A 288358-nucleotide genomic window follows, 5' to 3' on the forward strand; every position below is an offset into this window, starting at 1 on the left:
AAGTCGTATTTCTTCCATTTATATGATCTGCTCATGCTTTAGCCTCTTCTTGACTAATTAAGGTACTTGCTTGGCATTTGGAAAAAAGGGGAGGCTTTCAGGAAATTGTGCAGGGAACCTTTGCATTTATAATAACCTGCGTTTCAGTGCAATCATCTAATTCTTCACTTTGGGCAAGTGCCCAGCAACGTACACAACGTCTTGGTTGTTGTTAACTCTTGCAAATCTAGTAAGCTTCATCTCTGGCAAAGGGTTACCCAGTTATTAGTGGTCACCGGTAGCGTAGCTTAGTGGCAAATTCAGAAGTTCAGGGTTCTTTCTTGGCTAAGCCACATTCTAAGTTTATATAACCTTGCAGACCTTCCAGGAGCTCTTGTGCTTTTACATTTTTGAATCGAATTCACAACGAGATCTCATTGTACATTGCAAATGAAACACTCTGCCATGGGTTTTCACTTAGAGGCATTCTACCTCAGACCCAAAGGGTGTGGTGAATCGTATCCATCCTGAAAATTTTGATCAGCATACAGCAGCTAGGTGCTGTCGGAAGCTGCCAACTCTTCGATTCAATAGAGGAAGTCTAAAAATAGACACCCTTTCCTGTCAGGGTGTGTGCCATTTCCTTTAGCATGGTATTTCTGTCAGGGGGACAAGAAAGAAAGGGAAGAAACTGTGGCGCAAGGAAAGGGGTGCTCAGAAGACAGACCCTCCAAGTGTTCCTATTTTCTAGGGGCGTACCAGATTTACAGAACCCGTCCCAGTTTCTGATTTGATCCCAGAATGTCCTGCTTTTCCTTAGGTTGTCCCTATTTTCATCAGAAAACTGTTGGAGGGTATGGAGCAGGCATCCCCAAACTTCAGCCCTCCAGATGTTTTGGACTATAATTCCCATCTTCCCCGACTACTGGTCCTGCTAGCTAGGGATCATGGGAGTTGTAGGCCAAAACATCTGGAGGGCCACAGTTTGGGGACGCCTGGTATGGAGTTACTTAACCCCCGAGCCAAGGACATAAGTAACTACAGTGGTACCTCGACTTACGAAGACGATCCGTTCCCCGGCGCTCTTCGTAAGTCGAAGTCTTTGGTTGTCAAAGCGCCCGTTCTGTGCATGCCGATTCTGTGCAGGCGCAGAACGCACACACGGCAAAAAGACTTCCTGGTTTGTTGACTTTGGAAGTTGAAACCTTCGGAAGTCGAGTCGTTCGGATGTCAAGGTACCACTATATATAATCTTTAGAAGACATCTGAAGGCAGCCCTGTATAGGGAAGTATTTTAAATGTTTAATGTTTTTATTATGTTTTTACATATGTTGGAAGCTGCCCAGGGTACCCCAGTCAGATGTATGGGGTAATAATAATAATAATAATAATAATAATAATAATAATAATAATAATAATAATAATAATTTAGGATGTCCCTATTTTCACTGGAGAAATGTTGGAGGGTATGAAGCAAGAGGCATTGCAGCAATTCAAAGGCACATTGCAGTTGAGTAAAAGGCCTCGAGGAGGGCATGGAATGGGTTTTGTAGTATATGGTTTGTGAAAAGGGGTTAAGAAAATAATAACTGCAACCATTGCTCCTCCTATGACTCATTGGGTGGGAATTATGTTGTGTGTTTTCAGCCCTCTACCAGTTCAGTTCTGTGCAAGCTGGCCTCAGAACTAGACTTGTTCATCAGCTGCATAATAAAGCCACACTTCTGCTATTTTCTGGGTGTCTATTGTGGTGCATGGTTAACAGGACAGTGTGCAAGTGTGTGAGTAGAAGCATGAGGAGCCCACCCAATCATCATAATCAGTGACAGCAAGGGGAGAGTCCTCAGGACCAGAACCTTTTGTTTTTCTAGCTTTGCATTGCCTACCTTGACTGGTAGCTGCTGCCGGGGATTTCAGGCAGGGGTCCTTTCCAACCCCACCTGGAGATGCTGGGGTCTGAACCTGGGAGCTTCTGCATTCAAAGGAGAAGCTGCACCACTGAGCTATGGCTCTTCCCTTGTAGAACCTTCTCTACCAGCTTCTTCTCACCGATCTCTGTATAGTCCTAAGCCTCTCTAGTGAAGCTGAGGCTCCAATACTTTGGCCACCTCATGAGAAGAGAAGACTCCCTGGAAAAGACCCTGATGTTGGGAAAGATGGAGGGCACTAGGAGAAGGGGACGACAGAGGACGAGATGGTTGGACAGTGTTCTCGAAGCTACGAACATGAGTCTCACCAAACTGCGGGAGGCAGTGGAAAACAGGAGTGCCTGGCATGCTCTGGTCCATGGGGTCACGAAGAGTCGGACACGACTAAACGACTAAACAACAACAACAACAAGCCTCTCTAGACATCCAAACAGCTGATCAGTCTCCTCTGGCCAATTCTTTGTCTCCCATTAACTTCTTTTACTCTGTTTTGACTTGGAAGGCAGTCTACAGGTCCATGTGGGCCTGTATTAAGGCCAGGCATTGAATCTGGGGTCTTCTGTTTGCAATGCATGTGTTGTCCCACTGAGCTATGGTCCTACCCAGTTGCCCCTAAAAGAAGTGCCTCTGTTCTCCCAGCATTGCATCATGAATGAAATGTTGCTTCTCATCCACATTCCTTCCTGGGCATTCAGTATCTAAAACTAAAATCTTATGAACCCACCAGAATGTACGGTTTATGTGTGCATGCATTTAGCTTGGTTTCTGCAGACTGGACGACTACGGCTTGGCCTTTATGCTGAGATACTGTCTTTTTTGTTTCTTTTGAAACCAGATCATTGAGGACAATATAACTTCCTCTTGGCCTTAGGGTAAGAGTGTTGTTTTTCTCTTTTTGTGCTCCCCTTCTTTTCCTTTGCAATCAATTTCCATTACTGCCATGATTTCCCCATTAGTCAGACTCCCGTCTTATTTCATTGTTTACTTTAATCTCATCCTGTTCCAGTTCATCCCATGGCTTGGAAAATAAATAAATATAACCTTTCATTCTTTCTCTGAAGCTCTTCAGATTTGCTCTTTTGACTCCTTCCTAAACCTAAGAAAAACTTCATAAACCAAGGGGGGAGAGGCTCTTTTAAAAAAAAAGGGTGGAAAGACAAACATTGAAAAAAGAGAGAGAGCAACTGGGGGGGGGAGGGACTTATCCAGACATTCAGCAAATGCAGGCATCAAGGTTCTGACTCAATCAGAGCTGGTCCCTGAAAGCTAAGCAAGTATCCCTTCAGACTGGCGCTCATTAGCAGGTGTATTCTACAACATGTATTTGATGCAATAACAGTGCATTTATTAGTGATTGATTTATACTGGACCATCCACACATCACTCTGCTTTATTTGTAGTTTTGCAATGCTTTCCCAATGTGATCATATTATTGGGCAAGTGCTGCATAGCAGAAGTGAGATTCCCATCCTTTTCTGTATGTTCTCAAGGTGGATTGCAGCAATATAAGGACATAAGATTAAAAACCAGTTGAAAGCAGGGCTTTTTTTCCAGCCGGAACTCACTGGAACTCAGTTCTGGCACATCTTAGGTGAGTGCCATTGCCGTTATAAGAGAACATGGGAGGCGTTCATGGCAGCACTTTTTCTAGAAAAATAAGACTGGTTAAAACAATTTACGATCAGAAGAGTGGGATGGGTCCTACAAATATCTCACTTGTCAAAGGCTTGGGTAAAGAAATGCATCTTCAGTATGTGATGAGAGCTAAACAAGGAAGGGGTCAGGTGCACCTCTGTGGTGAGGAAATTCCACAGCTTGGGGACTATCACAGAGATGTACCTCTCCAGTCTGCCACCATCCAAACAAGAAGGCAGTGGAACCACCAAGAGGGCGTCTTCTGCTGATCTTAATTCTTGAGAGGGTCTATAGCAAAGGGGCAGCATTTCAGATACTGGGGGCTAAGTTGCTGAGGGCTTTTAAGAGCAATGTAAGCATCTCAAATTGGACCCTGAAACAAACTGGAAACTAACCAGTTCAGCTGTTTTAAAATGGGGAGTTATGTAGGCTCTGAACCAGTAATCTGGCAGCTGCATTTTGGAGCTGTCGAAGTTTCCAAATTGTCTCTAAGGGCCATCTCACTTAGAACACAATAATCCAGGCATCCCCAAACTGCGGCCCTCCAGATGTTTTGGCCTACAACTCCCATGATCCCTAGCTAACAGGACCAGTGCTTGGGGAATATGGGAATTGTAGTCCAAAACATCTGGAGGGCAGAAGTTTGGAGATGCCTGCAATAATCCAATCTGAAAATTGCCAGAACATGGTGTGTGGGTAATCTCTGTCCAACATAGCTGGAAATAGCCAGTCACAGTCACCTGGACCTCCAGTGATAGTGTTAGATCCAGGAGGACCCCGAAGGTATGGATCTGCTCCTTCCAGGGCAGTGGAACATCATCCAGGACAGGCTGCATGCCCACCCCTTGGGCCCAAGAACCGGGAACACATAACACTTCTCTTTTTTCAGGATTCAGCTTCAATTTATTGGCCTACATCCAGCCCATCAGCACTTCAAGGCTAACACCTGAACCATCTCTCTTGATTCAGTTGGAACAGAGAGAATGATTGGTCGTCTACTATGCCAGAATGTAATTGCGGCTTTCTTTTTGTGTGTATTTAATTGTTGTGTACGGACCCAGGTGGCACTGAGGGTTAAACCACAGAGTCTAGGACTTGCTGATCAGAAGGTCGGCGGTTCGAATCCCTGCAACAGGGTGAGCTCCCATTGCTCGGTCCCAGCTCCTGCCCACCTAGCAGTTCGAAAGCACATGAAAGTGCAAGTAGATAAATAGGGAAGGTAAACGGCGTTTCCGTGCGCTGCTCTGGTTCGCCAGAAGCAGCTTTGTCATGCTGGCCACATGACCTGGAAGCTGTCTGTGGACAAACGCCGGCTCCCTCGGCCTATAGAGCGAGATGAGCGTCGCAACCCCAGAGTCGGACACGACTGGACCTGATGGTCAGGGGCCCCTTTACCTTTACCTTTAATTGTTGTGTAATTCAACTGCATTGTATTGTATGGTTTTATTCTTTGCAAATGGCTTTGTCGTTGATCAGGTTTATTGTTGCGCAAACAGTCCCGAGAGCCTCGGCTGAAGAGCAGGTAATAAATGCCCTGCATAAATAAATAAATGCTGTTGCCAAGTTGCCTCAAAATAGGTATAATAAAAGCGGATTGCATTGCAAATTAATCTAGTTTCACTGGAAGCCTACCAAAGATGCGTCATTAAAGCAAATTGTCTAAAAAAATCTACTGTAATAAGCTGTATTGGGCCCCTGTTGTGTATTCGGATTTATAAAAGAACATCTTGCAGGAATTATTAGGAATTCTGAATTGCCTGTAAAAGCAGGCTTGGCAAGCGTTAGGAGTTAATATGTCAAGAATTCCATGTCAAGCACTGTCTCAAGGGGTCTTTTAGCAACTAAACAACACCCAACAGTATAATAACAAGGCAGAGCGAGTATTAAATGTTGTCTAAGTTATTCTGACGGATGTTCCACAGAAACAACTTAATCTTATGCAAGCTATATATGGATGAAAGACACTAAATGATACAATTTTTAAGAAAAAAACATAGCGGAATGCATGGAAACTTGGCTTAGAAGAATGGACAAGAATCTTGCACTGACTTCGTGAAGACCAAATAATACAGCTATTGTGAAGCTATAAGGTAAACTTCAGGGCTGATGTGTGTCTCAGACGTTGTGCATGGGCTAAACATCAGAAGCATTGACCTAGTGAACTATGCTCTGGAGTAGAACTGGGTCAATGCGAGCTTGCTTGAAATGTGGCATGTTAAAATAAGAGGAGGGGGAGTCTGTTGGAGGGTAGAAGATTGGGGAGAGGGCAACTAGAGTATGCTAAAGCATTCAGTGGGTCAGGGACCATAGACCATGAGGAGTGGTTGGGTTTCCTGTGTCAGGAACAGGTTTAGGAGACGAGAGCTTTTCTTATGAAGGTTTCTGTGGTAAAACAAAACAAAACAAACCCGCATATGGAATACACTCCATGGGCCCCCCTGAAGCAAAAAAAAATTAAATGGTTATAAAGTGATGAAATGAAACAAAATTAGGTAGGGCGATGGCGAATAATCAGTTGTTTACCACACTGAAATGGTGTAAAAACCGAGACGTATCTAGAGCCACCTAGCGACTGGTAGAGGAATCTATGTCAGCCAGCCATTGGGATTCAAGGGAGGGAGAGGTCTCTAGCGGGCTCTAGCAGAGAGAAGAGGGAATCTTCTAGAGGGGTCTAGTGAGTTCCGTGTCACTAAACTGAGCTGCCCGCTATTAGCTTACCTTCTTATTCACATTTAGAAGACATTGAGGCTGCCTAAATGGATATAAGAAACTGGTTCCAAAAAGGTAAGTTAAGTAATTTCTGTAGAAAATTAAATTTTAAAGGGTAAAGACCTGGCTCAGAAGTACAATGGGAGAGGACAGACTGACTGGGTTGTGTTTGATTAGCATCCATCGGAAATTCTTCAAGGAAAATAAGGACAGGATTGAAACGAAAGTTTTGAACAAGTTTTCTTCAAGCCCAAGAAAAATGATATTAGTATAAGACATGTAACTAGAATAATTTTTTTAAAAAAAATTCAAGGAAATAATTGTAATAACTACCATAATAAAGCACTGCTATAATTATATATAATTTTCTTAAAATTGTGGTTTCATCCGCCTTTTCGGTGCTGAAATGTCGCAACCTGAATGACCATGGCTTGCCCCCCCCCCAGTTTTGATCCTGGGTACACCCCTGATACACTCCCACAAGAAGTAGAGATGACCACCAATTTTTATGCACGCTTGTGCATAAGTTTCTCATACACATTACTTGGCTGGAGGACTGCGGTGCTAAATTTGGGACAGTGCAACTCTTGAAGCTGTGATCAGCCCTGAAAGACCTACATTGGATCAAAGTATGTTTCCAAGCACAATTCAAGCTTGGAACGGCCTCAGTCCTGTATACCTGAAGAAGCATCTCCACCTCCATCATCCAGCCCCGAAACTGAGACCCAGCATGAGGGCCTTCTCACTGCGAGAAGTGATGTTACAGGAAACCAGATAGTTGCGCCCACCCTGTGGAATGCCCTCCCATCAGATGTCAAGGAGATGAGTAACTATATATAACCTTTAGAAGACCTCTGAAGGCAGCCCTGTATAGGGAAGCTTTCGAATGTTTGTTTTATTATGTTTTTATGTATGTTGGAAGCTTCCCAGAGTGGCTGGGGCAACCCAGTCCAATGGGTGGTGTACAAATAATAGAATAATAATAATAAGAACTTTGCCCCAGGATGAGAACAGAAATCGTGTGGTGGTGGCGCGGCAGCAGCGGGAGGCCCCATTAGCTAAAGTGGTACCTCAGGTTAGGAACAGTTTCAGGTTAAGAACGGACCTCCGGAACGAATTAAGTTCCTAACCCGAGGTACCACTGTAAATAACAATTAAAATTTAAAAATATTTTAAAATTTGTGCATGCCAACACACACAGGCTCTACTCTCGCTCAAGATCCACTGAAAGTAACAGGCAATTTGTCCCATTCATTAGTGTCTTTAGTAAGACTTCCACCCCCCCCCATTTGATCTGGGAACACTTTGCATCAACAAAAAAGGAGGCTGCCTCTGTTGTGTCCATTTATATCTTCTTGTCACTCAACACTCGCTCTAGAAGATCCACGCTCAATGGATTTTAGTTCCCAGGCATCTGCCCCTGGGGCTCTCCTTTTGGTGAAAGAACCAAAGCAGGGATGGGCAACTTTTTTTCCTACTGAGAGTCACCTATCAGTGGGTGCCAGAGGCCAGAGGTGGGTGGAGGCACCCTCTCCCTTTTGTGCCACACACATGAATTTAAACAAAGCTCTGCATGAGACGTTACCATAGCTGCCAAGTCTCCCGTTTTCCCCGGGAAATCTCCATTTTTTCCAGCTGTTCCTAGCTGAAAAAACGGATTTTTTTTGTTTTCCCCCGGGTTATTCTGGCGCGGCGGCCATTTTGGAACTGGGCGGAACATGCTCAGAAGCGACTTTTGATGCTGCTCTGCCCAGTTCCAAAATGGCTGCAGCGCTACTTCCGGTCTGCTATTTCCGACCCGGTCCCTTATTTCTCTGACAGCAACTTGGCAGGTATGGATGTTACTCACTTTTGAAATAAAGGCATGCAGAAGAAACAGTTTGGTGAAATGAATACCGTTTGCCTCAAAATGCTACATTTAGAACAAACTTTATTTCATCTCCCTGCCCCACTGTGCCTTCTGTAGCATGACAGAACACAAGCTTATGCATTAGAGGGTGAACTGGCAGTATAATGACTCCGGTTTTCGTTTTAAAAACAGCATCAAGATCAAATTCCAGACTGTTTCAGTGCACTTATTTCAACACACTATTTTCATTATGTTGCCCCCCGTTTTTCAAAACCACTACATTTCTCATTCCTGCCCCCCCAGGACAAAACACCCCTTACAACAATTACATCACTACGAATTAAAAATCGATTCAGACTAGATGACCATGATTTGCTGTAATGTTTTATGTGGTTGACTATGGGCAGATATACGATTGTAATATATGAAACAAAATGACGGAATACATATGGCATTTCTCTGTTGACGTAACTTCCTGACCTTGGAAAGAATTAGGAAACTGGCTTTTTCTTAGCAAGAACTTTTCAAATATATCCCGATAACATGATTTTCACAAACACCAAAAGAGTAAATATAAATAAGAAGTCGAACATTCATTTACCTGAGCTTGTATCATGACATTACATGACAATATATATATATTTTAAAAAACCAATAATTTTAAACAATTATAAAACATTAAAAACTGGCGCTAATAGGAACACCTGCAACTTCTGTTTAGAAAAAGAATGTGCTTTAAAATACATACAAGACACTGTTAACCACAAAACCACTTCCGCATCCCAACGGAGGTGGTGTTGTGGGCAGGACCCTTCTGCACTCTTGCGATGGGGCTGGGAGCCCAGCCCCTCGCGTGCAGGGAGTTCCCGCCTACATCACGCCCGGGCTGACCAATAAGGTCAGCTAGGGGGCGGGGCCTCACCCCCCTTTAAACAGAGTGGAGGCGGGAACTCTGCCTCTTTGCCCGCTTCCCCCTCAGCTGTTCGGATCGAATGTGCTGTAAAATACATACAAGACACTGTTAACCACAATAAATGCTTTCAATACACGAGGAAGAGGCATTTTTAGGAAAGCTCACTCCTTAATTCATTCGTTTTGAAGAAACTCCAGAAGCTAATGGAAGTTCTCCAAAGTCAGTGACTAGAGAGCTGTCGTCTGGACTGAATGCGTTCACTGACTGCAGCAGTTTTGGGGATTGGTTCACACAACTGCAAGACCAAGATTCTGGGCTGTATCCAAAGCCAGCCCCACTCAGAGTTGGCCCACTGAAGTTAATGTAAATGCCTACACTGAACAGGACTAGTATTGGCTACAAACCACTGTCTGTACAATGAATGCATGCATTGACCTTCCAGCGTGTGAAGAACATGGCAGGCCCAAATCTCAAAACAAAATACTAATGAAAATGTATTGTGGTTATTCCCATGTCCCTCCATGTAGGGGTGTGGGTGGGTGCAATTGAAATTATTCAACCCCCATTGCAAATTGGGCTTATTATCAAGGTTTGCAGACTTTCCACCGTTTGCAATAAGCAAATCAAACGAAAGCGGAAAGAGCACAACACAATGGATGCTTCAAGTGGTTCCCCCAAATTCAGTTGAAAACGCAACTTATACTGGCTTCTCCAGTCTCACATCTGCAATGGGGGTTGAATAATTTCGATTGCAATTCTCTTTCTCTCTCTCTCTCCCTGTGTGTGTGTATCCAACTAATGTTTGTGTGAACCAGCCCTTATTCACAGGTAGATACAGTGCATATTACCTACAGCGAAGAGTTTGGATTTGATATCCCGCTTTATCACTACCCGAAGGAGTCTCAAAGTGGCTAACATTCTCCTTTCCCTTCCTCCCCCACAACAGACACCCTGTGAGGTGGGTGGGGCTGAGAGACTTCAAAGAAGTGTGACTAGCCCAAGGTCACCCAGCAGCTGCATGTGGAGGAGCAGAGACACAAACCCGACTTCCCAGATTACGAGTCTACCGCTCTTAACCACTACACCACACTGGCTCCCGCAAACACTGATGCAACTTAAGACACAGGTCACATCTATGTCATACACTCAAAGCACTCTTGTGTCACTTGCAGTGTTAGAAACTGAGATATGAAAGCTAGGAGCTAAATGGCGCCTTAAACCGAGGTTGTGGGCGCAACAACGGGATGTCCAGGTGAGCTTTTTTCAATAACAAGAATACAAAGCTGAAAATGAATGAACGGCAGCTAAAATATTATGTTCATTTTCCGCAGGGTCTAGTCCTTCCCCTGCCCACCCCCCTAATATTCTTAAGAGGGTCTCTTCTCTGGTCGTCAGAGAGGGGCTGGGGAGGGGAGGCAGAAAAAGGTCCTCCTTTCTTTCCACTCTGCAGTTTTCATCGGAAATCTTAGGAGCAGCACTGCGCCCAGAGCTCAGAAACTGCTCGTGCTAATGAAATTCCCGGTCGCATAATACGCCTAGAACAATGGGAGTTTTGAACACTGGTCACTTGAACAGTCATGGCTTCCCCCAAAGAATTCTGGGAATGATGGTTTGTTAAGGAGGGCTACAGTTCCCAGGATTCTTTGGGGGAAGCCATGACTGTTCAAGTGGTATAAGAGTGTTGTGTTTGTATGTTGCGGATGTGAATATAAGCAGCACCTTTCAGCTTTACCACTGCTAGATTTTATTGGCGATATGCAGCCAGACCTTGTGGTGGGAGCAAACCATAGTTTAGGGCCACAGCCTCTTCCTCCAATGCTCCCAGCCTTACCATAGCCTCAGATTTCTAATCTACAGCAGGTGACTACAGAAAGTCACTGGTGGAGCAGGCATGTTAAAGGGGCTTACATTTATTAGTAGCGACAGTGCTTTGGTTTACATTAGATTTGTACTTTTAAAAATGAATGTTTTCTTCCTCACAACCCGGTGAACCTCAGAACCGTAGAACGTGCGGTGTTTCGCTTCAACCTCTGACTTGTTTACAGATAAGGATGAAATGAGTTGAATGAAAATCAAAGAGAAGGAGAAAGTTGGCTGGATCAGAGCGTCATCCTAAATTAACTTTGCTGGATTGGGGAGCAGTGATTGTGTATTACGGATAATTGTTCTTATACTTATTTAAAAATAGGCCTCCAGTTTTATGATATGATTGATAGCTAACTTCAATAACAAAAAACCACATTGAATCTTGTGTACTCCACTCACCCGTCCCTCTATAATGCCAATAAAGTTTAAGCAGAAATATCAGATTTTCTCTGTAGCATGACATCTTTTGGTGAAAGTGAGTTCTGTTGAGTTCAGTGTTTTCCTCCCAGGCAAACATGAATACAATCACAACCTTCATTTGGAGAGGTTACAACTTTTCTAATGAGGGCATTTCTAGCCAGACATTGCTTCAGAGTTTGATGGGTAATGTCATAATAATCAATTTATGTCTCTGCCTCCGTTCTATGGTAGGCAGTTCACAATAACACCATCATTCCTTCTCCTCAGGGACCCCTAGATACTGTCATTCCATGAAAGAAGCGAGGGAAATCCCTAATACAATTCTCAACATCTCCACCAACAATAATTTGCAGGGTTCTTTGAGGGGTAAGCCACAACAATTAAGTGGGCATCAATTTGACATCTACGTATATTCTATGGGGTACACCAGTCCTTAAAGAATCGCAAACAGCATTCACGATAGGAAATTCACAAGCGTTTTTCAGCTGATTCATTGGCTACATGATTGTGACTTGCAAAGATCTTCTGACGTACATTGGGGAGAACCAACACTTAAAAAAAGAAGAAGTTAGGACAGGAGAGAAAATTTACACAGTACAGTGGAACCTTGGTTGTCAAATGAAATCTTTTCCGGAAGACTGTTCATCTTCCAAAATGTTCAGCAGCAAAGGGCAGTTGGCAACTTTCATTGAGAAAATTGAAAAACACACCTCGGAATCCGTTCGACTTCCGAGACACATTCGAAAATGGAAGCAATTACTTCCGGGTTTTTGGTGTTCATCTTCCGAAACGTTTGGCTTCCGAGACGCTTGAAAACGGAAGTTCCACTATACACATTACAACCTTTCGTTGGAACACAACCTCTAGTAGAGGGTTCTGACCGTGGCTGGAAATCCCAAAGATGGAAAAGGTTACTCAAAGATTTGGCACCACTACAGAGAGCGGAATCCTAGCCAAAAGCATTATTTTAATAAATTAGAATCTTCAAGGGAACAAGGCTCCTGTTTGCCAGCCATGGCAGCAGAGGTTCGATCCACAGCCACAAAAACAGGATTGACTTATTTTATTGTCAAAATGAAGTCTCTGGAACAGGGAATGAAAGTTACCCACAACTAGGATAAAGAAGAAGAAGAAGAAGAAGAAGAAGAAGAAGAAGAAGAAGAAGAAAGAGGGTACTTGGTGCCTTAGACATGGGGAATCTGTTAGAATGATGCTTGACTCCAAACTCCCATCAATCCTGGACAACATAGTCATCAGTCAGGGATGATGAGAGAATGTCGTTCAGCAACACCTGAAGGGCAACAGGTTCCCCCGTCTTGGATAAGCTGATACACAAAACTGAATCGAATGGCGTAGAGTTGCTATGGCAACTGTACATTCATCTACCTTCACATAGGTAACCTTCATTCAATGCCCTGAAACATACTGACCCTATTTTTGGAGAGAGCCCCCCCTTTTTTTTAAGGCAGACAAGCAACTTGATTTCACTGGTACAAAATGAGAACTACAGAGACCCATTCGTATCAAGGCAAAATAAAAATTCGAACAGTTACAAACACCGTTGGGTGAGGAAAACCAAGTAAAATTTATATATATATATAAAATATACATACACATATACAACCTAGTCCAAAAATGTCCATACAAAGGGACCACTAACATAATAAAAAATAGACTTTAAAGGCATCTTCAGGCTAGCTCGTGATGTACAAGGCATTTGACAGAGACGAGTTTCTGTAAAACAGGGATGAAAAACCTGTGGGCTCCCAGATGCTGCTGAACCACAAAATCCACCATTCCTGGCCACTTGCCATGCTGGCTGGGCATGATGGGAGTTGGAGTCCAAAGTGACTAGAAGGCTGTTGTAGTCTGGGCATCATTTTGTAAAGCACATTTAGGTGGGGTTGGAGACCCCAGACTACGTGGTTTGAAGGCCCTTCCAGGCATGCTCTTTGTTGTGCATTCATCATGATTTCTGCCCATGCTGGCTGGGGCTGATGGGAGTTGGAGTCCTGTAACATCTGGAGGGCCAAAAGTTTCTGCATCCCTGCTGTAAAAGACCTAAGAGGGTTGAGCTTATTCTGCCTTCATCTGCTCCCTGACATCTAAGGGCAAGGTTTCAAACAAGGCGTCTTCGACCAGCAGGCTGCTCCTTTTCAGCGCTCTGCATTCACCGAGTTCATGGGGGAGGAATTCCAGGTGATTTCCTTTGATGTCCAAGTAGGTCAGTAATACCAGGTTCCCAATTTTAGGCGAGAGAACGGACAAGTTGTTCTTCCCAATCTTCAGCGTCTTGAGTTTTTTGCAGAAGTAGAGCTCGTCTGGCACACTCTCCACTTTGTTGCAAGTGATTGAGAAATATTGTAAACTTTGCAGCACCCCAATTTCCGGGGGAATGAACCGGATGTCATTGAAAGACAAGTCTAAGTATCTAATTTTGTTGCAGAGGAAGAGGTGGGATGGGAGGACCTCTATCTTGTTGTGGCTGAAAGAAAGCCGTTCCAGACTGGAGAGCTTCTTTATGTGCTCAGGGATGTAGGTTATACTGTTGTGCCACAGCTTGAGGACAATGAGTTTCCTAAGGTGTTGAAAGCTAACAATTTCCTCTATTGATTTGAGGTTGTTTTCCTTCAGGTCTAATTCCTGGAGGCTGGCAAGACTGAACACAGCATGGGGAATGCGCTCCAAGTCGCAATGCACCAACTCTAGTTCGGTCAAGTTGGCCATTTTCTTCAAGCTGTTGAGCATCACCAGCTTAGTGCCGTCGTTGTGGATGCACATTTTCAGAAGGTGACTCGAAACATCAACCACGGACGGTGGGATTTTGGACAGGTTGCTTTTAATGTACAGAACTTTCAGGTTCTTGAGCTCTCGAAAAGACTCCAAAGTTATATTTTTAGAAATGTCATGGCACAAAGAACCAATCAAGTTCAACTCTTCCAAATTTCTGAGCCCATACATCCAAGGTGGCAGCTCTCGGAAGTCATCAAATTTGACGTTCAAGACTTTCAGATTTTCTTTCAGGAATGCCAAGGCTGCACTGTGGATCTTGGCTGAACATTGGTACAATGAGAGCTCCTGGAGATTATCCAACTGCACAATGGTGGCTGGTATCATGACATTGTTAATTATTTCGAATTTCAACGCTTGAACCTCTGTTATTTCAAAAACCGTGTCGGGAAGTCCGGACAGCATAAAGAGCTGTAGCTCCAAACGGTTATGGGCATTCATCTGCAGTCTTTGCCTCAACTTCTCTGCAGTCCACTCGTTGTTCAGATTAAGTTGTTTCAATTTGTTTTCGCTGACCTCGGAAAGGAACACAGCAAACCTCTTGGAATAAAGTGGGTCATATTGGTCTATCATGTGTAGCATAAACGCAAAGTCATTGCGGACATCTGGGATGTCGTCGATGCCAGTCTCTTGCCGGACATACTCAAAAGAGTATTCTTTGAGCGAGCGGTAAAATAGCCAATACAAAGTGTAAAGGCATGTAAATCCATAGATGCTTACAAAGCACAAATAGCAGAAAGAAAGCTTAGAAAACAGATGCGCCATTGTATGGTTGCAAGAAAAGTTCTTATAACCGGTCATGTCCTGGATATCAACATCGCAGTCTACAGTGAACTGAACCTTTGAAACAAGGGCGCTGTTGTAGGCAATGATGATAAGAAATTTAATCACCTTCAGCACCGTTTGACGAACGTACATCGCGTAGAGCAGGTCCCCTTCCTCAACATGAAGCCGGAACTTCTTCACTTTCTCAAACAACGCTTTGGCCTGTTCTCCTTCCTTTTTATCCAGTGCTCCCGGCGTCCCTTTATCCACAATGAACTTCTCAGGTATGGATCTCAGAGACTGAGCCTGGACCAAAGTTCCCTCTGCGCTAGGTTGGACTGTGTTTGACCTGCCAATGTTGTTCTTCCTGTTGTCCTTCTCTTCCGAGTCTTCTCCAGAGACCTCTGATAAAGCCCTCGTCGTCCAAGGAGAGTCAAAGCACTTCCCCAGGATGGAGATGAAATGTTCGATTTTGGAGCTCGACCCGGGGAATTTGAACCAGAAGTTGCTACACAGCATGAACACCAGAGTGTGGATGAGGACAAGGTAAGGGAAGTATTTTGCGTACCAATGCAGGGCACGCTCGTAGCACATTTGGTTTATGAAGCTGTACTGCTGGAGGTCCAAGTCAGTCTTAAGGCCCTTCATTTCAACGGTGGCAGGAGGTGTGGATGGCTTGGGTGGAAGAAATGGAGTTGTGTCAGAGTCTAGATTTGACATATTGGGAAGGTGAGAATTGGTCTGTGGACGCTGCACGCTTTTTGGAAGGCATATGATCTTATCCTGCATAACCTGCAATGCACACAAACCAAAAAAGTATTTTAAAAAAATTGTACCGCTTTTCTTTAAAGCAAAAGCATGCAATCTGCTTGATCTCAAAGAACAAGGGAATGGTCTACACCAGGGGTCCCCAGACTTACCGGGCTTCGGTCGGCGCGGCGGGCCGGAGGGCGGGGGAGTGCGCGCCCGTGCGCATGCGCACACGCACACGGTCAGGAAAAAAATCGCCGAAAATCGCTTGTGCACATGCGTATGGGCCTCCCCCGACCCGGAAGTGCACCGGAAATGACCTCTTCTGGGTCGGGAGAGGCCCATACACATGCGCACAAAGGATTTTCGGCGATTTTTTTCCGATTTTGAAGACCGCCGCCGCGCCGCGCGCCGTAAGAGCGGGCGGTGGCAGCGGGTGGCGGGGGTCGTCGCGGGCCGGATTGGGAGGCCAATTGGGCCGCATCCGGCCTGGGGGCCATAGTCTGGGGACCCCTGGTCTACACCATACATTTATGACCTGTAGTGCTATCGTAATATTTTGACAAATGACATGTCCCTTACTTGTTGGTACTAGAATCAAGCAGCCGTGGGAATGAACACAGAAACTCACAGTACTGTGCTTCTTTAAATTGCATATTTACAAATAATATATTTTCAGTCTGCTCCAACTCAAGATTTTTGTAGTAGATTGGAGGATCCCCACATTTCTTCTTTCAGGTTATATGAGAGCCAGCGTGGCGCTGTGGTCAAGAGCAGTGTTTCTCATGCATGGGTCCCCAGCTGTTGTTGGACTACAACTCCCATCATCCCCAGCTAGCAGGACCAGTGGTCAGGGATGATAGGAGTTGTAGTCCAACAACAGCCAGGGACCCATGCTTGAGAAACACTGGGTTACAGTGTTGCACTAAGACCTGGGAGGTTACGGTTTTGGTCCCCACTCAGCCATGAAGCTCACGGGGATGACCATGGGCCAGTCACTGTCTCTCAACCTAACCTACTTCACAGGGTGGTTCTGAGGATAAAATGAGGAGGGGGAGAACCATGTACTTGAGCTGCTTGGAGGTCTTGAAGGTTGGGATATAAATGTATCAAATAAATCAATCAGCACCCAAAGCCACCCTGGCTGGCACTGATGGAATCACAAAATAATAGAGTTGGAAGAGAACACAAGGACCATCTAGTTCAATCCCCTGCAAAGCAGGAATCTTTTTTTGCCCAGCATGGGGCTCAAACTCACATCCCTGAGATTAAGAGTCTCATGCTCTACCAACTGAGCTATCCAGGAAGCTGTAGTCCAAAACAAACGGAGGGCCCCAAGTTGGAGCAGGCTGCTCTAAGTCAAACAGCTATTAGGAACCGCTACAATCTACCACCTCTCAGTGGTGTAACATGGGGGGTGGAACCCCCACAGGGTGATTGCCCCAGGTGCAAAATTGTTAGGGGGTGCAAAATGTCAACACCCGGTGCTGCCTCAATACAGCTGCGCTCTTCCGTTGCTTGGCTCCATTGAAAATGCAAACCAGAAAGTGACCTCTCTGGACAACGGAATGCCTCTTCTTTTATTATCTCTGCGGCTGTGATCTCCTGGGTGATGCAGATGCTGTTAGGTAGTTGAATGCACATGCATACTCTATCCATATCCCTCCCATTCCCACACCCTCCGCACAGCCCCGGGAGCTGGCAACCCATGTTATGCTACTGCCACTACTGTGCTGCTGGTGGGAATTGTTCTGTCCACAGAGAGGATGCTCACAGTCCTTTCAAGGCTAATACGCGCAAGACAGATGAGAAGGCTTTGCCAAGGAAGATGTCCACACATGTGGAGAAGCATCTACTTCCCTTCAAAACACAGTGGAGCAATGACTCACCGCATCAGTGCTTATATACGACCACAGTTCTGCGGATGACAAATTTCTTTTTCCATCCCCGGTACAATTAGTCTGGCGCTGTTTCCGAGGACTGCGCAACCCGAAAATGCCTCTGTAATGTACCATTACAGAGTGCTCAAGGCTCCTTGGGTGCTTTCAACTGTCATGTGCCTGACAGGGAACCAGACACCTCGCAGGATTCTACCCTCTAAATTAAATATTTAGCACTGTTATCAATAACAGTGACACCACAGATGATGGATTGGTCTCGGCTACTGGCATTACTTGAGCGATCACAGATTCATGCCAGGAGGGGAAAATCCTCATTGGCTTTGGTTGAAGGCACGGCTTGCTATCTAGAAAGAGCATTTATAAAATAGCAATAGGCAGGAATGCAAATATTTGCATTCTCACATGCCATTTCCCGGAGCTGCGATCGCTTTGCACATTCTGAGTGTGCTTACTTCAGCAAAAAAAAAAGAACTGGCTGGTCGCTTCTTTCCCCAAACGAGATCCTTTTTAAGTATATTCATGCAATAGTTTAAGGATTCGGTAGTGCAAAAAGAAGGAACTGCCAGAGCCAAGAAAGAGGCAGGCAACCACGCCACTAGGTCAAAATGGGCAACCTGAAAACAGCTCAGTTTGTTCCTGAGGGCAGACCTGCAATGTACATTTAAAGCACATTCGGTGCACATTTACAGTGCATAGCTTCCCCCAAAGAAACTGGGAACTGTAGTTTGTTAAGGTTTCTGGGAATTGCAGCACTGTGAGGGTGGAACCACCATTCCCATGATTATTATTTTTTGGCAGGGGAGTCATGTGCTAAAATTAAGCACAGTCTTAATAAAATTAAGCACAATTTAATTAACTATAACAGGGGTTCCCAACAAAATTTTCTCGAGGACCCCTCATCAAGCCGCTATTGTGACAAGGACCCCCATTAATTCCTAATCCTAAAATTAAAAAGTGAGAGCCAAATTAAGAGTCTTTTTATATTTTATATTGATACATTTTTTACAGTTCTTCCTCTTCATCTGTAGGCCTTTGTCGTTTTAACGAACCACTTTTAAACCAACGGTCCATTTTTAACTACGCGAACTGTAGCTTCCGCGAAAAACAACACTTTGTTTACAAACACTACTGTTTCGCAAAGAGGCAGCGCGCGCCAGGGAGGAGGGAGGGGAATGGAGAAGACAGGGTACCTGCGCAGTAGCGCACAAATGAAGCCGACACGCGCAAAGCATCTTGGGGAGGTGAGCGTTAGTAGAATGCGCGTGCTGCCTCTTTGCAAAACAGTAGTGTAAAGCGCCACCTAACGGCATACAGCAGAACTACTGCCTCTATCTAATTCTAGTTTTGCGCTAGACTCTGCTCATGCAGGAAGCGGCCAAAACAAAAAATCTGTTATCATACGAAATATATTTAATATATTTTTTATTCTAATAGCGTCTTGCGGACCCCTCTGGCAAAGCTCGCGGACCCCTGGGGGTCCCCGGACCACCTGTTGGGAACCACTGAACTATAAGATAAACACGGGAACTACAGGGCTGGATCCAGACTTAGTCATACTTATATCAGATCAGACCCATTGAAATCACTGACTTTTGAGACCCCTTCTGCACTACACATTTAAAGCAGCTTCATACCACTTTAAAAATGGCCTTTCTCCCAATTATCCTTTAAATGTAGTTTGTTAAGGGTCAATCATGTTGGGTCTGTCAAGGGTCTGTCATGGATGCTTTAGCTGAGATTCCTTCATTGCAGGGGGTTGGACTAGATGGCCCTTGGGGGTCCCTTCCAACTCTGAGGTTCTAAGTTGTTAGGACAGCCCTATTACCCTCACGGAGCTGCAATTATCAGAGTGGTTTAACAGTCAGTCACTCTTCCCAAGGAACCCTGGGAATTGTAGCTCTTTGAGGGGCAATAGGGGGGTCTAACAACTCTCAGGATCAATAAAAACTACAGTTCCCAGGATTTTTGGAAGAAGCAGAGACGGCTTAAGTTGGTATGATGGGACCTGGCTAACTTGAAATCCCATTTAACTGGGATTAAGCCTTTTTGAATTCAACAGGACTTCTCTGAGCAGACATGGTTAGGATTGTGCTGTCTGTGTGGATCCAACCCAGAAAAGACCGAGAGATGCAAAAGGAAATACGGTATAAACCTCAAGCTGTTGCCTCAAGGGGAATGAATTAGTCTTTCAATGCCTAATATGGTTCAAAAGAACATCTCCCAACTCCCTGAGGTACAGTTTTCCTGGTTCAAGGGGGGCTTCCTCATAATTCTAGCCCAACAGAATGTTACAAAACTTTTGACACTGTTGTAGAGACCACCCTAAACAAGTCCGGACAATCTGATGTTGTTTAAACTTTCAGCAAAACCTTGTGGAATTAATATGAGTTATTAGTTAAAAGGCAAGCCCTTAAGGCTTTCTGTTATTTTGCCTTTCGGGAACATTTATTAATTGGGGGGCATTAAATAAAACAAACACTTCCATGTCATCTCTAAGCAGAACCAAGGGAGAAAAATAAGACCAGAGATTGCCAAATGGGAGAAAGAAGAGGGAGAGAGGCAGAAATGGGTGCTGCTTTTCCCCTTCAAAGAATTAAAGCTATTTAAGAAGGTATCACACACGAAAATGGAGGGAGGGAAAGATAAACTTGGTTTTGCCAAGCAAGAAAATGGATCAGGCTCAAAGCTTCTTAATTGTTTGCGTTTTGACTTGATGGGGAAACGACGAATTCTGAGGTTTTGTTTTGCAACTTTCAGGTGCACTTTGAGAACTTTTAAGTGGAGTGAATTTTAGCAGCAGGGAGCCAAAAAAACTGTGGGCAGGTGTTTTTTTTAAAAAAGAATGTCCATCTGGATTCTGTTCATTGATTAGATTCCAACCTATAAGCACTTTAAAAAAAAAGAGGAAAGTGTTCCATTTAGTAGTTTCTCTCCTGTATTATTTAACCAAGGATTAGTAGTACAGTCGTACCTCGGAAGTCAAACGGAATCCGTTCCAGAAGTCCGTTTGACTTTCAAAACATTCGGAAATCAAGCTGCAGCTTCCGATTGGCTGCAGGAAGCTCCTGCAGCCAATCGGAAGCCATAGAAGCCCTGTCGGATGTTCTGGTTCCAAAGAACGTTCACAAACCAGAACAGTCACTTCCGGGTTTGCAGTGTTTGGGAGCCAAAACGTTTGAGTCGCAAGGTGTTTGTCAACCAAGGTACAACTGTAGTAGTAGTAGTAGTAGTAGTAATAGAAATTCTGACTACAGTGGTCCCTCGACTTACGAATTTAATCCGTTCCGAATGCACATTCCTAGGTCGAAAAGTTTGTACGTAAAAAAAAGTGGTTTCCCATAGGGATGCATTGGAAATGGAAAAATTCGTAAGTCGAGTAAACTGCATCTAAAATTTGTAAGTTGAGAAAACCCCATCTAAATCGCAACGGTTTTCCTTTCGGATGTCAAAAAAACCTGTACGCGTGCAGCCATTTTTTCCCATTCGTAACTCGAAATTTCGTAAGTCGAGTACTTCGGAAGTCAAGGGACCACTGTATCTGTCTTCCACTCTGACCAACTCTGCTAGCACTTGGGAATAGTTTCCCAGCCCTACCTTGGCAGCATCAGATAGCATTCCTGTTTGTTTACCTGCAGCGTGCAACCAAAGACGCCAATCATCAGCATGGCAACGGAAAGGTAGTCTGTAAAGACATCCCACCATGGCTTCAGCACCCGGAAGGCTGGCTGCTGCTCAGAGAACTGGCGGAATTCAGTGATAGGAATCATCGTCCTGAAAGACAGCGAAGGGAGGCAGGGTGAAATGGTTAGGGGGTGTTTCTCATTCTCCTTATTTCATTCCACGTAACTTAAAAAGTGAAAAGATCTGTTTTCCTCCTCTGTTCAATGAGGTCACAGAAATTTGCACTGATGTGACAGCCTGGCCCAGGAAACCTAGAAGCAAATGTCATCCAATCAGGAGGTCCTTGGTAGCATCAGCTCTTCCCAGGCCTTTCCACTGAACCTCCCAAGGCAGTGGTTGGTTTCCCAGGCTGCTTCTCTGATTTGTTGAGAACTTCACAAGGCAACACAGTGCCCCATAAGTTGCTGGAATACAACTCCCATCATTCCTGACCGAGGCTGATGGGAGTTGGAGTTCAACGCTGGCCACCCTTGTTATAAGGGAGTGCATCCTCTTTCGAACCTTGGAAATTCTGTTGGGGACTTAAGAGTTATCAGGCCAGGGCTTCCCAAGTCTGATCTGTCCTAATAGGAGAATTGCTCCTTAGAATTCAAAACCAGACCTGTCTGAATGGGACCTGCCTCATTCTAAAATGGGCTGGTTATGGACCCCAGCTACCCAACCCACCTGTCAGACCCAACTGAGGAGACTCCTGTCTGTCATTTCCAGCAGCTCTTGGCGGGCCAATTTATATTAGCTCCATGATGGAGTGGATGCTTTTCATTGCAAGAGTTCCCAGATTCAGTATCTGCTATCTCCAGCCACAGCTGGGAAAATCTCCCATCAAAAACCTTGGAGAGCTTATGCCAGCCAGTGTAGACAACTCTGATCTAGATGAGCCAATTATCTGACTCAGAATAAGGCAACTTCACATCTACTGCTCACCTGTGGCTTCTTCCCAAGCCATTATGGTAGTGCCTAAATCCAGTAGCCCTGAGGAACATGCATATAAATTATCTCCAGTCTGGTACTATGCCCTAGAAAAGGAGAGCATTGGTCACTGCCCTTCCAAGCCCCAACATTTTTTTGGACACCTTGTATTACATCATCAGTAGCCTAAGCAGGATGCTAAATGAATATTACAGAGATCTGCACTCGGCTTATGTACGGAGCAATTTTTTAAAGCTGCAGCATTGCATTCCTTTGCTTGTGGAATTCAACTGGGTTATGAATACCTCTTACGTTCATAGTCGCAATTTCAAAAGTCTCTGATATTCCGATGATTCCAGGACTAGTGTTGAAATCCAAGCTCTGGACACCGTTAGCAGCAATGTGGGGCAGATTTCCCACCCCCCTTTCTGTTTCACAAGCTCATTAGCAAAAATGAATGGATGTCAACTGCAAATACAGTACGTATTAGGCAAGAACGGCAGATTTCAGTTTCTCGCTTTGCTTGCTAAGTAAGGCTAAAGCGAACATTAGATCACTCTCTAGGAGGGCATCAGAAAAATTCCTGAAGCAAAGTGCCCTAACAAGCATAGGGGGGAACCCAGTTCAACATTTTCCTGAAAACCCCCATCGCATTAGCCGGTCAAGGACACCACTTGAAAATGCAGATGCACCAGAAGCTATTATCATGTGCAAAAATCTGCGCTCGGAGCACCTGTAAGCAAAGTGCCTGCATTGCAATTCCACTGGAGAGGGGGGGAAACTGCCAGACACAGCAGAAAGAGCCATCTAACCTTTTCTCAAAGGACAACAATCCTATCCCATGCTATCGTTCAAAAGACCGCGAAGTGAACTGCACAGAAAATGGAGGAGGATTTATTCCCTCACCCCCTTTATTTTTGCTTTCCTCTTTGAAGAATGGTTTGCTAAAGCTCTGCCAAAAGTTGCGGGAAAGCACGAGGTCTCTTGCTTTTGCAGTTCCTGTGCTCCCCTGGGAGAACAGAATCAATTCATTAGAGGATTCAGCAGCACAGGCTACATAAACCTAATTGTTCTCTGCACTTCTGTCTCTGCACGGTCTCTGTGAATCCACGGGTGTCCTTGCTGCACTGCATCTGTTCTCAAGAACTGTGGTCTGGGTTGTGTGAACAGGGCCAGGGAATATGGGGGTGGGTGGTCCAAGACTCTTGTTTTCAGATCTGTTCCAACCCTATGTTGATAGACCCATTTTGCTGATGGTAAGAAGGAGGCAGAATATGAAGTGGATTGTTAATGTGGCTGGGGGGGTTCAGTGTGTAGGGAGGGCTGTGAAGTTGCCTAGAATCATAGAGTTGGAAGAGACCACAAGGGCCATCCAGTCCAACCCCCTGCCAAGCAGGAAACACCATCAAAGCATTCTTGACATATGCCTGTCAAGCCTCTGCTTAAAGATCTCCAAAGAAGGAGACTGCAAATTCCACTGCCGAACAGCTCTTACTGTCAGGAAGTTCTTCCTAATGTTTAGGTGGAATCTTCTTTCTTGAAGTTTGAATCCATTGCTCCGTGTCCGCTGTAGCCTGTAGCAGTTGTGCAATTAATTGAGAGCTGAAGGTTCAGGAGCTTTATCCAGAACCACCATGGGGTGTCTGTAAAAATGAGGTTAAAAATCATGCAGCATCTACCACGGTGCATTAATTGCAATTGCTACAACAGGCAGAAAAATCGTGATGTGATCCCCCAAGATCCTTTTAAGTGGTCCATGGGGGGGCGGAGCTTGGGAGCCGCTACTCCACAACGCCCCATCAGTACAGAAAGTGCAACCTCATCTTCCCAGTGAAATAGCAGAAGCAGCGTAGCCAGTCTAATTCAGTATTTGCAAAACAACCAGTTCCCAACCAGTGAGGTCAGCCGTGCACAAAAAAGGGGGTAACCTGGGAATACTGAGAAGGGAATAGTGGTTTCAAGCATGGCATGGTGGATTCCAAAGGAGGCTGAAAGCATTTAGGCAGCTGCTGCATGGGAGAGAGGAAGAAAAGAGATCTATGGAGGCTGAGAGGTCAAAGGGCTGTGGCATCGGTTAGACAACAGGTCACTAGAGAACACTTTCATCTGCATATGAAGGAATGTGAAAGCCTTTGGTCCTCATTCCAAAGAAATGTAGGGAGGAGGTGTATGTACACCACATGGGTGTGTTTTTTCCAACAGCCCTGCCTACCTGCCTCCCCCAACTCTGCTTCCCCACGTTGCACCCTGAGCTGCTATTTGCCTCCTGGACATAGCTGCCAAGTTCTCCCTTTTTTTTAAGGGAAATTCCCTTATGCTGAATAGGTTTCCTCATGAGAAAAGGGAAAACTTGGCAGCTATGCTCCTGGAAGCTGCTTAAAAAGTTATCCACCTAAGGCAGATGTCAGAATGCTTTTCAGCCTGAAGGCCTCATTCCCTTATTGGCAGCCTTGGAGGGGGGGGGGTCACATTTCAATGGATTGGGAAGCAAAAAGCAGGCGTGACCAAAGGCAAAGGTCAGTGGACAGATTTGATTCTTATTTGTTTATTCATTTAAATATGTGGGTACAACTGTGTCACAACAACAGCAATTTATCAAAGCGGTTGACAGCAATGAAACCTTTCCGTAAGACCATAAAAGAGTTAAAAACAGACCTCAATTGTGGAAGGAAGTGTCCCTAATTGCCTGCACCTGCCCGGCAAAAATGTGAAAGTTTCCAGCAGGCGTTTAAAAGTTGGCACAGAAGGTGCCTGCTGAAACTCTGTTGGCAGGGTATTTTACAGGACTGAGCTGTCTCTGCTTCTCGTTGTTGTCAAATGAGTCTCACCAACTCAGGGAATGACCAATGACACATCTGCAGATGAACCCAGTGAGGAAGCTGGGATTCGAGGCCTCAGGTCATCCCTGAGGTATCCTGGACCTAAGTTGTGAACACATTGTTCAGGCCTGCAGGAAGACACAATCCAGCGATGCAGACGTCAGAGACTTCTACATACGCACGGACTTTGGTGATGCCCCCTTGCTGACTTCCCTGGCTTCACATGAACTTGCACAAAAAGAGATCAATGCTCTCCCCCACCCTACCCCGCCGGGCAAACAGAAGCACCAGCAAACCTAACATTTCCTAAACAAATTAAGTGGAAATAAGATAATGAGCTTGAGGCAGGGAATTGGGAGGGAAGCAGTTTAGCTGCAGATTCTAAAATGGGCTCTTTGAATTCTGTGTTTTTCTAATTAGCTTTCATCAGTGGAAATAAAGAGAAGCTGTCCAGACAGCAAGGAAGTATTAAGTATTTTTTGCCTTTGGAGATGCAAGTATACGTCAGACTTCAGGAGGTCCATATGGCCTGCGTTCCTGGATAAGAAGAAAATTAATTCATTCATCTTCTGCCCACTGGCATCCCAAAGGAATGGCACTTGGGTGGGTCTTCAGGATGAAAGCAGGCTTGGTTGCAGAATTGTTCTCAGAAGAGAGACAGGCAAGGGATGAGGATGGTAGCCAGATCAAAATAAAGCAAAATCCTGGGGACACAGTGAAGCTCAGGCTACAAGCTTATACGCATCCAATTTGTTCTAAGAAGTAGCTGCAAGGTTAGCCATTTCTCCCAACATATTTTGGCACCGTGCTGATGAGCTGCAAATGATCTGCAAAGCCATCACCTCTTAAGGACCTGGCCCAATGCCCAAAATGACTTCAGGAACAAATCCTGGCTCGGTGAAGCAAGTGGAAATTTTTTGGTCTTGAACTAGATGGGCAGAGGATCAAGCACAACCCAAAATTATGACTCCACACAATATGGTACAAAGGAGGCACAATTAAGGTCTATGTCACACAAGCAGCAGATGAGGTGATAGGCCTATGTCTAGACTTTACCACTTCAGACCAGAGGTGGAGGCTTCAATTATAGCAGGAGTGGGAAGCATGCAGCCCTCCAGAATTTGTGGTACCCTCAGCCCTCATCATCCCGGACCATTGGCCATGCTGGCTGGGGCTAAGGGGTATTAAGAGGTCCACAGATTCTCCATCCCAACATTATGGAAACCTTCTATAATAAACATTCCTATAGAAAATTAGCCCCCAAAGGAGAAAGTTAGAGTAGAACTCTTCTTTTCATCACCTATTTTTCTGTGGGAGGGGGGGGGAGAATTTATTTATTTATTTATGGTATGGAGAAGCATTCAATAGTTTGAACCCCCACCTGCAGTCTCAGATGGTACAGTCCAGACACAGGTTTCCCTACTGTTTTGGAGAACTGGGCCAAGGATTGTTTTTCTCCTGATCCATGGGGACGCCTACCACCACAAAGAGGTTATGACACCCCCCCCCCCAAGGGGAAAGGTCAGTAGTAATATGGTTGCAAGCAGACAGGAAAGTGAGGTGAAGCAGTATCAGCATCTTGGGAGACAAGCCTAGACATGGATTTCAGGACCACAGTTAGTGACCCTGCAGCTGAGACAAAACATACAAGTATCTATCTCATCAGTGTCCTGGAGTAGTGGCAGGTCCTTATTGCCTGTGTTGTTGTTGTTTAGTCGTCTAGTCGTGTCTGACTCTTCATGACCCCATGGACCAGAGCATGTCAGGCACTCCTGTCTTCCACTGCCTCCCGCAGTTTGGTCAGACTCATGTTGGTAGCTTTGAAACACTGTCCAACCATCTCATCCTCTGTCGTCCCCTTCTCCTAGTGCCCTCCATCTTTCACAACATCGGGGTCTTTTCCAGGGAGACTTCTCTTCTCATGAGGTGGCCAAAGTATTGGAGCCTCAGCTTCAGGATCTGTCCTTCCAGTGAGCACTCAGGGCTGATTTCCTTCAGAATGGATAGGTTTGATCTTCTTGCAGTCCATGGGACTCTCAAGAGTCTCCTCCAGCACCATAATCCTAAAGCATCAATTCTTCAGTGATCAGCCTTCTTTATGGTCCAGCTCTCACTTCCATACCTCACTACTGGGAAAACTATAGCTATAACTATACGGACCTTTGTCGGCAAGGTGATGTCTCTGCTTTTTAAGATGCTGTCTAGGTTTGTCATTGCTTTTCTCCCAAGCAATGGGAGTGTTAGGTATTCATTAATTAGAGACCCAGCCCCCTGAATCTGACTGGTTAAAGGTCCCACGACCTTCCTCTGCAGCCATTTGCTTCTTCTAGGTCCTGGGTTTCAAGTTGTGGGGATTATCTCGGGGCTCTCCTGGTCCTCTAAGTCATCTGTGGGTCAACCTTAGAGCTTGATGACAGAGGAGTCTCTTGAAGGTGTAGGGGAGGAGGTGTGGGCTCTGGCGACAGCAGCTCTGCATGACATGGACCAAGGAATGGATCCATCTCCTTGAGGCTGACATCATTGGAGGACTCTACCTCTGTAGATTCCAGGTCTGGGGCCATGGCAATTCTGCGTTTTTGAAAACCAGCTGAAAAACGGCAGCCAACTACTTCTAGGAGAACTGTACTGAATGTTTCTGTGCACCTATCATCATCTAAAACTTAAAAGTATGCATGTGCAGCAACACAGAGAAGTTAAACTTGCTACACAGCCCGAACAAGAATAAAGTGCAACTCATGTTTCGGCTGATACTACATGCTTTAGTATTGATGGCCCCTTTCCTACTATCTCAAACACTTCTGTGCATTCTCTTATCGTTCAAAAGTTCCAACATAGGCTGAAATCCTATGCACATTTACCTGGAAATAAGCACCACGGAGGGGATACGTCTGAGTAGACATCTGCAGAAGAGAACATCTAGTTAACCTCTTGTTTCTTAGAAACTTGTGTCTCATCATTTAGCAAAAGCCACATGGCTGAATTACAGATTGAACACTGAGACGTCTTCTTTTGATGAAGAATTCTTTCTTATTCTCACCTTGTGTATGCGTATCCCTCTTTCAGCTTATTTCTAGCACAAGAAAGGATCGCCTAAAAAGGAAGGCGAGGCATGAAGGACATCACACACAAAACAGGACTTCAAATCCAAAACTTCATTTAGCTAATCCTAGGGTCTATTTCTCAGAGGATACAGAACCACCACATCACACACCCAACTTTTTTGGTCGGATGCTTGCAGGCGACGCTGTCCAGCCAATTGCTAATGCTACACAGTGGCCCTGGACTACAAATTCCATCACCCCTGACTATTGGCTATGCTGGATGGAGCTGATGGACATTGGAGTCCAGACCTGGAGAGCCATTGGTTCCCCACCCCTTGCTATGCAAAAGCATATTGAACCAAACTGGTAACTCTGCAATAATCCACCCTGGCATCATTGTACTGTGACTTCGCAGTACTACTTTTTACTCAATGCCAAAGTAGCTCCCTCTGAGTCTTAGATGCACACTGGGTGTTTCTATGTGTAATTTATAGTGTCATCTAGAAAAGTCACCGAGAGCAGCACTCAGAGCTGATTCCCATATTAATCTCGAAAGCATTTATCTTCATTAAAGAATTAGAGAGCTTGCAGTCTTGATTTATAGACCTGGCCTATAATAAACCTGATGCCCTATTGCCCAGGATTTAAATGTTCCAAATGCATTTCAATTGCTTTTACTCAATGCCCAGTAGTTGAACAGTTAACAAGGCTTTGTAGTGCTGTGGGCACTCCAGAGGTTGCAATGGTTTTTAAATAATGCTGCAGGATAATGTTTAATCACAGGTGGAGAAGGGGCACTTTTACCTTACCTATGCTAGGGTAAATGAAAGGGAAACAGACAAGGCATGGACATGGGGTAATAACCCTGACATGCTAGAAATCTGCATCTAATAATATCTGCTTGATTTGAATGGGACTTTTGCAGAAATAAAAATGTTTAGGGTTGTAATCTATATAACCTGCTGTCCATGAAACCCGATCCTTCCTGCAGATTTTGCAGAGCAAGTATTCTAGAACTTCTGATCAACAATTTGGCTTTTTGTTGACTGAATAAATGTCAGAACATAGGTGGGAGACATGCCGTTTTTCAGTCCCCTGAAGGAAACCACCCTTAGTTGCACCAAGAGTAGTCTGAATTAGCTCCAGGCTCTACTGGTTTGATCATTTGCGCTAATCCTGTAGCCACTTTTGAAACTTGCACAGAGGAGCAAGCAGAAGATGGTGTTCCTTGTTTTACTGTGCCACACCTTGAAATGTTAGTGGGGATTCATCCAGGGAATAGCCTGCACTGCTGCAACATAGCTCCTGCTTCTCAAATACTGGGAGAAAGCAAATGGGCAGACCCAGGATGCCAGGTTAGAAGCATCAGAAGCTGAGTCAGACCACTGGTCCCTTTTGCTCAGCATTGTCTCCACACAATAACTGGAGATCCTGGGGACAGAACCAAGCCATGTTAGAAACTCGGATAAATAAGCTAGCTGCCAAATGACTCCTTAAACCAAAATAGAACGTCTAGTTGCCATTTGGGAGCAATACGGCTCCAAAGTCTTATTTTTCAAATGATGGACTGACTGGGATTGATTATCTGGCTAGTTCATACGGCAACCTCAAGCTAGGTTAAGATCTCTGGGAACTTAAAAGTCGCTTGATCCAGGGACAGTCCACATATATATTGGCCTATTCAGACCTCTTTTTTAAAAATGGCAACACAGACCATTCATAACGTAAGAATATTATTCACAACTGCGATCAGGGCAGTGGGGTGGGGCAAGCAAAGGCAAGAGACAACAATTCACTATACCGTTGCTCGCTGCTCCTGCTTAGGCTGCACAGAAAAAGCATTTTGCTTCCTGAAATTGATTCAGATTGTGCTGATGAAATATAACTGACAGAATCTACAGGATGCCGTATAAGTGTGCGAAAACAGTCAAGTTCCAATGATCCCCCAGTTGGTGGAGAGGTCTGGCACCCGGGCATCTCCACTTGGTTGCAAGTGGCCGATAACCAGGTGCAAAATGCACCTGGCACCTGGCTAATTTCAAACACTGGAACCAAGGACCTTTTACTTGCAAATCATCTACTCTCCCACTGAGCTGTGGCCTGAGGGTTTTTCCTTCTTTTTGCTTCAGCACACTTTATACTGACAGCTAAAACCAATGTAGCACACCACAGCAAGCTATGGCACTTTCTGTCTTCTTGCACCCATAGAGCTACCACACTTAGCTTTCTGAAACTACCCAGCTTGGCAGAGACATTACTGTTTCTTATCTCTTTGGGATTTTGAGTTCCTTCTATAGTAGCAACCCATAGAACCTCCTACTGGAGCCATTTGGAGATCCTGCGTGTAGGGAGATGGATGCAGGCCAGGACGAAACGCCCTTTGTCAAGTTCTGTGAGGACTTTCTGTTCGGAGTGGGATGGGAAACGCTTACTCATGCCTCTCCTCTTTTGAAACTCCTGCACTTTTTGCCAACTCGCCTCTTATCTTTGGTGAGTGACTTTTCATTTTGTTGATCATAACTGAAAAATTTCACAGTTTCAAAAAGATCAACATTACCGGACATGGAATCTAAACTCTGAGATCATACAACGAGCTGGAAGGAACTGGAAACTTTTCAAGAATGTGTTTAAGGATGAGATTACTTGACCCATTTAATGCCCAAATTCTCATTCAGTAGTGCCAAATAAGCAGCATTCCTAACAACAGGATACTGCAGAACTGTATGATACCATCTCACTTTATCAACACATGCAAAGCATCCCCAACCTGGTGCCCTCCGCATGTTTAGGACTACCACTCCCATCATTCATGACCACTGGCCATGCTCATGAGAGTTGTAGTCCGAGATCTCGAGAGCTCCAGGTTGGAAAAGGTTTCAGTGATGCTGTGTGTTCTTTTCACATTCTCTGTCTGAGCAACCTTTTAACCGGATTGAAATATTATTGTGATTTGCCAGTTAGGATGTTTTCCTCCATGCGTGATGCCCTGAGTTGCAATTATCTGTAATCTTGAACAGGAATCGAGTTAACAGGCCAGTAATAGTCACACAGCTGGCAATGCCCACTTTATAATGTGGGGTGATTATTTGCATAGGAGCAGAGGAACCTTAATTTTATCACCTCACACGATTGGTCCATGTAGTTTTCCATGAAGAGGGCTGGAGAACAAGTGGGTCTGTCAGTTGCACACACACACACCACACACACACACAGTGGCTCATGAAGACTGAAATGAGCTCCACATAAGGATGGTGGGTAAAAGGATTAATTGTTGTTGTTCTAGAAAATCAGATAATTGTCTGCCTCTCTGAATCTTGGAAAGATGCCTAATTGGCTCTCCCTTCATGGTCTGGAGACGCCCTCCCTTTCCTGTTGTTAAGGAGGGAAGGGACCAGGAATGCTTGCATGCATGCCTCTTAATTTGTTCAGGTTGGTTTTTTTTAATGCCTACAGGAGGCCACAAGCGAATCTTCCAAATGCCGAAAGGCCTGTTTTCAAATACTGGTTCAGTTGGGGAGCAGGGACCACATCATCTTTCTCAAGATCTACAGTGGTACCTTGGTTCTCAAATGCCTTGGTACTCAAACAACTTGGAACCCACACACTGCAAACCCGGAAGTAAGTGTTCCGGTTTATTGGAAGATGAACGTGTTTCTTTTTGAGTGCCACACTTCCGTTTTGAGTGTTACGCTGACAATTTGAGTGTTACGCTAACGATTTGAGCGCCACACTTCTAATCAGTGCAAAAACTTCCTGCTGAAATCCTGTAACTTTTTATACCGCAAACACTTCTGGGGTGGAGGAGATGTCCTGCTTTTATTGCACTACAGCACAAGACTGCCCCTCCAGACAGCAATAGGGCATTAACACTGGGGAAGCATCTTGGAACAACTTAAAAAGCAGAATGATGTATGGATAAGGGCTCAGAATCCTTAGTCCAGACTCAAGCTCAGGCAAACACAGACCACAGAATACATAACAGATAACTTCACTACTCCTGTGTTAATGACATGCTGTAGAATACACCTGCCACTCCCTCAAAAAGCAGTCTGAATAGGCTGCAAAAGCATCTAGTTCAGTGGTTTTCAACTAGTGTGCCATGGTACCCTGGGGTGCCTTCAATGACGGTCAGGGGTGCTGCGGGCAACGTGAGCCTCTGTCCCTCTTCCCTCCCTCTCTCCTTCCCTCCATCCCTCCCTCTTCTGATGCCCTCTCGCATTTCTGCCACCCAAAGGCTTGCACAGCAGTTTGCACTGGCGTAGGAAGCCGCTTGGGCACCCAGAGTGGTAAACCCGGGGGCGGGGCATCGCTACGTAGCGTGCATATGCAGCGTCGCTACATACTCCGCATGCGTTGCTACATAGCGACGCTGCGCATGCATGCTATGTAGTGAGGTGCCACCGCCGCCGCTTGCGCTGCCCCCCAAAAGACAGAGCTGGGAGCGTGTTGCCCCCTCCGCTCCCCCCTTGCTACGCCCCTGGCAGTTTGTTGCAGCAGCCCTGGCTACAAGCTTTCCAGGTGAATGGTACCTCTGGGGCTGGCCAGGGCAGGGGCATAGGAAGATTGGGGTGGTGGGGGCGGGGTGCCCCGAGCGGCACAATCCCAGGGGCGCCATCACGGCTGCCTGTCCCGCCCCAAAACATGTGCCTGCCCCCAAAATGTGTGGGCGCCCCACCCCCACGTCCCTGGGGGCAGCGCGCCTGCTCTCCGCCCCCGGTGGTGGAGCATGAAGCTCCGCCGCTGGGCTTGGGGTTGCTTCCTGGGCCCCTAGAAGGCAATGTGAGAAGGCACCTCTCTTTGGGGTAGGGAGGCAGCTCAGAGACCAGGTGCAGCAGCAGTGGTTGTCCAGAGGATTCCCAGGGAGAGGGGAGAAGAGAGGAGGCTGAGGGAACACTCTACAAGGGAGGGTGTTTGAAAAAGGGTGAGAGGCTGCTGGTTCTGCAGGCAAGGGGTGACACACCTGGGCTCCTGAGCCCCACAGGGGTGCCGCAAAAAGAATGCAGTTGGTCAAGGCAGCCGTGGACTCAGAAAGGTTGAAAACCTCTGATCTAGTTGCACCGCTGCATGAAGCTTGTGCATATCCCAGTTTATTAAGCCAGGATTTGCATGTGCAAACTGGGTCAACGCATCAGCCGACGGAACTAAACTTCTAAAGCCGGAGTCAGAGACTTGGGAGTAGCTCGCTTCAAAACTGAGTCAGCAATTACAAGCATTATTGCAATGATTTTTTAAATTATTTTTAGAAAGAGAGGATAGTTCTAAATTGTCTCATGACACTGGCTGCACTGGATCATATTGCTGTATCATTTTCAAACTGAATACACATTTTGTGCATGGGCAGAATACGGAATACAGTTTCTGTATTTCAAGCTGCAGAAAAACCTATCATGGAAATGATGTCTGGTTGCATAATGCATGCAGGAATATCATAGTCCACAGCAGGTAATTCCAAACTTCAGCAATGTCACTACTTGGAAGAGGATTTACAAAGGGCGCACACATTTATTTCTTTTGTCTGACTGTCACCTCGAAACAACCGGAAAACCTACAAATCCTGTTCACTAAAGCCAAAGGGGGGGGGGTGTACTCCCACCATGAGTCACAATCTCTTTCAAAGCACTTTCAGCTCTTTGAAGAACAAATTATTATTTCTTTCTAGCATAAGTTAAATGGCCAGGAGAAAGGCTAGGAAGAAAGCGGCACTTGACAAAAAGGATTACTGCAGAAACTGTGATGCTATGACAGGTCAGGAAACTTTTACCGGAGAAGCAGACACAGGATGGAGGAGGACCCAGAGGGAGCATATGGGAATTCCCAGACTGTCACTATTTCTGGATGAGATTCAGTCACATACTGGAAAATTAGAGCTGCCAAGCTATAGGTTATTGGGAGGTGTTGCGCAACAAACGTGCTTCCCCCAAAGATCTGAATTTTGCAGTAGGTAGAATGATGGGGAGACACACACTGGAAAGTGCAGGATAACTCTTGCCTCAATGCAATGTAAGCCACATACACACCATATGTTTAAAGCATGTGGATTGCCCCCCAAAGAATCCTGGGAACTGTAGTTCATTAAGGGTGCTGGGAATTGTAGCTCTGCAAAGGGTAAAACAGGATTCTTTGGTGCTTTAATTGTCTGGCACGGATGTAACTATCACCTAAGCTCCCCACGCACAAATCATCTTCTTCTTCTTCTTCTTCTTCTTCTTCTTCTTCTTCTTCTTCTTCTTCTTCTTCTTCTTCTTCTTCTTCTTCTTCTTCTTCACTACGCCAAGTAAGATTGTCTTCCATAAACATGGTTTTAAAAATGAGTCCGTAAGTGACTGTGGAGGCCAATTCTGGATCCACACGTCCTTCCACAGTGGGGACATTGGTTTCCGGGTGGGAGTTGATCACGGTGTGGATTTGCCAAGCGTGCCTTCCTCTTTGCACGTTTCTCCCTTGCGTCCTGAGTTCGAGTGTCTTCAAAGCCCATGACACCTTTGGTAAAGGCTGTTCTCCAACTGGAGCGCTTGCAGGCCAGTGTTTCCCAGTTGTCAGTGTTTATACTACTTTTTTTTTACCCTGACAGCAATCCTGCAAAGCAGGTTAGGCTGAGAGCCAGGGAATGGCTCAAGGTCGCTCAATACGCCCAGATCTCCCCAGTTTACGTCCACCAGGCTACCCACCACAGCTTGCAGGTTTGCATTAACTGACAGCTGAGTGCACTGTAATTGCTGACTTTCTCTAAACAGGAAATCAAGCAAGCTGCTCATGTGACTTGCTTCATAGACTTTACCAAAGGCTGGTGCAGTTCCACATTTTGAGCAAACAGAAAGTAGCATACCTATAAAAGGGTTCCTTCTGAGCCTCGTCAGAAACGTCCGTTGAAGATCACACCATGGCGGAGCCAAAGAAAGTCAGAGGAGTGGCTGTTTCCTCGTGATTTGTGGCTTCTTTATATAAAGGATTTATTCTACCTTACTTTTGAATGTCAAACAAGGAGGCTTTTAACAACTTGCAGCGTTTCCTAGCAAACAGCAGCCTCAGCACATCTGGATTAGCAGAGCGATACTTCTGGCCCCCAAACGCATCTCAGGCACTCCTTCCAGACAGAGTTAAGACAGATGGCAAAATAAATCTTTAGGGTATAGGAAAGTGTCACTTCTCATGACCTCTATCATTTGGTTCTGCTATGTTTTCAGTTTCACTTTTTCAGGAAATCCACTACTGCTAATCGTACAAGGTTCCCCAGGTCCCCTGCTTAGCTACTCTGTAGCGCTCCTCCGCTTCCTAAGGCAGGAATCTGTGGACCCTCCAGATGTGCTTGGACCTCAGCTCCCACGAACTCTGTCCTCTGCTGATGCTGGCTGGAGTTGGGAGTTCAACACAGCCTCCAAAGGATCCACAAGTCCCCCAGAAGTCTTATATCCTTCCTCTTCCTGGCTTTTCCTTCTGTCCACCGCATGGTTGGATCATGCATTGGGTCTGTCTCAGTCTTCAAATCTCCCATTGTTCTAGGCGCAATTTGCAACAAGGGATTTCATTAGGGCGAGCAGTTTCTGAGCTCTGGGCGAAGTACTGCACTTAAGATTTTCAATTAAAACTGCAGAGCGGAATGAAAAGGTAAAGGTAAAGGGAGCCCTGACAGTTAAGTCCAGTCGCAAACGACTCTGGGGTTGCGGCACTCATCTTGCTTTACAGGCTGAGGGAGCCGGCGTTTGTCTACTTCCGCAGACAGTTTTTCTGGGTCATGTGGCCAGCATGACTAAGCCGGAAACGCCGTTTGCCTTCCGGCTGGAGCGGTACCTATTTATCTACTTGCACTGCGTGCTTTCAAACTGCTAGGTCGCAAGAGCTGGGCCTCGAACCGCTGACCTTCCAATCAGCAAGTCCAAGTGGCACAGTGGTTTAAACCACAGCGCCACCCACAACCCTAGGAGGACCTTTTTCTGCCTCCCCACTTCCAGCTACTCTCTGAAGGCTGGAGAAGAGACCATGTGGAAAGTGAACACAATAATTTAGCTGCAGTTCATTCATTTTCAGCTTTGTATTCTTGTTATGAAAAAGCATGTCTAAATATTCCATTGTTGCACCCATAACCTTGGTTTAAGGTGCCATTTAGCTGCTAGCTTTCATATCTCAGCTTCTAACACTGGTCTGTCTAGCCTACCTCAGCTATAATGCCACATTACGTTTCTGTGCAGAGTACCCTTCTGCAGCAGGTTGTTGTTTGAGAACCAAAGATCCAACGAGCGAAAATCCCACTGGATGCACAGAGCTGGTCGCACAATTCTCTGAACTGCAGCCTCAGATATAACAAAATCTCACAGCAAGCAAACGCACTGACATCAGTGTTTAGAACGTGGCACTAGAAAACCCTCACATCTGTTCCAGCTTGGAATGCTTTAATCTTACTATTTTAATAGAACTCGGTGCATGCTATCTCAGAAAGATGACTTAAATAACCACCATCGTTTGTTTTACACTTGCCCCCTTTTTTCCCTTTTGTTTCAAACAATAAAAAGGAAGTGAGAAATGAAGAAGAAGGGAGAATAGAAAGAGAAGGGAAAATGGAAAGAGATGTTTTGTTCGACTCCCGAAATCATTCGAAAATCAAGGTGCAGCTTCCAATTGGCTGCAGGAACATCCTACAGCCAATCAGAAGCCGTGCCAGACATTTGGCTTCCAAAAATCATTCGAAAACCGGAACACTCACTTCCGGGTTTCGATCGTTTGGAAGCCCATTTGTTCGGGAGCCAAGGCATTTGAGATCCAAGGTACGACTGTAAATGGAAAAAGACAGATGTTTAACATACTATGCAAAGCAGCAGGAAATATCTTGTGTCGCTTTGTGGTACAGCAAGGCAAAGTGTGATAAGATTCAGGTGGGTCAGTGTGTAGGATGGGTGGATTTGGGTGGGGTGGGACACAGTAGGGTTCAGGGTTTTCCATGGGCAACGTAAAGTTCTGAAGCTGCTCTAGGTAAGGAACAAGCTAGGACTGAGCCTTTATATCAGTGTTTCCCAATCTTGGGTCTCCAGCTGTTTCCAGACTACGATTCCCATCATCCCTGCCAGCTAGGGATGATGGGAGCTGTAGTCCCAAGTTTGGGAAACACTGCTTTATATACCAGTCGTGACAGCATCAGCAGGTGCAGCCTAAATGTAAGCACCAGCTGTGCTTCAAGATGCTATGTTTCTTAAAGGGCCTGACCTTGTTGAATATTCTCCTGCTGTGACAGAGCAAGGGAAGCTCAGCCCTTCCTGGGTCTTCTGCAGTGGAGTCCTCCACGTCCGAGGACAACAGTGCCATATGCTCAGTGCTTCCGTGGCTGGCCCTGTATGCGCCACCTCTCCTGCCCACATCCCCATAAGGATTTCTAATTGGGGATGTGACGTATCGGATTTAGTTAAATCCTCAGGCCCTGCTGAACTTCCTCAAAGCGTCACTTAGGCAGCTGAAGTTTTCATCCTTCTCACCCCGTATGAGCAGAGTGCCTTGGGTGAGTTTAAATGCCTTTTGTGACCTCTGGTCAACTGAAGCATGTGTTCATTCCAGGCATCTCTTTGGATTTGATTCAAGCTAATATAAAAAAACACCGCTATCAAGATTGTTCCTGCAAGGAGGATAATGAAAACACTACCGGAAAAACAATTTAATTAAACAGATCTGTTTCTCCAGTAAGACAGTCTTAAGATTTATTCTTTATGCTCCTTAAAATGCCTTGACTGAGCAACAAGTACTGGAAATGGCAGTTGAGAAATTAACACAATACAGTATCTCTGTCCATGCGCAGTATATCATAGAATCACAGAGCTGGAAGGGGCCACAAGAGTCATCTACCTTGGTTCTCGAACAGAATGCATTCCAGCAGTCTGTTTGATAACCAAGGTGTGGCTTCTGATTGGCTGCAGGAATGTCCTACATCCAATCAGAAGCCGCGCCGGATGTTTGGCTTCCGAAAATCGTTTGAAAACCAGAACACTCACTTCCAGGTTTTGATCGTTTGGGAGCCAAGGTGTTTGAGATCCAAGGTACGACTGTATTCCAACCCTCTGCAATGCAAGAATCGTCTGCCCAGTGTGGGGCTCAAACCCACGACCCCGAGATTAAGAGTCTCATGCTCTTCAGAGAAGCATATGCAGCTGATTTCAAGTTAGGGCTACTTCCAGCTAAAAATTATTAGTAGCAGCACAATCCTACACGTGTCATGCTCAATAAGGCTTACTCGAGGTGTGCTCCGGTGGTCTGCAGCCTGTGCATGGTTTACTCAGAAGTCAGTCCCACTGTGTTCAATAAGGCTTATTCCCAGGGAAAGATTGCAGCTACAATCCTCTGGGTATTACCTCCAAGTAACTATTTTTTTAGGATCAGCGCTGTAAGCATGGAATATTTTGAGGATTATTCCCAGAAAGCAGAGGGAGGGAAAGAGATCAATCCCTGTTTCCCCATCCTGGAATGAACGTGCCCTTTTGGCTGAACCTAATTACTGTCAGCAACAAAGTATCCTCTTGCCTTCTGTTTCCCCCAGTGAGGATTCTGGCGGTGATCCTGCCATGCAGCTTAAACGTGACTTCGGCGAGATTTTAAGCCAGCTAACTATGTGCAGCAGCTCGCTGGAAGTCACAAAAAGCAGCGACATAATGCTCTTCCATAATATTACATTACGAGAAGCCGTGACACAAAAGCTAAAGATAAGCTGCAGAAAGAAGCATTTTGGTGTATCATTTTTCATGGAAGCTTGTACTGATCTGCGGAAAGCCAATGTGATTCCCTGTCTGCTCAGCAAAACACCTCATGCTTGCCATTCAAGTGGAATAAATACTCTGAAGTACTAAATAACTGCTGGGGACTGGTTCAGATTGTCTAAATCACTTCCATGCCCTGTGGACTGACCAACTGGCCTGGCTTCAGCTACATGTGTCTCTGCAGCCTGGTGGAAGGGCATTCAGGATCCAAGGTACGACTGTACTGATTTATCGGAAAGGGTTGTTGTAAGGATTATAGTTTAGATAATCTACATGAAGGACAAATACTTGAACACTTGCAAACACTATACACATTACAGTGGTACCTTGGTTTAAGTACACAATTGGTTCCGGATGTCTGTACTTAACCTGAAGCGAACTTTCCATTGAAAGTAATGGGAAGTGGATTAATCCATTCCAGACGGTCCGCAGAGTACTTAACCTGAAGCGTACTTAACCTGAAGCAAACTTTCCCATTGAAACTAATGGAAAGTGAATTAATCCGTTCCAGATGGGTCTGGGGAGTACTTAAACTGAAAGTACTCAAACTGAAGCGTACTTAAACCGAGGTATGACTGTACTTAAAGAGATCCTTTAAGTAAGCCTGCACTGTCTGCAAAACAAAATTTGCTAATCAATCTGAGGGACAGGAACATGCCACAGACTCCTACAACGATGCTTTTGTAAAATTGCGATGCTGTGAATGAACACACTGAGAAAATTTACAGAGGTTTTCCTCGCCACTCCCTTTTCCTTCCGGGACGTAATACTATGCACGATCCCACTCATATGACATTCATCGGAGCCGACCAAATCCAGCCTAACTTTCCCACAAATAAGCATGCATGGGGTGACTCGAAAGGTTTGTTTTTGTATTTGTTTGATTATTTTTAGTCCACCACCCCCCCTGCAACATTTGATCCCACAAGAATTACATAAAAGAACAACAAGTCATAGCAGTAAGAGCAGATAAAAACAAAAACAACAGCCATGGAGCCCAGGGAGACAGATCTCTACCAAAAGCATCCATGTCCGGCATGCTCCCAGGGTAAGGGCATCCCACAGCCAGAGAAAAGGCAGATATTGCTCCAGAGTGACATCCACACATCAATTTTCTGGCTGTTTCAAGAATGAAAAGGAGTACAGTGGTGCCTCGCTTAACGAATGCCCTGCTTAACGGAATTTCCGCTTAACGAAAGGATTTTTTGAGCGGAGCTTGGCTCGCTAGACGAATGCGTTTTACGAAAAATTTGTCTAGCGACTCGCGGTTTCCCATAGGAATGCATTGAAATTCAATTAATGCGTTCCTATGGGCAAAAAAAAGGTTGAAAAAAATTCAGTACTGTGAGGGACAAGGGGTTTTTATTTTGGTATGAGCTTTCGTGTGCATGCACACTTCTTCAGATACACTTTGTGAGGGGCAAGGGATATCGCGAAGCCCCTCCCCTCCTGAGTTCCAGCCCAGCCCCAAGCGAGGCTGAAAAGAGGGAAAGCTCCAGCTCAAGTGGGGAAACAGGAAGTGGTGTCCAAGGCTCTGGCAGGGTAGAAGAGCCATCGTCCCAGGTGGGACAGGAAGGGGGAAGGAAGGGGGGCAGACCCGTCCCCCCAACTCCGGAATTGCGCAGAAAGCGTCGGGGGAAGAGGATGGGTCTCCCCAAGTTGTTATGCTGGCGCAAGACGCGCCAAAAGCCACTTGGAGGTTCTGATTCAAGCTGAGCAGATGTGTCTTTGTAAATAGCACTGCCATTAGCACTGTAAATACTCAGCACCAATAAAAGATAAAATGCAGAGTTGTGTAGAGTCGTTACTCTGAAGTAGCCCACTCCGGCCACCGTGACAAGTACATTCCTATGGGATTCGCTAGACGAATGTTTTGCTATAAGAAAAGACCCGTGGAACGAATTAATTTCGTCTAGCGAGGCACCACTGTATATTGCTGAAACAGGCCGGTTATTATTTTTGTGTGCCTGTGTGGGTGAACACAAATGGTGTATTTCTTTTCTTTTGACAGGCGTGAGGACACTGAGGGCAGCACATACCGTATTTTTTCGCTCCATAGGACGCACCTGACCATAGGACGCACCTAGTTTTTTAGAGGAGGAAATTTGCTTTCTTGAATTGTCCTAGGCATGGCTCTGGCTCTTTTGCGCGGGCTCTGGCTTTTGCGTGGGGCTCTGGCTCTGCACGGGCTCTGGTTCTCGCATTTGCTCCACAGGACGCACAGACTTTCCCCCTTCCCTTACGTGAGGGGGAAAGTGCGTCTTATGGAGCGAAAAATACGGTACATGAAATCTGTCCAGCGTGTAGTACAGGCACCTTCAGGTAATTGCTGTAGCTCTGCGGTAAAACACATGCTTGGGATGCAAAGGGATGCCTGTTCAGTTCCTGACATCCCTGGTGGGAGTCGTGGGACTTCAAAAGATCCCCGACTGAAAATGCAAAAAAGTCATCACCAGTCATAGATAACCCTGGCCTGGGAGATCATATATGGATGGCCCCTAAAATCACTTTATGTGGCCCCTGAAACGGCCCCCATCAGACTTTCCCCCCTCCTGTTTATTCTTTATCTTTTTGGTGTCTCCAAGTTGCCTCTCCCACAGTATCAATCACTTCAACATCCGTGCATGCGAGTGTAAGGGGCATGTTGGTCTTTATTCCAGATTAGCTAATCGCAATCCAGAGCATTTGTGTCTCTGGGCCTGCCCACTGCCGGCTTGTGGCCTCCAACACATTATTATTACCCCTGTGAGAATACGGCCCTCAGCCAAATTATGGTAACCCACCGTAGGTAATACTGAATTTGATGGACCAATGATTCAATTACACAGCAGGCAGCTCTTTGTGTTCCACCTGGATTGGAGGAAAAAACACACTGGCATCTAGCACCGCCCGAGAGCCAGCTACAGGATGGCTGTAAATGGAGAGACATGCAGGAAGTACTGTGCAGAATTAGAAGCATGCATCAACAGCTTAAAAACAGGGGGGAAAGGAAATGACTCAACAACAACAAAAAACCCCACAGGTGCTTAGCAAGAGGGTCTTTATGTCTCACTTCAATAGGAAACTGTAGTCATTTTCCCCAGTTCTACGTAAACAAACAGGCTGATCCTGGAGAAAATACAGCACCACCCTCCAGAATTAGGTATTTTGGACATTGTTTTGAGACAGCCGGTATATAACCCCAGTCCACCTTCTGCTTTGTAGTGATCAGAGAAATTGAACGCCCACCGTAACTTTCACTGAGCTCCAGCCACTTGTATTCCTTTGTTGATCATTTAAAGGATTTTCCCATGAGGTCGCAGGGCACGTTACAGCAATATAATGTGCAAGAATCAAATGAGGCAGCTCTAAAGCAAAGTCCAAACAAGGAGCAGCAAGGCATGTCCCATAACACACAAACCCCACCAAAAAAAAAACACCTTAATTGTCAAAGGTGCATCTTCACATACAATGGAAGCTGTGCAACAGAGATGCTAGGGGTCAGCAAACTTTTTCAGCAGGGGGCCGTTTCACTGACCCTCAGATCTTGTGGGGGGGCCAGACTATATTTTGAAAAAAAATATATGAATGAATTCCTATGCCTCACAAATAACCCAGAGATGCATTTTAAATAAAAGCACACATTCTACTCATGTAAAAACACCAGGCAGGCCCCACAAATAACCCAGAGATGCATTTTAAATACAAGGACACATTCTACATTTACATTCTGTAAAAACATGCTGATTCCCGGACTGTCCGCGGGCCAGATTTAGAAGGTGATTGGGCCACATCCGGCCCCCGGGCCTTAGTTTGGGAACCCTGTGCTAGACTATGGGAAGGTAGTCCCACAACTCAGGGGCTGCCACCATGGGCATCTGCAGGAAATTTCCGGGAAAGGGAGAACGGATAAATACGTCAAATGAATAAAAAATTCATACAGAACTGAAAAGTGGGAGCAGGCAAATTTCTCACTAAACAAACGACAAGAATTGTGCCTGCACATTTTGCCTTGTATCCTGGATTCCACGCATGCTAGAAACTTACTCTTAAAAAAACAAAAGGATCTGGGGGTTAGGGGAAGGGGACAAATGCCCCCTGCCTTCATGGACAGCTGCCACAGAGAATGCCCTCGCCTGGTTCACCACTCCCCATAATTGAGAGGGCAGTGGAATGACCAAGAGGGAACCCCTTCTTTCACAAGAAGCACCTCCCAAATTGCATGACACAAAGGCAGCACAGCGCTTCACTGGCAGGGTCAACTGCACACAGCTAACTACTGCAAGACCCTGCTTACTGTCAGCATTACTCTTAGGAAGTGGGCCATGAAACCACTAAAACCCACTATGGGCAGGTCACATCTTCTAGGTTAGAGATGGAGAACCTTTTCCAGCCTGAGTGCTGTATTCAATTATCCGCAACCTCCCAAGGGTTACATTCCAGAGGTGGACAGGAGCCAGGGGGGAAAGTGGACAGAACAATTTATGCCAACTTTAAAGGTAAAGGTAAAGGGACCCCTGACCATTAGGTCCAGTCGCAGTCCCGCGGATGACTCTGGGGTTGTGGTGCTCATCTCGCTTTACCGGCTGGCGTACAGCTTCCAGGTCATGTGCCCAGCATGACAAAGCCACTTCTGGTGAACCAGAGCAGCGCACGGAAACGCCGTTTACTTTCCCGCCGGAGCGGTACCTATTTATCTACTTGCACTTCGTGCTTTCGAACTGCTAGGGTGGCAGGAGCTGGGACCAAGCGGCGGGAGCTCACCCCGTCGCAGGGATTCAAACCGCCGACCTTCTGATCGGCAAGCCCTAGGCTCTGTGGTTTAACCCACAGCGCTACCCACACTTTACTTTTGTACAATACACTGGTTTCTACCCATGCAAAGACACGCCTCTCTCTTCCGTATCCAGACAAGCCAGAAGCATTATCAGTGTTGAAGGACACATTCCAGAAGAGCAAAAACACCTGGTGTGTGAGGCAAGTCAGAGTGTGGCTGAGGGAGCATTCCAAGGTCCAGATAAGGAAGGCTTGAGGGCCGCATTCAGTTCCTGGGGCTGCAGATTGCCGCTCCTGCACTAGGCAGTCCACCCCATCCTCTGTTGTCTTTTGTCATCCCACTATGAGAAGGTATTGGAGGCCACCTCGCCTAGTTTCTAGAAAGCTTTTGCATCCATTCAGGGGTTTAGGAAAGCCTTGAAGACCTGCTTGTTTTTGACTTCTTTTCTTGAATTGCGCTCTGGCTGATGTTCTGTTCATACTCGGTGCAGGAAATCCAGAGTGGGAGCATCAGCAGCCCTACTAGATCTCCAGAGGAGAGTCTACCACCCTCTAGTCTAAAATAAGAAGTACCCTGCTGCGTTGGACCAAAGCCCACCATCCTATTCCCAAATTCCCAAGCAAATGCCTATGGTAATCCCACAATCAAGGCACAAGCTCACAACAGCACTTTCTAGCTGACTGCTTCCATACAGAGAGGGAACAGCCAATTAGGTCCATAGGTAAATATCTCAAGAATGGACAAAGGCAGTTCACCAGCAGTTTATTACAGGGAAGAAGCTTGGCTTCAGACAAAGGCAAACCTTTAGCACTTATTTGGAAGATTCTAAAGCATCCTCCAGTTCCTTCTTAATGTAATTAGATGTGATACAGCAAAATTGGCAGGCCAATGTTTCTCATATTACCAAGAATGCAAAAATAGAAAGAAAGAAAGAAAAAATAAATAACATCCATTAGGCAGCACAGTAAAACTTTATTTTTTTGTTAAGAGAGACCAATTTTTAAATGTGGGTAAAAAGTAGAGCTATGTGCATCAAGGCTTTTGAGCCACTCAATCACGTTCCACTATTCATTATGCTTGCCTCTTCTCACTAATTGAGAAACCACATAAACAAGCTGTTTCTTGAAAGACGAGGGCATCTTTCAGATATTGCAGTATGTAATCAAGATGGCTAAAATCAAGCGTTTCAGGACTGCAGAGGAAAGGGTGTTTAAACAGAATTTAGCTGCTAGGATGTGACCCTTGCAAATCCGTCTGGAAAAATTACTGACCTACAAAATGAGGGACCCCCCCCCATCCACATATAACTTACAACAGTGACTATGGCACTTGAATAGCCAGACAGAGAAGAACCACCACTTATGCAAAAGAAAAGAAGCTCTCGTCATCTGGAAGAGTTTCTGAGCCACTAAATTGCCTCTAGAGCAGTAGCTCTCCATACGTTCTCAGACTGCAACTTCCACCATCCATGACCACTGCTCATGTTGTCTGGGGCTGATGGAACCAGTGTTAGAAACTGAGATATGAAAGCTAGGAGCTAAATGGCACCTTAAACCAAGGTTATGGGCACAGCAACTGAATGTCTGGGCGTGCTTTTTTATAGCAAGAATACAAAGCTGAAAATGAATGAACTGCAGCTAAAATCTTATGTTCATTTTTCACAGCGTCTAGTCCTTCCCCTGCGCACCCCCTAATATTCTTAATAGGGTCTCTTCTCCAGTCTTCAGAGAGTAGTTGGAAGTGGAGAGGCAGAAAAAGGTCCTCCTTTCCTTCCACTCTGCAGTTTAAATCGGAATTCTTAGGCGCGGTACTGTGCCCAGAGCTCAGAAACTGCTCACATTAAGAAAATTCCCTGTCACAAAACGCGCCTAGAACAATGGGAGTTTCGAACACGGGGTGGAGGTTGGAGTCTATCGGAGGACCACAACTTCCCCATCCCCGATTGGCAGTAAGGCAAAGCTGACTGCACACCACAGCCTTGGCGAGTCCACTCCACCCTCTCTACACTGTCGATCTAAATTCTTCAGCCAGCCAGTCCTGAAACTGCCGCTGGTTTCCTTTGCGCGCTCCGCCTTCGCCCTCTAAGAGGCTGCCTAGGAAGAGGCAATGCGAGGCTGGCTCCCCAAACGACGGCAGGGTCCCGTCTGAGAAAGGGAGGGAGGCGCTTCCCGTTGTCAACTTTTCCACACGTCCTCAAGCCGTGCGGGAACAAACAAAGGGAGTCCGGCTCGAGTTGAGACGCGGCGGGGATTTGTTTTGGAGGAAGCAACAACTTTCCCCAGAGAGAGAAAGAGATGCAGGCGGTGGCTCCACGCAGGAAGCCGGCGAGGACAGAGCGCGGCGGGGAAGGCGACTAACGGCTCGCTCCTGGTCTCCTGCAAAGGCGCATAGCGCGTCCGGAGCAGCCAGACGGGGCGGGAGGGAGAGCCCGCTTGGGGCCATATAGCAACCCCCCGGAGCCACGTTTTCCCCTCCGCCTTCCTTCCTAGTCCGGTTCTGGCCCCAAAGGGGGCAGGACAGGAGCCGACTCTGGGGATGGAAAGACTAGGGTGTGATCAGGAGGCGAGTATTGGACGGCGCCCCAATCCACCCCGAGGCATGAAACCCTGATCCACCACCCTCCCATAGGTGCCAACTCCCTGGGGCCCTGGGTGCCCGAACACCCACAAAATTCCCCATGAAGGGTCCGGGCACCCACAAATTTCGGTGCCAGCAACTCCCCGGAGACACGTTTCCTCCGCAGGATCCTACTCTGGGGAAGGATAGACCCCAAATCCACCCCGACGTATTCCAGCGCGCGCTTGGACGGACCCCGATCCACCACCATCCTCCCCACTGCTTGGAGAAGTCTCCCCGCTATTTCCCCACCCCATCGCCGCCTGGAAGGGATCTACCCTCCACCCCACCCCCCAAATCCCAATTTCATTTCCAAAGGCTGAAGGAAAAAGCGAGGGCGCTCCAGGGGGAAAGGGGCGCCCCGCGGCGGCTCCATCCTAGCTCACCTCGGTGGGGACAGATCACGGGCGGCGACGGATCACGGGCGGAGGGCGGTGGCGTCCCCTTCCTCCATTGCCCAACGCGGCGGCGGCGGCGGCGGCGCTGCCGATGCTCCCCACCAGGATCCGCGCCGAGAGTGCCGAGGCCGCTGTCCCCGCGTCCCTCCTCCGTCTCCTCCTCCTCCAACAGCCGCTCTCTCCGCCCACTGCTGCTGCCGCGGGCTGCCACCTCCCGGCCGCACCCTGCTCCGACGCTGGCGCGCGCACGTGGCTCCCCCCAGCCAGCCGGCTGGCGCGCAAAAAGAAGGGAGAGGGGTAGAGGCGGCAAGGGTCCCCCGAGACACCCCCTGGCTTACCCCCATGTCTTCTTCTTTGGCGATCACTCGTACCTAAGATTGTCTTCCATCCATGGACACGGTCTTAACAGTGAGTCCTAAGTGATTGTGGAGGCCAATTCTGGATCCGCCGCACGTCCTTCCACGGTGGGGGCATAGGTTTCTGGGCAGGAGTTGATCTCGGTTTTGGATTTGCCAAACCTGCCTTCCTCTTAGCACGTTTCTCCCTTTGGTCCTGAGTTTGTGCTTCTTCAAAGTCCATGACACCTTTGGTAAAGGCTGTTCTCCAACTGGAGCGCTTGCAGGCCAGTGTTTCCCAATTGTCCTGTTTATACTCCCCCCCTTTTTTTTACATTTACCTTGAGAGAGTCTTTAAACCTCTTGTTGACCACCAGCATTGCACTCTCCATTTTTGAGTTCGGAATAGAATAGTTGCGTTGGAAGACGATCTGCACAACATGACCAGTCCAACAAATTTTATATTGAAGAATCGGTGCTTCGACACTGCTGATCTTTGCTTCTTCCAAGTACTCTGGCATTAGTTCGCCTGTCTTCCGAAGTGATGTGTAAATTTTTTGGACGACACGTTGATGGAATCTTTCGAGGAGTCAAGAACAGGACTGAAGTGCAGATTGGATCATTTCTGCTAAGCCATGGTTTCGTGTGACATGGTTTTTGTTTAAAAAAACACCAACCAAAAAACAAACTGCTACAATCTGGAAAAGTATGACTAGGAACCTAGAAAGTAGTCAATTAACTGAGGTTCTGGGGGGTATTTTTACTCATGGTTTTCCCAAAAACATCTCAACAACTTTAGAGGGCGATCTAAAAAAAGCTCAGCAGACCAGGTGCGCAGCCTGGGAGTCATCTTAGACTCACAGCTGTCCATGGAGGCACAGGTCAACTCTGTGTCCAAGACAGCTGTTTATCAGCTCCATCTGGTACGCAGGCTGAGTCCCTACCTGCCCACTGACTGTCTCTCCAGAGTGGTGCATGCTCTAGTTATCTCTCGCTTGGACTACTGCAATGCGCTCTACGTGGGGCTACCTTTGAAGGTGACCCGGAAACTACAACTAATCCAGAATGCGGCCGCTAGACTGGTGACTGGGAGCGGCCGCCGAGACCACATAACACCGGTCCTGAAAGACCTACATTGGCTCCCAGTACGTTTCCGAGCACAATTCAAAGTGTTGGTGCTGACCTTTAAAGCCCTAAACGGCCTCGGTCCGGTATACCTGAAGGAGCGTCTCCACCCCCATCGTTCTGCCCGGACACTGAGGTCCAGCTCCGAGGGCCTTCTGGCGGTTCCCTCACTACGAGAAGCCAAGTTACAGGGAACCAGGCAGAGGGCCTTCTCGGTAGTGGCACCCACCCTGTGGAATGCCCTCCCACTAGAGGTCAAAGAGAACAACAATTACCAGACCTTTAGAAGGCATCTCAAGGCAGCCCTGTTTAGGGAAGCTTTTAATGTTTGATGGATTTCTGTATTTTAATGTTTGATGGATTTCTGTATTTTAGAATTTCTGTTTTGTTGGAAGCCGCCCAGAGTGGCTGGGGGAACCCGGCCAGATGGGCGGGGTATAAATAATATATTATTATTATTATTATTATTATTTTGCCCCCCTCAAATAAATCCTGGCTACGCCCATGACTAGGACAGACTCCCAGTGGCACAGAAATGCTCTTTCCCTCTTCTTGCCTGTGATACTCACTTTTTTGTGGTTTCAATAGCACTTCAAATGATGCCTCTCTTAAAAATCTCCACCCATGCATACACAAACTAAAAGCTTAACTGGGACATATTTTTTAAAAGGCCATTGACTTAAACATATTTCAGATGGGAGCCTACTTCTCCATATTATATAAAATGAATTTATTGAATAGTCCAAATGCCCATCAACACTGGTTCTCTAGCTCTTGATTGATTTCAAAATTGAATAAATAAAATCCAATTTTCCCCCAGGTTATGTAAGATTTCTTCCTCCCTATAAATGTTTGTAGATGGTGGTGTTATTCATTCAACCTAGCACACCACACTTTCCTTCTAAAGAAACTAACAGATGGCAAGAACAGTTTTGTAAGCTGGTAAGTAACATCCTGTAGTGAACATACATGTGATCGTCACAATTTGTTCTCTTTTTACTTGTCCTTTTCTTTCCACCCAAAGCAAGGAATCCACTTCATCAGATACATAAAGTTGCTATCCTTAGTTGGTGGGTATATATTCATTTGGGGTGGGTGGGGACTATGAGCAGCCAGGCCAAATGGTGATGGAACTACAGAAATTACATTCTGTGACAAATCAGTTAAGTCACTCTTCACAGGAATAGTCTTAGCAGTTCCCTAATACTGCTAAGTAACTTAACATCTCCAGTGTGACAAGAAGCCTTCATATCTTTATTCATGCCCCAGAGACAAATAAAATCCCTTGATAACATTTTAACTCGGCAGTTTCACACTGGAATATCCCTTTGAAATTCCTCAGTAAGAGAAGGGCAACTTTAGGTCAGCTCCAGAGCATCTTGGGAGAGGGAAATGTTCCAATGTCAATGTTCTGGGAAGAGGGGAAATCTGTGCATGCCTTTCCCGTGTTCTGAAAATATATATAATCTGTGCGAGTCTTTCATTTATAGCCCTTTCATCACTGCTTCTGCAATTCATCAAGCAAAAGATTTTGTTCGTGCTTTGATAAATGGGGAGATTCGGCATTAAACAGAAAAAGTTAATCCTCGTAATCTTAAAAAGATCTTAAGCTTTGAAATAAGTAATCTCCTTTTAGAGAACAAATCCCGTATTTCAAAGTCACATGTAAATATTGCCTTAGGATTGCATATTTGCTACAACGCTCCATGTATTTCCACCATTTTCTAGATCACGGCCAAATGAACAACCATCTTTTGTTCTTCTTTATTTTATGTATAATCTACCTGTGTTTAATAAAAAAAATTCCTCCAGTAGCACCTTAAAGACCAACTAAGTTTTTATTTTGGTATGAGCTTTCGTGTGCATGCACACTTCTTCAGATACACTTGAAACAGAAGAGCCAGACCCTTATGTATATACAGAGGGTGGTGGGGGAGGGTGGGAATGGGTGATGGGCTGATAGGAGTGGTAAACCTGTTGATGGCTGTTAACGACTGCTGATGACTGCAATTGGTCCTGCGGGGAAAAAGCAAGAGCTGAGGCACTAAATAAAGCTTGATCATGCATAATGAGATAAGAATCCTATGTCTTTGTTCATCCCAGGTGGCTCCATGGTTTTAAGCTTGGTAATGAGTTCCAATGAACTCATTGGTAATGATCCAATGAAGTTGGTAATTAATTGGAACTCATTCGACTCAGACCAACACGGCTACCTACCTGTAACTACCTGTGTTTAGGGAAGCTTTTAATGTTTTACAGACCATTGTACTTTAATATTTTGTTGGAAGCTGCCCAGAGTGGCTGGGGAATCCCAGCCAGATGGGCGGGGTATAAATAATAAATTGTTGTTGTTGTTGTTGCTGCTGCTGCTGCTGCTGCTGCTGCAAATCAATGCAAAGAAAACATATTCAGTCATTTGGACCCATAATTCAATTAAGAGATTATTTTGGTCATTTGCTGAGTCTTTGTTAACACAGGTATCTGGCAACAGACCTTGTGCCTGAAGTCCTTGGGGATCCTGCCATCATTCATTCTGTGGACATGAGCAAGCCAGTGGGAATGTGGACCTGGAAGAGCACATCTTTGTTTGAGACTGTCCTACATGTGATGCCCAAAATCTTCCTGATGCAGTTCATGTAGAAGGCATGGAGGCATTGCTGCTGGCGGTTGTGAGTTGCCCATGACTCACTTCCATAAAGCAGCATGCTCATGACGCAAGCCTGGTAGACCTTCATGTTGGTATTGGATGCTAGCATCACATTCTCCCAGACCCTTTTGGAGAGGTAAGCAATTGCCCTGGCGGCCTTGCCAATACGCTTGTCCAGCTCAGTGTCAATGGAGAAGTTGCTGGTTATGGTGGAACCCAGGTAGACAAAATTGTCTGACATGAACACACTTCCGTGCGCATCACCTGCTGACAAGTCCAGCTGGTGCCAGTGGCCTGACCTTGGATGCCTCCAGGACACTCAGTGTTTCACCTTGATAGAGTAGAATGTGCTCGTGATGCAAAGGCTGTGATACAAGCACAGGTCAAGCAGCCTTTGTGCATGGTACCAAATACTGTGTATTCCTGTGTATAAGACTACTTTTTAACCCATGAAAATCTTCTCAAAAGTCGGGGGTCGTCTTATACTCCGGGTCATATTTCTTATATGGCGAGTATATCCCAAACTCTATATTTTAACTGGAAAAGTTGGGGGTCGTCTTATACGCCCATTCGTCTTATATGCCGGAATATACGGTAGTATGGGAAACAACCTTATTAGAAAAATTAACCAATAAGCTGAAACTGACATGGGGACAAATAGAAGAAGATGGCTCCCCTTTATCACATACACAGCCCAACAAGACAGTGACAAAAATCCACCAACAGCATACAAATCAATATGGCTAACCTGACCCAAAACACCCACCCACCCCACCCACCCACGAAACAAAGACCACCACAGCCAACCACAAATGAACAACCATATCCTAGGCCAACCCCCAACATCACTCACCACTAAAGGAACATAAGCGAACAGCAGAGAACCTACGCAAGTGACGCTGGCAAAAAAAACCCCACATATAATAAGCAAAATAGAAACATTGTCACCCCACCCCCACCCCACCCTTCCCCCATCTACCTCTTTTCCCATTTTCTTCCCAATGTCTCAACAGATGAAACTGATTTGCAAAAATGTTACGAGAGACATTGCACATATTTCTGTAAATCAAGAAAATCTTTAATAAAAATGAAATAAAACCCAGACAAATTCTGAAATTCTGAAAACTCGGGGTGAAACTGGATGTGATGTGGAAGATCTGGGATAGGATTGCTTGATGCAGCTGTTCTAGGCTGCATCAGCAGAGGTATAGTATCCAGATCAATGGAAGTAATATGGTACCACTCTATTCTGCCATGGTCAGACCACACCTGGAATACTGTGTCCAATTCTGACCACAATTTAAGGAGGACGTTGACAAGCTGGAACGTGTGCAGAGGAGGGCAACCATGATGATCAAGGATCTGGAAACTAAGCCTTATGGGGAGTGCTTGAAGGAGCTGGGTATGTTTAGCCTGGAAAAGAGGAGTCTGAGAGGAGATATGATAGCCATCTTCAAATATATTAAGGGCTGTCACATGGGGGAGGGAGCATGCTTGTTTTCTCCTGCTCTTGAGGGTAGGACTTGAGGCAATGGCTTCAAGTTACAAGAAAGGAGATTCCGACTAAACATCTGGAAAAACTTTCTGACAACTGTTCGGCAGTGGAACAGATTCCCACGAGAAGTTGGGAACTGTCCTTCCTTGGAGGTTTTTAAGCAGAGGTTGGATAGCCATCTGTCAAGGATGTTTTAGCTGAGATTCCTGCATTGTAGTGGGTTGGACTAGCTGATTCTGTGATGATGGACATGCTGTGTGTTTTTAAAAGAATATTGGGGGAGGGTGTAATTTGATTGTGGACATTGTGCTGAGGAAAGGGTTAATCCTTCTCATATTTCTCTGATCAAAACCACTCCCCCCACCCCCACCCCACTGCCATTAGCAGTGCAGGGGGGGGGGGAGAAGATACCCAGAGTGTACCGGTCTTTTGGGGCCCCCCTTTCAATTATCCCTCTATATTTGCCTTACTTCCTCTCTTCTCACACATGCACGCATACCCCTGTTCTCTGTGGCATGCATTTCACAGCATGGCTATTCCAAGTAGCCTTATGACGTCATATTCCTTCATCTCAACTCCATGCCCTAAAGATACTGCTTTGATCTTCTTAGCAGTCCCTGCGCTGAAGAATGAAAGACACTGTATTTACTCAGCTGCTCAATTAAAGCAACAACACCACACAAAATTCTCAGGATAAACTGAGGAGCTTTAATGATCTTGTCTAGTACACAAGAAGGAACATGAGAAGACCAGTTCAGCCAAAGTTCAGGAGAATGGGAACTTCTTCCCCCAATCTTCCACACACAGAGTTCTTCCCTGTTGGGCAAGGGTATTTACAAACGCCACCGGGGCAATGCTCTTGCTTTAATGTGAGCCAAAGCAAACCAGGCTAGAGTCAGGGAGCATGTCAAGGGACTCAGCTATACAGCTGCAAATATAATATTTTAAGTGCGTTTTAAGTGCATTATACAAATGGAGCTGGTGAGCTAATGGCAAATTCCATATATATATTAAAATATATATATGCACTTTCACAGCGGTTTTATATATATGTGTAGATTCAGCCAAGGATAGGGAACCGGTGAGCCTTCCAGATGTTTTTGGACTCGGAACTCCTATCAGCTCCAGCCAGCAGTGCTAGTATTGGTGACAGACACCGGTTCTGAGACTGTTTGCAACATTTTGTATATGTATGCTGGACTGCAAAATTCTGTGGGGATACTTGTAGGGTGCAAGTTCTTTTCTGAGGGTGGTTGGATAATATAAACTTTACAAACCTTGTTTCCCCTCGATGTTCGGAGAAACTTGCCTGCATCAATAATCTGGAACATGGACAGTGTTTCAAATATAAACTTTTATCATTTAAAGTAAATTTTGGAAGTGCCATTCCTCCCCCTTCTCATGCCATTTGAAATCAGTTAGATATACCATTAAACAAAACAATGTTTACAAACCATGCAGTTTTTTTTTAGCTTGCTTGCGAATATAGGGGAATCGCAGTTCATCAGACATCTGGTAGAATGGTTATCCGAGAAACTGAAGCAAGCTTTTAAAAACAGGAGTATGCCTTGAGATTGTGTGTTTTATTTCTAAAGCCCCAGAAGTATGCTTGGCAGGGTACATATAAGTACATTTGGATATGTTTTGCTACAGATGGAAAGTTAGTGTGCCAGCGATCCCATCATCTCTGACTTTTGGCCCTGTTGGCTGAAGTTGATGGAAACTACGTCCAAAAACATCCGAAGGGCAGCAGTTACCATGTGGAAGGTTTTTGGTGGTGCAATAGTGCATTCAGTAATGTAAAAGATAAAGCATCCCTGAACGGTTAAGTCCAGTCAAAGGAGACTATGGGGTTGTGGTGCTCATCTCGCTTTCAGGCCGAGGGAGCCAGCGTTTGTCTGCAGACAGCTTTCCGGATCATGGGGCCAGCATGACTAAACTGCTTCTGGTGCAACGGGACACCATGATGAAAACCAGAGCGCACAGAAACACTATTTACCTTCCTGCCAGAGCGGTACCTATTTATCTACTTGCACTGGTGTGCTTTCAAACTGCTAGGTTGGCAGGAGCTGGGACAGAACTGTACCCTGCCACGGGGATTTAAAGCACCAACCTTCTGATCGGCAAGCCCAAGAGGCTCAGTGGTTTAGACCACAGTGCCACCTGTAACCAGTGATGTAATCCCCTGGTTGCCACCTGTATTCCAAACTCGTGCAGTCCAAAAGAATTGCACTACTATAGGCTTTCCTTAAATGTAAAACCCACTGATGGTACTTTGAAAGCAGACTTTGTGCTTCTGCTGTTGATGTATTTTGGTGTGATGGGGGGGGAGAGAAAACATACGGTGTTATGTTTAGACTGCATCAATTTTATCAGGAATGTGAAATGGGAATCACCCCCCCCCCAATTTCCAGAATCTCAGCTAAACCCTAGACGAACAAGTCGTTTCATTTCTGATTCCTTTCTGACACCAGGGGGGAAGGATAGTTCACAGAGTTTCACCTAACCAATTGCATTGAAGCCCTTACACAGATGTGAACTATGAATACCAGGACACATGGTGGATTAAATTAAAATTCTTATTTCAAACTACATTAAATGTGATGTAAATTTCAGGAAAAGACTGCATTTTGCAAAAGAAAGTTGATAAGGATGGGGATCTTAGATGATCACACTGTACTAGTTAGTAAGAGCTTGGGAAAATTCTAAGCTACTATGTGTGCATGTGTGTATATATGTGAAAATGAGATTATAAAAAGGTGCCGGTACTGTGTACTCCCAGAAAAAAGCACTGTATGTAGCCTTAAAGAGATAATCACAATCTGGAATGGTGCTGGAGTTAGATGAAGTGTGGGAACTCAGTCCAACTGGATTGATTTCATATTCATCTAGAATTAGTCCTATCTTGCAAAATTGTGCAGTGTTTTTAGCAGAAGGGACCTTGAAGTGAAAAAGCAGTCTTCACACACACGCCCAATGCAAAAAAAGAAAAGAAAAAAGAAGTATTACGAAACAGAGTTCTGTATGTTCATTTAGGTCAGGCTTCCCCAAACTGCGGCCCTCCAGATGTTTTGGCCTACAACTCCAATGATCCCTCATTAAGAGGACCAGTGGTCAGGGATGATGGAAATTGTAGTCCAAAACATCTGGAGGGCCGAAGTTTGGGGATGCCTGATTTAGGTCTTTGAGCACAGCAGCATCACTTTCCCAAATTCTGCTAGTGTGTCAATAGATGGAACCAGAGAGCAATAGATGGAACCAGAGATTTTCTCTCAAGCCCTTGAATAAGTAACTATAGCTTGAAGCAAGTATTAGGAACTGGGCATCAATAAAATTCATATTTACAGTTCAGATTCAAAGTTCTCTTCATTTCAAAGACCCTGATTTACAGTGAAAACTTTTAGCAGGGCGATTTTGACAAAACCCTGCTGATTGAAACAAGTGAAGCTTTGGTATCCAGAAAAAAAGAAAAAACAGAAGCATACCTTTCAAATGATTTAAATATGGTGTTGTTTGCATGCAATGCTAAGCCAAACAATGGTTTATACAAACAACTGGATTCCTGGAGCAAAGATCATGGCCACGGTGCCTCTACCCTACTGCTCTCATGCTACCCAGGGCCAAGCCATGGTTTAGCTTAGTGTTACGTCTTAACCCAAGCTTGTTGTTAGTCTCACTCTAGACAAACTATGAGCTGTAGAAAAGGTTTTCTCTTGGTTTTCTCTAGCACTATGTGCAAACAGAGCCTTAAGAATAAAAGTTATCTGTCAAGTTTTTAAAGAAATTATAAGAATATCTAGAACACTGCACATACCTTTGAAAGATTACCAGTTTGTGGGAAGGGGGAGGAGAAAAAAGAGAGTAGTGGGCTGTTGTAAAAGTTCAAATAGACTAAAATACAGTGTCTTGGGTTCCATGATCACTGCAGATGGTGGCAGCAGTCACAAAATTAAAAGACGCCTGCTTTTTGGGAGAAAAGCAATGACAAACCTAGACAGCATCTTAAAAAGCAGATACATCACCTTGCCAACAAAGGTCCGTATAGTTAAAGCTATGGTTTTCCCAGTAGTGATGTATGGGAGAGCTAGACCATCACCTTGCCAACAAAGGTCCGTATAGTTAAAGCTATGGTTTTCCCAGTAGTGATGTAAGGAAGCGAGAGCTGGACCATAAAGAAGGCTGATCACCAAAGAATTGATGCTTTTGAATTATGGTGCTGGAGGAGACTCTTGAGAGTCCCATGGACTGCAAGAAGATCAAACCTGTCCATTCTTAAGGAAATCAGCCCTGAGTGCTCACTGGAAGGACAGATCCTTTAATTCGTTCATACTAGATAAGTGGCTTTCTAAGCCAGCACTTACCGTACATCTTATAGGTGAGTTAATACATATGCATAATTTCCTTCCATTTAAATTAAAGGGAACAAAAGAAAAATGACTGCCTTTGGGTTAAGTGGGGCTCAGTTTTTAATGCTAGCTTCCAGGCGTCACTAAATCCTGACCCATTTTTAATGAAGAAGAAATTAAGATGACACAAATACAGGATTGAGCATAGACAACTTACCGGTAATAGAATTTTATTCAAATATTTTTTTTCAACAGAAATTGCCAGTATATGCAAGACCATATTTAAACATTCCCTCTCTACCCCCAGCAGCATTACAGTGAAACAAACTGAAAAGCCATTGTGTATAAAATAAATGCTATATACAAATATGGGTTGTGGTTAACATAGCTTGTCCTATAATTAGGAAGGTGATTTAGCTTGCTGAAATTCTCTTCAATGCAATATATTAAGTATGAAGATGGGAAACAAAAGTTTTTCAAAAATACTCACAGTTCAGCTCTGTCATCTGAAGTGTGAGGTCAGAATACAGAAAGGAAACAAAAGGCACACTGTGGCATGCAGTAAGGCCAGAATTACCAGCCTTTAGATTTCTTGCTCTTTGTGAAAAATCTTTTGCAAAAAGATTAAAAAGTCCATTTGATTAATGTCTTATTTTAAATTCTTATGCTTGTATTATTTAATTCTGAGTTAGTCTGTATTTAGGCGAATGATCACGCCCTCATACCTGTGTGTTACGGCCATAGCCTTTTAAAGAAATCTTCACCTTTCCGAGTCAATGTTATCCATGCTTTCTTTAATAGCCCTTTCCTAGTCTCACTGGTCTCATAGAAATACAGCACAAAAGACCCTCCAGCCGCAGCCAGCTTAATTGTCAGTGATGATGGGAGTGGTAGTCACAAGCAGCTGGAGGGAACCACATCAGTTACCCGTGTTGGATGATAAAATAATCTGAGTGGAAGGAATGTTCAAGAAATCAAGGCCAATCCCAAGTTCATGCACTACTAAAAAGGTGGACCAACACATGATATAGTTAAAATGAAGAGTGCCAGTAATCTCTGCAAGTGTGTTCTCAGCAATGCCCAGTTGGTTTTTTGTTTGTTTCCACTTTAAAGACCTGCTTTTTGAACAAAAAAAATAAACCAACTTCCTTTAAAAAATAAACAAAGGTGTCTATCAATTTCTGAAACTTTAAGTCTTAACGTTTTGTGAATGTTTTATAACTCTTAACACAGTTATAATATATACACAACAATGTCAAGACTTTTAAAGTTTCAGAACAGAGTTCTGGCCACAGTGATTTAAACCATTCCAGTGCCACCGTACACCAACATTAATGGCATCTATTTGTGAGATGACTGTTGGCAAGCACAAGTCAGAAGCTGAGTAGGACCAGAACAGAGCTGGAAAGACGACAGAGGCAAAAATGAGTTCACGGTAGCTGATTTTGAGATGGGTGAAAGAGGTAACATGAAAGCCAAAAAGCTAATTATGTCCACAATCTTTTCCTAGTACAAATTCCTCAACAGCAGCCACTCTCTCAATTGCAATGTTGTTCCAAGGTTTGTATCTTTTACATGACAGGAAAGAGCCCCATCTGGGTAGATTCTGAAACATCTAGACTTCCCTTGCCCAATGTAGACCTAAGCATTAAGCATATTTGTGTTCCATTATGTAACAAAACTTAATTTGTATTAGAAACCAAACGTGAAGCATGTTTCTTGGCATGCAGATGTGAAAAGTACCCCAAATTATTAATAAATCGCACCTTGGGGGGAAAACAACCCGGGAGAATTGGACCTCTATCAGACCTGTATCAGGTCCATGAAAAACACAAAGCTTATCTTTTTTGTTCCCTGAGAGCTATTTAAAAAGGTCTTTGGAATGTAATTATTGTGATGGACTGATGTCAACATGGTAAGATACTACTGGAGAGATTAACTTAGTTTTGTGGCAAGATAAAGTAAGCTATTTTTAAAAAGGAGCAAAGTAAAAAAATTAGTCAATATAAAATAGTTACAAAAGCACTTTTCTGATATCATTCAACCTGATCTCGCAAAATCAGCATATGGAATGCTACATTACATGGCAGAATAAGATACGTTTTCTCTGAATGCATGCTAACTAGTTCACACCATAAACAGGGGAGGAGGAAAAATGAAGATGACGTCTCAGCAGCATTGAAGTAGATGCCTTACCCAAATGCAGCTGGAGCCAGTCATGCAGGGGCATAGCTGGAGGGGGCCGTTGCCCTGGGTCAGTTTTTTGGGAGGGCACATTTAGGCACTCTGCCACCTGGAGGGCCGCTGAGGACACAACAAATCACACCATTTGGGTATGGTATCTACTTCAATGCTGTTGAGACATCATCATCATGATATTTTTTTGCCTCCCCTGTTTATGGTGTAAACTTGTTAGCATGCATTCAGAGAAAATGTACCTTATTCTGCCACGTAATGTAGCATTCCTTATGCTGATTTTGTGAGATCAGGTTGAATATCAGAAAGCTCCACCACCGCAGTCAGGCTTAGAATACTGAAATCAGACTTCAATTAGTCTTGTTCTGACTAATTTAAGTCTTATTGATTTCAGCCAGTCTATTCTGAATCCAACCTACGATAGTTGTACATCTTTCTCTTGTAGGTTTGGAAAACTGCTGTAACATACCATTCTTTATGTATGAATAAGGGATAAATCGATGTTACCCAAACATTTTTAAGATTAGATTTGGATTTTTTGGGGAGTAAAAAAGACTCTACGTTATCTGTAAAGCTTAAAACAGCTGTGTTCCCCTTATTTGCTTGTAACTTGACATACATATTTGAAATCTCCTCCCAGTAGTGCATCAGAACTCCAATTGGGGAGATGTAAGAAAGTACCAAAAGACTAAAAAATAAATAAATAGCCAGATATTGAAAATGACCATCTACGTGATATATTAAGGTTCTACTGCTTGCCTCAGGATTAGAGACAAGCACTAGAAAACTGTCCTTGTGTATGTAAACACACACATTAATCATAACACAAAACGGGTGACAAATATTGTGTTAGAACTATTTGCATAGTTGTCCAAGGTTTCATTTTTAAATCAGGTCCAGTTGTATTCCACTATGCACAAGCAGAAGATGATATCCAACTCAGAGACGTAGCCAGGAGGGGCAGGGGGCGGGCGCACTGGGCGCCGCACCACGGGGCCTGCAGGCACCCAAGCCACCTCGTCACTCTCAGGAGAGACACATGGCTCGGGTGCGCTGCAGGCCCCACAGTGCCACCCCCACCGTCTTTTGGTATTTTCTTACATCTCCCTAATTGGAGTTCTGATGCACTACTGGGAGGAGATTTCAAATATGTATGTCAAGTTACAAGCAAATAGGGAGAACACTGGTGTTTTAATGATTAGTATTAAGCTTGTGTTAAGGAACAATTCTTCAGAAATTTCTTAGTTATTTATAAACAAAAGTATCATCTCCTGTTGTAAAACTCAACTTTGAAATCATTTCCCCAGTATAAAAAAAGAGTGGTGTTTTATATAGGATAGTCTTCACAAAGACCCTCCCACTGTCACCAACACCCAATCATGGCGAATGTGAAAAGCTATGGGTGAGATCCAGAGTTGTCTATTGCTGCATTCGATTACACTTCTCCCTCCCCTCCTCTTGCAGTCCACATCCAATCTGCTGTGGAGGATCCTCCAACCCTCCAAAGCAGATTTTGAGGGCACATGAGGAGCTGCAAAGTGGGAGAAATGGTACGTCCTGTTTGCAAATATAGAAGTCCACTTTGCAAGAAGGATAAAACAATTGGATATCACCCTATGTTTGTTGGTCTTTACAGTCATTTGTTGAAAACTACACAATAAAATGTTATGGGAAAACGACCCTTACTAGACTCAGACAAACTATATAGTCACCTTTCCCAGTCACTCAAAACCACGATTACGCTATCCACTTAACTTTCACTCTTTAATTCCAGTTTCAAATTATTCATGGTATATATGTATACATATACTTGCCTAATATTTATTTTTGTTTGATTAAGATTTAAATGTGTGTGTGGGTTTTTTATCAGCAGAAACTTGGGTCAATGCACAGAGCTGCAGTAAAATCAACAACCCCCTTGCATTTCCCTTCTTGCTAGCTATACTTCCTTTAGAGCTATAATTTAAAACTCTCAAGAGGAATTTGTTGCTCTGCAGAGAATCTCAAGCTCAGACTTTGTCCAAGCACATTTGCATATGCTCTGTTACCCTAAGGGGGAGAGTTTTTAGCAAGTGTTCTTCTACAATTAAGCAGCTCCGTTTCAAAGAGTTACATTCTTCCAGTTCGGCAGGCAGCAACTCCAGGTAGTTTCCTTTAAGCTCCAGCTGAACAAGGTTGGAGAGTTCCCCAACTTTAGGGGACAAATGCATCAGGCTGTTATGTCCCAGTAGGAGATATTGTAGCTTTCTGCACTGAAATAATTCATTTGGAAGTGCCTCAATCTAAAGAGAAAAAAATAAAAAAGACATAATATTGTAAGGTCATTAATTTACACACAATCAATCAAACAAACAAAATCAGTTAATTTATGTATTCCTAAATCATGCTGATCTAGTGCCTATGATACATGCATACAGTGAGGGCTGTCTCTGTGTATCCTCCCCCACCCCTTGGCAATATTCTTTTATAAATGTAGATGGTTGAGAAAATGCCTATTTCATTGTGGAAATCCGTGGCTGATTCACATGACCTGTTTTATGCCTAATTTTCAAATAAACAAAAGAATGATAAGCAACCAATTAGTAATCTGAGCAATTTGCTATAAGGCCAGTGAAACAATCCTTCATGGCGGCACATCAAAAGTTAGATGTTGACCTCCCTGCTTAACACTTGCATTTGAAGCAGGCTAATGGGGCAGGGGAGGAGACAAATAGGTTTAAAACCAAGGATGTATGAAGAGATTGAAGTAAGCTAGCTTTGTGAATGCTGTATGCTACTGTTCTAGCTAAAATAAGAAGTCGGGAAAATGGTTTTGACTAGATAGGATTTCCTAGTCTACAGATACAAGAACTTGTAATAAAGATAAAATACTTCCCCACTCAAGTACTGAAAATTGGATTTTCTTTCCAGAGCATGAACATAGAACAGGTTTTTAGCTCACTGCCTGCAGCAGTACTACTACTACTAGGAAAGCATTTTATTGCAGTGAATATAACTGGTTAAGATGTGTGCTTGGTTGAGGTGTGTGGTACCCACATGTTTTCTGGTTGGCAAATTTGCCCATGGGATTAAAAAAGGTTGGGAACCTTTTTTTGTAGGACTGGGCTTCTACCATGCCTTTGATCTTGATTAACGTTTTTTCCTTTGCTTTTATTTTTCATTCACATTAAAGCAAAAGGGTGGGATTCACCTAACCAGTCCTAGCAGCAGAAGCCCTGCACAAGGACTTCTGCTTGTGCAATGGGGCTTCCTCCTACCAGCCACGCACTTTCCAAGATCAGCTTGGAGCAGGGGTGGGGAATGGGAATTCCCAGGACAGTGCAGGGGGACAGGAAGGGGTACTGTTCCATCTGGCAAGCTGGATTGCTTGCACAAACAGAATGATTGCAAGAGTGCAATGCTGAATTCCGCCAATAGTTTGCTTCTACTTACGTGATTCTTTGTCACAGCTAGGTACTGTAGGTTCGTTAAATACTGGATTTCATGCGGAATGGATGTTAGCTTGTTATAACTAAGGTCCAAATAATGTAGCTTTAGGCAAAGGAAAAGTTGTGGTGGAATTTTTTTTATGTTGTTATGATTTAAATAGAGCTGCTCCAGGTTTGCTAAAGCTCCAATCTGCACTGGGATGTAAGAGATGGTGTTGTGCCACAATTTCAGGCAAGAAAGGTTCTCAAGGTGTTGAAAACTAATGATTTCTTCTACTGTTCGTATATTATTGTCTTTTAAGTCTATTTCATGCAAATAGTTCAGGCTAAAGATAGAATGTGGAATGCGCTCCAAGTCACAGCTGATCAATTCCAAAGTTCTCAGGTTAAGCAATTTCTTCAAGTTGGTCAACACTAGAAGTTTTTTCCCCTCGTTGTCAATAGATAATTTTTGTAGTGAAGGCAACTGGTCTGTAACCACCTGAGGTATGCGGGAAAGGCTATTCTTTAAGTGAATTGTTTTCAGATTCACAAGATCCTGAAAGCCCTCGTTGTAGAGGCCATTCTGGTTTTCTAGCATATAACATCCAGTCAAATACAATTCCTGCAAGTTTCTTAGATAGAAGATCCAACGTGGAATCTTTCCCATATCAGCCAACTTTAGACGCAGGATTTTTAGATTCTCTTCTAAGAAGTGCAGTGCTGGAAATTCCACAGTTAATGATGAATGATAAATGTTCAATTCCTTGAGATTGGGTAGCTGGTTTACAGATGCAGGAAGCTTAACCTCAGGAATAAGTTCTAGGGTTAGAACTTCTATCTCAGTGAGTTCAAAGATGTCATCTGGAAGACCACTAAGCATAAAAAGGTGAAGTTCCATCTTCTCCTGGGAATTTCGTACCAGTTTGCTTTTCAATCTCTCTAAAGACCACTCGTTATTTAGACTGATCTGCTTCAACTTGTTTTCACTCACCTCAGAGAGGAATATTGAGAACCGTTTTGAATACAGAGGATCATACTGGTCTGCTAGGTGAAGAATGAAGGCAAAGTCATTTTTTACATCAGGAATATCACTGTAATTACTTTGCTCCCTCAGCTTCTCAAAAGAATATTGTTTGAGTGAACTTCTCAGCATCCATAACAAACTGTAAGTGCACGTCAGGCCATACAAGATCACCACGATAACATAAAATGAAGCTAGCACTTTAAAAATTTCTGCCAGTGAATAAACACACTGGTATCTCTTGTAGCCAGTAAAGACTTGAATATCAGCCACACAGTCAATTTCTAGTGTAATAAAGGTTAAATAATAGGGAACATAAATCATTATTAATATAAATACAATGACCTTGATCACAATCTGTTTTAGATACACACGATAGATGATATCCTTCTGTTCAACATGCAGCCTGAATCTTTTGACTTTTTCAAATATTGATTTTGCTTGCTCCCCTTCTTTTCTGTCTAGAACATTTGAAGAGCTCTCTCTTCCAGCTGTTTCCAGCCCTGTCTGTGAGTAGGAGACAGACTGCCGTTTGCTCTCCAATTCAGCTATGTTGCTTGGAGAGGAAAGAAAGGTCTTAGATTTGGAGAATGGCTGAGGCCTCACAGACTGTTCAGCAACTGTTTCCGACAGGGCACGTGTTGTCCAGGGAGAATCAAAACATTTGTGTAGTATGGCTACAAAGTGTTCCAGCCTTGAACTTGTGCTGGGATAGTAAAGCCAAAAATTACTGCAAGCAGCAAAAATGAAAGTATGAAGAAGCACTAAGTATGGGAAAAATTTGGCAAACCAGTGAAGCTCTCTCTCGTAACACACAGCATCAATGTAAGAATACTGCTGTCGATGAAGGTAATTCTGGATTCTAAGAGGGAGCACTATTGGCGCTGCAGAGCTGGAGGATACATTAAGGTTGTTTTTCACCAGATCCCAAGGCACTGCACAATGATTGTCAAACTCAAGCTTGCAAGGAAGACAACATAACAATCTAGTTTGAGTGAGTTGGAGAGCTCCAGCAAGGACAGCAACAAGCAGCATTATCATGGTGAGGTAATAGCAGAAGACATCCCACCATGGTTTCAGGATGTGGTATGATGATTGGGCATCTGCTAAACATCTGAGTTCAGTTAACGTAATCATGACTTGCTTATGGAACAGTGGTAACTGGAAATGAAAAACAAGTGATAAATTCTTAGCTGAGAATACAGGTACAATTTTATTTAATTAATGAAAATATCAAAACATTTGTTAAGACTTCAAACATAACAAATATTGTTCTTACGGTTGCTATTCTTCTAGTCATGCAGTATGTACATTGCACAACATACCAACAATAGCATTCAGCAGACACTAAAGATTTTGATCCAAGTTAAGCTGAACACATGTAGTCCATGCATTGGTAACCTGAATTACTGCAATTTGCTCTATGTGGGGGCTGCCCTTAGGCCTGGTCTAGAAGCTGCAGGTGGTGCAGAAAGTGTCCACCATACTGTTGATGGGAGCACATGGCCAACATATTGCTAATGCATTTGCAATGATTACCCATCTACTATCAAGTTCCTTGTATAAATTTAAAAAGCCCTGAACAACTTAGGTCTGGGTTACCTTAGGGACTGCCTGAACCATTGTATCTCAGCTCTGTCACTGAGATCATCTGCAGAAGCATCGTTGGTCATCCTGAGTTACCAAGGCCCATCTGACAGCAATGGTGGGAAAACCAAGCCTTTAGCCCAGTGCTGTCAAATGTTATGTTACAACTTTTACTTTAAATGTCATCTGAACACTTTTGTATACCACAAGCTTATGCAGGACATCAAGAAAGCATCATTCTGTAACAGTTTGGTGGATAATCTCAGATTTTAAATCTTTACATGGTTTTTAGTGTGTGTGTGTGTGCGTATATGTAAACCTCTTTGATATTAAATCTATATATAATTATACAGATATAACAAAAATGTAAGCAATAGAAAAGCAAATACTGTATGCAAATTGCACCCACACCTTTTGTGTTACTCTAACCTGCATTGAAAGGGAACTTCCAAGACCCCAATTTGAATAGCACACCTATGCTTCTTCACAACACCAGTTTCCACTTAGATGGTCCTTCCAAACTTATCTCTACTGCAGAAATGAAGCAGCTACCCCCAAAGGGAAGTGAGAAGCCATGCAGCATAAGCCTATATAGTGTAGAAGAGCACTCAAATTACCATATTGCCACTGTCCACTTCCTTGTTGAAACTTCTGGTGTTGGAGTTCTGAAGAACTGCTATTGCTTTTGTTTACTGATCATCTGTTATATATGGCATAAACCTTTATCTTTGCTAAATAAATGTGTTTACAATTATTTCTGAATCCCTTAATTCTGGCTTTATTAGAAGATCTCTGCTGTAACCATGCAACTTAAATACTGGATATGATCATTCCACTTACTTTACTTATCAAATGGGATAAGACACAGAACCACCATCTTCAATCAGGTGGTCTGCACCTTTTAAAATTCCTTAGGCAAGCCATCTTCACAATCGTCTTCATCCTGGGACAAAAACAAAGATTCAAATTGAAGCTGTATATATTACACAAAGTGGCTAAATAATATCACCTATTATTTCAATAATGTGGGGCAAAGAGTTTCTTAGTACGCCATCCATTTCTATATGCATGTTTCCATGAAATTCTTTAGTAACACAATGAATAAATGCAGTACCATTCAAATTGGGCAGTTACAAGCAACTATCCTTAAGAAGCATAGTATTAGCTTAACAATCATACTCATCTTCCAGATTTCCAAACTGACCTGTATTGTCAATTGTGTTATATTAAATGACTTTGAAATACCACCATTTCTTGTTTATTCCTTGCTGAGACGCCAGTCTCCACTGCAAACAGAAAAATAGATTTTGACTTGTGGGGTGGCTGGGACTTCCCCCCCTTGTCTAAAAGATATTCTAAAACATACATAAATTCTGACAGACTTAGTTAGGAGGCCGTGGATCAAAATGTATTTATTCTTAGGATTATTAGTAGTCTCACTTTTCCATACTACTGCTAGTTTCCTGGATGTTTCCTGAAGCTGTAAGTCCTTCTTGTGTGCTGGAATGAATCAAGGAAGAAGCTGGAGAGAAATTACTATTATTCAACAACATCCATACTGTTGTATTATAGCACAGAAACAGTCAGAGATCACATGGAGCTTGTTGGCGAAAAACCTACACCTCCAGTGAGTCCCCATGTACCTTTACTTTTCCTAGAGAAACATCCTTGCTTCAAGATCAAACTTAGCATATAAAATAATGTCCTCTTGAACATTTTGGTCCAAAAAATGTCAACCTTCTGGTTTTGTTCAGTTCCAGAGTATTATCTTAACACACTGAATAATTACATTATTGTATTATGTTGCTCAGATCCCCCAAATAGGTTTTAGCTCATGAAAGCCATAAAAGCTTTTCAAAGAAGTCTAACTCAATTATCAATATGTGCTAAAATTAGGCTTTACAGCACCCAAGATGATCCCAGCTTAGTTCTACTGAGGTTTTTTTTATGGAATCCTTAGGTTTCAAATCTGCACCTCTTTATCTGGCAGTATGCTCCACTGAACTCAACGGAACAAACGTCTGAGTAGAGACATGTATAGGATTGTACTGTTAGCCTCTAAGACCACTGAATTACTACCCACTGAAGTTATTAATTAAGAACTAGTGCATACCAATCCCTTTTCCATTTGTGCTCCGTCACTTATATTATAAGCCTGAGGCAAGGACTGCAGCATTTCTGATCATTGCAAGTAGTGCTGGCACCTTTTTCAACTGAAGAGCAGGGTAAAAATGCTTTTTAAGCAAGTGAATAAAATATGCTCTTTTGTTATTTTTATTTTACTATTCTTATTGCATTGTGCATTTTATATTGCTGTAAGCATTTGTTGGATGCTAACAAGGAAATGCAGCATAGAAATTTCATAAGTAAATGTAATTGGATTCTTGGAAACATCAATAAGAATCTAGTTAAGTTCAAGCTTATATTTTTTCTTCTATGAACACTTGGAATTCAAGTAAATTGAGCTCTATATAAACTTCTGTTCATGGTAGGTACCCCCCCCCTCACCACTTTGAATAGCTTCTAGGTAGTTAAATAAAGCAGAAACTTATTAATCTCTCAGCTGCCTCATACTGTCTCTCGAAAGAGAGGCATATGCATTTTGTGACCAGAAGCCTTGGATTATCATTAGCCTATTGTTTTGTGAGAGGGAGAGGTGCTAAGCAACAAGGGGGGGGGGCAAAAACAGAGCTGAATAGATAATCAGTGACCAAGATTCAATCACATCCAACATAAGGTTATGCTGCAAGCCTAAATTTCCAGAAGCACTATAGACAGTGGTGTTTGCAAATACATTACAAGCATGCCCATAAAAAGTTCAAATTACAATATACAGCTGAAAGGCAACTCCCCATTTTACCTAATTTCACCAACTTACGTTGGGATTCGGAATGAAACCCCCTTGTTAATGGGGAGTCGCCTGTCAGCTCAGCTGTTCCTCTGGCTCACGTTTGCAATTTGTTTAAATAGATTTTAACCAGTGCTCCATTATCAGGATGTTGATACATACAATAGGGTAACCATAACTTATACATGTACAGTGGTACCTCGACTTACGAACGACTCGACAACCGATTTTTTGACTTACGAATGGGGGTAATGGCCACGCGCTTACGAATGTCTCGACATCCGGAAAAAACCATGGCGGTTTTAGATAGGGATTTTTCGACTCACGAATTTTTAGATAGGGTTGCTTCGACTTAGATAGGGTTGCTTCCAATGGCGTTTTTCGACTGTTGAATTTATCGACTTATGAAGGTGCCTTCGGAACGGATTAAATTCGTAAGTCAAGGCACCACTGTAAGGGTATTTTGTTTAAATGAGAATTTATATTCACTTTTAAATGGAACTGGGATTTGTCAGTGGTTGAATTGTGTTTTGGGGACCCTCATTGTACTTAGAATCGCTTCTGATTGATAAAAAATTAGACCAGGGGTCAGCAAAGTTTATCTCGCCTGGGCCAGTTCACTCCAGCAGAGATCCATCTGTGGCCTGGATCATGCCCCCCCCCCCAATTTCCAGCGCCGCGCTGTTTAGCGTAGCGCGCGGAGACTCGCCGAGCGGAGGGCTCGGTTCAGGGGTGGCTCATGGGCCAGTTAAACAACCCCTGTGGGCCACTTGTGGCTTTAGGTTGCCGACCCCTGAATTGGACTTCTCTTCAAACATTTTCTCTAGTCTATTTACATCAGCAGCTTTGCAACCATTGTTCTTACCATCAAACCATTTCCTGACAGTATAAAGTAAGGACACACCTTCCTATTCATCCTTCCTTAAGCCCTGACTTGAGGGCATTAGAGCATGAAACTACCGGTACATTCTGTTAATGAAATAACCATAAAGGGTGCACTTATATATTTCAATCTCTTGAAATCCTTAAGGCAACTAAAAGGAGCAATTAATACTTCTGGGAATATTTGTTTTCCTATATAGTGTAATTAAGATCTTACTTTCTAAGCTCTCTAAATTTGCAACTCTGCAGTTGAGATATGATGCTCATTCTCTTGAGCAGGCATGTCAAACCTGCGGCCCTCCAGATGTTTTGGACTACAATTCCCATCTTCCCCAACCACTGGTCTTGCTAGCTAGGGATCATGGGAGTTGTAGGCCAAAACATCTGGAGGGCCGCAGGTTTGACATGCCTGCTCTTGAGTATTCAACAGCTTCACTATTTTTTAAAAAGCAGCCAACATCTCACCCAGCTTTATTTAAAATGCTTTGGCAACCATTAGCTGATTTATGGCTGGATCTCCATCAATAACACAATGCCTGGATCTCCATCAATAACACATATCACAAGGTCAGAACATCTTGGCCATATTTTTATACCCATTACAGAAATCAGTAGTGTTGTGCAAGTACATCTGGTTTTGCTACCATCAATACAGTGAACAAATACTGACATGTGGCTTTCTGTTCTAGGAAGATCAAATCAAAAATAACCTGGATAATTGTTTCTGCCACACAGTACAGAATTTTCAGTCTAACAGTAGCTTACCATCTTTAGGAAATTTGCCATAAGGTTGCTTGCAGCAAACTTTATAAATAATTGTGTTTTAAGGGTTTTAAAGGGTACATTATCTTCATCATTTACATATTAATTCTGATCCCTAATTTGCATTTTTCAATTAAGACAACCAGTTAATCAGACTAGTATTTACCATTTGCTCAAATATTAAAGAACCTTCATTCATTGTATAATGATTTTAGTTTTCATCCTAATGCTAGAACAGTTAATTTTATTTCTAAATATATATTCCACTCCCATTTTTAAGTTAGTCTTCAAAAGATAAACAAGCTTTAGATTTTGCTAAAGCAGTGGTTCTCAAGTTTTTTCTCTGGGCCACACTTTCAGAATACAAATTTGTTTCCCCTACACCTATTTTTTATTTTTTACTGGAAAACAAAATGAAACAACTCCTGGCAGTGCTTGATTTATAACATAGAACACAACCACTTTATAATATGATCATGGGGCATCCAGAAAGTATAAGAACATGAATCATTCCCAAAAAAATAATTATAAACAAGTTTTCTCCAGCACTCTGTTCTAAACGCGATTCTGGAACACAACTAAGATTGTCCTCTGTATCCTTTAGTGTTCTTGCTCTCATTTTGAAAAGACATCTATCCATATTCTGCTAATAAAAATAATTATTTTGATGTTATACTATACTGAAATAATTGATTGTCCTTGAATCTTCCCGCCACAGTTCACAGTGGCCATCCTCTCCTGCCACACCTTGGAGAACCACTGTGCTAAGACAACAGAAGTTTTAAAAGCAGATATATTCTTACCTTTTAAAGGCCAGTCAGTCAAAATCTCTTCTAGAGCTTGACAGTTCCTACAGAGACATTGCTGAATTAGTTACTGCAAATTTACAATACAGAGTCACAGAACATATTTTAATAGTAGGCAAATAACCACAAATCTCCTAATTATAATACAGTATATCTAAAGTGTCAGTTCCTACATTTGCTGAAAAATAATTAAACCTAAGGCACCGCCTAGTGGCAAGCTTTATGCATAACATTTATGCATTTCTGGAGTGAAGGAATTGTCCTGCTTCAGAATAAGGTACATTACAAAACACTAGCAAGAAGCCCCCCCCCCCCTGAAACTTAATGTAATTCCAAGAAAGTTAACATTGTAAATACTGGAAATATAGAGGGATGTTTTCCATTGGTGAGATTTCATGATACTGGACATCTAAAAACCATATACATTTGTTTCATATCTATACTTAACAAAATACAACAACCCTGTATCCAAGATATAGGTAAATCACTATGTACAGAAATAAGTTCATGGTGACTTTCTGGACAAATCTTGGCCCATTTGAAAACAACAGTACACTAACTGCAGGGGTTGGATTAGATATTTGTTGAGGTCCCCCTCAAGCTCTAAGATTATGGCTACTCAACAGAGTTACAAAGCACACAATGTAGTGACTAAAAAGGGGGAAAGTGACACCAGAATGAATATGGGAACTGGAAGAATGTTAAGCCTCTTGCTATTAGCAGATATAAATAATTCTCTTCTTCTTTGGCGATCACTCGTAGCTGATTAAGATTGTCTTCCATAAACATGATTTCAACAATGAGTCTGTAAGTGACTGTGGAGCCCAATTCTGGATTCACACATCGGTTTTCGACACTGTAAATTGTAATGTCCTGTGGACTGTCCTTCTGAAAATTGGCTGCCCAGATAAATTTGTGAACACCATTTGGCTCCTCCATGATAATATGACAGCAACAATCGCAGATAACAATAAATAATTCTATAGGAAATACGGTAATACTCAAAGACTAAGTTGCCATCACTATGGATGGATGCCGAAAGACTAGGGCCGGGAAAATTTAAGAGTTGCAGAATCTACTTTTTTTCTTTTCATTTGAGTGTTGACATTCAATTGAACTCTGAAGGTTCACTAAACTCAGGTTCACTAAATTTAGTGCAAAGTGTAGTGGCCACAGCAGGCCAGATGTGATGTGGTGAGTTAGAGGGCATAGCCAATTATTTACTGAACTCCATAAACTAAACACCTACATAGCCAGCTTATATAGGTACAAATATATCTATCTATATCTATATCTATATCTGTGTTGTCATGAATCAGAGATTCTAACACATAACTTGTCTAATGATCCACACAAGGATCTGACCAAAGGCAACCAGTATATTCACAAATGTTTAACCATCAATTAAAGGTTCAGAGATGAGGACAGCCACAAAACAATATTTTTACATTTGCCATTTTAAATATCTTTATACTAGCTTATGTATTTTATTTTTATTTAGAAAAAAATGTATAAACTGATTCAACAGATGGCTGTCTAAGTAGTGTACATAATAAAAAAGCATCCATAAAACATGGGTAAAAATCAGCAAAACTGTTATAGGCTATATATAAAATAATTATCAAAAAGCAGAAAAAGCCAGTCAAACATTTTAAAACAACTATAAATAACTAAATAACTAAAAATATAGGTCTTAGTAGGCTTGCTGAAATAAAAAAGTGTTCAGCAGGCATGTAAAACAAAAGTGACTTAGACATCTATCAGTGACTCCAATCTACCTTCTGCTCTCAGCTGAGATTATTGTGCAGTGATCATAATTCTATGATTGAGGAAGCTTTCCTAGACTTTTGATTTTCTACATTTCTAGGTGACTGCAGAGGAACGCCAATGCAAAATTTCAGCATGGTTGGAGATTACAGTTGTCTGCCCCCCTAAATCATTACAGGTGCTGGCACATCTATCCAAAGGCTATAATCTACCAATGCTGTAAGAGCCCCAAGGCTTCTGTATGCAGAAGCTTCATTGTTTAACCAGCATACTCACACACAAATAAACTTAATCACAGTTCTACATTCCCTTCAGACAGCCCATGTTTCACACTGTTTGTTATCTTGCCACAGAAAAATTGTAGTAGTGGTATTAGGAGGATAAGGAATAATAATTGGAAAGTGCCTGGCATAGCAAATTCCATGTGCAATAGAGCTTGCTTACTATACCCATCAGATAAAAAATGGTGATCAGTTGTGACAAATACTAAAAACATTTCACTTGGACCTCAATTCAAGCTGAATTAACTGATCCCGTATGAAACTTGAAATACCAGGTCAGTTACAAAAGGTAAGAACTTGATGACAGATATATATCTACATGACACCTGGATTTTATAGTATCAGATTACAACAGTCAGTCAGTCCTGGATGGAATCTGAATGTGTGCTAGGACTTACACTGCCATTTCCTGTAACGGACATAAGAATACCTCCATTATTAGAAGAACATTGTTTTTAGTATGTTACTGAAGGCATTTGTATTTGATTGGATTTTCCAATTTTGAGGCAAACATTGTGGAAGGGTTTTGGTAGGAATGACTAACTTAATTATTAGATACCTTCTACATCTCCTATATTGTAAAGATACTTATTCTAGGAGCTGCTTATCCACATTATTAGCAAAGAACCTTTATGCAGAAAATGTGCCTTCCAGAATCGGCTTAATGGATAAAACAAACTGCACACCTAAGTACTTTTTTTTTTTCAGACCTGGAATTTGTATTCTACAAACAGAACAAGAAAAGCAAGAGCAACGGCATCCATAACATTTATAAATATTCTGAATGTTGCAACAGGATATAACCAGAAGAAGAAGAAAACTTGACACAACAGAGCCTTTCAACAACAGAATTTAGCAATCAATAAAGATTTGGATCTGAATATATACTATGGAGAGACAGAAGTAAAAGTAGATTTCAGTCCATCAACAGACCACTGGATTCTTTCTCATTAATTACTTAAGATAAATTAGTAATGCCATAAGATGGTGGTGGGGAACCCCTGGTGCCCATTTGCCCTGCAAGGTCATTTTAGCCAAACCACCCACACCTGCTGTAAAGGTAAAGAGAATGCTGGGCTGAAGGGGTGGGGTTGAAGGCCCCAATCAACTGATCAGATTTGTACAGTTAAATACACATCAGTAGTCCATTGGGATTTTCATCAGAACCATAGTCCATGCAAGAAGGTTCAGTCTAGCCCTAATACACAGCACAAAGTAAAGCTGTTTCAATATGGTGTAGCAAATACTGTTCCAACATAAAATTACTACATTCAGAACTGATACTGAAGGCTGCAATTTCCCTTCAAGACAAATTTATCAGGTTCAATGAAGCTGAACTACTCCAAATAGCCCTTTAATTGGCCCTGTGCTCGGGTTACAAATTATGTTGGGATGCAGGTAGAAGATTTATTTCAGATATAGAATATATATTGTTATATGGACAAGTATTCAGCAATGGGGAATAAGCTGGAATTCCTTCACTTTTATAGATATTTTCCCACTGTTATCTATATGTTGATTCTTCTGGCATTAATCTTTACCCATCTTAACAGGAAGAAAAGCACAGTTGCTTAGAATCCTTGTAATTTCCTTCACCTGGGAAGAGATTTATTAAACCTTTAAACTGCTTTTCTATACGAATACCCAAAGCAGCATACAATTCAGCTAGACTGGTGACTGGGAGCGGCTGCCGAGACCACATAACAACCGGTCCTGAAAGACCTACATTGGCTCCCAGTACGTTTCCGAGCACAATTCAAAGTGTTGGTGCTGAGCTTTAAAGCCCTAAATGGCCTCAGTCCAGTACACCTGAAGGAGCGTCTCCACCCCCATCATTCTACCCAGACACTGAGGTCCAGCGCCGGGGGCCTTCTGGCGGTTCCCTCGCTACGAAAAGCCAAGTTACAGGGAACCAGGCAGAGGGCCTTCTTGGTAGTGGCACCCACCCTGTGGAATGCCCTCCCACCAGAGGTCAAAGAGAACAACAATTACCAAACCTTTAGAAGGCATCTTAAGGCAGCCCTGTTTAGGGAAGCTTTTAATGTTTGATGGATTTCTGTATTTTAATATTTTGTTGGAAGCCGCCCAGAGTGGCTGGGGGAACCTGGCCAGATGGGCGGGGTATAAATAATAAATTATTATTATTATTATTATTATTATTATTATTATTATTATTATTATTCAACTCCACAGAGAAATGGATGCAGAAAGCAGCTTTATATCAAGTAATATCAACAACCAGAGTGGCCACTACTAACTGGTGGTGAGTATTGAACCTAGGCTTCCAGGGCTGAACAGAACCTCTTAACCTTGTTCTGAAACTAGTACCAGTGCTTATTCTTATTTTTAAAGTGGAGCTGAGAGTAGGTGGTGCTCAGTTTTGGAAACCTGGGTTCTACTGAAAAGCCTCAGTCATAAAGCACATGCTTTACTATTGAACTGAATATACTGCAATTCAAGCTACAAATCAGAAACCTAATTGTTTACTTAACATACATTTACAGCCATGTTCTATATACGTACCTCCAGATTGTGTCAGAAGCATGCAGCACCGCTTCTAATCCTTATTGCAAGAACCATTAAAAACACAATGATAATTGATTTTTTTTATACTGTTCTAACCATGAGTATGAATAATCTCGTTTCTCCATACAGGATCAATTGTTCAAATTCTCTTGGCAAATTCAAAGAACAGGTGCTTAGCCAGAGTACTGACAAATCTTCTCATAGTTCACCCACTACCCAAATCAAACCAGTAACTATAAACACACAAATGTATGGTATTTGTTAAGAGGTTTTCAGCAGTCTGAAATATAAGGCAAGGTTGTTAGTTTATTTAGAAGCTATTCAACAGCTTTCACATTAGCATGTTGCATACTTTTGCAAAATTCCTGAAAATTTTTCAAGTAGAAAGTGAAATGCACTTTATTTGAATTATAAATAAAATTTGAAAACTGTTTTTGTTGAACTGTTGCACACTATGACCACTATTTCTCACCACTGGTTGTCCAGCTTTAAAGCCAAAATTTCTATTGTTTCTACTGCTTCTCCAGTCTTTTTGGGACTGGTATAAGATTTTATGATGCACCCTTAACTCATGTTCTAAGTAGTTTTCTGAAAACAATCTTATATATCAACCCTCTCCAACTTGGTCCACGTCCAGATTGTTTCTGTGTTTGCTGGACGTGCCCTGTCTTAGTACCTCTTCAAACTTTTAGCCAAGGAATATTTTTAGAGAGAAAAGCAGAGAGTTTACTCTTTGCAACTTTTATTTTTAGAAGTCTGGATTGTGTGCCATGGAAAAACTTGGGCCAAAATGTGAATAGTATCGTGGAATTATACATTGGGCAAACGAATCAGATATGCATGTGCTTTTTTGTTCCACACAATTTATTCTACCTCTGCTAGTCAAGACAAGAGGCAAGGAGCTATCCAAGGTAATGAAATCCCACTCTGTGGGACTGCTGGAAACAACTGTGCAAATACAACCTCCAGCATTATTATAAGAAGGGCAACCAGATGCATTAGATGATTGAGCTCCCATCCTTCAATAAATACATACAGGGGAAATTATTTAATACACTTGCTAAAATTCCTTCTACATAAATACTAATGACACATCTTCCACTGAATGGTGAGACTAGTCTAAATTAACAGTTACCAAATTTGTTCATAATTATTGGCTGCTAGTTAAAATAAATTTCAGCTCAGCACATGCCTGTGAAAATCTTGTTAACACACACGTACCCAGGAAGTAAACATTAATATTTCCATACCTCAGCACAAATGAGTGTAAACACTCACTGCCCCGCCTCCATATTTCAGAGGACTTTGGGACAGGGAAGAAGTTGGTAGCAAGGACACGTAGAGGCTGGCTAGTAAGCCAAGCCAACATTTGCAGAACATTGATTTACATGTTATCTTATTAAAGAACAGTTGCATAAACTGAGTATTTCATGAGTATTCCTTCAAGTTATAGTTTACCCCATATTAAAACTTCCATAAAACAATTTACAGAAGTGCTTATACAAAAGACTGGTGCAACAATGAGTTATTGCTAAAGAAAAAATTCCATACTATTTCATCAGTCTGCAGTTTAAGTCTTCCCCCCCACAAGATTCTATCTTTTGCAAGAGAGATAACATTTAACAGCCCATTGGTAAAGTTATTGTTCTGAACTTGCAGGCACAAAACAGGCACATTCTTAAGAGTTTTGCTCAACTCGAGTTAAGGTCACAGTAAGTAATATTTAAACAAGACATTTAATGTTTACTCTGCATCTTGAAGATCAGTTTCTCCCTGCCCCTTAACTGTCACTTTTTCTATCAGTATGACCACTGGACAAAGATCCCCAAATATGTCAGCTTAGTTTAAACTTTGCACAGCCCTCCCTAGTAAGTTTCAGTTCAGATATATATTATGAAATACATATTCCAGAGATTATTTATTTTTGTCTACAGAAGACAAAAGTGTCAATCTAGGGCTTGCTACACCTACAAAATAAGTGCTTTGACAATAATTGGGTTGGCATAATGTCACAAGAATGTATTTTCCAGACTTGAGATACTACACTAACATAATAGGAGGTATGTCATCAACATACAACACACAAGCCTTACTTTGCAAAACTAAAGCACTGAAAACAGGAAAACACTGAGAAGGCAGTTCAGAGAGCCTATGTTCTACCCTTAAAGCATTACATATTTTATAATGGTAATCAAAATTAAAATATGGTCTTAAACATGTTACATCACAACCATGTTTTAATATGACCAGAGGCTCAATTTCAATTAAGCAGCCCAGTGTCTTATAAGAAAAACAGTCACTCTTGAAACTTGTGTACTAACATGCTGGTTTTTTAAAAATGTTTTAATATGATAGGTTAGAAGGAAATAAGATCAACAGATTTGTCACTGAAATGTAGTGCAGCACAATGCTGTACATATTTACTCATAAGTCATACTAAGTTCAGTGATGCTTACTATTATTTTTTAGTGTTAACTGTATTTGTATGATTATACTGTATGATTTATGGTTGTGTTGCATGTTGCTCTGGATGCATTTAGTAAAATAGCCAGATAATGATGATGATGTGATTCTTCCATGCTATATATTTACCACCTTCACAGTAGAAGCAACTCTATACCTGTGGCAGACATTTAGAAGTTTTCTGATACAGATAACAAGAAGGGAAGATTCATGCTTAACCAACTCAGCAATTTAGCTTTTATATACATTAATTCCTTCTTAATACATATATGATGTGCATATCCTCATATTATAAAACATGCCCAGAGACTTCTACTCAATTATTGGATGAGATTGTCAGTTTACTCCTTTTTACCTTCTGACAGATTTAAATAACACTTTTGACTTGACTAGTGATCTCTATGATTAGCTGTAACAGCTGTGTTTTGCTTTGTAGATGCATATCAAGCATGATAAAATGCAGAAGAATTCAGCTTTTCGGAAAGCAGATACATTACCCTGCAATTGTGTCAGATAGGAAAGACACTGAGATGGCACAAGTGTTTTTAGCATGGTTTTGTGAAAGAGCATAGCAATTGCACTCTAATAACCCCTGTTCACTTTGGGAACAGATCTTTCCAAATTAGCAATTAATGTCACATTATTTCAAGTTACAGGCTAGCCTTTTAAAAACAGCGTTCTTTGTAAGCAAGCAGCTAACTGACTTGTGAATTTTACAATTCAAATATGCTTGTTTGGTTTGGAAACAATTTGGGATCTATTCACACAAAAAAAGATTTGAAGCACACAATAATGTTTTATTCTACAACTGAGAAGCATATTATGATATTTCGTAATAAGGGCCAGGGCTGGGAATACAAGGGCACAAGCAATCTTTCATCTACTATCAGCTCAGTGATCTGAAAGTAGAGAGACATTAATTATCTTCAGTAAAATACTTTTATTTTCCTGAACTGTTGTTACTTAATAACGTAATTGTTTTGTTACTGCTACTGGTTCTTTTTTGTTTTGTTGATTTGAAATACATTGGTGTAATTGGTTAAGATGTTTCAATTGTAAGATGCTTGAGCACATTTTTTGGAAAGGCGGGATAAAGAACATTTTAAACATGCTTCTTTGGAAGAAAGCCCTAGTTACCCAGCTCTATCAGCCTCGCTTCTTTAGCTAACAAGAGACATCTTATTCTACACATTAAATCAAGGGTCAGTTCATTTTGAATATCCGGTCACCAAACTTAGTTTTGGCCCTGGATTCAGATTCCTTTGCAGTTCATGGGTGCCTCATTTAGCAGTTTTATTCACATGAAATCTGGATTCATGACAGAAAAACAAGTAATAGAAGATTATGGTGTCATTGGATACAAACACATAATTTAAGTGAAATTTCATTATTTTGTGAGTACTAAACAGTACCCAAATGATTGATTCAGAAATTTACAAAAAGGTTTCTTTCTGGGATTGCAATTCAACTTTTGAAAAGAATGATTAAATAACCTGGCAGGCGTGCCTTCTACTTGGAGAGACAGCAACTAACTCTTGTCTGTACTTTCTGTTCCTGACACTTCCAACATAGCAGGAAGCATAAGTGTTGCTTAATACATTGAAACCAGATAGTGTGGTGCAGGACATGCCAGTGCCCATACTGTGCCCACTGAGAAGCAGTGTCTGAGAACACCACCAATTGGCCTGCTCCAACCCAAAGATTTCAAGAGCTAGTTATGTATCGGCACACATGTGCAGCTATTCAACACCAAGTCACAGACACCGCCTAAAGGCATATTTTAAAAGCAGGGAACACATGGTAAACTCTTTCCCAACGAACTCCAGAAAAGTTCAAAGATTGTAGAGGAAAAGCCGCTTAATGATGCCTTTGACCTTCAACCTATACAGGTAACCAAACCGAATGTCCCAAGAGCAACAGAGAATATTTCTTGCTCAAAGAACTTCACTGGAGATTGCAGAGTCCTGGCTGGGTCACAGTAAACTAGCTGGTAAAGTATAAGATGAACTACTATTTCAACTCAATTCAATAAATTTTGTTTATAGCCAATGGTCACCACAATACAGTACAAGCACAAATCACACAGCTACAAAACAAAAACAAAAGACACTGCATGCACCAGACAAACTACTATTTGTTATAAGCCCATTTGAAATATGCCAGTGCACAGTGCTTTTAAAGAAAATGGAAGTTTGCCACAATGGGCAATAGAGGTTGATCTGTAAAAGTGAAGACATTCATAAAGTGTTGTCTAAGTGGTTTCAACACACATTTTCCTATGTTCAGAGGTATTTGTTTTCAGGCACAGAAAACCACACTTCCCACACTTGTCTGTCTTTACCCTAAGACCGCCAGCCTCATGCCTATAAAGAAAGCAGAAACGCGTCAAACCTTTTCTCCTAGAAAGCCCTCCTTATGGCTCCAACAAGTGGAAAGTGTTTGTGGCACCTTAAACACTAACAAACCCACCTAAGCTTCCACAGACTATATATAATGTGAAATGAAATATCATCAGATCCACTGTTATAAAGCAGTCCCTATAAAACCTCCCACCATTATTTATTTATTTTTTAATTCTGTATTCGTCCGAAGATCTCAGGACAGTTCACAGTGTAAAAATATAGGATAAAAACACACAAAATACATAATAAAAACAATAATACAAACAAATACCCCACACATTTTTTTTAAAAAAAAGTTTTCACTTTTCAGTGTTTCAGTCTTCAGCACAAGACTTGGTGGGCCTCAGTTGAGACCAACTAACCCAGCCTGTGAAGGACAGCTGCTCAGCAGGTAGGAGCCAACTCCTAAGGGCCGAGGTCCCTTTGCTCCCCCCAATATATACATATACATATACATATACACACATACATATACATACACACACACACACACATTCGAGGGGGGCATTTTTAAAAGGGGTTATTCCCATTCAAATGTGTGCACCACGTCATGTGATCGATTATGCGGGGCGGGGCTGAGCTGTCCTCCCTCCCACCCCAGTATTTTATTCAAATTGGCACCCGTGGCTCAGCACATGCCCAGAGGCACTCGTTTCCTCTGAGTTTCCAGTGAGCAACAGCTTAGAGGAGATGGGGTGGGGGGAAACCAGAAAGGAAATAAACCGATCACCTGAGCTGGAGTAAGCAGCCCATCAAATCCTCGAGCCCCTCAGGAGGTGGACGGAGACGGTGAGGGGCGTCCTCCGCCAACGTCCCACCTGAGGGGAACGTAGGTCCCAACTGCCCGCCGCAGGTCCCAACCGCCACCTTCCCCCCCCCCCAGCCCGGTCAGGTGAGCCTTGACAGGTTCTTTCTCGCGCCCTCCCAGCCTCGCTCACCTGAAGCTCGCCTCGCCGCCGCCTCCTGCTCCTCCTCCGCCAACCAGCCAGGCTGGGAGCCTGGCCGTCCTCGTCGTCGTCCTCCTCTTCTTTCTCCACAGCACCTCCGAAGAAAGATAGAGCAGCTCCTCGGGGAGGGGAGAGGATGATGTTTTTCAAAGCGAGGAGGAGAGAAAGGCGGCTCGCGCACCGGCTTCAACCGGCGCTTCTCCGGCTCGAGGCTCCGCCCCCCCCGCTCCTTTGGCGCATCATGGGGAGCGTCCACCAATGGCGGCGCGGCTGGCAGAACCGCTGACTGCTGCGCGAGGAGGGCAGCGCAGAAGGGGAGGGGGAAGTGAGGGAGAGGGAGGGAGGAGGAGGAAGCGAGGGGTGGGGGTGTGGAACAATGGGAGGTGGCGGCTCGCGGCTAGTGAAGGGGGGGGGGGGCTGAGACAAAAGGAGCCCTCGAGCTGTTATTCCACGCGCGCGAGAGAGACGCTGTTCGGCTCGCCTCGTCCCCCCCCCTCCGGACGTGCGCCCACGTGGGAGATGCGCCTCCGAGCACCCCGCCGCGGGGTTGCCACGCGCCCGGATTTCCTGGACGTGCTTGGGGGGGGGGGTGGCAAATTGGGTAAACGTCCGGGAAAGTATGGCAGCCGTTGTCGGCAGTGCTGTTTGCGCCGATTTTACATAAAAGTAGCTCAAAAACCGCATGGGGTGCCGTGCTTTTTAACACGTGCCTGAAACACATGGGAGAAGTCCTTCTGATGTTTGGGCTGCAGTGTCATCTATATGCTGTGCTGTATAGAGACCCGTCTCCATCTCACTGTTTCACCTAAAAAATCCCAAGGAGAGGAGGCTTTAGAAAGTGGCACCTAGTAACAGTTTTAGGATGGATGTGGGCAAACAAACTGACATTAATCCAGGTAAGATGGAGGTGCTGTGGACTCTGATGGCTGCCAAGAGGTCAGATCACATAACATCATTGCCACTGGTCACCAGTGCTTTTCAAGTGTTGGTTTTAACATTTAAAGCACTAAATAATTTGGACCAAAGCCAGTGGAAGGACTGCCTGCCTGCTCCCATACTGATCTTCCTGCTTTACTCTCAAGATCAAAAATGGACAGGCGAGTTAGTTGGGAGAGGGTGGCTAAGCTCCCGTTTCTGCCGCTGACCTAGCAGGATGATTTCTTCTGCCTCCAGTTCCTGTTTCTCCCACTGCAAGAGAAAACAGGTGGCTATGCAGAGTTGCACAAAAGACAGGCATACAAATTACAGCCTTTCCTCAGCATGAATTGACTATATCTCAGTTGGAATCTCTTCAATTAGCACTGTTATGAAGCTCTTCCTTGACTGGAGAAGATGCGGGTATGTTTAAGTCTTGCTAGGCAACTATAGCAACTGACAGCCTGCTTTGCTCTTGCTTAAAGTGTGCAGTCTGAAAGCAGTACCTCTCTCTCCACCCCAAAAAATGTGGTTTTACAGTCTGCTGAGATTCCTAACTACAGCTCTCTTTAAAAAACAAGCCTTAAATGGACTATGTTGTTGTTGTTTAGTCGTTTAGTCATGTCCGACTCTTCATGACCCCATGGACCATAGCACGCCAGGCACTCCTGCCTTGCACTGCCTCCCGCAGTTTGGTCAAGCTTCGAGAACACTGTCCAACCATCTCGTCCTCTGTCGTCCCCTTCTCCTAGTGCCCTCAATCTTTCCCAACATCAGGGTCTTTTCCAAGGATTCTTCTCTTCTCATGAGGTGGCCAAAGTATTGGAGCCTCAGCTTCACGATCTGTCCTTCCAGTGAGCTAAATGGACTATACGATATCACAAAAAAAACCACACCTAGAGTTTTTTGCCCACATCTGCAGCTTTGCCACTTGCACCGGCCACAGTGGAAAATTGTGGGGTTATTGTTTTGCATCGTTTTTTCCTGCCCTATCGGGTCCTTCTCTGAGAAACAACCCAGTCTTGGATCCAGCCCTGCTCTACCCCTAGCGCCTTGTTTTGTGGCCTTACGATTGGCTACTGATGGTGGAAACCCCGATCAGTAGTAGCGTGTGTTCTGCTTTGAAAGGCACACAGTGAGAGCTTCCACTTGGCAAGCACAGAGGAAGCAATAAATAATTCCATAACAGCCAAAGGAGCTTCTCTGCTGGCAGAAGGATACCTTTGCCTCATCCTATCCCCTTTCAGCAGTGTGGCGCAGGGATTATGATTGTTTTGTAAAGCAAGTAGAAATATGCTCCTTGTTCCTTCAAATATAAACATCCAAGCTTTTCTATAACTGTGCTGTTGCACTTGAATTTCCTCTATGGAGTTCCCATTTGCCTTTTATGAAATTCCCCCTTCTCCCCAAGTTTCACCCCCCACTGTTCTCCCCCTAAATTCAAGAGCTCCCAGTTGTGCCATACAAATCTTTGTTTCCCCCTTTCATTTAACTGAGTACATTAATTTTTTTCAATAAATAGCTTAAAGAGCTGTCAGCTGTGATGTGCTTGAACTTGCTTCCTGCAAATACGTTGAGGGATGTGGTATAAAAGGGAATTTTTGGCCACACGGAATTGCCAGTACATGTTCCAGGGGCAGCATTGCCCATCCTTGTTTGTCCCTGAGCAAAGCATGTAGCTACCTGCATGATGCCTTTCCACCAAATCCAGGTGGAAAGCAGCTATGTCTTTAAATATGTACTTGCATTCAGTTGTAGATGAGGGTGAATAACCTTAAGGTCAACCCAATAAGAGCTAATGATAGTGGGGGAATCAAAGGACCAATTGAATGGGGGCAAGTTATGTAAGGGCAGGGTTACACTTTCCTGTAAAGATCAGGTTTGCAGCTTGAAAGTACTGCTGGACTCAACTTTACCTCTGGATTCCCAGGGAGAGCTGCTGTCTGGAAGGCCTTTTATTAGCTGGGCCTGATATGCTAAGTATCCCTGATGAGACACAGCAGACATGGCGACTGCCAGTTTTTGTTTTCATAATTTTTATTAAAGATTTATTGTCTGTGGTTGGCTGCAGTGAGGTTTGTTTGCATTTGTTGACTATCATAATGCTCTCTGCTGCATTAGGCAGCCTTTGAAGATGGTTAAAGAACTTCAGCTATTGAGATGGCTTATTTTTAATAGGTTTGGTTCAATATGATCAAGTTTTACCTATTGTGTGATGAATGCACTGACATTTAAAATCAGAGTGCCGGTTTATTTTACAGAACATCGCTACTCTTGCTTTGAAAATATCAAAGCCAGCACACTTTATTTGGTAAGCCATATTTATCTCACGTCGGATTTAGTTCCAAGGAAACAGGAATAGAGCTGCAAAACTGTATTTAATACTAGCAATAAAGAGGAAGTAAGTAGTTCCCCTTCTCATGTAAATCTGGATCACCAGCCATGCTTCACAATGCTGGGATAAAAAGAGAAACTTGTCATTCTGAAAGGATCAGGAAGATTTCAGATCAGGGAGAGCACATCTGCTACTGCAGAAAACATTGGTTTCAATTTTAGCACTCAAGTGTGGATGCTCAGAAATACGTGATTAGTTGTTGCACTTATCTGCAGAATCTGTTTGTCTTACAAGCATCATAGTGGTGCACACTATGACAAGGAATTCCAGAAACAGCAGATTTCCATCAAATTTCTGAGAAGGGTTTTTAGTTACATTGAGCATAAATCAGCAAGAATAAAATGTTTTAAAAATTGAGATTTCCTCCTAAAGCCCATATATTCACAAAGCTTTATGACACACTGCCCTCTACTGGCCCATTTGTTGAGGTGATTTGAAGACCAAATAACTTTCTCAAAGTGTGCAAAATGCCGTACTTTTATTTGATCAATGTATAAGGCTACCTATGAATGAGTCCAACTGATGGGCCGCCATCAAGGTCAGGATTGTAATGACTTATGATGGTTGCACCGGGTTTCTAATGGGAGTATTCTGCATTACAGGTGTTAATTAAGTTAGCAGTCCCAGGCTCTTGTGAATACAGTACAGTAGTCACATTCTGCACACATTTAAGCTTTAATGTAATTGTCGCAGGGTGTACTTTTGCCTCCAATGCACTTCCACCACTGGTTTGGGAAATGATGTATACACAAAGTAAGCCACAATCCATTTCTATCCTGTTGATGGTTATGAAATACTTCACAGGTAGGTAGCCGTGTTGGTCTGATGCAGTCAAAACATAATAAAAAAATCCTTCCAGTAGCACCTTAGAGACCAACTAAGTTGTCATAGGTAGGAGCTTTCATGTGCATGCACACTTCTTCAGATACACCTGAAGAAGTGTGCATGCACACGAAAGTTCCTACCTATGACAAATTAGTTGGTCTCTAAGGTGCTACTGGAAGGATTTTTTTTATTTTGTTATGAAATACTTTGTTTTCATCTATTTTCCCCAAAACTACGTTCAAACTGAGAAAAATAATGACCTAGCTGAGTTTTAAGTTGGTAAGGTACGTGTGCACACAGCCTATGAAGCAAAGTTGACTCGAGCAGCAGCTTCACAAGGAAGTGTCATTTCTCTCTTTCCATCTCTGTAGGACAATTGGGTTGTGGGGAGAAGAGCTCTAGTCCTGAGCAGGTGGTAGAGGCATCGTTTTGATTTTTCACTTTACAAGGTGGAAAGGTATATGTACGGTACAGAAAACAAATTACAGTGCAAGAAGGAACATAGCTTTTACAATATTTGTAATTTTACAGGGAAGGCTTATGCTCACAACTGTCCTCAAGCAAGGTCATTTTCTACCTAAGAATTGCCCCAGAGCCCTATCCGCACTTAAAACAGCGCAAACCTCCCTTTTGTTTATTCAGGATAAACTGAAGCTTTGGAAGAGGCAATAAAATGTGTGGCTCCATGATCTTCTGCATGCACTTCTGTGCATTTCTGTTTCACTCAGAAGGCAGAGTCCTGTTAGCCTTACTCCCAAGAAAATGTACACAGGATTTTAGCCTTGTTCAAATACTAGTTAGCAGGCTCAGCTACATCTCCTGCACTCCCTGGGAAAGTGTAGTGGGTAGAGGCTAAAAGCCAGCTCATTATACAGTCACAAGACTTGCCAAACATTTCCTTGGACTGTGCTACTTCAACCTGCCAGTACCATATTGCATCCTACATGAACACCATTTCAGGAAAAGACTAGGTCAGTGGTTCCGAATTAGCTAAGTACTGCAGATGGATCCCCCGTTTTTCAAAAGCCAATCCATGGACTCCCTACTTTTGAAAATTTTGATCTCTATGGTAGTTAATGGTACCCCAGACTCCCTGGGTGGGCTATGCAGACCCCCTGGGGTCTGCAGACCAGCAATTAGGAACCAATGGACTAGACCAGAGCTTTCCAAGTTGTGTGTCGCAACACATTGTGTCGGCTGCAGTGTGTAGTTGTGTCATGCGAACGCTCCCCACGCTCCTCCAGGGGCTGCAAAGGGGTTAGTTTAACCTCCAGTTTGCTAATAAAACCAAATTACTGTGTTGCGAAATGATGCATGTCTAAAAAGTGTGTTACCAACATGAAAAGTTTGGAAAGCTCTGGACCAGACCGATCCTTTCTCCCTGGCATGTATGAACAATATTTTTTTAAAGGGGAGCACATGCCACACTCTTACACTGTGAGAGTGGGTGTGGGGTAGAGCGAGAGCTTCATTTAGGGAAAAAAAGGAAAAAAATGCTAAACAGCAAAACAGCCAAGTGGTCATGGGTGTAGCTTGTCCCCCCCCAAACCAAGTAAATACTGTATATTCCTGCGAATAACACTACTTTTTAACCCAGGAAAATCTTCTCAAAAGTCGGGGGTCATCCTATAAGCCGGGTTGTATTTCTTACACGGCGAGTATATCCCAAACTGGAATATATTTTAACTGGAAAAGTTGGGGGTTGTCTTATACGCCCAGTTGTCTTATACGCTGGAATATACGGTAAATAAAAATACTTAATAAAAAGTAGAAATTGTAGAAAGATTTTGACAGATTTTCCCCCAGCACTTGAGAGGGGGGGGCGAAAGTAACTTAAAACAACAGTGGTTGAGAGATTTCATTCCAAATCTGCCGGACAGAGGAAGATGACAGGTGGGTATCCTTCCCCCTGCCCTAACCTAATGATGCAAATGGCATAGAAGGAGACAGAATCACATCATATAAACAATAATATGCTGTGAAAAACAAGATTTCGGACGTATGCAAAATGCTGGCGCCGCAATGCTAAGGCAGAAATGCTTGAGCGGACCATTTGCAACCATGGTGGGAGCGTGGCCTGTTTCAAGAAGAAGCTTGATTAATAATAATAATATTTTATATTATTTATTATTCCCGAGCCACTCTCTGTTCCTTTACCTGCATGTACAGAGATTAGCGAAGATTGCAAACTTCCTGCGGGAGAGAAAATGCAGAACGGCGGCGGGACCCCACGCTTTCCCCGAGGCCGCAGCCGAGCCGCCCCGAGGCCGCCCCACGGCTTCAGGAAACAACCGAGCGGCTCCTGCTCCCGCCGCGGCCTAGTTAGCCCCTCCTCCCCTGCTGCTTCGTCTTCTCCGCCTTTCGCCTCAAAAAAACACACACGCGCCATATATCCGGGATGAGCGAGGTAAGCGAGTTGCCTCCCCCCCCCCCGCCCGCCACGCGGCTGAGGGGAGATAGAAGGAGGAGGCCGAGCTCCGATCCGCCGCCGTCCTTTTCCTGAACTTTTCGCCCCGCCGGCTTCGGCTCGGCTGCCGCTAACGTGGCTTCTAGTCCCTTCACACGTTTAGATATGAGGGGAGGGAAAGGGGACAAAATGGCCTCGAGGGAGCCTCCTGGAAGAGGTGTACCTGCACCTTCAGGAGGGAGGAGGCGAGAGACCCGGAGGCGGGCGAGGAAGGAGAAGCCCCATAACTTGAGGGGGACCAAAGGGCAGGGGAAGCCCGCGTGGTGGTAGCAGTAGTAAAAATTATATTTTTAATATTATATTAAATAATATTTAACATTAAATAATAATATTTAATATTATTTAAATATTAAAGGTGGAGGAAAGGAGTATTGGCAAGGCTTCGTTTGGGCGGGTGAATCCTTCCCCTCCCCCCGCCAAAAAACCCCTCAGACTTGGGAGTTTGAATTAAGCAAATAATGCGATTTAGTTAATAAATAATCCCAGAAGCAGGCGTTTAAATATTAGGCAGGAGTGCTTGCCGAATGCATCTGCCCACCCACTCTCCCCCAGAATCCTGGGAACTGTAGTTTAAGGGTGCTGGGAATTGTAGCATTGCGAGGGGTACAGGGGATTAAACCCCATGGAGGCCCCCAAACAGTCGGAATCTCAGCTCCCACCCCCCACCCGACAAATTATATTGCAATACTTCATTCTAATTTTATTTTAAGATCAAATAGATATTACAGTATTTGGTTCTGTTGTTGCAGGGCCCCTAAAAGGCCCATAGGGTTGCACCTGCCAACCCACTCCCCCTGAATCCTGGGAAATGTAGTTTAAGGTTGCTGGGAATTGTAGCGACATCGGTTGTCATACTTTTGGATTTTTCCGGACATTCCGCCCGGACACTGCTTTTGACTACAGTGGAAATTCCGAACATATGGCAGCCCTGTACTTTGCCTATTTGGTAACCCAGCACTGGAGGGGTAAACTTGAGCTCCCAAGAAAGGGTTTAAGAAATGGAGGGAACGTGGCCTGCTTCTAGGGTCTCCTCTCCCTATTTTGTGCTAAGATTCAGTTTGCATATTGGCAATTTCAGGTTACGCAAGGCAAGTGGGTTTGGTGCTCGTGTGTGACAAAAAAATCTTCCTAAAGAAATCGGACGACTTGTAGTAAGGAAAAGGTGTGGAAAAATGCACTTGAAGGTGTAGGATAACAATGGCTTGGTGAAACAAAAAATAAAAAAATTCCTTCCAGTAGCACCTTAGAGACCAACTAAGTTTGTCATAGGTATGAGCTTTTGTGTGCATGCACACTTCTTCAGATACCTTGATGAGACATTGTATAGCCTTTCAGCAAACCACTTGGAATGAATGTTCCAATTGGACATCATATAACTGCTCAGCAAATCAGGATGAATACTCAGTTGATAGGTCATATGAAAGTGACCTAGATTATTGGATCCTAATGGTACTAAGTGTTTTTATAATGTTATAAAGACTCATAATGTAACTTTCCCTCAGTTTCTGGGGTGATGAATTTTACAGCTGGCTGTATATGCATTATGCAATACTGTAGTATCTCAAATAAGTAGTTTAAAATATATTTTGATTTCAAAGTCTCAGTCAGTATAGCCAATAGTTGGGGATGAGGGAGCTTTAGACCAGTGCCCCCCCTTTTTTACCCATGTAACACTTGAAAATTGCTGAGGGTCTTGTCAGACAACTTAATTCTTTTTCTGCCTGTTACAGCAATTGTAATGTGCTGTGCTAGATGCTGAATAATTTTCAATTGTATATTTATTTCTTTTATTTCATATAGTATGAAGTACAGTATCAGAATAAAAAGAAGCAATTAAAAAAATACAATTAATCAATATGAGATGAATCTGCCATCTCCTGTCTTCGGCCACAAATCTACAGACATGCTACAGAAGGAATGGCACTCACAGATGGTTGTTGGTCCACAGACCACAGTTTGGCAATCCTTGCTGTAGACCCACAACTTTCAGAAGGTCATAGTTCTCCCACTGGCAGTAGGCCATGGAAAACCTTGTGGGATGCCAGTGGCTTTGGATTACCTGGATCCAAAGTCCCCCAGTTCTCCCTAAGAGACTTGATTCTTCGGCTCTCAGCTGTACCAGCAAAAAATTGACACTTCTCAACTTCCACCCAGTCTGGTGCAAGCAGGATGGCTTCAGATATGGATCTGCTGCTCTGCCTTGCTGATCCTGGCCAGGGATTAGGCTTGTTCTGAATGAACATGCATACTGACTGGTTTCTGTAATCTTAGAAACATAGTGATTTATACTTAGAGTACTGACTGACCCAGTTGCAGGGATCAGGTAGTTACTAAGCCTAAAATAGGAGTGAAAGCTTACCTAGATGGATGAGTATATGACATGTGTGATGACATTCAAGTCCTCTGCTCCTACTATCTAGCCTTAATATGTAAGGCTTATACCAACAGAAAGGGAGCAGGTGGTGCTGTGGTCTAAACCACTGAGCCTCTTGGGCTTGTCGATCAGAAGGTTGGTGGTTCAAGTTCGCGCAACAGGGTGAGCTCCCTTTGCTCTGTTCCTGCTTCTGCAAACCTAGCAGTTTGAAAGCACACCAGTGGAAGTAGATAAATAAGTAGTGCTGCGGGGGGAAGGTAAACGGTGTTTCTGTGCACTCTGGCACTCTTTACAGTGTCCTGTTGCACCAGAAGCGGTTTAGTCATGCTGGCCACATGACCCGGAAAGCTGTCTTTGGAAAAACGCCAGCTCCCTCAGCCTGAATGTGACATGAGCACCGCACCCCATAGTCAAGTTTGACTGGTCTTAACTGTCTGGGGGTCCTTTACCTATATCAACAGACATGCCGCATAGGGATTTAAGTTACACTGAAGAACACTTATACAATTATGGTCTGGTATTTGGCACTATTGTTTGTATGTACAGTAGTTTCATGCACTTATAAACTTACTGTTATGCAGGCATGTTCTTTGCTCAGCAATGCTTCAACTCCCTTGGCACTAGAACATCACTACTGAAGATTACTTACCCTTTGAGATACTTCAGGGTTTCATCCTCTCCTGTATGTATTCCATATCTTCACAGCTTATGTGATTGTATGTCCATATTATTTATTTATTATTATTTATTTATGTTTCGCTCATGCCCACGATCCTGAATTTGGAGATCTGGTTTTGTTTAATGTCTTTGTTTTGCTCTCCAGCATTGCTGGACACTTGTAAACCAATTCACCTTTTGTAGTGAGCAAGTTTGTGCAAGACAGTATTTTCTTCTGCTTGCTTTTGTTCTTATTGCAGAAGGTATCAATTGGAACACTGTTGGTATTGACCATAAGTTAAAATAACGATAATTTTAGTAGTAAACAAGTATGGCTATATAGACGTGCCATTCTCTAAGGTGCTGCAAGACTCTTGATTGATTTAACTCTGAGAGATATGTTTTAAAAGAACCTTGGTAAAGGCAGCTTTTTTCTTCCTTTTGTTTCCTTTACTACCTGTAACACCTCAAGCTACAACCTCCATCTTTTTTATTTATTACATTTCATAGAATCATATGTAGAGGTCCGGGATGTGGAGTCACTAGGTTGGCTTGGATGTTAAAAAAAAAATCCTTGCCTCTCAGACATTTATGAAACAGTTCAAGATTTGGATTGAAAAATAGTGTTCTGGAGCAAAGAACTGTATAGCCAGCACGGTAGAATGAAGGTCACCCAAACAGTGCTTCCTTTTATCTGGACTGTGGTTATGCCGCTTGGTGTGTGTTGAACATTCATATTCTTTACATATACAGTGGTACCTCGGTTTATGAACACAATTGGTTCCGGAAGTCTGTTCATAAACCGAAGCGTTCATAAACCGAAGCAAACTTTCCCATTGAAAGTAATGGAAAGTGGATTAATCCGTTCCAGACGATGAAAAACACCCCCTAAAGCAGCAATTTAACACAATTGTTACTGTCTTTTAACTTAAATTAACTTTTATTTTTTGGTGGCGCTGGGATTGGAGCCAGGCTGCTGGGAGAGAGAAGAGATGGACACGGTCAGGAGCCCCGGAGGCAGCGGAACCCCCCAATCCCCGTCCCTTCGCTTCTCCGCCGCTCTCACCATTGCGAAGGGCGGCTCTGTCGGCTTCTCACAAACTCCCTCAGCCGGCAAGTGTCGCCTCCGTCGTCGTGGCGGCTTCCCCCTCCTCCTCCTCAGGCGACGAGAGAGGGAGCCTCGCTGCCAGCGCCTGAGGAAGAAGAACCCCTAGCATGCGCCTGCCCTGCACAGCGCCTGGCTCAAACCCCTTCCTTTTCCCCATGAGCGGGGAAAGCGCTACCTCCCTGCTGAGCAGGCTCGGGCTTTCCCGCCTTCCTCACCGCGGCGCCGTCTCTTCTCCCGCTCTGAGATGATGGTCGAGGGTCACCGGCGGCGCGGCCATGGTGGGAGGCGAGGGCGCTGAGGCGCGGTGCGGTTCTTGCTACCCATCTGCTTCTTCTGCCGGACCGGTTGCAAGGGGCTGTTGTCGGCGTTCGGGGCAGCCTCCTTTCTCTCGCTGTCTCTGAAACCTCTGAAACCTCGGGTTACTTACTTCCGGGTTAGGATTGTTCGTAAACCGAAAGTTCGTAACCCGAGGTGTTCGTAAACCGAGGTACCACTGTATGTTCCATTCGTCAAACAGCTTTGAAGTTACTTTGGAGAATTTGTCACAATGTTGTTATTGTTTTTAAACTTTAATTCTATGATATTGTCTGTTACACCCTTTAAATATGTTGCTGGTACTTGAGTTTTGTGTTGGACAACTTTAGCTTTTAAAATAGTGGTTAAAAAAACCTAGTTTTTAATAGATCCACAAAAATTCCAGGAAAACAAAGGAAGGGGATTATTTTTTCTTTGGAAAAGTGGAAAAACAGTTTTCCAGCTGTTGTTTGTTCAGAACGGACAGAGTGGCACAACCAGTGGGGTGTATTCTGTACCTAGCAGATTCTTTCCTCATATGATGGAGGGAACATAGAGCCAGGTGCAATTATCTTGTGAAGACAGATCCTATTACCTACACACAGGTTTTTATTAATCTGTCTTATGTACATAGCCTAGCCTTTGCAATTCTGCTCTGACCGTTACTTTGACTTCACCACTTTGAAAAACAACAAGATATATAAATCACATTTCCTCTACCCCTTTGTTCTCAAGTAAGTGCTAAAAGATTATGCTCTGCTATACATCTATGATGTACTCTGCCTTTCTTATACTGGGTTTGAATAGAACTTATATTTAATCTTAACCATTCTATTTAGTATCCTTGCATAGATTGGCATTTTGTCAAACATGTATTGTAATAGAATATTGGTTAATTGTTACATTGAACTGTGTTTGCAGTGCCTGTCAGTTTCATCAGCTTTAGAATGAACGACAAGGAGAAATGTCATGGATTACCATAGTGTCCAACAATACAATACAGTGGTGCCTTGTTTAACGAATGCCCTGCTTAACGAAATTTCCGCTTAACGAAAGGATTTTTAGAGTGGAGGTTGCCTCGCTAGACGAATTCGTTTTATGAAAAATTCGTCTAGCAAATCGCGTTTCCCATAGGAATGCATTGAAATTCAATTAATGCGTTCCTATGGGCAAAAAAAAAATCCCCCCAAAATTCAATGCATTCCTATGGGATTCGCTAGACGAATTTTTCATTATAAGAAAAGACCCGTGGAACGAATTAAATTCGTCTGGCGAGGAACCACTGTACTTTGTAGTTCTAACAAGAATTATCCGTCTTTGATTCTTGTATGTAGACCATGACCTTCAAGCACAAAAATGCAAAACGAATTGAAGGGCTGGATAGCAATGTGTGGTAAGTAATTATTAATGAAAATGATTGAATGAATGAATAATGAAAATGTCTGTACTCTTTGTAGTTCATTTGTATGCTTTTCACCTACATTGCCAGCTGACCAGGTGCAGGGCCGGGGTGGGGGGCAGGGAGAGAGAAACCTCTTGGTCAGTGAAGCCACTGGGAGTGGGCTCCAGGCTTTTGTGTGCTCCTCCCTTCTATTCCGCCCTTCCCAACAAATTAATCCCTTTGTTCCTTTTATGGTTAAAAGATCTTGGATGAATCACAGTGATAATTACTGGTTGTGCAGCCTGTGAGTCTGCAGAACAACTCTGCTAGGACTACAACGTTTAAATAATGAGGGGTCAATTTTAGCTAACAGACTGAGATAAGGCGATTCTGGCTTTGTTTATGAGGCTGTTTTGGTTCTAATTTGCTACATTTATAAAGAAGGAAAAATAAAATAAAAATCCTCTGTCAACTGCAGGGAGGGTCAAATGCACTCTCAACAGCATGGGGGGGGGGACACAAAACCTGTTGTATTGGTCCTCCATAACTCCATGTTCTAGGTGGTCCTCAACCAAGATGATGTATGAATTGCCCTTTGGTGCTTCAGCAGTGGTTATGTCACATCACGTGCTTCAGCTTAATAGTAATAATAATAATAATATTAATTTATTATTATTTATACCCCGCCCATCTGGCCGGGTTCCCCCAGCCACTCTGGGAGTGGAGGATGAGATACAGAAGCCATGTAACGCTTATGGCACCTAGTTCTAGCCTGAAAGCCTGACCTAGAACTAGACTGATGGCAATGAGGCCTCCAGGATCTCTGATTAACTAAAATCTGATTGAATGCTCTCTGGGTGGTTTCCCACAGACCCATGTGTTCTATACTGTGTTTTTGATTTACTATGGATCCGAAATATTCTTCCCTGCAAATGTGTATGAAATACCTTTGTAATGATTTCTTCCTTTCTTAGGGTGGAATTTACAAAAGTTGCTGCAGATCCCTCAATTGTTAATCTGGGACAAGGTCTCCCAGATATATCTCCTCCTAACTATGTTAAAGAAGCATTAGCCAAAGCATCCTCTGTGGATATGTTGAACCAGTACACCCGAGGTTTTGTGAGTATATCTTAACGCTCTCTGAGAGGTTGCTTTAAATCAGTTGCATATCCAAACCTTTTCTCATGGTTTCCACACGCACCTTCTTCAATCTGGATTATTGGGCTGAATAGAAACATGGTAACCATAAATCTCCAAACAGTGGCCAATGTAAATATGGTCCGAAGAGGACTATACATAGGGCCAGGAGAACTGACTATGTAATTGAATCAAATGTCCCAATGTAACATTATTAATCTATATAGTACATTTCAGCATACAGGGCACTACACTTTGGCTTTCTTGCACATAATGCTTAACCATGGTTTGGCATTATGAAGATGAGCTTCAAGGACTAATTTAAAAGATTCAACTTCTGTTTTTTATTAACTGCAGCTTCTTGTGATGTTCAACCCACACACACTGTGGTTAATCATTCGTTGAAACAAACCAGCTTCAAATCATGGGTTATGAACCAGGCTTGTTTCAATAGACTGTATTAAAACGAAGCCGTTTGACATACTGTAATGCTAAACTGCAATTAACTTAAAGCTTCCAATCTTCTTCTTGCAGCTGCATGGAGAAGGGAGCGGGGTGGGGGGGTGGGGAGGAGGACAGGAGCCTGAGGCTTGCTTTGGTTCATCCTTGTAACATTAAACCATGGTTTATATGCAAATACAGCCACTTCCTTTCTTGTTCTTCACCATGGTGCAATATGAGCATTCATCAGAAGGTAGTTACTCCTTTTTAAGTGACCCATGAATGGTAGTATGACTGTTTCTAGAAATTTATATTTCTTACGAACATTTTTGTTCCACATTATTTTATCTTCAAAGGGACACGGTCATAGATCCTTACTGATAGTGCACACAATTCCCAGCTTGTGGAGTTGCACAAAGACTCCTATTCAGTGGAACGCTGGCTGTGCAGAAGAGATTCCATCCGAACTGTGCCTTACATTGTTTTTCTTGTTCAGCTCAGTATAGTAGATTCTCTCCTAGACGTGTTGACAGTTTCTAATTGTTTAAATCTTTAGAATGGTATGTCTAATTGGGTAACTCTGTTTTGTGCATCAGCCATGCTAGATTTGGCCAACAGACAATACTGTATTATTTGTTGTTTGTTTGTTATTAACTGGCATACGAGTCTATGTATTTTCTTTTGCATTCATAGGGACATCCTTCGTTGGTGAAAGTCTTGTCCCAAGTGTATGAAAAAGTTTGTGGAAGAAAGATTGATCCATACACTGATATCCTGGTGACAATAGGGGGATATGGATCTCTGTTCAGTGCAGTGCAGGGACTCGTTGAAGCAGAAGATGAAGTAAGTTTTGTGATGCATCCCAGAATAAAAATAACTCTCATCTATGAAAACATACGTGTGTACACCCACCCACCCTTAGAACATGGGTAGCAGATAGCTGACTTTTGTTAGTTTTGGTCGAATAAGAAATCAACTTTGAAGCAGGGCTTTTTTTTTTACCTGCCAGAATCCTATGCCTTTAAGAGTATGTTGATGCACCTTAATTTAGCAGATGAAGGATTTCTTGGCATTGGGATAAAGTTATAAAAAATGCCTCAGCTGCTTAACTATTGTGCATTAGGTTGCTGTTGAAGGCAGGATAAAGGGACTAGTGTTCTTTAAGCAACTGTATGTCTGAGATGAATTGCCCATCAATCTACCACTTAATTATCAACCTGTTGTAAATTAGCTTCCTTGGCTACAGCTGAAAAAAATCCTAGGTGCTTGTCCTTTTCAGATGCCTAGAATGTTGGTCCTGAACCCTTCAAAACTTGAAATATTTCCCAACTTCAAACCCTGTTCTTTTTTCTTGAGTTGTATAAGTTTGTCAATAATAAGCACTTAGGGTAGGATGGGCTTTAAATCAAATTAAATAGCCTGCCTTATTTGGGGTAAAATTGGCAATGAAGTGATAGCTAGCTGCCTTCTGATATTTTGTCTTTTCTCTTTTGCTTTTTGTGTCTCCCTCATCCCTTCATTTCTGCTGCCATTATTATAAATCTTCACTTATTTCCTATTATCCCCAGCACACAAAAGCAGCCACTGTGAAGTAGCAGTCGCTGTGGCATTTACGGTACAGATATACTTAAGAGTTTTAGCTTTTAATCTAAAATACTACCCCCGTTTGTTGACAAGAAGTACTTCTTTTAATGCAATGTGCTTTCCTAAATATATAAAATTAGCATTGTATCAGATCAAATGCGGGTTCTTTCTTTGAAGAAAGGTATAATATCATTTTGTAATTTCTTACTCACATAGCTTACCTATATGTTTACTTTAGGTGATAATAATAGAACCCTTCTTTGACTGTTATGAGCCAATGGTGAGGATGGCAGGAGCCAAGCCTGTTTTTATACCCTTGAGATATGTGAGTGTGTTTAAAATATTATTATAATCAGAGTTTATTTAGATAGGGGAATGAAGAGAAGTGTTGCACCTTGCAGTTTTTCATAATGAATGTTATTTCTTCCCTATGTTTGCTTTGTGTGCTCAGTGAGAAACAGAATGGATCCAGTAAACAGATAAATAACAACAAGAAAGCAATTCTTCCCCAATGTCTAGAATTCAAATGATAGAAGCCCAAATAGGAGATGGGTTTCAATAATTTAACTTAAGATTGCTTGGTGGCATTGCTTTAAATGTGAAAGCCATATTAACTTTCAAAAGCTGAGGAGTGTGAGCAGGCCAGCTAATTAATTTATTCAGCTTCAATCATCCTTAAGTGCTTTTGTCTGTAACAGTATTTAAAGTGGTACTTAAGACCACAGTGGTGGATGATAATTCTGGTCCCCCCTGGTTTTTTATAGTACTAGTTTTGGATTCTTAGAAATGCATTGCTACTATATGGAAAACTTAATCCTTTAATCGATTTTGATGGCTACATCTAGTGGGTCTGAGGAATCATCACTTGAAAGTCCCAAATTATATGAATGACCTTTTTTTTTGGTTAGTGATCAGAATTTGAGATTTCTATGCAGTTTACTTGTGTATTTTGTATAGTTGAATGATTCTTAGGATAAGACCACTAGTGGAATGTTTAAAGAAAGTTTTTTCAGCCTAATAAAACATTTCCCCCCCTATAACTCAGAGACCTGCAGCTGGAGAGACTGCATCTAGTGCGGACTGGGTCTTGGATCCTGCTGAACTTGCAAGTAAATTTAATTGCAAGACGAAAGCTATTATATTGAATAACCCTCACAATCCTATAGGAAAGGTGAGATTCCTGTTTTTAAATCTGCCGGCTAAATGTTATAAAATGTCGTCTGTGACGATATTGATTAATACATTGTTTTCTTTCCCTTTCTATTTTAGGTCTATACGAAAGAGGAACTCCAGATAATTGCTGATCTCTGTATTAAAAACGACACCCTGTGCATCAGTGATGAAGTATATGAATGGCTGGTATACACTGGCAATAAACACATTAAGATAGGTACTGAATTGTATGGTAGTCAATGGGAAATGTATGTGTACATTTCATTCAAGTTGTTCCTTTCATATGTATAAAAATAGTTCCTATTCTTTGTTGAGTTTAAAGTTATAGCTAACCTCAGAGAGCTACATGCAATGTTTTGATTATAACCCAGTCCTCCTAAAGTATTTTCTGCTCCTTCAGTTTGGTATAAGCTATATCCTTGATATAGCTTATCTACTATCATATCTACTACTGTGGGCAAGAATCCTGTAGAAGAAATGGAGTGGCCCTCATAGTCAACAAAAGAGTGGCAAAAGCTGTGATGGGATGCAATCTCAAAAATGACAGAATGATCTCGATACGAATCCAAGGCAGACCTTTTAACATCACAGTAATCCAAGTTTATGCACCAACTACCGGTGCTGAAGAAAGTGAAATTGACCAATTCTATGAAGACCTACAACACCTTCTAGAAATGACACCAAAGAAGGATGTTCTTCTCATTACAGGGGATTGGAATGCTAAAGTAGGGAATCAAGAGATAAAAGGAACAACTGGCAAGTTTGGCCTTGGAGTTCAAAATGAAGCAGGGCAAAGGCTAATAGAGTTCTGTCAAGAGAACAAGCTGGTCATCACAAACACTCTCTTCCAACAACACAAGAGACGACTCTACACATGGATATCACCAAATGGGCAGCATCGAAATCAGATTGATTATATTCTCTGCAGCCAAAGATGGAGACACTCTATACAGTCAGCAAAAACAAGACCTGGAGCTGACTGTAACTCAGATCATCAGCTTCTTATAGCAAAATTCCAGCTTAAACTGAAGAAAGTAGGAAAAACCACTGGGCCAGTAAGATACAATCTGAATCAAATCCCTTATGAATACACAGTGGAAGTGAGGAACAGGTTTAAGGATTTAGATTTGGTGGACAGAGTGCCTGAAGAACTATGGATGGAGGCTCGTAACATTATACAGGAGGCAGCAACGAAAACCATCCCAAGGAAAAGGAAATGCAAGAAAGCAAAATGGCTGTCCAACGAGGCCTTACAAATAGCGGAGGAGAGGAGGCAAGCAAAATGCAAGGGAGATAGGGAAAGATACAGGAAACTGAATGCAGATTTCCAAAAAACAGCAAGGAGAGACAAGAGGGTCTTCTTAAATGAGCAATGCAAAGAAATAGAGGAAAACAATAGAATGGGGAAAACCAGAGATCTGTTCAAGAAAATTGGAGATATGAAAGGAACATTTCGTACAAAGATTACCATAATCAAGGACAAAAGTGGTAAGGACCTAACAGAAGCAGAAGACATCAAGAAGAGGTGGCAAGAATACACAGAGGAATTATACCAGAAAGATATGGAGGTCTCGTACACCCCAGGTAGTGTGGTTGCTGACCTTGAGCCAGACATCTTGGAGAGTGAAGTCAAATGGGCCTTAGAAAGCACTGCTAATAACAAGGCCAGTGGAAGTGATGATATTCCAGCTGAACTATTTAAAATTTTAAAAGATGATGCTGTTAAGGTGCTACACCCAATATGCCAGCAAGTTTGGAAAACTCAGCAATGGCCAGAGGATTGGAGAAGATCAGTCTACATCCCAATTCCAAAGAAGGGCAGTGCCAAAGAATGCTCCAACTACCGCACAATTGCCCTCATTTCACACGCTAGCAAGGTTATGCTTAAAATTCTACAAGGCAGGCTTAGGCAGTATGTGGACCGAGAACTCCCAGAAGTGCAAGCTGGATTTCGAAAGGGCAGAGGAACCAGAGACCAAATAGCAAACATGCGCTGGATTATGGAGAAAGCTAGAGAGTTCCAGAAAAACGTCTACTTCTGCTTCATTGACTATGCAAAAGCCTTTGACTGTGTCGACCACAGCAAACTATGGCAAGTTCTTAAAGAAATGGGAGTGCCTGATCACCTCATCTGTCTCCTGAGAAATCTCTATGTGGGACAAGAAGCTACAGTTAGAACTGGATATGGAACAACTGATTGGTTCAAAATTGGGAAAGGAGTACGACAAGGTTGTATATTGTCTCCCTGCTTATTTAACTTATATGCAGAATTCATCATGCGAAAGGCTGGACTAGATGAATCCCAAGCAGGAATTAAGATTGCCGGAAGAAATATCAACAACCTCAGATATGCAGATGACACAACCTTGATGGCAGAAAGTGAGGAGGAATTAAAGAACCTTTTAATGAGGGTGAAAGAGGAGAGCGCAAAATATGGTCTGAAGCTCAACATCAAAAAAACCAAGATCATGTCCACTGGTCCCATCACCTCCTGGCAAATAGAAGGGGAAGAAATGGAGGCAGTGAGAGATTTTACTTTCTTGGGCTCCTTGATCACTGCAGATGGTGACAGCAGTCACGAAATTAAAAGACGCCTGCTTCTTGGGAGAAAAGCAATGACAAACCTAGACAGCATCTTAAAAAGCAGAGACATCACCTTGCCGACAAAGGTCCGTATAGTTAAAGCTATGGTTTTCCCAGTAGTGATGTATGGAAGTGAGAGCTGGACCATAAAGAAGGCTGATCGCCGAAGAATTGATGCTTTTGAATTATGGTGCTGGAGGAGACTCTTGAGAGTCCCATGGACTGCTAGAAGATCAAACCTATCCATTCTTAAGGAAATCAGCCCTGAGTGCTCCCTGGAAGGACAGATCGTGAAGCTGAGGCTCCAATACTTTGGCCACCTCATGAGAAGAGAAGAATCCTTGGAAAAGACCCTGATGTTGGGAAAGATTGAGGGCACTAGGAGAAGGGGACGACAGAGGACAAGATGGTTGGACAGTGTTCTCGAAGCTACGAACATGAGTTTGACCAAACTGCGGGAGGCAGTGGAAGACAGGAGTGCCTGGCGTGCTCTGGTCCATGGGGTCACGAAGAGTCGGACACGACTAAACGACTAAACAAAACATATCCTTGATAAGTATAATGCCCATTACTTCCTCAAAATTTTGAAGGTGTTGATCTGCAATAGACCCATCACTGAGCCTTTGAAAATTAAGCAGGATGCATTCTTCCAGTTCAGAAACCACCAGCATTTTGAGACGTGTTAGTTTGTAGACTGGAAATGGGAAAGTATTGTTGCCGGATTAAAATTAGGTATTTTATAAGAGCTCATTAATAGTATTTTGTAGACTAGCTATAATTCTGAAGTATAAGACTATATTACCTTATTAAAATGAATTACTTTTGTATTTCTCAATTTTCAGCTCCCGTCTTTGACATGTAATTTCCTACTGATCTTAATATTTGTACAGTCTTGAATGTTCATTTAAAATCACTTGTATGTAAATGATATGTATGAGCACTTTGGATGCCTTAATGCATCTCTGTCCTCCAATGGACCTTGGTGGGAATGGGGGGGGGGGGGAATCTATTATTTCAGTTGCATCTTATCATATGGGAGAAGTGCATTCCTGATGGACACAGGCATTTTTATCACCCAGCAGATAATATGTACAAAACGCCTTGCTAAACGATTCAATATACAGCATAGCATTTGGCCAACAGTGCTTTTTCGTTTGCTCACTTTTAAGCAGATCCCAAAAACAGTTTTCCAATCTATTGTTGAAACCTACAAACCATTAAACCTATATGCAAGTGACAGTTATTTTATGAACTAAGCAGAAATCTTTTCTCCCAAGAAACCTGTTTTTCTCTAGCTTGTATAACATGCACATAAAGATTGTGCAAAAAGGAGAACACAAATCCTCTCCCTAGAGGCAGAGATGTTCTTGTATTAAGCTTCACGTATTCCATCAGCTGAAATGACACATCGCTCATGAAAAATGTGAAATGAACATTGCATCAATTTACAGCATCTGGTGGTGGCTCTCTAATATTTATCTAATAGAGGTTGCCAGTGATATATCATAAAATCAGCATAGTATTTGTGCTGTCATCTAGGCAGTTTCCTCTGGTTTAGAACACTTTGTCATTTCTCTTATCTAGCTTGTGCAAAACAGGAGCTTCATGTGACTAATGATTAGAGTTCTACTGGCAGATTTAAAGATTGCATATTGTAAGCAAGGATTCTTCTGGCGTCTCAACAGGCATAGTGCTTATTTGGGTAATATGTATGCATGTAGCCTTATTAATAGTTCTTGGTGCTTGCTCAAATACAAAAATACATCCTGTTCTTCTGTAGCTTAATACAATGAAGGTGTTGCAGGTCAATGTTTGTCCTTTGTTCACAAAATATTTACTCTAAAAGTCACCTGGTTGATTGTGTGACTCCCCAGCCATCTTCTGAAAATGAGTTGGCTAGCTGTTTGCTCCACAAATTGATAATCACTTGTTTTGTTTTAGATTTACTAAATGTAATCACAGCCCATGGTGATGGCTGGAATTCATCACAGAACTATGCATTACAGAATGTGTTCCCTTCTCCTTGTCTGCAGCTCATCGCATCACTGCAGCACATAGCATTACTTGTCGTTTTCCTCAATTGGTACCCAATGATGTCAAGTGAGGGCTGGACAACCTGATGATGCTATAGCATGAGTTAATGCATCATCTATAACTTGTATCTCCGCCCTAATATGGATTGCAGGAAAATACTCTTATGGGTTTCTTTAAATTTTTATTTTGGATTTGTGTGTATTTTGTGTGCTACACCGTTTATATGGGATTTAGGGACAATTTTACTCTTTCAGTTCAATACCAACAGTTGTTGTTTAGTCGTTTAGTTGTGTCTGACTCTTCGTGACCCCATAGTTAGGAGCTCATTTGAATGACCCGATAAAATGATTAAGACCTCTCTCTGGTGTGGACATACCCTCATGTGCCACAAGATGCCTTAATGAGGGTGTGAGTAAAGGAGCAATGTGCTTTCAGTACATACAGTACCCATTTAGTTTGAACATAATGAAGCCAGCTTTATACTTACCCAAAAGAATATAGGTTCCTTTGAAGGATGCATTAAAACATACCTATTTATTGTTAGAGAGGTAAAGCTTGTTAGCTCCGTTCATATGTAATTAACTCTTGATCCTTTTCTTTCTTTTTTTCACAGCTACTTTGCCTGGAATGTGGGAAAGAACAGTAACTGTCGGAAGTGCTGGGAAAACATACAGTGTAACTGGCTGGAAGGTAAGTGAACAGAATAAGACATAATGCAAATGAAGAAGTGCTGTATGTTGAAGTGCCACTGTGTTGACGTACCATGGAGGAGGAGATCATTTGCAAGCGTGCACAATCTATACGCAACACGTGCAGAATCTGTATTAAAAATTAACCCCTGACATTATAGAAATTCTAGATGCCGTGCATACAGGAGATTCCACTCAGAACTTAGAAATCCTACTGTTTACATCATTTTGAACAGGCGGCCGCTATGTACGTTGTAAGCAATAAGCCTTTCCAGTTTGCACATCTTTTTGAAGACCTTGTGCTTACTATGCCAGTTCCAATGTTAGATGTAGAAGGTGGTGGTTGCTGGCAGCAAGCTTTGCATGAGAAAATCAGGTCAGGGTCCAACAAGCTACAAGGAGACTTCTGCAGGTGCTTCTTATCCTCACTGCCTGACTGAAAAGGTATCATAAAATGTTGGGGGCTTCCCCAACACAGGAAAATACACGTGGGTATTTCATCCAGAAACAGAACCATGTAAAGTCCCATGTGTGTATGCAAACATACCTTAGGCATGGCTCTGTAGCTCTCTTGGAAGCAGAGTTAGGCAAGCTCATGCTGTAACTTAAATACTGTGCGTCTTTTGGTAATTTTTTATTTTGTGAAAACTATAAATACAATATGTATACACAAACAGGCTCCTGCACAGATAAATAATACATGCACCTGTGCTTAATTTTTGTAACATTTTTGGGGAACATAAATTTCATTTTTCTTGGCAGGGATTTATTTTAATTGCAGAGCAGCCTTTTAAATAGGGACACGCCTTGCTGCCCCTGGGGAGTAATTATCTAAGCCAGGCAGGAAATCTTTTATAAACTGGAAGAGATGGGTCCCCCCTTTAAGTTTGTCAATAGTCCACCAGTTTAAAATGTGATTATTTCCATGTTTCTCAACTTTTATAAATGTTAAGTAAACAGCCAGATATTTGTTAACAATTTATTTCTTTTTGTTGAAGCTTGGCTGGTCTGTTGGTCCCCAACATCTGATGAAGCATTTGCAGGTGGTTCAACAAAATACACTCTATACATGCCCAACTCCGTTACAGGTAGGTACCAATGCATACAAAAGGTTTTCTAGAGAGGGTGATGCAGTGTAGGAGGTTTGAGCCACTAAACATCATTAGAAATTGGCTAATAAGGGATCTATTTGTGGGAATTGCAGATGGAATTAACACTTGAGCATGTAGATCCAATGTAGATTAGCATTTGAATGTCAATAATTTGGACATTCCATTATTAGCAGGAAAACAACAGACACAAGTGATGGGAGTTGGGGTGAGTGATTGCCATTGTATATAATACATACTGCCATGCATCTGATGTGTAGTAAGATTCTCCTTACTGCTTGGCAGGATGATACAGACAACTGCCTTATACAGTGGTTACCTGGACCCTGTGGAAAGTTACTGTTTGGCAAATGTTTGTTTCTCTGCATCCTTTGGCTGGATTGTTTTCAGATCAAGGTGTATGCTTCCTAAATGTTTGGGGTTTTCTATACTTTGTGGTAAGAAAGGAAGATCTGTAGACTTCATTCTCATTTGTGTTTGTTTGTTTATTATTATTTATTATTAATAATTAATTAATTACATATGTATACTGCCCTTCATCCTAAGATCTCAGGACTGTCCATAGCATAAAAACAAGAATAAAACCACAAAGTACGTAATATTAATAATAAGTACAAAAACAAAACAATACCCCCCAACACATTTAAAAGGACCTAGACTGTTATTCAGCCAAAGGCCTGGTTGAAGAGGAATGTTTTCGCCTGGCGCCTAAAGATGTATAATGAAGGCGCCAAATGAATCTCCCCAGGGAGAGCATTCCACAAGCAGGGAGCTACTTAGAAAAGGCCTGTTCTTGTGTTGCTATCCTCTGGACCTCTCATGGAGGAGGCACATGAAGAAAGGCCTCAGAAAGACCTCAGATGATGATCGCAGAGTCTTGTCAGTTTATATGGGGAGATGCAGTCCTTGAGGTATTGCAGCCCTGAGCCATTTAGGAAAAGGAATGATAAATTCTTTATAATTTATGTCATTATTAAAGCATTAAACATTAAAAAATCAGATACACATTACTGAATTAATAACTGAGACGGAAGGTATTTGACTTTTTAAAAATATCATACTTGAAAGGAAATATATCTATTTTAGTGATAGATGTGTATCCAGCAATTTTAGAAGCATTTCCATCTGCCTTCTCTCCCCCCACCCTTCACTGCTAAGCCCAATTGACAATCTTATTTTTACTCTTCACTGACTTTCTATTTTACTAGAATGATCTGTTTTATTATGGAAAAACTCATAATTAGATTTTAGAGATCTGAGCATTTCTTTGACTACAGCATTTCTTATTAAAAGTGAATCTTCACAAGGTCTGCTTTGTGCCTGCTGCTTGTTGATGATGTGCTTAAATGTGTGGTTCCCCCCTCCTTTCCTGATTTGAATTTTCAGGAAGCTGTGGCACAAGCCTTTTTGATAGACGTGAAGCGCATGGATGACCCAGAGTGCTACTTCCATTCTTTGCCTAGAGAGCTAGAAGACAAACGGAACCGAATGGCTCGCATGCTCCTGGGAGTTGGGCTGAAACCTGTTGTTCCAGAGGGAGGATACTTTATGATTGTCGACGTATCTACATTAAGTAAGTGAAGATTTTATTCCATGGCCGGAATGGGGGTGATGACCCAGTACTGAAGCTGGGAAAAATTTACTATTAGTAAAGGGTGGGCTACAATGTGTGTGTTTTCTGTCACAAATATCCTATATAATAAAGTCCCTGTGTCTGCGTCCAGTCCCTGTGTCCCTGGGTTTGCGCTACTGCACATGTGCCCCACGGACACAGGGATTGGATGCAGAGACTGGACGCATGCGCGCACACTCCCCCCCAACCCCTCTGCCTACCGTTTCCCTACCGGGGCAGTAGCAGCGACCTGAGGTGAAGGTGGAAGATGGGTCCGTGTGGCGGCAGCCTCCAGCAGCAGCGCCGCCCCCGCCTGCCTTAGAGACCCACGAGCAAGCGAGGGAGGAGGTGCAGGAGGCGGCGGCTGAGGAGGCGCCAGCCCGGACAAGCCCCATGCGGAGGAGTCGGCGCGGAGGGGTAGCTGCGGCTAGTGAGAGAGGCTGAGAGCCCAGGACACTCTCATGCGGCACCGGAGGCTGTGCTAGCGGGCCGCTCCCAGCGCCGGCCTCCATGGGCGCCTAGAGGATCCCCGCCCCCTCCCGCCGCCGCCCCGGCTTCGGCCCCGCGACAGCCATGTGCGCCCCCGGAGCCACCTTTGTCACCAGCCTCCAGCCTTCTGGTGAAGGAAGGAGGCGGCGGCGGCAGTAAGAGCAGCAGCCGGAGCAACCCAGCCCGAGCATGCCTCACCTTCCCTGGCCTCTGCCCGTCCTGAGCTCCTCGCCCTCAGGGGGCCGGCCTCCATGGGCGCCTAGAGGATCCCCACCCTCTCCCACCGCCGCCGCCCCGGCTTCGGCCCTGCGACAGCCATGGGCGCCCCCGGATCCACCTTTGTCACCAGCCTCCGTTGTTCTGGCGAAGGAAGGAGGCAGTGGCGGCGATGGTAACAGCAGCAGCGGGAGCAGCCCGGCCCGAGCGTGCCTCACCATCCCTAGCCTCTGCCCGGCCTGAGCTCCTCACCCTCAGGGGGCCGGGCTCGCTCAGGTAGGCCCAGCCGGGAAGATCTCCTCACCACCTGCCACCTGCGCCTTTGCCCAGCTAGGCCCCCGAGAGGCCTCGGAAGGGAGACCCCCCGGGAGAGGTCGGGCAGGTCTACTCGGGAGGAAGAAGGCTGCCTCCCCTTCTCCTCCTAGACGCAGGCCCGCTGCGGCAGGAAGATGCCTGGCAATGCGCCCACATGTTGGGGGGTGAGGTAGGCCGCGGCCCCGCCGCTCCTCTCACATACGTTCTAGCGCCCGTTTACCTAACGGGCTGAATGACACTAGTTTTCAATAACGGTAGGTATCCTGCTGCACTTACAGCAGAACTAGGCAGTAATTGCAGCTTGTTGTCATGTTGCCCTTTCTCAATCTGTAAGTGAGACCTACCTGTGTGGTTCCCCACCACCACAAGCAGTCAATGATACTGAACACGGTGGAAAAATACACAGGCTAACGTATCATGATGTGAATTTTTCATTACAGAGAAAAGGGTTGTGTGCCATTGGCAGCAGACCCTTTTTATCGTAATGTCTAGCTCTCCCCTTTGAATGCAGCTTAAGAGCAAATTCCTGGTACTCTGGGGAGCAGTCCTGGGGAAAGAGAAGTGCAATAGCAGATCTTGCACTTTTGATCTTACCCTGGGCTCCAGATCCTTTCCATTTACTGTTCTGTAAAAAAAATCTCTGCTGAAGTGCCCATACTGGGTAATGCTTTTCTTTTGAAAAATTGCAGCTCTTGCAGTGTTTTTCACCTCTTCCTTTTGTTTTAAAGATGTAGATCTGTCTGACATGGAAAAAGATAAACCTTATGATTATAAATTTGTTAAATGGATGATAAAATCTAAGGTAAGGATTGGTTTTATTTCTCCCTCCTACTTTTTTTGCTCAAAAAACTGTTTTAATTCTAACATCTAAGTGAGACTGTAAAACAGGTGGCCCTGATGTAGGGGATTGTGTGCTCATTGGAAAGCTGCATACCCATTGCTGGGCTTGCAGATCTTTTCCCTGCTTCAGCAGAGATAAAAGCCCTTTACTGACATCTGCTCTGTGGGATTTGCCTCTGCTAGGCCAGTCTGTGGCCTAGACACAACCACTACTTAAAGATCAGCTCCTTTGCTAGGAAGATGAGGGCAAACTGCTAGCTCAGGGTGCTTCCAGAATGCAACATTGCTGAATTCCTACAGGGAAAGCACTTCTGTGCTTGAAGCAGTGAAGGAAATATTGTGGCAATCTGTTTGTAGCTTAATTCTGCTTCCCAGACCATGCACATAAAATTTGCCATGTGTGAAATGTTCATCCATGATAGTACAGTGCTATATCTTGCACATGAGAATTTTGTTAATGTGTGATGTGGCCTTAATTAAACTCTTAGGCTGCAGCCTTTAAACTCTCCCAAAGATACAGTTACTAGAGCTTCCAAGAGCTAAGGTTTAAGCTGTTTTAACGCAATTGTGCTTTGTGCTTTTTAAAGAAACTGTCAGCTATTCCTCTCACCTCCTTTTGCGGCCCTGAGACCAAAGAACAGTTTGAAAAGTACATACGGTTTTGCTTCATCAAAGTAAGTTCTATAGCATGTGCTTAAATAAAGCTTAATTGTTTAAGTCTTAGCAAGGCTGTTTGTTTCTATTAGTACCAAAACTTTGATCTTCTCCTTTCACTTTTAAGCAGTTAAAATAACTTTTTGATACTGCTCCTAATAATAATTTCTTATGGTATGATCATATTTTACATCAAGGTGGGCAACCTCTTCTCCATCAAGGAGTAATCTGGAAACAAATCTGGATATTATTAAAATTTATTTCATTTACTCCTGTCATCCTCTTCCCTCCCCATTTTCTTCCTCCTGCCACCCACATGAAATTAGGTCGAGAGACACAAGTTGCCCACCCCTGATCTACATAGTGCCTTTTCTAAATAGTCAGAGCCCTGTATTCCTAATAGTCCTGAAACCTAGGCCAGTGTAGGTAGCAGTTTGTGAATGAGCTGAGTTTTTAACTAGGAAACCTCTACTTCATGCTGTGAGGCATGATATGCTGGCTTCCCTTTATTTTTTCAGGGATGTGACGATAATTAAAACAGTTTTCCTCTGCTCCACAGATTGACAACTAGATTGGCTGGTTGCCAAATCTAGGAGTTGGGGACCAGGTGTCTCTGAATGCATCTCAACCTCACCAAACCATAGCTAGAGTTTATTGCTGGGGGAATGGGGCACATTGTGGATGTTAGCCACTGGGTAGACATACCCAGGTATTTGCCTACTCTAAACTCATGTGAGCATACATGTCACAAAAAGCACCTAATGAAGTCGTTAGAAGTGTGCTTCTGTGGATTTGCAATCTTCTAGCAGTAAAATGTCTTACGCACGTGAATAATATTTCAGTTTCAATTTTTAACTTTTATTGTGTTCATTGTTGACAGAAAGACAGCACGTTGGATGCAGCAGAAGTGATCCTGAAGAACTGGAAGGAACACTGACTCAGAACTTAACCTCTTCTGTCATTTCTAAAAATATATGCACAGTCATACATTAATAACTAGACCTAGAATTTCACATTACAGGTTACCCCTTCTAAATTGCACTGTGCTGCCATCTGCTGGATATTTAATATTAATAATGTGATCCAACATACTGGTTTTGGCATTGTAAAAATTATAGTCTGTTTTCCAAAATATTCAGTGGAAACCTTTTCCAGCAATCTTCTTTTCTTCTTTTCTAAACACACTGAAGTAAAATTTGTGCAGGCTACATCCACCAGAGCCCTGTTCTGCAATCTCCTTTATACTTGTACAAATTGTTAACGCGTTTATTGCACTGCTTTGGGTTTAGTTTTGTCAAACAGCAGCTTTTCTACAATCCAGGCAAAATACTGTATGAGAACATTGAGTGTGGATTTCTGGGCAGGGTCCTTGCTGTACATGGCTTGGCCAGCCAAGGGCATAGCATAGTAGTAGAGGAAAGGCAGCACGGATGGGCATGGGAGCTAGGCGTTGGAACAGGCAGTCTTTTCATTCAGTTGTATTGCTCATGATTGTGTGTGTACAAACACACACACACACATACACACAATTCACAAAAATGAATAATGCCTTGCAATTGGAATGAATAAGAAATGAGGTCTGCACAGTATATTTTTGTGAATTCTATTGATTGTAAGTATGGAGATGAGAGGTTAGATTGCTTTGCCATTTCCCCTTGTTGTGTAAATAAGACAAACAATTTTTTTTTTGCCCTCTATGCAAATGACACATGCTACCTTGCATAAACTGGATGTAATTCTGTCCCCTCAAACTTTACCATTTTATTTTACAATTAACAATCCTGGGGGATCTGTTATATAATTATATGTTACTTAGAATCACAGAATCGTAGACTTGGAAGGGACCCCAAGGATCTTCTAGTCCAACCCCCTGCAATGCAGGAATCTCAGCTAAAGCATCAATGACAGATGGCCATCCAACCTCTGCTTAAAAACCTCCAAGGAAGGAGTGTCCACAATCTTCCGAAGGAGTCCATTCCACTGTCAAACAGCTCTTACCACCACGAGGTTATTCCTGATGTTTAGTCTGAATCTCCTTTCTTGTAATTTGAAGCCATTGGCTCAGGTCCTATGATTTGATTTAACAAATAAATAAAAGCAAAAATTAGTCATAAACCTCGACTGGTTTCTTTCACTGATGTTGTAAACAAGCAAAACAGTGTATTCCTTAAACTTGCCAGAGAAACAGGTTTACAGAAACAGATTCTGCTCCCCTCTCCCTGCTCAATTTAAGAAGAACTAATAAAGAAAATTTGGAAATGATAGCTTCATAGGACTAATATTAAAACATGTTTATAGCCTGATCGTGTGCATATTTGCTTGGAAGGATTTCAATTGACCTTCCTTCAAAATAATTTCATAGGATTGTAGACCAGGCATCCCCAAACTTCGGCCCTCCAGATGTTTTGGACTACAATTCCCATCATCCCTGACCACTGGTCCTGTTAGCTAGGGATCATGGGAGTTGTAGGCCAAAACATCTGGAGGGCCGCAGTTTGGGGATGCCTGTTGTAGACCTTATGGAGTGAGGCTATGCCTGTTTACTCAGAAGTAAGTCTCACTGTATTCCATGTTTACTCCCAGGTAAATCCTGCATGTTTGTTTTAATTCTATACTTACCTGAGACTTATCTCATAAGTGTGCATAAGATTCTAGCCTCAGGGTAGTATTGTAGTCTGGAGAAGATGAACATATGTCACATGCCTGTGGACACAAAGTTAAATCCTACACAAACCACTGGACAGTAAATCCTATTGCATTTGCATTTAGTGAGCCCTGCATATAATTTCAACTAAGCACAGAACTGCCAGCCATCCCTTATTTCAGAATTTGAGAGTTTTATTTCTAAAACTTTGGATTACCAAAACAAACTGAAATGGATAGAAATGGTTTTGTAAGCTTGATTTTATGCCATGTGATATTTACTTTTTCTAGCTTTACTGATTTTTAAAAAAGTTGCTTTATTTTATTCTGCAATGCTGCTCAGAAATTTTGTTACAGGACAGTTGATAAATATTGTGTGCAAACAGTATAAAATAAAATTAGATATCATTTAACTATAGTGTTCTCCTAGCCCTGTCATCCACTGTAACCTTGGAGAAAAAAGTGATATTTGATTTCGGAAAGGATTTTTTTATTTCATTTCATTTTTTTACAAATTGACAATTTGTAACTCTAGCTGATGAGTGGAAAAGGTCAACAAGAGATTGTTTTTGACAACTTCTGTTGACGAGTTGGAACAGGCGCGTTTTGTCATTCATCTGATTTTGCTAATGCAGCTTACGAAATACCTAGAAATAATAGTTGTGGGAGTAAAAAGGCAACATCATGGTCAGATTATAGTTCAAAATGTGTTAGGGCTTGTTTTGGGTTCTTTGTTTTTATTTTTATTACGTATTTTGTGTTTTTACATTGTGATTTTATGTTGCAACCAAGTGTAGCATGAGCTCAGGTCTAACCAGATTGCTGAGAGATGGTGAAGTCCCCAGGTGAAATAATGCCTTGCACCACTTCAGACTGGGAAAGTTGGTCACACTTCTGAGTTAGCCCTACTCCACCACCTCTGTTAAGAAAGGAGCCGGCCTACACTCTCCAGATTTCACCTGCATTTGTTTCCAACCCAGCTGGTGGTGATAAAGTAAAAAAAAACACAAAAAAAACCCAAAGTAGTAAAAAACCTAAGTAGTACCTGCACCTGCTTTTTCCTCCTGCCCTACCCCTTTCTCCTTATGTGTCACAGATTGCAAGCCTGAGGGCGAGTTTTTTTTTTTAATTTAAATTTTAGGGAGCATTTTTGGCAAGAATGCATGGGCATCGTCAAGGAGGGCTGCTGCCCCCATCAAAAATTACAAATCTGTGGTTCCGCCCCCCTCCCGCGCCAAACAAAAATCCTGGCTAGGGCTATGCTAGCGTGGGGTTAGAACTTTGGCTGTTTGTTGTTTAAAAATACAAAGGAGTTTATTAATGAGGAACATTTAGGAAAAATAAATGTGACATACAAGACACAAAACTCATGTCCGGAGGAAGCGATGCTGCCGTTCATCGTTCTATGGGCGCAGCCAGGATTTTTGTTAGTTGTGTATTGAGGGGCATCTTCTTTTAGGGGACCCGTCAAAGTTAGGAGATCGCCCTGAAAAATATAGCAGGTAGCCTCGGCCTTTTCCCCTTTGCCATATTTCAAAGGGCAAAAAAGAGGACATATTTACCACCACCTACTTTTAACTGGATCGCTAGAACGACTCTACCCATGGAAAAGAGGTGGCGTCCTGGGAAAAGAGGACCTATGGCGACCCTATCACCGCCTCCCATCATAGCAAAGACCCACCCACGTACTCTTCCCTCGTCTTTGAGCTTCGCCGCGAAAGCGAACGCTTTGTTGTCCCGCTAGGCTCCCCGTAGCCACGGCCTCGACAAAGCCCCGCCTACCGAGGCGTCGAAAGCATAAAAGCCCATCGGCCCGCCCCGGCCGCCCAGCCGCGCGCAAGGGAAGGAAGGAAGATGGCTTCCACCAGCCGGTCAGTAGCACAAGTTGCCGGGCGCTTCTCTAGACATAGGAAAGCAGGGAAAAGGGTAGAGGGGCGCGTCCGGGCTCGGGGTGGCGGGGGCAGAAGGGGAGGCGGCCTGAGAAGGCGCAGCCTCGCCGCGGCTTGGGCTCCTCTGAGGGGGAAGGTAGGCCCGCCGCCTCCAGTTGCCCTATCCGGTCTCCCTTTACCTCGCTCTCCGGCCGCCTCAGCTTTGGCGGCGGCCTTCTCCGCGGGGCCTTCGGTTTTTCCTTCTCAGCCCACTCCCGCCTTCGCCGTCAAGGATACGCGGCTCGCTTTCCAGACGCTCCGGTGGCCTCAGGTGGTGGAGGAGCGGCTTGGGACGCCTTAGGCCACCTGCGCTTCTTCGCCGACCCCATTTAAACGGGCCGTGCGTCGGAAGCATTTCCCTGCCCCCCCCCGGGATTCTGGGAACTGTAGTTCGCCCACCGCAGAGCTACAGTTCCCAGCATTCTGAACACCTTTCTTCCCCACTCCCTCCATATGGCGTGTAGGCAGCTTTTGACTTCCCCACCAAAACCATGTAAATTGCTATGCCACAATCCAAATTAATTTTTATCATTGCCACGCTGAATTTAGTTTTGTACAATTTTGTTTTCTCCCCAGAACTGGTTTCCCAGAAATGGCCCTTCCCCCAAAGTTGATGGGCATTCCCATTCAAATGGTGGGCGTGTGCCATGTCATGCTTATAATATTTTTTTTATTTTGTTAACTGTGTGTTTTATATTTGACTTCACTTAGCAATGTTTTCTTTTGAAATGTTTGGGATTTTTTGGTTAAAAATGTATTCTGTAGTTGATCTCCTTTGTAACATTTTATTTTGAAATCTTTAAGATAATACTTCAGTTTCCTGTTCATTGTATGTTGTTTTTACTATATACTTTATATTTGACTGTCTTCAATAATGCTTAATTCTGGATTGTTTTAATGTGCTGTAAACGGCTTTGAGATTTTTCTTAAAAATATGTTGGCACCCATGGGCATAGCCAAGAGGGGTCAGGAAGGGGCAGCTGCCCCCCAATCAATAAAATACATAGCAAACTGAGGTTCTGTCCCCGCCCTAACAAAAGGCCCAACAAAAATCCTGGCTACGCTCATGTTGGCACCCCGATTCTTTGCCAATACAGTACCGGGAAGGATGCAGTAAAGCTGTGGGGCTGGGCAGGCACACCTCAGTAGACCTGGGTGAAATCTGGTGGGCATGCTGGGAGCAAGGCTGATGCTTAGTCCTCCAGGTGTTGCTGAGTTACAACTCACATCTGGAAGGCCATAGGTTAGCCACTCCTGCTAAGGGGAGTTCCCAGGATAGCCAGCTGACCTTGGGATGGGACCTCCTTAGCTTGCAGCTTGTTCAGCAGGAACTGGGAGATAAACCTGCTAATGTTTTTAATATGGAGCTCAATTCATAGGGACAGCAGCTGGCATCTCCAAAGAGAGTCCTTGCTTCACCTGGAGCCGTGCTCTGGGTGGCTGCACCTGATTTCTAGGCCTCATGTTTCTGCGTTGAGGAAATCGCTTGTTTGCGTGACGGCTCTTTGGCAGAGTTGGAAATTCACCCTCAAGGTATTTCTATAGGCAGAGTATATGCAAATGTTTGTTGTAACATTAGGATCTAAAGTTGCTTTTGTAATAAGTTTTTGGGGAAGCAATTGTGTGAGCAGAACTGTTTTAGGTCCTGTCTGTATGCTGTCTGTCGGGGTCTCCAACTCTTGCAACATCCTACTGTTCTTTTTTCTATTGTTTTGTCAGAAGAGATGTTTATATTGTACATATTGTAATCCTGCATTGTAATGCTTTGTTTTGAAGTTGGATAAGGTTTGGAGGGATGAGAGGAAGTTTGGGATTGCTTTATTAATTTTGTTCAGGTTGACATTTTAAAATCCAGTGTGTTCGGAGTGAAGGCTGGCCTCATCAGATATGCTTAGAAGGATCTTTCTGGCTCCTTGCAATCCTCTTCTGTGAGACAGGAGACAGACTGTTCAGTTGCACACCCATGAAAGTTCTCTGTTGGGCAACATTGACTACTTAGACTTTCTTTCCAGATTTGCAATTGTCCTAGATTAGTAATGTGATATGCAATTGGCCTAGATTAGTAATGTGAAACAGATCATTTTGTACATGGAGTTCACTTACTAATTTACTCACATTGTCACTATCTGCAACAACTAGTGCTAAATGGTGTGGCCAAATGATATTTTTACCTCTAGCAGATTGGGTTGGCTCTCTTTTCCTGTGCCTGCTCTACCAGTTTGTTGTCTGGTGTATATACAACTTGTGATTATGAGCTTAGAAACATGAAGGCTGTTACATTTTTTTAGTGCTTATTCCAAAGCATTGTGCATGATACAGGTAAGTGCAGGAAATCCAAAATTAAAGCAGGCCCCTCAACCACCCCCCAAATGATAATATAAGGCCCTTGGACTGAAACACTTTAACCAGCAGGTGGCAACTTTATTGGAACAGTGGGCAGATTTTGATTTCAGAGGAAGTGGTGCCATGGGGTTGTGGCATAACACAAAATTTGAAGATATCCTCTTCGCAGCCCCCTCCCCAGCCAATGCTGCTTCTAGGCTTTTCTTTTTTCAAGATGAAACCCTGAACAAGGTGAAGAAGGTACAGATGGAAGTGTATGGGTAATTGGGTATATCCCCCAGCCTTTCCAGTAGGCATTTTTAACACACACACACACACATACACAGGCTCTGAACAGGATGAATAAAATGTTCACTGCCAGCTCCATCTGGCTGCAGGGATATTGCTCACTGCTCTTCTCCCCCATCAGACTTCTTCTTTTTAAACCCAAGACCCTGAGCAGGGTCCTCCTGCTAGCTCCAGCTGCCCACCGGGAACAAAGGCCTGAATGTGCTGAGATATTCTTGCCACTCCTTCCTTTTCGCCACAACCCACTGTCAGACTTGAAATTGAAGAGAAAAAGTCCTTGAAAAGTGCCTTCTGTCATTTCCAGCTGACTGGCGGGCAACAGGTCTGAGCAAACATTTTGACAGTGTCCTGGTTGCCTTGGGGATACCAAGGAAGGCTCCTGACTTAATTGTTTTATGCCACGGTTTCTGTTTTCTCCCTTTAACAAACCAATTACTTCAAGTCTTCCTTGAACCATACAATTCTATTTATTTACTTTCCGTAAGACTGCTTTCTTCCCTTCTCACTTCCTAAAGAGCATCTTGTTTAGATAATTTTTGAGCTTATTATAGACTACCGCAAAGGAAGATAAATGCTGTGTTTAGGTTAGTTAAAACAATTTACATGATAGTAGCTGTAAGTTTGAGTCAGTCTGACCTTGAGGAAAGTAGGCTACTGTTTAAATATGTTTGAATGAAACATTTCCTAAATTGACACTCTGTAGCATAAATATTGCACTATGCTTAAGAGCAGTATTGCAACAAGAGTTTGCTGGGAGCCATTGAGTTGACAAATTTGTTATGTTGTTACAGACTTATCTGAAAGCTTGGCCCATTTTTAAACTGCAGTATGTAGAAAAGAAAACCTCTGAGTTGGAATCTATTTTGGAAGGGAATTAAAAGGCAACCAGCAGCCATGCCTTCCACAAAACATATCTTTGGTTATAAGACAATATTTGTATTGTTTAGCCGTAGACCATCACAAGGCAATATTCAGAACAAATATATAGCATTAAAGCCAACCACAGGCATGACAAGAATGCCCAATTATCCCTTATTGAACTTAAAACAGCAACAACAAAAGCACCACCATAGTACTGTATACATACATATAGGTCAAATAGCTCTTATATTAACATTAACCAATCTAATTTACACCCTGCTAATGTGCTTTTAAGTTCATAAATACAGAGGATTGGATATTCAACATGTTTTGACATCTATATGACTCACTCACGTGCTAAGTGGGAATGTATTTAGCATATTTGTTTTAAATAATAGTTGCGCTCCTGCTTCGTGCTCATCTACTTCATGATAGCCATTTTAAGAACAGAGAATGTGGTTTTGTGCGAAGAAGCTTCTGTTCAAAGTTTAGAAAGAAAATTCCACTGGGCACGTTGTAGCAATCTGGATTTCTTGTCTGGTGAACTTGCATTTTTTTATGGTACTGTATAACCATTACAGGGAGGTATCCCTGGGCTTTTTTTCACCCAGAATTCACCGGAACTGAGTTTTGCTATCTCTTTGGTGCGTTCTGGCACCTCTGTAGTGTTGCGCCACAGCAGCATGGCACTTGGGGCTTTGTGACAGGCTGCGGGCAGCACAGCGCTCTGTGTTGTGCTGGAGGCTCAACAACTTTGGCTGGGTGCTCCCCCCTAAAAAAGGACAAGTTCCTGCACCTCTTTTTCTAGAAAAACAGCCCTGAAGTTTTGGTCTGTTGCTTTTGTTACAAGTTGACCACAGTGGTATGTGGCCACATAACAGATTTGTCAAGGTGAATGGCTAGCTACAATAGTTGATATTACTAAGCATACTGTAGTTGGGATATCAATTTCAGGGCTATTTCTGTCTTTGAGGCAAACAGATTTGTCACCAATTTCATGCCATGTTTATCAGCTTCTTTCAAATCACCAAGGAAGTAATTGCATACATAACATAGGGGGGTAAAGGGGACCCCTGACCATTAGGTCCAGTCGTGACCGACTCTGGGGTTGCGCGCTCATCTCGCATTATTGGCCGAGGGAGCCGGTGTATAGCTTCCAGGTCATGTGGCCAGCATGACAAAGCCGCTTCTGGCAAACCAGAGCAGCACATGGAAATGCCGTTTACCTTCCCGCTGTAGCGGTTCCTATTTATCTACTTGCATTTTGACGTGCTTTCGAACTGCTAGGTTGGCAGGAGCTGGGACCAAGCAACGGGAGCTCACCCCGTCACAGGGATTCGAACCACCGACCTTCTGATCAGCAAGCCCTAGGCTCAGTGGTTTAACCACAGCAAATTATATCCTGTCATGTCACATTTTGAGTTTCATTTAAAACTCCAAAAGCATTCTAACGCTTTTTACAAGGTCACTAGAAATTAGTAAAACTTCAAATATTTTGCATGATCAACATGAATTAGGATAATGTTTTCCACTTGAAATAAATGCTGCTTATCAGTTATTTTGTAATCCTCCATATTTGTTAAAATGAGGTCTAATAGGGTTTTCATAATATGCCTGTCTTCCCTTTAGCATTTTCCCCTTACATAACTTATTTTCTAAATTGCATAAAATATAATGGTAAGTGGTCTACACCTATTCAAGTGTATTTTTATGTCTGTGAACTATGTGCATACATATTTGTTTAAAATAAAGGACTCATTGAAGGCAGTGACTTAGTTGGAAGTGTTTCTCCCATAAGCTTCAAACGGCTTACACTTATTCACAAACTTTTCATAAACACGGTTTTTAATGTGAGTTGTCACACAAAGCTAAAATATATCGCATTTGTTTTCAAGGGTGGATGTGCTGCCAAGAGTGACATGTCCAAACCATCCAGATTCCATTTTGGTGGAAGATTACAGAGCTGGAGATATGATCTGTCCAGAATGTGGACTAGTCGTAGGTGAGCAATTTTACAGTAGTTGTATATCTTACTTTAAATATTTTATGTTATTTTATTGTTTTTATAATAATATTTATTATGTTATTAAATGCCAAAAGATTGCATGAAAAGCTTCAGTCAACACATTTACTTCTGTAACAAATCCTTGAGAAGTCTTTGCCACGTAGAAACCAACAGCTTGGTAACCTACAGATGTCTATGCAGATGCTTCCTGTTACTTAGTCACCATAGATAACTGTCCAGTCATATTTTTTTCTGGTTTACCAAAAACATGGCAGACATTCTGAACTTCTCTGTATTTTACCCATATGTCACCTCTTGCACACTGACCCCAAAAAAAGACTAGCCACAAAAGCTTCCTACCTATTACGAGCATAAAGTCTCAGACTCTGCACAGTTTTGGAAACAGTCAGGTGTTAACTGATCTCTCAGTTGTGCGGGGTGTGGTTCCTCACAGGCCATTCTTTGTGGTGCCCTCAGAAGCTCCCTCTTGAGTTTTCAGGTATGGATATCATATTTTAAGAAACGAACAGGTGTTGGTCAGCTCCAATTCCCACCATCTCTGACCACTGGTGTTGCTGACTGGGGGTGATAGGAATTACAGTCCAATAACATCTGGAGGGCATAATATTTGGTTACTCCTGCTCTAGGTGGTGCAGAATCTGGTTGCTGTGAACCAACCAGACATAATGAAATGATAACTACATCTTCATAACTTTTAAAGACTTGAGCCATCACGAAATCAGTAGAGTACAACATCCTGGCCAAATTTCAAAAACAGTGCTCTACATTCTGACACAGCTTAACGTGTGAAGAAGTGGATTTGCCAGTTAGAATGAATTTTAGATTTGGGGTTTCCACAGACATCAGACCTCTTGGAAATAAGGTGGTGAAAGTGGCTAGAGAATATGAATTAATATTTTTTCCCCCTATTCTCTATAAAGTGTTGTTTTAATATAGAAATGGTGGTCTGTGGCCCCTGAAAGTATTTTCTAGTTTCTTAATATTGACTGTGTGCTTCCTGTTTCCACTTCAAGGTTTCCACTTAAAGAAGGAAACTGATAAAATTTTGGTAAGTTAAACTCCATGAGAAAAGAATAAATTCCTTGCTACTAGTGAGTAGTAATATATTTAAATTTATGTCTGGCCCATCCTCCCAAAATTGCTAAGGGTCACAAACACAAAAAAGGCAATTGAAATTTTTTAAAAAGCGTATTTTAAACATCTAAAAACAATTGCATACCTTCACAGCTAATTATTCAAAGGTTGCCAGGAACAGTATCTTTCAATCATCAAAAGTCTGGATCGGCAGGGATGTTTCTAAATTCCTCCCGAATATACATAATGAAGTAGAGAGGCAAAGTTCACCAGAGAGAACACTCCATAAATGAGGAACTGCCACTGGGAAGGCCCTGTTAAGGGACAATGCCACCTGGGCAGCAGCCTGTTGTGGATCCTCTAATAGGGCCTTCCCTGCCTACCATAGGGCTTGAGACGTATGGAGGAAGATGCTCTTTTAGGTGCTTCCAAGCTGTTTAGGGCTTTGTATGTAGTACTAACCACTTGAATTGGGCCCAGTAGGTAACTATCAGCCAGTGCAGAACTGGTATCCACATGGTTCCATTATAGCAGCAACATTCTGCACTAGCTGCAGCCTCCAGACCTTCAAGGGCAGCCCCATGTAACAGTAATCCAGTTGGTAGCTCACCAGTGCTGAGTGTCAGTCTACCCCAGGCCAGGAGCAGCTGTAGCTGCCAATCGTGTGTGCAGTGCATGGTACTTGGAAACAATTTTAACTGTTGCTATACTAAATTTGCTTGGGTGTGACTCCGCCTACCCTGCACTTTTAGGAGATGACATCACGATCATTTTTGCTTACTGATATTGCCTCATGAGCATTACACGTTGTAGTTGTTTACTTCAGTACTGTATATAAGCAAGGAGTTGACGTGGTAACTCTTAGGGTGATAATGGGAGCATGGCTTGCTGTGCTAGTAGAGCTCTGATTGGTTGTTGCATTTAATAGCCACCTGTGTGCTCACCTGTAAATACAGGTTGCTGAACCAAATCTGCATGTGGAATTATGAGACCTACGCAGACCTAGCCATGGCGTCCAGTTCTGGTAAAGTGTATGGCTAATCTGTGGCCCTTCAGATGATGATGTTGACCAGTGGTCAGGGAATTGTCCCAGTGACCTGGTTAGCCACCCATGATGCAGTGGTTGAGTCTGAACAGGCAAATCCTTGGATCAAATCCCATATCCATCACTTAGTTAGGTGGGTATAAGCAAGCACTGATCTTCCTGCAGTAAGGGATAACACTGGCATGTCATACAGGACTTCTGAGAATGTATGTGAAGTGCTGTGGAGACTCTCAAGCAGGAGAATGCCAAAGGCGGATTTGAATCTACTGGCAGAACTGTGCTTTGCAGCACTTTCTGACTATTGTTCAATAGCAGTAATTGATGTCCTCCTTCTACCAGAGAGCATCTGCTGGATGCTCTTCTTTTCTACAGATGAGCCACCGCTTGCACCTGAGTGTGGTTGGTAAATCTTGGGATTTTAATAGAAAGCAAAGTAAATCTTGAAAGCCTCAATTCATTCCACCCACTACTCTAAAGAACTATATTAATGTGCATCAGAAGTGGGTTGAGTTTATAAGTATGTATAACTAAGTATTCTTTGGTAAGGGCGTTCTTTAAACTTAATAGCAATTATCTGTTTGTACGAGTTGGTTTTTCTTGGTCTCTCTCCATGCTTCTCCTATTTAAATGTCACTTTCATTTTCAACATCCGTTCAGTTTATTATCAAAATGAGAAAACTGACACTGCCAAACAGAACTTCCTCTTCTAATCCTGGCACAAAATTAATGACTGATGACATACGTAGGTTTCATCCAGGCCTCCGTTGGCTTTTTAGAATTATTTTTCATTTCACTTTTCAGAGAAATACTGTATCCCAAAGTGGTGGTAGTCAATGTGGCAGGCCCTTCCCTGAGGCTTATCAAAACACACCTACACACACAACACTAAACAGAAGTCAAGGGAGAAGGTAGAGGAGGGAGGTCAGAACAATGCCTGAACAAGCTGTATGCCAATAAGCATTTATATCTAGTGAGGACCAGGGGTGTTCTTCTGTTGCTTGTGTATATGTGCTGTAAGGGACCCAGCAGCCCTTTTACCTCTGGCTGTTGTGCGTATACCAAGCTCCCTGCTGCTTCTTTTCCCTAGGTCAATGGATAGTTTTCCTTCTTACCATCATGTTCCTTCTTAGAGGAGTTGCAAGTGCCTTTAGTCCCTTGACAGATGGCAGAGTTCAGAGTGCTCTTCCCCTCACCTCTCGTGTGTTTGAACACAATTTATTAGATGCTTAAAGCATTAGTACCGTAGCAACTTAACATAAGGAAAGGCCACCCTGTAATGGTAGAGCACATTCTTTTTATCTGGTCCAGGGTTAAGTCTCTGGCACCTGCAGTTAAATAAAATTTAGATGGTAGAGCTTGAGTTATCCCCTTCAGTTGTATTACTCAGTTCTGGCCTAGATACTGACATTGGATTTGTGTGGGTGCACTTCTGGGAAGTTAGAAGCTCAAAAGGAACTGCTGCCTCTTCTGCTTGAGAATTCCATTTTTGTAGTTTGTTGGTGTGTGAGAGAAAATGATGCATTATGTTCTGTGTTTCTAATCCCAGTGTTGAATTCATATTCCAGACTGCAGATCCTCTTGTGCAGCAACAAGCTGTTTGCAATTGTTCACGTGCTCACCTATGAAACAGATTATTGGTTTGGGTTGTGATGGGTGGCTGGGGACAAAAGCTTAGAAAGGCTAAAAAGAGGAGCCAACGTTCAAACTGGGAAACTTTTAAAAGAAACCTTTGAGGTGTGAAACTGAACTGTAGACAAAATAAAAAAAAAAAATCCCTTCCAGTAGCACCTTAGAGACCAACAAAGTTTGTCATTACTATGAGCTATCGTGTGCATGCACACTTCTTCAGACCCAAAAGCTCATACCAATGACAAACTTAGTTGGTCTCTAAGGTGCTACTGGAATGAATTTTTTTTTTCGTTTCGACTACGGCAGACCAACATGGCTACCTACCTGTAACTTGAACTGTAGACGGTTACTTCTTTGCAGAAAACTCTAATGAAACAAAAGAGAGAGAGCATTTTATAGTTTACCATATGTAACTTTACCATTTATGGTTTGTATAATTGTTACTAGCAATTTTAAATGAAATATTATAAAACTTTAGAAACAAACCAAAATGTAAAGTTGATGTCTTAGAACCTTTACTTTTGAAGAGAAGGTCTGGTCATTTCACCAGTCACTAGATGGCAGCACATTACCTAATTAACAATTAGGACAAGTTCCATTGGATTGTGTGCTCCTGTTTTAATGTTCCTAGAACCTTGTGCACTGTTTATGTAGCAAAAAGTTAAACAAAATGCCAACACATCAATCCATAATACAGAATTCTAACTTGCTGTCTTAATGCTGTCCTCTGATTGGTATCTGTATCACAGAACTTTACAATTGCAGAAGTAACTAGCTATCCAATTCTTTCTGTTCTGGGTAACAGTTTTGTTCAGAGCTAAATTTCTCTTCCGTGATCACTTAGATTCATGAAAATATGGTTTGATTTTTCTTTTCTGCCATGCATTTAAACAAATTCCCCCCCCCCTGTGTTTAGGATTTCAGATTTCTGTTCTAAATATTGTTAACATATTCAGTTGCAGTTCATGTGAAGTTTTCTTAATAATCACTTAAGTTTTGGCCTCTTGGTATACAAAAGCCTTCTATAGGTAAAATAAAATTCTTGCTGGCTTACTAGTAGATTAAGAAATCTGGAATACGCTGGGCAGAAACTGAAAAAAAGGTGGAGTTGTGTCCTGGCCCATGATGACAGTTGTTTCTGAATTTAACTTCATTTAACAATCTGTTTAAGATTGTATTTTTTAATAAGCAACTCTAGCAGCATCTCAAAAGTTATGGTTCCTTTTGTGTTGTATTATGAGTGGCTGGGTGCTGTAGGTGTATATATGATTTTGATACTGATATTAGCAAGGCTAACTTTCCTTTGAAAATGCTAGGATGTTTTTAAGAGATAGAAGTGTGTTTTATTCATTTAAAGCACTTACTGGTATGAATAAACTTTCGAGACTGAGAACAGATTAATCATATACTTCTCTAAACAAAGAACCCTAAAGTAGTAATAAAAGTAGTACAGTACATGAAGAGAGATGTCTTCACCTTATAGCAAGAGAACACCAGTAGCTGAGGACTGAGTAGGAGTAGCCACAGAATAATATAAAGCCAATTGTGACTTTTTGTACTGCTGCACTTCAAGCGCACATCTAAAAACAGGCACTCTTCTCCACATTTGACACTTTGTATGTTGCCCCATATGCATCTTGTGTGTGTTGAAGACACAGGGATGCTCATTATATTTGTACTTAATCCAAATATATTTCCATATTATTACTTGAGGGAGATGAGTAAAAGGGCAACTCCGTGAAAGCAGTTTCTTTCCCCTCTGGAAGAGTGCCATCCTCTTTGATAAAGTAAATTAAAATCTCGATTTGAAATTGCCCCTGACTCTTCAACCTGGATGACTCACTGACATTTCAAGATCAACATGCTCAAAATAGAATGTCTTGGCTATCTTCCAAACCCCCCCCCCATCCCTATCAATACTATCCAGCTTCTTTGCCCAGGCACTTAGCCTTGTGTTTCCCCCCCCCCCTTTCCTGCAGAATTCATTTATTGCCAAACCCTAACTCCTCTCTCTTAACAGCATTGCCAATATCTGTCCTTTCAATCTCTACTTCTAATGCTCTGTTTCATGTTGTTTTCTTCTTGGCTGTTGCTACTTCCTATTCTCTGGCCACTTTTAATCACACTTTGATTTCCTTCCCCCTCTCGGAAGCTCCTGCCTTGCTGACTGCATCAACGTTCTGACACCTCCATTAGTTCTCTCCAGCAAGGTCCCTTCTCCTTTGAACCATTACAACCTTTTTTTTGTTTTCCATTCCTCTTCATAGCTTTGCTCTTCTCTCTCATTATGTCTAGGTCTGAAACATAAGACATAAAACTATTTCTGTCTCTCTACTGCTTGGGGTACTATGCAGTGGCACCTATATGGCCTTTGGTCTCTTCAATCATAGTTTCTTTCTTTTTTTTTTAAGAAATACCATCAGTAAAAAAATAATGATTTAACAATATTTGAAAAATCCCTGAATACCCACCAGCAGCAGTACCTGGGACAACTGCAATGAACTGATGGGCTTTGTAGTTAGTTTTGTAGGTGATACCTTTTTAGATAGAATGCACACCTTCTGTTGTAACTGTGTTTTCATTTCTTTCTAGATTCTCACAGATAATTTTCACTACCACGATAATTTTTTTTGAACCAATAGTGTGCTGCCTAAATATATTTGGTATATGACACTGAATAGTTCATCTCAGGGATACATTCCTTCCCCCTTTGCCAGAGTTGGCAGCGACAAAACAGTCTTTTCGTTAAAGCAGGAATGGCGCATAATTCACAAGAGGGCAGATCCCTTTTGTGAGTCATGTAGGTCATTCCCACTTGTGTGGAAAAATCTTACATCATTGCTGTGCTCACTGTTCTATTTATACAACACCAGAATTTCAAGTACATTTTGCTTTTTTTAGATGCAGTAAATAGTAACCAGACTGCTAGGCCTTAGAAGGAACAATGCTTAATCAAATATTTACATAGAGGCCAAAAGAGGAAAATGCTTTCTCCTATTTTAAACTTATATGGGGGAATAATGGCTCCCTGCCTTCATTGCCATACATGCTGTGTTCACTTTTTAAAAAGATAATCTTACTCCTGATTGATCCTTAAAAAATAAATCCTGCAGACACGTAAGAGCAAAGAATATCATCTCAAATATGGTTCAAGAGTTTCACTATTTGCCCCCCTCCCTATTCCTATCCCATCGATCCTCTTTTACAGCTCTCTGTCATTATGTTTCTGTTCCAGGTTCAAAATAATGCCCTCTTGACAATCAATAGTTATTTAATTTGTCTTCTCAAATATTTGCAGCTGTTATCCTTTGGAAACTTTGTGCTGTAGTTTAAAGCATTAAGTTGAGCACCTCTGTACTAGATTTTATACACATTGGGGGATCAAAAAAAATAACAGTATTCTCTTTATTCTAATTGCCCATAAACATTCTCAGCTGTGTGGCTCTAATGTGCAGCTTCTGTAACATAAGGGTGGGTAGATTTCTAAGATTTGCCATCTCAAACCATTAACAGGAGAAAATTACGACACGGAGCAATATGAAGGTAGCCAAGCAATCTGCTATCACAGTATTCAGGCCTCCCTTGGATAGAGATCATAAAGCAGTAGTATACACCTTCCTTAATGACACTGTAAGCAACCAGTATGATCAGTTTCAGTTGTTAATTGTTTCTCTAAAGTCTCATCTACTAGGGGAAGCCCTTTCTGAGTCATAATTTGGAAAATAGCTGCTACTTCATGAAGCTTGTTGCTTTGGCATACTTAAGGCTTATGAAATCACGACTATATCTGGATTCTTTTCTAATGACTGATTATTTCCCTTTGCTACAGTCTTGATAACAAGCCAGCAGCTGAATATCTGAGTACACTTCATTAGCAGCAAATCAGCCTTCACAGTTTATGCTAAGCAGATTTTTTAAAAATACATCGGGAATTTGTGGTGCAGCCAGAAAGTTCTCTCCATTTGCATATATAACTTCTTTATTTAAATACTTTGTAGGAAAGTTACTGTTGTAAAAGTTTACTTTGACGCTCATCTCTGCTTGAAATCTTCTTAAGCTTTTCTTCCGAAATCCCAAAATCTGTATAGTATCCAAATGGAGCATAACCCTAGCTATACCAGAAACAGTATAATATAAAAGTACTTTAAAATGGAGTCTTAGCTCAGATTATTTTTGATTAGTGAAAAATTGCATCTGAAAGGTTCTAATATTTTAAAACCATATTCAGTACTTAAAAAACAACAACACCTGCCTACTAGTTTTAATTTTAAGGCAACCTTAGTTTAAATCTATTTCCTCATTGCCAAACCCCTAAAATTCCTTTTTTAAATACCGAAGGATACATAGGCTAAGTCAGGCATCCCCAAACTGCGGCCCTCCAGATGTTTTGCCCTACAACTCCCAAGATCCCTAGCTAACGGGACCAGTGGTCAGGGAAGATGGGAATTGTAGTCCAAAACATCTGGAGGGCCGAAGTTTGGGGATGCCTGGGCTAAGGTAACAGTTCAATAAACACAGCTACTGCTAGTTTATTAATAAAACAAATTAATTTATTTTCATATTACAGCCATTATATTCTTAAAAAATAAGCAATGCATTCTTAGGGTGGAATTCACCTAACCAGCTCAGCCAGGGCTTTCCCACCTCGGCTCCCCCCACTAAGGGTGAGAGATACATCACTATATCATTCAAAACTATATTGTGATAGCAGTTTAAATTTCCTTCTTTTTTTTAACCTGGCAATATATTGTGAATCATTACGTGTGTGCGCTATACAACGATCATAATGTGGGGAAAAACTTGAAGCCAGCCAATGCTTCTCTTGATTCCTGCAGCCTCTTTTAACTCTGCCAGCTCAGCTTTCTTCTGCCTCCTGCAGGGACAGCAAATCATAAGAGCAGGTGCTGGCAAAAATCACATTGTGGGGGAAATGGTGACGCCAGCCAGTGTCTCTACATAGCTCCATCCTTATTTCGGGCATCGTGATATATCAGTATATCGCAATGTTAGTTGGTGATATAACACAACATTGAAAACCAGGTATCGCCTGGCCCCCAAATTGATTCTGAGGGGTTTTGGAGAATCCCTGGAACAGTGTGCGGGGAGAAGAGGGTAGGGGGGAATTGTTCTCTCTGGAATGCTTGTGCAGATGGAACAATGAGGAAAGTGTTGAATTCCATCCTTAATTTGGGCAACTTTTGGAGATAGTCTCAACCACACAGCCCTTTCTGTTCGCCTCAGTCTGTTCAATCTACCAATCACACCTCTTAATTAACTATATTATTTATTATTATTTATTGAATTTTTATACTGCCCTATACCCGCAGGTCTCAGGGTGGTTCACAGAATAAAATCAGAATATAAAACTACAAAATACATAATCAAAATAAAAATGACGACCCAATAACCCCCCCCCCAAACACATCCGAAAACCTCGACTTACGAAGACGGCCACGGAACGGATCGTCTTCGTAAGTCGAGGTACCACTGTATTATTTCTCAAGTGTGTTGTCTTTGACTGCAGAGGAGGACTTGAAGATGTGGAGGCAGAAAAGCTGTATAAACAAAAAAGAGGTCAAAATTCATTGTTTTTCAAGGTTCTCATTTTGAGCCACGCTGTCAAGTGTTTTGTTTTCCAAGATCTGTCCAAGTTTGGGGGTATCAGTTTTAGAATAAGAACATTGTTGCAATATATAGAGGTGTACTGTACGTTAACAGCTTGTAACTGGGCATCTGCTAGTTTCGTAAAGACAGCATACAGTACCAGCTTTATTGGTTCTGTGAACTCAAAATAGGCAAGTTAGCTATAGCATTACTGTTCATGTTATCATTGAAGTGTCCCTAAATGCTGAATTAGGTTCCTTCCTGCCTTCCCTCATTTTATTTGTATACTACTTTCTGACACACAAAAATCATGCACAAAGCAGCTAGCAAAAAAAGAAACAGGGGTGTGCTTCAAACAAACGCTAAAAACAATTTCATAATAACCCAACATAGCAAAACAATAACAGTGACATTTTCATAACATAGCAAAGCAAAAATATAATATACAAAAAAACACATTTCAGTACTATAAATATAACAGCAACATGCAGCATACAATTGCAAAAATAACAAGGGAGCTTCATAGTTTCACTTTAGTCCCAGAAACACCCCTCCCGTGAGGTTGCTCCGTCCTTGTCCTGCAGCAGCTTATAAGGCTTCCGAGGGGAAGGGTGGAGTAGCTAGAAACACCCCTCCCATGATGAAGTTGCCCTCATTGATGATAAGCTGCTAAACACAACATTCTACTTTGGTGCTGGAAAGCTGTAGTTGCATATCAGCCTTAATTTGCAGGTTACCGTTGATACAAGTTTCATGTGTACAAGAGGTTATTTGACACCTGACCTCTCCATTGCTTGTGTTGCCTTCAGCCTGCTGAACCCAGTAACAGATAGTAGCATGGAATAAGCAGGCATTAATGTAGGTCTGACCATAGGCTGTTTGCCAGACTTATAGAGAGCCTTGTTAATGTTACCTTGAAGTGCAACAGAGCTTTGTTTGGACCAGCTGAGGTACCTGTGCTCTGCAGGTTAGTTGCCCATGTTCTAGCCCAGAGGTGACCAACATAAGTGTCCTTCAGGTGTTGTTGGATGCCAACTTGCATTGGCCCACGGTAGCATGGCCTCAGGGCAGGGATGATGGGAGTTGTAAGCAAACAATATTTGGAGAGTACCACATTGGATGCCCTTGTTCTAACTGCTCAGATGCAGTCACTCCCTGAGAGCATCCTTGAGTGAGAGCTGGTTCCACTGTGAACTCTTGGAAGTGTTTCTGTTAACTTCATTACTTACTTGTCATCTACAAAGTATCCCTAGGGTTGCTAAAACAGAGATTGTCTGAGACAGGTTCTGCCTCACACTTCCTAATCTGTGTAAAAAAACAACACCCAAAACTATTGACTATCGACTAAAAATGATTGCCTGAATGTTGTCTAAATGGTTGCTGCAGTTGTAAACCTCTTGAGACTTTTCAAAAGCAAAAGAATAATGATAAATGCTTTTTGCATACTCAGGTGACAGAGTCATAGATGTAGGGTCAGAATGGCGAACGTTCAGCAATGACAAAGCAACCAAAGACCCGTCTCGAGTTGGAGATACCCAGAATCCTCTCCTGAGTGACGGTGATCTGACTACAATGATTGGAAAGGTAATATATAGTTTAAATCACGAAATGCATGAATGCACAAGATCTGTACAGCAACAGGGAGATTTTGGCAGAAACTTGAGTATTGTTGCTCTTAAAGTGGCAGTGCAAAGTTGGGAATAAACAAGCTGTGCACAGTGTTAGAAACGGGGGTAGAAAAGCTATTCACCACATGGCTCTTGGGACCTGGGTTGTGGTCACCAAAACAGAATCTCTAGTTGCCTTTTTCCTCCCCAATGCAGCAGCTCTTTGTTTACTTTTTCGTAGATAATTTATTTGCCCCCCCCCCAATTTGTGGTATTGGAAGAGTTGTATAGCAAAACAGATTGTTCAGCAAGCACAGAGGGACTTACATTTAGGCATGTATAGGACAGTGACACCCAGTGAACTTCATGGCTGAGTAGGGATTTGAACCTTAGTGTCACAGTGGCCGGAGTAGGCTACTTCAGAGTAACGACGCTACGCAGCTCTGCATTTTATTCTTTTATTGGTGCTGCGTATTTACAGTGCTAAAGTCATTGCTATTTACACGGAGTGATGTGGTCAGTCGGTATCAGAACCTCCGAATGACTTTTGGCGCGTCTTTCCCCAGCACAAAAGCCTTGGAAGCCCCATCCTCTTGCCCCTCCTCTTTCTGCATAATTCCGGCGTTGGAGGGATGGGTCTCCCCCCCTTACTTGCCCCTTCCTGTCCCACCTGGGACCCTGGCTCCGCTACCTTGCCTGAGCCTCGGACCCGACTTCCTGCTTCCCCACTGGAATCAGAGCTCCCTCTGCTTTCCCCTGTGGTCGGTGCTGGGCTTGAACTCAGGAGGGGAGGGACTTCGCGATATCCCCTGTCCCTCACATCCACCCCCCTCCCAAGCTCCCCTTCTCCCCTCCCCAGGTCCCCCCCAGGTGTCGGTGACGACTGGAAGCCTAAGAACTCAGTGCTTTCCGAGCCCGTTGGTGTGAACACCTCCGCCCAGTCCTGCGAGGCCCCCCCTTCCGCCTGGGAGGAATGGAATCCCAAAAAGTCCGTGGCGTCCGAGCTGGTGGGGGTAAAAATGTGCTGCCAATCTGCTTCTGCCTCTGACTGGGTGGATCTCGGTGACACCCATACCTCGTCTCCCGATTCCTCAAACTCCGCTTCCCAGCGCCATGGTGAGCTGCTCTCCCGTGCCTCCTCCTCCTCCCCCTCCCTTTCCATGTGCCAGGGCTTGGGTCTGTGGGGAAAGAGGGCGTGAAATTCTTCCACCAAGAATTCCTCCTGTATCTGAGTGGCTGGGACCCATTCATTCTGGGATGGTGGAGCGTCCTCCCATGCCATGAGGTACTCCAGGCCCCCCACCCCTCTCCGTGAATCAAGGATGGCCGTGGCTTCATTTAGTTGCTCCCTGCCTCCCCTCTCCCCCCCTCCCTCGGGGGTTTGTTCGCTGTCTCGGAGCCTGCTGCTTTCCCTGTACGGCGACAGCAGTGATCTATGAAACACTGGATGCACCCTCATGTCCTCTGGCAATGCCAGCCTGTATGCCACCGGGTTGACCTGTTGCGTGACCTTGAAGGGGCCCAGCCGTCTGGGTGCCAGCTTTTTGCACCTCCCTCTGGTGGGAAGGCCCTCCGAGGACAACCAAACCTTGTCCCCCACCCTGATGACCTCCCCTTGTCGCCTGTGGCGATCTGCCCCCTTTTTGTACGCTTCCTTGGCCCTCTCCAAGTGTTCTCTGAGCTGCTGGTGCACCGTCTCCAGTTCCTCTGCCCAATCCTCAGCCTGTGGGCCCTCCTCCTCCTCCTCCCCCTCCCTCTCTGGGAAAGATCTGAGGTCGCGCCCGTAATTGGCCTTAAAGGGCGACACCCCTGTGGAGACGTGCACCGCATTGTTGTAGGCAAATTCTGCCAGTGGCAGGCGATCCACCCAGTCTGTTTGCCGCTGGCTGACGTAGCATCTCAGGTACTGCTGCAGAATGGCGTTGACCCTCTCCGCCTGTCCGTTGGTCTGCGGGTGTCTAGCCGTCGACAAGCTGACCTCCACCTGCAGGAGGTTCATGAGCCGCCGCCAGAACCTGGAAACAAATTGGCGGCCACGATCCGAAATAACCCTTAAAGGTAATCCATGCAGTCGGAATACGTGGTCAACAAACAGTTTGGCTGTCTCTTCTGCCGAGACCGCCCTGGCACACGGTATAAAGTGGCACATTTTGGACATGAGGTCCACCACCACCAACACTGCGGTCTTGCCCCTGGAGGAAGGCAGATCTGTGATGAAGTCCATGGACACCACTTCCCACGGCCTGTGTGGTGTGGCTAAGGGCTCCAGCAATCCTGGTGGCGCTGCTCTGACCACCTTTGCCCGCTGGCATGTGTCACAGCCCCGTACATAGTCTCGAACATCTTCCCGCACCCCTGGCCACCAGAAGTGTCTCATGACTAGGTGAGCGGTTTTGTCCCTTCCAAAATGACCCGCCGTTGGGTTGTCGTGCATCTGCTTGAGGACTGTACGTCTAAGCTGGGTGGTGGGCAGGTAGAGTGCACCCTTGTAGAAAAGCAGCCGCCTGCGTTCTGCAAAGTCTTTTGCCTGCTCCCTCCCCCCTCTCAGTTCTCTGAAGATGCGGTTGGCAAATTCATCCGCTGCCGTCAGTGCTGTGAGTTCTGCCTCGCTCACCACTGCTGCTCCGCAGGACCATGCTGACGGGGGGAAAATGTGCCTGGGTGCTGGTGGCGCCTCCTCCTCCATGTACTCTGGCTTGCGGGAGAGGGCATCCGCCCTGACATTCTGCTCTCCCGGGATGTAGTGGATGGAGAAGTTGAAGTTCGAGAAGAACTCTGCCCACCGTATCTGCCGCTGGTTGAGCACCCTGGCAGTTCTCCAGAACTCCAGGTTCTTGTGGTCTGTGCACACCTGGATGGGGTGCTTGGCGCCCACCAGGAAGTGTCTCCAATGCTGGAACGCCGCGTGGATCGCAAGAAGTTCCTTATCAAACACCGTGTAGTTTCGCTCTGGCTGGGTCAACTTCCTGGAGAAGAAGGCACAGGGTCTCCACTCTCTGTTGGCGTCCAGTTGCAACAAAATGGCGCCCACAGCTTTTTCAGAAGCATCTGTCTCCACGCGTAGGGGCGCGTCCTGAACCACGTGGAACAGGTTCTGGTCTGAGGCGAACACCCTCTTGAGGCTTTCGAACGCTGCTTGCGCCTCTGGTGTCCACCTGAACTTCTGCTTGCCTCTCAGGCAGTCAGTGATGGGAGCCGTAACGCGAGAGAAATTCTTGATGAACTTCCTGTAGAAGTTGGCGAAGCCTAGTAGGCGTTGGGCATCTTTGCGCGTCCTGGGGCTGTGCCAGTCCAGGATGGCCTGCACCTTGTCCTTGTCCATCGCCAGCCCCTTGTCTGACAGCTTGTAGCCCAGGAAGTCCACCTCTTTGGTGTGAAACTTGCACTTCTCCAGCTTCACATACAGGTGGTTCTCCTTCAGGCGCTGCAACACCTCCCTGACATCTTTCACATGCTGCAGTGGGTCATTGGAATAGATAAGGATGTCATCCAGGAAGACCAAGCATTTCCTGAAGAGGAGGGACCCCAGGACGTGGTGCATGAAGGCCTGGAAGCATGCTGAGCCCCCTTGCAACCCGAAGGGCATCACCAGATATTCAAAAGAGCCCAGAGGCGTGAACATCGTGGTTTTCCATTCATCGCCTTCCCGGATCCTGATCAAGTTGTACGCCCCCCGTAGGTCCAGCTTGGTGAAAATCTTGCCCCTGCGTGCCGCTGTCAGAAGATCGTCCACTCTGGGCATGGGGAAAGCCACTGGCTCTGTCACTGAATTCAGTCGTCTAAAATCCACCACAAGACGGCGCTGTTGCGTGTCCTTCTTGTCCACCCAGAAGACCGGGCTGCCCCCTGCTGCCTTGCTTTCCCTGATGAACCCCCGCTTGAGGTTCTTGTCGATGAAAGCGCGCAGATCCTCCAGTTCCTGGTCCGACATGGCGTACAGCTTGGCTGGGGGTATCGTCGCCCCTGGCACCAGGTTGATCTGGCAGTCAAAAGGCCTGTGCGGGGGTAGGTGGTCAGACTCCGCTTCGCTGAAGACCTCCTGCAGGTCCCAGTACGGCTTGGGTATCGCCTCACCCCCTTTGACATGCATGGTGGCCACCGTGGCTATCGGAGGCCCCTCCCCTGGTTGGTGCTGCATGCAATGTTCCAGACAAAAGTCCGACCCAAACGTGATGCATCTCTGGTGCCAACTGATGGAGGGGTCGTGGCGCGCCAGCCAGCTCATGCCCAAGACGATGGGGGGGTCTGAGATGGTGGTGACGTTGAATGCCAGTGTCTCTGAGTGCCTTCCCACCGTCATTCTCATGGGGGGGGGGTTTGATGTGTGATGGCCCCTCCCAGCAGCTCTCTGCCGTCAATGGTTGCCACGTGCAGAGGAAAATCCAGCTGCAGAAGCTGGATCTGGTGCTCTTCTGCAAAGTTTCTCGAGAAGAAGTTGGCTGAGGCACCACTGTCAATTAAGGCTAGGACTGTCAGGGGATAGCCATTTGGGAGCGTTAGCGTGACTTCTAGAACCACTCCTGCTCTGGGAGGGGTGGGCTGGCTCTGCTCCTCTCTGTGCGGGTGGGCGGGCTGGGGCTGTTGTCTGCTGACTGTGCCTGGCTGCTGCCCCTTGTCTCCTGCAGCCAGGCTTTCCCGTTTCCCTGCTGTGGTGCTGCGTCAGTGGGGGAGGGCACCACCGTTCCCGCCTTTCCTTGCCACTCCCTGCGATGTGGGCAGTCCCTGACGAGATGCTGGGGGGAGTTGCAGAGAAAGCAATTCCCGCCCCTTCCCTCCTTGCGTCTTGGCGCCGCTGGGGTTTGAAAAGCCCGCGCGCGCGCGCTATCAATCTGCATGGGCTCCTGGTCCTGGCTAGCCCCAGGCGTGGCTTGAAAGGGTTGTTGGGGGAGTGGCTTCTCCTGCGACCGTGGGAACCAAGCCCGCTTTGCGCGCGTTGCTTGCTTGTCGTTCCACCGGGATTCCTGTCTCACCCCCACCGCCAGAGCCGCTTTGCTCAGCTGATCCATAGTACTGGGCTTTGGACCTCTCGAGAGCTCATCCTTCACCTCCTCGTGCAAACCCAAGTAGAACGCCGCTTGCATAGGAGGCGACTCCAGTACCCACCCCAGTCTGTGCACCAGCATGGTGAATTTCGCCCAATATGCGCGAACTGTCATATTTCCTTGGCGTAAATTATGAAGTTCCTCCTTAGTCTGGTCCATATGACTATCGGACGAATACATCGTTCTCAAACCTTCTAGAAATTGTTGGACATTTTTCATGCAAGGATTCTTGGTTGCGATTAACGGTCTTAGCCACTCCCTGGCTGCCCCGGTAAGGTGTTCCACAATAAACGCTACCCTGTGCTCATCATCGGGGAACTCATTATGGTGCAGCTCAAGAGCATACACGATCTCAGTCTCAAAGCCATGATATTCCCTCGGGTCTCCATTGAACTTGCTTACTAGGGTCCCGGCTCTCCTTCCTGGCAGCACTTGGACTTGGGGTGCCCCTCCCGCCTTGTCTTTCTCTGCATCCAGCTTGCTTTGGAGGTCTACCGCCACCGCCCTTAATTGCTGCTCTCTTTCCTGAAGCGCTCTCACCTGTTCCGCAAGTTGTAGCCGGTCTTCCTGGACCTTCTTAGTCTCTTCTTTAGCTGCCTTTAATTCTCCCTGTGCCTGCAGCGTCAGCTGCTGCAGCTCTTCCTGGGCTTGCTCCGCGATCTGCCGCCATCTCTCCGCCTCTGACACGCTCATCCCGGCAACTCCAAAGTAGCCCAAAAAAGGATTCGGAGGTTGCTGTCACAGTGGCCGGAGTAGGCTACTTCAGAGTAACGACGCTACGCAGCTCTGCATTTTATTCTTTTATTGGTGCTGCGTATTTACAGTGCTAAAGTCATTGCTATTTACACGGAGTGATGTGGTCAGTCGGTATCAGAACCTCCGAATGACTTTTGGCGCGTCTTTCCCCAGCACAAAAGCCTTGGAAGCCCCATCCTCTTGCCCCTCCTCTTTCTGCGTAATTCCGGCGTTGGAGGGATGGGTCTCCCCCCCCCTTACTTGCCCCTTCCTGTCCCACCTGGGACCCTGGCTCCGCTACCTTGCCTGAGCCTCGGACCCGACTTCCTGCTTCCCCACTGGAATCAGAGCTCCCTCTGCTTTCCCCTGTGGTCGGTGCTGGGCTTGAACTCAGGAGGGGAGGGACTTCGCGATATCCCCTGTCCCTCACACTTAGTCTCCCAGGTCCTAGTCCTACAGACACACTAACCTCTTCACCACACTGCCTCTTACGAGGGAAAACCTTTTTCCCCCAAAGTCACAGCTTCTGTAAGCTTCTGTGATAGGTGGAGCTGCTGAGTTCTATAAGGGCAGCACTGTTTTAGACTTAAGGAGGAGGAAGCTGACAGGGCTGGTTGTCAGACGAAAGGCAGGTGGGGCTTGATGAGCCACTGAGGTTGGTGGGGCACTTGCTCAATTCACCCTTATGGACCAGCTTCCACCACAGGTCTTGAAGAGATACTGGAGGTAGTACTATCCCACTGGAGTTACCACTGCTGGATTCAACCTAGCTCACGAGGCAATGGCACTCCTGGATTTGGTCTTGAGCTTTTGTTGGATTTGCAGGCTTTAACCAAGTTATCTATCTCTCTAAACCAGTCTGTAAACCAACTGATGCCCAGCAAATAGCATCCAAGTAACCCCTCAAGCTTATTTAATTAACTTCTCAGGAATGTAAAACACACACATACAAAAAAACAAGAAACAGAGCATATACATTGTGCTAATACCACTGCAACACAAAGTTAACAGATTATTAAACTGGGGAAGGGAGAAAGATGTGCGCACTCTAATTAAAAACTTATGCAATGATGGCAATAGCTATGCCATTCCCAAGGAAACCTATTTAAGAGTGGAAAAAATGTTTAGAGGTTGGGCACTGATGAAGGGGTGAGGTGGGGGAAGAAACAAGAGCAATAACTGAAGCCTTTTGATAGGGAAATGTGCAGAAAATTGTACTCATAAACTGATAAATGTGATGTTTCTGGATGCAAGAGAGATGCTGCACCTGGAGAAAAGGAATTGGGGAGGGGGCAGGGGAGTGGTCAAGAGAGATTAAGAAAGGCCGGGGTTGACTCGCATCTCCCTACTAACATTAGAGAGAGAAAGCTGGGAGCCTACAGTATTCCAGAAAAGCAAGAAGTGCCATGGCAATTTAGGAGGCCAGCAGAAGCTGCAATACTTAACGAGAAAACTCGGGAGAGGTGCGTGGGGGAGACTGTGAGAGCAAAGGGGAGCAGGAGAGTGTTGGGGTTTGGGTGCTTATACCGTACCCCTCATGGCAGGCAGGCAGGCTAGGAAGGTGTCCTTGAGCTTTCTAGAACGAGCCAGGTTCCATTCTCCTCCCATGGATGGAAAGCTGCAATAGAGGAAGAGAGTGAGAGATGAAGGAGGTGCTGTGCAAAGAGCCGATGCCTGAAGTAGGAGGAAGTAAAGTTTGCAGCCGCAGCAGAAGCATCAGGCACTGCATCTGCTGCAACGAGAGCCTCTGGGCTCAGGAAGCACAAAACGCTGGTAGACCCCAAAGTTGGCTTGAAGCTTTCCCAAAGAGGAAGGTGGTGTTGCCTGCCCACTCGCATGTCAGCCTCCACCCTGAGGGAAGGAAAGTGCTCGGTTGCATGTTGCCCAAATCTCTGGCTTGCCGGAGAGAAAGAGCCCCAGCCAGAGAGACGCTGTCTGCTTGCTCATTCAAAATTCCCCAGGTACCAGGCACAATTTGCGACTGGTGTGGGTCGAATTGCCACCAAGTGAAGATGTCTTGTCGGCAGGTTTGGTGTTGGACATCTACACCATCTGGCTGATGTGCAACAAAGTTTTCTGATGCACGAGCCCCAGCATCAAAAGACACTGCTGCGTGTCAGCCAACCGACCAGTCTTTGGAGCTATTTTCTCACTTTTTTTCCTGTATTGTTTCATTTGATGTTAATATGTTGTAAACTTCTTTGAGATTTTTTTTCTTTAAAATATAAAGCAGCATAGAAATGAATGACTGACAGTAACAATAATAGTAAGCCCCACCAAAAAAAGGAAAATGATGACTAGACAGTCCGTTGTGGCGACCGCAATCTAGGTTTAAGGCACTATTTGGCAATTAGCTTATATCAGGGGTCAGCAAACTTTTTCAGCAGGGGGCCGTTCCACTGTCCCTCAGACCTTGTGGGGGGGCTGGACTATATTTTTTTAAAATAAAAGCATACGTTTGACTCATGTAAAAACACACTGATTCCTGGACTTTCCGCAGGTGAGTTTTAGAAGGGGATTGAGCTGGATCCGGCCCCCAGGCCTTAGTTTGCCTACCCATCGCTTATATAGCTGAGTTTCTAACACTGCTTTATTGACATCCATGTTCACACCTACCAGGGACTGATGTCCCCTGCATATCCATAAGGCATGCTTTGTAGACATCAGCTTTATCTTGTTTGAACATGGAGTTGTACCAGCTGTTTCGGTGAAAGGAAAAAGGAACTGAAGCATGTTCTGTATCACTGAGATGTTTGTCACTGCTATTTTGGGGGTTGCTGACTAGTTTTCCTTTCCGGATCGCAAACAGTTTCCATAGCTGGAAGAACTAGCAGTATCAGGAGATGGTATAGAAAAATAGCATAACTGATTATATATTCTGTGTGAAGTGTGTGTATCATCTTATGTTCGTTTTTATTTCTCCCATGATCTCCCCAAGTCTTTTCAAACAAGGATTGAGCTGTGACCAGGATGCTATAAGGTTAACTAGTACTAATAGAGGCCAGAGTTTTACAGGATGCCATGTAGTGCAGTGATAGCGTTTTTGTGAGAATCCATGTTCATGTTAGAGAAAAGGTGGACTCCTTTGCTCTCATGATTGTAATGCAGACTGGTCAGGCAATCATTAGTAGACTGTCTACATGGCTGTGTTCAAATATTCCATGAAGCCTCAGCCTTTTAAACCTTTTCATAGTATTGCCCCAAAGTGAAGGTGAAAGTGCAGACTATACCCAGATTTCATTCTCGTCTGGTGAAGAAAAGTAGTCAGGAAAGGGCTAAGTCCTGCTTTGTCCAGGGGTTAAACATTCTGGTATCAGTAGGTGATGAGTGGACCTCAAAGAAGCAGGATTCCTGCAGAGTTGTAAGCTGTGTTACTCTCTTTTATTGTGTTGGGAAGATACTGTAGAGGCTTTATCTCAAGAGCAGCCATCTTGCCTGCAGCAGGAGGAAAAAGCCTAACCCCAGGGGCAGTGGAATTAGAGGGTTGCCCCCTCCCTGTATTTAACTCTTTCAATATGAAAATGGAAGATATGTGTTTGGTGTCCAGATGCACAAAATCTGGGAATGATAGGGAAGGGGACCAGGTTGGTTAGGGCAGTATTTTTTCCTCTGCTTCCAGACATCGTCTTTTGACACTACATGCACCTCTGGTGGGCTTCTTGCTTGCTGTGTTGTTTGCCCAGGAAGAAGCAGTGGATTTGTTAGGACTCTCATTTCCTCTTTCTGCACCCTATCCCTGCCGTTTGCTGTCCACAATATATAGTGTTTGCTTCTGAAATGGGAATAAAGTGAGTCCACTGTAGTCACAGTTGAAAAACTATGTTGAGCCGCCATTGGAAAATGTGGAGCTGACCAGAACTTTGCTAGGTTGTGCAGTGTATATTACATGTGTTTTTCATAGAGAGCAACAGCTGGACTAATAAGCAATATAGTCCTTGCATTTATGTAATAGAGCAGGAGTTGTCAACCTTTTTTGGGACCAGTGGAAACATTTTGAATTTTGAAAGAAATTTATATTAATGGTTGAACTAAATGGACATGACTAACTTGGGTGCATTAATTTTGGGGGGTAAAACAGTTTGATACAACTGCAAGTTGTTGCTTTTTTGAGTGGGTAGGGTTCCTGCGGGGAAAGTATTGCTGGACTTCTCTGGGCCTGATGTGGGACTTCCCATGTAAGCAACTGGGACTTCCTTTCACCATGAGACTACATGAAGTTGGAGTGATGTTGGCCTTTGAAAAATGACTGAGTTAAGGATGACAAAACACACTAAAAGTTGCTTTACAAGTGTGCTTTTCATCTAGAGCAGAAATTCCCAAACTTGGGTCTCCAGCTGTTATTGGACTACAACTCCCATCATCCCTAGCTAGTAGGGCCAGTGGTCAGGGATAATGGGAATTGTAGTCTAAAAAATAATAATCACTGGAGACCCAAGTTTGGAAAAACCTGATCTTGAGAATGAAAGAGGGTCATTATGACCACCGTGTCTGTAGTCTACTTGGAAATAGTGGCAGCCACCTGAAGGTGGCTGCATTGTGATCTGTTTCTAATGACTTCATTACTAGGCGGTTGTAATAGGTGTTGCTTATCCTCACATATGCGCAAAAGTGGTCTTACTGTGTATATCTGGTGCAAATCCCAGCTATCTCTGACACATTGTAAACCCTTCTTCTGCAGGGCACGGGCGCAGCCAGTTTTGACGAATTTGGGAATTCAAAGTATCAAAACCGGAGGACCATGAGCAGCTCCGACCGCGCGATGATGAACGCGTTCAAAGAAATCGCTAGCATGGCAGACAGAATCAACCTCCCCCGAAATATAGTTGTAAGTTCATGCCTCCCTCTCTCAAATTGTTCTGGCGTTTACTTAGTTAGCATAATATAATGAGCGCATGAATTTTTGATATTATTGCTAATTAAATGGCCTGGAGTTAATTAAATTTTGTCTGCTTGCTTTGAAGGATCGAACAAATAATTTATTCAAGCAAGTCTATGAGCAGAAGAGCCTGAAGGGGAGAAGTAACGATGCCATTGCCTCCGCTTGCCTCTACATTGCCTGCAGGCAAGAGGGCGTTCCGAGAACATTCAAAGGTAAGCGGGCAGCGTAGTGTCGGCTTCATCCGGGATCATCCAAAGTATCTTTGGCTAGCACAAGCTGCCTCCTTTTTCTTCAGTATTCAAGAGCAGCGAAGCAAAACCTGTGATTCCCAGGAGTGGGCTTCGTGTTTTGTATCTTACTTGCTCTTTAATGACTTGTGCAAATTACCAGTACCTGCAAACTGTTTGGGAAGGGGGCAGTCGGGGGATTATTGTTCCTACCAACAAGTTACTGTGTGACATGCCTTAAAAGTGCTGAGGGGCTCATGTCATATCGGGGCTGTTCATTACAAGACAGCACACACAGTTCTAACAGTGAAGGAAAGCCAATAATTTGTTGAATAAATGATGAAAACGACTTTTTCTGGCATGTGCCCTACTGATTAGAAGACACTTTGCAGAATGTTTTTGAGGTTTAGAAATGGAGCACCCTCTTTTCCCTGAGCCCAGTCCAAAGGGAGGAGTTACATAGAAACTGCAGTCTAAGAGCCACACAACTGTATGGCTGATTGTATGGTAGCTGTAACTGCATTGAGTCACTGAGTATAACATCTGTGCTTCATGGGAGCCTATAGTTATCACACACCTCTTTCCTTGATTTGATTATTATCATTTTTTGAATAGCTGTATGTTGGACAACGCTTGGCATGTGTCCATGTCCTTACAGGACTGCCTCACCAAGTCATTTCCATCTGCCCTGCAGAATGTTGATGCACGGTTCCCATAATTTTCACCCAAGATCAAACTGGCCCACAAATTTTAAAGTGAGAAAGGCAAGCAGGTTTAGGATCATGGAGAATATGATTAGCATTGCATCCTAATATACGTTAATGATGTAATTTAAATAATTAAACACATGCAGCAAAGCAAATTGACTTTAATGTGCATACTATTCCAGTGAAACTTGTTTTGTGGGTTTCTTTTTCTTTTCTTTTTTTCTTGTGGGAAGAGAAATACTGTACTAGGCAACACTTAGTGTGAAGGGTCTGGAAGATTCATGAAAAGGCAGGTGTATGCAAATAAAGAGTTTTATTTCCATGCTGCTCAGAACCTGCAGCATTGGAAAACTATTGGTAAACATTGCTCTTTTCTCTCTTGCTCCCCCTCCCCACGGCCGAGGACTGTGGCTTGTTCTTAAAATGCTGCTAATTTCTGCATTCCCTACATATTGTGCTTGAGTCTTAATGAAATCGTTCTGTTAAATTAAAACCTGTGCTGTGGTCGAGACCCAACAACTGAATCAATAGCTCTTGAACTGATGCTCACTCCTCAGTGCAATTCCTTGGTGACTTTGAATGGAATGTTTCTCTTAAAAGTGGATGCCAGTTTTGTTGGCTACATAGACTGAGTTACATATTTGTGCTGCGAAAACTTAAACGGAGGGTTATGCTTTAATTGGTAGCAGGGAGAAGGGACTAAGAGAGTTATTATCCTTAACTTATTGCAATCCTGTTCCAGCGTTAATGTTGGTGGTTTTTGTGTTGTTTTCTCGTTTCAGAAATATGTGCTGTCTCCAGAATTTCCAAAAAAGAAATAGGCCGGTGTTTTAAGCTCATCTTGAAAGCTTTGGAAACGAGTGTGGATTTGATCACAACTGGAGATTTCATGTCCAGATTTTGTTCAAATCTGGGTCTTCCTAAGCAAGTCCAGATGGCAGCAACACACATTGCCCGTAAAGCTGTGGAATTAGACTTGGTTCCTGGGAGGAGTCCCATCTCGGTTGCAGCTGCAGCTATTTATATGGCTTCACAAGCCTCCGCAGAGAAGAGAACCCAGAAAGGTAATTACCCCCCCCCCCCCCCGTTAAATTCTAGCTCTGTTAAGTCATTTCTTCAGAAAGAAAAAGAGTAATCACTGATGCAGAAAGCACTATAAGGATCCTGCTTTTGCCATGATTTGGGATGTATAAGTAGCTCAGTAATATGTCACGTGAGTAATTGCCAGGCTAAGAAGCCAGTCTGGTGAGTGTTGAATGAGCACTGGAGAGAGCCAGGTTCAAATCTCTACCTAGCCATAAAGCTTGCTGGGTAATGCTGGGCCACTCAAGTATCTCTTGGCCTAATCTACCTTACAGGATAGCGGGGCATATCTGTGTTGTCTTGAGACCTCTGGAAGAAAGGCAGGATACAAATGTAATAAATAGCTAGGCACACTTTGTGAGCTTTTAATTATTATTATGCTGGCACCTTCATTATACAACATTAGGCACCAGGCAAAAACGTTCCTCTTTAGCCCTTTTAAAATGGGGATGGGGCAGATTATTGGGTGGTTTAAATTTGTATTACCCTGTTTCTCATATTTTAAGACATACCCATAAAATAAGCCATAGCAGGATTTTTAAGCATTCAAGGAATATAAGCCATACCCCGAAAATAAGACATAGTGATAGGCGCAGCAGCAATGCCGGCCACGGCAGGAGGAGGAGGAAAAAAATAAGACATCCCTTGAAAATAAGCCATAGTGTGTTTTTTTGAGGAAAAAATAAATATAAGACATGTCTTATAATATGAGAAACACGGTAGTTATGATGTATTTTTATATTGTGATTTTATGTTGTAACCACCCTGAGACCTGCGGGTATAGGGCGGTATACAAATTAATAATTCATTGCCTTCTAAACCATGGTCTCAAGGCAATTTACACATAAAATAATAAAAAACACAAAACAACCAATATATTTAAAACAAAATTAAAACTCGTAACAAGTGTCCCCCCCCCCAAAAAAATTCAGAACATGTATGTTGTCATGCAGCATTAGAAACATACCTTTTAAGCAGTCTAAATTAAATGTAATCCTCTCTAAAGTCTGGCATTGCCCCTTTTAGTAAGGTGTTCAGTTCCGTCTAGCAAGGTGGCCATTGGTACATCCCTTAAACGGGGAAAGGATGGAAATGCTCATATGTTGACTGATCCAGTTCTAACCATGTGGAAGGCCAAAAGCTCTCTGCAGATCCTTGGAGTAAAGGTTCCTCTCATCTGGGCATGAAAAACTGTAAGAGCTGAATTCATGCCTTGCCAATCAGTCAAGGGCTTTTGAAACAGCTACCAATAATCGAAGTGCTATTTTTTTTCAAAAAAAAAAAACTGTTGATGACAGGCTTCAGGTAATGCAAACAGATGGGGGGGCGTGGATGGCACTGTGATCTAAACCACTGAGCCTCTTGGACTTGCCGATCGGAAGGTCGGCGGTTCGAATCCAAGTGACAGTGAGCTCCCATTGCTCTGTCCCAGCTTCTGAAAACCTAGCAGTTTGATAGCACACCAGTGGCAAGTAGATAAATAGGTACTGCTGCAGCGGGGAGGTAAACAGCATTTCCGTGCGCTCTGGTTTCCACCACGGTGTTCTGTTGTACCAGAAGTGGTTTAGTCATGCTGGCCACATGACCCGGAAAGCTGTCTTTGGACAAACACCAGCTCCCTCGGCCTGAAAGCGAGATGAGCGCCGCACTCCATAGTCGCTTTTGACTGGACTTAACCGTCCAGGGGTCCTTTACCTTTACCTAATACAAACAGAACAGCAGGTCCAGCAAGCAGACAAAGTCAGGGATGTTTTGCTCTGCTAACCTAAATTTCTACATGAACTTCTTTATTGAAAGCAAGTTGGTCTCTCTCTCTCTCTCTCTCTCTCTCTCTCTCTCTCTCTCTCTCACACACACACACACACACACACACACACACACACTGAAGGCAGTGGCACCTGGAGTAAAATCCCATTTGATGGAAGTCCAGTCCCAATGAGAGGGTCATGGGGGATGGAAGGTGCATCTTCAGGTATTCAGGATGCGGCTTGCTTAAGATAGGGATGGAGGACCTGTGGCCCTTGGATAGGGTAAAGACTCCAAACCCCATTCTGCCCCAGCCAGCCTGATGCAGAATGGGGCATTAAGGTCCAGTGACATCTAGTTACCCATCCCTGATTTAAGGCCTTAAGAGATGAACACCTGCACTTTGAATTGGACCTGGGTCTGATTGGTAATAAATGACCATATCCAAGTGCAAGTGCAGTGTGAGCTCTGATTGGCTGCCCCGACAAAATCATATTCTCCCGTCTTTCTATTGTAGTACTACATTGCTCCTGAGAAGCTTTGAGATTTTTACTGAAAGCGGCCTTTTAAAGGTTGTTTGTTTTACATTGTCTGAAGCTGAGCACCAGGAAGAATTGGAGAAACTGCAGGTTGTTTTTTGGAAACACTCTAGCCTTGTAACTCTACTTGTCAGTTTAACTTGTCTGCCTTGGGTTTCGTTTCAGAAATTGGAGACATTGCCGGAGTAGCTGATGTTACAATCAGACAGTCATATAGGTTGATTTATCCACGGGCTCCTGATCTTTTCCCAGCGGATTTCAAATTTGATACCCCAGTGGACAAACTGCCACAGCTGTGAATTTCCAAGGGTACATCTATATCCCACAGAGGTTTTGATTTTGACTTAAAAGCGATATGTATAAAAACGGTACTGTTGAGCCTTCAAGTTGCGGAACTGGTATAACTATGTGAAAAAGCCTGAGGAGTCAGAGCACACATTCCAGGTGTAAACAAAATAATTTTGTGGCATTTTTTTATGTATATATTAGTGAAAGTAAGTATTTAACAGCCATCAATTTCCTATTGTATGTACTTAGATTTCTTTCATAGAGATCTTGGTTGTTGTTTTTTTGGAAAATAATTCAGATTCTAATTCCTGAATAAACTGTTTTCCAAAAACCTATACTCTTCTGCAAGTTTCACTGTGTGTGTGTGTGTGTGTGTGTCTGTCTGTCTGTCTGTCTGTCCTAAATAAATATCAACTTGGAGCATACATCATCTTTTGAAATTCTTCAGTTCCTATTCAAGCATTTTTATATTGTTGCCCAAGAACTATTATTTTGGTTAAATGCAAGGTATATTATGGGAAGTTTCAATCCAGAGTGAACATACAATATGTGTAACATTTCTGCAAGCATTTGAGCTACGACTCACCTGATTTGATTTCTGCTGCTTCTGCTTGTGGTGGTCTGGATGCTGTTTAGTCTCTGATAGGAGGAAGATTTCTCCTATTTCTTGTATGAGAACAGGAGACTCTGCCATCCTTTTCCCCAGGACACAGGTATGTTGTCCTGTTAATAACTAACTGAACTCTAGTACTTAAAATAGGACTAGCCCAATAACCCTACCAACAAGCCACTTTAAAAGGGACCCTTGTCAGTCTGGGAACTAGGGAGCAGCCAGATGAATTAAAATTGATTCACCTTCCTTGTTCCCTTGGCTGTGGCCTAGATTTCCAGGCATACTAATGACTACTACAGAATATAGGAAGGGCAGTCTGGCCACACGAGGCTACTACCCCCATCCTGACATCTGTAGATGCAGTGCTATCAATCTTGTAATGTAGTGCATGTAAAACAGACTCAAGGAATGATTTAATTCAAGCCTTTTTTCAGTATTGCCAAGGTGGGGCACAATGTAATCAGCTGAGAAACATGATAAAAGGTTAAATAGGGGTGTGCATTGGCACTGCATACAGTAAACCCACAGTTTGTGTGCATTTAACTTGTGTGCATTCAGATTTATGGAAAAAATTAAAAGGGGCAGAAAGTGGGTGGAGTTCTGGGAAACATTATTTTGGCAATCCCACCTGCCATTGAACCCAATGGGTTTTGACTATACACTATTTTGGCTTTAGGTGTGGTGGATTCCCCAGAACATAAGCCCTGTGTAAATTGCAGGATTGCTGTATGAATTACAGGGTGATGTGGGGGGGAAATTCTCACAGCTATGGCTCAGCTCCAGCCAAGAGTCAGGGATTATGGAAATTATAGTATGACATCTGGAGGCCCACGGGTTCCCCACCCCTGCTTGTAAATAGGTAAGCAGTGAAGACTACTTAAAAGTTTCAACTTAACCTGGTTATGACTAAATGTTTGTGTGAAGTACAGAACCAACCACTCCAGACGATGAGGAGCAGAACTTTTAGCAGTTCTGCCCTTTCCAGGCCTAAACATAGACTGATGCAAATTAAAAATAGGGCCTTTTTGTCCCTTGAAACCATCAGTCTGATTTTGCAGGCTGCTAGGTCAGGGCTATTTTTGTTTCCTTGCTGCTCCAGCAGCATTCTTAAGCCAGAATAGTATGAGGGGAGGAGCTGATGAGAAGTACAAGTTTAAGTAGATCTTGGATCAGCTCAACACCAAGCCTTGCCTCTGTACATTGAAAAAACAAAACACACATCTCAAATCTTAATCATGGTATGCAACCTTAACTGGATTCTTAGAGCCAGGTTCTGATGTTGAGTGCGGTAAGGCTGGAGTCTTGACTGTCATCTTAGGGACATCACATAGCTTTCACTGCCTCTGCTGTGGAATGGGCAGGGAAATTCAATCCTCAGCAACCAGTGCCTTAGATGATATGTGCCCCGTGAGAAATGTTAATACAATCTGCACCATCACAACATCTGTCAGAAAGATGTTCCCAAGTCCACTACCACTATGTTCTCTTGCCTAGCATGGGGTTTCCATAGGTGTAATCCTCCAGGAAGCCCTTCTACAATATCAGTTACATCCTGCTTGAGCACTAGAATAGTAGTTGCCTTGTAGGAGGCATAAGCAGACTCGGCCCTCCAGATGTTTTGGGACTACAACTCCCATCATCCCTGACCAATGATCCTGTTAGCTAGGGATGATGGGAGTTGTAGTCCCAAAACATCTGGAGGGCAGTGTTTGCCTGTGCATGCCTTGTAGGCTCTGTACTTTGAACTAACTGTCCATTATTATAGATGCAGAAAAAGTTGTTACTCCTCTGCCTACCACCATGAATAGCGGTCTGTCTGTCTTGGACATGACTGATCAGATGAGGTCCATAAGAACTCCTATAGAGCCCCTTGCTTTTCACGTTGAGGGGGAAGGGAGATTTTGGGATCGGGGCACGTCGGTGCTTAATAGCTGCAACTTATTTAAAGGGGTTGCCTTGCAGCAGTTCATGAATACATTCCATGCTTTTTAAAAGAACCATGCAGACAAACTGGGCAGTGTGGGTCTGTGTCATACCCTCCCTGAAGGACCGCAGTATCAAGAGTGGGTTTCTGTTAGAACTTGGGGGTGCCTAGATTTCTTCAGCTTCTGCATTAACCTTCGTAGGCAAGTAAAACTGGATTTAACAACTGAATTTGAGCTCCAGTGCTTGAATGAAATCCTTTTAAGGAACCATAATTCAGATAGCCTGTTGCCTCCCCCCACTCTCCAATTCTCACTTAAGGGTGTGTCGGTGTGGGTGTAAGAAACCAAGTCAACATTTAAAGCAAAAAACATACCCTCTAACTACCAGTACAACTGTTAAATGATTATATATGCAGTTGTGTAGGTTGCTTTGACGCTATGGTACCACAAGGTTACTGACAGAGGACCAGAAAATGAGACTTTTTACGCACCCCTGAAAGAAAAGGGTAATTCAAACCAAGTTCTAAACACAATTTTTATCTAAAGATCAAAAAGCAAGATTATAGGATTCAAATCAGTAAATCATGTTTTCATATACAAATTTCACTATTTAAACTTTAATTTGATAGTTAACTGCAAGACAGTTTGTAGTATGACATTGTTAAAGGCACATTTCATTTTAATGCATAGTGTACCATTCTAAAATAACCTAATTTCTTTACAAAGTGCTTCAGCAGCCACATACAAGTATAGCAAAATATATTTACAATCTAGAGTTTAAAATCTTAATTTGCCTAAATATTTAAAAAACTAGATAAAATTAGTGCTTTCTTTCAGCTTAACTGCGTGAACATACCCTGCCTCTAAATTTTTTTTTGAATGATTTGCTTAGATTACAAAACATTTCTGTACAAGATGTACTTACAAAAAAAGAGAAAGGGTTTTTTTTCCTGTAGGACTTTAAATTTGAACCACCCTTTTGGGCCCAGCTGTCTGTAGCTCTAATTTGGGAGTATAAATGAATAGCCGACTGTAACTCAGGTGTGTAGTGTTTTGTATTTAATTGTGATACAGCTATTTGAAGTGGAAGAGAAAAAGCATTTCCTCCCCAAGATGCTAATTTGCTATTTGTTTTTTTTAAAAAAGAATTACAGGTTAGACATTTCATGATTTGATTTTTTTGTTTAGTCTTTTACCATTGTTCTTTGTGGACACACTTACATGTACATTATTCTAATGAACCCGTTACATATGCTTCAAAGTTCAGGCAATGAAGGCAACACCTTCGGGTAGCACTGTCTTCACTCCAACCCACATGGTTATGTGGCTGCCATTTATCTTTCATGAAACCAGATTCCAGCGCAGTAAGTCTGTGTGGATTTAAACATCACACAACACACTTTTGATCTTGGGCATGCTGAGTATGAGCCTGATGACAAACCAATTTTAATAATCTAAGGAAAGCAGAACGTTGTTTTCCACAAACAGACTTAACCTTTTAGAAAACTACGTAAGTCTGAAAGGAGCACACACAGTATCTGGTCAAAGTCATTTTAACTTTTCAAGGTACAGCATAGTGTTAAGAGGCTTAAAATATACAGGTTTTATCAAAAATATTTATACATTCTCTTAAAACATATTGCTTTAACCCTTATTCTCAGTAATTGTCAATGTAGATTCTGGAATTCAGTGGCCTTGAAATGTATACAAGCATGTTTTCCCCCATTAAATCTGGATTTAACAATACATTCACCTAGCCACTGGACAATGCTAAGGGAAGTGGTAAAGTTAATTTATATGCTTGAAACAAAAATATACTATAACTTCCAAATATACATGAACATGGCATGTATACAGTGAAGATCCTCATTCTTTAAAGATGATATGGCAACACCAAATCAGCAAATGTAAGATGAACGAGATAGCCAGAGACACAGATTACCTAAAATAACATATCAATGGAGTTAGTGTGGAAAAGACATAACTTCCAAGAGTACAAAACAGTGATTGCATCTGGGGGAATGCATACATTAGAAATGTTCCTGATTTAAGACTGGAGAGACATTCTTACTCATTACATTCTTCATATCTGCTGGTTATAGAAGTTAAAAGGCAAAAATTGTTTGGCAATGCTTTGGTAAACTTCTTAGGACTGATCTTCTCTTTTTAAGAATGGAAGCACTTATACTGTTCTCCTATAGGTAAGGCTTTTAAACATTTCCCCCCCCAATAAATACCATAGAAAGTTTACAAAACAAGGCATCAGTTCTTAATCCTCATTCCCCCCCTCCCCTAAAAAAAATCAAGACAACAGTGTGCTTAACAGTCATCAGGTCAATGTTTTTTGGAGATTACTGTAACTCTTTTTTAAGGACAAGACACATTTTGCCTTCCTTCTTCCCTCTAATCGCTGAGTAGATGGTTATCAGTCTAGCTCAGTATCTGGTTGCTAATCCTGCTTAAGGCAGGTCTTTTTGCAATGTTTTCTGCTGCAGAAGAGTAAAGATACAGTACAAGTGTGCCCATGTGAGAGTGGAACACAGCCTATACCTGCCAGGTCAAGCTTAAAGAGCTGCACAGAATAGCTTTCCAGTGCTCAATATTTTTTTTCTTTTAAAAAAAAATATACAAAAATGAGGTCACACCTCATGTGTAATAAAAACGGTCCTTTTTCCAAAATCTTCATGTGATTCAAAAAAGTCGGAAGCTACAGGCAGCACAGAGAACAATCCAACAGCTGGTATTCTCAAAAGGAGGGAAGGAGTGGGGCGAACGCTGTTCTGATGAGCCAGTCTGCTAGGATTTCACAGTGTCTCAAAAGAATTAACACCAATCAGCAATGTAGTCAAAGTCTCTGAACATTTCCTGCTGGTCTTCTGAAAGTATCCTAGGCTCCCGGGGTGGAGTGAGAATAGGTGCTTCTGAGGTAAATTCGTCATCAAAATTGCTGACGTCTTCTCTTCCTCTTATGATCGGGACAAAAGGAGGCTTCATTTTCTTGGCAAGCAATGCATTCCAATCGATCAACTGCAAAACGAAAACACCTAGTTAAAGTCCCTGCTTCTGGCTGCTCCCAGATTGCACCCAGGCTTTTCACTTCGCACTCACCCGGAAAAAGTGATGCCTCTTGACATCTTCAGCATCTTTCTCTCCAGCGCCGAGGCGCCGCTCTGGGTTTCTCCTCAGAAGCTGAAACGGTATCAAGAACCTTTTGTCAGTAGCCTGCAGGAGCACAGCGTTCCTGTTAACAATTTCCTGAGCCATGTGAGTTCTTTGAAAAAGCATGATATAAATATGAAGGATAGTCATTAAAAAAATAAATAAAAGCGCACCAGGTTCCCCAGTTAGGACAGCAAATAGCACTGGGAACTTTAGAGAAGAAAGCGAAATGGTTGCCTTTGCTTTGATTAGTTCATAAATTTAAAATTCTTGCTGGTTTGCTGAGGCTCAAACGGTGGTTCTGACAGTTATATTTCAAGCAAAACTACTGACATCAGTGTCGTGACAGAATTGGTTTCCACCCGTTATTAGCAGCATCATAGAGTCCCAAGGCAGTTTACAGAAGAACAAATTAAATAACAAATATAATCTGAATGAATGAATGAATAAATAAATAAATAAAAGCACAATGACAATCCCCAGAAAAACCCAACTTGCCATCTTTAAAAAGACAAGGCATGAAACCACGCACTTTTTTCAGTTTCCCTTACAAGAGATGGCTAGTAATACAACTACTCACTCACAGCAGCAGACTAATGACATCATCTCCCATGCAATCAATCCCCACTCCCACAGACAAACAGAAAAGCCAATACACAAAAAGAGTCTCCAATTGTTTTGTCAAAGGAGAGATAGGAGCTCAAGTTCTAGGGATTCCATGATCCAGAATGTAGGGTCTCTACTGAGTCCAACTACCACTCTCTCCTGCTACAAAATTAAAAGAACCCTCGCTGCTGCTTTGCTTATCTCCAGGGACATCATAAGCTGGTGTGTTAACTTTTTATACAGCTGTGGTTGCTTTCTCAGGTGCGCCAGTAAAAAAACACCAAAGTCCTCCTGACTCATAAGTAGTACCAATCCTACCAGTGAGTAAAATGGGTGGCTCACCGGTGACCCTCCAAGATGGATGTTGCTGGACTACAAAACCCATCATCCCTGACCACTAGCCATGCTGGCGGACAGGTGGATGGGAGCTGCAGAGAAACCTGGAAGGTTTAGTCGCCCATGGAGCGACTGTGGGTCCTACCCAACAGGCATGGGGCATACTTCTGGGGAGGCTAGGATATTACTAGTATCAGCAAGCCACACTTTTATTTGAGAACTAAATAGCATTTGACGTAAAGTGAACTTGAGAAATGTACGTAGCAAATAAAAACATGGACCTTAAAATGCTTTGCTTTCCCTTACACACGTGGCTAAACAAATTAAGAAGGAATGAAACAAGCCCGCGAAAAGTACCACCTTACCCTTCTCATTATTGAGATGGCCTCTGTAGAAAGGAACCGAGGATATCTTACTTCATCATTTACAATACTGTCAAAAACCTCTTCTTCATCATCTCCTGGGAAGGGAGACTGGAAGGTGGGGGAGAGATAGCAATAAGAATAATTTCCAGAAACTGAATTTTCATTGATACATTCTCTTAATAAAATTCAAATTTAACCAAATAAGTGAAAAGAGTGAGGGATTCAACAGAAACCTACAGCCAGCAGCTCTTTTCAATTTTATTTGCTGTTCACAGATGAATAAAGGAAACAGTTTTACATTTTGTGAAGCTTACCTCACCAACCAGCATTTCATAGATGAGCACACCAAGACCCCACCAGTCTACAGCTCTTGTATAGGAAGTTTCTGTCAACACTTCTGGAGCAAGAAATTCTGGAGTGCCACAGAATGTACTTGTCCTGTCACCAAAACCCATTCCTGCAACAATTACACGTGTTTAGTTTTTCGACTATGAGCCTTTCACCTTTCCATTTTTAAACTGGTGGGATTCTTACACAACAAGAACCGTATAGAATGACATGAACAACACTGCATGTTTTTGCCTGTTCTACCAACTCCATCCAAATTCTGAAAGCTGAATAAGGATAGGCACTTTTTATTGCAAAGTAGAGTTGGTGGTTTTGAACTCCAAATGTTCAGCCAATTATTTACAACTGGTAACCATGGTCTTGCAGAAAGACAGAGAAGATAAAGATTTATTAAGCCTGGAATCCTAGGCTCACTTACCTGAGATTAAGTCCTAAAGAACATAAGGCCTACTTCTGAGTAGACTTGTATAAGTTTGCACTCTAAAGCATTTACAGAGAATGTTTATTTTCTTATCTAACACTATAAAATACTAGGCATTTCGTTTTGCCTCTAAAATAAGCAAACTATGAAATATGACTTTTCTTTTAAAGATTTCCTTCTTAAGCACAGTGAAGCCAAGGTATGTATTCAACAACCCTTAAAAAAAGCCAACAGCTTAATGCCATTTACATACGCTAGACAGAATTTTTGCCAGTGGCAACAACTCATTTAAGAAGGGTGTGATGTGAATTCTGTGCCAAATTTTACAAAAGGGCAAGAGCAAGCAGGTATTCAAGAACTTCTTGATTGTTAATAAGGAAGTATTTTGACAGTACACAAAAGGCATGCATATTTTTCCCCTTGCATTTTTCATTGGTGAAACTATGTTGTCTGTAGGTAGGTCAAATTTGAATTTCCAAGTGGTAAAAAATAAACCTTGGCACTCTAATTAGTTGTAAAAAAATCCTCTCTCCTATGGCAAAAGTCCCATTTAATTGCTCCATCTTGCCACCTGTACAGTGCTAGAAACTCAGATATGAAAGCTAGGAGCTAAATGGCACCTTATGGGGACAACAATGTCTAGGCCCGCTTTTTTATAACAAAAATACAAAGCTGAAAATGAACTGCAGCTAAAATCTTATGTTCATTTTTCACATGGTCTAGTCCTTCCCCTGCCCACCTCCCTAATATTCTTAGAGGGTCTCTTCTCCAGTCTTCAGAGAGTGCTGGAAGTGGGGAGGCAGAAAAAGGTCCTCCTTTCCTTCCACTGCAGTTTTAATCTGAAATCTTACTGCACCCAGAGCTCAGAAACTGCTTGCCCTAATGAAATTTTATGTCACAAAATGCGCCTAGAACAGTAGGAGTTTTGAACACTGCACCTGTGTCTGATGCAAGACTGCATCAAGGTCACAAAGACTGTGCAGAAATCCACCGAGTATCTACCATCTAGTTCTTGGAAATATGTCACCTGGGTCTAATAGCATTTGGATGGAGGGTTGTGTATGGCAACAATAATGTATTCCTAGATACAACTTGTTCATGTGGTCAATAACTCTAATGGTTTTAAGAAAGCGCAGAAAACAGGACCAGACAAAGCAGAGCTATATACTTTCCCCCCACTTTCTCTGATGGGGTTTCTAGGACAAACCAGCAGTTTCTAACTTTAGCAAAAAGTGCAAGCATTTTGAAATGCTAACAGCTCTTCTTAAGATCATGTGTCTTGTCATTAAAAATGCAAAGATTGCATTGCAGCCAGCAGGTGAGCCTTTGTGAAGCAAATTCCCAATGTATTTTGCAGTCTGAACCTAACTTGGGCCCCATGGAGTTCAGTAGAGCTTACTCCCATGTAAGTGTGCTGTAATCTTAGTTTAAAGAACAGTTGGAAATAATGTAATTGGTATACAGTAGATTTCCCTCCTTGCCCACCCTATGCTTTGTGTCAAAAATGTTTTATTTTTCTCAGTAAGACTTTCTGGGTCATTCTGAGGGTCCTATGATGATTTGCTGGGGGTGATATTAAAAAAAACAACCCACCAAAAACAAAGGAAAAGGAATATACAATAAAAACATAAAGCAAACCACTGAGTATAGCTGTTCTAAATGCTTTGGACAGAACATTTTATTGATCTAGCTGGAAAGTTGTTTATGACAGTAACTTTAGCCAATGAAAACTGATGCCACAAAAAGTGCTAGTTTTTAAAGCTCTGTTTTGAAAGACATGTCATCTTTCATTTCTTTTGCAATAAATTCTTTCAAAATTACCATAGGCTTTTTACCATGCAATCCGATACATGCCTACTGACATATTAGTACCACTGTGTTTAATGGGACTTACTTTGAGGTTAGTGTGTGGTGTAGGATTGAACCCTTATTGGTGAAAACTCACATTTTGGAGTTTTTACCAGAAGGTTCCAAATAATGTTGCTAGGCAGGCACAGAATTCTTTTTTTCGGGGACTGCCCAGAGGCCATGGCAAAGAGCTACTCTAAATCTGTTATTTGTTTAATTGATTTAAAGAGGGGGGAAAATTCGCATGTTCATTAACAATGCCTCCCCCAACACCATATGGAAGAGAGCAGAAATGTCTCTAATCCACAATCTGTGCAGAATGAGAATGAGACAGGGTGGGGGGAGCGAGGGGAGAGGTGGAAAGGGGAAGTGGAGGGGGCTACCACTTTTAATCTGAGGCAGTAATTGACAAAAGTGGGTTGCAAATTCCCGACTGCTATTCTAAGCCACTGAGAAATACTGTTGAAAAAGCTTACCCTCTTTGCAGAGGCCAAAGTCCGCTATTTTCACAAAACCTTCTGTATCCAGCAACAAGTTGTCTAGCTTTAAATCTCTGCAGAAAAGAAAGAAATTAAAAACAACTCATTCTGACCATGAATGGAGACAAATTATACAAGGAAAGTATTAGCTGCAAATACTCAAAATTGTAATCCTTTCTGAATTTAAGATGTTTGGAAGCGGCATGCAGGTTTGTGTAAACACCCAATGCAACTGTGTTCCTCTTTGCCACGTGCAAAGAGGAGGTAATATTGTTAATGTATCCGAGCAAACATGGTATATAAGGCAAACGTGTAAGTATGTGAAATGAAACAAAAATCTAAATCTTATGCAAACTTACCGATAAACTATCTTGTGCTCATGTAAATATTGCAGTCCAAGAACCACACATGCAGCATAAAACCTGTTTGTAAAGAAATATAAAAGAGGTGAGAACTGACATGTTGCATTTTTTATACTCCTACAAAGGTTAACTTTTGAGAAACAGGCGACCAGAAAAAGTTCAGAGCAATGTTCAGTACCACCAGAGGAGTCTTTTCAGGCTACTTTATTTTGAATATGGGTTTCTAAGTTTTTAATTAAAAAGAGCACCACACCTAAGTAGCAGAGGACATGTTTGCATGCAGCAGGTCACAGGCTCAACCTGTGGTTCACCAGTTCAAAAGGAACAGGTAGATGGCAGGCAGTGGGAAAGGCCTGGGACCCAGTGGACCATACTGGGTTAAACAGGACAGTCTGACCCACTATAAAGGTTGCTGCCTGTGCTCCTCAAAAAGTATAATACCGGCATCTATGTCATGAACCTCTACCTGGCAGGTATCAGCGAGCGAAATACAACTATAGCAGCTCCCTTGATGAAGCAGGTGTGCATGTTAGGATACTGCCTGTCAACTGAAAGTCCTGTTGTAGCCAATTACACCCCCCCCCCCCCGGCAGTCAGAAAGGAATGGCCTAGGCCTAAATCCATCAGGATGCCATACAAGCCCGACCTAAGCTCTGCCGGCTTCCATTAGTTCTACACAGATTTCACTAGCATAAGTCAACTGGGTGCAGCAGCTGCATGCCATGTGCATAAGGGATGTACGATACAACATTTATAAGCTGGTGTAGGCACATCTTCTCAGCAGCAAAATTTCCTCTCCCTTGCAGCTAGGGTGCATGAGATTAACCACAGTTAAGACTCACTAGGGTTTCCTTTAAACCAAGTTCTGAAACATGAGGTGGCTCCCAACTATTTAGCAGGGGAAGAGTGTTACTATGTCTTATTGGCCCGGCAGAGTATTCTCATACGGCAAGCACCAAACCCAACTTATTTACGCCACAGCCTGAAATGATACTTACACTGCTCTAGGTTCGGAAAAGACATCTGTGTGTATATGCATCATGAGGTCTCCTCCAGCGGCATACTCCATTACGAAGCACACATGATCGTTGGTTTGGAAACAAGCAAAGAGGTTCACCAGAAAGGGATGCCTTACGCTGTTCACAGTTTCAAAAATTCGCTTTTCACACATGAGGCTGAAAGCAGAATGTTTTATGAGGTTGAATCAACTATTTATTTTCATTACATGGGTGACAGCTCCAAGAAGAGATACATGCACAAAATCATAAGAGCTGGAAGCAGCCCCATGGGTCATCCAGTCGAACCCCCCTGCCATGCAGGAATATGCACCCAAACAGGGATCAAACCCAAGTCCTTGTCTTTATCGGCACCATGCTCTAACCCGCAAGGTGAAAGCCTAACTGCAATGAGGCCACTGTAACTGCAGGCTTCCAACAGAAGTACTGAACTTAAAGCAATTAATACCGTGGACTCTCAGGTTACGTACTGCTCTGGATACATAATCTTCAGGTTGTGAAAGCGGCAAACCTGGAAGTGTATTCTTCTGGATTTTGCTGCTCGCGCATGTGCAGAAGTGCTCTATTGTGCCAAGTGTGTGCACAGAAGTGGCACCTCTGGTTATGAATTCTTTGGGGTGCGCATGGACCCCTGAAACAAATTAAATTCGTAACCAGAGGGTCCACTGTAATGGCAGTGACCCATAGGTAGCAAGTTCTGAATATGCGGTAAATGACAACAGTGGTAATATGTGGTAAATGACAACAGTGCTGAGTTCTTGCAACTACTAATATGATAAGATTTTTTTTAAAAAAAATCACAGCAGCTTAACAATGAATGACGAACAGATACACAATATATGCATGCCCTTGTGCAGAGAGAAGGAAAGAGAGAGAGAAGGTTGACAGGGATAAAACCCAAGGACAGGCTGGGCACTATTTCTTAGTGACCCAAGCACTCACTGTCATCCTACATTTACTTGTAATTATGTTCTACCGGAGATGCCTCCATGTATGTGTGTTTAAGGATCAGCTTTCAAAATCTGGCAATTACAGCAGCCCATGATCAAGATCTAAAGAGCTGCACAACTAGTTTTTTACATCAACGTGGCTTTGAGTTTGAGTTCTGAACAGTGGCACCATCTTCTAAGACCCAAAACATGGAAAACTGCTTTTGGGTTATATAGCAGGATCATAACATGCCCTGTTATAAAAAATTGTCACATTCAGATTTAACGACACCTGTCCTTCACACTGACCTGTCTACTTCATCACGAGCAACAATGTCTCCTTTCTTTAAGGCTTTAATGGCAAACATTTCGTTTGTATTCTTATATTCAGCCAACAGGACCTGAAACACAATATAATACTCAATTTGCATGCTTTCCATTACATTTTATGTTCCAAACTTGCAACTGTTGTGTATACGTTTAAAAAGCTTGCTTCAAATCTGCGATAAATCAACAAGCATATTACTGAGCACATACTGAAATGCAACAGGCAGCTGCAAAGGGAAGTGGGCTAAGAGGAAGGAAGGGGGAAAACAAGATGTGGAAAGAGACAATATTGTAATTTTAGCTGTCAAACATACCTTTCCAAAGTGTCCTCTACCCAGTACAGCACAACACCGGAAGTCTTGCAAATTGAATTGAAATCTCTGTTGTATTCTGAAATACAGCAATTTAAAAAAGTAAACAACAATTTCTACTCAATATTGGGTGGAGTTATACATCATGTTAACATAAAAGAGGACTTACCTTCTATCTTCGGGCTCTCGTATATTATATTCTATATCAGAATTTGAATTTTGAGTCTCGCAAATAATTTCCGGCTGAAGTTTGGGGACAAAATTATTTCTGTCATTCTCAAAATCAAATGTTTCTGCATCCTGTGAAATGTGTAGAAGAAAAAAAATCTGAAGATTTAAAAAAACAAAAGTTGCTAGAAATTGGAGAAGAGTAATGTTACAGCAGTACGTCTTAAATTTAGAATTGTGAAATTCAAGGTTGATGCAAATGCCTTTTAATGAGTCCTAGAGAAACTATTTCTATTTGCTAAACCTCTTGCACCGTTTGTGATAGGACTTGCAGAGACAACACAGAGGAACCCGGTCTAAGAACTGGTTTAAGAACTGCTATCATATAAGCTACCTTACACAAATTCATGTTTCTCACATAAATGAAGTTGAAGAAGAATAAATAAACCCTCTTCCATGTATTGCTGGGACACCTGCAATCAATTCTTCCTAGCCAAAGGCAACCTGGCATACAAGCATTTCTAAACCTGGTTTAAGAACACATTTAGATTTTGATTGTTTAATTTATATACCGCTTAGTATGTTACAAGTATCTCTAAGCGGTATACAAAAAACTGAAGCAACAACAAACAACTTAAACAAAACACAGTTACATACAAAATGTTACATTAACACAAAGTTGCTAAGATATACAAATCAATATCCATTCATTTGCCTCAACCTCTGGGTTCTCACCCAGGGTCCAAGCAAACTCTCCGCTCACCCACAAGAGTCTCACAACATTGATCTTCAAGTGCTTGAAAAGGGACTGCAAGATTCTTTATTAGGAGACAAGACTACTACTTTATGTATTTGAACAATCCCAAGCAATGTGCCAGGGACTTAGGGGGACCCTGTTTAGAATGCCATCTTTAGAGGGAGGGAAGAAACACAAGGAGCGAGGCCTTCTCAGTGAAACATGTCAGTGTCCATCCCTGCTTATTTTAAGAAGTCTTAACAAATGTTTATTGGTTTGGCAGGGTTTTCAGAACCTGTGAGACTTGTTGATCATTAAATGCTTGTTGACAGTTCTCTGGTTAAGTTCTAACTTCAAAAACTTCTTTGGTCAACTATCTACTACCTCAAATGCTAGTATGGTGCAAATGAGTTTTTGCAGTTCAGCAGTCATTTAAAAGGAGAGGTCATGACCCGATTATAAGAACACTTTAAGCTATTATGCAACTCGGTTGAGAAAACTACAAACGGAAAGATCAGCTGCAGAACACTTTGCATTGCAACCAATTATGAAAAAGTAAAGACGTCGATAAAACAACAACAAATCAAGAACACAAGCTGTGCTATTTGTAGGTCGCATTTCTCACAAACCTAGACACAACAATTTGTGCTATTGTTTTAAATCTATATTAGAAGTCTTGCCTGAGTGGGTGTAGGTGGAGCCTTTGGCTCAGGTGAAGGTTCGCTAATTTCTCCAAGGGAAGACGCACGTGGAGGAGTATGTGGGGGTTCGGGTTCAAGTTCAAACACCAGTTTGGCTACAGGGGAGTCACTTAAAAGAAAGCAATTCACTTTGTAAGCATGGCAACAATTTAGGAAAATTAAAAAAAATACTTCATGCTGATTGATACTTTTCTGTTTTTAAAACCGGAAGAAGGAAATTCAAGAGGAGTAAATAGGCTTGTGTTTCCTTCTACATCACAGGAGTTTTGCCATATAAGCCTGCTTAAGCATCTCAGCCACTTACCTAGTTGGTGATCTTAATTCAGGAATGTGCGCATCAACTCCTGCAACTGCAGAAGGCACAGCTTGAGGGCTGAAGGTGCCAGTATGATTTACTGTAGGAATAGCTCTTCTCACAAGCCTTCCCCAAGTGGCAATATTAATATTCATTTGAGGAGCTCTGAGAAATGTTTTGCCTGTGGTTAAAGAAAACAGAGCACAAGTAATCTTTTTACTTATCACCAAAAGCTATAATTAAAAGAGAATTCATATTCATTAGTTTATTATTTGTGATGAATAAACTGAACATGTCACATATCCCACATTTTCCTGCTTTTTTTTTTTACAAACAGATTTCACTATTGAAAGCCCTATCTGCAATTTCTAAACAAATATTTTTACATGAAATTCTGATGTTTGGCATCAGCATCCTTTTCAGTTAACTTTCAATAATATAAGCCTGTACTGTATTAAGATTAAGCTACAGCACCGAATCAATGAAATCTGTTACCTTGCTGCTTGGAGAAAATCTTCTTTTGCCTTTGAAGTTTTGGTCTTCTTTCAATAACTGGATTAAAAAATGTAACCTGCCAATTCAGACAAGATGTGTTAAATCGCAAAACAATGAATCTTGGAAATTATTCATGGCCTTTATATAATTTTCTTTTAAAACTTTGGCACTTACCTCTGCAAATAGAGTACCCTGGGGTTCAAGATAGAGACACATTCCATGTCGCTGGTTGTCTAAGAAATCTGCTAACCTCAGAAACTTCACCGCACAGAGAGATCTCCAATCGCGCCAATAAACAGAAATTTCTAATTCACGTGACTGAAGGGATTTAAGGAGGAGGAGACAATGTTAATTTGTGCAGCTGCTACAATTCTAAAGACTGTATCCAATACACTCATTCCGTAAGTGCAAGTGTTTATGCTTGTGCAATGGAACTTCCCCCGTAACCTCCTCCATTCCCTGCCCAAATCTGCTCTGGAGGATTGGGCAAAACCCCAGAAAAGATTGGGGGGGGCATGGGGGAAGAAGAAAGGGGAATTCCGCTACACAAGTGTAAATCCTTGCACTAACAAGATTAGTTTCTTGGTGCTACATTCCATACAAGTGAATAGTATACACGTTCCCTCTCCAGCACCACCTCACCATGGGAGCTGGTGACTCTGGCATGCAAGGGAAAGCACACTACTGACGCTGCATACATGTTTCACTTATTTCATATGAACTGGCCAGGAAGACATGCCTATAAAAGAATGGGCATTAACAAGGGACCAGAAGCATTCCATAGGAACACAGAAAGCTACCTTATATCTTGTCAGACCAGGGGTCGGCAAAAATTTTGTGACTTGGGCCAGTTCATGGTCCCGCAGCCACTATTTCTGGCGCGCCTTCCGGCACGAGGAGACATGCACAGCTTCCCATTGGCTGCAGCAGCTTCCTGCAGCTAATGGGAAGCTGGCCAGCGTCATGGAAGGCGGACCCTGTTCTGCTCTGTGCCAGTAAAGCGCGGCGCACGGGAGCCAACCGAGCAGGCGGCGGGGGTGCCCGACTAGGCGGCAGGGGTCCATGGGCCGGTTAAATGACCCTCATGGGCTGCTTGTGGCCCATGGGCCTTAGGTTGCAGACCCCTGTGTCAGACCATTAACCTGTTCAAATCAGTTTTCTCTACACTTGACTGGCTGTGGACCTACAGGGTTACAGGCAGGGATCGATCCGAGCCCCTCAAGATACTGGAAACCAAATGAACCTGTGTTGTACCACCGCTGCACCTTGCCCCCCCCCCCAACTGCAACAGTGCTCAGGGTGAACCTAGGGTTTTACAAGGCCCTTTGTAAAGCATGTTCCTATTTAAAATGGCTACAATCAAAACACCCGCATAGAGAGTCTAATGCAGTCCATGTTATGAAAGATGAAACATGAAAATATATAGCTTTACAAGGCGACATTCTAGCCTTGCAGAACCACTTGAAACAATACCCATACATGCAGAACAAACACTACAGGTAGCTTAATTCAGTGCGGCACTAGGTAGGCTGAAATGGAACGATTTACTACTGGCAGTCACAGTGGAGGATAAAAGGAAACTCCTGCAACTTCTGTAATATATAGCCTGGGCAACAGTGCCGAAGGGAAGAACACTCTGGCCTCTGCTGTCCGTAGGGGACCAAGGGTCACCGAGAGGTTGCACCTCCTGCCTCCCAGGAAGAACAGCATGCAGAGGGGGAGTTCAGCCTGTCCCCATCCATCAGTCAGAGAAGGAACAGCTGAAGGGAGCTAGATTCCCTCCTCCCTGCCAGAATGAGCACTTGGCTCCACACGTCAATTGCTCTGGGACCACAAAGCTCAAGGGAAGCTTTGGGCTACTGGGAGGCTGCACCTCTTGCCTCTCAAGAGCATGGTAAAGACCAACATGGCCCCCTCCTTGCTTTTCCCTTTTGCATCATCTCTATCATATTGTGAACATGCAGGCTTTTATTTTAAATAATTGTACACCACTTAGAACCTTTTAGGCATTTCTGTAAGTGTTTATTGACAACAACAACAACAAACAACAAAGGAGAATCGGACACAGGTAATTTTTCTGTTTCAATTCACAAATATAAACAGGCTCTCCCAATCTCCACAAAATCCTCTGCTATCATTGGATCCTATTAAATGGAACAATTTTCCGTTATCAGAGTGCTTCAAGCCATCTCCATTTACTAACTTGCATTGTTTCTGCCTAAGGAAACAAATGGTCTGCATGTGTGAATTTACCCCAACACTCAAGACCACCTTCATGGGACGTATTCATTCCAGAAAGTTAAAAAATATTAACAAGTCTTCAGTTCAGTGCTTAAACTGCACTGATTTCAAAGGAATTTAAAATACACTTCTGTTGCCCAGACATTTTAGCTTAAATCTCTTTCCTGAAGAAAGAATTAGTTGGGATATTAACTTCAAAATCAGTTCAATTGATGTAATGTTTTTTTAAATATATAATTGATGGGCTGTATTTTTTTAAAAAATATATTCTGGAAGAATATGGTATATATTTAACTTTGGAAGAAATCTTATTCATTAGCCAAATGTCAGTTTCCTTTCACCCTCTCACATTAAAGCAAATGGCAGACTGTGAAAATAGCAAGTGAAGAATTTTGTTGTTGTTGTTATTTTAAGAATAATTGTTTGACTTTTTATAAAACTTTATTAGCTAGATCTTAGAGCTTTGTTGTTTTCCAGTCTATCTACTTTCAGGTCTATTGAAATAATTTATCTAACCAGAGGAAATACTGTTTATCACTCATTAAAATCTACATTCGCTCTTAACTTCAGCCTCAAGAAACTGACAGATAAGAGCCATAAATCACCAATAGTGGGGGATTTATTAAAAAATACAGAGACTTAGAATCCTATAGGATGGGATGAACTTCTGCTTATGCAAGTGCCCTCTCAAATTTTTGCTGACTCCTCCAGTCCCCTTGCTGCAGATTTCAGTGCCTCATAACATCCTGTTTCAAGTAATACCCCAGAACTCGGAACTGGATTTTCAAGGACCAGCAGGAGCAGGGCAGCAACCCCCCCCCCAAGAAAACTTCAGATCCAAGCCAAGACCTCTCCGTGTATATATACAGACAAATAAACGTAAAATTACCAAGTTGGTATTCACTGTTAACACAATAAAGAGGTCCTTACTCGGTCTAGCTCCAGTGTAAATTTCTGATCCCATGACTGATTGGAAATAGGCTTCCAGCTAGTTTGATCAACCACCGTATTGTCCAACTTCAAAACAGCACAGATTTCATCTGCAAGAAAATTACACAAACTCAGCTTAGAACTTTAAGAGGATTTTCAGGGAGTAAAACAAGCAAAACATGCAAGAACTGGTTATGTGTCTGGAATGGAAAAGCAAATACAAACATTATGAGCTGCAAGAATCTATGGCCATTGTTAAGTTTACGATTATTTTAAACGTTGAAGTTTCCCAATCCATTGTGAGTGGGGTTCAACCCTTCGCTGATAAAGGACTTGGCACTGGTGACAGTATTCCCTCCATCTTTCTTCACCAATGTGCCTGGCAGTGGTGATGGAAGCTGGTACCAGGGCTCCTTCCCTGGAATGCTTCAGCAGTGTCTTACATGGCAGCACCCCCAAGCCAGTGTACTTTTCAAGCTGCTTAATATTTTTTAGGATTCATGCTCCTATTCCGAAACAGGCAACTTGTTCAAGACCTCAGCCTGAATGATCTGATGTGCTTGAGTATACCCCTGTTAAGTAGTACTACTATTAACCCAATTTTACATGTATTTACGCTTACTAAAAGGCTTCATGAAAGTGTTTTCTGAAGATAAAAGCAAAGTTAAAATGTACTGAACTGGACAAATCATCCGTTTTCAGGAGGTTCCGACTACTCCCACTTTTACTTTTGCTTGTTCGGCTCATGAAAGATGATCTGGCTTCACTTGGACTCCATCCAGGTAGAGTAATGGATGTGGCTTTTGATCGACCGGGGACATTCTCCAAAATATCTTGGCAGCCCATGAGCCTAACTTCCAAAGTACCTAAAATGAGATCAGATTGCCTTGGCTCATATTCCTAGCAAAACACCAGCTTCAGCAAATACAAATAGCTCATGAATGGTAGTAGGACAGAAAACTCACAAGCTTTCAGTCTTGTGGAGACGATCTAATAGCACGAACCTTATTTTTTAGCTAGCCACAATGAAAGAGCTACATCACACAATGTCCATGGAAAAATAAACATACATATATATGGGTGGCACACCTTCACAAGTTTTACAGCACTATCCATGCCTTTCGAAACATACATTTGTTTTCATACATCACCCCTCTCAATGTGAGGCCTTCTAGATGTTGCTGGATATAACTCATAAATCCTTGGCCAATGGCTATGCTGGCTTGGGTTGATGGGAATTACAGTCCAAAATTTCTAGAGGGCAACAGTTTGGGAAATGCTACCTTACACACTGGGCGATAGTCAACAAGTGTCACTCAGAGTAGACCCACTGAAATAAATTAACATGATTAAGCTAAACCCATTAATTTCAATAGGCCTACACGGAGTAAAAATTAGCTGAATACCACCATTATACTTTTAACACATATACAGTAAAAAGGAACATTAATTTTGTAAGAAAAATGCAAATCAACTTTTACCATTTCAACCTTGACTTACATGTGAACTTTCAATGTGAATTTATTTGGCAAGGGACAGATTGTGTGCGCAGGACTATGTATGTAACGAGCTAGTTCTGCTACAAGTTCAGTTTAAAAACTAAAGTCATTTTCGGAAACACAAGCTAACAGCTGTGCTCGTGCTTCTAATTTGGTTGTTTATTAAATAATTTAGTAAACAACATATTAGGAACAGAGTTTTTATTCAACACCTGCTTCAAGTTAGCAAATAAAATCTGCAGGGATGTATTTAAGATCTTCATTAAGCATACGAAATATCTTGGAATTTATTTTCTTTATGAAGTGCTGCAATTACAGACACACACACAGGCTGTCAAGAGGAACTGTTGGACTATATAGTCTCAACTTCCATAACCCCTGTGCAGACGTTTATTCTTGTGGAATACTAACTCTTAAATTTCTTATATTTAATTACTTTAATCTAGAAAACCCATTAGCACAAGTAAATGGGAGATTCATTTTTATACATTGCTGCTATTTGAAATTCTCTCTTCACATTATTAGCAAAGTCTTAATGCTTTGTAGAAATCTCCCTTTAGGAAAAACTTAATTTCCATCACAACTCAGTTGCATGTGATTATGACCATACTTCATCTCTACTGCCATGTCTGATGGTTGACCAGTGAGAGTCCACAACCCCCCACGTCACCTAAAACTGTAACACGAGGAATAATGGAGCAGATGTTCTCAAAGCATTTGGGGATATTAAAAGCATCATAGCAAGGGCTTCTAAATTCTGTGTTAGACTCTACTAGTGGATAGTAGGACTTTGTGGGTCCCAGGAATTGGCTTGGGGGTGGGGGGCTGAAATCCTTTGCTTGATCAGATGTTGGGACAAGGGGTTTTATCCAATGTTTGGCAATCCACAAGTCTCATGCAACATACTTCTGCTTGGGCAACACAACTTCCCCCCTCTCCCCTGTGCCCCACCTCCCACACCCTCAAAATATGTCCCAGATGAGCAGATTTTGGGGTTCCTGGGGAGAAAAGTCCTATTGTGCAAGCAGACCACTGCACACACAGAGTTGGACACAACTCTAAAAGTCTCCAATATTAATTAATTTGCCAATTCCGATTACAAAAATACTTTGGGTTTTGCTGTGCTAGAATAGCAAGACCTGCCTCTTAAAAGCACCAACCGCAAGAATCTTCTTAACCAACATAGAGTAAATGCAAGCCACCACTCAGAAGTTTGAGGTTAGTCAGCAACTGAAATACTCACAATTATGCATTGAGTGCAAACAGAAACAAAAACAAACAACATTTCCAGAAAAAAAGAACACCACAGCACAACAAACCTGTTAAAGCTGCTGGCTTGGATAGTGTACTATATTGATTCTGTGTAGAGATCATACTTTGACGTGGACTTAGTGTTGGTGACGAAACAAGTGAAAGTTCTTCTATAATAATACTGCTTTTGGGGTGGTTTTTAGGGAGTTCATTAAGTCTCTGTTCTAGTGAATACTTTAAGAGGTCCAACTTCTGGCTTGATTCATTAAATCTTGCTTGAGCCTTGTTCATGAAAAAATAAGAAAAGAAATCCGCTAAGAAAATTATTGAAATAGAACTGTTAAAATTCAGATTTTATTTACTCTGTTAAAATTACCTCTGATAGTGCTTTTCTGTCAGTAACTTTTCCAGATCCGAGCAACTTCATAACATTTTTTGCTCCTTCTGCTACTGCATATTCTATCCTAAAATGATGCCGCAGTTCCTCCATTCGGAGTTCAAGCGGGCTTATAACAGGCTTTGCTGCAGGTAAAAATACACACACAGATATTTAGTATGCATTCAACTAACTTTTTAATATGGTTATCTTAATACACAGAACTGCTAAACATTCTGACCCCAACAACCAGCAATAATTAAAAGTCCTAGCCTAGTTGGTGAAAGTAGTGAGATTTTAAGTTTAGGTTACAATTCTCAAAAACACATCATCTGCCAATGTGAAGACCTCAGGAATACCTGTGGTCCTGAGACCAAGTGGTCCTTTTGCATGCAACAACTGATAGCACTGCAGCATATTTTTTAGGGTAGCTGTATGGTGTCATTGGATTCCAACTCTTCATGAAGGCTGTTGAGACAATATCCACCTTGCTGGGTAATCTCCAAATTGGCACGTGGCTGGTGTTGGTTAAAACAATGCAGCTTCGTAGACCGTGCTTTGAAATTGGCTTGTTTTGAAAATGGCCAGAATTTGTGATAAACTCAAAATCCCTAGCTTGCACGCAAGGACAAGTCAAGATTAGGGGAATCTGAAACAAAACACTGGCAAGGTCTTCTCCTGCCCACACTGGAAGAGAGGAGAGCATGCAAGCCTGAGACTTCAGTCAGCCTCTTTCCAGCCTGTGAATGTAAGGCAAAACCATGGCTGAGTGTTATGTGCTAATGCAGCCATATAAGTTCTTATAGTTTATTTCCTTCTCAAACCTTTAGCTCACGCTCACAATTTTCTCAGCAAAAGGGGCAGGAGTTGCAACACTTCTGTTAGTGCTACTGAAATGGAGTGCACAACTCATTTCACTCTGAGGGTCATTTTTATTAAGTGAAGTGGGCCACATTGCTATTTTACTCGAATTGTTACAATCAACTCAGTTTGCTCTGCAGCCTATTCCATGAGCCCCCTTTCTATTTTCTATGCAAGGTATCACCTTTCTCAACCACCATAGGTTTGCTCACTATCTCATTCATACACTGAGGGAGTCCTCAATTCTGTCTGGCTGTAGATGATGGAAATCTGGTGCCCATATTTCATTACAAGCTTCTAACACAAGATTTATGAAGGATACGGGCCATGCAGAAAGCCTTTACTAGTGCACCATGCATGCCTGGTCACATTTTAAATTAATTTACCATGTGCAATGACCCACTGTACAGCAGGCCAAAGCACCACTCAGCCAGGCTATTAATGGCTAGTTTTCTAACCTTACATGTGAATGGGCCAGCACATCAGGGAAGGACACTGAAAATGTGACTAGGCATTTGTGGAAAGCTTACAATTTGGGGCTTTCCATGTGGCAAGAGTCCTGTATAAATCAGGTCTTCATCTGGGGAGAGATGAAACAATACAGATGTAGAGAAGCCTGCACTATCCCACACCCACTTTTGATAGAGTTGGGCAAGCCAGAGAAGTTCCCAGAAAGTGGGGCTGGCTTGCCAACCCTGGAGATTTAGAATTTTCCCCGGGGTTGAGGGGGAAGGCAAGATCCTATCCAAGATTCTATCAACAGTTTAGAGAACGTTCTTCTCTTGAATGCTTCACCATTATCAAAAGCCAATTCATTAGTCTGGACTGCCTGAAGTATCTGCATCCTTATAACTTCAATTTTTGTCTTGCTGTCCTGAAGCATCTGTTGAGCTGTCGCAAGAAGCTTTCTATCCTAAAAAGAAAATAAAGATGCTCTTAAAATATGAATTCTGGAGGGACATCCAAGTAACAGCAGCTTGTGTTGTCTTTTTTTGACAATTTCAAGGCGATTCAGAAATCATTGTGTAATACATTTTGCTGTTTCCTTCCTCCACTGTATTTCCCCCTCAATTTACGCTTCATCCACTTGTCAGAACTTTGCATCAATTGCTCTACTCCTGCCTCTTTAAATTTCTTTCTTCTTGCTATATATTTTAACCTATCACAGACACTTGCAGAAGATGGCAGAGTATTAAAAATAAAGTTTTAATAGGAAAGTAGATCCCAGCAACCCAAGAGACTTGAGTGGAAGCTTTCAACATGCAGAACTGCTGTACTGCGGAACAATTCAAAGTTCGCACAGAAAGCAAAACTAAAATGTTGCACTACTGTACTCTGCAACACATTGCTTATCACCAAAGGGCTCCTGGACTGATTGTAATGTCATGTGGACTGTATAAACTTATGACTGGAATTTCTGCAAGCCCTTGAAATTTTTATCGGCAGTCACTGATCCCCAAAGTTAAGTACTTGCACCATAATGTCATTTGCATTTGTTTGCCAGTAGAGAATGTGGAAGATGTTTCTGCAAATAAAATATATGACAAAACTATCCACACACATACTGGTAGAGCTTGTAAGGGAAAACAAGGCTTTTAAATATTTGAAGTAATGGAAAGGAGCTTGGAAGAAACAGCTTCCCTCCATGTTAGAAGTGCTGTAGTAAGATTAACAGCGTAATTTAACATGTATAACTGAAACAGTGCTTGGAAAGCTACAAATTGAGTTTCAAAAAGGTCACAGAGCCATCAGGAAGCAATTCAAACTGCTAACTGAGAGTCTCTGCAATCCATTCAGATCACTTATAGTAATCTGCATTTCTTTTGTTCTTTCCCCACATGCCAACATCCTGGTTCCAAGTTAGGGTTGCTGATGAGCACTATTCCTGGGATTGAGACAGATGTAGCACTTCCAAAGTGTAAGAATGGGATGGGCAAAGGTTGTTTTTTAAAAAAAATAAAAAAATAAAAAGCTACACCATAATCCGAGATGTTCAGTTGGCACATCTTCTCAAAAGAAGCAGGTACTCAACCAGCGAACAAAAGATTCCTGCCTTGCCTGGCAACAAAATGCATTTAGAAACTTTGTTTTAATGCAGCATATGATGGATTTTCCTACAAGGCATTTTGTCACACTACCCATATCAGGTAGTGATATAATATCAGTTTTTCAGAATGTGGCAAACTCCCCCAACATTTTTTGTTTTTCAAATAATGCGATGCATGTATGATAGCCTATTGGGATCAAACATAAATTACTTCTAAATGACCACACCACTCTTTATGGAAGTATACATTTATTCAACACTGTCTGGCTTACCCAAGATTAATAACAATAACAATAATTTATTATTTCTACCCTGCCCATCTGGCTGAGTTTCCCAGCCACTCTGGGTGGGTTCCTCAACTGGAAAAAAAAATGCCATTTGCACGCAAACTGGAAAGATAGCAAATTTAACTGGCTTTTCATAAGTCTTACCTTTGATGAACCATTTGAATACATGTGGATCATATTCTCTGCACCTTGTTTTACTTTCAATTCTATATCCAACTGTTTTTTTAAGGCCATCAGCCTGTTGTTAGTTGGAAAACGAGGGTCACTGTTCGGTGTATCTGGAGTTCTGGGGCAATCTGTGTATTACATATAATCAAGCCAAACAACAATTATTCTAAACAGATCTATGCTAGATTAAAATATCAAAATGTCAAAGTATTAAGATTAATATAAAATTATTTCAGTTAGTCAAATTATTTTAGTAAGCACACAGTATCCTATTAAGAAATATTTTATATCTTTGCCCAAGATTACAGCTGATATCTACCATGCTTTCTATTGTAGTAACTTTTCAGTATTTTGCATAAACTGGTGTCCATGTCAAAGTGATGGTTTCCCACTGAGGCACAGACTATCATGTTTCCTATCTTGTCTTGGGTGACTGGTATACAGTATAGCTTTTCCACTCTAACTGAGAACTGATAATCTAAGGAAACAGTTCTTGGACAAAATTAAACCATTCACTAATAATAGTTCTAAGAGATATTATCAAATATAATATTTCACAAATATATTTCAAATATAATGGAAAAGCATTTCCAGTAAAAGCTGAGAATAAGGTCAACTGCAATAAATAATGGCTCAGTTCCAGAATTCTGCTCATGAAACTCTCACATCGAAAATCCCCATGAACGTCTGCTCTGGGGGCCGCTGTAGAACAGGCACCCCCAAACTGCGGCCCTCCAGATGTTTTGGCCTACAACTCCCATGATCCCTAGCTAGCAGGACCAGTGGTCGGGGAAGATGTTTTGTAGTCCAAAACATCTGGAGGGCCGAAGTTTGGGGATGCCTGATGTAGAACCACTACTGTAGAACCACTGGCATGATGACTATCCTTCCCCTCCTGCCCTGCCAGACTTCCAGCCGTGGAAGCATCTGCTGAATCCAAAACACTTCCATTAACAAAAATATCCCTTCTATTTGTGTATCCAATCCTCTCCCCCTCTCTCTTTACAGGATGTTGATTCAGTTAATCTCCTTTATGTTCTACATACATACAATGGGTAAGCACAAGTTACTATTTGTTGTAGGTTACAGTGCCTAACGCTTTAAGTCATTCATTTCTTATGCCAAGAACACTAGAGCTAGCATAAGAAAAAAAGGACTGCCTGTATTGTTTAAGTGACTTGGTGAAAAGGAAAGAATTGTTAACATGAGCAAGCCTGAATGTCTAATTAAAAAACTTTTTTTTTTGGTTAGTAGTAACTACCACAGAGATTACTATAAAGCAGGGGTGGCCAACTCCCAAGAGACTGCGATCTACTCACAGAGTTACAGTGGTGCCTCGCTAGACGAATGCCCTGTAAGACGAATTTTTCGCTTAACGAAGAGATTTTTCAAGCAGAGGTTGCCCCGCAAGACGAATTCATTTTACGAAAAATTCGTCTAGCGAATTGCGGTTTCCCATAGGAATGCACTGAAATTCAATTAATGCGTTCCTATGGGCAAAAAATAAAATAAAAATAAAATTCAATGCATTCCTATGGGATTCACTAGACGAATTTTTCGTTATACGAATTGACCCATGGAACGAATTAAATTCGTCTAGCAAGGCACCACTGTATAAACTGGCAGTGATCTACCCCCTTTTGGGGGGTTCAAGTCAAAGTTGTTGAGCTTCTTTTAGGGAGAAGGAAAGCACCATTTTTGGGGGGTGCAGGGCAAAAATGTTGAGCCAGTGATCTACCAGTGATCTACCTTAGACGTCCAGTGATCTACCGGTAGATCACGATCTACCTGTTGGACTTGCCTGCTATAAAGTAATAAAAAAGCAGAACTAGTTGTGGCTTTTATAGTTATAAAACCATCCATGGATTGCATCAACAAATTGTCTAGTTGCTTTACAATAATTTCGGTGCCAGTGACAATTTGTTTAATCTTATGTTTACTGATTATGTATTTACTGAACATTAACTAGTTTCCCATTCCAACAAAAACTGTGTCCATCCATCATTATGTCCACTACAGGGAACAACTTGAAAAAGCTTCCACACATCTAGAGATACTGTCAACATAGAAGGAATGCCGTGGCCAGGGAAAAAGCGTTTTGAAATTATTCTCTTGGTTCACTTTTCCTCAGCTTTACCATTTTAAATTCAGAGTGAAACAGAGAACTATTTCCCTAACATTGATGTCTCTAAGCCCCACTGAAATGAATGGACTTAGTCATTAACATACACCCACTTATTTCAATGAGGTACACAGAGTATGACTTAGATACAATCCAATTAGCCCATGTTGTTTTGATCTCACATTTGCTATACCTCCTTTTACCATTCCTTCCATTTTTTTTGTTCTTTCTTCAATGTTCTCTCCAGTTATTCCTTTCTGTTTCTCACTGTACGCATATACGTGTACACAGACATGCATCAAGCAAATTTCCAGAGATAAATAAAACACAAAATATGAGGTAGGTGACAAAAAATGAAGCACCTTTATCTCTCAGATGTATGCTACTGCTATATTTTCTCCACTGATTCTCAGAAGCATGAAAGAAATACAAATATTTCTTGGAAAACATGTCTGCATGTGCTTGATATTGGACATAGAACTAAACAACAGAAACATAGGTTCCAACAAATAATGGCGAGATATCTGGTTTCAACCACACTATTTATTGTACTTTGCGTTATTCAACTGTGCTTTTCAGAAATATACACTTACAATATATGAAAAACACTTTCTCTGTCCAACTGAATAGTCCAAATTTACATAAAACAGAGAGCTGACTAAAAAGTATTGGGAAATGCTGACATGGAAAGAAAATTTATTTCATGTTGTTGAATTTCCATCTCCACGGAAAACTTGTTGAACCTAATGGCCGATTCAACACTGCCACTTTTGAGCAAACTACCTCATGACTGAGACTTAAATGCCAATCCTTCCTCTAATCTTCCTCTTCAAATAGCTGCTGAAATAGGTTCCTAGAAAATTAGGACAGGATTGTAACCAAGGTAAAACTCTTCAAACATGACTACATGCTTTGACAAGCATTTCCAATATGGATTATATTCAGAAGCTTACTAACAAAATGAATTAGTAACAGCAAATATTACATTCTCTATAGCATTCTAACAGGAGTGCTCATTTAAAGGCAGAAGCCTAATGCTATGATTCAAAGTGCTACAAAGTTAGCAAATGATAAAAACATTAGTTTTTCAAATTGTTATTGTTACAGTAGAGAAACCAAAATATAACAGGTTTTTAGATTTCTTCACCTTCTAGCACTCTCCAAAAGAACAATAGTTTCCCAATGTCCTTATCAATGCACCTCAGTAATTACTAATATAAAGATATATATTTTAGTACCGGTAATCTGTATGGCTTGAAGGGGACATTTGGGTTGCAATCTTAACCAGGTCTACTGAATAGTTAGAGGTAAACAACAAGGTCTCTAAGGTGCTACTGGAAGGAATTTTTTTATTTTGTTCAGGTCTACTGAATGGCAGACTTGATAGTAGACTTCATGTGTGTACCAACCAAGAAAAAACCCTCAAATGGCCAAAGACCTGCCATTGGGTTGATTGTGAGTTCACAAACTAAACATAATAACTGCCATTAGCTGATGCAGTGCTTGTACGTGAAGAAAACAGCAGCATTCTTAAAAGGTGATGGCAGAACCATCCCAAGATCATTATGTTGTGAACAAAGAGGTGGCTCTGACACAAAGGAAACAGAGCCTACAGAGGTGGATGGGGTGAAGTGGGATGACCTGGTTGCCTGGGAAACAGACAGCCATCCTCTCATCTCTGCTGACGCAAGGAGGAATGGAGAGGTTCGATGCCCAGGACACCCAGCTTACAACACAGCTGCTGGGATTGAGGAAGCACCAAGTAGCCTCACTGTCATTGTGCTGGGGATACCTTCTCATGCTCCCAAGAGAGCAGAGCTGCTAGAACAAAGACTGGGGAGCATGTACAAGCCTGGAAGGGCCAGACCTAGGTATCACCAGCTGCTCTGCCCAAGCACAATGGAGAACCAGGGATGATAAAGAATAAGACAATGAAAGCAGGGAGTAACCAACCCCCTCATGGCGAGGAAGAGGAGGAGGAGAAGAAATTTATTTATACCCCACCTTTCCCCCTGCTGCATCTGCACAAAATAGGAAAACTACAAAGCTGAGCTTTCAGTCTATGCAAAACACATTGTTCTTTACTGAGACTTCATGTCCCTGAGTGACACTGTACCTAGACCCATAGTTGATTTTGCTCAAAACACCTGTAAAATGAGTGACTAGAAGGAGCATGAGCAGTATCTTCCCATGAAAATTAAGCTGCAGGATGCTATCTGTATTACTTTAGCAGTAATATATTTTCTCAGATTTTTTAAAAGTTTATTTTTAATATAATATGCTTGTTTGAACTTTATCATCTTTCAGACAAAGGGCTACACATGCAAGACTAAGACTTCATTTGTATGAAAAATTGTTAGGGAGTGAAAGATTTATTACATTTATATACCACCTCTTATCTTCCAAAGATATCAAGGTGGTGTACATGGTTCTCCTTCTCCCCATTTCATCCTCACAACAACCCTGTGAAGTAGGATGGGCTAAGACAGGCATCCCCAAACTTCGGCCCTCCAGATGTTTTGGACTACAATTCCCATCTTCCCCGACCACTGGTCCTGTTAGCTAGGGATCATGGGCGTTGTTGGCCAAAACATCTGGAGGGCCGCAGTTTGGGGATGCCTGGGCTAAGACATGGTAACTGGCCCAAGGTCACCCAGTGAGCTTCATGGCTAAGTGGGGATTCGAACCCTGCTCTCCCAGGTCCCAGTCCATCACTGTAACCATTACACCACACTGGTTCTCTGAAGTTCAATCCAAGCACTCCTTTTCACTGACTAAGGTGTAGAAGAAAACTGAAATTAGCACAAGAGGAATTTCCCTTACTTGTTTCACTGGAATTCCACAGTCTGAACAGTGTCACAAGAAGCATATTTTCTATGATTTGCGACTACAAGTTACTTCATTTCCATATTACTATGCAACATCTTAGAGGAATAAGATGCAGAAGCAATATAATTATGTGCAATGGACTAAGTGAGATTCCTAATGCTGCTTTCCTAAGTTAAACGAAAGTGGGGATGGCTGCTCTTTACGCGCATGTATCTGGAGGTAGAACTTTGTGAATTCTGATATAACTCTCACTATTTAAAAAGCAGACCAGAAGTATGTGAAGGATGTCATCACAAAATTAACTGCTAACTCTTCTAGGTTAAATGTTGAGGATGATTTTAAGTACCTCCATTAAAAAAAAACCCACTCACTTACCTGTAACATCTTCAGGTTCTGTTACAACAATATGAGCATTTAATTCCTGTAATTTATGATGCAATTCTTCTAGTTTCTTGTTTGATTTTTTCAAAATATTGTCTACATAAGCCAGGTTTTTTTTATCTGTAGTGACCTTCCTGAGGTTTTCTGCTCCTTCTTTGATTTTAAGTTCCTTCCTTATTTCCCGCTTTATTTGGTCCTTTACTTCATCCAACTTCTGCTGTACCATCGTGTCCGAATAGTCCACTTTTTGTCCAATGCTCACGCTCTCAGAGACAAGAATATTTCGCACATCTCCCTACAGGAAGAATAAAAAGCACAATAGTTAATTAATGACTCTGTAATACTAATACTCATTTTAAGAGGCCTTTTACTAACCACTTGTTTGAAAATGTACTACAGGGGCAATGATAGTGTTATATGTTGACTGACAACACTTAAAAGTAACAAGTTTCACAACACCTTTCATGTGCCTATTTTTAACAGAAGTCATTTAAGTTCCATTGGATTTGCAAAGCATTTAGACTCTGTTCAGATATGCTTGGAAACTAATAGTCTAACACAGCAATCCTAGGCGTGTCTCAGAAGTCTCACTGAGTTCAAAGAGACATCCTCCCACATAAGTACGCACAAGATTGCCACCCTGTAGATTTCACTGTTTCGAAGGCGAATTTAGACAATTATTAATCCAAGTAACAGTAATGCATTTATGCATATTTAGCAGATATGTCCCATGATGAAACAGAAAGATTAAAAAGCATTATTTTCACAGAACTGAATCTGGAATACAGAGGCAGGTATGTATGAAGTTAGTCTCTGGTTATCCCATCAAAACCACAAGGAATTTTAGCCACCATGCTATAATATAATCATACGCCTTCACCACCCTGAGGCGTTAAACTATTGTTTTTTTTCCAGGTACCCCATATATGTATATCAGAAATGGCATAATCACATTATCACTAGGATGACAGAAAATGAGTAAGAGTCCCCTATTTTTCCAAAGACTCCTTCCTTCTTTCAACTTGCTTCAACCGATCTCTGAACACAGAGCACAAATTACTGTAGGTTTGATAAGTGCTGAGGTGGTAGTCCAATATGACTAAATGTGTAAACAAGTCCTTAGATCAATGCTGCAATCTTTTCAGATGCTACATGCACAGAACCTAGGCGTTTAATAAGTGTTTTCCTGTAGAAATGCTTCATACATACACAATCAGCTATTAAACAAAAAGCTAGAGTCCAAATCCCAGTTAAGTAAATATGAATAAAGTCATACTGTTAGTAAATACGAGAGTCTTATTAGATAAAGATGATCACGTGCAATCTTGTACTATTCTAGGTCTCACACTGCAGAACCTACAAAGCAACCGCTTGCATCAATTACTAGGAAAGTGTTGGTGCACAATTCATTTGGAGAGATTTAGCCAATCCAGTCTTTGAATGCTTGTCACATTCTGAAATCTGGCTATTATAAATTAGTAATATACATTTCATCATGACAGGAAGGTTAAAATAGATCTCATATTTCCAAAGATTTGGGCGCAGGGGAGTGGGGGCAATGAAATGTTTAGGAGCCCAGTCAATAGTGGAATTTTAAAAATGTTCTTAATATGTCAATTACTTATACAGCAACTGCCTTCTATACCATTTTGAAAAAAATCTAAATTAAAAAAAGTTTGTTAGAGTACATTTTTAAAAATATAAAATCCAAGATGAACAAACTTGGGGAGGGGGGACCCTGTAATATTTCAAAGATTAAACACATGCTAACTGTATGTCTTGCATAACAATCATAACGTTAACAAGCACAGTGTTACCAAATGATTGAGTGGTTTAGCAGCAAATCATACAAGTATATGTAGTATTCAGAATGCTTATTCTAAATGCCCTTGTTTGGTGAAAAATTACTCAAATTAAACTATGTTTGAGAGAAATTTCGCCTCTTTACCAAATAACCAACCAATTTCACCCATAGATATTCCCTCCTTCCCTCAGTATAGTTTAACTTTACACATAAGGCAGGAAGCCACAAACAGCCCATTTTGGTGATATATTTTGACAATATAATATATTGGCTCATTTACTTTAAAAAAAGTTATCTGTCGCCACAGGTTTTAGGTATCCAACAATGTTCTTGAAGAATGTCAACTATTATTTTTCTTTCTGCACAAAAAATGCTAAAAGTCTGATATAATTAGTCAACCTAAGACTTACACAATCCATTACAAGCCTAGAGTTCTCATGGTCACCTACCCTGGAGAAAGCTGCAAGAATGCAACATTATATTTATTCCCCATGACTCTTCTAAAGCAACACAGTTGGTTAATATACAGAACATGAATGTTTGGTGCAGTACTATATATAGCAAGAGCCATAAAATTCTCAAGGTTCAAAAGGCAACTGTAAGTAAATATAGTAAAGATTACCCTCAGTAATCTCACATCCATTATTCTGACCACAGAACCCAAACAGTGACTTGAGCTTCCAAATGTAAAAGCAAACTGGTTTATAACTGCTTCTGAATGTTATGTGTTCACTCTAGTGACTTATTTTGACCGCAGTGGCACTCTAAACTCTGCTTTCTGCAGGGAGGTGGACATTACATTTGTTCTTGCACTGCTACAGTGACATGAGAGCAAGATAAGACTAGTCTCTTGGTTGGGCATCCTCTTTCTCTTTTCCCTCCTGCCCTAAAACTCGAGCAGCAAAATGCTCCATCATTTGTAAAGTACAGTGGCCTCAAGATACAGAGTAATGGCCATAATTGTGGTTTGGCAGTTAGATGGCATGTCCTAGTAGCCATCATATTTTACCTATCACTTTATTTATCTTTGTTCAGGTAGGATTTTATACTATTGTCTGAAATGTCTATTAAATACAGATGAAACCGTGCTGCATATATTCAGAAAGTAAAGCTAAACATTTAGCAATCTGCTAGAGATCTAATATTCTGCAGCCCTTCCAAATATTTTATACCTCTCTGATAAGTGTTTGAAGATATATGCAAACTCAAGATCCTCTATCAGCCCCCCCCCCCCCCGGAACCACATACATGAGTCATTTGCCAGCAGAATGTGTTAGCTTATATACAGTGCAAAATGAACAGGAGCAGGGAGATCAAAGTCTGTGGTACTTCCTAGGATGAAGAAAGACTTCCATGGAATTGAAAGCATCAGGATTCCAAAACTGCAGCACTATATTGAACCAACCTTCATTTAAAATGAAAACCTCAAATTTCCACCTGCTAGCAAGACTACATAAACCCTGCAGTCCTAAATTGATCCTACAGAATGCAGCAGAGTGACTCCTTTGATAACTATTCTATCTGCACTGTTTATCTAATTTATTCATTGCAGGGAACAGTCTAGCAGAGAAACGATATGCTTTATGACATCCACTGTGCAAAATGGGAACCGTGAAAATTTCAAATTCAGACAAATACTGTAAGTTATAAAAGCTATCCACATATGCTTACATTTGCAGAATTCTGACTGTAAGCAGTTACCTTACTACAGAACCTAGAGCTTTGGGGATAAGAGCACTACATGACTAAGTCCATACATTCAGATGGGCTTTAGATTTACGTTTCTTGAAGAGGTGTTATCCCTTTGCCCACCACATTGAAAACTACTTTCAAAACTGACACAAGTTGATGGAAGAGAGCCTCTTGTTGGAAAACAAGTCAAAATTTCCAGTACACAATCACATTAAATTTCCACAAACACCTCTTGTGGAAGGTAGCCATATTATTTCCAGTGGAGTCTTTCTTTAGATGCTTTCTTGCAATGTTCATTTTTAAATGCTTAAAATGTTATTATTATGAAATTGCAAGCATATAAACATCATAACATAAAATCATATTTATATCCAAAGTTACTTCAGGACTTTCACCACTCCTCCCATTGAAGCTCCCTCTCTGCACTACTAAAATCTGCTCCAGAGGATTCCACAACACTCCAGAGTTTAAGAGGACACATCAGAGCTGCAGAAGGGGCAGGAAAAGTCCCATTGTACAAGTGGGATGACCCTGTTAGCTGCCATCCATAATTTATATTTGAAATTTACAACTGCAACAATGTAGGTCAGACTTCTATCAATGAAAATAATTGATACAATGAAGATACAGTATTCCTTATCTTGATTTTTCATATTCGAAAGACTGATAAACAAACACCACCTTTCAGTAAACCTATCTATAGAGTGTTGTTTTGCAAATCTCTTAAACACTCACTGAATCTTGGTAAATCAGAAAACTATGTTGCACTTCTTTTTGCAAATATCCCTCAAAGGGGATATTTTCATCTTACAAGATCCCTGCAATACGGAATGTTTTCTACCACATCCAGTATGATTTTAAGAAAGGTCTTGATTATATTGATTTTAAATAAAGGTATTGATTCCTTTGGTACAAAAGTAGATTAGACATTTGACACAGAAGAGAGGGCATAAGATTTTTGGACCAGTTGATTTAGAAATTATCAGGTTTTTCAATATTGCCACTATCACATGCTGCAGAGTGAACATAGGCTTGCAAGACCTATATGCACCTTGGAATGAACTGTGGTAATACTGCCACCTACCCTGGTGCTAGAGCTGGCAGGGGAAGGAAAGGAAAACAAACCTCAGACAGAAATTTGAGTTTTTTGTAGATCCTTACTGAAAGGATTCTACATTGGTTTTTATTTACCCAATAATGTCAGAATCCTCAATCTGGGATTCACTTCTGAATTGCTCTTGTCCAGGAAGCTTTGCAAAATGGGAAACTGAACAATTTCAACCCAACCATTTGGTCACCTTTAAATTTCATCATGCCTACAAAGTAGACCCAATGGGTCCAGTCCTAATATGACTGGATTATAGTTATATTAATAAATTACACTTTAATCACAATTTGTCTATTGTAATCTCAAACTTCACTTAGTTTAAATTCAGAATAAGGTATATTCAACCTCCTCCTTTGGTGCACGCCTGAGGAAAACAGGGAGCCCAATGCTTGAGCAAGCTCATTTACATTGCACTTTGCCATGGTTAAGCATTACATTTACACTGGGCCGCCATCCCTTGATTCATGACCAGCTACAACATGAAAAGGATAAACAGGAAAAAGTGAGGAATCATTCCAGCATATAGACTACATGCAACTGAAATATTGATCAGTGCTTAAATTTCTAATTCACATTGATGCCCCTCTCCAATGTCCAAAAATGACCAGACAAAGACAAGGCAAATAATTTTGAAGTAGGGGTCAATGCCTATGCAGGTATCTTCTTATCTTTTTTGTCATATACAGAAATCATCTTGTAACAGGAAAATCCCAGTGCACAAATGAATCAGCAAATGTATATATGGGGCAAGTATTACAGTATTTACAATAGTGGTATGGCTAGTTAAGCAAGTTTGCATGACTCAGACTGATATCTATACTACTACATACAGGTACCAGATAAAAGTAGAAATAAAGAGAGCTCCAACAGTTTAGCACTTGAGCGGATACTTGAGCAGTTTAGCATTTGAGCAGATACCTTAGTATCAGGATTGTAAAAGATGGGGGAGTGTTAGCAGACCAGACCAGGTATATGTGCCTACACTTTGTGCAAGTCAAAGAAGGGATAGGCATAACATCATTGCTTGCCTCCAAATCGATATGATTTTTTAAATTGTTTGCAGCTACTACACATTAGAATGCAACACACAAAGACAAGACACCACAAGAGTAAGTTAAACATTTCCAGGAATACAAATTGCCAGAATTTGATATTGTTCCTCATATCATTTTAAAATCCTTATGACAGCCTGGCTCTCAACCCTCTTTAGGGTCAAAAAAGTGGGTGTGTAACTTCCTTGCTGCTAACACACTTGCTGTAGATAACAAACTTGTCTTGACCAGCAACAATCTAATGTTGAAATCATCTGATTGATCATCCAGAAAATTATGAAATGAAAATGAACACCAATCAATTATATGACCATCCTTGGGCAAGCACCATATTCCTGCTTGGAAGAAGCTCCAGATTTGGAAGGTAATCTTCTCATACCTACTTGGGGAAAGGAAATGAGTCACACCACCTGTGTAAGAAGTGCTGGAATTTCTTGATTACCAATTGGGGGTGGGGTAGGTATGGAGAAAAGAACGCCTGAACTGCATCCTTTATGTACAACAGGTGGGGAACCTCTAGCCCGTGACATCAGCTGGGAGGGCAGGGTTCAATTCTGCCTTAGCTGAGCACACCTGTTCCCAGCAGGAAACAGGTGATCACAGCTAAGACAAGATTTAAACCCCTGCTTATCAGCAGGGAACAGGGGCACAGAGCCCAAAGGTTTTTTTGCTTTTGTTTTTGCAGGCATTGCCTGAGAGAGACCTGTCCTGTGCACAGCTTAAAACTTAAAAATTAGGCTTCTTTCTCTCCTTCCCATTAAAGGTAAAGGTACCCCTGACCATTAGGTCCAGCCGCAGACGACTCTGGGGTTGCGCGCTCATCTCGCTCTATAGGCCAAGGGAGCCGGCATTTGTCCACAGACAGCTTCCGGGTGATGTGGCCAGCATGACTAAGCTGCTTCTGGCGAACCAGAGCAGCGCACGGAAACACAGTTTACCTTCCCGCCGGAGCGGTACCTATTTATCTACTTGCACTTTGACATGCTTTCGAACTGCTAGGTGGGCAGGAGCTGGGACCGAGCAACGGGAGTTCACTCCGTCGTGAGGATTCGAACCGCCAACATTCTGATTGGCAAGTCCTAGGCTATGTGGTTTAGACTACAGCGCCACCCGTGTCTGACTCCTTCCCATTACTTGATGGGTATTTCTTTGTTTGTTACTATGCTCTGTATTTTAATTGTAAACTGTCCTGTGATCCTCAAATGAAGGACAATGTACAAATTTAATAAATAAACAACATACAGTGGTACCTTGGAAGTTGAATGGAATCTGTTCCAGAAGTCTGTTAGACTTCCAAAATGTTTGGAAACCAAGGCACGGCTTCATATTGGCTGCAGTAAGCTCCTGCAGCCAATCAGAAGCCGTGCCTTGGTTTCCAAACATTTTGGAAGTCAAACGGAATTCCGAACAGTGGAAGCCACATTGGACGTTCGGGTTCCAAAGAACGTTTGCAAACTGGAACACTCACTTCTGGGTTTGCAGCATTCAGGAGGCAAAACGTTCGACTCATAAGGCGTTCACAAGCCAAGGCATGACTGTATTGCATAGTGAAGTCAAACCTTGTTGTGTACCCTTAGGTGTAAATACTGAATCTGAGAGCCCACGAGTCCAGTTTGAATATTAGCATCAGTATTAGAGAGTACTGTGTAAGAAACAGCAATTATCCACTGAAGCAACTGCCAGATTTTTCAAGAATCATGAGTATTCAATGAGGCCAAAGGCAGATGAGAGCTCAACAAATGCAACATACATCATTTCTGGTGGACTAGTAGCATACTTTCTAATAATAAGCCTTTGCTTCTTAGTAAGGCATTTCATTTCTGCTTTGTTAACAAGCGGTCAATTTGGTAGTATCTCAGCCGTTGCCCTACTTACTTCATGAATCAAAACTGGTGCTGTTTGGGCCTCATGTAGATTGTCATTACTTTAAAAAATGTGTGATCCATTTCAACACTGGACAACCCAAAACTGGTTTCGTTTGCCTGAGTCAATGCATCACAAGATCTCAAAAGCATTTTTCGTTTTTATTAACCGCAACCTGCCCAAAACCTTTCTGAAATTTATTAGCAGAATTTCCTTTTTTCCCCATTCTTAAATGGTTCACACACTCACTTCACTAGACCAAACAACTTTTATTTTGCTTATCTGATTTATTTCACCTTAAAGTTCTAGCTGGTTTTACTAGGGACTACTTACATCTCCTATCCTCTACAACCCCCGGCCTCCAGGCCATAATTGGCCTGTCAGTTTTGGCTTGGAAAGGTAGTTTTTCCTAAACCACACCCACCAGCCTCACAACTGACATGGCATGGGTTGTCAGGTGTGGGGCAGATATCTAGTGTGCCTATGCAGACCTGGGAGCCATAAAGTGTCCTCTTGATTGCATGTTGGCAATGGAAAGCAGTCTTTGACTCTAACACCCAACTACCGGTAGCATAGAACTGCATTAACAATTCTTCTGTAGATTAAACACGAATTGTGTTTTAAAGGATAACAGATCTTCATGGGAGTAATTAAAAGATACAAAATAATCAATATATATAAAAACCATGGATTTAATTTTTGTATAAAGCAAGGGTGGGGAACTTCTGGCCAATGTCTGTGGGCTCTCTACCAACCCAAAGGACGTTCCTCAAAGGCCCTCACTAGTCCTAATTGATTGCTTTTCCCTGACTGGAATGTGTCCTTCTTCCGAGATAATGCTACTTGCTTGCCTGAATGGAGAAAGGAGGAGCAGGGGTGTAGGAAGGGGGGGCAGGCCGCACCGGGTTCCACTCTGGGAGGGGTGACAAGATGGCCCCTGCCTCCCCCCAGCTGTAGAGCCGTCAAGGGCACACACAGTCCGTAGGGGCGCCGCCTGTACGGAGTGCACAGGTGCGGCATTCCATACAGAGTGCGCACACGCGAGATGCCACAAATGCGCAGTCCATACTGGATGTGCATTCCGTATGGGCTGTGCCGCCCCGGGTGCCGGAGAGGGTTCCTCCGCCACTGAGGATGAGATCTACTGTAGTGTTTTACCCACTTTTTCCTCTGCCTGCCTGACAGGTTGACAAGAAAGTTGACCATAAGGAAATGTGGACTCTCCTTTGCCTGAAAAATGATTCCAACCCCTGATATATAAGATTGCAGGCTAAGAGTTCTATTACAGATAGCTGTATAGAGTGCTTTTCAATTCAGAGATCCAATTAATGAGAGGTGGTAACCTAATTTGGCTTTCAGAAGATTGACAGTACCTGCCAGACAGTACTGACCAATCATAGGAAATTATTTATTTACTTTCCTAATGAGGCCTTCCGGAATCCACACAGTAAATGCTTCCTGAGAAACTTTCCCTATTAGTGCTCATTCACAATCTTTGGGCTTAAAATAGCTCAGCAACTTATTCTTGATTTAAAATACTCAGCATCAGAAATGAATTCAGTAGATTACATTCTAGCATTAAGATGAGATGAGTAAAGCTTATACAATTTTTCCAATCGCTGCAAATTTCCAAAATAATAAAATTGGAAAGGAGAATCACCATCTGAGGGCTAAAATTCACTCCACCAAACAAACAAACAAACAAACAAACAAACAATGCTATCAAAGAAAACACGTCTCCATTAAAGGAGATTACAGAGCTCTACATGGGTAGCAGTTCAAGAATGCTGCAGCAGTAGTCAGGCATATTTGACTTACACTTCTCTTACTTTTCCAGGGATGCTTCTAACTTTATCTACAGTCAATGCAAGTTTTAAAATATCAGTTTCTTCTATAAATTGCTTAACATGAAATAAAATTAGTTGTGCAAGGGACTGAATCAAAAATATGTGCATTGTGCTCTCTCCAGCCCTTCTATAATGTGCCTCATGTTCATTTTTGTTTTTCAGTTCATCTTGCTGTGTTTATGTTCACTGCCAGAAGCAATTCATTAAAAAATAAATAAAACTTCAACGTTTAACTTCCTTTCAGGTGGGGTGACCTATCATCTCTCTCATGATTTTTGTTGCCTTTTTTAAGGAATAAAAGAGCACTCTCCATTGTTTCCACTGTGATATGTGTTACATCAGTAGTCTTCAATATTTTCAGACCTATGAGCCACTTATAATCAAATATGAAATACTGAATCCAGTTTCAGGGTTAGTTCAAACATAATGATCTCAGGCACTCTCTTCTCCCCAGTCTTTCATTTTGCAATTCAGTATTTTCATGATTTTTTAAACCAGAGTTTCCATCTTCATCTGAACTGGGAAACTACGGTATGGTTTAATCTCAGACTTTAAGCCTTTAGAGTTAGACTGAGATCAAACCACAGTCCAGCAGTTTGGATGCAACAGGAAAGCTTAGTTTAATAAACCCCAAGAGTATTCTGGCATGATGGAGAAAGTAGAAGAGAAGGGGAGGTGGGGAAGCTGTCTATGGGTCAACAACCATTGTTGGACCAAGTGTGTGCAGAGCAACTGCAACTGCATGTTCCCTCAAAATTGTAATACACTCTAATGCATGGCTGGGGCATCTTTTCAGTAGAAAGGCTACATTCCATTATGGAAAACCTTTCAGAGACTGCATTCCCAGTGTGTGGAAGGTGGGGCCAGGGGAAACAGTGGATGGAACAATGGATGGAACTCTTTCTTTTGTACAGTAGGCCACATTCTGGCCACACAAATGCCCAAGGTTTCTACACCTATATTGCCATCCTCCATTCACACAAGCAAGAACATTATCACAGTTCAAGGATATATTCCATCTGGGCAAAAGCTCTTCAGAGGCTTCAGAACAGGGCTGGTAAGAGGTGTGACCTAGTGAAGAGGCATGAGCTGGGAGAATCCCAAGGAGCAGTGAGATAGGCCTGTACGGCTGCATTTGATTCAGGCTTGAGGCTCCCAAACCATGCTCTAAAGCAGGCGTCAGCAATGTTTTCTGGCCGTGCTCCAGAGGATTCAAACAGACTATCGTCCGTGGGCTGGACATGTGCAGGTGCCATTTTCAGCATCCCGGACTTGGACAGCGCGGCACCGGAAATGGCTTCTGCGCATGTCCATGGCTGCGCAGGTGCCATTTTCGGCGCCACTTGACGAGTCCCCGAGCCACACTGTGCTGGTTTAGTGCAGCACACGGGGGACTTGCCAAGCGGGCGGATCAGTTCACGGGCAGTCTGTATGAATGGCCTTCGTGGGCCGCATCCAGCCCATGGGCCAGACGTTGCCGACCTATGCTCTAAAGTAGTATTTTTATTCTTGAACTGAATACTGTCTCAATTCAAAAATGCATGAGACAACTTGGGATGTGTAGAATCACATTTGTAAGAAAAAAAGCCATGACACAACACCAAACAGGGTATCCACTCAAACTCAGGGAAACTTCAGAAATGACACTGAATGCAGTACAAGGAACTAATTTTGGAAGAAGAACAAATTATGTTAGACAAAGTAGAAGCAGGTAACCTACGGCTGTGCCACTATCTAAATCTTGTCCAAAGTTCTAAGGGCTTTACTGTATTTTCAATCTCAAATTGCTTGACATCAACATCATGTTTAAACAGTCCAAGGAAGATCATGCACCTGAGATCTGTCCACCCATTTTACACTCCTACATGTAGCAAATATCATGATTATGCAAATCCTGCTCATCTCAGCTGACCAGGGTATAGTTCCCACATAGTCATTACTACCAAATACTCAAGTGTTTGTATTAAGAGATCAAAGTAACATACTGGCTGAACGCATAGGCCTCTACAAAGTTTTCATTCTATTTAATATAATGCCACCAGCAACCAAACATAACATTATTTGCCCCTCACAGGGAATCAGGGTGGATTTGATTTAAATCAAACTGATTTAAATCACGATTTAAATCACTAGGGCTTGATTTAAATCATAGTTTTCTACATAAAGACTAATTCTTGCTGGTATAACTTTAATATGCAAGTAGATGAAGATTTTTAGAATAACAACTTTTCATATTAGTTTTTTTATCCCCAGTTTAATAGGTTAATCATTCATATTTGGACAACTTTTCTGTTGTACTTAGGAAGGAGAAAAATAATCATTACCTTAATAATAACAATTTAAATAGATTTATTCAACTGAAACAATAACAATACAGCAAATGTTATTTGCTTAAACAAATAAACATCCATGTTTGTTTAACTAATTTGGCTAAACAAAAACAATATATATATATTTTAAGAAACTTAGACTGTCAGCCCGGCCTACACATGAAAAACTTAAATACTGTCCACTCCAAACAATCAGAAAAATATTGTTTCTATTCTATTCACTGAACTTCTTGAAACTTAGCACTGAAGGGGTTGATTCTGTATTCATAGGTTTGTAGAACAATAGGATTAAGGTCTTTTTCTCAACTCTGTTCATGTTATAACATTTTTGCTGTGAAGAAGAGGCATGTGATCTCTGCCTAGTCAAATTCAGTTTTGAGAACTGCAAAAGTAAACCAAGCATCTGTGATAATATCTTGTGGGCAGAGAAACTGCCCAATAATCTTACAAAAACCTCTGGAAGAGCATGACATTGTGAATGGATTAATGGAATTTATTTACCCCCAAAATTAAACATATACAACCTTTTTTAATTCTACATAATTAAAAAAACTAATCTTTATTTCATGATGGAATAACCTTTGGATGGTAATATATTTTCCTCAAAAAGCATTTTATTTTAAAAAAAATCTGATTTAAATAAAAAAATCTGATTTTTTATTTTTTAATTTAAAAAATCATTGATTTTTATCCACCCTGCAGCAAATGCCATATGAAGTAACAGTAATTATATTTTTCTTATGTATTTCCTGATATAAAGACTGTCAGCCATAGCCAGTCATAGGTGAAGGTCTAAGTTCAAACTCTCCCTCATCTATATTGAGCTTTCCTTTCAACTGGGACAGATCCACTCAGATTGGCCTCTTATGCTGGTTATGCAACCATGAATGTTTCCTCTAACCAGGATAAAGTCTCTGAGACGTCCTGCTCTTAGGTTTGTAAGCCAGGTGCTCAGCAAATCAGATTAAAGTTATTCATATTGCTACTGCAATATGGCCTGGCTCAAGGGGTCCACAAATTTTGGCATTCTTTGGCCAACCCAAACATTTGTGGTTGCACGAACCATGCTCCTCCCGTAATGGGTGGGGTCTTGCCCAGACCTCACACAACATAGCTCAAAGTCAAAGATAAACCCAATTTTCTCCAAGCCTGGAGCTTGGAGCTCCAATCCTGGAGCTGCGACTGGAGGTGAATGGGAGACAAACCACAGCAAACTTCCACCCTGCTCCAGTTATGAATGGACACAGGGAAGAGGTTGGAAGCTTGTTTTGACTCTATGCTAGCCAGGTGCCCAGAGCATACAGCCAGCACGCAGCGAATACACCTTGGCTTCTCCACTCCACCTTAGGAGCTGGATACAGTCATACCTCAAGTTGTGTTTGCTTCACGTTGCGTTTTTTCAGGTGATAATAATAAGAATAAGAATAATAATTTATTATTTGTACCCCACCCTTCTGGCTGAGTCTCCCCAGCCACTCTGGGCAGCTTCCAATCGAATATTAAAACAATACAGCATTAAATATTAAAAACTTCCCTGAACAGGGCTGCTTTTTAAAAATGGGATAGCTGCTTATTTCCTTGACATCTGTTGGAAGGGCATTCCACAGGGCGGATGCCACTACTGAGAAGGCCCTCTGTCTGGTTCCCTGTAACCTCACTTCTCGCAATGAGGGAACCGCCAGAAGGCCCTCGGCGCTGGATCTCAGGGTCCGGGCTGAATGATGGGGGTGGAGGCGCTCTTTCAGGTATACAGGACCAAGGCCGTTTAGAGCTTTAAAGGTCAACACCAACACTTTGAATTGTGCTCGGAAACGTACTGGGAGCCAATGTAGATCTCTCAGGACTGGTGTTATGTGGTCCCAGCGGCCACTCCCAGTCACCAGTCTAGCTGCCGCATTCTGGATTAATTGCAGTTTCCGGGTCACCTTCAAAGGTAGCCCCATGTAGAGTGCATTGCAGTAATCCAAGCGGGAGATAACCAGAGCATGCACCACTCTGGTGAGACAGTCTGCGGCAAACCCAGAAGTGTTTACTTCTGGGTTTGCTGCTTCGTGCATGCGCAGGACTGCTCTATCGCGTCACAGGCACACACAGCACTCTACTTACGGAATTTTCGGGGTGCAAACGGCACCCCGGAATGGATCACGTCCGTAAGTAGAGGTACCACTGTATTTAGAACCATGGGTGCAAATTGTGGTTGGCACCAACTTTGGTTAGCAAAATGCTGGCAAAGTCATTATCACAGCTATTTCTGAAATGGCTAGAGAATGATGAATGCCTGCACAAGCAGGTAAATAAATGAGAGAGAAACGTTTAAGTCCACAGGGTGCTCCCAATCTCCTATCTGTAGTTAAGAAATACAGGTTGCATTACATCTACTTTGACACATATTCCCGCTATTGTAAATATGCTTTCTGAATAATATCCACTTTGAAAAGATAATCAAATGCTGGCATTAAACAAAAGACATAAAATCACTAAATCAGGACCCATACAACGTGGACTTCCATCCTATTTTGACAAATTTGTATTAGTAGAGAGGACGAGATGGTTGGACAGTGTTCTCAAAGCTATCAACATGAGTTTGACCAAACTGCGGGAGGCAGTGGAAGACAGGAGTGCCTGGCGTGCTCTGGTCCATGGGGTCATGAAGAGTCAGACACGACTAAACAACTAAACAACAACATTAAACTGAAGGGTGCAATCAGTGGCCTGTGCTCACAATTATAAAACTGTCATGATAGTGAGGGTCTCCCAAAGGAATAACAGATCCATTTTCTTGTCCACCAGCTCTCAGTTGAGCATGAATAGTGCTAGTTCTCCCTAAACCTTTTACCACTTGTAAAGAGGTATACAAGTTTTCTTATCTTCATGATTGGTGCCAAATTTTTAAATAGCAAAGTTCCTTTTAAAAACAGAGACAATTCAGGAAAAAAATCAGAAATCTTGTCAGCATAAAAAAAGTCTTCAAGAGACTCCTGAAAGCCCAAAGTGAGGATGCTTGCTGAATCTCAGCTGGAAAAGTGTTCTTCAGACATCCAGTTTTGAGGTTAGCAATGTGTGGACTACAGTGCCCAAGTTATCCTGGTCCAGGTACAGATGTAACTGCTGTACCAGACAAAGGAGGTAAAAAACACTAGCCACCAAGGTCAATTTAGCCTAATGACAAAGACATTTCCAGGAGTACCCCCCCCCCGGGCTACATTTCCCCTAGCAACCTCATCCAGAGCAGAAACTGGTCCATAGATTGCATAGCCTCTCCTAATTCAGATGCTATGGAGAGGTACAGTTGTGTGTCATCAGTATACCGATGGCACTTTGCTCCAAAACTCCTAATAATCATTCCCAGTGGCTTCATATAGATCAGGCATACGCAAACTCTGGCCCTCCAGATGTTGGGACTACAATTTCCATCATCCCTGACCACTGGTCCTGTTAGCTAGGGATGATGGGAAATGCAGTCCCAAACATCTGGAGGGCTGGCGTTTGCCTATGCCTGATATAGATGTTAAATAGCACTGGAAACAAAACAATAACCTGCAGAACCACATAGCGCAGGTGCCAGGAAGTCAAAGAGCACTCCCCCGATGTTACTCTGGGACTCCAATACCCATCCCTGCACATGGTATCTAGGAAGATACCATGGTCAATGGTATCAAGATTTGCTGATTACAGGTAGGTAGCCGTGTTGGTCTGGATCGAAGTAAAATAAAAAAATTCCCTCAGTAGCATTTGCTGAGAGAGTAATTGTAACAGGGATGCACTCCTCCTGTCCCGATACAGGTCATCCATTAGGGAAATGGAAGCCGATTCAGCACTGAAACCAGGCCTAAACCCAAATTAAAGTGGATCCAGATAATCAGTATCATACAGGAACACTTGCAGTTGCTCTGCCACCACCCTCTCTACCACCTTTTCCTATAATGGGGCATTAGTAACTGGCTGGTAGTTCTTACACACCAGTGGGCCCAGGGTGGGTTTTTAAAGGTGCAGTCACATCACCAACTCTATAAGAGCAGCTAGCACTTCCTCATCCACCCAGTCACACCAGCTGGCTTTAACCAGCCAAAAAAGGCAGGGGTCCAGAGGGCATGTAGTCAGATGCCTTGGGGAAAGTACCCTGTGAACATCATCAATTCATATCATATGGAAATAACAAACGTCACATTGGACGCCTCAACTGGATTTGCTTTAACAGCAGCATCCATGTCACTACAAAGTCACGTCTCTCTCAATCAGTTATGAAAAACTATTTTAAAATCCTGGGAGCTGATATCATATTTTTAGGAGCCTGTGTGACCATATGTATGAAGTTGCAAATTCTGGAAACAGAATGTGTAAAATACACAGTATGCTTCTTTTTGCAACACCATGTGTTATCAAGAAAATTGGCAGAAAATATTTTGACTTTTTCCATAGGAAAAATGAAAAAGAAGACAAAACTATGAAAGCAATACAAAAAGTCTGTCATGAGGCTGGTATCAACATGCACTTTAACTCTTGGAATTAATAGCCAATGGCATTGCTTTGGAGAGGGGGGATTTAACATTATCAAGACTATTAAACCACAAGTACTATGAACCCTTATCTGTGGTGGTGAGGCATTCACGGCCTCCATGACAACTATGGGCCTATCTACATGCACACACTGCTGGACTGGACACACTGCTGGTGGGAAGCTTTGAGATAATGTCCATAACAAAGGAGTTCACTACCTCTTGTAGATTCACAGGGTTTCATACCCTCTGTAAAACTATAAGGATGGTCTGCCCATAGAGACTGATGGATCCAAATTAATTCCTGACTGCTCTTGGGTAGTTTCTAGCTAACATGACTGGTTATCGTGTCAGAGGTATGAAAGGGGGAAATGACCTGAGCAGCTGACATGATCACTCACAAAATTTTACTTTTCCACTGCAACTCATTAGTACAGTGTCATCCAGCAGAGCTGTTCCGAGTGGTGAAGAGCCTGTTAAATCTGAGTCCTCCAAAGAAGAACCCTTGGTAGCCCCTCAGTGGCCTACTGTGACAAATCTGCACAACACTTGGCAGATGAAATCATTCACACCTGCTCCTTACACCTGCACATCTTCAGGAACAGAAACTATGGATGTATCCACAGTATCTGCTTTCCAATTGATAAATATGTTTGAGTTGGTTTTGCCTGAGCATGTTGACAGGTTGATTGGAGGTTTGAGACTGACTACATGCCCTCTTGACCAAAGGGAACCATCTAAATGGCTGGCAGAGGTAGTGAATGCTTCTTTAAGAGAGAGAGATGCCATCAGTTCTGCCACTGCTGAAAAAACATTTCTTTGATCCTACATCTTTGGATCATTACCAGCCTACCTACTATTCTTGGGCAAGGTGTACAAGTGTTACAAATCTATAGACATTTTTGGAAAAGACTGGTTCCCACAATCCTTTTCATTCTGCCTTGGCAGTTTTGCTGGATGATCTATGTCAGGAGCTAAATGGGGGCAGTCCATCTCTCTTGGATCTGCTAGACCTCTCAATGGCTTTTGAGACTACCAACTATTATATCCTTGGGTCAGGATAGGGCTTGGAAGCAGTTTCGCAAAGATTCAAGGTCTTATTGGTAGGGCAGGTCCTAGAAAACAGTGCTGAGATTTCTGCACGCCTTCTTGACCTTTGGCTTCTAGGATGCCCCAGCATTATATTTTGTCCTCATGCTGTTCAACTTTTACATGAAAATGAAACTGCTGGAGAGATGTTTAGGGATTTGGACTAGATGCCGCCAATATGCAGATGAACCCCAGCAGTATCTCTCCTTTTCATCAAATGCCAGGGCCTGCAGAAGTTGTTAAACATTGCTTGAGCAGTTATGGATCAGATGTGAGTACATAAATTGAAGCTAAGCCTGGCAAAGACAGGGTGCTGCTAATTAATAGAGAAGCTATTCCAAGCCTCGGGTACCACCTAGTCTGAACAGAACCTGTACTCCAGGTTCATATCCTGGGGATTCTCCTCAACCTAAATTTGCTCTATGATACTTAGGTTACTATTGTGACCAGGAATGCTGTTGCAAAGCTTGAGTAAATGCATCAGCCATGCCTTTTCCTGGAAAAAAGCAGGTCTGGCCACTGTTGCACATGCTTTGGTTACTTCTAAGTTGAATTTATTGTAACATGCTCTACATTGGATTTCATTTAAAAAGTGTTGGGAAACTTCAGCTAGCGTAAAATGCAGCAGCCAGAATGCTGGCTAAAACCTGCTTCATGGAAGATATAACCCTGGTTTTAACAGTTGCAACTGGTTTACAACTGCAAACCTTTACAATTTCAGGTGCTGGTGATAACCTATAAAGTCCTAAATGGTCAGAATAGTTGAGGATTGCATCCTTCCTCGTGCATCCTTTCACCTTTCATAATGGTAAATAGAGGACTAGCTTCATATTCCTTTGCCTTCAGAGGCATGGTTGGTAGGGACACAGGAAAGGGTCTTCTCAATAGAAGTATCAAGTGTCTATGATTCTATGATTGCAGAATGCCCTTCTAACTGTGCAGTCTGCTGGTACAGTTGGTTTAAAAGGTAAAGGGACCCCTGACCATTAGGTCCAGTCGTGACCGACTCTGGGATTGCAGCGCTCATCTCGCGTTATTGGTCAAGGGAGCCGGCGTACAGCTTCCAGGTCATGTGGCCAGCATGACAAAGCCGCTTCTGGTGAACCAGAGCAGCACACGGAAACACTGTTTACCTTCCCTCTGTAGCAGTACCTATTTATCTACTTGCACTTTGCACAGTTGGTTTCCTGCTGCTCAACTCTCTGTTATGATATTACTGCTGTTTTATCAGAGGTATTTTTTTCCCTTCAATTATATTGTAAGCTACTGTGAAACCTCTTGGAGCCAGGAGGCAAGTTATAAGTCTTCTAAAATAAATATAGGTGATGCTGCTACTGTATCAACAGTATTCCACGCTAGCTTAAAATAGTCCACAATGTTTCTTTCACAGCCTGTGGCAGTGATTACACTATACTTTTCAGGCTAGGCCTTGCCCTCCAGTCACTTTCACACTGTACAGTATATTTAGGAACGGAAGAACACTTGACATCCACCCATTGTACACAGTTTGACAGTTAGTGGCAAATATTTGGATACAACTACAGTATACCAATTATGTTACAGCACTATTTCATATAAACACTTAGGCAGTAACAGAATTTCTGGTCGGGCGTTCATTTCTCAATTGACCATGGATGTGAAATACTGGATACATGCTGCAAGTTTATGGAACTTGTAAGTAATATAACTCCAACATACAAGGAGCGTACAACGTACTGCAATTTACCATTAAATGGATAACGTATGCTAAAGTCCTATAAATGTGGGAGAGCTGTCATCTTGTATTCAAGAGAGATCAGCAGAAACTAATTTTGTGAAGAATAAAGGTCGAGAGGTTGACTGTGATGAACAAGCCAGTCCTATACAAAATCAGGAAATGCACCCCAACTCTATACAGGATTAGTCAGGAAGCTATGAAAGGTACATAAGGAAGCAAACAAACCTGCTCATATCTTCTCCCGCTGCCCAGTTACTAGATAGTGATTCCCCACTCTCTACCAGTAAGCACAAAGTGGGAGTGTGTGTGTGTCAGAAAGAGAAAGAAAGGCGTGTGTGCGGGGGACGGAGAAAAGGGGAAAGGAAAACTCCTGGGGTCCACCCACCTCAAGGTGGCCTGAGCCCAGAGAGAGAGAGAGAGAGAGAGAGAGAGAGAGAGAAGCGGCTACAGCAGCAAAGGAGATTAAGACACGGAGAGGCAGAGTGTGCCTCGCCGAGGAAGGGGGCCTGGAGTGGGGGCGGCTCCACCTCCGCGGCCAGGAGGCCCCAGGCTGGAAGGGGATTGGGGGGGGGGCGGAAAAGGCGGCAAGGAAGGAAGACGAGCTTCTCCGGGCCGTGAGAAGGAAGGAAGGAACGAAGGAAAGAGCCTCGGCCGCCGAAGCCACCACCACCTTCTCTCTTTCTCTTTTACCTGCTGTAGGTCTGTGAGGAAAATCTCCCTCTCGGCCGCGTTGGACGCCATTGCTGCGCGCTGGCTCTGGACTCCGCACCTGGGCGCCGCCGCCGGTGGGAAGGCGGGTCTGGGCCGAGGGGGGCGCTCGCTCGCTCGCGACTCAGGCGGCGGCGGCGGCAGGGGCGGAGGCGAGGGTTGAGGGGGGGGGGCGTCAACCCCCTCTCCTCACATTCCCATGAGGGGACGGGGATGGACGGGGACAGGGGGTGGGTGTTGTTTAGCGTCGGGACGGACGGACGGACGGGCGTCTCGCGCTCGCTCCCGCCCGTGCGCGCGCCGCCGTCCCGTTCCCGACCCTCCCACACACCCCTTCAGAGGGTGGTGGTGGTGGTTCCTCCTCCTCCCTCTCCCTCCTCCTCCCTCCTCCTGCGCCTCCGCCGCCGCCACTCCTCGTCGTCGTCGTCGCACCCTTTGGCTGTCACCCTGTCGTAAAAAGCGGCGCTGCTTGGCGGCCGTTCGGAGCACGTGACTAGCCCGGGAGTAGGGGCGGGGGCGGGGCGCGTTCTGAGAGAGGAGCGGAAGAGGAATTCTCGCCTGGAAGGGGAGGGGACGCGGCGCTCGCGCTCTCTCGCTCTGTTTCCCACACAAGGCAGTCAGTCGCACGCTCCCCCCCTCCCCGCCCTCGGGGAGCCGGTGTCGGATAGCAGGGTTTCCACCCCGGCACGGCGCAAACTCCGCTCCGACCTCAGTGCTCACTGCAGATGCTCTCCGACCGAGTTCAAAAAACCCGCATGTCCCCAAACGGACTTTCAGCAGTGCCGGATTTACGTCTAAGCTAAACAAGCTATAGTTTAGGGCCCCACTCTCTTGGGGCCCCCCAAGAAATTTAAAGGAAAAACAACACTGGATGTACATTTCCAAAATATAAGATAAGAAACAAATAAAACATACATACAGCAACAGTGTGTTGTGTTGTGTTGTGTAGGCTCCCATGATGTAAGTAATGGGCCCCGCCTGCTCCCGAAAATATCACTGGTTTGCTCATTTCTATATATAGGGTGCCTACATTCTGCATGGGCTGGATGCATGGCAACATGTGCAAATGGCTTTAGAGACCTATTAGGTCCCTAAATTACCATATAGCATACTGTATATGGTATCTGAAGAAGTGTGCATGCACACGAAAGCTCATATCAATGGCAAACTTAGTTGGTCTCTAAGGTGCTACTGGTAGGAATTTTTAAAATCATATAGCATATATGCCCTGTTTAGGGAAGCTTTTAATGTTTGATGGATTTCTGTATTTTAGAATTTCTGTTTTTTTGGAAGCCGCCCAGAGTGGCTGGGGGAACCCGGCCAGATGGGCGGGGTATAAATAATAAATTATTATTATTATTATTATTATATTCAACACAAAAAAACAGCAAGAGTTTGTTGTTGACAAAAGGACAGCTGGACATATAAAGGGCCCCATTACCTTCAGTAGCTTAGGGCTTCATCAAACCTAAATCCAGCCTTGCTCTTATCCCATGACATGGGCGGGGGGAGGGGGAGGGGGAGAGAGCTTATGGAAATTATACAGCGTCTACATTGCCATTATCCACATGCTAAGTCTTTATCCACGTGCTAAACTCTAGAATAGACAGGACCTACCTTTGCACAAGCCATACAGTACTTACTTTTCTTGTTCATCTATAGTGATAATATAATGAGGTTATCTTGGTTGACTTTAATATGCAACTCTCTCTCTCTCTCTCTCTCTCTCTCTCTCTCTCTCTCTCTCTATATATATATATATATATATATATATACCGCGGTAATCAGGAAACAGTTAATAGCAGAATTCATAAAAAAAATTAATCAAAAAAATTTGAAACCTAAATTTTAGTTTAAAAACATTACAATGCTCAGAATTTTTTTTTAAAATGTACTGTCTCTGCTCTTCCAGTAAAGGATAAATCTAGCATAAAATTAATCAAAACATTTCCTCTTCAAGGTAATAGGTCCGTTTCATCATTCTGGCAATATCTCAGTTCTTAAGAAACCATTATCCTGTGTTTGGCTGCTGATATGCTTTCAGTGTTGAGCAATTATAAATTTAGTCACAATCCATACAAAACAATCAGTTCATGATTCTCCTTTTGGCACAAAATTCCAGCTTATAAAATGACCCAGAAGAACAAAGCAATGATCATTTCCACCACAATTTTCAACTTGCTATTTTGCTGTTGCTGCTCACCTTCGTGAATTGAAAGGCACTATTACAGCCACCTGGGGATCCAGGTGGCGCTGTGGGTTAAACCACAGAGTCTAGGGCTTGCTGATCAGAAGGTCGGCGGTTCGAATCCCTGCAATGGGATGAGCTCCCATTGCTTGGTCCCAGCTCCTGCCCACCTAGCAGTTCGAAAGCACATCAAAGTGCAAGTAGATAAATACGGTAGGTACCACTCCGGCGGGAAGGTAAACGGTGTTTCCGTGCGCTGCTCTGGTTCGCCAGAAGCAGCTTTGTCATGCTGGCCACATGACCCGGAAGCTGTCTGCGGACAAACGCTGGCTCCCTTGACCAATAACGCGAGATGAGCGCCGCAACCCCAGAGTCGGACACGACTGGACCTGATGGTCAGGGGGCCCTTTACCTTTTATTACAGCCATAGCAATGTTATTCACATAAAACTTATCTTCACTTTCCCCCTGTTTGCCAATGCCCTGGATGATGATACAGTTTTGTAATTGCTTCGCCTCAGTGGCTCATTGAAAAAGGTGACAAAGGTTACCTTTTCACGTCTGTTGACACCAGACATAAAGGTAAAGGGACCCCTGACCATTAGGTCCAGTCGTGACCGACTCTGGGGTTGCGCGCTCATCTCGCATTATTGGCCGAGGGAGCCGGCGTTTGTCCGAAGACAGCTTCCAGGTCATGTGGCCAGCATGACAAAGCTGCTTCTGGCGAACCAGAGCAGCACATGGAAACGCCGTTTACCTTCCCGCTGTAGCGGTTCCTATTTATCTACTTGCATTTTGACGTGCTTTCGAACTGCTAGGTTGGCAGGAGCTGGGACCAAGCAACAGGAGCTCACCCCGTCATAGGGATTCGAACCGCCGACCTTCTGATCAGCAAGCCCTAGGCTCAGTGGTTTAACCACAGCGCCACCTGGGTCCCTTAATATTAATTATTATTATTAATATTAATATTAATATTAATATTAATATCCAAATATACCTTAATATTTGGATAACTGTTAAATAATAACTGTTTTTTTTAAAAAAGCAAAACCTTCACACCCTGCCAACTGGTTTCTCAGGCTGCATAAATTATATATTGTAAAGATCATCTTTGTCACAGGGTGGGGAATATACACCTGCCCAGATGTTGTACTCTCAATTCCCATCAGACTTGGCCAGCATGGCCAATGGTCAGAGCGGATATTAGCCCTGCAATGTCTGGGAGCCACATGTTCTCCACTCCTGCTTAATCAAAATTAATTCATTATTATTTCAACAGCATTGATTAGTTTACAGCACAGAATAAACCCAAACTGAGCTTAGGCTATAATCCAAGAGAAACCAAATGTGTCCTTCAGATGTTGTTGAACTACAGTTCCCATGTGTTGTTGTTGTTTAGTCGTTTAGTCGTGTCTGACTCTTCGTGACCCCATGGACCAGAGCACACCAGGCACTCCTGTCTTCCACTGCCTCCCGCAGTTTGGTCAGACTCATGTTCGTAGCTTCGAGAACACTGTCCAGCCATCTCGTCCTCTGTCGTCCCCTTCTCCTTGTGCCCTCAATCTTTCCCAACATCAGGGTCTTTTCCAGGGAGTCTTCTCTTCTCATGAGGTGGCCAAAGTATTGTAGCCTCAGCTTCAGGATCTGTCCTTCCAGTGAGCACTCAGGGCTGATTTCCTTCAGAATGGATAAGTTTGATCTTCTTGCAGTCCATGGGACTGTTCCCATGTAGTTACATATTAAAGTCGACCAAGATAACCTCATTATATTATCACTATATTACTGTTATGCACTTACCGCATATTTAAATTTAAGACTGAGACCTGCATTTAGCAACCTAGTGTTTGTTGAACTTCTTAAGTAAGTAATACTAATATTAAGATAGCAAAGAACCCATCTGAATAATGAGGAGGAAGCCTCTGACTCAATTAAATGATAAATAAGTTATATTTAAAAGCATTAGAATTCACCACATTTAAAATAAACAAATCATCAGGTCCTGATGGCATCCACCTGAACAAATGGCAAATCCACCCACTCTTAAAGAACTCAAATGTGAAACTGCTGATCTTCGAACAAAAAAGATGGAACATCCCTAAGACTGGCCTTTCTGCCCTACGACAGGAAAGTGACCGATGTAGTACCATTTAAATAAAAATAAGGATCCAGGGGCTTGAAATGCTGGCTATGGGAGTTGAAATCCAACAACCAACATCTGAATGCCCTACTGAACTCAGTTTCTAGTAAAGCTGCATTGGATTTGGCTGGACAATAAAATATTTTTTAATGCAAATAATGGTTTTAGTCTGTTTCCAGAGATGATGGATACCAAAATTCTGGGTTGTGTGCAATGGTTGCGTGAGCAAAAGGCAACCAGTCTTTAGCTGCTGGCACATGACCCCTCTTCCGTTGTTGTTGCTGTTGTTGCTATTATTACTGTAACTTCACTAGTTTCAGACTGATGTCAGTGAAGGACCTGAGGATGAGGCCCCTTGAGGAATTCAAAGCCACCAAGTGCTTCACTCCTGAAATATGCTGCTGTAGATTTTTCCACCTGCTACTACAGCCAACAAGAGAAAGGCCAGTAGTATTTTTTCACCTGGCTGGGCAGAGCTGGGGCCTCCACCATGGGGGAGCTTGCCCCCTAACGCCCGTGCACCTCTCCTAACCTTTTCCAGCCTTTAATATCCTTCAGACAGGATTCTCCAAGGCCTTGGGGATTTCAGGAACATAGGAAGGTGCCATGCAGCCAAGGTCTCTCCCAGCCCTACATGGAGACGCCAGGGATTGAACCTAGAACTTCCTGCATGCAAACCAGATGCCCTGCTATCACAGCTCTTTACATTTCATTTCATTTCATTTCATTTATTAGACTTATTAGCTGCTTGTCACCCGAAGCTCTTTCCCCATCACACAGTTTCTGATAGTTTCAGTGGGCTTCACTTGGCCACTTGGCCTGATGCTCCTGAATCCATTTCAAGGATGGGGCTAACCTGTTAGAAATCCTAACTGCTGGCAAAAAGATTCACCGCCCTCACACACTGGATATTTGCTAGAATGGGAAATAACACAGAGAAAAGAAGTGTTATTTCAACAGAATAGTTCTTAAAAAGAGGGGGGGGGGACAACAACATGCTATCTAGTGAAGAAGAACATTGAACTTTACCTTTAGGTAAATTAAGTGTTTATTCCTTCTCGAGGTACCTTGATTCCAGAGGTTCCATTCTGCAGACTTCACTCCCATGGTTGTCTTTAGAAGCTGACGGTGCTGTAGAAATTGAGTTGAAAACCAGTCAGCTGGAGCATGCTCACTAGGTATGGAAAACAGGGTGGAGGATGTTGACTCAACACCATATCCCCCCCCCCCCGTAATCTTTTTTTTTATAAAAAAAAATCTTCTTAATTTAACGTCATTGAAGGATAGTCTGAGGCAAATGTTGATATGGAAAGATTTTAAAAGAAGGCTATATTCTGCAAAGATCTGAGTTTTTACTAACTTTCCACAAGCAACGTGGTCGTGGCATTCAAACTCTTAACGCCTTTTGGAAGTGGTTATATTTAGGAGGGAAACATGAAAAAGGCATAGCTAAATGCTTTTTAAAAGATGGAAAAAATTAGGTGCTGTCATGTATAAACACACACACACACACAGTTCCTGAAGAAGTAGGTTTTAATAAGTTATTTGAAATCAACGTCTTCAGCTCTCCTGGGAGTGCCTTCAAAATCAAGAGAGCTATTCTGTGTCGAAAGTGTTTTCAGACGAAGGCAGTGGGCAAATTTCTGGCAGGGCTGAGCCAGTGGAAATTTGGCACTCTGATCAGTTCGACCAGGAAGCTCTGATAGGTTTGGAACGCAAGAGGGAAACTTGTTTTGGTGAGGCAGAGGCAGAAGGGGATGGCACAGCAACGGCAGAAACCTAAGCATTCTGCTTGCAAAAGAAAGTGTGTTTTGAGTTATGGGCAATAAACACAGCATTGGCTTCAGATTTTGTGCTAAGCACTTTTAGCTTACTGGTTTTATTTTGGGACATAATTTCTTCTGTTGCACTATGTTGTTTAGACAAGTGGTAACCTGCAATAATAATAATAATAAAAGTAGTGGGCAATAAGAAGGGGGGGAAATGCCATTCCCCCCCCCCCAAACTGTCTCAGTGGCAGGTGAATTCTACTCAGCCTCCTTCAATCTACCACATCATCACAGGACTAGGTTCAGACCAAGCATCTCCAAGGGGTGTGCTGTGTTCAAGTTCAGCCACACAATTGTTTGGCTAGAGAAGGACTCGTGCTGCTCTGTTCTGCTCTGTGCTCAAAGTGGGTGCAAGGGATTTGTTTTCTTGAGCTGGGGATGGAGAATTCTGTTAGTTTCAGTTCTCTTAAGTTCCTCATTTTCCCATTCTTGAATTCAGTTCTCCACATTTCTGCATCCATTTGTGATTCTCGTGCAAATCCTCCAGCCTTTTTCTCCCAATGAGCATATTTTTAATGCAGTTTTGACTAATGTACACATTTTTGCAAGCCATTTTCCCCAATACAATGCCCTTTTCATGTTTCCCCCCATTAGTATATGCTTTTTATGTCCATTATCAGATGTTCGAACTCTGCCTCAGAAGGTATACTCCACTCTTTCCTTGGACAGACTAACCAGAATTCCTTTAATGGTTCTAGAGATAGCCACTGCCAATCCTTATGGAGGTACAGAGGGCGGTGGTCTTCTCCCTCAGTATATTCTTATTCAAGTATTTTATTGCTTTGGCCAATTTATTCACACCCTATTTCCCAACCAAAACTGTAAGTGCTTTACAACACAGGTGTATATCTACCCAAGGCATGTGGAGTGAAATGTACTACTGTATTATAATGATACCCAAACCAGAACAGAGTTAGCTAAAACAGTAAACATATATTTGTGGAAAATAATACTTAGAAGCAGTAGTCGCTTTAAACAGAATTCTTAAAATTGTCTGCAGGATCTGAACTGGCTGCTAATCTGTTATGTGTCCAAACTCAAGGATTGGTATGAACATACAACATTAGGCTTTACTTGAGAGGCTGCCTTATCTGATATATACCCAGTGGGTCCCTAGGTTCTGCAGGAGTCTGCAGAATATCTGAAGCCTGCTGCACAGTAATTCAGAGCAGGAATTTTAGTGAGGCTGCCCCTTTTCTGTTGAGCAGAATTCGTATCGCTGCCCGCTATTCATACTTTCTGAAAACAACGGAAGACATTTTTGTTTCGACAAGCTTTTCCAGCTGGGTGAAAAGGTTTGTGCTTTAGAAGCTTATTGTATGTTGCTTTTAAACATGCCTCTAGTTGTTGTTTTTCTGGTCTTGTTTTATCTTAGTTATGTTTAGTTGTTTTTATGGATATGTTTGGAAGCTGCCTTAAGTCTTCTGTGGCAGGTGATTCATTACATTAAAACGAGTTTTTAATAGCCTCATCTAACGTGGATGACTATCCTTAAGAGTGCTCAATTAAGCTATTTCCTTGTTCTTTGATTTCCCCTCCCATCTCTCCTTCCCTCTCTCTGATTCTTCATCTCCTCTCCATTTTTCATCTCTCCAACTTCCATTCCCAACAGACACGGCCGCCTGTCTGTCAATCATGTGCAAGACTCTCTCACACTCCTCTACTCCCCAACATTCTTCCACTGAGTCTTCTTTTAACACTTTGATACTTTTCTGGATCAGAGAGCAAACGCCCATCTACCTCAGTGAGCCAATCAGATGTCTACAGGAATCCCAGAAGCACCCAATGCAGGAAGTTAGTAGCCCACTCCTGTTATGTGCCTTCTAGCAGTTGGAATTCAGTGGTAGACTGCCCCTGAAGCTGGAGCTTCTGAGCAACCAGAGAGCCAGCAAACTCTCATTCCTCTAGCTGGACAGACAGATGGAAAGAAGACCATGTCCCAACTAAAGAAGAGTGGAAACAAAAGCTATTGGAGTATGCAGAAATGGCAAAACTTACTGGAAGAATGACCGTTCCCCATATTAAAGGGCTGTGCATTTTGCGCGGTCGCGCATTGCACCCTGGGAGCCTCAGGCAGCCCCCAGCAGTTCGGAGGCTGGCACTGTTTTCCCAGGCTGGATACCTGTGGTCTCCGCCCACACAGCCAGCCGTCCAATCCAGCTGGGTGGTGTTGCCGGGGGGGGGGGGGAATTGGCCAGGTAGGAGGAGGTAACCATCCAGTGTCCACAGCAGAAGGCGAGACATACCTGGGAAGCAGTCAAATAAGAAGCCAAGACAGTAAAGCAGGGGTCAGCAAACTTTTTCAGCAGGGGGCCGGTCCACTGTCCCTTTGGGGGACGACGACTATATTTTGAAAAAAAAAATGAACAAATTCCTATGCCCCACAAATAACCCAGAGATGCATTTTAAATAAAAGGACGCATTCTACTCATGTAAAAACATGCTGATTCCTGGACCGTCCGCGGGCCGGATTTAGAAGGCAATTGGGCCGCAGACGGCCCCCGGGCCTTAGTTTGGGGAACCCTGCAGTAAAGTTTTTAAATACAGAGTGGAAATCGTTTATTGAATACCCGCAAAATTATTGTAAGCAGATTAAGTCATTAGCAGGATTAACGTAAAAACATGCAGTGGTATAAAATATATACTGATTATATGGGATGGATTATAATTTGGTTTAATTCGGAAATGCAGTAAAGCGTTATAACTAGAAGGAACCGCAGAAAGAGGGGGAGGGAAGTTGAAACATGATATATATATATAATAATAATAATATGTTCCTTTTGTGTGTGTGTGTGTTTTTTTGTAAAATGAAAATCGTTTTTTTATAAAAAGGTTGGGGGTGGGGCTCAGCCTTTCTGATACCCAGACCTCTGCGATTATCAGCTGTGAATCCATGTTGCAAATTTCAGGTACCATGCCACCATTCATGTGAGCATTGTGTTGCTATTCAAAGGAGGAAGCAGCTCACCCTGAGATCAGCTCGGGAGCTGTCACCAGAGAAGGGAGTTTGTTTGGATCTAACAAAAATGAGGTGGCAACTGAAGACCAAAAAGGCTAGAAGCAAAGAGTCTTCCAGATCTTCCAGGATGGTTGCTGTGAATCTCCTGACCCAAATCGGCTCAGATGAGCTACAAATGGCATGTTATATCTACAGAAATATTGTAAAGAAATGGACTCACTAGCAGGGTTTGAGTAAACACTTACAACTAAGGAAACAAGAGTAAAGGTTAAGAGATAACAATATGGAAATTAATTAAATGTAAAATGTAATTGGAAGGAAATTTGGTATAAAAATGATAAGAAAATAAGAGCATTCAGCTAAAAGTTGAAAAATAAGATAAAATTAAGCAGAAGTAGCAAATAGTTAAGGAACCAGAAGGGGAAATTGAGGGAAGTCATGGGGTGGAGGGTGTTTTGTTTTATTGTATTTTCTTTCATATGATTAATATGTTGAATATAAAATGTAAAATTTAATAAAAACTTATTTAAAAAAGGATGAGCCACAAATGGCAACGGTTAACATTTTGAGTCTTCCGCTTGATAGTGGAAATAGAGAAGGGGGAGGTATTGTGTGAAAAGCAGGATAGAAATGTGAATGCAGTTTTTAAAAAAGAAGTAGAAATCTCCGAAGCAAGATATTTAACAGAAATAAGACCATAGGTGGGGGTTTGTAGGAATAAAGTGGTTGTGACTTAAAAGGAAGTTAGATAATCTGATACAGTATCACCATGTATGTAACAACTCTGAAAACACTGGTAATTGGATTTGGTCTTGTTAAATTTATGAAGCATGCATTTATGAAGCCCATTTGAAGCTAAATCAAATGGGGAAATCACTTTTTTAAAAAATAATAATGAGAATACTGTACTTTTAATTCTTTCTTTTATTGCAGTTCCTGTTGCTGTGTTGACAGTGACAAATGAACAAACAAACCACCTCGGCATTATATAATGTAGTTTGTTTATGTTAACTTCTTAGTTCCTTGTACTGTAAGGACAGACATTTCACAATGTTCTGTGGTTTAAATGGGAAAAATTAGTACTGTACTGTGACCCTGTTCAGGTTTGAAACGCTGAAGATTTTACTTTATTACATGAAATTGCTCCATCTAGTGGTCAGCTGGTAAATGTGTGAATTTTACTCCAGTTGTGTAATAACCCTAAAGACACAGAACTAGTATGATTGTCACACTCATTCATAATGGCTATGGTATGTTTATATCTCGCTAAGAAAAAGCCTATCCAGATATGCAGACTGTTGACAGGTGTTTTTATTTTGGGATTTTTAAATAGCATGTTGTTGATTTTATTTTTTTTAAAGTTTTTAAAAGTAAGTTGCTTTTAATTGCTTGCACTGTTAATTTAATTGTTTTTATTCTTCTCATTAGCAGCTTTGAGGTTTGTTTTTTGTTATAAGCCAGTGGGGTGTGTGTGTGTGTGTGTGTGTGTGTGTGTGTGTGTGTGTGTGTGTATGAGCTTGGGATACCTGACCAGAATAAGTAGAAAACTTATTTCTAGTCTACTTAATTAGTATAAGGTTTGTTATGGATGTCATTCATTCATATTTCTTGTGAATGCAGAATTGTTTATCTGTACAAAACCCATCAACCTCATATTTACTTTTCAAAAAATGTAATGTCCATCAGATGTAATGTCCTGCAGATGGTGACAGCAGTCATGAAATTAAAAGACGCCTGCTTCTTGGGAGAAAAGCAATGACAAACCTAGACAGCATCTTAAAAAGCAGAGACATCACCTTGCCTACAAAGGTCCATATAAGTTAAAGCTATGGTTTTCCCAGTAGTGATGTATGGAAGTGAGAGCTGGACCATAAAGAAGGCTGATCGCTGAAGAATTGATGCTTTTGAATTATGGTGCTGGAGGAGACTCTTGAGAGTCCCATGGACTGCAAGAAGATCAAACCTATCCATTCTGAAGGAAATCAGCCCTGAGCGCTCACTGGAAGGACAGATCCTGAAGCTGAGGCTCCAATACTTTGGCCACCTCATGAGAAGAGAAGACTCCTTGGAAAAGACCTTGATGTTGGGAAAGATGGAGGGCACAAGGAGAAGGGGACGACAGAGGACGAGATGGTTGGACAGTGTTCTCGAAGCTACCAACATGAGTTTGACCAAACTGCGGGAGGCAGTGCAAGACAGGAGTGCCTGGCGTGCTATGGTCCATGGGGTCACGAAGAGTCGGACACGACTAAACGACTAAACAACAACAACAACAAACAATGTTGGAACAAAGGAAGTTGCCTTTTACCAAATCAGACCGTTGGTCCACATAGCTCAGTAAACTGGCAGCAGGAAATGTTTAATATAAGATTTGGAAGTACATGGAGGTTGTAGAGGAGGATTTGTAGAGGTATTATAGTATATTAAAATTTAGATATGTGTGAAATAAGATATGAAATGTTTGTAAAGGAATTAATAAAAGGATTGAATTATATTTTGTTAAGGCAAAAATAAGATGATTGAAGTGTGATTTAGAAATTACTAAGGATGATATATAATGAAACACAGTTAGGAGGAACATGAGAAAGTCAACAATGTTAGGATATATGAATGATAAATATGGTTTCTTTTGCTTTTTGTATTTTGTTTGGTATTTTCTATTTTTGTGTTTTATGTATTTTTGTGTTTTATGTGTTTTTGTATTTTTGTGCTTTATGTGCTTTTTCAATTTTATAAAATCAATAAATATATATATATATATTTAAAAAAAACACAAGCCAAAATCAGGACCTTGGAGAGCTCCAAGGAGCCCCTACTAAGGCAGCAGGAAAGTTCTCTCTGCAGGGTGCTAGGCTTGTCTGAAGCCTTTTGTTGGCCAACAAGGCTTGAGTTGTGGTAGGCTCCGCCTCTCTGGAAGAGTTGGCTGGCTGATTAAAGAGACCTTCCCTTATTTTGCAAGGTTTATCTTTGATAAGAGTTTGGGGGCAGAGGTACTGCAAAGGACTCATCTTTTGAGGCAGAGGATGGTGACAGGACTGTGTCCTGCTGGGAGGGTCCTGGTGGTTATTCTCCCTTAGGAAATAGACTGAAGTTTGTTCACCTCTGAGTCCTCAGCTGCAAGATCCTGGGTCATGGCATCTGTTGCTTTTGATAAATGTGCATGAGAAAGCTTTGGAACAGCACTACTACGTTTAGACAAGGTTTTTTTTCCCCTTCTTCAAATGTCGGTCTCCAGGTGTTGTACTACAATTCCCACAATCCCTAGCTAGCAGGACCAGTGGTCAGGGATGATGGGAATTGTAGCCGATAAAACAGCTGGAGACCCAAGTTTAGGAAACCCTTGTTTAGATGGTGGTGTTGGGGATATGGCTCTCATGGAGAGAGCTTTCTGCATTGTTTTGTTTCAATTAATTTAGTAGATACATTTATTTTGCAACAGGAAAGATTTGAGAATGTGCCTACACTCTTCACAGAATACTGTTGTCAATGCCCATTAGTAATAATCACGGGGAAACAAAACTGTCTTAGAGGGCTGAAAGAAAAGGAGATGCTTCTCCACCCTGCAAGGAATTAAAACGGAGAGCAGGTTTCATGCATAAAACCAAGGAGCACCACTAAATTATCTTCAAATCAGTTCAACTTCAATTCCAAGCATAGCACTCAGGCCACCTAATTAGAAAGCCAGTTGCTGTCCGCTTGCAAAGGACTGTGTGATAAGTAACACCGTCTGTTCATTCAATCATTCATGTCAAGCTGACAATCAATTCCTTCAAACTAATCTAATGACACTTTTTGATAAGATAACCAACTGCTTAGCTATGGAGAGGAAGGTAGATAGAGCCTTGGTTTCAGATAAGGCACATAAATCTTGGTTAGATGTATTGACCGGAGTAGGAAAACTAGAGAACTTTTCCAAGTGTTTCCCTTTGAGGCACACAACTCATATAGAGTAAACTTCAGAGATGGGAAAAGTTGGTGGATGGAGAATTTGGGTAATGCTGAACTATCCCTCTCCGAAATTTCTGCCTATTTGCTATCTCCCCCATGGGGCTTATTTCATAAAAGATTAAACTGCAGTGAGATTTGAACCTCTGGTTTATTGGCTGCTGGGCTAGATGCTCCAATGATAAAAACACTCATATGTTAAAAGCTGGGTACCATGGCAGAAAGGGCTAGTTCTAACACATTCCTAATCTGTTGTAGGCAAGGTTACGGCTTTCCATGCTTCAAACACATGGAAACGATGCCTTATGAGGAACGGCTTAGGGAGCTGGGTATGTTTAGCCTGGAGAAGAGAAGGTTAAGGGGTGATATGATAGCCATGTTCAAATATATAAAAGGATGTCATATAGAGGAGGGAGAAAGGTTGTTTTCTGCTGCTCCAGAGAAGCGGACACGGAGCAAGAAAGAAGATTCCACCTAAGCATTAGGAAGAAGCTCCTGACAGTAAGAGCTGTTTGGCAGTGGAATTTGCTACCAAGGAGTGTGGTGGAGTCTCCTTCTTTGGAGGTCTTTAAGCAGAGGCTTGACAGGCATATGTCAACAATGCTTTGATGGTGTTTCCTGCTTGGCAGGGGGTTGGACTGGATGGCCATTGTGGTCTCTTCCAACTCTATGATTCTATGAACACATCTTGTGACTACCACATTGAATCCCCCCGCTTAAAAAAACACACTATACTGTCTTTTAATACTAATAAATTTTCCAATTAAAAACAACAACAATTGACAGCAACATTTAAAACTATCTAAAAACATTGTGAAACAACAGAGCAGCCAAGGACTCGATAAATGAAAGATGTCAATTTCTGCAGAGGCTAGAATGTCTCTTCATAGCCCTGATTGCGCACATTTATCTCAGGCCAATTGTGTGCTGGGAAAATAACCAAGGATGGCAAAGGAGCTGGGGTGTCATGTAATCTGGCGTCCTGTAAATATAACTGATTGTTCTTTCTACCTTCTGCCAAATGAAGTCACTACCAGACGGTTCCTGACCATGCTATTAAACTGGCTGCAGTGACCTTACACCCCCGGCAGTTTGTATGTATGAATACTTCAATTTGAATAATAATAATAATAATAATAATAATAATAATAATAATAATTCATTATTTCTACCCCACCCATCTGGCTGGCGTTCCCCAGAGTGTGGGTGGCTCCCAACAGAATACTAAAAACATGATAAAAGATCAAACACTAAAAACTTCCCTAAACAGGGGTGCCTTCAGATGTCTTCTAAAAGTCAGATAGTTGTTTATTTCCTTGACATCTGGTGGGAGGGCATTCCACAGGGCAGGCGCCACTACCGAGAAGGCCCTCTGCCTGGTTCCCTGTAACGTGGCTTCTCGCAGTGAGGGAACCATCAGAAGGCCCTTGGAGCTGGACCTCAGTGTCTGGGCTGAACAATGGGGGTGGAGATGCTCCTTCAGGGCTGAGGCTGTTTAGGGCTTTAAAGGTCAGCACCAACACTTTGAATTGCGCTCGGAAACGTACTGGGAGCCAGTCTAGATCTCTCAGGACCGGTGTTATGTGGTCTCGGCGGCCGCTCCCAGTCACCAGTCTAGCTGCGCATTCTGGATTAATTGCAGTTTCCGAGTGACCTTCAAAGGTAGCCCCACGTAGAGTGCATTGCAGTAATCCAAATCTGCTTAGCATCCAATAGTCATAGCTGCCAAGTTATCCCTTTTTTAAAGGGATTTTCTCTTATGCTGAATAGGCTTCCTCGCGAGAAAAGGGAAAACTTGGCAGCTATGCCAATAGTGTCAGGAGTATGGGCAGGAGTCAGGCTCTGGGGCCTGTAGTGCTTTGCAGGACTGGGGCCTGTCTCAGTTTGTGCTGGAGAAGCAGGGAGTGGCCACTCAGGTGAGGCCTCAGCTTGTGCTGGAGAGGCAAGGAGTGACCACTCAGGTGAGACCACTTGATATCTCACTGCACCTGGTGGCAGGAGCTGGGAGGGATAAAAGCTCAGCATTTCTCTTCAGCTCTTTGCCACAGCAACGCAATCCCTGCCTGGTTGCATCTGGCCTCTTGCTCCTTGCTCCTTGGACCCTCGCCTTTGCCGACGCCTTGATCCTCGACCCTTGGATCTTTGCCTTGCCAACGCCTTGCTCCTTGACTCCCAGACCTTTGCCTCTGCCTTGCTCCTTGACCCTGCGACTGCCTGCTGCTGGACCCTCAACCCTGCACCTGTTCCTGCTTCTACACCACCATCTTGCCTCTGGTCCTGACGTCCTCAGCCAGGGCTTCAACCGCCCGCTGACCGGACCGTGACAAATAGACTCACTGAAGCCGGTTGTTGTTGTTGCTGGGATTGCTGCTTGCCTAGAGAGGGCCATGTGGTTGCACTCATGGGAACACCAACACCAGACTGGCCGCATTACTCCCATCAGAGCAACTGTGTGCTCCTGCCCCACCCTAGCCCTGACTCTGTAAGCAGCAGTGATGCCAGCATCAGAAGGGCAGTGCCACAGCTCCATCCCATCCAATGTTTCTCCGATGAAAAGAGAGACGTACTATTCCATCCCCTCCAACATTTCTCTGATGAAAGAGGGACGTACTATTCCATCGCTTCCAATAGATCTCTAATGAAAATAGGGACGTCCAAAGGGAAAGTGGGACAGTCTGGGATCAAACCAGAAACCAGGATGGCTTCTGTAACTCTGCCCATGGAAAATTGGGACACTTGGAGTATGTGCAACTCTGCCACACCACATGCATTGCTACTGAGTAAGTCATAAATCTAGCAGTTTCATGTGGACTTCCAGCATGGAACTCCACTTTTGAATTCCATTTTAATCTTAGATGTTCCAGGTTGGATTTACATTCGAACAGGTAGTTACGGGTGGTGCTGTGGGTTAAACCACTGAGCCTAGGACTTGCCGATCAGAAGGTTGGCGGTTCAAATCAAATAGGTACCGCTACAGTGGGAAGGTAAACGGCGTTTCCGTGTGCTGCTCTGGTTCACCAGAAGCGGCTTTGTCATGCTGGCCACATGACCTGGCAGCTGTACGCCGGCTCCCTCGGCCAATAACGCGAGATGAGCGCCGCAACCCCAGAGTCGGTCATGACTGGACCTAATGGTCAGGGGTCCCTTTACCTTTACCTAGGTAGTTGCTTATAGAAAAGCAGAGTATATCTCAGCAGCTCTCTGTTCCCTAATAAGGTCAATATCTTTAGGGAAAACACCCCAAAATTATACAAGTTTACTTCATTACTTCACAGCTCCCCCAACAAAGTGCTGTCCTATGGAGTCTGTTCACACATCCAGCAGAAAGCCGTTAGGCCCCAGGTTCACACATGAATCTCCAGGACTTTGACTGCAGCATCTAGGGTGCTGTTTTGTATGCGCGAATGAGCTAACCCACTTCAAAAAGTAGCAACAGAATTTCCACCTCACGCACAATGGTAGTCAATGGTGTGCTGCATTTGTGTGTAGTGGCCCTGACATGCAGATGGGAAACCATGGCCCTACCCCCCCCCCCATTACCCCACACTGGCTGGGGCTGTGATGGGAATTGGAGTTCAACAACTCCTGGACATGTCCCCTATCCCTCCAGTAAAGGCATGTACTACCTTGGTGACTGAATGAAGTTGAGGTTTTCTTACGGCAGTCCCCAATGCACGATATTTCTTTCGGGCAAAACTCGCCGCATCCGAGTGAGGACTGCGTGATCAGCACTTAGTATTTGCCTCGAGTTGGCAATTGTTTTCTTTGATGCAGTTCCTTGCAGCATTTTGACAAACAAGGAATGAACAGCTTATCTTATAAAGATTTATAGCCCATAGCTTCTGTAGTCTTGTGAAAGAAGACATCTGCTGTGCAAATGGCAAGGTTAAAGTGATTGTGTATGAAGTAAATACAAACTTCAGCTAGTATTTCATTCTGAAAACCAGTTTAGGCAATACTCAGATAACTTTAAATGGAAGCTCTTTCATAAACCTGACCCTTTCGTGAAGTTTTGTCACATTCAAGGTCATATATATATATATATGCTTTCCGTGAGTTTTTCGTCACAACAAATTCAAATTTGTAGACACTTTCCCCTCCCTTCTTACAAGAAGATACTAGCTTTTTAAAAAATTCCAACACTGCTTTTAATATAGCAGTTGTGATATTTGATTCATCATTATGGGATGGCCTCTGTTGTCGATTTGTTTAGAGTGTGTCATCTAACCCATTACACCCCAAGTCAAAAGCTGTTCATTCTACATTGATTAATGTACTGTACATATCTGAAATTGCTTAGTCTGCTAACTTTGTTTACTTTTTCATCCCTCTAAACAATCAAATGAAGCATCTCTGAAGACACCTGATTGATGCCGTCAGCGCTGTACTGATATTAGAGTTTTCCAGCAGATGTTCAGAGCGCAGCAGCCACGTCAAGTGCATTTTCAAATCTGTTAACTTTAAAGGGCTTGGTTGGAGTATTTCCTCTCTCTGAAGCAGAGAGGTGCAACTGGGTTCTGTGTCTTTTCCCCCTACTCTGTAGCTTCATATTCACAGAAAGAATAAAATGGTAGAGTCTTGATGTAAAATGGGTTATACCACTTCTGACTGCAGAGGATTTCATTTATGTGTCTGTACATCCTGGGCATTTTTAGTTGGAGCCATTATACAGTATTTTCTTTCTCTTTGGCGATCACTCATAGCCAAGCAAGATTGTCTTCCGTGAACTTGGTCTTAACAGTGAGTCCGTAAGTGACTGTGCAGGCCAATTCTGGATCCACACGTCCTTCCACAGTGGGGACATAGATTTCCAGGCGGGAGTTGAACACGGTGAAGGTTTGCCAAGTGTGCCTTCCTCTTAGCATGTTTCTCCTTATTGCCCTGAGTTTGTGCTCCTTCAAAGTCCATGACACCTTTGGTAAAGGCTGTTCTCAAACTGGAGTGCTTGCTCTAATTGGAGCCATTCTATGATAAATCCAGAGGTTTTATACTTAGAAGCCCTGATAATTGAGTCCTTTAGGAATATAGGAAGCAGCGTGGAGTCCTTTAGGAATATAGGAAGCAGCAGTATTGTCCACCCTGACCTGTGGTTCTCCAGGATTTCAAACAGGGCACCTCCCCAACCTTATCTGCTGATAGCAGATATTAAACCTGACTCCTGTGAGCATGGCAGATGCTCTACTGCTGAGTTATGGTCCTTCTCCACTTCATATTTGTAGCACAGATGCACACAGGCATACATGGCTGTCCATCACATCTGCCTTCAATCAGTTCATGCAAGTCTCATTTTTTTCTCACATTATTATATCAGGATGCAACTTGTGGTGATGACAAGCAGATAACAGCTGCAGCAGGCTGTGAGTAAAGGTTGAAGAAAATGGGTAGGTTCAGAATAGAGAAGAGAAAACAGAGGCGAGATCATGATGGCACTAAGGATGCCACATAGAAGAAGGCAAAGTCTGCTGCCTCAGAGGGCAGGGCTAGATTTAATGGGTGTAAATTGCAGGAGGGTAGACCACCATTTAACTCTAGTAGACACCCTTGTGGCAAAAGTAGAGTTCAACACTAGTACCAATGTTTGTGCTTTGGGTTGTCCCTCACTGGAAGTCTTCAAGCAGAGGTTGGACATCTATCCATTGGAGGTGCTGTAGCTCTGGGTTTCCTGAATGAGCAGAGGGTTGGCCTCTAAGCTCCTCCAACTCTACGGTCCTGTTCCCCCATGATTCCAACTCTGTTTGGCTCCCCAGCTCTATGATTCTATGAGGCTCTAATCTATTACTGTTCTAATATAACATTTCTCTCATACTTGCAGATGTTGCTGGAAAGATCGTTAAATGGAATTTTATAGAACACACTTGTATTTCATTGGTTCATTATTTCCCCCATATATCTCTTGCTATTACTTTACTGTTTTGCTCTGATTTCTTCCATTACATATCCAAAACTTTAATCTATGGCTCATCTAATTTGCATGTTCTTGGTATATTGGTTGATTCAGAACCATCACAAATCATTATGAAGTGGATAATATCCACTTTCATGCTTGATGGATGATTAAAACTACCAAGCAAATGTCTCTTTAATATTGTGGTTTGAGAGATATAATGAAGGTGCAAAATGGTCTCCTTCACTCTTTGAGGCATTTTAGAATACTGATAGCTCCCCCCCCCAATAAAATTAAGTGCCATTTGAAATAAGCTTTTATGAAATAATATACCATATTTTCTTTGCCCAAAGGTGCCAGCCCAGGTTAGAGTTTGTGTTGTGTATATTCTACCAAGCACAAGGCAAGGTGGTAATCAAGTTCTGTGGTGGAAAGGTGACTGTCTACTTCAGTCACCCATCTGGGATAGCTGGATGAGTAGAGCATGGGACTCTTAATCCCAGGGTCGTGGGTTTGAGCCCCATATTGGGCAAAATATTCCTGCATTGCAGGTTGTTATTGTAGCCTGAAGGGAGCCCTTGAGGAACACAGTCCATGTTGCAGAGCATGTGAAATACAGTACACACAACCCTGGTCTAGAGTGGGGATAGGGAACTATTGGTCCCCAGTGCCGAATTTATGTATAGGCTAAGTAGACTGAAGCCTAGGGCCTCTAAATCTAGGGGGCCTCGCCAGCCAGCCTGCTCCCCAGCAAGCAGTCTCTCTTCTCCCAAAATTGCAAACCCAAGACCTCAAGTGAGGGCAGGGCAACTCGGGCCTCTAAATCTAGGGAGCCTCGCCAGCCTGCCCGCTCCCCAGCAGTCAACCTTCCCTCTCCCAAAATTGCAAACCCAAGACTTCATGCGAGGGCAGGGCAACTTGGAGGGTCTGCCACAGGTGTGAGTGGAGAGTGGCGAAAAGGATTGCCAATGCAGTGCTGTTAAAACCCAAAGTGATAGATTTGGTTTGGGAGTAGGGACCCCTATTTCACACTCAGGGTTTAGGCCCGCTTGAAGCAAGTAGCCACGGCAAACTGCCTTCGGTTTTTGCTCCCTTCCGAAACCTGCCAGTGTTTGTCTCGAGCGCATGGTCCGGGAACCCCTCTGTGCATTGAAATGAAATGTCAGCATGGTGTCATTCCGATATGTCAAGTGCTAAACTAGCGCTGGGATACTGTTTCCTAAGATACGGCATGAGAACAACATCATTTCATTACAGGTGTATAGGGACTCCTTAACCATGACATTATGTCTCCGCTACACTATAAGCTGACAGCAGCAATGCAGCTTGTTGCAAACCTGCAGAGACGCCACAGAAGCATTCGGAGCTGCTGTTAGAATGCAAATTTACAGTGGCTGTAACTATAATAGGAGGAGGAAAGAGGGTTGCTATCCCATTCCTAGCTTCCCAAATCCACACCTTTCGTTCACTTCTGTGATTCCTCTTAGGTAGTGCAGTGGTACCTTGAATTCTTGAAGGGCAAAGACTTGATCTCTGCCAACTCAGAAGTCAGGGCTAGATCTCATGGGCTAATGTTGCAGGAGGGTAGATTTTTGTCGAACATGAAGACAAATGCCTTAATGGTAACAGGAGCTCAATGACAGAAGCAACTACCTGCTTGTTTGTAGGGGAAGGTTATTGCCTGGAACGCATGGTGAATTGAGACAATTTCACCACATCAGACAGTGAGGCAAACATACATATGTTTTGGAGGAAGACGAACTGCAGCAGAAGGAAAACAGTGCTGCATGGGATGAATACAGGGCAGAACAGAAAATGACACCTGCTTCCATTCCTAGCTGTAGCAAAGGTTTGTACTTGGTTTAACACTCATGGTTTGTTTGGGGAGAAAACCACCAACCTGGGTTTACACATCACGCGAAACCAAACCATGCTTTAGGTACGAGGAGCACAGCAGCAGCTTCTGGTCTCTTCCTTCAAGGATGTTTGCTTTCTGCAGACTGGGAGAGATGTATGCTGGATTTGCCTTATCCTAAAACTAGGGTTGCCATATTTCAAACAGTGAAAATCCAGACAGAAGAGTTGTTGAGCTTTTTAAAGTTTTGACCAAAGTTGTTGAGCTTTTTATGGAAAAACAGCACTGCCATAAGTGGACATTTTCCTGGACATTTGTCCCATTTTTGCCTGGACACTGCTGCTGGCTACCGTATTCCAGATACGCCCAGGAGAATCTTAATGGAAAATCTTTATAATGTTTTTATATATGTTGGAAGCCATCCAGGGTGGCTGGGGTGACCCAGTCAGATGGGTGAGCTATAAATAGTAAAATGATGGTGATGATGGTGGTGGTGATTATTGAAATGTTGGAGGATAGGCCAGGGCGAAGGTCTATATATGTTGGAAGCCACCCAGATGTACTATAAATAGTAAAATTATTATTATTATTATTATTATTATTATTGAAATGTTGGAGGATAGGCTACTTAAAACCTCACTGCCATCATAGGATTGCATCCAAATTCATGACTTTTGTTTGATGCTTACAGTTATTGTGGATGATAGAGAAACAAAACAAAACAAATGCTGTGATTGCCTGTCACCAATTGCTTCTCTTAGTGCTCCTTTGGAAACAACTCCAGACATGACACCGTATTAATGCTTCTTATTTAAATTGCTTGGAGCCTGTTTTCGGATCCAATGGTCGTGTAATTCAGCTCACATCATTTGGCAGCGGTTGCCATTAAACTTTCCTGAGAAGGGGGCCCTTGTGGATTACTCCAAATTCCCAGTGGTCTCCCCCAGTTTATTTACACCCCCGGCAAGGTGAACCCACAGCAAAGTTGAACGTTTTTGGTGGTTAGTATTGTCTCTCCACAGTCTTTGTTGAGTACAGTGAAGGGTACTTAGGAATGCCTAGTGCTTTGCTTGCAAGATTCCACTTAATGAGCTAGCCAAGTTAATAATTCTTGCTGGGGTTTTTTATTTGTCAAGAGTTCAATATTTTCCTGATATGAGGTTTGCTGTTTCATCGTGCCTTAAATGGCAGTTTCTAATTAATGGCACTTGAATGTGTTCTTCCCCCCTTGCCCCCTGCCCCCAAATTCATACAACAGGCTTGGTTACAATTTATAAATGATTTTAAAAGTATAATTAACATTCATCGTTACAAGATATATGCAAACAGATATGCAAATATGGAAATAAATATGCACACACATAAAATGCTGTTGGATTAAGTAGTCCTTAACATTTTTAATGAAATCAATATTTTATGCATATTTTTCTCGCAACTTTAAGCACTTTTGACTCATCAGGTATCAGATTTAGGATCACATTGGAAAATTACAGCACTGTTTGCCAACCCACATGTCAGTTAGTGAAGTTGCTTTGTGAAGGGGGAGGGAGAGATGTAATTGAAAATGCCGAGACAATGGTTCACTTTTGGCATGTGAAACCACAGTTTAGAATTAGGGAAAGAAACTTGTTCAAGCTTGGACATGAGCACTCCTAACTCTTCCTCTGATGTCACAGCAACAAACTATAGTCTGCTATTATATTCGAGCCAGGAACTGTGTTTAGTTTTAACTATGGTTTATTGAAGGAAGCCACAATCAGAGACCATGGTCTGAACCTGGCTTTTTTCAATAAGCACAGTTTGGTCTACTTAGGATGCAAGAACAAGGTTCTTATCTTTCTCTCATGGTCATGGTCATGGTCATGTTGGAGGATAAGGGGAGAGGCACAAGCAGGCTCATTTCTGTAACACTAAACTATGGCTTAGCATCATGCCTTAGCTGAGTCTGCATGTGCAGGTATTGTTGTTAAAGTCTACTAGTTTCCCCCCTGTGGCAACTTATCCTTTTACAGGGTTAAGCACTTATTTCTTTTGAATTTCACCTCACCATGTTAAACCATTCTCTACTTTACCCTTCATATCATTCTGTTATTGGATTCTTCCTGTGTGGTTCCTGTTCTTCCAATTCAGTAGCCGTCCATAAAATGTGATCTCTGCTGGGGAAATTGGATAAACCATAGGAACAAATTTAAGAAAACAATGTATGGGGTAAAAAAAAAAATTATCTGGAAAGCTGCTTGGATTTCAAGTGTCTTCAGTTATTCTGGGAGAAATGCCCCCTGAAAATCTCAGTCTGTGTTACTGGAGTGAGTGTGATGAATATTTTGCTGTCATAATTATATTTCTCCCTTGGCAGATGCAGGAGGGCTCAATGGCATCTCCATGGTCAATTGATTCTTAACGTGACTGAAAGTCAATAGCATTTAGATTTTATAAGGGTACCAGAAGGGATGTCTTTGCCCACATATCCTATCCTGAATTTTCTTTAACTTTACAGAATTTGGTACTGTTGCTTCACATTCCCATGTAACATTTTGCTACTCTCAGCCCAGATCTAGCACAGATGGCCTTCTGATCATTCTGTCAAATGGCATATGCTTGATGGTTGGCACCTGTCATTCTCGGGAGACAATGGAGGAGTGAGCCTTTGTGGGTGAAGTCAAACTGTTGGAAGTTTGCAGCTCGTGCTGTGGCTGTAGAGACTGATACAGGAGAGACATGTTTTGTTGCAGGTGGGGCAGATGAAGGGGTCCGGTTGTGTTACTGCAGTTGCACCATGCCATTTCTTTTTTCTTTCTTTCAATATATTTATTGGTTTTATAAACATTAAACGAACATACAACAAACACAGGACAGAATACAAAATGCAAAATATATAAAAAAACACACAATACATAATACAAAAATACATTAAAAAGAAATACAAAATACAAAAACAATAGTCTTATTCTAACTTTAGGTCTAAACTTGTTGACTTCCTCCTTTCTCTCTCAACTGCGTTTCAAAATATAACATCCTTAGTTCTTTCCACATCTTATTCCATCTATTTTAAAAATTATCTAAACATCTCATAACTCTCATTAACTTGTCTAACATATTATATCTCTTATTATATCTTATCTTAAAATTCGATTTTTCTATAACACTTTTCGTCTAAATATCACATTTCTCCAATGGAAATAGGGACGTCCTAAGGACAGCTTCTGTAAATCCGGAACTGTCCCTGGAAAATGAGGACACTTGGAGGGTCTGAGCTGGGGGTCCCTGCCGTAAGGGGAAACCCACCAGAGGGCATTCTGCCGAAGGACCCTCATACCTGGCTCTGATCCAGGAATGGCCTATGTGGCATCTTCCTGGTGTTGTAGACTACAACATACCCTTGATCAGGCATACCCAAACTTCGGCCCTCCAGATTTTTGGACTACAATTCCCATAATCCCAGACTACTGGTCCTCTTAACTAGGGATCATGGGAGTTGTAGGCCAAAACATCTGGAGGGCCGCAGTTTGGGGATGCCTGCCCTTGATCGTTGCTCGTGCTGGCTGGGGCTAATGAGAGATGTAGTCCAATGACCTAGGAAGGTTATCATGTTGGCGCCCCCTGATCTAATCTTTACGCATAGAAAACCTACATGTCAGGGAATGTGCTTAGGCAATAAACCAGGACTGTCCCTGGAAAATAAAGACACTTGGAGGGTCTGTGTAGTTTCTATTCTGTCCTGCAGGCACTGTGAAACTGAAAACGATGCACATTGCAATGTATCAATAATCTGTTTTCATTGTTATTTATTCAATTTATATCTCACCCTTCCTCCTGAAGGAGGCGAGATGTTGTGTCCTTATGTTAATTCTGTAAGAAAGCTGTGTTGCACTCTGGCTCCAGTTAAGTACCAAGAATGCTGAGTGTTCATTGAGCGTTGAGACCTTAAATAAGACTGTTCTCCAATGCGATACAGATGAAGACCATAAGGATCTGATTCTGTGCACATTTACTTGGCAGTAGGCTCCACTGTACTCGGTGGGACTTAGTTCGGAGTAAACATGCTTAAGAATGTCCTGTGTGTTTCTAAGTGCTAGCCTGGTAACCCTCCCTTGTTATGTGAATTAAACCCCAGAAATAACTGTTATTATCGGTCTAACACTTCCACATGCGCACAAAGGTTTTCCAGAATCAACTTGCTTCCACCAAAATTGCTGATTGTCTCAGCGGTTTTGTGTAAGCCACACTTGATTTAACAACGGCTGCATTTGGAACCAGAAATTGGCCTATTGTCGCTAATTTATTCCTTCGTCCAAAAAGCTTGCTATCCTTCTGAAATAAATGCTTGTGCAATATGCTCCGGTTCCTGGAAGCTGCTGAAATATTGTACATCAAATTGCAATGTGAATTATACAGATTTATTTGTCCTTGCAGGTGCAGAGCGACTCCAACCCTGTTTCAAAAGCAGACAGCCCAATAATTAAAACGCAGAGATTTCGCTTATTTGCTGCTATGCTACAGGTATAGTTGGCAAAACAATACAGCTGTTCTCCCAGAGCATCTGGGTAGGTTTCCCCATTTACCCTATAATTGGATGCCAAAAGGACCTATTGCACTTAGCCAAATGTCACTCAGAGCTAGGCAAATCCCTCTACTTTCCTGCCAAATAACCTTTATTATTAAAAGACCGCGACTTCACAATCAATCTGTTCCATATGCCTTTTATTCTCCCAACATATTTCAGGGGTGTTTTCACCCCCCCTCCAACTCTCTCCCAGTGTTTTATTTCAGTGAGCTGGGTTTCATTTCAACAGATTGGGCAATCTCCACTTTTCATTCTATCATAATTGTTTTGTGAATTGTCTCAAATTCTCCAATGGATTTATGACAATCTTAAAATTGACAATGGCCTCTTAATTGCACAGGGCCGTGTGAGTCACAAAACCCTTGCTTGACCGATTTTCGTTCCCCTCACTTGAGTTTGAGCAGCCTTTAAAAAGGGGAAAAGAGAAAGGTTGCCAGTGCTGAAATGCATATACATTAAGCCATTTTCTTCTTGTTTCCTCTCCCCTCTGCCCCACGATTCTCATTTGGAAAGCAATCAGAAGCTTTTCGACAGGCTGACGTGCTACTAGTCACAATTAAAAAAACAGAACCCCCCCCCACAAAAATCAGCAAAACCCCGGGGAAAATATGATTTTTCATTGTGCGGAAAGTAGGGGTTTGTTGCTTTCGGACAGCAGGAGGAACAGCCAGCTGGACCATATATTAGGATTCCAAATTATAATTATCTCACTTCTATGGAAATATGTTATCCACAAGTACTGGTATACTGCTTTTTTTTGCCAAATCCCGGTCAGTTCCTGGATGGTGTGAATTTAATTTCCATTGCAAAGGGAGTCCATTAGATACAGGATATCACACAAACGACTTTTCTGGGCTTCAAAATGTTGTGGATTTTGGAACGGAGTGGCATCAGTTCCTCCTTTGCATTACAAGGTGTTTCCATATCTATGAAGAAAAGAGTAGTATAGAAAGGATTAATGGCAAAAATAGCCAGCGAGAAAGAGGGTTTCTTCTTTCTTAGGAGCAAAAGTTAGCAGACTCACATACCCCCTTCTCTCTCCCCCCCCCCAGATTTCTGTGCTTCATTTGTTCTAAACCACAGCTTCCCATTTCTTCTGAACTCAGGAAACGGGGGTTTGGAAGAGACAAGGAACAGAAGCTTTAAATCTCCTCCCTTTGCGTGGAAGGAGAGAAGGAACCCCATCAGCCCAACACTCCTTCCAGCTTGCTCTAATAACAACAAACCTTGACGGTTTTTGTTGTATCTGAAGGAGACCAGAGAGAACAGGCCTCCGTATCACCACACGGAACTCTGTAGTAGCTGCTAGGGCCCTCACATGGGCTGACCATGACCTGGGGCCCCCTGCGCTAGGGAGCTGTGTCTGTGAGACGCTTTCTTTAATTTCCCACCACACCTCTGACTTGGTATTGCTTTGAGGCACTGTGGCAAATTCAAGTGGCTGCTTGAAGTTGCCAGCCCAGAACCTCCAAGTGTCCCTATTTTACAGGGACATCACTGAGTTAGAGAAGCCGCCCCGGTTTCTGATTTGATCCCAGAATGCCCTGCTTTCCCCCTATTTTCATTGGATAAATGTTGGAGGGTATAGAGCAGGCGTCGGCAACGTTTTCCGGCCATGGGCTGGATCATTCCCACAGACAATCGTCCGTGGGCAGGACATGCGCAGAAGCAATTTCCGGCCCCGTGCTGCGCATGTCTGGGGCACCGGAAATCGCTTCTGCGCATGCCCGGAAGCCAGAAATTGCTTCTGTGCATGCCCAGAAGCCAAATATTGTGCCTGTGCAGAAGTGATTTTCGGCATCTGGACATGCGCAGGTGTGGTTTCTGGCACCTGGGCATGCGCAGATGCCATTTCCAACACCACTCGGCGAGTCCGCGTGACACGCTGTGCCGGTTTAGTGCAGCGTGCGGGGGACTTGCCGAGCAGGTGGCTCGGTGACCGGGCGGATCGTGGGTCGGATAAACGGCCTCCGTGGGCCGGATCCGGCCTATGGGCCAGAGGTTGCCGACCTCTGGTATAGAGTTATCCAACCCCTGAACTGACTAAAGGAACCCTGTATAGGGAAGTGGTTTTTTTTAAAATGTTTAATGTTTTTATGTATGTTGGATGCTGTTCAGAGTGGCTGGGGCAACCCAATAAGATTTGTGGGATATAAATAGTAAAAAAATTCCTTATGGAATAGGAATTCCCTATTTTCACCGGAGAAATGTTGGAGAGTATGCCAGCCATTGCAGCTAAGTAAGCCCATGGCTGAGAGGGGTGGTCCCTGACATAGGTAGGGGCTCACCAGAGAGCAGTGCTCTTGTTAGCCCCGAGAAAAAGCAACAACAGTCTTTATACTACAGGCAAAAGTGCTCTGAGGTCTCACTGAAGAACCGAACGCTATCTTCACAGTCAGGAAGAACTTTGGAGAAAGAAGGAATTTATAATTTCATGGATGAGCAAGTATGAACAAATGAAATTGCAGCTGGAGTGAGTTAATACATGATTGCCAGGGCTGGCCAAAGACATTTTTCTGCCTGAGGCGGAGAACAAGATGCCCCTCTCTACCAATTTCACATACGGAAGTGAATTGGAATATCAGTTGAATTCAGTGCTGGTAATGAGACAGTATCTTCCCTGCAGGTACAACATTGTCCTCCAGCGCCTCACCACCACTCCCCACTCCCCGCCCCCCAGCACCTGCCTCTTGAGACTGTTGCCTCACTTTGCCTAATTGTAGGGCTGGCCCCGGTGATTATTCTCTAATTACTAGCAAAATACCCATCCTAGTGGGTAGGCTGGAGGTGGCAGTGGCGCAGGGCTTCTCCTCACTGTGTCCTGTAGCACTATAATTGTCAGTACTCAATAAATTAGGGTTGCCATATGTCTGGAATTTTCCGGACATAGCCGGGCTTCGGCCATTGGTAACTGTGTCTGAGTGGAAAGCACTGAAAGGTCCGGGAAAATCCGGATGTATGGGAAGCTTCTACAAAAACTCAGTAACTTTTTTGTGCCCCCCCCCCCGTTTTTCACTTTTTGAAATAAAGCATAACTAAGCAGTGGCGGAGGAAGGAGGGAGGGAGCGATAGGGGCTGTTCGTCCCAGGTGTCACCACTGAGGGGGGTGACAAACTGGAAAAAATAAGTATTTTTAAAAATAAACTTATTGAAGCTCCTCTCCAAGAGGTGGGCGGGGCTTCCCGGGCCTGGATGTCACCCTCCTTGCCTTGGGACCTTCACCCTGCCCCCAACCCAGCTGTGGGCTGTGGGCGGGGCGAAGGCAAGGCAAGGGCTGATGCTGCTGAGGCCGACTTCCTTAGCCCACTTGCGTTTTTTGGATAACTGTGGTGGCCTGTGGAGGCCGCCCATGGAGGCAGAGGCTGTCTCAGAGGCCGCGGGGACTGAGGCCACCTGAGGCAGCCTGCGGAGGCCAAAGCGGCTGCCAAAAGCAGTTGGGCTGTGGGGCATGCGGGCGCCGCAGACGACCTCCTGGGCCACTAAGCCAAAGCTGCTTATGCTCACAATGTTCAGTAAATAAACCAGAAAATAACACTTGTGACTTTATCTTATTCCCCCCCCCCTTTTAAGAATTTCAATGTCTGTGTGTGTGTGTGGGGGGGAAGCGACAAGAAATTTTCTGCACCGGGTACCACCTGACCTTGCTACACCCTAAAATTAACACATTGAATAAACTGAATAAGTTCCCCCAGGGCCCCTCCTGGGGCCTAGTTCTCAGTCAATCCTAGGTCTGGATTGCACCAAATCAGGTTGCAGGTGGGATGCTTGAATGCTTCTCCATACAAAACATTCTTTCCACATGGAGTACTAGATACTGGGGAGAAGGTTTACATTGCCTAAGCACATTCCCTGACGTAGGTTTTCTATCCATAAAGATTAGATTGGGGGCGCCAACATGGTAACCTTCCTAGGTCATTGGACTACATCTCTCATTACATTCTTAAGCATGTTTACTCCGAACTAAGTCCCACCGAGTTCAGTGGAGCCTGAACATAGGCCATTCCTGGATCAGAGCCAGGTTTGAGGACCCTTCGGCAGAATGCCCTCTGGTGGGTTCGCAGGGACCCCCAGCTCAGACCCTCCAGGTGTCCTCATTTTCCAGGGACAGTCCCAGATTTATAGAAGGTGTCCTGGTTTCTGAATTGATCTCAGAATGTCCTGCTTTTCCTTAGGACGTCCCTATTTCCATTGGAGAAATATTGGAGGGTGTGGAATAGGTTGTCCCTATTTCCTTCGGAGAAATGTTGGAGGGTAAGCAACTACATGCTTACCTGAGAGGAAGCGGTGGAAAACAGCAGCACTGCTATCAACATCATGTAGCTGTGGAAGAACTATCATTGTAATGTTCCACTGCGTCCCTGGCATAGCATCGCCGTGAGACATTGTGGGAAATTCAAGTGGTGACACTTGGACCCAGCTGCCTAACACAGGAAATCCAGCTAGTTGGGAGCACAGTAGAGGGCCCTGTGGGAACTCCAGGGTCTCAGCAGTCGCCTGAGTATCTCATGGCCTGATGTTATGTCTGTTTAGAGTGTTGTCCATTTCCTGGGGGATTAAAAATGAACTGAGGAAAAGGCAGGGAGGGAGATGTTTTCCTACAGTGGTGTGTTGGCCCTCCTGCCTCGCCATACCAGGAAGTACCTGAGTCAGCTCATTCGTACTTTCAGTTTCACTTTTGTATTGAAAGCAGAAGTTGGCTGCTTGGCTTTTTCCTCCACAAACCTGAAGTTCACATTGGTGATACATCATCTGCACAGCCTCCTCTTAATGATACATTTCTCCTGATGGATTGACCTGATGGGTGGGCACTAGGGAAAGGGTCTTTTTGGTGGTGGTACTGGTTACTGAATTATCTCCCCAGAGAAATCCAACAGTCCCCCTTTCTCCCTGTTTTTTAAACACAATGTTTGGAAACATTTTTATCCTGAAATTTATCTCATGACTCACTCTGCTGTGTGATTGGGGGAATGTTTTTTTTTGGGGGGGGGAGTTAATCCTGCTGTGCGGTTTTAATTGCTGCTGTTTGTATGTAGCGCCACTGGAAAATTTGTTAGAAATGTTGGCGTAATAGTAATTTTAATAGATACTTTTGGGGGGAGAGGCTGAGATAATTGATGCAAACCCCTTTATCGTGCAATACATGCGTCATCAAAACCAAGTTCTGTTGAGTTCAGTGTAGGTGACCTCCAGGAAAGCAGGATTGCAGCATCTTTCAGAGGCAAATCAATATATAAATGCTAGGTATTAGTACTATTAAGGCTTATTCCATAGCTTATTCTTGGTCTGCAAAGTCCCATGTGGGATCTGCATTTACAGACAATACACTTACGGGTTGGCACAGCTTTGTATTTGGGGGCCTGCAACATGTGGTCAGTGATCAACATTTGGCATGTGTCTGTCTCTCCCCCCCCCCCAATCTCTTGCACGCTAATAAGTCATTTCCTTGATGCAGGGCTTTTAATTTTTGATTTATTTTTTTTAATTTGCTTTGATTATCTGCTTAATTTCATTGCATCAAGACTATTAAAAAACATACTGGGCCAACTTTTGTGAACTCCGTGGATGGCAATGAAATTGCACGGATGAATCTGTCACCTCAATTTTAAATTTAGCAATTGGTTAGAACCACTCCGCTTAAATCCTGTGTTGTTTTATCCTTGTGTCAGCATTTAATTCCATTTGCATATAAGCCTATTTCCCTTCTCTAAATTTAATTTGTTAGAGTTTGGCCCTCAGCAACAACAACTACAAAAAGTAATTGCATCTCAGTGTTGGGCATCGGTGCCAACACAGCATGTGCTATAAAAGATGCTTCACACACATTTTAAAAATGTAGTCATTAGTGTCATTCTGCCTGGTAACAGGAACGTGATGGCATTAAAATGTGTGATGGGTTTTCTGTACCGAGATGTGCTATACCTTATCGCAGAGCGAAACCACTCCTAAGGGATGCATTAAATTATTTAGGGTAGATCATATATACACACACACACACACACACACACACACACACACACACACACACATATATATATATATATGTTTGTATCAAAAGCAGGGCAAAACCGCTGGGTAAAGCCAAGCGTATAGTCAGTCAATTGTCCCACAATGATTGAATTGAGACCATGATTAGGTTGGGGCAATGTATTGACCCATCAGCCAAAATCACTTTGAAGTTCACATCGTGGTAACAGTTTCATAATACAATATTTGACATTAGGGGTGCCAACTTGAATAAAATATGGTGGTGGTGGTGGTGGAGGTAAGCTCCACCTGCCTAATTGATCATATGATGCAGCGCACATACCATTTGAATGGAAATAATAATAATAATAATAATAATAATAATAATAATAATTTAATTATACCCCAGCAATCTGGCTGGGTTTCCCCAGCCACTCTGGGCAGCTCCCAACAAAATATTATTATTATTAATAATAACAACAAAGCGATAACACATCAAACATTTAAAACTTCCCTAAACAGGGCTGCCTTCAGATGTCTTCTAAAAACTGTGTAGTTCTCCTTGACATCTGATGGGAGGGCGTTCCACAGGGCGGGTGCCACCACTGAGAAGGCCCTCTGCCTGGGTCCTGTAACCTCACATTCTCACAGTGAGGGAACGGCCAAAAGGCCCTCGAAACTGGACCTCAGTGTCTGGGCTGAATGATGGGGGTGGAGACGCTCCATCAATTGGGCTTGGCCCCCTCAAAAAAATTTTATGGGAGGGGACAGATGAGACCTCAGCCCCTTGGAGTTGGCTCCTATGTTTGACATAGCAATATATCACAAATCACAATCTGTGTGTGTGCTTTGTAAGAAAACATGATATGAGAAAAACTCTGAAGCTGGTCATCACTTCTCTCATGATTCCTGCTGCCTCTCTTGCCCTGTACTATAAAATAACGGTTGTAACAATATGTTAAAGGTAAGTAAAAATGCATCAATTTTAGACCCCTAAGTAGTAGCAGTTGCCTGGATGCTACCCCGTTCATGTCTGCATAGTTCCATCCTTATTTCGGACATCGTGATATATTGGTTTATTGTGATGTTTAGCTGGTGATATATCACAATGTTGAAAACCAAATATCGCCCAGCCCTAACCATAATTGACATGGCAACTGCAGTTGTCATGACCCCAGTTATGATTTTGATACAGCGGATGAGTCCGTGCTGCTCATGCCATTGGGACAGACCTCTTGGAGAGAGAGATAGGCTTTGGATGTAGAAGATCCCAAGGTCAATCTCCTAGCATCTCCAGGCAGAGCTGGGAGAGTTTGAAAACATGGAGAACAGCTACCAATCAGCACAGGCGATGCTTAGCTAGATGTACCAATGGTTTGACTTACTATAAGGCTGTTTCCTATGTTCCTAAGACCCAGTACTTGATATTATGCCCAATACTGGAGCTCCCGTCCCCATTGTCAACCCCAACTATCTCCCAACTATCTTCCGTAGTCCCATCTGTTGACCAAACCTTCCTTCCTTCCTGGCCTTCCTGGTTTAACTTTCCTCAGTACAGAACGGCAGCTGAGCAGCTTTTTTTGCCTTCTTAAGGGAGCTCTTTGCCCCACTCAGTTGGGTAGAGTGTGGTGCTGGCAATGCCAAGCTTATGGTTTCGATCCCCTTACGAGCCACCTGCGTATTCCTGCATTGCAGGGGGTTGGACTAGATGATCCTTGGGATCCCTTCCAACTCTACAGTTCTCTGATTCTGAGTCCCCTATTGAACAGTGGGGTAGGAAGGATTAGTAGTGTATATTTTCTCCTACCTTTTTGACTTCCGGAGGCCATTTTGTCAGAATTACCCATCAGGAAACATGGAGGGTGGCTGTGGAAAGGCTGAAGCCCAGTGGCGTAGCGAGGGTTGCAAGTGCCCAGGGTGGGTGGGAGGGAAACGGATGGAGTATGCATGCGCATTCAACTGCCTGACAGAGTCCGTGTCACCCAGAAGATCACAGCCATAGAGATAAGAAAAGATGAGTTGTTCTGGTCACTTCCTGGTTCTCATGGAGAAGTCCTTTTCAAAGGAGCCCAGTGATGGAGGCACGCAACTGTATTGAGGCAGCACTGTGTGTTGAAATTTTGCGCCCCCCTCACACTTGTGCGCCTGCACCCTTGTGCCCCCCCATGGTGCACCACTGCTGAAGCCTCATGCCAGGTCTTGCCTTCTGCCTCTTCTGTAATGTCTAGGAAAACGTCCCAAGTGTAACGATGTCACTATGTTGTGCAGTTCCCTACCAGATAACTATGAGAATTGTTCCTTTTCACAGAGAGACTGCAAAGATGGGTTGGTCTCGCTGGTTGCCTTTCGACTCCAGCAAATTATTTTGGCTAGGTGAGCAACAGACCAAAGGAAGCCGCCTTATACCAAATCAGACTCTTGGTCAATCTTGCTCAGTATTGTCTACACTGACTGGCAGCAGCTGTCTGGGATTTCAGACTGGGGACAATTGCCAACTCTACAATTGAACCTGGGATATTCTGAACGCAAGGAAGATTGTCTACCACGGAACTTCTAGAGCTGTGAAAAAATACAGTGGAAACCAAGGACTGCTCTGCATTTTTTTGGGTTTTGCTTTTTTTTTACTGTTTTATCTCTTTTACTCTTTTATCTCCTCCTTTCTTTCTGAGCTAAGTCCCTTGATTTTGCCCTCCTTACGGCACTTCCTCCTACGCCTCACCCTAGTTACAATTGGGGTGTGTGTGTGCTGTGCTGTGTTATGTAGCTGAGCAAGCAGTCTTTGTTTTGCATTTGGCAGTGTTCAAACTTTTGTCTTTATTCAGGGAATTTTAACAAGACCAAAGTCTCAGCAAGTATTATTATTTTTAGTCCAAAACCTAGAAAGTCCTGTTGGAAGAAAATGCTTATGTGGTGTTGATCCCTCATATGCTCAGTCTATAGGAACATTTTGTGTTTGCTTTGAGCATGTGCCAGGATCAGGAGAAAGCGCTGCTGAGTGTGTCTTTGACTGGAGAAGTAACTTAAATAGCCTTTTCCTAGAATCATAGAATCAGAGTTGGAAGAGACCACAAGGGCCATCCAGTCCAATCCCCTGCCGAGCAGGAAACACCATCAAAGCATTCTTGACATATGCCTGTCAAGCCTCTGCTTAGAGACCTCCAAAGGAGACTCCACCACACTCCTTGGCAGCAAATTCCACTGTCAAACAGCTCTTACTGTCAGGAAGTTCTTCCTAATGTTTAGGTGGAATCTTCTTTCTTGTAGTTTGAATCCATTGTTCCGTGTCCGCTTCTCTGCAGCAGCAGAAAATAACCTTTCTCCCTCCTCTATATGACATCCTTTTATATATTTGAACATGGGTATCATATCACCCCTTAACCTTCTCTTCTCCAGGCTAAACATACAGTCTAGTTAGGTATGTAAGTCAAATTAGAGTCCTCCAATGGGTTTCATGCACACTCAGTGCAGACCCTCCAAGTGTCCCTATTTTGAAGGGATGTCCCTGATTTAGAGAAGCTGTCCCGTTTCTGATTTGATCCTGGAATGTTCCACTTTTCCTTAGAGTGCTCTTATTTTCATTGAAGAAATGTTGGAGGGTATGGAGTTATCTGACCCCAGAGTCATCTATAGGGAAGGTTTCTTTTATTATTATTTTTAATGTTTTATTATGTTTTTATATATGTTGGAAGCTGCCCAGAGTAGCTGGGGCAACCCAGTAAGATGTGTTGGGTATAACCAGTAAAATTATCATTATGGGATGGGATGTCCCTATTTTCACCGGAGAAATGTTGGAGGGTATGTGAGTGGATGCCATGATTATAATAAATCACTTTATTTCAAATATAATTTTATAAAAGGCTCATCAGGTTCCATCCCCGTAATGGCTAATTTCTCTAGCCTTGTTTGAATGCAGGGGTAGGAAACTTATTTTTGCCTGAGAGCCAAGTTCCCTTCTGAGCAACTTTCTGAGGGCCACATGTCAATGATGTGCAGACCTAGAGGCAAAGGTGGGCTGGGCCACTAATGCAAAAATTATCCTTTTATCTACAAAATAGCACCCAATCACATCCACCCCTTTGCCAGAGGTCTGGAGGGCTACATTTGCCTCCTGCGTTTGAGGTCCCCCACCTCTGTTTCACTGTTTCTGTCCCATCTTTAATTGGTCTGGCAATGATGGCTATCAAAAAAGTTCTGGGTAATCCCAGTGGGCTCCACATCAGATGGTTAAGTCCTTTTGGGAAGGCAGGCAGGCAGCTGGTTGACATCTCCAGGTCCCCCTTGCTCACCTGTCTCACTTTCTACCTGCTATCCTGGAAAATGATCTGTTTCCTGGCTTGGAATCCTGCATAACTTGCCAAATTCTACAACGTCCCAGACAGCTGATCATCTTTGTCCACAAGACTGCAGCCTAGAATTCTGATGCTGGTTTGGTTTTCTAAATGGGTTCCTGGGAGATTTTTCTGCAAATAAGGGTTGGACATGCATGGGAATTTCATGACATATCAGGGATGAGCTGTAGCTCAGAGGTGGGACATCTGCCTTTCCTGCAGAAGGTACCCATCATTTCCAGGGAAAACTTAGAAAGACCCCCAAGTCTGAAACCACAGAGATCTGCTACCAGTTAGTGTAGACAACACTGTGCCAGATGGACCAGTGATCTTAAACAGGGCTGCCTTGAGATGCCTTCTAAAGGTCTGGTAATTGTTGTTCTCTTTGACCTCTGGTGTGAGGGCATTCCACAGGGTGGGTGCCACTACCAAGAAGGCCCTTTGCCTGGTTCCCTGTAACTTGGCTTCTCGTAGCGAGGGAACAGCCAGAAGGCCCTCGGCGCTGGACCTCAGTGCCCAGGCAGAACGATGGAGGTGGAGACGCTCCTTCAGGTATACTGGACCGAGGCCGTTTAGGGCTTTAAAGGTCAGCACCAACACTTTGAATTGTGCTGGGAAACATACTGGGAGCCAATGTAGGTCTTTCAGGACCGGTGTTATGTGGTCTCGGCGGCCACTCCCAGCCACCATTCTGGGTTAGTTGTAGTTTCCGGGTCACCTTCAAAGGTAGCTCCACGTAGAGCGCATTGCAGTAGTCCAAGTGAGAGATAACTAGAGCATGCACCACTCTGGCGAGACAGTCCGCGGGCAGGTAGGGTCTTGGCCTGCGTACCAGATGGAGCTGATAAACAGCTGCCCTGGATACAGAATTAACCTGTGCCTCCATGGACAGCTGTGAGTCCAAAATGACTCCCAGGCTGCGCACCTGGTCCTTCAGGGGCACAGTTACCCCATTCAGGACCAGGGAGTCCTCCACACCTGCCCGCCTCCTGTCCCCCACAAACAGAAGCTTCCTATGTCATCATGCCTTGGGATTGATTTCTGGAGCCAACTCTAGCCCACGATTCTGGGGCTTGCCTCAAAGCCTTCTCCCGGCAACAATTCTCCATCATTTGGGGCTATTTTGCACTCTTCCATTTGACTCTCTCTCCCCCTCCTCTTGCATGTATTCATTTAAAATGTCAGATGAGGCTAATCCTTATGTGACATTACTACAGATGGGCACATGGTGGTCTTTACTTAAACCAGATGCTCTTTGTCTGGCTAATCTGGCTGAAAGCGGGTTATCTAAGCGAAATCAATTTTATGTGGTTTTTTGAGGGTCACAGGTAGACTTCATGGTTTTTTGTTTTTTAAAAAATGGACTGTTGTTAATGGACTCCCCTTGGTCCTCTGTCCCTGATGCCCTGCAGCACACCTGTTGTTGATCTGAACGCAGATCAGTGTGCAAACTTGTTAGGTGCCTCAAGCATGGTGGAGGAGAAATTATTCTCCGACAGATATTTTCATTTTTTTAATTTAGTGCAAAATGTCGCCAGCCAGATGTTTGGTGACTGTTCAGAATATTCATGGGTTCAGTTTTTATCAGGCGGTCCTCGGGCAGGCTACTCGGAATTAATTGGCAGTGTACACTCACAAATTTGGGCGCAGTTTAGTGGCAGGAGGACAGTGTGACGCCCCTGAAAATTGTAACACCCAGGGACTGTGTGCATTTCATCAATGCAAAGCAATCAGTCAGAAAAGTTTGGGCAGTAGTTCAAATACATTTTAATTTCACAGTTAACCTGCATGTCTGCATTAGGCCATCTGGGTGGTATTTGAGTTTAAATTATGCACATGTTTATGGATTGAAAGGAATCAACTCTATCTTGGCTGAACTGATATAAAGGCGTGATCTTCCGCTAGTATAGACAGGTCAAGCCATGCCCCTAGATGTCTGCCTAAGGCAGCAGATCGGCAGGCCTCTCTCTTCCCAGAGACTGGACTGTGTTTTTCCCCCCTGCAGCTCAATAACAGCAAATAATTGAAGGTATGAAGAAAGCACAGAAATTTAGGTGTGCCAGGGAGCCAAGGAGGAGAGACTGAGCACTCAGCTACAGAGCTGCAAATAAAACGTTTTAAATGTGTTGTAAAGTGCAATATAGAAATGTGACACTAGATGGTGAGAGTGAGCTATGCCAAATTCAATGTATTTTTCAAAACGTTTTGTAAAAAAGCATTTTCACAGTGTTTTTAAATATGTGTGTGGATTCCACCTGAGGGTGCTTCCAGACTGTTGAGCTATTGAAATCAATGAGTTGCATATCACCCATAGTGATTTTTGAAAACACACATAGTTTCACTTTGAGAAATTCATCTTCTTGGGCACTGGGAAGTAACTATTTCTCGCTGGTGGCTTTACTGGTCTTTTCACTGAGGTAATGCCCCACATTTTGTGGTTCAGGACCATTCTGCCTCAGAGTGAGCACAGGCCTCCCTCCCCCCTCTCCCACACACATATACCTTCAGCCACTTGGAAACCAATTCCTTGTGGTGATTTTCTACACGGCTGCAATATTTTTTATGTGAATATAACAACCATGTTAATGGCAGAGGTTGCACAGCTCCCAGTGTGACAGATTGGATAGAAAAGACCTCTTTGATCAGCCCTAGCAGCGGGGTTGCAGAATTCATTCATTGTGTGGCCATGTGAGTTACTATTCATAAGAAAGTGCAGGGCTGCATCTACACAGCTATTAAAAAAATGCTCTGTAAATGTGCTGGGGGAAAAAAAACACTTTAAAGCTCACAATGGAAAATTTCAGAGTTCCCATTTCAGCTCTACAGCACCATCTGGTGTCACAGTGTTATAACACATTATAATGTTTTTGTTTTTTTAAAACTAATGTAGCTGAGTCCCAAGGATGCTGAATGCTTCTTCCTGAGAGCTTTTCCAGGCCCAAATGTCATATGTCCGTGGCCAGGAAAATAGACACTGTGCCCTGTTCTCTCTGGAGCGAATGGTCAACCCATATTATTGGAGGAGGGTATCGGCGCCTATGAGCCATGACAGCTAAATTGAACATTCATGCTCGGGGGCAGTATATCTTAAGAGGATTGCATGCTGGGGACAAACCATAGACAATGGCTGTCTCCTTTGTAGCTGATTCATAGGAGTCACCTACTAGGGGCTGAGGTTCCTTCAGCCCTCCCAGTAAAATATTTGAGGGGGCCTGGCCCTCCTAAAGTTGATGGGCATTGCCATTCAAATGGTGCATTTGTAACCTCGCCCCCCGCCTCCTGGCAATATTTTATTCAAGCTGGCACCCTTGACCCGATGGGTGAGCTTCTTCTGACAGTAAGAGCTGTTCAACAGTGGAATTTGCTGCCAAGGAGTGTGGTGGAGTCTCCTTCTTTGGAGGTCTTTAAGTGGAGCCACCTGTCAGGAATGCTTTGATGGTGTTTCCTGCTTGGCAGGGGGTTGGACTGGATGGCCCTTGTGGTCTCTTCCAACTCTGTGATTCCCGGAAGCACGGGAAAGACCACTCTTGGAACTAGAACGCTGGACTAGACGGATCTTTGATTTGATCCAGGAAGGCATTTCTTACGTTTTTCTCCCAAAGGACCATTTGTTTTGGCTGTAGCAGATTTGGGAATGACATCTCTGTACTGGAAAAAGGCTGATAAGCAGTGGCTGAAACATCGCTTCCAGATGTACTGTTTAGTGAAGCATGTGGACATGGAAATGATCTTGTATTGTGACGTTGGCGTGGTACGGGGTGGGGTGAGGGAAGAGACGCTGAACTGCAAGCATTTGACAATGTGCTGGTTCTCCGATTCGGCTTCTGCATTTGAAACCAAAACCTTGTTCCAGTTACATTGATACATGCGCTTGCTTATTACAGTTAATGGATTATTCATCCTCTTTTGTCCTTGGGATAATCCGAGGGATGTGCCTAAAGCTCCGATCGTGTTGCCCATAAAAACCGGCTCGGCCACAGTTCTCCACTAAGGTGTCAAACGTTTCGGCCGGTGCAGATGGTAAAGATATGTTTAATAAAGAGAGAGGGGATTAGCTGGAACGGGAAACAAGCAAAGGGAAAAGGATAATTTCATTTTGCACGAAGCTCCCTGACATTTCGGGGGCCAGAGGACTGATTAAAATTGTATCAAAAGCTGCTCCTGTCGGGCAGATTGTCCTAACGCTGAACCTGCTTATCTTGTCCAGTATTTGATCCACATGTATTATTTCGCAACTGAATAACTCAAAAGCAGCCTCTTTCATTTGAGCTGATAATTAAAAAACAAAACAAAAACGGATCTGTAAATGAAGGCGCACACAGGAAGGCCACAGGATTCTCCTCGTTATATTTCAAATTGAATAATTGATTGCTGTCATTTAGGTTTAAAAAGCAGATTTGCATAGGTCACCTAAAAAAAGAAATACATTTTTGAAAAGGCAACTGTCACAATGTTTACTTCTGGAGTTTAAGGTTTCTCTTAATATGCAGAAGCAGAGTAATGAAAATAAAGACCTTGCCATAATGTATAAACAACGTTGCATTCTGGTTTTTAAGGAAATTGCCTGTTTTATTGTGACTCAGAGATATAAAGGGAAAAGGGGGGGGGAGGAGAATATTTCAGACAACTTGCACGCTTTTATAACGTCTGCTATGCAGATTGAATCATCCCCTTCCAAGGTTTTATCAAGGAGACTGGGGGAATTAAATCTAACAGTGGGCGATCATTTATGGTTCCTTATTTATTTATTTATTTTCAGCAATTCTTTAGGCTGCAGCTTTGCTACTGATCTCAGTGCAGTTTGCTGCTGTAACAAGGGCCATACATTGTGTGGGGAGCGCCCCTATTTTTTGAAGTTGTGCTCCCAGGCAACCCAGAATCTACCTGTGGTAGTTCTGTCTACCAAGAGAAGAAGGCTCAGAGCCTGGGGAGTGGTGGTGGGACGACCATGAGTGATCAGAGGGAGAAGAGGGAGCAGACTGGAGGTGTTGGAAGCTGAAGAGGTAACAGGGTTTAGTGAGCAAGAAGAGTCTGTGGCAGAGAGCAGTCCAGAATCAGAGCCAGAAGTGGAGGCTGGAGGGGAGGGAAGCCCAGAGGCAGAGATGAGTCAGGCTAGTGAAGAAGTCAGGGTGTTTCTCCCTCCTGCTGCAACCTGTTTCTTTCCCCCCGGCCTCCCAGAACCAGAAGTGGTATGAAGAGGGAGGAGCAAAGACAGTCACACCAGCGTAGTTTTAGTGTCATGGTCCGGTCGGCGGGCGTCAGGACCAGAGGCAAGATGGTGGTGAAGAAGCAGGAACAGGAGCAGAGCTGAGGGTCCAGCAGCAGGCAGTTGCAGAGTCAAGGAACAAGGCAGAGACGAAGGTCCACGGGGCAAGAAGCAAGGCGAAGGCTCAAGGAACAAGAAGCAAGGCGAAGGTCCAAGGAACAAGAAGCAAGGCGAAGGTCCAAGGAACAAGAAGCAAGGCGAAGGCAAAGCAAGGGTCCCAGGAGCAAGGAGCAAGGCGAAGGATCAAGGAACAAGAAGCAAGGCGAAGGTCCAAGGGTCGAGGAGCAAGGCGTCGACAAGGCGAGGGTCCAAGGAACAAGAAGCAAGGTGAAGGTCCAAGGAGCAAGGAGCAAGGCGTCGGCGTGGCGAAGGTCCAAGGAGCAAGACGTCGACAAGGCAAGGGTCCACGGAGCAAGGATCAAGACGTCAGCAAGGCAAGTGTCCACGGAGCAAGGATCAGGACGTCAGCAAGGCAAGGGTCCACGGAGCAAGGATCAAGACGTCAGCAAGGCAAGGGTCCACGGAGCAAGGATCAAGGCATCGGCAAGGCAAGAGTTCCAGGAGCAAGATGCCAGAGGCAACCAGGCAGGGATGGCGTTGCCGTGGCAAAGAGCTGAAGGGAAAAGCTGGGCTTTTATCCCTCCCAGCTCCTGCCACCAGGTGCAGTGAGATCTCAAGTGGCCTCACCTGGGTGACTACTCCTTGCCTCTCCAGCACAAGCTGATGTCTTCACCTGTGTGGCCACGCCTTGCTTCCCCCGCACAAGCTGAGGCAGGCCCCAGTCCTGCAAGGCACTACAGGCCCCAGAGCCTGACTCCTGCCCATACTCCTGACATTTAGATTGCTTGGGAAGGACCCAGGGGAGGAGGAGACTTCAGGAATTGTGGGAAAGCGGGGAATTTGTCCAGCTAGAGGCTGCCTGGAGGAAGAATAGAAGAAAGAAAATTTGAGTAGGAAACAGAGGTGGATGAAGGAGCCAAAGAGTGTGAAAAGGCAGAGTGCATGCAGATAATGTCCTTAGCAGCTTTCAGAGAAGCACTGGTGAGATTTGGAGCTGAGCATCTTCGAGGAATTGGCATATGTGGTACCTGTAGCATACAGCATTGCCAGAGGTCCAGCAGGGGTGCATTATGCAGGAGTGGGGAGATCTGAATGAGAAATTCTGCATATGGTGGGAAAGTAGTGCTAGAGAGCAAACATTTTGCATGCAGAAGGTTCAGTTCTTGGTTTTTCTAGGTAGGGAGGAGGGTGCAGAGCAAGACCATTGAGATACATAGCCTGGGGTGGGGTGGGGTGGGGCATGGGGTGGGGTGGAGTTTAGACTTGGAAGAGTACCATTTAGAGAGGCCTGGAGGGCCTGGACTGAGATTCTCTATTCCTCAGGAATACAAAGCCAACATTGAACACACCCGAAAAGCAGATTTTCAAAATTCAAGAAGCTAAGGAAGCAACTGACACCCCCAACAACTTCTTGGACGATCCATCTCCTCCAGCATTTGCGATGAAGTTATAACAAAGAGACAAATGAAATAATAATGTTGAATATCACATGCTGCATGAGAAGTTGGACATAAATATCTTCTGCTCGGCAAATGCGGAAGAAGGTCTATATTACAAAACGCCCTGCTGGGCCACAAACACAGATCTGTAATGGTTTGTTTTCTACGCAAGAAAAATTGCCATTGTCATATTCCAAACTGTGTTTAAATTGTTTTATTATAAACTCTCTGTTGGTCCCTGCATAACTGGGAAATCATTCACTCTAAATTTATCTTCTCTCTGCATGGCATTGACATCTTCTGGCGTTGTCAGCTCTGTCTCTGTCTCTAGGTATCACCCTAGGAGGAAAAAGAGAAGAAAAAGAGATGATGCTCAGCTGATTTCACAATCTCCAGAGCATCTTTGGCAATCTGTACACACATTAATTCTTCCTGTGGCCTGCTTCATTTTAAGAGGAGTTCATTTGAGGCTTTGAGCTTTAACGAGAGAAAGCGGAACCTACGGAAAATGTGCTTTGCTATAAAGTTTTTAAACTGGGGGGGGGGAGAAACATGGGCAAAAAAAAAAAAACGTCGCTCATGCTTTACTCTTTGCTAAGCAGCCATTAGGGGACTGCACACTATGCGCCTGTGCCCACATGCGCACAGACCTCGGTCTCATGGCCAAGACCTTCTGGCTATGCCCTCTTGAGCTGCAGCTAATATCTGGCATTGATGGTTGTACATAAAACTAACACGAGACAAGGAGAAGCAGGAGTCCGGAGAGACCCATGCCTTCTGCATACACATTGGGGTGCATATTGCTTATTGACTTTCCCAGCAGCATCACCTTGTGCCTAATGGAATGCTGCCCTGCTGGCTCCCCCCAGCTTCCAAAAGTGGCTTTTTAGGGGATATGGAGAGCGAGCTGCATGAGGGCATTAGTAGGACAGCAAGAGTGAAAGGCTCCCAGACGCACATGGCATTTTGCATCCTTTCCTGCCTCTCCAATGCATCAAGATTGAGGGGCTCACTCAAATCTGGCCACCTGTTTGCTATCCAAGCCCACTATTTCATCAGACTATGGTGTGCCTAAGGCTTGCAGTGGTGTGCTAACTTTCTTCAAGGAGGGCCAGATTTGATGAAGTGAAGGGCCATGAGGGCCTACCAAAGTTGGTTTTTTTTAGGATTGAAGTTGTTGAGCTTTTTTAGGGTTGAAGTTGCTGAGGTGTTTTTAGGATTTAACCCCAGGAAATAAACTACCACAGGGGCCGGATTAAACCGACCGGCGGGCCAGATTGGGCCCCTGAAACGGACTTTGGACATGCCTGAGGGATAGTGAAATCAGTCAATTTTGGTTCTTCATTTTTCCATTGTTATTCTCAGTTCATTTCCACATCAGTTTGTGCGGGTTCCGCCCCCCCCTTTAAAAAAGGCCCTAATGAGAATTCATCAGCATTTTAGTAATAATTTCTCTGAATGGATGCAAGTCTCTTTTTTTAAATGAATATGCATGTATTTTTTGCAAACCATTTTCTCTAATACAATGCATTATTGGTATGTTGTTTTCACAAATATATGCATTTTATCCACACTGAAGCCAACACGGTGCATTTTGGGCACATTGCCTGACGAAAGAACTGCTTTGCAACATCCAGAGAAGTGCAGGTTTCAAATGGGGCGTTATTTTGGGAAGCCAGAAAGTTCTTTAAAAGGAAACCGAATTGAATTGCTTTACAATCTCTATGTAAGGCGGAACTGTTGCCCTTCCCTGCCAGCACCGTGCCACTGACAGAAATATCTGGGGACTGAGAAGAGGTTTGCAAACACTTCTGCCTTTTGCATCCGCCTCCAGAAGCTGTGAGAGATAGGAGGAGGAGAAGGAGGTGCAGCAGCAGCAGCCGCTGCCTAAGCAAAGAAGTCCCACCAGGAAAAGGGGGTGACATCTGGCTGTTCTTACAGGCCTGGGTCATTTCCTCTGAGACATGCCATGGGCCAGAGATTTGGGATCAGAGTAGGAGCTGGTACCACACTGTCTTGTGGGAAACTCATAAACATTTTCCCCCTCCCTCCCTAGTACTGTAACTCTGAGTAACTGGCAGCTAAGCTGGTAAGAAAACTCAAAGACACTGTTTGGTGGATGGAACCAACAGTCTCCATGTTGTCCCATCATGCTCAGCTTACCTTTCATGATCGTAAGAGCTATCACTTTGGAGATTTCAGGCCTGTTCCCATTTGAAGACTACCTTCTAACAATTCTGGAAGCCACCATTCATTGGGTAATTTGAGGCCAAGTGGCAAATTATCGCTGGTTCTTATTTCATCATACCCTGTTAAATGGTTTTGTGTATGTGTGCGTGTGTGTATGTCAGGATACACACCCACACACCCATACCTTGTAATTTAGGATGTAACATTCTAAACTGAGGTTAGGGCTGAAGGCAGCTGGAATGTCTCACAAGCGCTATTCTGGTGAGCGTGAAATGTGAGCTGGACCCCCCCCCCACTCCATGAGTTCCTATAAAATACAGTAAAAGTCATTCAAAGCAGAGAAAGTAACCCTTTCATGGACTGCCTGACTCCATATGGCTCTATGTCTTGTCCCCTCTCTCCCCTCCCAGCAATTCTGCGGGGTGAGGCTCTAAATACACCATTCCACTTCTCACTTGTAGGAGCACAGAAGACAAGGAGTGACAAAGAGCACGATCCAGTGACTCCCAAATTAGCAACGTTATAGCTGACAGACGAAAACAATTGAATAATGGAAGTTGTGGGGAGGAGGGAAGCCGAGAACAATGCAATGAAGCGGAAGCAGAAGCAGCTGGCTACAGGAAGAAAAAGAGCAAAGGGTGGCTAATTGGAAGCCAATGTACTCAGGTAACTAAGTATAGTCGTGTTTGATAAAACAGGTGGCGTCGGCAGCTATGGAAGGAGCTCAGAATAACAGAATGGGTAAAATTGTAGAGCTGGAAGGGACTCTGAGGGTCATCTAGTCCAACCCCCTGCAATGCGGGAATATGCAGCTGTCCCATATGGGGACTGAACCTGCAACCTTGGCGTTATCAGCACCACGCTCTAGCCAACTGAGCTATGTGATCTAAAACAGGGGGATAATAAGCATCTTGGCCTAAGAAAACTGAATTCTGCAACCTGCCTAAATTATGCACATTACAGTGGTACCTCGGGCTACAAACACCTTGGGTTACAAACACTTCGGGTTACAGACTCCGCTAACCTGGAAGTAGTACCTTGGGTTAAGAACTTTGCCCCAGGATGGGAACAGAAATTGCACGGTGGCGACGCGGCAGCAGCGGGAGGCCCCATTAGCTAAAGCGGTACTTCAGGTTAAGAACAGTTTCAGGTTAGGAACGAATTAAGTTCTTAACCCGAGGTAGGTACCACTGTACTTTTCTTGCTTTACATACTTTATTAAGCCTTTCCCCGCTTTTGTTCAGTTTCCCCCACTTATGTTTGACTTTCGATAATCTCCTGGGCAAAAAAGTAATTCAGGCTGCTGGTTTGCTGCCCTCCCCAGACCGCTGGAAACCTAATTCATGCTGCAGCTCTGAACCCAAAGAGAACCAACACCAAGCATTAAAAACCTCCCGAAACAGGGCTGCCTTCAGATGTCTTTTAAAAGTTGTGTTATTCTTTATCTCCTTGACATCTGAAGGGAGGGTGCCACTACCAAGAAGGCCCTCTGCCTGGTTCCCTGTAACTTCACTTCTCGCAGTGAGGAAACCAGCAGAAGGCCCTTGGACCCCAGATGTTGCTGGATCACAGCACAAGCTGTCCCCGAACCATTGGCCAGGCTGGCTGGGGGCCGATGGGAATTGCTATCCAAGAACGCCTGGAGGCACCGTGTTGGCCATCCCTGTTCTACCAGCCATTAGAGAGTAAGCTTCTACAAACATAGCATCATATGTGCAATGCCTGAAACTCATTTCTTCTCAGTTTCAAGTTTTGCTCCGTCTTTCCTCCTGCAGCTTCTGAGGATGGAACTAAAAGTCACGAGCGGCTACCAATCCATTGCTATGTCTCCTACAAACCATGCATGATGTCATAATGCTGGGCGTCTCTCCCCCCCCCATCCCTAGCCAATCATGCGAGCCATGACATTTGTGCCTGGGGTGGTACGAAACTGAGTTCTACCTGCTGCCATATTTGTTTTGTAGTAAGTTCCACTCAGATGGCTTGACTCGGGGAGACTGAGTATCACACACACGTGAAAATCCCTGGCACGGAGCCTCCATATCTTTGAATGCAGCTGCCTGTGAATGCTCCTCTTTTGTTGCCATGCTCAGATGTGCAATGCTTTTAAGAATAATTTTCCCAGATTCTTTTTTTTAAAATCATAACCAGCAAGAAGAGAGACTTCAGTTGGCATTTTAAATATCCTTGCTCCAATTGCAACCCAGATTAATTTGTCGTACTTGGGAGCTCCAGCTCAGCCAATGTTATAAAGAAAGGAATCTTTTGCTGTCGTGCATGTCCATAGGCTTTGCCTCTGCTCTTCTTGAGCCTCCGTAATGCTCCTTGGCTTATGACGCCCGTAATGTTCCTTGGCTTACGCACAGCATTCGCTGTTTCCCCGTGGCTGCGGCTGTGTGCAGCTCTTGAGGCCTGGCAGCCAAGAGGTCTCAGCTAGTCCAGCTGTGGTTAATTTAAGAAGTCACAGGTGCAGCAATAACCAGCCAGCAGGAAGAATGGAAGCAACGTGGATACCCTTCTATGTAAAAGACGTGCAGCTATTCCTGTGGTTCGCACCAGGGGTGGAGGACAGATGATTGGGGGGCAGCTATCCAAGCAAAGCCTCAGGTGCCGAAGCCAGAGTCCGGCCGTACTGTGGATTTTGGGCAACCACCATGCATTTTAATGCCTTCCGGTGGGCATTCAAGCTGCTTACATCTCCTCTGACACATTGCTTTGCTAGCTCACAAGACTCCTGTTGCAGAAACAACGTGATATATATGGAAAAGAACGCTACATTCTAACTTAGCCTTGTTGGACTTGTAGGCAGCTTGGGTTTTGAACCTTGTTCCCTATTCTCATCAGCTGATCAGAACAGCAGGATATACTGTATATATCGTTGTTTCCAAAACCTGGGCCTCTGGCTGTTTGTGTGTCAATGTCCATCCCTCCCCGTGAAATAAGACACAAGACACAATGAATTGATTTTAAGTGGGTGAAAAGGCCACAACTTTATTGGTTTCGGATGTTGAGCGGTATTGGCTTAGGCATTGGAACCTAACTGGCTATATTCGATTGTAACCTGTGTGTTACAGTCTGGGAGAAATTAACCACCAGAAAGGAGCCCAGTGATGTACATCTACTGGGACACCTCCTGTGGCCACCGTTGGGGGGTGCCATAAGGCCCTGACCTCCGCAGGCTCAGGACAAAGCTACCACCCCCGGAACCCCTTTAACGGGATTAATTCTCCAATTTCTGGGCAGAGGATGACGTAATCTGCCCCCCCCTCTAGATGCCAGCAGTGATTCATCAGCCATGGGCTGCTAACTCCTAGCACATATGTACGCATTGGTATCTAGAACAGGGAGCAGGTCAGTTTGCAGTCTGTGGAGTGACAGGCAGCCCAGATGAAGGCAGGAGGATCAGAATCAGGTTCTGTAGGACATGGGGCACTAGGCGAGTTCTTCCATATGTTGCAGAGCTCAGCTGCTGTAACTTGGTCCAGGAGAGCAAAAGGCACTGGATATTTGGTATGCAAACATCCTGCGCGTTTCAGGCTGTCTATCGGGAGCCAGTGGCTTTGGCCGTAGGGCCCACCACTGGGTATTCTTGCCCACAGGACTCTGCCTACTTTCACCCTCAAACTGAATGAGGGGCGTATGATACCCCTGGTTCTGTATGTCACTATGGCTTTCTGAATTACAGCAGAACACGTTTTAGAAAACAGCCAGGTAGCATGCGTAAAGTGGAGACAAAGTGCACCCATGATATTTGAACTACACGAGTCCTTCATTGCTCAAGAAAATGATACTTTGCATTCATAATGCCTGAAAATATATGACACACAGTTAATCCCCAGCTGTTTATTTCTAGTTGTGGTTTGGAAAAACAACAACAACAACCACTTTTATGTAAGGCTCTAAGAGAAACATAGCTTAATGGGTTCATTTAATTCAACACGTTGTGGGCCACACTTCCTGTTTTCTTTACGTACTTCACCTTTATCTTGTATCTTCAAATTTAACCCTTGTGCAGTTGTAGTTCCAACACCGCACACCGACGTATCTCACGGTTGGAAAGCCTATCTCTTTCAAGGTTAAGCCAGGTTGAAGCTGTAAGTTGCTTGAGATGAGATGCGGATAAGTCAATCGAACTAAACAGCATAATGGGACCCACCCGTTCGCCCAAGAGTGGTATCTGATTCTGATAATGCATATCGGCTGACAGGTGTCTTGTTGAGCTTTGTTCTTGCCATTATGCTTTTGAAAAGGTGCCTGCAATGAAGTGCAGGTGACTATCTAAGGAGGCTAAGAAGTTTGTTTAATCAGATTGTCTGACGGTGTCTAGCTGCATTTACAAACCAGTACAGACAGCAGTGGTGGAAGCGAAGAGTCCAAGGACATCTGCTACTCAGATGAATAGCAAGCATATACATTTGTGCCGTTCATCTTCAAGTGTCTTGTTATTGTTATGAAAACTTTTAAAATGTTGGACCCACTTCTATGGTACTACATTCCTAGGTGGAAGCTTATGACATTTCATGAAGTTTTCTATGCCTCTGGGGTGGAGAAAGGAGAAACTTGCTTTCCCTACTGATCAAACATGTTTTGGGATCTTGCCTGTCCGTACTCCAGGAATTATTATTGTAAATATAGCACCACATTAAGTGTCTTGTAGAACCACCATTTCACTTCCTGGGGCTTTCATAGGAGCAGTCCTTTTGTACAGTATTTGCTTTGTTACTTTAAACGATTGTTAAAAGTCACCTTTCACCAGTACCGATGCCAGGGCGGGGAACAACATAAAATGAATTTTAAATTACTACTACTAAATATCACTAGGGCTTGCCGATCAGAAGGTTGGCGGTTCGAATCCCCGCGATGGGGTGAGCTCCTGTTGCTCGGTCCCAGCTCCTGCCAACCTAGCAGTTCGAAAGCACGTCAAAGTGCAAGTAGATAAATAGGTAGCACTACAGCGGGAAGGTAAACTGTGTTTCCGTGTGCTGCTCTGGTTCACCAGAACCAGCTTTGTCATGCTGGACACATGACCTGGAAGCTGTATGCCGGCTCCCTCGGCCAATAACACGAGATAAGCGCCGCAACCCCAGAGTCGGTCAGGGGTCCCTTTACCTTTACCTTAAATATCACAGACCCTCCAAGTGTCCCTATTTTCCAGGGACAGTCCCGGATTTGCAGAAGCCATCCCAGTTTCTGATTTGATCCCGAAATGTCCCACTTTTCCTTAGGACGTCCCTATTTTCATCAGAGAAATGTTGGAGGGTATGGAGTCCCTCCCCCCAGCCAAGGACATCAGTAACTATACAACTTTTTAGAAGACATTTGAAGCAGCCCTGTATGGGGAAGGTTCCCCTCCCCATGCTTAATGTTTTTTAAATGTTTTTATATATGTTGGAAACTGCCCAGAGTGATTGGGGCAACCCAGTCAGATGGGCGTCGTATAAACAATAAAGTTATTATTATGGAATAGGATGTCCCTGTTTTCATTGGAGAAATGTTGGAGAATATGAATACCATCTTAAGAACACTAGCAAACGAAGGTTGCTAGAAACAGCTAAGCAGAGCAGAAGAGTAAAACAGTCCCTCATTAAAGGCTGAGAGAACAGGCACGTAGCACTTGAAAACAAATCCGTTGCAGACTCTGGGGTTTCCAATATCAGTGCTACCCAGTCTGGCACCAAAAGTCAGTGCCCCCTGCCTCCCACCTTCCATTCTACATCATAGTTGTGCCCCCCCCCCGCTGCACCCCTGAGGCTCTGTGCCCAGTGTGACAGAAGCAGTTGCGTCCCCCTAATCTTCACCTGACAATACCAGGGCCTTTCAAAAATGGACTCTATTCCGCTTTGCCACCCAATGAGATTCCCCCAGCAGTGGAATGTGAAGAAGAACAATCTCTGGGAATCTTAAGGCAAAGGCTGGTAGAGGAAGAGGCATTTGGGTTCCAGGCCATTTAGGACTTCAAATAACACCAGCAGCTTGAGCTGGGACTGAATGCGTATAGGGAGCCGACACAGTTCTTTAAGGATTGATGTTAGATGTTCCCTCCTAGTCAAACTCTAGAATGTGTGAAAGCATGCAATGGTTGATAATTGAAAGGGAAAACAGGAGAAAGGTTTCGTGGCTTCAATGCTATTTTGCAGAAGTGTTTTCTTAAGCATCATATGTGAAAGCGATCCTAAGCGTGGACAGATCTGTCCTTTTGCCTCTAATCTTCTCCTTCCATCCCCCGGTTTAATTATTGGAAGGCGCGGGGTAGAGAGAGACAGAGACACAGAGAGAAATGCAAGGAAAAGAGAGAGCAATCATGTCACAATTATTTGGCAAAGTCTCCTGCTTTCCAGTAGAGGGCAATAATATATACTTTTATCTCAAAAGTTAAGTACTTTTAACTTGGTTAAAGGGAGACTGGATACTAAAACAATAAGCCCAGGTAACAACATTTTCTGCATCAAAAGCAAAATCTCATGGCGCCCAAATCCTGAGCTGGAGGCAGACCAAACACATTTAATTTAGGATGCTGTTAACCACTTTCTCCCCCCTTTTTCTTAAATAGTCAATCTGCAATTTTCTCGTTCAGAATTATACCCCTTGTGGCCCCTGGATTTATCAAAAGAAAAAGAAAAACAAGATAAGAAAAAAGACTACAGCAAAGTTGCAAATATCTGAGGTTTTTAACAGCCTTAATACTGTAACAAACTTTATTTTCTTATATTTTAACTGTATTGTAACATTATGTCTTATATTTTGAATCTTCCAACAATAGAAAGATGCAAAAGGCTATGGGTATGTGAACTTGGAACTGAATCATAGAATCATAGAGTTGGAAGAGACCACAAAGGCCATCCAGTCCAACCCCCTGCCAAGCAGGAAACACCATCAAAGCATTCTTGACATATGCCTGTCAAGCCTTTGCTTAAAGACCTCCAAAGAAGGAGACTCCACCACACTCCTTGGCAGCAAATTCCACTGCTGAACAGCTCTTACTGTCAGGAAGTTCTTCCTAATGTTTAGGTGGAATCTTCTTTCTTGTAGTTTGAATCCATTGCTCTGTGTCCGCTTCTCTGGAGCAGCAAACTGCCTTTTAAAAAACACACAGATTTATTTATTTTTTTAAAAAAGACCGTTGCGTAAGCAAAATCGAAAGGTAACGTCACATTCACTCTCACACACAGGAACCCCCCCCCCAATTTTCTAGGGTCAGTCCTGGATTTACAGAACCCACCCCAGTTTGTGGCTTGATCCTGGAATGTCCTGCTTTCCCTTAGGACATCCCTATTTTCATTGTGGGGTATGGAGCTATGTGAGCCCTGAGTTAAGGAGATAAATAACTATATAACCTTTAGAAGACATCTGAAGGCAGCTCCGTATAGGGAAGTTTTTAATGTGTAATGTTTCATGATGTATTTATATATGTTGGAAGCCACCCAGAGTGGTTGGGGCAACCCAGTCAGATGGGCGGGGTATAAATAGAATAATAATAATAATAATCCTATTTTCATTGGAGAAATGTTGGAGGGTATATGCAGACAAATATAGAGAAAGTCCTCATTGTTTGTAGCTAATATTTCCCCATGCATTCTGAAGGCAGCTCCATGAGGACAGTGTGGTGGTCGGAAGAAATGTATTTCTAATAGTCAACCTATATGTTGCTGAGAACAGGAGCTACTTAGCAACAGGGAAGTGTAATCACAGATGCATTGAAAAGCTTTTGTAGAATGCTAGAGTGGACATTTGTGATCTTTAGGAAGAGTCAAGTGAGGGACATTCATAATAGTTTGGATATTCAACTCTAGCAAGAGCCAATATTCAAAGGAAGAAGAATCCTGCGCTGTCAACTCTGCCAAGGTGTTCCTCAGAAACGATACACTTGCCAATCTCGGATCACATTAATAAGTATTTTAAAAGACAAGTGTTTGCTTTTACGACCTTAAGTAACAGCCTTTTTTTTTTTAATTTTTAATAACGTTAAACTACAGTGCATATTTCTTGATGCTAATGGGTGCGTTAATTTCCATACGGCATTTTCTTACGCCATTTTTAATTCAGCTCCCTTTCCTGTTTTTAGTATAATAATTGCTTACAGTATTCTGACTTGATTTTATATGACTAATTAGAGCCATGCTGGTAAAGGAAAAAAAAATCAGGTTTGCAGGTAATATTGAAATTAAATATGTTAATTTGTAGTACGGAGCGCAGATTTTATATGAGTTTTAATTTGGTATAGAATCTATAGTTCTGTGTTTATAAAGTGCCCTTGAACGACTGCCCTGTTTTTCAAAAGTTAATACCACAGGGAAACTAATACACAAAGCATTTCGCTAAAGGCTGTTCCAGGATGAATTATATGGGGAAATATGACACAGATATTATATAAATTCAATAAATAAATAAAAATTAAAACCTTCCGTTCCTTTCCTTGTGAAGTTGATGTTGTTTACATAGCGTTGGATCCAGACTTTTCTCCAGTGGAACTCCATTCCTAGGGTATTTCTGAAGGCCAATGAGACCACTGCCTTGCAGAAGTTTGGATCCGCTCACTAGGTGGCTGGGTGACCTGGGAACCCCTTGGGTTCTGTCAGAGGGTCATCATGGCTACTCTAGAGTAACTCCGCCCGAGTCCAGTTTGTCTTCAAAGAAGTTTATTGTGCTATCTATTTACAGTGCAGAGACAGCTTAAAACATGACCTCTCATCCCGAATCAGAATCCGGCAATGGCGTACGTCTGTTCCTACACCAGCAAAGTAGTCTGGGCACCCCAAAACGCCGCCCCCTTGACCTGCGTTGCGTTGCGGTGCTCTCCTCATTTCTGGCGCCGGAAGGAGCGATGCCCTTTCAGTTTCCTCCCTCAGCAGTCGGTTCCCTGGCTCTGCAGTATCCCCAAGCGTCTGCCTGCATCCCTCCGCCTCCGAGCTTTTCCATTGTTCCTCACTCTGATTTCTCTCCCCCTCCGAGTCTCTCCCTCCCCCTCTGGCTGCTTCAGAACCACTGGTGCTCTCTGTACTTGATGAGGTGGACGTTAGGATGATGGGGGCTGGCTCCCTGTAGGGAGTCCCCCTGACAGGTTCCAATATATTCCAATATTCTAAATGCAAGAAAATAATTTAATGATTGGGATGCCCCAGCAGGCGGAAGGGGAGGACATGATTTTGGTTGGCTTCCCCTCAGACCTGCCACCAGAGAACTGGGCTAACAGCATGGGAGGAGATGGGTAAGGGAACTGCAGGGGAAAGAGAGGGGAGTACCGGAAATCGGCTTCACCCCGTTTTGCCTGTGAGAGTCTCTAGCTCATAAAGCAGGAGCCTTCACTAGATTGGAATCCCATCTATGCATGGAAGGAACCCTTATGCTATGGCTTCTGTATGCTGAAAGAAGTCACAGTCAAAGATTGAACTATAGCAGTGAGCAAAACACTTTCGCATCAAAACCAGACGTCCATCCTAATATGCAGTAGGGCGTTGCACATGCAGAACATCTATGGAATATGTGAAATACCCTCCTCTCCTCAGAAATCTGCTTCACAGGGCATCCACACCTCAGCCTTTTGCAGATGTTTTCATTGCATCCTCCTGCACGAATTGTTCTATGCGAATTGTTATTCGTTTTGCACATGCATGAATCGATTGGACTGTAGCTCCAGTGTGGTGTAGTGGTTAAGAGCGGTAGACTCGTAATCTGGGGAACCGGGTTCACGTCTCCGCTCCTCCACATGCAGCTGCTGGGTGACCTTGGGCTAGTCACACTGAAGTCTCTCAGCCCCACCTACCTCACAGGGTGTTTGTTGTGGGGGAGGAAGGGAAAGGAGAATGTTAGCCGCTTTGAGACTCCTTTGGGTAGTGATAAAACGGGATATCAAATCCAAACTCTTCTTCTTCCATCATATCTGACCAAACTGGCTGTGATAGATGAGAGTTGGAACCCAACAAGATCTAGAAGTTGTAGGTGTTGGACGCCCCTGTTCTAAAGGCACCAGAGTTCTGACATCTGATGGGGGATATTCTTGGAGATCAAGAGCAACACAGTTGCCAAGTGGCTTGGGTGCATCAGATCTGTTGAAGTTCAAGAGCGACCCTGGCTAGAGATGACCTTTCGCAAGTCTCTCGAATTCACAAGGTTAGCTAGCATAGCTGAAGAGAAGCCACACATTTTCTGGGAAGTGGGATTTTAATGTTTTACACTGGGCATGGAAATGCCTTAGGGCATTTTAAACAGCTAGCATGGCTGCAAAAATCTGCTTCTCCCATCGTAATTGTTTTAAGATTAATTAACAATGCTGAGGTAGTGTTTACTAAATTTGTCTCGTTCCATAAGGGGAAAATCCAGTTCTCAATGTTCTGTTGAAAGCTGATGTCATAAAGCGTATGTCCTTGAAGAACAGCAAATGCTCCTTGGGTTATATATCTTAAGATTTGGTATTTGGCTTTTGTTGGTTCTCTTTCTAAATGGCTGAACTTTTGTAGATGGATAAATGAATAAAAGCGGACAAATTGTTTGCTTTTGCATTTAAAAAGAAATGTATACGACGTAAATAATCAGGGAGCGGGATAATATTCCCAATGGTATGTTTATCTCTTTGGGACAGAAGTAAAATAAACAGGAAAACCATCAGTGGACAAATAAAAGAGCTGGCCAATTTGGAGTTAAATTAACCTTTGTGCTGACAAAAGCTTTCTACACTGCTTTACCAATGAGGTTATTTCATGGCCAAAATCTTCAATTTTTTCATTCATTTTTTTCATGCAAGGTAGAGAGCATGTCATTTAACATTTTTTTCCTTTGAGGATGCCAAATGGAAAGTATCACTGAGACACAATGAAGCTGAATGAGAAATGTATTCTAGAACCTTGCACTTTATAGTGAGTAAAGGATCAACCCCACTTACCTTTGCTTTGGGTTTTCTAGGCACAAGTATGGGTTTTCCTGGTCTGTGTCTGAGTGTTTTTTCTTTTCTTTTTGTCCTGGTGCTTTCCCAGGGGAAAACTGCGTTTTACTGCTCCGATACACAGGGCTTTTTTGCAGTCGGATTTTTCTGGAGCTCAGTTCAGGTGGACACCATCGCCATTTTAGAAGAGGAAGGAGATGCTCATGGTGAGTTCCGGAACCTCTTTTCCTATAACATTGCACTGTGGACACAAACCTGGAGAGCCTGGGCTCTGCCTAGAAAGGTGGCACAAAGGGAAGTTTGCATGCAGCAGTGTAGTGTGGGTTGCTGCTGCCTGGGGCGGACACTGGTCCAGGCTGTCCTGGGGTCACCGCTTCGCTGCCTGCCTCCCTCCATGCCTGCTCAATGTGGGCCGGAAGCTGCTCTGCCACCTTTGCCAGGGCAGGATGGGGATCCCTGTGGAAGCCAGTGTCTGATTGTGCGCTCTCAGAATTTTGCACCTGGGGCCATGACCCCCCAGCCCCCCATGCCTATTATGGAAGAGGGAAATCCTACTTTTTTATTTTTATTTTTAGAAAAAAACATCTCTATGCAGGTCTTCCAAAAGCTGTATATTTGCTTATCTCCTTGGCTTGGGGGGGGGGGTCGCATACCTCCATACCCTCCAATATTTCTCTGATGATAACAGCGACATCCTAAGGAAAAGCAGAACATTCCAGGATCCAATCAGAAACTGGGATGGCTTCTGTAAATCTGGGGCTGTCCCTGGAAAGCAGGGACTCTTGGAAGGTCTGTGCCGCGGTGTTACATATTAGGGTGTCCAGAAGCTCTTCTAGCTTCAGGGATGTGCAGGCCAGAGGGAAAAAGGCAACTGGGCTTTCCTCCCTTGTGGAAATTCCCCAAATCCCCAGAACAGAGACTTCCCCTACGACCTTTTATCTCGGGCTGCCGCCCCGTGCTCTACATAACAGAGCACAAACTTCAAATAAATATGCTGCATAGCCACATTTTTACAGGGTTGTTTTCGGTGGCATCGTGAAGTATATGATACAATCCCAGTATCTCTGGGAGCAGACGCCACAGCAAGGCTATCTTGCACGATATGAAGTTGCTGCGAAACCAAGAGGTTGGAACGGTCACAAAAAAAGCAAGCCTGCTTCCTAGCAATTAAAGTGATAAGTTGCCTATGATTACAGCACGGAACTTGGCAGCTGGGTGATAAGACGACAGCAGGGTGCGAAAGAACGGATACGACTTCACTAGTTTGGACACTGCCCATATCTGTTTGTGAAAGGCTTTGGCTGCGTTTGCTGAGCAGCTCCTCAAATACCAGCTTTTACTTCGAGAGGCCTTAACAACAATTTGCATTGCTCAGATCACCTCAGATCCAAATTCCCAACTCCGATATGTGCTTTTTTGAACCACTGGAGGCACCCCGGTGGCTGCTCTCCGTGTTTGCAGGCTGTCGTCACCACCTTGCGATTGCTCTTGCCAGCTTCTGCAGAAGGGAGGCAACAGAAACAGAGGAAGATGCCTTATCCTGAGCCAGACCATCTACCTCAGTGTTGCCTACTCTGAATGGGTGATGCGGGTAGCGCTGTGGCCTAAACCACTGAGCCCCTTGGGCTTGCCAATCGGAAGGTCAGTGGTTCGAATCCCTGCGATGGGGTGAGCTCCCAGTGCTCTGTCCCAGCTCCTGCTAACCTAGCAGTTCGAAAGCACACCAGTGCAAGTAGATAAATAGGTACCGCTGCGGCAGGAAGGTAAATGGCATTTCCATGCGCTCTGGTTTCCGTCATGGTGTCCTGTTGCACCAGAAGCAGCTAAGTCATGCTGGCCACATGACTCAGAAAGCTGTCTGCTGACAAACACCAGCTCCCTAGGCCTGAAAAATGAGATGAGCCTTTGACTGGACTTGACCATCCAGGGGTCCTTTACCTTTTACTCTGAGTGACAGCAGCTCTGCAAGGTTTTGGGCAGGAGCGTTTCCTAGTCCTACCCAATTGTGGAATTCTCTCCCCAAAGAAGCTCACCTGGCACCATCATTATATGTCTTTAGGCTCCAGGCAAAAACATTCCTCTTTACCCAGGCCTATGGCTATTAAATAAGCTGTGGCCTGTGAAAGTATGGGGAAGGGGACTGTTATCAGGATGATTATTTTATTATTAGGCTGTCTGCCAGTATGCTTTTTATTATGTCTTTATCACTGAGGTTCTATAATGTGTATTTAATGTTGTACACCGTCCTGGGATCTTTTGATGAAAAAAGGACATATGTCAGCTTCTGCTACAGAGCTACTATCCCTACCCATAATACCTAATAATGCCTCCTCCCAATACCTAATAATTTCCACAGAAAGGTTTTCTGAGACTTGATAGCAGGGAACTTGGGACTGTGAAAGGACACAGGCAGTAGCACTGAATTGGCTCTGAATAAACGTTTGCACAGGGCTGGCCTCTCTGCCACCCTGCTCCCCCTGCAACACAACAGAGCAGAGGTCAGGTGAACAGGGACTCCCACAACCCCTTCTGCTACTGGCGTGGGGGAAGAATAGCAGGATGGGGATGATTTGTTGGGAATGTGGTATGAGGGAATGGGTTAATCCCCTGTGTGTGGCTCAGGCCCCACTCCATGGTGCCAGGGTGGTGTAGTGGTTAAGAGCAGTAGACTCATAATCTGGGGCTTCTTTGAAGTCTCTCAGCCCCACTCACCTCACAGAGTGTTTGTTGTGGGGGAGGAAGGGAAAGGAGAATGTTAGCCGCTTTGAGACTCCTTTGGGTAGTGATAAAGTGGGATATCAAATCCAAACTCCTCCTCCTCCTCCTCCTCCTCCTCCTCCTCCTCCTCCTCCTCCTCCTCCTCCTCCTCCTCCTCCTCCTCCTCCTCCTCTTCCATGGCTGCTATTTTCCAAAGATGCACACAACAACAAAAAACCCAAACACACAGAAAGCACAATCTGGTTTGGCCCTAAAAGGAACAGAAAAATTAAAGTGCGCGTGCGAGAGAATTATACTTCCACAACGAATCAATATCGAGTATAGCTCAATCAAAAAATGAAATGAAATCTTGCACACATTTCATAATAAATACCACTCACAGTTGTCTTTCCGGATTCTCAAGTTAGTGAAGTTTTCAAGCATTCTCCCCTTCTCAGCTAAGGATAACTTTATTGCTCACTCTGAGTACTGCTCTTCTCCGAAAGGTATTATTCAAGGCTGTCACCATGGCTCTCAAATGTCTCTCATTCTAAAGGATATCACTTATTCTTGAACAAATAAAGAGCCATGAAATCAAAGGGGACAGAAAGTGTGACTCTATGAAAGAATGGCTCTGGCAATCTTTCTGCATGTATAATATTATTAATATGCTCACAATTTAAGGCCTTTGGGTAAAATTGAAAGTGCTTAAGTAATTTAATTACATTTTGATGGAGGCGTAGGCTGGCAGAGTCGATGGAAGAATCGGCTGCATCTTCTTCCTAACACAATGATAAATGTTCAGGCAAGCTTAGGTTACAATTGAACATATAAAGCTGTCTGATACTATTGGTCCATCTTGCTGATGGTTATCCTATTCTGACAGGTAATGGCTCACCAGGGTCTTAGGCTAGCTCCTTCCCAGCACTTGAGATCTTTCTTGCTGGAGATGTTTGGGGCTCAATGGAGAACATTACACATGCAAAGCATGGGCTCTATCACTGAATATGTTTGTTGCAGGAAAACATTTCCATCAATGCCAAGCCAACTCTTGGGAAATTGGTTATGGCAGCTGGACCTGGCTAATCTATCTGCCTATCATATTTGAGTGTTCTGTTGGCCAACCTCATGTCACTACAAAATGCATGCTCCTTCCTCAAGGGTTTCCAAACCATCTAACTGACCAAGAAAGGGGACGTGATAAGCTTTGCAAGAACAACTGGCTCTTCTGCAGGTAAGCGAAGCTGAGTGATTCCCATCATTTTGAGGGCCCACGAGGCAATTTTGATTGGACATGGGAACAGAGAACAAAATAGTACCCAATCCTATGCATGTTGACTTAGAGGTGGATCTCACTGAGTTCAACAGGACTTCCTTCTAGATAAATGTGCATAGGGTTGCTGCCCTCAGGATTTTAGATCAACTGCTTTTCTGACACCCAACTTCTTTGAGTGGAGGGGCGGCGGAGATGTAAAACTCACCCTCACTTATGTGCAAGGCTGGCTCCCCAAACTTTACGGCAAGAGACAAAGGGCAAGAAGGCACTGCACTCCCATTTCATGGGCAGAAGCCAACCAGATTGGCAGTTCAGTCCTATTTCAACACTGGCAGCAGGATAGCATCTTTCACCACATCGAAGGCAACAGGCCATGTGGCAACAGATCAGAATGGCTGGGGAACTTGGGAAGAACAGCAGAGGTCTGCTGCTGCCCTCCATGCTCAGCATCTGCCGCCTGAGGTGGTTGCCTCACGTTGCCTAACGACAGGGCCGGTTCTGCATACTTGCTACAACTGGAAAAGCCAGAACAAACCCTTGCTATCTGTTGTTAATGCTAGCAAAGTGCTAAGATAGGAGCCAAGGGAAGAGTCCTGTGAATGAGACCCTCAGTTACGGGTTTTTTTGTGTGCGAAGTTGTTGAGCCAAATTCTAGACTTCTGCCAGGGATTTTCCCGGACATTTCAGCGATTTTTGCCTAGACACTGCTTTTGATTGCTGTATTCTGGCTATGTCCAGACATAGTATAAGTGAGTGTAAGTTCTTAAGGGAATAAACTTGGTAGAACTTCACGGTGATGATGATACTCTTCTCTCAGTTTCTGTGGGGAAACCTGCAAAGCAATCCATCATCTTCATATATAGGCCCAGTTCTTTATTTGGAGAACCACCACATGAAATGATGGAAATGGTTACCATGGCTACAACCCTTCAAGCATGGCTGCTGCACCCACACCCCTGGCCCCGTGCTATTAAAAGGGACTTGTGTAAAAACCTCTTTGTATACAACAGTATATTTGGGTCAACCTCATAGGGCGTTCAGAGCTAAATGCTTCCTTGTTTAATATAGCTCTGTTATATAAGCAGAGGAATACACAGTGACTTCCTTTCACTTCTCTGTATATCATTAAAAAATTATTGGACTATTATTTTCCTCCCAAATTAATCAAAATAATTAAGTCCCAGGCTGAGACCTTACTTGCCACATTACTGCCTGAAGCTAATTTGTATTGCTGAGTTATAAAGCTCTGGAACAAAATGGAGTTATATGGGACACATGTTAATATATATCGCTGGTTCCTGCAGAATGAATGATGTCATTCTAATTTAGAAATAACTACACAATGTTATTATGCAATATGTTGGCCGTTTATTTTTACAATTCAGCTGTCAGCTTACAACATCATTAAACAATGATGTCAAATGACAAATATTTTCTTGAGTCATGAATTGTTATCCACCTCTCCCTGATGCAAGGAAGCATCTGAAGATCATGTCAAAAGCTACATTAGCATGTCTTGGTTTTGCACAGGTTAGTCTTGCAACCCAATCTTATTCACGTGCCCTTGCAGTTTTAATGCACCTTGTTCCCCTCCACTAGTTTCAATGCAACATGCTTTCATCCTTGCTCCCAGCCTTAGAGAACCGGCTGGTCAGTTCGAGAACGAGACCTAGATTATGACTTGGACATCATCACTTCCTCAAAACTTTGCTCACACTTAGGAAATTCTATCTGAATCCCACTATATGTTGAACGAATACGTGGGGAGGGGGCTGTGTGACTGCATGGACTAACCCCACCCACCACCATGGCTGTTTACTGCTGCCATATTCCCTGATGAATGACCATCCTGCAAAAAGGGTTTGTGCATTCAGATGTACCATGGGGAGCTCATAAATGCACAGAGCAGAGCAGCCCTTCCAGACATTCATTCAGTGTGTGGAGAGGGGGTCGTGAGGAGTTATAGCCTTCCTCGGTGGGAAGCCTGCAAGCTGGACATGAGTGCGGCAGGGCTTTTCCCACTTGTGAGTCCAGGCATCGCTGCTCTTCAGAGGCACACTGCCTATGACAGAAGAGGGAGAACATGGCCACTGTGGCTTGTTCTAAGAACACAGGAAGCTGAGTTCGCCCATTGGTCCAGCTGGCTCCCTAGTGCCTAAACTGTCTGGTAGCATCTCTTTAGGGTTTCAGCCAGGGTTCTCTCCCATCCCTGCTTGGAGATGGCGGGCATTGAACCTGGGACCTTCTGCCTGCAAAGCAGAGGCTCTACACTTCCCCCACTCCATCTGGTCCCATCCACACCCTCTTCATTGTGTGGCAATGTCCCTCCCCAACCCGAAATAAGAGACAAGACACAGGAAGTTAAGTTTAAAGTGGGTGAAAAGGCCACAACTTTATTGGTTAAGGATGTTGAGCGGTATTGGCTTAGGCATTGGACCCTAACCGACTATATCCGACTGCAACCCGTGTGTTACAGTCTGGAAGAAATTAACCACCAGAAAGGAGCCCAGTGATATGTATCTACCAAGACACCTCCTGTGGCCACCGTTGGGGGGTGCTCTAAGGCCCTGACCTCCGCAGGCTCAGGACAAAGCTACCGCCCCCGGAACCCCTTAAACGGGATTAAATCTCCAATTTCGGGCAGAGGATGACGTGATCTGCCCCCCCTTCTTTATTTATGCAAATTTCCAATGCCTAACCGCCAAACCAAGTTGTGACGAAATGCTATGAGGTAGGCGAAAAAACCAGTTTGGCTAATCCAAGTGGAAAAAGTCCTACCCGGCCCCCCAGCCAACCAAGGCGACCAACAAAGTCCATAGCAGCGTCGGCCTAGCCTGCCTAACTGCCTAACCTAAAAGGGGCGGGTGGGTGGGTGATCCGATTGCTCTGGCTGCCGGGGTGAAGAGAGGCAGGGTTCCCGCCTCCGCCCTGATTTAAACGCGGGCAAGGCCCCGCCTCCCGGCCGGCCCTATTGGCCGACCGGGTATGACGGAGGCGGGAACCCTATCTCGCGAGAGGGCTGAGCTCACAGCCCCTCGCGAAGGTTGCGTCGGTCCATGCCCACAACGCCACCTCCGTGAGTCACGGAAGTGGTTTTCTGGCCCTTCTCCCTGCTGACAGCCAGCAGCAATAGTAGCTCAGTGGTAAGGTAAAAGGTAAAGGACCCCTGGACGGTTAAGTCCAGTGAAAGGCGACTGTGGGGTACGGTGCTCATCTCGCTTTCAGGCCGAGGGAGCCGGCGTTTGTCTGCAGAAAGCTTTCCGGGTCATGTGGCCAGCATGACTAAGCCGCTTCTGGCCCAATGGGACACCAGAGAGCACGGAAATGCTGCTTACCTTCCCGTTGCAGTGGTTTTTATTTATCTACTTGCACTGGTGTGCTTTTGAACTACTAGGTTGGTAGGAGCTGGGACAGAGCAACCGGAGCTCACCCCGTCGTGGGGGAATTTGAACCGCCAATCTTCAGATCGGCAAGTCCAAGAGGCTCAGCGGTTCAGACCACAGAGCCACCTTTAGCTCAGTGGTGCAACTCCTGCTTGGCAGTGGTGTACGGTGAAATTTTTCTTTGGGGAGCAGCTAGGGCCAGAGAAGCCAGCTTGTGAGGACGATGGACATGCGTGTGATTTTGTGCACATGAGCATTGTGCCTCCGCCCCCCAAGCTGGGCAGAAACTTCCCAGGCCTCTGACAGGATGCTACAGCCCTTCTGCATCCTCCCCCAAGGCTTTGGGAAGGTGGAGAAGGGCTCTTGGACCCCGCCGGAGCATCACCCCTCCCTCCCTTTGCCAGGCAGAAGCTTCTCGGGCATTGGGAAGGAGGTCCCAGGCTTTGATACTTTAATACCGGGACATTTTAGCAGACTAACCTGGTCTCCCTAGTCCACTGACTGTGAGTCAATGTTGACAGTGCCAAGCTAGAGGGACCAACTCACGGACTCGATTATAAGGCAGCTTCCTACGATGAGGGGGGAAACACCATTTTCTTTGCCCGGGCAGGGCCAATCTGGAAGAAGACAGCAGCAACATGGTTAATGAGTAAAAGGCAATGGCTCCTGGAATGGGAGCTGGCTTTGTGGCGGTGCTGTTTGTGTGTGTGTGTGCTCAGGCTGTGCCTGTTTCTTCACTGGCAACAGCATCACGCAGGCAGGCAGAGCAGGGGAGAGGGTTGAGCCGTGGTACCCAGAGACACACAGAGAAAGGGCAGCTTGCCGCCTGCCGCAGTCCTCAGCGCGGTTAATCACGCGTTCCCCTTTCGCGGCTGATTTGCAAGAGCAGATTAATCAGAGAGCGCGGCTTGATGAAATTTTGCTGTTATTGTGCCCATTTTTAGCAACATCTTTTATTATCTTCATTATTCATTTACAGGGGACCGGCATCAATTATGCAAATGAGTTCACAGACTTTGCAGATTACTTCATTTGCCGCTATTGTTTGTGGAAATTTAATTATTAAATATTATTAAGCTTGCGTTTTCTTCAATTTTCCAAGGCTTAGTTTCATTTGATTTTCCCTCCAGCTGCTCTCGTTTCCTTTTCACTGCCAAAACAGCTCCTCATCAAAGCAGCCCTGGCATGTGAAGACCAAATAAAATCTCCTCAATTTAATAATTTTGATGTTAGCCCCTTGTTCTCAGCTGCTTGCTCAAAGCAATGCAGAGAGAAAACGCAGAGCACATTCAATTTAATGAGCAGAAATTGAATTCAAGTTTGTTCAGAATTGACTTCAATTAGGCAGAGTCTTAATGATAAATTAATCTCTTTTCTTTCGTCCCTAGAATTTGTTTTTCAAAGTAGGGAAATTGGACTACATTGAAAGACCAAATAAAGAATACCAATTTTAACTAGATTATGGAACCGATAGCAAAATTTAATTCTTTATAGTAACGTACTTGGACAAATAGCATTCACTTGGTGGCATGTATTATAATTTATATTCATTGTTACCACTCACACTTTCATGGCATGGATAAAATGGCAGTTGAATTAAATATGGGCTCGTAATAGACTTCAGAGTTTTAATCTTTATTAAGAAACTCTAATTGAATGCATAATTAGCTTTTCAGGGTCTAGGAAACTAGGTTTAATTTCCATGTGGGCTGAAAACATAGATCAGGACTCTTTTTAAAGTGTGTGTGTGTGTGTGTGTGTGTGTGTGTGTGTGTGTGTGTGTGTACACACTATATATATAGATATGTGTGTGTGTGTGTGTGTGTGTGTGTGTGTGTTGTTGAAGAGAAATTACAGGATGAGATGAGCCCATATGTTTCCACTATGGTGCAAATAGTGAAAATCACAAGCAAGATTTCTCAGTACGCTTCAGTGCTTGAAGGCTGTCAGCCTTGTCTGAATCCACCTCTGTTTTGCAAAAATGTTGGGGTGTTGGCTACTGTACCACAGAACCCTTATCAGATTCACCTGGGTCTACTTGCTTCCCATACTGCAATCACCTTTAGGCATTGTGTTCCCACTGCTAGCTGAAAGTGTTGTTGTTGTTTAGTCGTTTAGTTGTGTCTGACTCTTCGTGACCCCATGGACCAGAGCACGCCAGGCACTCCTGTCTTCCACTGCCTCCCGCAGTTTGGTCAAACTCATGTTGGTAGCTTTGAGAACACTGTCCAACCACCTCGTCCTCTGTCATCCCCTTCTCCTTGTGCCACATAGCCAGTGCTATTTTTCTACAAAAATTGGTTCCAGGACTCACCATGAACACCTCCCTCATTATCTTAGAATGGCAATGGTGCCCACTTGAGAGGTGTCAGAACTGAGTTCCGGAGTGTTCCAGCTGGAAAAAAAGCCTTGCACACGGCACTCAATGCAGGCGCCACTCCCAGTCACCAGTCAGGCAGCTGCATTCTGGATTAGTTGTAGTTTCTAAGTCACCTTCAAAGGTAGCCCCACATAGAGCGCATTGCAGTAGTCTAAGTGGGAAATAACCAGAGCATGTACCACCCTGGTGAGAAAATGCGCAGGCAGGCAGGTCTCAGCCGATGTACCAGATGGAGCTGGTAGACAGCTGCCCTGGCCACAGAATCCAAATTTTAGTTGTCCCGTGCAGAAGATGTTCACATCCATACCGTTTTCATCAAGTTCAAGTCACTCTTAATGTTTCATGCTCATTGCTACCTAGTGGCTGAAAGACAGATACGTTTGTTGAAAAAAGTAAGACTGAGCATGTTCCTAAATAGCAGGCTCTTTCTCGAGATGAATGGCAAGCTGAGCCCTGTGTGAACATAGAGAGTGAAAAGAAAACTCAGTTGTTACTTGGAATCCGTAGTGTGGGCTCCATATATTACACTGCCAATGACGACGAACTGGAAGAAGCAATAATCTTCACACTGTGTAAGTGGAAGTACAACTGTTTATTGAAAAGAGAATGGCCACCTATGGAATTATGAAGGCGTCTGATGCAGATCACAAAGCCTGCCTCCGATAGGGAGTGGGGCTCGCTCCGTATTTCACTGCTAACAATGCTGGGGATGCGAGCAAGGAGTTGTACTGACTGTGGAGAAAAAACATATGGCTTTAATTAGATGCTTGGCCATACCTCAACAGCTCGGTGATGAAACCTTAGATGATTAGGATTGTTTAAAGACAGCGTTGCCCAATGGCAGAAGGAATTGTGCAACACTTCAATGGCTCCCCCCCCAAAAAACTGAAATACTGTGGCACAATTGAATTGTTGGTTGAGGTTCTTTGACTGGCTTGCTTCAGGATTGGTTGGCTACTTGGGGAATGTAGAAAGTGGCATAATAATAATAATAATAATAATTTATTATTTATACCCCGCCCATCTGGCTGGGTTTCCCCAGCCACTCTGGGCGGCTTCCAACAAAATATTAAAATACAATGATCTGTTAAACATTAAAAGCTTCCCTAAACAGGGCTGCCTTCAGATGTCCTCTAAAAGTCTGGTAGTTGTTTTTCTCTTTGACATCTGGTGGGAGGGTGTTCCACAGGGTGGGTGCCACTACCGAGAAGGCCCTCTGCCTGGTTCCCTGTATCTTGGCTTCTAGCAGCGAGGGAACCGCCAGAAGGGCCTTGGCACTGGACCTCAGTGTCCAGGCAGAACGATGGGGGTGGAGACGCTCCTTCAAGTACCAAGGCCGTTTAGGGCTTTAAAGGTCAGCACCAACACTTTGAATTGTGCTCGGAAACGTACTAGGAGCCAGTGTAGGTCTTTCAAGACTGGTGTTATGTGGTCTCGGCGGCTGCTCCCAGTCACCAGTCTAGCTGCCGCATTCTGGATTAATTATAGTTTCCGGGTCACCTTCAAAGGTAGCCCCACATAGAGTGCATTGCAGTAGTCCAAGCGAGAGATAACTAGAGCATGCACCACTCTGGTGAGACAGTCCGCGGGCAGGTAGGGTCTCAGCCTGCGTACCAGATGGAGCTGATAAACAGCTTCCCTGGATACAAAATTAACCTGCACTTCCATGGACAGCTGTGAGTCCAAAATGACTCCCAGGCTGCGCACCTGGTCCTTCAGGGGCACAGTGACCCCATTCAGGACCAGGGAGTCCTCCACACCCTAATTATAACCAATTATAATTGGTTATAATTATAACCAATTAGATCATTGGTCCATCTAGCATGGTCCTTTGTGTATCATGAAAAATGAATGGGCTGTGTCGCACACCCCCTCCCAAAAAAAGAGAACACAGATTTGTGGATGCGCAAATTCAAGGCCTCTGCTCTTCCTTGTTATGGTTCTTTATCCTTAAACTGGACTAGACTATTATTCCCCCCCCCCATTACTTGAGGGACATTATGGCAGCCCAACAAATACAAACCACTGAGATGTGTCTGTAGTATAAAGGTACTGCTTTAATTTCCGTGGAGATCCATAGCAGAAGGTGCCTTTGCCATTCTCACCCATGCAGCAGAAAATTCAAAAACGCAAATGCTGCTATGTCACAATTGTGGGTCTTTTTTGGAACAGAAAGATTAATAGCATTGCTTAGGGCTAGGTAAAATCTTGAATTGTATAGATCTCCAAAGATCTGGACTCTTCCACTTGACCTAAATATTCTATAACCTGCTTCGTGTATACGTATGCCTGGGCCAGAATTTAATGTGCATTGATGGCGGTGGGGGCAACCCAACTATTTGTTAACCTGTCATATTATTCAACTGTTACAATAGTGCCTTCTGGTCTGTATGTGATTGATCTGCATAGCAACTCAGTCAAACAGGATGCTTTAAAACCTTGCTCGCAGTCACAACATTTCTCCAAGTTTTGCAGTGCTGTTCTCCGACCAAAAAAATGTGTACAAAATGCATCGGTTTGGGAAGGTGCCCATGAAATGCATAGATTAAGAGAAATAACATACAATGGTGTATTGTATCAGGGACAATTGCTCACAAAAATGTGTATATTAGAGGAAAGGTGTGGTTGGTTGGAAACCAGGCGTTATGAGGAATGGTTGAAGGAGCTGGGTATGCTTAGGAATAGAGGAGACTGAGAGGAGCTATGGCAGCCATCTTCAAATATCTCAAGGGCTGTCACACAGAAGAGGAAACAAGCTCGTTTTCTCCTGCTCTGGAGGGCACAACTCGAACCAATGGCTTCAAGTTACAAGGAAGGAGACTCCGAATAAACATCCGGAATAACTTTTTGACAGTAAGAGCTGTTTGACAGTAGGGTGGTCTCACTCTGGAGGTTGTGGCATCTCCTTCCTTGGAGGTTTTTAAGCAGAGGTTGGATGGCCATCGGTCATGGATGTTTTAGCTGAGATTCCTGCATTGCAGGGGGTTGGACTTGATGACCCTTGGGGTCCCTTCCAACTCTACCATTCTATGATTCTATGGGGCATTCCAAGGGCGGGGAGCAGGAGGGGTAGAGCTGGCCTGGGATCTCTTGGATCCTGAGGCAGACCTGCTGCCATTTCATGACTATATTAGGCCCAATAGGGAGCTTGCATAATCATCAGTTTGCCCCCACCTTATGCCCTGGGTGCCGGGTGTGGCAGGACTGCAGCCCTGCTAGGCTTCCTTTCCTATTCTGTCATTTTCCCTTTTCTCTCTTTATCAAAGTTTCCCAACTCTGTAAGATGTTAAACTACTTTCCTTATCAAACATATAAGATACAAGTTGTACAATTCTGCTTTTCTTACTGCACCGAGTAGTGGAGATGAATCCATTTATCTTTAAACTCCAACGTGGAACCACCAGGCAGTTAATGATGGAAAAAAAACCATACAAGTGCATATATCTTTCATATTTCTATGTGCTGTGGAACTATTTCAAACATGGCTCATCTGATGGTATCAGAAGTCTTCAAGATGTCCTTGGAGGCCTGCAAACATCTTATAACTTTCTATTTCACCATCTTTCTTAGTTTTCATTGGGGAAAGGTCTTGGCACATTAGTAAATCACAACATACCTGCCAAGTCTCCTGCTGAAAAATGAGGGATCAGCAGTGGTGCGGCACCGGAAGTTGCGTAGAAGCAACTTCCGGGGCCGCTCTTCCCATGTGTGGGCACCAGAAATAGGGCAGAGTGGCACTGGAAGTTGCTTCTATGCATGTCCGGTGGTCATCTTGGTGGTGGCCACATGGCGACGGCCATCTTGGTGACAATAGTGTCCTTGGTGACCAAGATGGCCACCTGGCATGCATAGAAGCAACTTCCAGTGCCACTCTGCCCTATTTCCAGTGCCCACACGTGGGCAGAACAGCACCCAATATGGAGGCTCCCTGGCAGGTAGGAAATCCGGGGGATTTCTGGGATTTTTCTCCATTCGGGAGAACAGCGGGAAACAGATTAAAACCTGGGGGTTTCCCGCGAAAAACGGGATACTTGGCAGCTAAGAATCACAAGCCTTGCACTTCAGAAGGCCCCAGGTTTGATGTCTGGCATGTGCAGGTTTGGCTGGAAATGTCCTTGTCTGAAACACTATAGACCATACTGAGCTAGATGAAGCAAATGTCTGATTCAGTAGAAGGCAACTTCCTATATTCCTGCTTCTGTCTTTCTTGTCCTTGCTCTGTGTGGTTGCAGTTGAAATATACAGCTTCATCCTAAAATGTGTTTGCTCAAAGAGAGGGGAGGCTGATGGCTGCAATGAGGCTTCCCACTAAATGTGTTTGAAATTCCTCTTCCAGACCCTGCTTTAAATTATTGTGTGTGCTATAGGGTACTTCAGGTCAGGTGTCCCATGCTTGAGCAGTAATTCTTTGCCTCGTGTGCTTCAATTACTTACTTCCTGGGGTGATCAAACCATAGTTTCCTGTTTCATGTAAACCAGCAAACTTTGACTTACATTCGTCCATCCATCCATAGATGTTTTAGGGTCGTCTGGAATTGATGTTCGGGGGGAATTTCCAAAAGGCAACGCTTTGTCCTGGATCTCAGACAAGTCAATTGAAAACAGAAGCTCAACAACTTTGGGATTTTCTTCAACAATTCTGGGGGTTTCATAAAAAAACAAAAAAACAAATTCAAGGTGTCCTGGTTTTTATTTTTTGAAATATGGCAACCCTGTTTTATTTGCATTAGCCACTAGCCATAGCAATAAAACTTTGGCTTGGGCTTACCCTCCAGACTACAAACCAAGTTCGTGACATGGCTTGTAAACCTGGTTGGAGGACAAATGCAAACCTAGTTCCTTGTGCAGCTATAATGGCAAATTTGAGGTTTGGTCATCCCAGGAAGTGGCTGATAGAAAAGGATTGTGCAAAGGGATGAGGGAAGACACAAACACAGCTCTTTTTCCTGCAGCATCAAAGCAGGGAGGTGTGCTTGGGTGTGCATGTGAATCAGCTCACTGTCCCCACATTTGCAAATCTACACTCACGCAACAAAAGCTGATGTAATTCAGGATCTCCATTGATCCATCAAAATAAATAACAACAACAACAGCAACAAAACAACAACAGGGTACTCAGTCCCAGTTCAGATACCGACTTCAGATCCATATCTGGATAAGTCTTTCCCTTTTTCAGACACAGCTCCCTATCTGTTCTCTACCCTTGGTAGTGCGTAACACTAGACAGGTGGGATATAAATGTTCATATAAATAAATAAATACATAAAATGAATGGACGGAACAAAAGATTGTTTTGAGGACAAAAGAGACAGATTGTAGAGCATTTTACATGCTAAAATGCTATCTAAATGATTAATAATAATAATGCCATGTACTTGAGTTTTCAGATGCTAGCAGACAGAGGAGTGATGCAGTTGCATTGCCCTGGAGACAGAGGAATGAAGTACCAAAGGAATAAATTAGCCATGCTGTCACATTAAAATAAATTTTCAAATGTAATTTGGGTAACTAGATTAATGTGAGCCCATTTAGGAATGCTTAAATGTAACACAATTACATCTAAAATAATGCACAATATAAACAACCATCATTGAAGGGGAAATATCAAATTCATCTAAAAAGAAAGTCTAGGTTTGGAGAAAAAGCAAAACCTACACCCAGTGGGGAAAACAAAATGTTGACACAGCACTAGAAGTTCTTTCTGATGGTTTTTTTTTAATCGGTTAAAAAAATAATATTAGGTGATAATCTGCAGTAGATCCCCCATTGGCAATAATGATATTTTTATTTCCTTTGTTTATTAGAGCACTTTTAGCCCTCTCTTCATTAAAAATCCCAAAGCGGGTGGCAACATTAGAAGCAACATACAGAATGAAACAAAAACAGAAACAATAACAAGACCTAAAAATCCTATAGTCACTAACAGACAGCAATACTTCAGCATTGTTAATAATGCTCTTCTGGCAGGCAGATTCTCTTGTTTTTAATATTAGACATTCCAGGATCAAATCAGAAACCAGGATGGGTTCTTGAAATCTGGGACGGCCCTTGGAAAATAGGGACACTTGGAGGGTCTGTAAGGACCTGATCAGGAGAACCCCTTTCTACATATACATGGAGTTGCCATAAGACTTCCACTTTTCTCTTTTGAACTCAGCAGCCTGTGATGAAGCATAGTGTGGATTTGCTATTTTGCTCCCCTTCTTCTGGATATTGTTATATTGTGACTGACCCTTGTTGGCAGTCGGGGATGGCCTGCCCAGTGCAGGTGTGTTTGTTTCCTTTCCTATGGTCACTTCCAGACAACCTCTTTATCGAACATTCACCCCGATTGTTTTGCAGAGCTTGCAAGGTGGTTATAGAGCATTGCATTCAACAAGTCTCACGCCACACATTCCACATTCCCTATCATTTTCCTTATCTTTGTCCAGTTGCACAGGGACTCACGACATTCCCATGGACATGGTTAGAATGTCGGGATGCAACATTTGGCAGAAACTACGTAGGCTTTATTTCACCTGGGTCAAAGATCCAGATTAGCAGCAACCATGAGCGTTTTTGTACATGCACACACAGGCTGGGAGCCTCAATGGCGCCCCTCTGGAGGATTCAATCAGGGCAGGAAAACCTGGCTAGCTCCCCCCCCCCCCACACTGTAGCTACGGCTCTGTGCAGTGGACTCCATTGCTACCTATCTGGACACACAACAACTATCTAGCTTTTTGGCTGCAACCCATGGGAAACAAACCTTTAGTTTCTGCTACAATATCCCTGAGTTAGAAGCCTTATTTCCTGGCTTCTCTGCTCAACCTAATTCTGTAATTTTAACGGCGTACAAGACACTGATACATAGGAAGAAGGGCTAGGGCACCAACTCCCTCTTCTATCCTCACAAGAACCCTATGAAGTAAGTTGGCCTGAGTCTGGCCCAAGGTTACCAGACAGAGCAAGGACAAGGAAAGAGGCAGAGAAGAGGACTATCACTATACGATGCTGGAAGGAGAAAGGGACAGAGTTTAATTCAGAGCTTTCCAAATTGTTGTGTTGTGACACGTTAGTGCGTCACTCGCTGTGTGTAGCTGTGTCACACGAACCTCCCCGCCCAACCTTCCGGGGCTGGAAAGGGGTTAGTTTAACCTCCGGTTTGCTAGTAAAACCGAAATATTGTGTCGCAAAATGATGAGTGTCTAAAAAGTGTGTCACCAACATGAAAAGTGTGATTGGTGTCGCGATAAGAGCGGCAGCAGCCCTGCATCTGAACTCCTGGGAACTTTTCACCAAATAAATTTTCCGCAAACTTTTTTGTTTTCCTCGCGGCATCAAGGGAATCGACGTGTTCCACAGGTGTTCCTGTATTGTTCCAGCCGTCTGCCTGCTGCAAAGGGGAGAAAGATTATTCTGTCTAAATTAACACTCACAGCTATTTGTAACTGCATTTCTCATTAATTCATTCACAGATTAATCTGCGCCTGCATGGCCCTTCAGTTATGGATACGCCATGCAATCCTTTCTGGATTGGAATGGCTTTACATGATCTCTGTATGATCTCGAAACTCCCCAAGCCATGGAGCTTCTATAAGAATTCAAGGCTGGTGAAGCACTGTTAGAATCCTGCTGATTAATCAACTCTTGAATTATTCCCAGAGCAAATTGAAACCAGGGTCTATCTAAATGTGCATGAAACTAGAAAATGGTGAAATCAGACCTGGCTTAGATCAGCCTTCACCATCCTGGTGCTCTCAAGATGTTTTGGACTACAGCTCCTTAGCATGCCAACTCTTAGGGGCCGAAACAGTCCCCCCCATATTTTTTTGAGGGGGGCAGGCTCCCTCAATCTTCAGAGGGTGTTTAGCTCCACCCACTGGCTCCTCATGACATCACACACATGATGTCAGGACGTCACATTGGGGCCCCTCAATTGTCTTGAGAAGGTGGTGCTTCAGACAGCTCCTATATGCTGGCCGAGGCATATGAGAATTGTAGTCTGAACCATCTGGAGGGCACCAGGTTGGCAAAGTCTGACTGAAATGCTCCCTCTCGGTGCTATAAATCGTGAAACAGCTATTTTCAAACTGGGTATTTCTCAGAGGAAGCATTCAGCTGTAAAATCCTACAGCACTCAGGCCCATTACAAGCTAACCATCCAGATTCCAATGTCAATTATGGGCCAAAGTACTGTCTACTTTGATTGTGGTGCATACATTTAGCCAGGTTAGAACATGCTGATAACCAGCACGCTGTGTATCATAGTTCAAAATGTTCCAGGAGGAAAGGGAGAAAATATTCAATTAAGGTTTTGTCTTTTCGGGAAAAAAGAAAAAAAAGAAATCGACCAAGTCAGCCACGGTGATTCATGTTTATTTAGAAAACAATATTGAATAACTTACTTTACAGATAGCAGCCAAGGAAGGATGAGATAAAACCCTGGTACTATATTTATATTTTATTTTGCAGACGTATCTAATCTGCGGTGGCATGAGAAATGTTGTAAAACGTGTGTCGTCGAAAATTGCCACGGCGTCTTACTTAACAACTTGTCCTTTAGAAACCAGGTCAACTTTTGCAGGAGTCTGTAGTAATATATATGTATGCTGAGGAGGTTTTTTATGTCTTATAATAGAGATGGTTTCGATAATAGGCTTTCATCTATTACATTTATCAGGTTGTCTTATCTCTGCAGAGCCATCAAAAGGCTGTATTGAGAAAATATTAAGATAGGGATGCCTGCTTCATTTGATACGCACACAAGGGGCCCAATCCTGTTTCCATTGAACTCGCTGGTGGTTTTGTCTTTGACTTTAATGGAAGCGGTATCGGGGCTATGAATAGATTCCATTAATGTTAATTAGGCTACAGTGAAATTCCAATTATCTCCATCAAACGTAGGGTATCAAAAGCTTTTACTTGTGAAAGTTAACTAAGTTGTCCCACTTGCAACCTCAAGTTGTTGTAGCCCAATAAATTAGGGCTCCGATTTAAACAAACATAGGATTATCCGATTGGCTGTTGACTGTGCTGCGTCTTAATGGGAGCCTTGCTGCCATTTGGCACTGGGAGACCTGAGCGGGAAGACAAAAGGCACGGACGCTGCTGCTGAAGAAATTCTGTTTGCCGGGGCAATGGAGAAGGAGAACAACAAGTTTAGGCTCCCCCACCCTTTTGTCCTCTCCTGCCCACCCAAAATGTGCTCTGGAGGGTTGGAGGAAGCCCTGGGACAGATTTAGAGGGCACGTGAGGGAGGTGGAGAAGGGAGAAAGTTCTGTTGATCAAGTGTAAATTGGAATGAATTGCTGCCTTACCCATAATTTTGTAGCAACTTTCCCCGTGGAACAGTGCTTTCCAGGCTGCTCTCTGAAGAACCCTGGGGTTTCTTAGATGCTCATCTGAGGTCCTGTCATATTAAAAGCAGCCACAAAGGACTGTAAGGCTACACAAACACTTATAGGTAAAGCACCCTTATACCACTTTAATAGTCATGTTTTTCTCCAAAGACTTCTGGGAATTACAGTTTGTTTAAAACTCCCCAAAACCTTCCAAGTTTGCTTGGTAATCACACAGATACAAGCAATGTTGAGTCTTCTGATCTTTAAGCTTGGATATAGAATTTCATATCAGAGGACGAACTAGCATAGTCTCAGAGCTGGGGAATGGTGTGCGTGTGTATAAAATATCTGGATTTTGTTTAGTTTTCTAAATTAGGCTTCCTCCAAATGACCCGCTTATTGAGCATTCATTTTGGTTTCCTTGGACAAAGTTTATGTGGAATTTGCATTAAGTCTGGGCTTTAGTGAGCATTCCTTCTGATTTCTTTGCAGGCTGTCTCCCCATTAATCATTTGTTCAACCCACACTTTTCTTGCATTTGCCCATTACTTTCCAAACTGTAAAAAGTTCTTTAAAAGTGGATTTGTTGCCCTAGCACCACAGAGCACTTTAAACCACATTAGTTGTGCAAACATAAATTTCTGGTGCGTGTTTCATGCAAAAGAGTGACAAGTTTGGGAAGATTTCTGATCCTACGGGGTGTATCAGCAGCAATTATGAACTGTTTGCACTCTTTTAATTTTTTGATATCCTTCTCCTGCCCCCTGCTCAGTTCCCCCCCAAAAGTTTCTGCGTCCCTGTAATGGAGTGCAATCATTCAGCATGATTGCCTCGTTAGAGCTAAGTTTTGTACACCGAGTTCAATTAGCATTGAGATACAGGGTCAGCGCTTTGATCTATGACAGCCTTTTGTGACAGCATTCCACGCCTTTTTTACTGCTAGAGAAAGGAGGAGGAAAATATATATTCTCTACATTTCCTGTTGCTCTAGGAGGCTGAAGGATTTTCTGTGATGATTCACGGGGGAGTTAAGGACTGTAATAAGTTACAGAATGGTGTTTCAACCGAGGATTTAGAAATAACTACTGAATCTGTGGAGGCAAACCAGTAAAACGTCTCAATCCATTTATCAGAGCGCACAATAGTTCCCATTCCAAAGCCAGCGAAACAATAAATATTGAGCCCCAGAAAATTAATCTGCATCCTGAGTATTTTAATTAAAAATAGTAATCTGTATAGCTCTCCACCCACAACTCTTGCAAACTTCTGCCTCTTTGCAGAGTCACTTCGTTTCAATGTAGCTGCTCGCTCGCTACAGATGGATGCCTAAAGGTGGATTTGCATTCTGTTCCACAATATAAATATAGATGAGGATACCAATTTTGTGACTAGGTCAAGGATGTATTTGGGTACCTTGTCCCACAAACCCAATAAATGCGAAATGTGTTCTTTGTTTACCTTGGCATTTGCAGACAGATTAATGAAACACTGGCTAAATTCTTAAGACTGGGTGTGAAAGCTTTTACAATCTGAGGGCCACATTCCCCTCTGAACAATCTTCCAGCGACCACCTGGGAGTGGTGTGTTATGTATTCAGTGGTCTGTGTTTGACTAACGATTCTGATACATGATGTCCAGTTCAGGATTTGGGCCTCTGCCATTGGCCCTTGAACTCTCAGTGGTGATTCGCAGCTTGGAAGTTTAGACAGCCAATCACATTGGGAGTGGGAGTGGTCCAGGCTCACAGGAATATATACTGTATAAGCAATTGCTTTGCCCCTGTTTCCCAATTATGTAGTTCAATAAAGGTTCTTGCTGTTAACACTGTGTCTTGCCTCGTGGGAACACACCTACACTTCATGGTGGCTGGAGCCAGAGGGAAAAGTGGGCAGAGGAATGGATGTAGAATTTACCTTTGTACAAGTACAAAGGGTGAGGGAAGAGAGATTTTTCCGGTGGTCACCAGGCAATGGCTTTCCCCCACCTTGCTCCACTTTCCAGCCCTATCAGGCCATGACTTTTTTGAACAGCAGAAGCAGCTGGGAAGAGAAGAGTTCAAGGATATTTTTTAAAATATAATTTTATAAACTGTGGGTCCTTGTTTCTCAATTTCAATAATCTTTTGCATGGTTTTGTGGTATTTTATGCATTGCGACTTGCTTTTTTAATTGATTATAGTTTAGTAATTCTTTATTGCAATTGATAAGTGTAAACTGTTTAATTATTATTTGCTGATATTTAATTTTACTGTTTCTTATTAGATTCTAGTCGATTATTGAATATTCCTTTATTTGATGTAAGTTGTTTATTTTAAAGCTACTGTATTGTGACATTTTTTTTGTATTGAATCAGATGGTTATTGTTAATGTTTGACGTTTTATGATGTTTTTATATGTGTTGGAAGCTGCCCAGAGTGGTTGGGGCAACCCAGCCATATGGGCTGCATATGAATAAAAAACACATTAGTAGTATTCATTTTAGTATTATTGGTATTAGTTGTGAAGGGTGTGGCCTGGGGAGAGTTCTGAGGGCCAGATAGAGATGCCTGGCCACTTTCATCTCCAGGGCTTCATGTTTTCTGTAATAAGACCAGGTGCCTCATGGATCTCTAGTATAAATGACTACATCACTGCAAGAGTTCCCTGCCTGGTGCCTTCCAAATGTTTTGGACTACCACTCCCATCAGCCCCACCAGCATGGCCAACCAGGAGGGCACCAGGCTGGGGAACATTAGTCTTCTCCCTTTTATAGGTCCAAATGAGCCAGTGTGATATAATGGTTAGAGTGTTGGACTCGGACATGGGAGAGCAAGGTTCAAATCCCCACTCAGCCCTGAAGCTCGCTGGGTGACCTTGGAGTCAATCACCATCTTTTAGCCTAACCTACCTCACAGGGTTGTTGTGAGGATGAAATGGGGAGGAGGAGAACTATGTACACCACCTTGAGAAACTTGGAAGATAAAGGTAGTATAAAGGTAAAGGGACCCCTGACCATTAGGTCCAGTCATGACCGACTGTGGGGTTGTGGTTCTCATCTCACATTATTGGCCAAGGGAGCCGGCGTACAGCTTCCAGGTCATGTGGCCAGCATGACAAAGCCGCTTCTGGCGAACCGGAGCAGCGCACAGAAATGCCGTTTACCTTCCTGCCAGAGCGGTACCTATTTATCTACTTGCACTTTGACGTGCTTTCGAACTGCTAGGTTGGCAGGAGCTGGGACCGAGCAACGGGAGCTCACCCCGTCGCAGGGATTCAAACCACTGACCTTCTGATCGGCAAGCCCTAGGCTCTGTGGTTTAACCCACAGCGCCACCCGCATCCCAAAGGCAGTATATAAATGTAAATACTGTAGTAGTAGTAGTAGTAGTAGTAGTAGTAGTAGTAGTAATAATAATAATAATAATGCATGATCCAGGAGTTAACCTCTCCATTCTTTTCTTCTTCTGAAATATACCGCTTCGGAGGGCTACAAATGTTGTCAGAGCAACGATGCTGGATGAAAGAGGTGCTTAAACTTCCTCATGTGGGGCACTTTTGCAAACAAAATGGACTCCTTTCCCCTGGGCTGCTTTCCCCACCCACGGGGGGGGGGAGTTAATTGATTAATTAATGAAAAACTGCAGGGCCCATTTCCAATGGCAGCTGCTCCTTCTGAGCAGTTGTAAATGAGCGTTTCAGAGAGAGGGTTCTTCTGCCCTAGCTCTTCAGAGCATGATTCACCATTTGAAAAGGCGTCTCTTTTGTTTAAATTCTGCTTTTGCACAAGGCTTCTGTTTTCCTTCTTCCAAAAAGACTCACCTGGTTCAGCAGTGCTGCAGCACATCCTCCGCGTTTAAATGAACTTTCCTACTATTCTCTAAATTTTCAGTGACACACACACACACACACACACACACACACACACACACACACACTCTCCAAGCATCCCTTTATCTATCTTTTAGCTTAGGCCAGGGATTGGGAACCTCTGGTCTTCCAGATACCTCTGGACTTGTATCCAGTGTAACCAGCCACTAGGGCTGATGGGGTTGTGGTTCTGCTGTGTCCGGAGGCCTATAACTCTGGCTTTGAAAAATGGCTGGCTCAGACTTCCACTTCCACTATTCACCTACCTTTCCCATGGACTGGAGCCTGGACAGAGATAGGAGCCAAGAAAGTGTTGCTCATTACTGGTGAACTACTGTAACTGGGAGACCCCTGATAAACTGTGGGCTCCCCAGATCACAGTCTGAAAACTCCTACTCTGGAAAAGTAAGTTGTGCGTGTTACTGCAAATGGCGCGCCTAAATGTCCTGGCTGTTATCCTCCTGTAGACGCACAGTTTTGAGTGACAGAAAGCTTCCAGAACTTAAAAAAAGAACTTAAAAAAAATTAATGTCAAACTGTCTCTGCCAAGAAGCCTCAAAGATGCCTCACTACAGAGATTAGGAAGACAAGAAATTATGAAACTGACAGGGGTCATTATCTGGGTGAGAGCCATTAGAGAGGGGCTGATGGTTAAATTGCCAAAGCCTTTAAAAAAAGCTGACGACTTCTTCTTCTTCTTTTTATAAAAGCAAGCCAACAACTGTTGATTTAACCCCCCGTACAAATAATTCATTATGCTCTCATGGGAAATGCAGTAAGCTATTCAAATAAAATAATACACATCCAAAACAGAGGCATGAGACATTGCCCTGTAGATGCACTTTGTATCTAACGCTCCTTTTTTTGGAAGTACAAATGTTCTCTTTAGTTGCAGAGATTTCTCGATGGAAAAGTTTAGCTGCAGTAGTCTAAGCTGAAAAGCATTTGGATATCACCATGCCTAGAAAGCATCTGTTACCCTCAATTTCTTCATCTTAGTGTGAATTTCTTGTAATTGACACACATTTGTATGTGTTTTTTGCCTATTTGCAGGTAGGAAAGTGACAGAGAAAACTGAAATGTGTGTGAGGAAAGAATGATGAATGGTGTAAGCACCATGCAAGCAAAACGCTGAATGCTCATACAAGCTCCCTAGAAGCAAATTAGAATGAATGCTCCATAAAGATGGGACATAGTCTAACCTCTGCATAAGCTTTGTGCAAGCCAATCAGGATGAATGTGCAATAAACTACTCATCAGGAGGAGCCCTTGGTTGTAACTGCTGGCAACAAAGGTGGTGGTGGGTTGCCTGTACTTTATTCTGAAAGATAGATGAGCATTTCCCTATCTGTGTGGGAAAATGCCACATCTCTCTGTAAACACTGCTTCTTAATTCTAAGTGAATATTGAAGGGAAACAGTGCAGTTATTTAGTGATAAGCTCCTTGTTCCTTAATTTAAATGTGAGGGGAAGACTTAAGTTGGTGAGAGGGAAGAATACTCTAAAAATGCTCAGAAGCATGCTTTGCTTTCCTGTTAATTTTGCATAAAAATTCTTCGCCATTGAGTCAGTGGCTGATCATGGGCTGTTTACTTGTTGCTGTTCATCTGTGTTCCTATAATAATAATAATAATAATAATAATAATAATAATAATAATAATACAGTAACAACAACAACAACAACAACAACAACAACAACAACAACAACAACAACATTTTCTTTATACCCCGCCCTCCCCAGTCAAAACCAGGCTCAGGGCGGCTAACACCAATAAAATTACAATAAGACATAAAAGAAAAGAATTAATTAAAATACAGATTAAAATACAATATTAAAATTTAAAATTTAAAATGCAGCCTCATTTTAAGTAGTCCATAAATCCAAACCATGAGGGAGGAAAACACAGGGGTCAGACTGAATCCAACCCAAAGGCCAGCGGAACAGCTCTGTCTTGCAGGCCCTGCAGAAAGATGACAAATCCCGCAGGGCCCTGGTCTCCTAGAAGGCGATTGGGCCGCATCTGGCCCCCGGGCCTTAGTTTGGGGACCCGATCTAAAGGTTCCCTAAAGCTGTTCTGTTATAATCAATGGAACCATGAGCAATGACACAAGTCTCATTGATTTCAGTGGAAATCTAAGGGCTTATCCATATTTCCACTTCTTCTGTGCCTAGAACGCTCAGATCTGAGCAGCTTTTGCTTGTCCCATGCTCTCTAGGCATGAGTCCAAGTGGTTCTCCATTTGCCCCACCACTTTCTGCAGGAAAACACACTCTTTCCTGCTGAATCGGAGCAAATGTCAATCCATGGAACAACCAACTGGCATTACGATTCAGCGGTAAAGAGGAGGTTTCCCCAGGGGAAATATGGTAGGACAAGCCGAAGTGTAGACAAGCTAGAAGTGCAATGAACTTAGTCTGGATCCAGCCGGTTACATCTGAGTTGGAAAGCTCCATGGTCAGTTCCAGTGGCAGAGCTTCATGCTGGCGCGCATCCTGGGGGGGTGGTGGCACCCAGTGCGGGTGGGGGGGCAGCCGCAATGGCACCCCACTGGGATCGCGCTGCCGGGGGCAGTGCCCTCCCCCCGCACTCCTCTTCCTCCGCCAATGGTCTGTTCTGCTCTAAATCAAAATCTTCTAGAAACTGTTGACTAAAGTTAAAAAGTGTGATACAATCAATAGATTGTCACAGATTATTTCAATATTATAAGAACTTGTAACTGCCTGTTAATAAATACAATGTGGCTCTTAAAAAAGCACTGATAATTATTAAGAGCAGCAAGGGGACTCGAGCTGTTGATTTTTTATAGAATTGCACGCTCTTAATCTGTTATCAGTGAATCTGAAGCATACCTGTTGCATAGCAGTAAATTACTTATCAATCCCTTGGGCAGTATATTTTAATATCAGTATTATATGGTGGATGATATAAATCTTGTGTACAGTGTTATTGGCTTAAGCAGCTGCTGACTTAAAAAGGCCAGTTTAACAAGTCACCACTGTATTATGTTTAATTAGGTACAGTTTATATAATGAGGTGTTCAGTTCTAATGGAAAGGCATGCTGTGAGCAGCACATCTGCAGGAATAACTATTACAATCAGCATTGCAGAGACCCATGGAACTGCAAATTAGACTTACTTATCTAGAAATAAATTACATCCCAATGCCTTCATAAAGCTCATTAATTAATTCCACTGGCATAAAGGTCTTTTTCTTAATTTCATGTTCCATTAGCATAATAAACACAATTTGAGTTACAACAGTATGATCAGTTTAATGGATGCTATTTATTTTGGGATTTTTTATTTAAAGTCCCGGTATCGTAAAATTAACATCAATATGCTATTTGGTCCTTTATTAAAATTCCCATGGGATAACCAACACAGATGTTCAATACAGCATCATATATTTGCTGCGTTTTTATGGTGCTCCTAATTGGCCATATGGAAAGGTGTTGCTTTTTGGTTGGTTTATTTATTTATTTATTTATTAAATCCTGAAATTATAGAGATCGTAAATAAATCACAGTTGGATGGTATTTAAACTTAGCTGCATTAATCTATGCAGAAGGCTGATCTACAGCGTATTTTGCCATGTAACAGGCTGCACTGGTGATCTCCAATGTTAGTCAAACTGCGAGTCGATTGGTTGAAATCAATGGACTTAAGTGCATTGATTGAAATAGGTCTAATCCCACTGGCAACTGACAACTGGGAAACACTGGCCTGCGAGCGCTCCAGTTGGAGAACAGCCTTTATCAAAGGTGTCATGGACTTTGAAGAAACTTGATCTCAGGATGCAAGGGAGAAACATGCTAAGAGGAAGGCACGCTTGGCAAATCCACACCGTGATCAACTCCTGCCTGGAAACCAATGTCCAGTCACTTACGGATCCATTGTTAAAATTGTGTTTATGGAAGACAATCTTACTCAGCTATGAGTGATCGCCAAAGAAGAAGAAGGATCCCAGTATGATTGAGTTGGACATCACTCATTTCTTTTCTGATTTCTTGGCAAATGGCCTTGGAATGCCGGGAATTGTAGCCCAATAGCATCTGAAAGATCATAGGTTCGCCCACTGCCGCCATGGTGAGTGCAATTGAACAGGGACATGGGCAAATGAGGCCAGGGACTGGAAGTGCAAAGCAGGAGAAGGGAAAAACCATTCAGAAGAATGGGATGCCAACAGTACAAATGAGTTTGCAAGGACCCCCAGAACCCTGATGAAAATGGGAGGTGCTTTTTGATCTTCTGGAAAAGAATGGGACAGGTAGGCTTGTCTTAGCCACATGGTACAGTATACCTAAGATAGGTTTTGAGAACAGGCTTCTCTCCTGACATTCTTAAAAAGAATTATAATTTATGCAGACATGGTGTAATCAGGATAAACGTTTCCCAGCTACAAGTTTAGTCACAGATTGGTTACAATCATCCCTCTTTGTTGTTTCTCTGAGCATTTTATGCTTGCTCCGTTTCATATGAGATATAACATTTGTTCGCAGCATTTGGGAGATGATCTACGTTTAATAGAGCATAAGGTTCCAGTTTTCGGCTAACTGGGCTTCCTATGGATAGTATTACATGTAATGTCCTATCAGCTTTTTATATTGCATTTTACTGTAACGGCAGGATGTCGGCGAAAATTCCAGCTCTGCCATATACAGTTGCACATATATTGCAGTTACAGATATTCTTTTCATACAGTATATCCAATTCCTAGCTAATTCTTTATTATTCCACACTAGATATACAGCCTGCTCCATGCTTGCCTTTACTCTCTTTTTGTTTGCATTCTCCACTTTGCAGCAGTAAATCTCATATTACGCAGATGTCTTAATGTTAACTAACATTAAGGTTAACTGAGCTATTTTAATGATTCGATGTATTTCTGACATATTTTTTTTGTTGGGTGTGTGTAATTCATCTTGCAAATTTGCCTTTTAACCCGAATATGACCCATTCTGGCTATGAACTCTCTCTTTCCGGTGGCGATTTCCCTTAACGTGATCCTCCTCCACCTCATTATCATAACTCAAAACAAAAGTCTCAGCAGTACTCCAGTTACAACTTGGTATCATTGGAAGATGCCCACTCTCTTTTCTATGCCCTTTGGTTGAAGCCATTTGTGGCACCTTATAAGGGAGAACCATAAAACGTCTGAGGAATAACAAGCAAGGAATGATAATATAAATTAAGCTTTCATGCAGATGGCAATGGTTTTATCTTTGTCAAATCCATTATCTTACACTGCGGAATTTGTGAAAGTGAAGTAGGAGTTTGGATCGTTATCAGCACATAAGGAGAACCACAGGACTGAATAAGAAAGAGGATGCAGAAAATGTGAAAGTCCTGATCAACCTCAAGTCAGTTTTGAGTGAATCAAATCACCACCAATGAGACTTAAGTTAGGTTAACACTTTCAATGGGATGTTCAGCCCCATCCTATGCATGTTCAAGATTCCATCAATGGCGACTTCAAAAATTTTTACATATCCCTTGGGAAGACAGGCAAACCAACTTCAGTGTACTGGAAGAAGCAAAGATCACCACTGTCAAAGCAATGATTCTTCAACATCAATTTCGCTGGACTGGTCATGTTGTGCGGATGCCTGATGATCGTCTTCCAAAGCAACTACAGTACTCTCTTCCCAACTTAAGAATGGAAAGTGAAATATCGGTGGACAGCAAAAGAGGTTTAAAGACACTCTCAAGGCAAATAAGAAAAAGAATGCAGTATAAGAACCAGTAATTGGGAAACACTGGCCAGCAAGTGCTCCAATTGGAGAGTAGCCTCTTCCAAAGGTGTCATGGATTTTGAAGAAGCAAAAAATTCTGGACGAAAGGGAGAAACGTGCTAAGAGGAAGGCATGTTTGGCAAATCCTCACCGTGATCAACTCCCACCCAGAAACCTATGTCCCCCCAGTAGAAGGATATGTGGATCCAGAACTGGCCTCCACACATCGCTTAAACTGTGTTCATGGAAGACAATCTTACCTGACTATGAGTGATCGCCAATGGATGCGTGTCCAGTTTGAAGTGGGTTCCAGTGAGAATAATGGGAGTCATTCTTGAGTCAGCATACATGGGATTACAACCTACAGCACAACCCTATGCAGTGGAACTTCTACTTATAACCATAATCTGTTCCTGAGGTCCGGTCATAATTAGAAACGTATATAAGTAGAGGCGCACTTTTCCATAGAAAGTAATGGAAAAGTGAATCGATCCATTCTAGATGATGAAAAACACCCCCTAAAACAGCAATTTAACACGGATTTTACTGTCTAACGAGACCATAGATCCATAAAATGAAGGCAATAATCAATGTACTGTACTATAAAACAAATAAGACAGTATTGTAGATGAAAAAACATAACATTAATTTTTTTCCTTACGTGCACAGGGTGGGTGGGCTTACCTGGCTACAAGCTGGGGGTGGGGCAAGGGTCAGTAAAGAGCTGATTCACTTTGGCCAGGGTCAAAGCACCTACTGAAGGTCGTAACTGGAATCGTATGTAAGTAGAGCCGTACATAAGTGGAGGTTCCACTGGACAAGTCTACTCAAAAATAGCAAGTCCCATTGACTTCAGAGGACCTTAGTCCTAGGAAACGTGGTAGCCGATTTCTGCCTTCGTCATGATGCTTCATTTCTGCTGGATCAGGGTCAAAGTCTTTAAGAATTCATGGGAAGCTATTTCAATAAAATATCAGATTCTTTCAACAGAGGTGGGTTCTCTTTTTTTAATGACTTATGCCAACATACCTTTGATCCATAAATCTAGATGTTCAAGGAAGGTATCAAAGCAGAGCCTGTACCTATCTTTCTTGAGTAGGCTATCTGCTTTATGAAGGATCACTAAGGGAAGAATTTAACTTCTTATTCTAAATTATTCCAGATCATATCTGAAAACTGGATAAATGGTGAAAGACGGGGATGAGCGTCTTTGAGAATAAAAAGAATGGCAGAATAAAATGAAATACTGTATAGGAGCTGACAGAGAATGGCAACCTTACAGTTGCATCAAACTATATTGTTCTGCTAGTAGAATAACCTGGACCATTGGCTGGTTTAATGATACAATCCTCCTTCACTCCCACTGTGGAGGAATATAGAGGACGCATATAGTAAAAACCTCTTTACAGAGCATTTCTATAGCTGGAAAAGTAGAGGAGGCAATTGAAACATGAGATAACTTTTTTTTTATTCTTTCACCCCTTTAAGATACAAAATCTTGCAAGGACCTGGAACATTGCCAGCTGCATTAGTAGTGTCACTTTAAGAAAGGCTTACTGACATTGATAACTGGGAACAACATAAAATATGAAGATATGTAGATCTAGTTAAAAAAATAATTGGAGTATTTACTGATGTAGAAAGACATTGTAAGAAAAATGATGGTAGATTCATCCCCACCAGTATTTTCACATTTAAGGCATTTTTTGTACTTCTGGAAATATAAAGAAATAGAATTTTGATCTGTTTTTTTTTAAGAGTAGCAACTAATGACAAGGGTTAGGAGTCTAGAATCTGTAAATTACAACCAGCTTGGTTGCCTTGTCTCCTGGGTCCCTGAACCTGCCAGGCAACACTCCCCCCCCCCAAAAAAATTGCTTCATATTCATAAATGACAGAGCACCATACAAATGAGACTGGTGCGATGGAATGGGGTGGAGAAACAGAGACATCTGTGGCATAGTAGAATTTCATTCGCAGCCAACTATTTGTCATTTTATTTATTTTAAAAGCTTTTAGACCACGTTTCAGGCAGAGTTGCCCCTCAAAGTGGTTTTCAACCAAGTACAAATCTAAATTAATAAAACCAAACTGTAAAACTAGTAAAAACAATGAGAATATCCAGAAGCAGCTCGCTCAGTGGGGCAGAGCTGCAAGCAAACTTTCCCATTGAAAGTAATGGAAAGTGGATTAATCTGTTCCAGACGGGTCTGTGGAGTACTCAACCTGAAGCGTACTTAACCCGATGCATGGGTGTAATTAGTTCCGGAAGTCTGTTCATAAACTGAAGCGTTCATAAACTGAAGCGAACTTTCCCATTGAAAGTAATGGAAAGTGAATTAATCCATTCCAGATGGGTCCGCGGCGTTCGTAAACTGAAAATTCGTAAACCGAGGTGTTCATAAACCGAGGTTCCACTGTATACTTTTCCCCCCCTGAGGGCAGGAATCATTTTGTTGCCACCATTGTTGAAAAACCTTGCTGACCTGCAAATCACCTGGATATCTAGCAGTAGCTACTAATCTATGCCCCACCCCAATACAGAATATTTGCAGAAATGTGGGGAGGGAACGGCCTCTGCTTTCCCCCAATCATTATGACGTCTGCTTTCTGCATGCATGTCCCCCAAGATCTCCATAAGCAGAGTGTGATGTGCAGGTGGCTTGCCATGGTCTGAATAGTTGTCACTGTGATTCAGGAAGGTGTGGCAATGTTCTGTGACCTCCTGCTTCCAGGGCCTGCAGTGCAAATCCCCTCAGTTGCTTTGGGTTGAAACAACTGGAGGGGCCACAGACAATAGCTTTCCATTTTCCTCTTTGATTGCTCAGTTGTGGCTGGGAAAAGGAAGTAGCTGGCCAATGAAGGATGGCAATCAGGTTACCTGCCTGTGCAGAAGCATCTTTCAACCATTGGCTACTTCTTTCTCCCAACCTAGCCCCAACAGAAGAGATAAAGCCAGAAGGTGTGGGAAGAAAGTGGGGTGGAGTGGGGAGAAAAGATACATACGGAAGTATTTCCTCCCAACTGCTACAAGACTCTAATTTCCATTGCGCTCAGCATCTCATCACCAAGGGGTGGCTGGTTGCCTCCTCTGTTCCAGGTACCCCCTGTCTTTTGAGTTGGGAGCTGAGCCTTGCCAACATTCTTATCTGCCAGAGTTGTGCCACTGTTAGTGAAGGGTGAACTTCCCTTGGCTTCACTCGGGATTGGCTTGGTATGGCTGGTTATGAGTTTTGTTGGAACAAGCTCATCTGTTCCCCAAGTGTTCTTTCCCAGCTTGTAATGTTGGCACTTGTGTGCAGGTGTTGTTGCGCACCTGTGTGGTCTTGCATCGCTTTGTTGCTGTGGCAAGAAACCACCAAGCGAAGTGATTGACACAGGAAGAGAGGGGACTTGGCAAGCAACTTCGGTGGTTAGGGCTGGGTCACATAGCTATACAGAAATCCATGAATCAAGGGTAAGGGATTCACATCAAAGAGCTGTGCATGTTTCTACATAGCAGTTGACTTTGGGCGAATGATAGGCAGATTCTAGGGGTGTGAACCAACCACAAGAGTTAGTTCAAAGACCACTTTGGTGCTTTGATTTTTTTCTTTTCTTGGACAAATTCAAAGACTGCCCAATTCAACTTGAATGCCCGAGGCAATTTGCTTTCTTGCACCCACATTCACCCACATCCCCTTTTGACCAAAGTAGATGAAATTTAACCAAGATGTGCAAGGGTCAAGCATACAAGCAGTTGTCCAAGCTCCTTCCAGAACTGGTGCTTGATTCAGAATATAGCTGAACATTACAAACCAGGAAATTAGGAATTTGGGTGACATCGGCAGCCAGGTCCAATAATTAAACTAGATTTTTAGACACAAATACGGAAGCATATCTTTCTATTGTTCCTTGCATGAATATTTTGTGTGTGTGTTTGAGGTGCTATATACATCAATGAAATGTATTATTATTTTTTATAAAAAATAATCAGTAAGCAACACAAATGGTTGAATATGATGTTGAAAGTTAGAGTTTATAGAACATTGCATATGACAAAGTGCTGCAGTTTTCCAGTGTCTGGATTCTGTGATGTAAATGTTGAAGGGCAAAGCTACCATTGCTGCATCCTTGTGGAATCGTATAAAAGGGTGATCATTCAATTTTTCAAGAAAGCCTTGGTATGGTGGTTTTGCTAGTTTTAAATGTATATAACTATGGTACAGTGGAAAATAAATAAGAACCTTAAGGGAAAACAATGTAGAAGCATGTGACTGTTTTTGTTTACGTCAAAACCACTATCTTACTATTTGATAAAAATGTAAGAATGTCATCACATATCAGTAGTTTGTGCAGTTGCCAAAAGATGCCACTGCATAATGCAGCGTGACAAAACAATTCTGAGAGCTGCTCACCTGCTGCTGGCCCATCACAGCAATGAGTGAGGAGGACAGACATGCATAGCTGCCAAGTTTTCCCTTTTCTCGCGAGAAAGCCTATTCAGCATAAGGGAAAATCCCTTTAAAAAAGGGATAACTTGGCAGCTATGCAGAGATGGATGGAGAAAGACAAGCATGCAGGCAACACAATGGCCTAGGAGAGCAGGTAAGCAAATAGGCCAGCAGCCCAGGCAGGTGAGTGAGCAAGTCAGCAGGTAGCCCAGGTGAGCAGTGTGGGTGACTGGCTGCCCCAAGTGAGCCACAGAGGAAAAGCAAGGGTAGTCCAGGACAGTCCCCCATCAATCATCATGCTCTGATGTCACTACCCACTGCTTTCTTCCTCCTTGCCCTCCACCACTGAGACTGAAACAGTAACACAGGTGTGAGGTGGGCAATATGAATAGCAGGCCGGAGGAGGTCTAAGGTGGTTGGTTTGGGGGCAAGTTGTAGGAGCAGAGGCGGTGGTGATCTGGGTGAGCTGTAAGGACAGTGGGGTGGTTTGTGTGAGAGGTAAGTGGTGGTTGTTTGGGCAAGGTGTAAGGGAAGGGGTGGTTTGTGTGAGCTTACAGTGGGGTTAGCAAGGTCTAAAGGGTGGGTGTGCAGACCCTAGGATATACATATTTAATTGGAAATGACAGAAGTGACTGAAATGACAGGGAAGAGGGAGGGGTATTAATCCAAAGGTCAGTGCACTTATACCCAGATCTCTTGACTAGATTCTTTCTTTCTTTCTTTCTTTCTTTCTTTCTTTCTTTCTTTCTTTCTTTCTTTCTTTCTTTCTTTCTTTCTTGGTGGGAGGAGATAAATTTCTATTCTATGGAAGCTCCCTTGCCCTTTAATAGGAAATATTTATCCAGTATAATACAGCCATGTTTAAAGATCACCCAGAACGACAGGTGTCCCCTTTTACCTAATGGAAAATGCATTCCTCCTGTTGTTTATGCCTCGATCGCCGAACCTCAAGGTAAATGAACAAATTACTTCTCCACTTCCGTGTGAAGTGTGGGGAGTTATGGAAACAACACACAGAGCCTTATTGTTGCTTTGGGCTTCATACCACCTATTGAGTTGCTCAAGTCTGCTGATTTTCCACACTTGTTACTTAGATAAATAGAGGATTTGAAGAAAAACAACAAACCATCAGGCAGTAATACCCAAAGAAACTCAGACAGTAAAACAAGTCTGTTGATCTACAGGCCCGTGTGACCTTTTGTATTTGCTGAAACAGCCTGTTTTAATTACTAATGGATACGGTTGCACTCCGATAAACATTACTGACGATTGAAAACAGCACCTTTATAAGCAAAGGATTTGTAGAAATTTAATCTCTGCAGCTTGAACTCAACTCTGAGTATTATAGCAAGAACAAAGTAACCCCTTGAAGAAGTTAATGGACAACTAAGTGGAATGGCTACATGTGTCATACACTGAGTAAAGAGGGACTGACAAAAACCCATTAGTGCCTGAAGGGGAAAAAGCAAAGGCAGAAATTCTATCACTTCCAGATGAGCCCTCCTTGCATCTTCCCAAACTCTCTATTAGAATGACAGGGAAGAGGGAGGGCTATTAATCCAAAGGTCAGTGCAATTATGCCCAGATTTCTTTTATTGAAAAGGCGCTGGAAATTATCTAGAATGTGAGTGTTCCGAATGGAAGAATGGATACTTTTAAAAATCCCATTTCAGGGGCTTGATATTGAAAGTAACAATTCTACCTGTCATATGAAAGATGGGGAGGGGAGAGGGCAAGGAGTAACTTTCCAGTCTAGACTCTGGTTGAACCGCAACGTAAAAAGGGAAAGCACTTGATTTTCTGTCCCTCGGCACTCTTTGGGAAAAGCGTTCACTTATATTGCCCTCCATATGAATTGCTCTTCCTTATCTTGAGTGATGATGTCATTAGTTAGCCATATTGGGATTGGCTGCGTGGGATTGTGACACCACCCCCTTCAGTGCATGGTCTCTGGTTGTTTTTGAGAATCCCACCTAACTAATCCAGGAAGTGGCAGTCAGTTACCAGGATTGGTACCGAGACAGCAACTGTTGTTGTTGTTGTTGTTGTTGTTGTTGTTGTTGTTGTTGTTGTTGTTGTTGTTAATTTCATATCCATACCGCTTTATATTTTTAAGGGGGGGGGGTTGGAATCTCAAAGCGGATTCCAACCTACATTAAAACATCAACTAAAACAATCCAGAACAAAACATTACTCAAGAAAGTCAAATATAAAGTATACATTCAAAGCAACATAATTAAAAGTTAGGGTTAAGTGATGATGCTCAAAGGATGGTTATTTGCGCAAGCATTTCTACCTACCAAAATGAGAAGCTGCTAACCCAAAATTGAGCCTGGAGACTATTCAGTACAGACTGAATCTGGACCATTCGGACTACGAGATAGATCAAATCATGGTATATGGTATCAAGTTTATTGCTTATAGCCAAAGGCTGCTGCAATGTAAAATCATTGTATAAATGGTGAGAAAACCAGGAGTCCCTGATTGAAGACCCATAGGATAAAAACCATCTCAGTAACACAATTAGATTCAAGAACGTTCATAAGGTTTGTTCTCCTTCTGTCTCCTGCTTCATCTCTCTTAGTCTTTTAATCCTGTGGGACGGTTTCTCTTTGCTTGATCTGAGAACACTGTCGCTTTGGGACCTATTCCCAGTACATGAAAGCACCATAGCTTCTCCCACCCACCACTCACCACAACAGGAGTAGCCAATGTGATATCTTCCCATAGTTGTTGAATCACTCCCATCAGCACCAATCAGCATGGCCAATGGTCAGGGATAATGGAAGTTGTAGTTCAACAACTTCTGGATGGCACCACAATAGTTTCCCCAGGATGACAACCTTCTCTTTAGGGGAAGGTATTGATGTCGGTACCTTTACCCTGCATCTGGTTGCTGGGATTTTCTCAGGGGTTGCCAGTGAGGCTTTAGACACAGTCATGGCACTGAGGCTCTCCTTGGGGTTTTTGGTAAACAATCATTGCCTGAAAATCAGGGCTTAATTTGAGATGATGTTGATGTGATGCCATCTAAACGGCCTCGGCCCAGTATACCGCTATTGTTCAACCCGGACACTGAGGTCCAGCTCCGAGGACCTTCTGGTGGTTCCCTCACTGCAAGAAGTGAGGTTACAGGGAACCAGGCAGAGGGCCTTCTCGGTAGTGGCGCCCACCCTGTGGAACGACTTCCCATCAGAGGTCAAGGAAATAAACAACTATCTGACTTTTAGAAAGCATCTAAAGGCAGCCCTTTAATGTTTTTAGAAGACATCTAAAGGCAGCCTTTTAATGTTTGGTTTTTTTGTTGTGTTTTTAATATTCTGTTGGGAGCCGCCCAGAGTGTCTGGGGAAACCCAGCCAGACGGGCGGGGTATAAATAATACATAACTCACTGATTTTCAGTGCAGTGCACCCCCATGCAGCTGAGCAAGCTTTCAAAACCTAACCTGCCCCAAAAGAAGCAAACCTCTTTTATTTCCTTGAGATGCCACTAGACCTGCATTCCATCTCATACAATACGGTGGTTTTGAGAAGAAAGGATGCTCCAACCATACTCTAAATATTGAATTTTTAGTCACGTGATCTGAAAATTCCTTATAGATCTTTTCATTTTCTTGTAAGAGATAAGCATGCCAGCCAAGAGAGTTCCTGAAACCTTCTAGATCTAATACTTCTCTATTCTCTAATATAATCCATTCTTTTAGCCAGCACAGATTTGCTGCGGCGTAATACAGTTTTAAATCTGGTACACCCCAACCTCCTCTCTCTTTGCTATCTGTTAGAATTTTGAATTGGATTCTAGGTTTCTTTTTGCCCCATATAAATCTACTTAAATCTCGTCTCCAATTATCAAAAGGAAATTATCATAGGAAATTGTTGGAACCGAAGACACCGTGGTGGGCATCGCCCCTCGAGATGACGGCCCTGGGGGGGGGGAGGTAATAAAGATAGATGGTTAACATATCAAGACCTGATAAAAGTGATAGATAACCAATATATTCTGAAATCATATGAGGAAATCAAGAATCACTGTGCAAGCTGGTTGCAGTACAATCAAATTCAAAGTTTGTTTATGAAACATAAGGGAATTGGCTTCCAGGAAAAAAGATCAAAATTACAAGAGATATTAATTGAAGGTGGGGGAAGACAATTGGCAGCATTATATAAATTTTTATTGGAATGGAATTTAAAAGATGAGACAGTTAAAGTTGTTATGGTAAAGTGGGCACAGGATTTCGACAGGGTTATTGATTGTACACAGTGGGAGAAATTATGGACAGAAAGTATAAGATTTACAGCCTGCACAGCGATAAAGGAAAATATTCTGAAGATGGTATATAGGTGGCACCTAACTCCAGAAAAATTAGTAAAGATTTATAAAAAAGGCTCAAATAAGTGCTGGAAGTGCCATGTGCAAGTAGGATCGTACATGCACTGCTGGTGGCAGTGCAAAAAAATTCAAGGGTTCTGGAATATGATTTATGAGAAGCTAAAGAGGATGTTAAAGTGCACATTTGGAAAGACCCCAGAGCTGTTCCTGTTAAGCATGATACCCGAGGGGATACCCAGTGACAGGAAGAACATCTTACTGTACGCGGTGGTAGCGGCAAGGACTCTTATAGCACAGAGATGGAAAGGGGAAGAGATACCGACATTATGGGATTGGCAAAATAAATTAATAGAGTATATGAATTTAGCAAAGATGACAGCTTACATAAGAAACACCCCAAATCAAAAAATCCAAAGGGAATGGAAATTACTAGAGGAATATCTAACAAAGGAAGGATTAAAATCGGAGTTGGTGATTTGCTTAAATTAAAATCTGTACAAATGGACAATACATTTCAGGTTAAAGTAGGTAAATCTACCCGGAAGTGACCGGGCGCGAAAGTTGGAGTAAAACAAGTACAGATAAAATTACAACACAAGGTATCAGTACGCAGACAATTGGAAGTATTTAAGTTTTTGTTTTTTCCTTTTTTTTTCTCTCTTCTTTGTGTGTGTGTGTGTGTGTGTGTGTGTGTCTCCCTGATTTTCTGGTTTCTGTATCATTTTTTGTGTTTTTTTTTTCCCTTCCCTTTTTTTTTCTTTTTTTCCGCATTATGCCTGATGGGTAATGTGCGAATCAGTTAGCTTTTTGAGTTAGTATATATATGCATGTAGGTACATATATATATATACATGTTATTTCTGATTATTATGTTTGGTTATTATGATTTTTGTATGTTTGGTTTGGCCTATGTTTGTATTTGAGCTCTGGTTCATGTATATCGTTTATAGATTATTTGGTTTTTTTCTTTGGGTTTTTCAGTTTCCTTCCATGTTTTCTGTAGATCTTTGTATTACGTAAATTTTAAGAACCTGAAATAAAGTATTTTAATATTTAAAAAAAAAAAAGAGAAGAAAGGATGCTAATAGATGTTTGAAATTTTAAAAAGGCCCTCCTGATTTTGCTTTTAAAGTTCCGTGTTCTGAAAACAGGGGTTGGTTTTCAATATGAAGACTCTCCCCCCCCCTTCCCCCATCGTTTTGGCAGGAACCATAAAAAGACAATTTTATATAGATAGAGCATATTTTCCTCCAATGGCACCGTTGTTGCTTTATGTGGCCTCCGGCAGCTTCTGACCTGGCACTAAGCCTTTCCCCGCACAAATCAGTCGAGCATAGCATTTCCTCCAACTTATTATGGGACAACAGAATTAGCTGCAATCCGGATACTTCTTATCTCGAATTCCAAGGACAACAGGATCATTTCAGGGCAAGGGCACAGCCCATTACT

The 288358-nt window shown here is 43.2% G+C and overlaps 5 protein-coding genes across 14 annotated transcripts; 2 read left to right on the forward strand and 3 right to left on the reverse strand.

Annotated features, from left to right (window-relative positions):
• Positions 1 to 8462: 8462 nt before the first annotated feature.
• On the reverse strand, positions 8463 to 46635 carry LRRC8C (leucine rich repeat containing 8 VRAC subunit C). Of its 4 annotated transcripts, XM_088673827.1 has the most exons (5): positions 46444 to 46635; positions 27773 to 27814; positions 23591 to 23738; positions 21135 to 21276; positions 8463 to 15646 (listed from the first exon to the last, which is right to left on the reverse strand). In XM_088673827.1, exons 4-5 carry the CDS (start codon positions 21270 to 21272, stop codon positions 13376 to 13378), a joined length of 2409 nt encoding a protein of 802 aa, XP_088529953.1. In that variant the 5' UTR covers positions 21273 to 21276; positions 23591 to 23738; positions 27773 to 27814; positions 46444 to 46635; the 3' UTR covers positions 8463 to 13375. The 4 variants fall into 4 exon arrangements, with proteins under 4 accessions (XP_088529953.1, XP_088529954.1, XP_088529956.1 ...); XM_088673828.1 differs by lacking the exon at positions 27773 to 27814 and having other exon boundaries at positions 46444 to 46610; XM_088673830.1 differs by lacking the exon at positions 23591 to 23738 and having other exon boundaries at positions 46444 to 46610.
• Positions 46636 to 56616: 9981 nt separating this feature from the next.
• Positions 56617 to 80509, reverse strand: LRRC8B (leucine rich repeat containing 8 VRAC subunit B). 3 transcript variants are annotated; one of them, XM_035123004.3, is made up of 6 exons: positions 80293 to 80509; positions 69913 to 69959; positions 65822 to 65903; positions 65458 to 65560; positions 62032 to 64191; positions 56617 to 60881 (listed from the first exon to the last, which is right to left on the reverse strand). In XM_035123004.3, the coding sequence occupies exons 5-6, from the start codon at positions 64165 to 64167 to the stop codon at positions 60609 to 60611; spliced, it is 2409 nt and encodes an 802-aa protein (XP_034978895.1). In that variant the 5' UTR covers positions 64168 to 64191; positions 65458 to 65560; positions 65822 to 65903; positions 69913 to 69959; positions 80293 to 80509; the 3' UTR covers positions 56617 to 60608. The 3 variants fall into 3 exon arrangements, with proteins under 3 accessions (XP_034978895.1, XP_034978894.1, XP_088529958.1); XM_035123003.3 differs by lacking the exon at positions 65822 to 65903; XM_088673832.1 differs by lacking the exons at positions 69913 to 69959; positions 80293 to 80509 and adding an exon at positions 66058 to 66139.
• A 5965-nt stretch (positions 80510 to 86474) lies between these two features.
• Positions 86475 to 109708, forward strand: KYAT3 (kynurenine aminotransferase 3). 2 transcript variants are annotated; one of them, XM_035123225.3, is made up of 14 exons: positions 86475 to 86843; positions 89859 to 89959; positions 92671 to 92729; positions 93692 to 93836; positions 94989 to 95138; positions 96118 to 96204; positions 96925 to 97050; positions 97149 to 97269; positions 102283 to 102359; positions 103357 to 103446; positions 104854 to 105040; positions 106828 to 106901; positions 107527 to 107613; positions 108474 to 109708. In XM_035123225.3, exons 2-14 carry the CDS (start codon positions 89861 to 89863, stop codon positions 108528 to 108530), a joined length of 1359 nt encoding a protein of 452 aa, XP_034979116.1. In that variant the 5' UTR covers positions 86475 to 86843; positions 89859 to 89860; the 3' UTR covers positions 108531 to 109708. The 2 variants fall into 2 exon arrangements, with proteins under 2 accessions (XP_034979116.1, XP_088529960.1); XM_088673834.1 differs by lacking the exon at positions 89859 to 89959 and having other exon boundaries at positions 86634 to 86843.
• A 2356-nt stretch (positions 109709 to 112064) lies between these two features.
• Positions 112065 to 144222, forward strand: GTF2B (general transcription factor IIB). The gene is made up of 7 exons (XM_035121360.3): positions 112065 to 112107; positions 117552 to 117658; positions 128485 to 128618; positions 139097 to 139243; positions 139380 to 139509; positions 141014 to 141295; positions 143765 to 144222. The coding sequence occupies exons 1-7, from the start codon at positions 112091 to 112093 to the stop codon at positions 143896 to 143898; spliced, it is 951 nt and encodes a 316-aa protein (XP_034977251.1). The 5' UTR covers positions 112065 to 112090; the 3' UTR covers positions 143899 to 144222.
• A 2724-nt stretch (positions 144223 to 146946) lies between these two features.
• On the reverse strand, positions 146947 to 194469 carry PKN2 (protein kinase N2). Of its 4 annotated transcripts, none has more exons than XM_060276747.2 (22): positions 194008 to 194469; positions 174314 to 174614; positions 168964 to 169115; positions 167281 to 167398; positions 165625 to 165770; positions 165317 to 165530; positions 163179 to 163364; positions 162499 to 162608; positions 159502 to 159645; positions 159328 to 159403; positions 158842 to 159013; positions 158517 to 158646; positions 157102 to 157232; positions 156936 to 157011; positions 156604 to 156695; positions 155348 to 155524; positions 154347 to 154409; positions 153985 to 154061; positions 151206 to 151348; positions 150892 to 150999; positions 149534 to 149614; positions 146947 to 149452 (listed from the first exon to the last, which is right to left on the reverse strand). In XM_060276747.2, the coding sequence occupies exons 1-22, from the start codon at positions 194056 to 194058 to the stop codon at positions 149249 to 149251; spliced, it is 2952 nt and encodes a 983-aa protein (XP_060132730.2). In that variant the 5' UTR covers positions 194059 to 194469; the 3' UTR covers positions 146947 to 149248. The 4 variants fall into 4 exon arrangements, with proteins under 4 accessions (XP_060132730.2, XP_034977246.3, XP_088529957.1 ...); XM_035121355.3 differs by having other exon boundaries at positions 157102 to 157259; XM_088673831.1 differs by having other exon boundaries at positions 193543 to 194457.
• Between the last annotated feature and the right edge of the window lie 93889 nt (positions 194470 to 288358).

Source organism: Zootoca vivipara, chromosome 7 (genome assembly GCF_965207765.1).
Source record: "Zootoca vivipara chromosome 7, rZooViv2.hap1.1, whole genome shotgun sequence".
Classification (NCBI taxonomy): Eukaryota; Metazoa; Chordata; class Lepidosauria; order Squamata; family Lacertidae; genus Zootoca; species Zootoca vivipara.

Excerpts from the sequence above, each read along its gene's own strand:
- LRRC8C (XM_088673827.1), bottom strand. The coding sequence starts at position 21,272 with ATGATTCCTATCACTGAATTCCGCCAGTTCTCTGAGCAGCAGCCAGCC. Across the intron at positions 15,647-21,134 it reads TCTTTGGTTGCACGCTGCAG|GTTATGCAGGATAAGATCAT; the intron begins GTAAACAAACAG and ends TGTGCATTGCAG.
- LRRC8B (XM_035123003.3), bottom strand. The coding sequence starts at position 64,167 with ATGATTACGTTAACTGAACTCAGATGTTTAGCAGATGCCCAATCATCA. Across the intron at positions 60,882-62,031 it reads TAGCTGTGACAAAGAATCAC|ATTGAGGCACTTCCAAATGA; the intron begins GTAAGTAGAAGC and ends TTTTCTCTTTAG.
- KYAT3 (XM_035123225.3), top strand. The coding sequence starts at position 89,861 with ATGTTCTTTGCTCAGCAATGCTTCAACTCCCTTGGCACTAGAACATCA. Across the intron at positions 93,837-94,988 it reads ACCAGTACACCCGAGGTTTT|GGACATCCTTCGTTGGTGAA; the intron begins GTGAGTATATCT and ends TTGCATTCATAG. Across the intron at positions 96,205-96,924 it reads TTTTTATACCCTTGAGATAT|AGACCTGCAGCTGGAGAGAC; the intron begins GTGAGTGTGTTT and ends CCTATAACTCAG.
- GTF2B (XM_035121360.3), top strand. Across the intron at positions 139,244-139,379 it reads ACCTCCCCCGAAATATAGTT|GATCGAACAAATAATTTATT; the intron begins GTAAGTTCATGC and ends CTTGCTTTGAAG. Across the intron at positions 139,510-141,013 it reads CGTTCCGAGAACATTCAAAG|AAATATGTGCTGTCTCCAGA; the intron begins GTAAGCGGGCAG and ends TTCTCGTTTCAG.
- PKN2 (XM_035121355.3), bottom strand. The coding sequence starts at position 194,058 with ATGGCGTCCAACGCGGCCGAGAGGGAGATTTTCCTCACAGACCTACAG. Across the intron at positions 165,531-165,624 it reads ACAGAAAAGCACTATCAGAG|GCTCAAGCAAGATTTAATGA; the intron begins GTAATTTTAACA and ends TTCATGAACAAG. Across the intron at positions 151,349-153,984 it reads CTTTGGCCTCTGCAAAGAGG|GAATGGGTTTTGGTGACAGG; the intron begins GTAAGCTTTTTC and ends TAATTGTTGCAG.